This window comes from Molossus molossus, unplaced genomic scaffold, assembly GCF_014108415.1.
Source record: "Molossus molossus isolate mMolMol1 unplaced genomic scaffold, mMolMol1.p scaffold_m16_p_4, whole genome shotgun sequence".
NCBI classification, from domain to species: Eukaryota; Metazoa; Chordata; class Mammalia; order Chiroptera; family Molossidae; genus Molossus; species Molossus molossus.
The window spans coordinates 43,666,818-43,916,969 of record NW_023425377.1 but is presented as its reverse complement, the minus strand read 5'-3'; the positions used below and the strand labels follow the sequence as shown (position 1 = coordinate 43,916,969).

The window sequence follows — 250,152 nt, the reverse complement described above, 5'->3', positions numbered from 1 at the left end:
TAAAGAAATGGTGACCCTTAGTCAAACTATATAATATAGCCTTAGTAGAATTAGCTGTACTTAGACTACAGCTAGATTTTATTGTGAAAATGTAATATATGACTGCATCCTCTTCATTTTAATCAGTAAACTTAAATGGCTTTTCTTCTACATGTCCCATCCCTGAAGAGATTGGTAGTATTACAAAACAGCTTAGCATTCTACCATCTAATGGCAGGAACTATAAAATTGTATTTAATATTACCTGTGTTTCTCTTTTGAGTATTTTTACTGTTCTGTTTTTCTGAATAAACAGTGTGTTTTCTCCTACTCACTGATCAGTTCTCCCATTCAGTGATGACATAGGGTTTTTAATTTTACAGGATTGTCAGTGATTTGTTGACAAAACATATTGGTATATCCATACTGGATATAAAATTTCATACTTAAAAATAACTTTAGGAGATCAAAACATAATCAAAATTATTAGATATACCACGCTTAACATTAAATCAGACTCTCTTTAACGTTTCCTAATCCTTTTGAGCATATCAATTAGTAGTCTGTGAAACATACATGTCAAAAGATTTGGTACATAACTTTTCACCTCCCATGTATATCTTTTATGTTTATGGAAATTATACCTGTATAAAAATTAAATATATATGTACTCTGGACACTAATCCTGTGTTGGTTATCTGTGATGCAAATATCTTCTTCCAATATGTGACTCTTCTTCAACTTTGTTTATGATAAGCCTGTGGTATGGGAGTTTATTTAGTGTGTCCATTTTTTTAAATCTTTAAGAAATTCTTTTCTACTCCAAAGTCATAAAGATGTTCTAATACATTTTCCTCTAAACATTGAAGTGTTGCTTTTTATATTCCAGCCTTTATGCCATCTAGAATTTATTTTTGTTGATGATGTGAGGGAGGAATCTATATCATTTTTTATAGCAAAACAATTGGCCTCGGCATCCCTTATCTAATAGCCCATCCTTTTCCTGATTACACATAAAGCAATTTTGATTGTATTCCAAGTCATTATACAATTGACACTTGAACAGCATGGATTCAAACTGCACAGGTCCACTTATACATGATTCTTTTCAGTAAATACCTGTAGAGGTTTTGATTCATGGTCAGGAATTTGTGGATGTGGAGGGCTGACTGCATTGATCTATGCCGTTTTATATAGGTGACTTAAGCATCCTCAGATTTTTATATCTGAGGAGTTAATAACCTAAATATATAAAGAATTCATGCAACTCAATGGCAAAAAAAAAATCTTTAAAAATGGGCAGAGGATCTGAATAGACATTTTTTCAAAGAAGACATAAATAGCCAACAGACATGCAAAGATGCTCAACATCAGTAATTATCAGGTAAATACAAATCAAAACCACAATTAGATGTCACCTCTCACCTATTAGTATGTATGTTATAAAAAAGATAAAAAAGCCCTGGCCGGGCCCTGGCCGGTTTGGCTCAGCGGTTAGAGTGCCGGCCTGCGGTCCTGAGAGACCCGGGTTCGGTTCCCGCTAAGGGCACGTACCTCGGTTGCAGTTTGTCCCCGGCCCTGGTCGGTTGTGCGGGTGGCAGCCACTCGATGTGTCCCTTCACATCGATGTTTCTCTCTCTCTCTTCCTCTCTCTCTCTCCCACTCTACCTGAACAAAAAATGGAAAAATGTCCTCGGGTGAGGATAAAAAAAAAAAAAAAAAAAGCCCTGGCCGGTTTGGCTCAGCGGTTAGAGCGTCGGCCTGCGGTCCTGAGAGACCCGGGTTCGGTTCCCGCTAGGGGCATGTACCTCGGTTGCAGTTTGTCCCCAGCCCTGGTTGGTTGTGTGGGTGGCAGCCACTCGATGTGTTCCTTTCACATCGATGTTTCTCTCTCTTTGTTCCTCTCTCCCTCCCACTCTACCTGAACAAAAAGTGGAAAAATGTCCTCCGGTGAGGATAAAAAAAAAAAAAGATGACAAGTGTTGGAGAGGATATGGAAAAAAGGGAACCCTTTTGCACGATTGGTGGGAATATGAATTGGTTCAGCCACTGTGGAAAACTGGAGGCTCCTCAAAAAAGGTAAAAATAACTTTCTTATGACCCATTGATTCCACTTCTAGGTATTTATGCGAAGGTAATGAAACACTAATTGCGAAAGATGTATGCCCACCATGTTCACTACAGGATTGTTTACAATAGCCAAGATATGGAAACAACCTAAGCATCCATCCATGGATAAATGGATGAAGAAAATGTGATCTACTGTATACACACACATATACAAAATGGAAAATTATTCAGTCATTTTAAAAAAAGGAAATTTTGTCATTTGTGAGATGGGTGGACCTTGAGGGCATTATGCTAAGTGAAATAAGTAAGACAAACACTGGATGATCTCATATGTGGAATCTAAAAAGAAAAAAAAAAGGAACTCGTAAAAGAACAGATACCAGTTCTACTTCCTATTACACCCAAGTCCAGGGACTCATCACTGTTGATAGGTTAGAGTTCAATTCTAAGTTCCTAGCTATTAGTGGTCTATTTTCAGGTTCCTCGCAGCCTCCAGAACTATTTCAGTGTCAGCCTACGGTTACATTTTGCTTTGGCTTTCAGATCTCTCTTTATTCTGGCATATGGGAATCGGCTTTTTTTTTATCCTCACCCAAGAACACTTTTGCTTTCATCTTCAGATAGAACGAGAGGGCTCAGGGGAGGAAGAGAGAGAAACGTAGATGTGAGAGAAACACATCAACTAACTGACACCCACACAACCCCAACAGGGGCTAGGGACAAACTGCAACCGAGGTACGTGCCCTTAGCGGGAACCAAACCCAGGTCTCTCTGGACAACGGTTGATACTCTATCCACTGAGCAAAACTGGCCAGGGCAAAATCCGCTTTTTTTCTTTTGAGCTCAGCCATGTAGTACAAGCCAGAATGCAAAGAACTGCTGAAAGACAATTGGGGTCACGTTAAAAGGACACAGGAGCCAGCCTGAGGGGATTCTTACTCATCAAATTTGGGACAACATAAACATCAAAAATAACTATAATGGGCTCACACATTAAATAAAAAAATAAAAATAACCTGTGAGTTTATGAAGATACTCAAAGAGAGAAAGGGGAATAATGGGAAACTTGTTGCTTTTTTTTTTTTTTTTTTAACTTTCAACTTTTTCTTACTTTTAAAATGTTTCAGAATAAAAGTTGGAGGATGGAACTGGTGCATCCACTATAGGAAACAGTATGGTTTTTCCTCAAAAAATTAAAAATGGAACTGCCATTTGACCCAGTGATCCCACTACTAGGACTATATCCTAAGAAGCCTGAAACACCAATCAGAAAGAATATATGCACCCCTATGTTCATAGCAGCACTATTTACAATAGCTAAGATCTGGAAACAGCCCAAGTGTCTGTCAGTAGATGAGTGGATAAAAAAGCTGTGGTACATTTACACAATGGAATACAATGCAGCTGTAAGAAAGATCCTCCAACCCTTTGAGACAGCATGGAGGGACCTGGAGAGTATTATGCTAAGCAAAATAAGCCAATCAGAGAAAGACAAGTATCACATGATCTCACTTATTTGTGGAATATAATGAATACAATAAGCTGTCGAAAAAAGTAGATCCAGACACATGGAAGTAGGAAACAGACTGACAAACCTCAGAGGAAAGAGGGACAGTGGTGAGGTTGGGGAGAGAAGAGATAAACCAAAGAATTTATATGCATATATGCACAACCAATGGTCACAGACAACAATGTGGTAAAGGTGGAGGGGGAGAGAGCAGGAAGGAGGGTGTCAATGGGGAAAAAAGGAGGGACATTTGTAATACTTTCAACAATAAAAATTTATTTTTTTAATTCTTACCCAAGGATATTTTTCCACTTATCTTCAGATAGAGTGGGAGGGAGGGAGAGAGAGAGAGAGAAAGAAATATCAACATGAGAGAGACTCATGAACTGGTTGCCTCCCGCCCAACCACAACCAGGGCAGAGGACAAACTTCAACAGAGGTACACGCCCTTGGCCAGAATCAAACCTGTGACTTCTTTATCTGCGGACCAATGTTCTAACCACTGAGCCAAACTAGCCAGGGCTAAAGATATATTTTTAATTTTTTATTTAATTTATTTATTTTTATCCTCACCCGAGGACATTTTTGCATTTATCTTCAGATAGAGCCAGAGGGAGAGAGGGGGTAAGAGAGAGAGAGAGAGAGAAACATCGATGTGAGAGAGACTCAACAACTGGTTGCCACCCACAGGACCCCAACTGGGGCAGGGGACAAACTGCAACTGAGGTATGTGCCCTTAGCGGGAACCAAACCCAGCACTCTCTGGTCCACAGGCCAACGCTCTAACCGCTGAACCAAACTGGCCAGGGCTAAAGATGTATTTTTAAATAAAAACAAAAGTTGGAGGAAATTAAAATGGAATATCATTCAGTATTTTGTTGGGAGAATGGTTCTACGTTCGCTTAATACACATGTTGCCAGACTCAGAATTCCAGAAACTGATTCTTATAGGGAAAAAAGAAAAACAAGATTCTAAAATGTCTTTCTGGCAAATTCATTATTAGTACCTCGAGGCTTCTGAGTATAAGAAATCTTACTCAACAAAATGTGATTCAGGTCTTTGATTTAGGATTTTTTTTCCTGCTTGTCATCCTTTTCCTAATGTCAACCGAATGAAATTTCTCTATTCAACCAGCATTAACTGAATTGCCCAAGGACAATCAATCTCAAAGAGAGGTGCTAAAGATTCAAAGACAAGACAGTCTACCAGGGAAGACATACACAGAAGTTTACATTGCAGTGTAATTAGTGCCTTACAGGGATTAAACAGAGTTTCAAGAATATAAAAATAATCTATTAGAAAGTGGTTTGTAAACTATAATAAATACAAATATGATATGCTTTTATCTCTTAGAGAAGTAAACAGGCATAAAATAACTCACGCCTAACACTATTTTCGAAACAAAAATTGGAAAGAAAAAAAGAGGACTTTGTGAGGCAGAAGAACTGGGGGAATCTTATGTTTTCTGCCACAAAATGTTCTATGCAGCTTTTCTTCCTCCTCTTATCTTTCACTTGGCAACAGTGAAAGAGCTACTATTTAGGTAAGATTTCCAGAAAAACAGTCTTTGAGATAGAGATTTGCATGCAGGAGGTTTAAGTTAGGGAGTGTGCTCCAGAATAAACCCTGTGAGGGAGGGAAGCAAAGGGACTTGTTGAACTTCGATACAGCCTCTCAAGGGAGGCCTGGAGCTGAAATGGCCTTCAGAATTGTGCAGAACTGAGACAAGGGGACCAGGCTTTTGTTCCCTGGCATTAGCAGTCATTGAGGGCAGGCTGAGCCCACAGAAGAGGCAAAATAACCTCAGTGAGGCAATTCCCTTCGGGGGGACAACCTGAAAGAGCAGTCGCTGTGGACCTTCAGCAGCCAGCACTTCCAGGAGCAGGGAAATGAATGAATGCCTCCTTCCAAAGGGGGGACATCTGGGCAACACACAAAATCACTGTATCAAACAAGCTTTTCCGAGTTATTTTAAACTGCTTGAGTACAACTAAAGTTGGGTGTTTCTTTTCTGTACCTCAGGAACAGTTTATTACCTATTCAGACCAAATAAAGAGGGCAAGCCCATTAGAAAAGAGCTAATTATGAGTTGAGATTCAAAGTGAGTTAATGAAGGGGTCATTCATTCATTTACTAAATGTCTATCTAGCATCACCTGGTGAAAAGTTCACCAAAGAGGGAGCAGGAGACTGGATCTTAATCACAGCTCTGTCACTGAAAATGGGGTCTTTGAGCAAAACATTTATCATTCCTGAACTTCTGGTTTTTTTCCTGTATAATGAGAAGTGTGGACTAGATGATGTGTTAGTTAGAAATCCCCCTTAGCTAGCTTGAGAGAAAGGAAATTGGTTTGAACACTAGTTTGTGTGTCACAGACCCAGGCTAGTTGGAGCTGGGCTGAAGGTAGAGGCTAGAGAGCGATCGGCAGTCCAGGGACGCCTCGCCTCACTCTGCACTTGCTTCTTTCGTCACCATTGCTGCAGTCCACTTCAGTCCTCTTCTCCGTTCACGTGAGGAAAATATCTGCAAACAGTAGCTCCTGAGTTTTCATCTTCTCTGTTCAAGAGAACAGCCACTCTCAGGCTAAAATCCCTTGGTCCAAATTCCAAATTGTCTAAGAACAGTTTGTTGGCCTTGTTTGGATGAAGGGAACAACCTCTCACTCAAACAACTGTGTGTAGGTGAGAAACTCAGGATTTGGAGGGGGGATTCCCAGAAAAGATTTAGAAGAATGCTCAGAGGTAGTCAATGTGTCCACTGCTGTTATCTCTAAAATCCTATTTGATTAAGCAACTACCTAAGTAAAATTTAGTGATCCTTAAATGATGCTTTAAACCATCATTTGCAAGTTATGATGGTTAATTAAAATACATAAATTATAAGCAGAAATTTGACAATTACAGGAGGGAGGCTGAAACCTAAAACCCTCAGCAAAATGCATTGACAACTTCACTTTTCTCTTTAGACCCATAACAAACTGGCAGTGTTTGCCTGGTAATAGCATATCAAGGAGTGCACAAAGAATATTTTCAGACGGGGAGAATCTTGACTGTTTAACCAGTTTGACTACAAATGGTTTTTCCTTATTTGTGACTGGTGTATGGTTTAGACCAATTTTTGATGTTCGCTTATAATTAAGATCGTATTCTATAACCAGAAGTGTAACTGTCATAAGGGTTTGTGAAGTGACTGACAGAAGCAGGCCATTGAGAAACGTGAGGATACAGTCTTTTTAATTCAGTTGGAGGACACAGTCCATATGCACTAGGCAGGGGACAGCAATGTTTCCAGTCCAATATGCAAATTTTCCTGATCCTCAGGTAGTCCTCAAGGTGTCAAGCTGCCAATGTAATGACCTGACTGGGGCAATGATCCAATCAGGTCCTCAAGAAGTCTGTTTCTTCTCATCTCAGGTAACTTTATAATTAATCTTTCCAAACTTTTCTGGAGACTCTTACTGCATGACTGATGGGATAATTCACTGGAGCAGCTGATAATGATTCAGTCAGTATTAATGTAGATACCTAGGAAAAGAACTACAGTAGCCTAGCCTGGGTGAATCTATATCAACTGTGAACAAGCCCCAAGCAGGATCAGGTCACCGGTCGGTCTATGGCCTATTGCTATATCAGGCTTTCACCGATGCAAGGAAATAGAGATGTGCATAATTATTTGGTAATTTGGTGACAATGCAGGAGTTAGCAAACTATGGCCATCAGGCCAAATCCAGCCTTCCACTTGTTTTCATAAATAAACTTTGTTGGAATACAAACCATGCCCATTCATTTCAGTGTTGTCTATGGCTACTTTCTTGATACAGCAGCATACTGTAGCAACAGTGAGTAGCTGTGATAGAAACTCTGTGCGCCTAAAATATTTACTGTCTTGTTCTTTACATGAAAAGTTTGCCAGCACCTAGTCTAGAGACAAATTAAGTTTCTTAAACAATCTAGAGCATTCCAAATTTGCCACATAATTATATATAATTCTGCTTTTAAAGACTTATATTTTCTGAAATTGCCTTCTCATATAGGCTTAGCTTTAGAAAAGATGTTCTTTTCAGTAAATAGAATGAGTGAAGAGGATATCAATATGAAAAAAACCTTGGCCCATATCTCACACCATACTAAAAAATTAATTTCAAATGTCATGTAGATCTAAACATAAAAGAGAAAACAACAAAGCTTTTAGAGGAAAACATAAAAGAATATCTTCATGACTTTGGGGTAAGCAATTATTTCCTAACTAGGACCAAAAAAAAGCATTAACCATAAAGGAAAATATGATTAATTGGGCTACATTAAACTTAAGAAGCCCTGGCCAATGTGGCTCAGTTGGTTGGAGAGTCATCCCACATACTGAAAGATTACAGGTTTGATCCTTGGTCAGGTCACATGCGGGAGGGGACCAATCAATGATTCACGCTTGTATCTCTCTCTCTCTCTCTCTCTCTCTCTCTCTCTCTCTCTCTCTCCCTCCCCCCCTTCTTCCTTTCTCTCAAAAATCAATAAAAAGCATGTCCTCAGGTGAGGATGAAAAAACAAAAAAAAACAACCCAGAAACTCAAGAGCACATTGCCAAAGACATTAAGAATTCCTCCAAATCAATACAGAAAGACTTACATTAGAAAAATGGACACCAGACTTCAATAAACATCTCCAAAAGGGGATATCTAATTAGCCAATAAACCTGTGAAAAAGGTGTTCAACTATATTATTCATCATGGAAATGGAAAATAAAAGCACCAGGCAATATGACCACTGCCCACTAAAATGACTAAAATGTAAATGACAAATAATACCAAGAGCTGACAAGGGTGTAGAGCATCAGGAATGCAAATTGGTACAACTTTGGAAACCTGTTTGACAGTATCTACTAAAGCTGGATATATGCACATCCTATGACCCAGCATTTGTACTCTGAAGGTATGGAACTATGTTCACCAAAAAAGATGTACAAAAACAGTGGCAGCATTACTATTTGTATTAGCCTAAACTGGAAACAAGCTATGAGGTATTAGTAATGTTCCATATTTTGATCCAGGTGGGAATTTCTCAGTGTTCACTTTGTGAAAATTTATTGAGCTTACACTCTTGCAATTTGTATGCATTTCTGTATATATGTATGTTGTGCTACAATAAAATTTTTTATTTAAAAAAAAAGTGCAACTTACATTGTTAGCTCCTGTGATCTTGGCATAGTGACTTGAATATAACATTACATCCATAAGTGGTAAGCCCACAATCCTGTTATATATTAAGAGTTAAAAATTACCAATTACCATTTGGTAAGTCTAGTATTTGGAAGCACCTTGATTGCAGCTTATATTTAAACCCACATTTGTTGCTTATCCTCAATGTAGCTCAGTACCCTTTTCAGAATAATAAAAGTCTGATTCTTTACACTAAAAGTAAAGTCTGGCCATTTTTTCCAGGAACTGTAGGGCTTTATTATTTTCCTCCACAATAGTGAACAAACAAGACTGAAAATACAATTCAATGAGATGGGTTATTCACTATTGTACTCAGAACTGGGGCTGCTATAACGTCATTTGCGAAAACATCATTTTGTGGCTTTTATACACACAATGCAGGAAAAGAAAAGTTGTGGGTTGCCACAGCAACTGTAATATAGGTATCTATTGGAATAAGGTTTTGATTATTTCTGCTTATGATCACTGCAATTCCTCTATATTTTATATCAATATGGCTGAGTAATGATTGATACAGGAATTACTTAGAAGTATTGAATTTCTATCAATGTAAGCTGTCAGCACTTTATGCTCTGCTCATGCACTTGCATTCAATTATGTCATTTGTTTCAGGAATAATCCTGTTTTAAAAAATATTTTTACTTTTTTCTCAGAAAATATATTTCCAAGCAAGCAGCACATAACATTTATTTCCATCTGTAACAGCACATTTAGCCAATGTGACTCTATAGCACCTTGATAGAATATCCTATTATAGATGTAGAAAATGAAGTAGAATGACAAAAGATAATAAATTATTTAAGATCACAAAGCAAACCAGGGCAGAACTATTGCTGGAATTTTACTCGTGATGAGTCATTCACGAAGTGGTATCTTCCTTCATGAAACATTTGCAGTGGCCTCATCACTAGAGCACAGTTCATTATCAGTGCTTGTGTATATTTGACTCTAATCTCCCATGTCACACACGCTTGTGTGTCTCCAAGTCCAGAATGTTTTCAGGAGTACCTCACCTGAGAGTAAATGTTCTGCTTGTCCAGTCTGCCACTCAGTGTGTCAGGATTCACCAGAGAAACAGAAGGAATAGATATAAATATTTATATTTATTATAGGAGTTGGCTATGCGGTTTATGGAGGCCAAGAAGTTCCATAGTCTGCCATCTCCAAGCCGGAGAACCAGGAAAGCCGGTGGTGGAATTCTGCCCCAGTCTGAAGGCCTGAGAGCGAGAGGGGGTGGGAGAGCATGATGGTCTGAAAGCCCGAGGACTAAAGGCACGAATGTCTGAGGGCAAAAGATGGATTTCTCAGCTCAAACAGAAAGCAAACTTGCCATCCTTCCACCTTTTTGTTGTATTCAGGCCCTCGCTGATTAGATGATGCCCACTGGTAAGGGAGATGGGTGAACAAAATAGCTCATCTATGGATATACCCATTTAGGGGAAAGTTTTGTTTTATGTAGGAAACCGCACTTTTTATTTGATTTATGATATTGATCATAAGAAAGGGTGTTTGTCAGATCAACGGAAAGTCACCTTTCCAAATTAGCATCTGTGCTCCACCTCCCAGATCTCCTCCCCCAATACTCATCCTTCAGACACATGCCCAATCCCAAGAAGGGAGGTCCCTGCCCCGGTATATTTAGGGAAAGCAAAGAAGGGAGTGATCTTTCTGATGGTCATTGATATTCAACTGAAGATGCTCCAGGTTAGATGGGAATAGAGGAAAGAAAGAATCATGTTTCACAGTCAACTGAGTTCCATTTAGAACAAAAAAGGAAGAAGAAAAAAATAATTTCCTATCTTAAGTAAATGAATAGGGTGTGAGGATGAGTCAATTAAGTTAACTAAGAAACACTGCTAGGAAGGAGAGAAAATAATCTGCTATTTTAAGAAAATGGGTGGGGTGACAATGATTTAATTCCATTAGCTAAGAAACTAGTCAGAGCCCTGGCCGGTTTGGCTCAGCGGTTAGAGTGTCTGCCTGCAGTCCAGAGAGACCTGGGTTCAGTTCCCGCTAAGGGCACATACTCAGTTGCGGTTTGTCCCCGGCCCTGGTTGGGTTGTGCAGGTGGCAACCACTCCATGTGTCCTTTTCGCGTCGATGTTTTTCTCTCTCTTCCTCTCTCTCCCTCTCATTCTATCTGAACAAAAAATGAAAAAATGTCCTTGGGTGAGGATTAAAAAAAAAAAAAATGGAAAAAAAAAGAAACTAGTCAGACCTTATTGTACTTTTTACGGGGAGAGGCCTGAAGACTTGGATCTAGGATAAATCTGGAAGCTTGGCCACAAGCAAAGAAACAAACACTGGCCCTGGCCGTTTTTGCTCCGGGTTCAATTCCCAGTCAGGGGCACACCTGGGTTGCAGGTTCGATCCCCAGCCCCAGTGGGATCATGGGAGAGGCAACCAATCAATGTGTCTCACATCAATATTTCTCTTTCTCGCCCTGGCCTGTTTGGCTCAGTGGTTGGAGCATCGGCCTGAGGACCAGAGAGTCCTGGGTTTGGTTCCCTCTAGGGTTACGTACCAAAATATATATATATATATATATTTCTCTTGCTCTTGCTCTCTCTCTCTCTCTCTCTCTCTCTCCCCTCCCCCACTTCCCTTTGACTCTATCTAAAAATCAATGGGAAAATATCCTTGGGAAAAGATTAACAAACAAACCAACAAACAAAAGAAGACTGGATAAGTGGTAGGACAAAGGTAGAAATGATGTTGTCATCTGCATCTGTCTTTCTGAGGGAACCACTGGAAATGGTATTGAGAAGTTGAGGTTCTGTGTCCTTGCCACTGCATATGTCACTCTGTTAAAGAAGCTGCTGAGACAACACAACTGGACAAGAAGCAGATAGTGTCATCTGAGGCCACAAGAGGATTGCCGGGTCCGCGTCTGCAATAGACACACACCAGAAATGTAAAGGAAAGTGTAGTGATGTGAGTCCTCACCTCCACTTGTTTTGTTTGTTTTAAATTTCATTTATCAATATCTCTAGTTTCTTTGATTCAGTGTCATTATCAAATAATGCAAATAATAACTAACATATTAGAACTTATAATGTGCAGACACTGTAGTTAAGTAGTTAAAATGTCTGTTTCAAGGAGGGACAAGTATTCTTCCTTGACAGATGAGGAACTTGAAGCACAGAGAGGTTAGACTACCTGACCCTGCACACAAAGCTAGCAGGAAAGCAGAGAGACAACCAGGCTGTCTGGAGGCAAAAGCCTGTGTCTCACCTGTTCTGGAATCCTCTATCTTGGGACTCGGGGACTTTTGGGTTTCTTTTTTTTTTTTATTCTCACCCGATGACATTTTTTCATTTTTTGTTCAGATAGAGTGGGAGGGAGAGAGAGAGAAACATCGATGTGAAAGGGACACATCGAGTGGCTGCCACCCGCACAACCAAGCAGGGCCGGGGACAAACTGCCACCGAAGTACGTGCCCTTAGCGGGAACCGAACCCGGGTCTCTCTGGTCCGCGGGCTGAGGCTCTAACCGCTGAGCCAAGCCGGCCAGGGCAACTTTTGGGTTCCAAGAACCTAACTCCTTACTGATTTTATTTGTGTGTTTGTGAAAAGCTCATTTTATTTTTGCAGTATAAGATTCTATACAAATACTAAAATTTGATTAACTAGGAATTTCTTATCTGCACAGAGATATTAAAGGAAAAAAACTTAGCTATTCTTTCTTATGAATTCAGACAATCTCTGGGAGAACTCATGCATGTGAGCATTATGTAATGATGAGTCAGAGCTGTTTGAAAGGTTTGGAGAGTGATATACTACTAATATTGCTAATTGTCTTATCACTAAAGTTATAACTTTACACAATGTTTATTGTAAATCTTCTTCAGGTAGAGTTTAGTTATTTAAATGATTTCTGACTTTATGTATACATTCAAATCAATGGTAACATGCCATGTTCTTTTCAATACTAATATTTAACAATAAAATATTAAGTAGTTTACACAATTCACTTATGTTTCCTTTTTTTTTTTTTTTAATTGATTTCAGGAGGTTGGAGGGAGAGAGAGAGACAGAAACATCACTCTGTTGTTCCACTTATCCATGCATTTGCTGGTTGATTCTTGTACGTGCCCTGACTAGATACTGAACCTGCAACCTGGGCTCCAACCAACTGAGCTACCAGGACAGGGTTTGTTTCCATTTTTTTTTCCCCAACAGATGGGAAGCAGGAAAAAATGAGAGCTGCAAATAGAGGAAATAATGAGAAAGAAGAATTCATTTTTGCAAATAAGTAGAAACATTTTCCTCTCTATTTTAGAAATTGTTTGTGGGTTTTTCCCCCACCGATAGTGTGCTCACATAGAATATTACACTGTGGGCTCCCATTTCTCACTATTGTATTTTGTATATCTAGTGCTGTGCTTTACATAGTGGAGGGTGTAAATGTAATGTGATTTGACTGGGTATGATAGTTAATTTTTATGTGTCAACTTGACTGGACTAGAGGATGCCCAGATAAGTAGTTAAACATTATTTCTGGGTGTGAGGGCATCACCAAAGAGATTAGTGTTTGAATCACTAGACAGTCAAGTTGCTCCGAGTGTTCCTGCTCTCTAGCCTATCAATTTTTCACTCTCCACCAGCCTAGAAGCATGCTATTATTTCTACTGTCTTTATAAAATTAACAAAAAACTCCTTTTGACCTGCTTTCCTCTCCATCTACTGCACAATATCTTTTGTTTATTTATTTATTTACTTATTTATTTGCTTATTTATTTATTTAGAGTGGAAATGATGGAGGGGGAGAGAGAGAGAGAGAGAAAGAGAGAGACATCAATTGGTTGCCTCCCACACGTACCCTGACCAGGGCCAGGAACCAAACCTATAACCCAGGTACATGCCCTTAACTGGGAATCAAACCCACAACCCTTCGGTGTGCAGGCCAACACTCTAACCACTGAGCCACACCAGCCAGGACTACAATTTGTTTAGAGTTAAACTCCTTAATAGTCATTTCTAAATTACGTCTCCAATTTTTTCTTTCCCACTCTCTTCCGAACCTACTCCAATAAGGCTTTTGCCCACACCACTCCACCAAAATTGTGCTTATCAAGGCCACCAAGTGACCTCAAATGAATCATTCCAATGGTCAGTGTTTAGACCTCATCTCTCTTCTCCTTGATGTACTTTCTTTGCTTGGCTGCCAGGATACCACACTTTTGATTTCCCCCTACCTCCCAGACTCAGGCTGACTTGTCTCCTCCCTCCAGCCTCTTTGTGTTGGAGTGGCCTAGGCTCACTCCTGGGCCCTCTCTTCTTTTCTACCCACATTTACTACTTGATGAGCTCATCTGTTCTCTGAGCTACAAATATAACTTCCAATTTGACAACTCCCAAAGGCTTTTCTCCAGCTCAGATCTCCCTTTTAAATTTCTAATACGTATTCAACTGCTTATCAACATCTCCACTTGAATATTTAGTAGGAATCTCAAAATCGAAAGATCTAAACAGAGTTTCAGATCTTACGTTAACCTGCAGCCTTCCCTATCTTGGCATCCTGGAAGTTCATGAAGGTTCTGCTCAGGTCAGACACAGTGCTGAGCTTTAACTCCGCCCTCTCACATCCAGCTTATTGGACAATCTTATTGGGTTCTCTCTTCAAATATTACTAGAATCCAATGACTCACCACCTTCTCAGTTACTACCCTGGTCCGAGCTACAATCCTCTCTCACCTGGACTAACCCAGTAACCTCCTCACTATCTTCCTTCCTCTAAACTAAACCCCACAGTTAGTAGCCAGAGTAAACTTTAAAAATGTAAAGCAGGCCCGGTCGGTGTGGCTCAGTGGTTGAGCATCGACCCATGCACCAAGAGGTCACCAGTTCAATTCCTGGTTAGGACACATGCCCAGGTTGTGGGCTCGATCCCCAGTGGAGGGCATGCAGGAGGCGACCAATCAATGTTCTTTCTCATCGATGTTTCTCCCTCTCATTTCCTCTCTCTCTAAAATCAATCAAGGAAAAAAAAATGTAAGGCAGGCCTGGCTGGTGTGGTTGAGCATCGTCCCATGCATAAGGAGGTCGCTGATTCGATTCCCTGCTCAGGTTGTGCAGCCAATCGGAGTATCTCTCTCATCTATCTTTCTGTCTCTCCCTTAAAGAGAGACAGAAATCAATAAAAATATATATTTTTTTTAAATGTAAGACAGAGCGTGTCATTTGTTCATTCAAAAATCCTCTGGTAAATTCTCATTTTTCTCAGAGTGGAAGCCAAAACTCTTAAAGTAGGCTCAAGGTCCTACTTAACTTGGCAACCCATTATTTCTTTGACCTTAATCTCTACACCCGTCTTCACTCACTGGCCTTCGTGCTCTATTACCCCAGGCACACTCTGGGGAGGGGACTTTGCTCTGGCCCTGATCTCTGCCTGAAATGTTCTTTTCCTTAGCTCACTTCCTCTCTTCCTTCATGTCTTCCCTCAGCAAGGGAACTTCTTCACGGAGACTTGACCCAGCCACTGGTTTACTTCGGCAGCTGTACCCATGCCTGCAGACACTCACACGTGCATACACACACCACTGGCTCTGCTGATTATCCTTACCTTATTCTACGGTTCCCTTTTTTCTGCAGTAATCACCTGCTCATATATATTTTATGTATTTATTATATGTTATTTATTGTCTCTCTCCCACTAAAATGTAAACTCCTAAGGACAAAGATCTTTATTTTGTTCATATATGTGTGTATGCACGTGTGTGTGTGTGATTTCCTTCTGATAAAGCCAGAGGAGAATTTTTAAATCCTGCGGAGGCGTGACTGTCCTCCACATTCTAGTGTGGAATGAGACCCACGCCCACCTCTGCATCTGAATGTAGTCACTGATTGAGCCACAAGTTAACGCATCTTTTAGAACAAGTATTTGAACTATGTTCATGATAAGAATTCAGACTGAGTGGGAAACTGTTTAAAAAAGAAGTGCATTATGCGCCTCCTGGAAGAATTCTGGCATAATCTCAGGAAAAGAAGTCTGACATGATAAACTAAACTCAGTAATAAGACTGGTGATTTCCAGAGGATTTGGGGTACAGTATACAGCCTCTGATGCAACCTCCCCACAAACTCTGTCACCAGCATGAAAGTGTCAGGACAGGAAAGTGTGTGGATAATACTAAAAATCTTCTTAAACTAGGTAACACCTCAGGCCCCAAGCAGCCCCAAAGTGGGATTCTAAAAGGGGACGGAACACAAGGAAGAGGAAATGATTTCTCTTTTAGAAAAGAAAGGTGAGCACTAAGCCTGGAGCAGAGTGATGGTGACAGCGAAGCTTGCTGACTGGCCACAGAGGACAGGGTGACCGCAGCAGGAACAGGAGCCAAAGCAGAGGCCTGGCAATGTGTCGGGGCAAAGCAGCAGGGCACACAGAAGTAGCATCTGGGGCAGCAGCACCAGCAGCCTGAGGGCGAAGGAGGGGTCCCGGGAAGCAGCTGTGACGGGCAGGGAGGGACAGAGTGTGAAGCAGTGGCCCCTGTGTGAACAGCGGCTTGGGAGGAGCCCGGGGCGGCTGTTCAGAGCAGAGCTGTGATGCCAGCTTGAGCAGCAGCCAACTGGGAGTCTAGAGGGTGGGTGGCCCAGAGCCAGACAGCCCAGATCAAAGTGAAAGCAGCCACGCGCAGAAGCCTCTCATGGTTTGTGAGACTACATGACAACCTCCAAAAACCCCAGAGATATGTCTGTAAGAGAGAACCTCAAAAGAGGTCCAAGTTTTTGGTTATGTATATGAGAGCTTTCAAACTAATGGAATTTGGTCTTCAATATTAAGGTGACTTTTTTTTTTTTTTTTGTAACCCACAAGTCAGGGAGTTCCAGGGACATTCAGAATTACTAACATTTTAATGGCCGTCTTAAAAGAAATTCTATCTCATGCAGAAGCAAAGTTTCTTAAACATTTCCGAGAAACAAAGAGCTAATTCTGTAGGTGATTAAATTAAAAGGCAAATTGAATTTACAACTCCACAGGGTCTCTTTTGTTCAAGTTAGGGCACTGATTAGGAAGAAGAGAGACTAAAAATTGGTATGGGGATTCTATGGGAAGATTAGAATGAAGTTTGGTCCTTGACCTTTAAATTCTGCCAATCCTCCTTTGCCACAGAAGCAGCACTTCCCTGTTTAAGAAGGTCAGGTTCCCCTCGCTGAAGAACCTGGAGAGGAGACAGAGCTTCCTCAGGACCTATCGTCACCACCTCTCATTGTTCTTGACCTATTACAAGGCTTAAATCCTGGCAGGCCCCAGGAAGTCAGTTATAAAATGATCTATGAGCCCTGGCCCGGGTCGCTCAGTGATTTGAGTGTCGGCCCCATGCACCAAAGTGTCAAGATTTCAATTCCCGAGTTGCAGGTTTGATACCCGGTTCTGGTCAGGGCACATGTGGGAAGCAACCAATCCATGTGTCTCTCTCACATTTGATGTTTCTCTCTCTCTCTCTCTCTCTCTCTCTCTCTCTCTCTCTCTCTCCCTCCCTCCCTCCCTCCCTCCCTCCCTTCTACTATCTCTAAAAAGTATTGGAAACAATATCCTTGGCTGAGGATTAACAAAACAGTAAAACAAAAATGACCTATGAGAAGGAACCAAACACACGAAAAGAATGACAGGAATCTGCCATTTCAATTGATATGAACATATGTGGGGTGTTTGGGATCCTATGCGTGTTGGAGCAGGGTGGAAATAGTGTAAAGTAGGATCAAACTACATTAATTGATATGGGGGCATGAAGCAGAAATTCTGGATCCCATTCCTTCCTCCCTTCACTCTCTCTAAAAATCAATGAAAAAATATCCTCGATTGAGTATTAACAAAAAAAAGAAAGAAAGAAAGAAACTGAAAATGAAACAGATTGACATATCACAGAGGGGGATAGGGAGGAGACAGGAAGAGATTAACCAATTTATACACATATATGCATAGCCAGTGGGCTCAGACAATAGTGTGGCGGAGGCCTGGCGTGAGCCAGGTCACTGGGGGGAGGAGGGTAAGAGCAGGGGGGTTGGGAGCATCTGTAATACTGTTAACAATAAAATAAAATAAAAAAGAAACCAAGAGTGGCTTTACCAGTTTATTTGGTTGTTCACTGAAACCTGGAACCAAAAGATAAGTTCCTGAGGTGGCCAGGACTGTGGCAACACCTAATTGCCCAAGGCAAGGTGGGTGTGGCTGAAATAATGGACAGCAGAGCCAAAGTAATACTCAGAACAAGTTGATCCATGGAGACCTTTGGTGTGCGGGGTGTCCCCAGGTCTGAGTTAGATAGGCAGTCTACTGAAGTCTTACTTTAGTATAGTAACTTAATGTCATTTGTATTTAGTGTGATCTGAATAAACCTGAAACTCTAGTTCTGATGAGCAGAAGTCTGACTTGAGTCAGACAATAGAGTCTTGACTCCTGGAACAATTCCCAGACTTGAGCCATTTCACAGACCCAGAGCCACTTGAATAAAGGGAGACCAGGTTCCCCAGAGGAACAACCCCGCTACACAGCCAAAAATATATTCAGTAAATCTTCCTCCTAGCAATCCCCAAAGGAACCTGCAGTCATTTACCAGGGTGATGTGCATTGGGGAAGGTGAAATAACCAAACTTTGTGGAGTTTATAGGACACTGGACCTCATTCCTAGAGGACCAAAGCAACATCATAGTGTACCAGTCACTGGAGCTTATGAAGGTCAGGTTCCTAAATTTATACCCTCTGGTTATTTCCCCAGTTCTGGCATGCCAGTTGCAATAGACACATGCAGCAGCTGGCAGTAGCCCTACATTGTTTTCTTGACTCGTGGAATAAAGGTTATTATAGTAATAAAGGCCAAATGGAAGTCACCACAAACTTGCCTCCACTTACCAAATTAACACTGTTACTGGTTTGCTTCTCTGATTAAATAAAGCCTGACTGATACAGTTACTCAGACCATTTTAAAGCTTACCTGGGGGTAATACTATGATTCTGGCTATATATAGTAAGGAAGAAATATGAGGTAAGGAACACTGATGACTTGGTCAGTTCAGCAGCTGACCAACCAAGAGATGGTACCATCACCATCAGTAATATTCATGGTATTTTAATTTTTCCAAAATATATTTTTATTGATTTTTTAGAGAGAGAGAAAGGGAGAGGGAGAGAAAGATTGAAATGTTGATATGAGAGAGAAACGTCGATTGGCTGCCTCCTGCACGCCCCCCACATTCCCTACTGGGGATCAAGCCCAAAACCCGGGCATGTGCCCTGACCAGGAATCATACCAGCGACCTCTTGATCCATGGGATGACGTTCAACCCACTGAGCCACACCGGCCAGGCCATGGTATTTTTAAAGAAGATCCCTTACAGGGGTGGTGAACCTTTTTTCTGCCAAGGGCCATTTGGATATTTATAACATCATTTGAGGGCCTTACAAAATTATCAACTTCAAAATTAGCCTGCTATATTTGGTCAGGCTAATTTGGTGAGACTGTGATGTTAGCTGGTATTGATTTGGAGGGCTTTACATGGCCTAAGGGCCGGACATTTCCCATCCCTGCCAGTGGTTTTATAAAGAAGTAGGACTTTTTAGTTATGAAATCCAACTTCTATCATGACCTAATGTCAGGTAAAACATTTGTTTTCTAAAATTGAACATTGCCCTGGCCAGTTTGGCTCAGCGGTTAGAGCATCGGCCTGCGGTCCGGAGAGACCCGGGTTCGGTTCCCACTAAGGGCATGTACTTCAGTTGCAGTTTGTCCCCGGCCCTGGTTGGTCGTGCGGGTGGCAGCCACTCGATGTGTCCCTTTCACGTCGATGTTTCTCTCTCTCTCTCTCTTCCTCTCTCTCCCTCCCACTCTATCTGTACAAAAAAAATAAATAAATAAATAAATAAAATTGAACATTAATCTATAGAATTTTCTTTTATTTTGGACTTTTATATTTCTGGAATACTTTATATTTCTGATGGTACAAAGAAGTTTGGAAAAGAAAAATTTTGGATTAACAATGGCAGTTCCTATTTTACTGTTATTATAGTAAATGAATGGATGAATGGGATATTTATTAATAATAAATAACAAACATGCCCTGGCCGGTTTGGCTCAGCGGTTAGAGCGTCGACCTGCGGTCCTGAGAGACCCGGGTTCGGTTCCCGCTAAGGGCGCGTACCTCGGTTGCAGTTTGTCCCCGGCCCTGGTCGGTCTTGCGGGTGGCAGCCACTCGATGTGTCTCTTTCACGTCGATGTTTCTCTCTCTCTCTCTCTTTGTTCCTCTCTCTCCCTCCCACTCTACCTGAACAAAAAAAAAAGGGAAAATGTCCTCGGGTGAGGATAAAAAAAATAATAATAATAATAATAAATAACAAACTTCATGGTTAAAAAATGTATTAGTCATGCCTTTTATTATTTGTCCAACCTACAGCACCATATAAAGAATCTGCCCCGTAGACTATGGCTTTCTAGTTTCCATGGAATTTTGGTTTCAGTCTTTGATTTCTGTGAGACTTATGTCCTTTATTTGAGTTCCCTCTCCCCCCTCCCTTCTCTCCACTTCCTCCTTTCCCCTTCTCTTCCCTTCTCCCTGCTTCTCCTTCCTTCTCCCCTCCCCTCCTCTTCTCCTTCCTCTCCCCCTGCGCTGTGTACTAAGGAAACAATTAAATAGTGTTGGGAAGAGAGTGGTACATATACCATCAAATTATGATTAGACTCAAAAATATTTTTCTTTCATTTAATATTTACTAAGCATTAATACCCTATACAATTTCCCCCTGTATTCTATAATTTATTTACTGCATAGTTGGTTTTTAGTAATGTAAGAAAACTTTGAGCTCTGACTGAAAGTAGTTTTCTTTCTTAAAGGAAAGAGAGAAAACTATAACAGGCATCTATATACACAGCATAAAGATTTAACTCATTATCATTTTACCATATTTCCTTTGACTATTCCTTCTCTTCTTTTAAGAAATATAACCTTTCAGATAGCAATTTTAAGCATGCAATCGAAGTGTTGCCAACATCCTATTTGTCCTAATGACAATTCAGTTACCTTCTTTTAATTCCTTAAAATTCATTTCCTTTGATTATTGCCCAGATGAAGGAAAGCAGTCAAGGTAAGCATCTTGTTCTATTCTTGCCTTCACAGGAAAATCTGCTCATGTCTCACCACTAATAATGATGCTTGTTGCAGTCTGGTGGATGCCTATATCAGTTGTTAACCTGTTCAAAAAACAGAAACCACTGTAGGTATGCCAGAGGTAAATTAATACAGAAAACTAATTGCAAAATTGTTGAAAAGACCAAGGAGCAAAACGTCAAAGTAGTTACTCCTGCTCCCATGACTAGGAAATCCTGCACTAAACTATTTCATGTACAAAAAAAAAAAAAAATACTTCTTTTGTGTTAAGTTAATTAAATTGTGGGGTTTAACTGAAGCAGCAACTATCATTTACCTATATCTAATCACCTTCAGGCTTATCAAATGCATTTTAAAAATTCTCAATACCCTTGTTAAGTGTGTTAGAAGCTCTTTTGTTGTTTACAAATCAGATATGTAAGGAATTCATCTTACTGGACTTTTGAGTTGCATTTCTTTCATTATGACTCAAGTCAAAAAATTTTTAATATGTTTTCATATATTAAGAACAACTGGTATTTCCCTCCCACAAACTGTCGATTCACATTCTATGGCTGTTCTTCCATAGAATTGTTGGGGTTTTTTTAACTGTTATTTATTATTACAGGCTTTTTTCCCCCCATATAATCATTTGTCTTTTAATTTTTTAATTTTTTTTTTTTTTTTGGCCTTCAGGAATTTTTGGTTTTATGTGTAATAAGTTTATCAATATTTTATTTTATAGTTTCTGAGTTTTTTTGGTCACAGTTAGAAAAACCTTTATACATTTCACTCTCATCCACTTAGATATTATTTTGGAGTAGGGTTTTAGGTAGGTAGAGATTAAATTTATTCCTCCTTTCCCCCCCTCCATAACTGCCAGTTATTCTAATTGCTGAATCCACAACACTCGTGCTACCTTTGTCCAACATATGTTGCAACAATACCTGCACTTTGCATTCTGTTCCACTGATTTTCTGTGTATTTAGATGCCGATGCCACATTATTCTAATTATTATCTTTATAAAAACAAGTGGCCCATTTGGTTTGAATGACGTCCTGTACACCAAAAGGTTTTAGTTCTACCTAGGTTGTGGATTTGATCCCCCATTGGGGAGCATATGGGAGGCAACCAATCAATATTTCTCACTCTCTCTCCCTTTGTCTCCCTAAAATCAATAAACATATCCTCCAGTGATGATGTTTTAAAAATGTTTGTTCATCTTGTAGAGGAGGGTCACAGTCATTACTTTTCTATTGCATAATTTTCTTAACTATTTTTTTATTATTTTTTAAATTGATTTTTTTGACAGAGAGAGAGATAGAAGCACCAATGTGAGAGAGAAACATCGATCAGCTGCCTCCTGCACGCCCCCATTGGGGATCCAGCCTGAAACCGGAACCTCTCAGTCCATGGGATGACACTCAATCCACTTAGCCACACCAGTCGGGCCTATTTTTATTGCTTATATAACGATTAAAATAGGCTTATCTAGGCCCCTGAAAATAAAACCTGTTTTGGGGTCAATTTTTGGCAGGGAGAGGAATCACTTGATACAAAAAACCAACTAGTCATTATTATTGTTTTATTAGGTCAATATTTTCCGGTGTTTGATCACTATTGCGTTTTTCTTTAATTTAATTAATTTATATTTGTTACAGATGTTTCTCCTTTTTCCCCCACTGATTCCCCCCTCCCCATCCTCTCCCCAGCTTTGTTGTCCATGTCCATTGTTCATGCATACATGCATATAAGTTCTGTGGCTTATCTCTCCGTCACCACCCCCTCTTCTGGGGATTGTCAGTCTGTACCCCACTTCCACGTCTCTGGACTACCCCATTCTTCAGACTGTTATGTTCATTATATTCCACAAATAAGTGAGATCATATGATACTTGTCTTTCTCTGTTTGGCTTGTTTCGCTTAAGATAACACTTTCCAGCCCTGGCCGGTTTGGCTCAGCGGTTAGAGCGTCGGCCTGTGGTCCTGAGAGACCTCGGTTCGGTTCCCGCTAAGGGCATGTACCTCGGTTGCACTTTATCCCCGGCCCTGGTTGGTCGTGCGGGTGGCAGCCACTCGATGTGTCCCTTTCATGTCGATGTTTCTCTCTCTCTCTCTCTCTCCCTCCCACTCTATCTGTGCAAAAAACGGAAAAAAAATGTCCTCGGGTGAGGATTAAAAAAAAAAAAAAAAGATAACACTTTCCAGGTCCCTCCATGTCGTCTCAAACATAAGAGATCTTTCTTTCTTATGGCTGCATAGTACTCCATTGTGTATATGTACCACTGCTTTTTTATACATTCGTCTACTGATGGACATTTGGGCTGTTTCCAGATCTTAGCTATTGTAAATAGTGCTGGTACAAACATGGGGGTACATATATTCTTTCTCATTGGTGTTTCAGGCTTCTTAGGGTATATTCCTAGAAGTGGGATCACTGGGTCAAAGGGCAGTTTAATTTTAATTTTCTGAGGTAACACCAGATTGTTTTCCATAGTGGCTGCACAAATCTGCATTCCCACCAGCAGTGTACTAGAGTCCCCTTTTCTCCACACCCTCGCCAACAGTTGTTTGATGATTTGTTGATGGCAGCCATTCTGACAAGTGTGATGTGATACCTCGTTGTTGTTTTAATTTGCATCTCTCTGATGATTAGTGATGTTGAGCATTTCTTCATATGTCTCTTAGCCATTTGTATGTCCTGTTTGGAGAGGTGTCTATTTAGTTCCTCTGCCCATTTTTTAATTGGGTTCTTTATCTTCCTTTTGTTGAGTTGTATGAGCACTCTCTATATATTGAAAATTAACCCCTTATCTGATATATCATTGGCAATTATGCTCTCCCATACAGAGGGTTGTCTTTACATTTTGATGATTGTATCTTTTGCTGTGCAGAAGCTTTTGAGTTTGATGTAGTCCCATGTGTTCATTTTCTCCTTTGTTTCTGTTGCCTTAGGTGATGTATTAGTAAAAATTCTGCTCCGTATGATGTCTGAAATTTTGTTGCCTACAGGTTCTTATAGGATTTTTATGAATTCATGACTCACATTTAAGTCTTTTATCCATTTTGAGTTTATTCTTGTGTAGGGTGTAAGTTGATGGTCTAGTTTCATTTTTCTGAATGTAGCTGTCTAATTTTCCCAACACCATTTATTAAAGAAGCTGCCTTTACTCTACTGTATGCTCTTGCCACCTTTGTCAAATATTAATTAAGCATATTGCCTTGGGTCCATTTCTGGGTTCTCTGTTCTGTTGCACTGGTCTATATGCCTGTTCCTGTGCCAGTACCAGGCTGTTTTGATTACAGTGGCTTTGTAGTATAACCTGAAATCTGGTATTGTGATCCCTCTAACTTTGTTCTTCCTTTTCAAGATTGCTGTGGCTATTCAAGGCCTTTTTTGGTTCCATATGAACTTTTGAAATATTTGTTCTAGTTCTGTGAAGTATGTCGTTGGTATTTTGATGGGGATTGCATTGAATCTATAGATTGCTTTGGGTAATATGGACATTTTAATGATGTTAATTCTCCCAATCCATGAACAGGGTATATGCTTCCACTTTTTTATATCTTCCTCTATTTCTTTTTTCAATGACCTGTAGTTTTCTGCGAATAGGTCCTTTACTTCTTTGGTTAAGTTTATTCCTAGGTATCTTAATTTTTTTGCCACAATGGTAAATGGGCTTTTTTGCTTAGTTTCTCTTTCTGTGAGTTCATCATTGGTGTATAAGAATGCCATCGATTTCTTGACATTAATTTTGTATCCTGCTACTTTGCCAAATTCATCTATTAAGTCTAGTAAACTTTTGATGGAGTCTTTGGGGTTTTCTATGTATAGTATCATGTCATCTGCAAATAATGACAATTTCACTTCCTCCTTTCCAATTAGGATCCCTTTTATTTTTTCTTCCTGTCTGATTGCTATGGCTAAGACTTTCAGTACTATGTTAAATAGAAGTGGCGAAAGTGGGCATCCTTGCCTGGTTTCTGTTCTTAAGGGAAATGCTTTTAGTTTTTGCCCATTGAGTATAATGTTGGCTGTAGGTCTTTCATATATGGCCTTTATTAAGTCTCGATATGATCCCTCTATTTCCACACTGCTGAGCGTTTTTATCAGAAATGGATGCTGGATTTTGTCGAAGGCTTTTTCAGCAACTATTGATATTATCATGTGGTTTTTATTCTTCATTTTATTTATGTGGTATATCACATTTATGGATTTGCGAATATTTACCAGCCTTGCATCCCTGGGATGAATCCCCTTGGTCATGGTGGATAATTTTTTTGGTGTATTGCTGGATCCGATTTGCTAGTATTTTGTTCAGGATTTTGGCATCTATGTTCATCAGGGATATTGGCCTGTAGTTTTCTTTCTTTGTTGTGTCTTTTTCTGGTTTTGGAATTAGAATTATGCTGGCTTCATAAAACGAGTTTGGAAGTCTTCCTTCTTCTTGAATTTTTTGAAATAGTTTCAGGAGAATGGGTATTAGTTCTTCTTTGAATGTTCGGTAAAACTCCCCCGTGAAGCCATTCGGGCCTGGGCTTTTGTTTGCTGGGAGAGTCTTGATTACATCTTCAATTTCTTCTGTTGTTATTGGTCTGTTCAAGTTTTCTATGTCTTCCTGATCTAGTTTTGGGAGACTATGTGTTTCTAGAAATTTGTCCATTTCCCTTAGATTGTTGAATTTGTTGCCATATAATTGTTCATAGTAGTTGTTAACGATCTTTTGTATTTCTGTGGTGTCAGTTGTTACCTCTCCTCTTTCATTTCTGATTCTGTATATTTGGGTTCTCTCTCTTTGTTTCTTGGTGAGTCTAGCTAAGGGTCCATTAATCTTGTTTATCTTTTCAAAAAACCAGTTCTTTGTTTTATTGATCCTTTGAATTGTTTTTTGGTCTCTATGTCATTTATTTCTGCTCTGATCTTTACTATTTCCTTCCTTCTACTTGCTCTGGGGTTTTCTTTCTGTTTGCTCTCTAGTTCTTTAAGTTGTGAGGTTAGATAGTCTATTAGAGATTTTTCTTCTTTTTTGAGATAAGCCTGTAGTGCTATGAACTTCCCTCTCAGAACTGCTTTCGCTGCATCCCATAGATTTTGTATTGTTGTGTCTTCATTTTCATTGGTTTCCAGGAAGTTTTTGATTTCTTCCTTGATCTCTTCGGTGACCCATTCATTGTTTAATAACATGCTATTTAGCTTCCATGTGTTCAAATGTCTTTGTATGTTCTTCTTGCAATTGATTTCTAGTTTCATACCATTGTGATCTGAGAAGATGCTTGATATAATTTTAATCTTCTTGAACTTGTAGAGACTTAGTTTGTGCCCTAACATGTGCTCTATCTTTGAGAATGTCCCATGTGCACTTGAGAAGAATGTGAATTCTGTAGTTTGGGGGTGTAGTTCTCTGTAGATATCTATTAAATCCAGTTGGTCTAGTGCTTCATTTAGAGTCTTTGTTTCCTCTAGTGCTTCATTTAGAGTCACTTAAAGATCTATCCAGTGATGTCAGCAGGGTTTTAAAGTCCCCTGCTATGATTGTATTGCTGTGGATTTCTCCACTGAAGTCTTCCAGAAAATTTGTAATATATTTTGGTGCTCCTATATTGGTTGTATATATGTTTACCAATGTTATATTTTCCTGTTGGATAGATTTTTTCGATATTATGTAGTGGCCTTCTTTGTCTCTAGTTATGGCCTTCATTTTCAAATCTATTTTATCAGATATGAGTATTGAACCCCAGCTTTTTACTCTTTTTGTTTGCTTGGAAGATTTTTTCCATCCCTTCACTTTCAACCTATGTGAATCTTTTGTTGTGAGGTGGGTCTCTTGTAAACAACATATAGATGAGTCATGCTTTCATATCCAATCAGCTACTCTTTCTTTTTATCGGAGCATTCAATCCATTTACATTTAAGTTGATTATTGATATGTATTTATTTATTGCCATTTTTGTTTAGTGTGGTTATATTTTTCTTCCTATTTCTCCTGCTAATTACAGCCATCCTTTTAACATTTCTTGCAGTGCTGGAGTGGTGCTAATGTATTCCCTTAGCCTTTCTTTTTTTGTCTGGGAAGCTCTTTATTTGACCTTCTATTTTGAATGATAGCCTTGCTGGGTAGAGTAGTCTTGGATTCAGATCCTTGTTATTCATGATCTTGATTACCTCATGCCATTCCCTTCTGGCCTGTAGTGTTTCTTGTGAGAAGTCAGCTGAGAGCCTTATGGGGTTTCCTTTATAGGTAACCTGTTGCTTATGTCTTGCTGCTTTTAGGATTCTCTCTTTGTCTTTAATGTTTGGGACTTTGATTACTATGTGTCTTGGTGTGGGCCTGTTTGGGTTCTTCTTACTTGGGGCTCTCTGTGCTTTTTGAACTTGAATGCCTTCTTCCTTCACCAAATTAGGAAAGTTTTCTGTCACCATTTCTTTGAATAGATTCTCTAACCCTTGCTCACTTTCATCTTCTTCGGGGACTCCTATGATGTGAATATTATTACGTTTCCAGTTGTCCCACAGTTCTCTTAAGCTGTCTTCCTGTTTTTTAGTTGTTTTTTCCTTTTGGTTTTCTGATTGCTTGATTTTTTCTACCCTGTCTTCTAATTCACTGATCCGGTCCTCAGCTTCCTCTACTCTGCTGTTTAGACCTTCCAATGTGTTTTTTATTTCTGATATGTCGTTTTCCATTTCTTTTTGGTGGTTTTTAATTTCCAAATGGTTGATTTTCAACATTTCTATGTCTTCACTCATGGTGCTCATTTCCTTACACATGCTGTTGAGCTTCCTCAAGATCATGGCTGTGAATTCTAGTTCTGTTAACTTGCTTAACTGTACGTCATTTAGTTCATCTTCGGTAGAGGTCTTTTGTTCTTTCATTTGGCTTTTGTTTCTGTGTTTCAACATTTTGGCTATCACAGTGGGCTTTGGAGCCTGCCAAATTTTCCCTGTGGATGTTAGTGTTCTGCTGTTTGTGGCTCCCTCTCCTGGGTTTGGATGAGCGAGGGAGCACACACTTTAAACACCACTGTCAATTCTTACTGTTTCTGGTTAGAGTTGCTAGCCTAGAAATGGTACAGTTATCCTGTGGCTTTTTGCCTGGAGGCTATCAGTAGAGGTTACTTGAAGAGCCTTGGGTTCTCAGTTGAATGAGAAACTCCCTCAGGTACTCAGTGTAAAGGAATTTCCTGAGGGTGGGGCTGATTCTGGTTGTTAATGGGCCTCAATTTGCATTTCAATGACCATCAGTGGGGTTGAATCTCTGAGGGAGGGGCACCGCTTCTCCCCAGAGCCCTGGGAAGGAGTAAAATGACCACTGTCCTTTGTGGTCACAACTCAGCAAAAGCTCTGAGTGCCCTCCAAATCCCGAGTGTCCCCACACAGTTCCAGTCCAGTCTGGCCTCCCTCTGCTGGAGTCCAAGGTAAGTGGCTGTTGCTGTTTTAGCTTCTGTCCTATCTCTGCACTGTGGAGCCGCTTGGGAGTTTAACCCAAGGGCACTGCTCCCAGCTAAGGCCGCTGCTCCCAGCCAAGGCCACTGCAGACCATGGGCTCCCAGCCCCCTCTCGTGCCTCTGCAGTCCTACCAGGTTTGAGTCAGTGTCCCTGGTTATGTGGTCCTCCAAGCTGCTTTTCTGTTGCTTTGTTCTGACTATTTGTCTTTATTTTTGTTGTATTTCCAGTTTGGTCCAGGGAGATGGTCTGTGTAGCTTCCATTCACTCTGCCGCCATTTTGGAATCCGATCACTATTGTTTTTTGCATCTTACTCTTTTAGTTCGATTTCCTTTTCATTCAGAAAGTTCAGTGAAGGTCTGTGAAAGGCAGACCTCCTTAATCCACTTCTCTGAAATATCTTTCTTTCACTTGTGAACAATAGTTTCACTTGTTATAGAATTTTATTCTGAGAGTTTCTTTACTCCAGCACATTTAAAGTATTATTTTTTGCATTCCAATTTCTTTTTTTTTTACTCTTTATTGTTGAAAGTATTGTAGATGTCCTCCTTTTTTTCCTCATTGACAACTCCTCCCTTCACCGCACTGTTGTCTGTCTATTGCTTATGCATATATGAATACAAGTTCTTTGATTTTTCCCTTCCCTACCACCACTACCCCCTTTTCCTCTGAGCTTTGTCAATCTGTTCCCTACTTTCATGTCTCTGGATCTATTTTATTTGTCAGCTTATTTTTTCATTATATTCCAAAATAAGTGAGATCATATGGTATGTGGCTTTCTCTGATTGGCTTATTTCACTTAGCATAATACTCTCCAGGTTTCTCTATGTCATCTCAAAGGGTAAGAGATCTTTCTTTCTTACAGCTGCATAGTTCTCCATTTTGTATATGTACCACAGCTTTTTAATCCTCTAATCTACTGATGGACACTTGTGCAGTTTCCAGATTTTAGCTATATAAATGCACTGCCATGAACATAGGGGTACATATATTCTTTCTGATTGGAGTTTCAAGCTTCTTAGGGTATATTCCTAGAAATGGAATCATTGGGTCAAATGGCAGTTCCATTATTAATTTTATGAGGAAACAACATATTGTTTTCTATAGTGGCTGCACCAGTCTGCATTCCCACCAGCAGTGTACTAGAGTCCCCTTTTCTCCATATCCTTGCCAGCACCTATTGTTGAGGATTTGTTGATGGCGGCTATTCTGACAGGTGTGAGGTGATACCTCATAGTCATTTTAATTTGCATCTCTCTGATGATTAGCGATGCTGAGAATTTTTTCATATGTCTCTTGGCCATTTGTATGTCCTCTTTGGAGAAGTGTCTATTCAGATCTTCTGCCCATTTTTTGTTTTTATGGTTTTTTGTTTTTTGTTTTTTGTTTTTGGTGGTATGTGCCCCTAGCGGGAACCAAACCTGGGACTGTCTGGTCCACAGACCGACGCTCAACCACTGAGCCAAACTGGTCAGGGCTCTTCTGCCCATATTTTAAATTGGATTGTTTGTCTTGTTGAGTTGTATGAGAACTTGATATATTTTGGATATTAACCCCTTATCTGATATATCATTAGTGAATATGTTCTCACATATAGTGGGTTCTCATTTCATTTTGATGCTGATTTCTTTAGCTGTGCAGAAACATTTTTAGTTTGATGTAGTCCCATTTATTAATTTTTTCTTTTGTTTCTCTTGCTCTAGACAATGTGTCAGTGAAAATTTTGCTATCTGTGATGTCTGAGATTTTGCTGCTTCTGGTTTCTTCTAGGATTTTTATGGTTTCACAACTTACATTTAAGTCTTTTATCCATTTTGAGTTTATACTTGTGTATGGTGTAAGTTGGTGGTTTAGTTTCTGGTTTTGTTTTGTTTGTTTGTTTGTTTTTTGCATTTACCTGTTCAAATTTCCCAACACCATTTATTGAAGAGAATGTCTTTACTCCATTTTGTGCTCTTACCTCCTTTGTCAAATATTAATTGAATACAATGTCATGGGTCAATTTCTGGGTTCTCTTTTTGGTTCTATTGATCTATGTGCCTGTTCTTGTGCCAGTGCCAGTACCAGGCTGTTTTGATTACAGTCACTTTGTTGTATAACCTGATATTTGGTATGGTGATCCCTTCAGCTTTGTTCTTCTTTTCAAGATTGTTGTGGCCATGTGAGGTCTTTCTTGATTCCATATAAACTTTTAAAGTATTTGTTCTAGATCTGTGAAATATGCCATTAGCATTTTAATAGGGATAACTTTGAATCTGTAGATACATTTGGGAAGTATGGACATTTTAATGATGTAGATTCTTCCAATCCGTGTACATGATATATGCTTCCACTTTTTTATATCTTCCTCTATTTCTTTTTTTTCAATGTCCTGTAGTTTTCTGAGAACAGATCCTTTACCTCCTTGGTTAAGTTTATTCCTAGGTATCTTATTTTGTTGTTGTTGTTGTTGTTGCAATGGTAAATGAGATTTTGTTCTAGTTTTTCTTTCTGAGTGTTCATTATTCATGTATAAGAATGTTATTGATTTCTGGATATTCATTTTGTATTCTACTACTTTGCCAAATTCATTTATTAAATTTAGTAGATTTTGGTGGAATCTTTAGGGTTTTCTATGTACCATATCATATCATCTGCAAATAATGACAGTTTTACTTCCTCCTTTCCAATTTGGATGGCTTTTATTGTTTCTTCTTGTCTGATCACTGTGGCTATGACTTCCAGTATTATGTTGAATAAGAGTGGTGAAAGCAGGCATCCCTGTCTTATTCCTGTTCTTAATAAAAATGCTTTTAATTTTTGCCCATTGAGTACAATGTTGGCTGTAGATTTGTCATATATGGACTTTTTTATGTTGAGGTATGATCCCTCTATTACCGCTTTGCTGAGAGTTTTTTTTATCAGAAATGGGTATTGGGTTTTGTCAAATGCTTTTTCAGAATTTATTAATATGATCTTATGATTTATCTTTCACTTTGTTTATGTGATATATTACATTTATTAATTTGTGAATATTGTACCAGCCTTGCATCCCTGGGATAAATTCTACTTGGTCACAGTGAATAATTTTTTAATATATTGTTGGATTCAATTTGCTAATATTTTGTTGAGGATTTTGACATCTATGTTCATCAAGGATATTGGCCTGTTATATTCTTTCTTTGTAGTGTCTTTATTTGGTTTTGGAATTAGGATAATGCTGGTGTCATGAAAAAGCTTGGGAGTCTTCCTTTCTCTTGAATTTTTTGGAATAGTTTGAGAATAGGTGTTAGTTCTTCTTTGAATATTTGGTAAAACACCCCCTGTGAAGCCATCTGGATCAAGGCTTTTGTTTGCTGGGAGTTTATTGAGTAGTACTTCAATTTCCTTAGGTGTTATTAGTCTTCAGGTTTTGGCTCTTCCAAGTTGAGACTTGGAAGATTGTATGATTCTAGGAATTTTTGCCCAGGTTGTCCAATTTTTTGGCATATAATTGTTCATAGTATTTTATTACAATCCTTTGTGTTTCTATGGTGTCTGTTGTTATTTCACCTCTTTCTTTTCTGATTTTATTAATTTGGGTGAGACTGGCTAAAGTTTCCGTGATCTTGTTTATCTTTTCAAAGAATCAGCTCTTGGTTTCATTGATCTTTTGTATTTTTTATGTGTGTCTATGTCATTTATTTCTGTCCTCATCTTTATCATTTCCTTACTTCTACTTACTCTGGGTTTTCCTTTTTGCTCTCTTTTTATTCTTTAAGTTGTAGGGTTAGATAGTGTATTGGTAATTTTTTTTGGTTTCTTAAGTTAGGCCTATTATTGCTATGAACTTTCCTCAGGACTGCTTTCACTGTGTGCCATAGATTTTGTCTTGTTGTATGTTCCTTTTCATTAGTTTCCGGAAAGTACTGGATTTCTTTCTTGATCTCATTGGTAACCCATTCATTGTTTAATAAAATGCTATTTAGCCTCCATGTGTTTCAATGTTTCTGAGTGTTTTATGTCATTGATTTCTAGTTTCATGCCATTGTGATCTGAGAAGATACTTGATATGATGTCAATCTTCTTTAAAAAAAAAAAATCTTTATTGTTGGATGTAAAATGTATTACAGATGTTCCACATTTTTACCCCATCGACCCCCTCCTCCCCACTCCCGCCTCCCTCCCACCTTTTCCCACACTATTGTCTGTGTCCATTGGTTATGCATATAAGTTTTTTAGTTTATTTCTTCCCACCCCTCCAACCCCTTTCCCTTTGAGGTTTGTCAGTCTAGCAATGAATTTGTACTTCTTAATCTCTTCACCTTTTTCACCCATTCCCCCAATTCTTCTCCCAACTGGCAACCAACAAAATGTTCTCTGTATCTATGAGAATGTTTCTGTTCTACCTGGTCATTTTGTTTGTAGATTCCATTGTTGATAGATATGTATTCATTGCCATTTTGTTTGTTCATATATTTTATCTTTTTCTTCAAAAAGACCCTTCATCATTTCATATAATAACGGTTGGTGGTGATGAACTCCTTTAACTTTTTCTTATCTGGGAAAGTTTTTATATGGCCATCGATTCTAAATGACAGCTTTGCAGGATAGAGTAATCTTGGTTGTAGGTTCTTGCTTTTCATCACTCTGAATATTTCTTGCCACTCCCTTCTGGCCTGCAAAGTTTCTTTTGAGAAATCAGCTGACAGCCTAATGGGAACTCCCTTGTAGGTAACTAACTGCCTTTCTCTTGCTGCTTTTAAAATTCTCTCTTTGTCTTGAACCTTTTGCATTTTGATGATGATGTGTCTTGATGTGGGCCTCTTGGGGTTCATCTTGTTTGGGACTCTCTGTGCTTCCTGGACTTGTATGTCTGTTTCTTTCACCAAGTTAGGAAAGTTTTCTGCCATTATTGTTTCAAACAGGTTTTCGATTTCTTGTTCTCACTCTTCTCCTTCTGGCACCCCCAAGATGTGAATGTTGGCACGCTTTAAGTTGTCCCAGAGGCTCCTTACACTATCCTCATTTTTTTGGATTCTTTTTTCTTTTTGCTGTTCTGATTGGGCGTTTTTTGCTTCCTTATATTCCAATCGATGGCTTACTCCTTGGATTTACGTACTCTATTATTGAAGCTGTGTAAATTATTCTTTATTTCAGTTAATGCTTCCTTCAATTCTAACTGTGTATCCATGATTTCTGACTGGTCCTTTTTTACGCTCTTGAGACCCTCCCTAAGTTCACTGAGGTTCTCACTAAGTTCATTGAGCATCCTTATAAGCAGTATTTTGAACTTAGTATCTGTTAGGTTGCTTATCTCCATTTCGCTTAGTTCTTTTATTGGGGTTTTGTTCTGTTCTTTCATTTGGGACCTGTTTCTTTGTCTCCTCATTTTGGCTGCCTCCCTGTGTTTGTTTCAGTGTATTACTTAATGACAGGTGTGGGGCTCGCTGAGACCAGATGCTGCTCGTTTGAAAGAATTTAGGAAAAACCTGAAGCAGGATCCAAGACAGGACAATCCTATGGTTAAGCAAGTGGCAACATTTTGGGTGGGCTTGAAAGTTGTGTGGGGCGGGGCGGGGCCTCAGGGAGTCACCAGGGCGGGGCTACCAGTGTGAGCCAGGTTGCTGGAGTCCCAGATATGGCGACTGTCTGCTGCCCCAGGGAAGGGCTCACCAAAGGAACAAAGGCCTCTTACAGCACGTTTGTCCCGGAGAAAGCCCCCTCTCCAGCCCTCGCTCCAGTGCCAAACAGCTCAGTTCTTCCCTGTATGACTCTGGTGCCCCTCGAGCTGCCTCCCCTCCAAGCTTAGAGGGAGAGAGTCCACTAAGTCCGAGCGCGGGCCCTTTAAGGAGCTGCCTGGGGCTCCAGCCGCTTCAGCTTCCCTGAGCCTCAGCTCCCGCTGGCTTTTCCAGCCAGAAGTTATGGGGACTTCTCTTCCTGGCACTGGAACCCTGAGCGGGGCACCTGGTGTGGGACGGGGACCCCTCAGTCCTCAGGAAGGACCTTCCCAGCCGAGGTGTCCTCCTGATTTTTATCCGCCACACTTGGTTGTGGGACCAGCCCGCTGCCTCCACCCCTCCTACCAGTCTGGATGTGGCTGCTGCTTTAATTCCATAGTTGTAGGACTTCCATTCAGCTTGATTTCAGGTGGTTTTGAATGCTGGTTGTTCTGTAGTTTAGTTGTAACTTTGATGTGGTTGTGGGAAGACGTGATACTGCGTTTACCTATGCCGCCATCTTGACCAGAAGTCTGATTTAAATCTTCTTGAACTTATAGAGACTTAGTTTGTGTCCTAACATATGATGTATCTTTGAGAATGTCCCATGTGCACTTGAAAAGAATGTATAGTCTATACTTTTCAGGTGAAATGTTCTATAAATATAAGTTAAATCCAGCTGACCTACTGTGTCATTTAGGGTCTCTTCTTCCTTGTTACTTTTCTGTCTAGAATATCTATCCAGTGATGTCAGTGGGATATTAAATTTCCTACTAAGATGTTATTGCTGTCTATCTCCACCTTAAAGTCCTCCAGAAGTTTATTATTATATTTTGGTGCTCCTATGTTGGGTGCATGTATGTTTACCAGGGTTATATCCTTTTGTTGCATGTATCCCTTTAATATTATGTAATGGCCTTCTTTGTCTCTTGTTATGGCCTTCATTTTAAAGTCTATTTTATCAGATATGAGGATTGCTATACCAGCATTTTTTTTCTGTTTCAACTTGCTTGGAAAATTTTTTTCCATCCCTTCACTTTCATCCTGTCTGAGTCTTTTGTTCTGAGGTGGGTCTCTTGTAGATAGCATATATTTGGGTCATGTTTTCTTATCCATTCAGCTACCCTGTGTCTTTTGATTGGAGCACTTAATCCATTTACATTTAAGGTTATTATTTGATAGGTACTTATTTATTGCCATTTTTATGCCTACATTTTTTTCTATTTCTTATTATGACAGCAGTTCCTTTAACATTTCTTGCAATGTTGGTTTGGTGGTAATACATTTCTTTAGCTTTCTTTTTTGTCTTGGAAGCTCTTTATTTCACTTTCTATTTTAAATGACATCCTTGTTGGATAGAGTAATCTAGGGTTCAGGTCCTTGTTTTTCATTACCTCAAATATTTCATGCCATTTCCTTCTGGCCTGTAGTGTTTCTGTTGTGAAATCAGCTGACTGCCTTATGGGAGCTCCTTTGTAGGTAACCTGTTGCCTTTCTGTTGCTGCCTTTAAGATTCTCTCTTTGTCTTTAATTTTTGGCATTTTAATTATGATGTGTCTTGGCATGAGCCTCTTTGGGTTCTCCTTGCTTTGGACTCTCTGTGCTTACTGAACTTGTATGCCTTTTTCTTCAACAAGTTAGGGAAGTTTTCTCTCCCTATTTCTTCACACAGGTTCTTTAATGCTTGCTCACTTTCTTCTTCTCTGGTACTCCTATGATGCAGATGTTGTTACATTTCATATTTTTCCACAGCTCCCTTAAACTGTCCCTTTGTTTTTTTCTTTTTAGTTCTCTGAGGGATTTTTTTCTACCCTGTCTTCTAATTCACTGATGTTATCCTTGGCTTCCTCTAGTCTACTAGTTAGTCCTTCTAATGTGTTCTTTATTTCTGCTATGTCATTCTTGATTTCTGGTTGGTCATTTTTCATTGTTTCTCATGCTGGTGAGCATCCTTTTAATGATTACTCTGAACTCTATATCTGATAGCTTGCTTATCTCTACTTCATTTAACCCTTTCTGTAAAATTCTCTTGTTTTTTTATTTGGAGCTTATTTATTTGTTTCACCATTTTGGCTACCTGTTTAAGTTGGTTCTATATATTAGGTAGATCTGCTACAACCCAGTCTGGGTAGAGTGTCTTATGTCACAGGCGACCTGTGAAACCCAGTGGTGCAGTCTCCCTGATCACCCAATCTGGATGCTCTAATAATGTCCATTGTGCACTTTGTGTGGGCCTTCCAGTTTGATGGAGTCTTGATTGCTATTGGCCCTTTGTGCATGAGTTCAGTCCTCTGGCTGGCTGACAGTGATGCTTAAATCCAAACACAGTGAGCAGACTCTTGTGCAGTTGATTATCATGTGAAGCATAATTCACCTCATCAAGGTTTGGAGCCTGCCAAAATCTCCCTGTGGATATCAATGATGCACTTTGTGGCTCCCTCTGCTGAGGCTGGATGTGTATGTACCAAACCAAGCTAAATACTAAGGTCTGGTTTTACTCTCCCGGGGCAGAGTCTAGTCTCAGGCCCAGCAAAGATTCAAAGCACCCAGATATCAGTCTCTGCCTGCAGGCTGGTTCTTAATCTCAGTCACTTGATGGGCCTCAGGTTGTTGTCCTCTCCTAGATGTAAACTCCACCCAGCAGATGGGGTGAGAGAAATTCCAACAGGTGGAACAATTGTTTCCTCCACAGGCTAAAGGTGCTTTAATGGGAACACTCTGCCTGGGAACAATGGCTTCTGCAGCTTGAGGGAATGATTTAGCACAGGGCTCCTGGTGTCTGCCTTCCCAGCTTACTCCCAGAACCCTAAATCACAGACTCTCCTCATTCAGTTCTATTCCACTTAGCTCTCCCTCAGCCAGAGCCCAAGGTGGCTACAGACGATTTAGTGTGCTGGCCCTTCAAGAGGGTGTTCATGTTTCCAGCCATCTCTCCCTGCTGGACAGAATCTCTGGTGCTTTTCACAGCCAGGTATTAGGTGGGCACCTTTCCCAGGTCCTCCATTCTGGGTTGAAATGCCCAGCTTGGGGTTTAGACCTCAGACTTCTCAGGGGGAACCCCCTGCAGCTGAGATATCCCTCAGGGACTTCAGTGCTGCCTGTGGGAGCCCAGCCAGCCCTCTTGAGCCTCTGCAATTCCTACCAGAGTCAATGTAGGCTCTTTTTATGTCCTTGTTCTTTCCAGCTGGTCTTTATTTGGTTATTCTGGCTGATTTTTCTATATTTTAGTTGTAAGTCTAGTTTGGTCCTGGGAGAAGGTCAGTGTAGCTTCCATTCAATCCACTGCCATTTTTCTTCAGAGATGCCAAGAACAAGAGATGAAAAAACCAATGAGTGTAGTCTGTGAACACTGCTTTCTGGTTTCTAAAGTTGCTATTGATGTATCTGTTGTCAGTAAAATTGTATTTCCTAGTTGTATTTAAAAGGCCTGAGCCAGCAGGAGATCACATCCACAACGTAAGGCCAGTGTAGAGCAAAATGGCTTTATTGCATACACCTGGGTGCAGGCGGGCTGAGCCAAGACGTGGTCAGCATCGAATTAGGGTTGGGGTGTCGGTTATATACCCTAATTTATTTCATTCATCATTTCTGGAAAATTTTCAGCCATTATGTTTTCATATATAGGCTTTCCTGTATTCTCTCTAAAACTCCTTTAGACTATTTGGTCTTTTCAGTCTATCCTTCATGTCTTTTAACCTCTCAATGTAATTTTTCCATTCCTTTATTACTTCATGATATATTCTGAATAATTTTCTCTGCTTTATTATTCACTTCACTATTTTTTCTTTAGCTGTGTATAATCTGTATTTTAATAACCACAAATTCGCCCTGGCCAGTTTGCTCAGTGGTTAGAGCGTCAGCTTGCGGTCCAGAGAGACCAGAGTTCGGTTCCCACTAAGGGCCTGTACCTCAGTTGCAGTTTGTCCCCGGCCCTGGTTGGGTCGTGCGGGTGGCAGCCATTTGATGTGTACCTTTCACGTCGATGTTTCTCTTTCTCTCTCCCTCTCTCTCCCTCCCTCTCTATCTGAACAAAAAGTGAAAAAATGTCCTCAGGTGAGGATAAAAATTTATTGAATTTTTCAAATAAAATGACTGTTTTCCACTTCTAAAAGTTATGTATTTTTTTAAATTAAAATCGCCTCTTCTCTTTCATATGTATTATTCTAATTTTGGTTCTTGATTTTTCTTTAAAATTTATTTATTAGTATCATTCTTTTAAAGTTAATTTTCTTTAATTTTTTAAATAACTTGAAAGATAATTATTTTTGCAGAAATATATTTTATAACTAAGTTTTTGAGGTTACTTATCCTCTTTGTTAGGTTTTTGTGGACTGTAATCTAATGTCATATGTTTTATCATGTTGATTGTGTATCTTGAGTGAGTTTGTCCATTTTTTTTTTTTTTTTTTTGAGGGGAAAAAAATCTTTATTGATAAATAGGTTACAGTGAAATAAATAGAGTGATGGTTTATAGGGGAATAAAAACACCAACAGAATCTTAGTCTCTTCCCACCTGCCTCTAGCTCTTGGCTTCTGTCTTCTTACTGGTCCCTTTGGAGGACGAAGTCTTGGTGGGCATGCCAGGCCTTCTTGGGTCCTTGGGGACCTCTGTCTTTCTGGCCAGTGGTACTGATACTGTCTTGGATCCACTGTCCTTGGGAGCAGCAGCAGCCTTGGCTTTTGACCCTTCGCTGGCCCCCTGGGCAGGGGCCTCTTTAGGGACCTTGTTTCCAGTCTTCTTTTTGGCTGTGGAAACCACACCATTCTCGCCCTTAGTGACTGTAGATTTTGAACTGAGTGCCAGCTTTGGTTTTCTTGTGGGCCTTAGCATCTCCTGGACTATTCTTTCTGCCTTTAACCTTTGACTTCCCATAGGACCCACTGGCACCAGAAGGGGCCTCTGTGGCCTTGTCTGGCTATCGGGGGGCCTTCCTGGCTTTGCCCACTCTTGTCTCTCCATCCTTGGTCTGGCCACCTTTCTTAGAGGCCTCCTCCTTGGCCTCACTCTGTCTCCGGGAAGCCAACATGGTGGACATCTTCCTGGGCTGGATTTTTGTGTGTGTGTGTGCTTGGGAACTAATTTGAAGCTGCCAGTGGCCCCCTTAGCCTTGGAGTTGATGGGCCTGATGAGGAGGACTCGCTGCATGCCAGTGTCCAGGGCCCGCTTCAGCAGGTACTTGAGCCGGATGGCATCAACCGTAGGGTACTTCCGCAGGATGTAAACCTTCATGGCCATCACCGAGGTGCCCCGGTGCTGCTCTCCTGCCTGCAGCGCCTCCAGCACCATGCGCTGCACTGGTGGGTGGCGGCGCTGCACTTGGACAGCAGTGTGGCTGGGGCCTTCCTTCAGGGCTCACCTCCTCCTGGAAGCCTTCTCTGACCTCCCAGAGTAGGTTAGGTAACTCCTCTGGGCTCCTTTAGCCCTCTGGGTTCCCGCCATTAAAGTGCACGCCACATCATTAGGTGGCATCCATTAATGAGGCAGGCTTGCCCGTCAGACTGGGAGCTCCTGGAGGGAATGAACTAGGTCTGTCTCTGAGGCATTGTTTATTGAAAAGTGGGATGCAGCCCTAAATCCAAAGCCCGAGTTTGTCCTTTTTTATTGTGAACCTTGAGTGTGGAATTTTGTGACCATTGCTGAAGTAGTATCCCTATGGAGCAGAGTTGGGTCGGCTACTAGGTACCCTGGATGTTTTTCTTTGGTATCCAGCACCAATTTTAATATTAATGTCTCAGCTTGGAGTTCCCTCACCATAGGGGTAGAATAAATTCAGATTTCACAACTGAGAGAGGCCTAGCTTTAGGTTTTATTTCCCAGTGGGGGAGTGGGAATCTCTATGCCAGAGTCCTGCTCAGTGCAAACTTCCTTGACTCTTCTGTGATTTGACAGTGTTTTTCTACCCAGAGGAGAAATCCTTTGACTTCCCATCATTGCTTATATGGGAAGTATCAGTTCCATATCGCTGCTTTGAAATATTCAAAGCTGAAGGTTATGTTCTCCTATGATTATTAAGCCCCAGTCTCTGACTATTAGCGTCAACATTTGTATTTAGTAACCTGCTTTTGTACCAGTTGAGATCACAAAACAAAAAACCTATATTCTTGTTCACCATTCCCACTTTACTTATTTATTTATTTATTTATTTATTTATTTATTTATTTTATCCTCACCCAAGGACATTTTTTGATATTTTGTTCAGATAGAGTGGGAGGGAGAGAGAGAGAGAGAGAGAGAGAGAGAGAGAGACATCAATGTGAAAGGGACACATCGAGTGATTGCCACCCACACGACCCAACCAGGGCCGGGGACAGACTGCAACTGAGGTACGTGCCCTTGGCGGGAACCGAACCTGGGTGTCTCCACACCACAGGCCAAAGCTCTAACCGCTGAGCCAAACCGGCTAGGGCACCATTCCCACTTTAGAAAGGACTTACCTTTCATTTCTGGCGTCTGGGGAATTTTTCTCTCTTTCCTATAGGCTTAGTTGCAGATTTTATATATTTCTCTGTTTTGTGCAACATTTTTCTGAATTTCAAAATTCACATTATAAATTTTTATTATGTTCTGTCTTAGCTCAGAATTTACTTTTCCATTCTACTCTTTTATTTAGAAACATAGCAGTATCAGATTTTTCTACTTCTAACATTCCTTTGTATGTTTATTTTTGCCTGGTTACTTCTCAAACTGTACATCTAATTTCTACTGACCAATATTTTAGGACTTTGTAAATGCTATCAGGAAAGTGTATTTGTATACTGAGGGGCAATGAGGCATAACTCTTAACCTTCTGTAGGTAACTCTTAAGTCTAGGCAGATCTTACTCAGAACTTAAGTGAGATTCTTTTAAGTACCACGTGGTAACTGATTGAGCTACTAGAGCAAATAAGATTCTTTAAGACTAAACATCCCTGTATTATGAGATCATACCCTTAGTTACCTGTGGTTTATAAAATTTTGAATAGCAATTCCCTGGTATTAATAAGATCATGGTAAAAATATTATCTATTATGTTGTTTGATTTCCCTTAAACATCAAAGGTTTTACAGTAAATTTGTCCTAAAGTTAGTTCTGGAAAATTAGATGCCCATATCAGTGATTTTTTTTATGCATTCTTATGTCAGAAATGAATGATATATGCCATAATGTAATTTATTTTGCCTTTATTGCCAAAGAACATAAAATGGAAACCAGTGTTCATTGATCAGTAAAAAAAAAAAAATTTCTGGTGCATGCTAAATAATTTCTACCCACCCTGAGTTTCCTTCATTTACTTTGTTTTTCTCAAGATTATAAAATTGTCTAATGTTGTACGATGCTTTATTTATAAGCAGTGATACTAATAACTCATTAACCACTATCTTCTTATATATCATCCTAAATAAGTTTGTGTTTTCTTTCAATTTTTTTTTTCTTTATTGATTTTAGAGTGAGATAGAAACATCAATGAGAGAGAACATCAGTTGGCCACCGCCTGCGTGCCCCTCACTGAGGATTTAGGCCACAACCTGGGCATGTGCCCTGACTGAGAATCGAACCAGCGATCTCTTGGTTCATGGGTTGACACTCAACCACTGAGCCACACCATATGGGTAGTTTTTTTTTATTCTATATTTCAGCTCTCAATTTATATAGTCTTACCTTTCTAGCTTATGCACTTTCTTTTCTCTACTAGTCACAACTATTTCTTTAGATTTTGACAGATGCCACACATGATCTAACATTGCTAATATCACCTTCACTTTGCATAAAAGTCAGGAATTTACAGTGCTCTTTTACTTTGAATTCACTTTTAAATCATTTTCCCTGATTCAGTAAATGAATTGCGTTTTCCCTTTACAGGGTCAGCCCCTTTGCCTATGTCCCTGGATCTACCCCCTTATCACGTCCCAGACCATCTTTCATCATGTATCTTCTCTCCTTTATCTTCAATCTCTGCATATCCACAAATACACTGAAAACTCTCATAATACCTGAATCTTCTTTAAGCATTTCCTCAACTGTCATCTTCTCAGTAAAATCTACCTTGACCACCACCCCTTTAAAATTTTGACCCCTCTTCATTTCCTATTCCTATTACTCACTTTTGTCTCTTTAGCATTAATCTTTGATACATATACATTCATATATACAATCATGTTTCTTTTTGCTATCTCCCTACTTGACATATAGTAGGCACTCAATAAACAATTGTTGAATGAATAAATTATATTGTTGCTTTTCATTTTTCCAATGTAATATAAGCATAATATCTTATTAGATATCAACGTTTAATTTGGCTTGATACCCTTCCATTTATACATCACATAACTATTATTTACTTCCTGGCATGAGTTTATTTCATTTGTTATTTCCACAGTGAAATCTAAAGAATGGATGGTGGCTATGGGAAAATGTTTGGAAAACAGAATTGAATTCTGGACTTTTTTTCTCTCTGCTTCAATATTACCTTTTTTTAAGTGGTAATAGTTGTGGTAAATGAGCACCAATGAGTCTCTTTACACCTCTTCTTGCTTATTATATTTAGGGTAAGTTGTCTTCTGAAATTGATAGTTGAGAATTATAAATACACTGTTTATATATTCTTTCTAGAAAAAGTCTATATATGTTTGCAAGAAGGTTATCAATTTCTTTCTGAAATTTTATGACTCATTTATTGCTATTAGCTTTCTTCTCCTTTCACTGAAGTCCTAGTGAAACAGATGGCTTCATTTGTGCAATAAAATAATAGATCATATCAGCAAGCAGAGTCTATCTCATACAGGGCCATTTTCATGGGTGTGCGACCTCTGCCGTCCTGCGAACTCCAATGCTCAGGAGGACCCTGAACTTGGCTTAATGTTCTGGTATTGTTCTCTTGATATTCTTTTTTTTGTTTGTTTTGTTTTTTTGTTTGTTTGTTTTTGTTTTTGTTTTTTTGCTCACATAATTGTGACATTTTCTTTTTTTTTTTTTTATCCTCACCCGAGGACATTTTTCCATTTTTCACTCAGATAGAGTGGGAAGGAGAGAGAGGAAGAGAGAGAAACATCGATGTGAAAGGGACACATCGAGTGGCTGCCACCCACACGACCCAACCAGGGCCGGGGACAAACTGCAGCCAAGGTACATGCCCTTAGCGGGAACCGAACCCGGGTCTCTGTGGACCACAGGCTGACGCTCTAACCGCTGAGCCAAACCGGCCAGGGCTCTCTTGATATTCTTAACAAGAAGTTCCACATTTGCCATTTGCACAGGGCAGTACAGACTATGTGGCCAATCCTGATCTTATAACTTGGTTATTTCTAAAGCAAAGATTCTTGGTGAAATAAAGAGGTTCTGATGTCAATAAAGAGTTAAAGCTCCTTAGAAATTAAGTTTGTGTTTCGGGTTTAGCCCAGGAGACTCATAATCTCAGTCCATGAGAAAGAATACTTTGATCTAGGAGCAGTTGTTCTGAATTGTCTGAGCTGGAGGTCCTGCTGCCCAGGCTCCTATCTGCAGTGTATACCTCTACCGAGCCGTAGAGCCAGCAACAACACTCGAAGCCAGAAAACAATGGAGTTATTCAATGTGCTGACTGAAATGGCTTTCACATTTGAATTCAATAAACTCCCATTGTTTTGAGTAGAGCTCTTAAAATTGAAAGCAAAAGAATGGAAAAAATTATACCATACAAATACTAATAAAAAGGAAGCTGAGGTAATTTAATACTATCAGGCTCTAATACAACTAGAGATAGAGAAATACTTCATACTGATAAACAGCCCATTCCAATTCACCAGGAAGATATAAAATTTCAAATTTTATATGAATAACATGCCCTCATATTTAAAAGGCAAAAATTCACGTCCCAGCCCGTGTGGCTCAGTCGGTTGGGCATTGTCCCATGCACCGACAGGGCCCCAATTCTATCCCCAGTCAGGGCATCTGCCCAGGTTGTGGGCTCGATCCCAAGGAGGGGGTGTGCAGGAGGCAGCCAATCAATGTTTCTCTCACCCTCGCCCTTTTTTTCTCTCTAAAATCAATAAAAAGCATTTTAAAAATATAAAAATAAAGGCAAAATTTGACATAACTACAAGTAGAATTAGACAAAATCATTATCATAGTGGGTGATATGAAGTCACCTCTTTCAATATTGATATAATAAACAGACTCAAAAAAAAAGGTAATGAACATCTAAACAATGTGATTAGCAAGCTTGACTTCATGGACATGCGTAAAAACCTGTACTCACACCTGCAGAAAACACATTCCTTTCTAGCACACAAAGAACATTTTTAAAAATTGAAGCCCTGGCCGGTTTGGCTCAGCGGTTGGAGCATCAGCCTGTGGACCAGAGAGTCCTGGGTTAGGTTCCTGCTAGGGGCACATACCAAAAAAAAAAAAAATTGAAAAAGGGGTGAGCCAGGTGTCTAAAGCCCCAGAGGGGCAAAGCAAAGGTCTCTGCTAACCTAGAATGAGTGGGGTGGCCACATATTCTCACGATCCCAACAGCAATAGAGGCTGCTGAGTAATCTGCTATCAGACTTGAGAGATTAGGGTCACAGCAGCAAAATCTACTGGTTCTCAAAACTTAAAAATATGAAGATCACTCTGCAGAGCAGTGGATTCACTAGAAAAAAGAAACTCTATGTAGTTTTCCTACTAGAAAAATAATCAAAGCGAATGTGTATTCTTTATGACTGAAGCTAGAGACTCGAATTTAGGAGGAGAGTGGGCAGAGACCATGGTAAGGGACAGTGGGAGCTGTTCCTATAGTATACAAAGAAAATGCAAAAGAAATGCCAAGGTATTGGCTACCAAAGGCTTAGAATTACAGCCAATCTTATAGGCTGATACAAAAGTCTGGAATGTGCCCAGTTGGTGTGGCTCACTCGTTGAGAGTCGACCCATGCACCAAGAGGTTGCTTGTTCAACTCCCAGTCAGGACATATGCCCAGGTTGTGGGCCCAATCCCCAGTGGGGGGCATGCAGGAGGCAGTATGTTCTCTCCCATCAACATTTCTATCTTTCTCTCTCTAAAATCAATAAAGAGAAAAAAAAAAGTCTGGAATGTATTTCGCTGCTTATGTGGAGCAAAAGTACATACAAGAAAATAGGCTGATGGGGAAAACCCAAACTAGAATACAAAAATTATGGGAACAGGAAAGACAAGACAAGGATTAAGTCAGTCCCCAACTTTTCTTCTCCCAAGGAAAAGACCCAAAAAATTCTTGAATTTGCTGGATACCAGAGCTTGCAGTAGTTACTTCTGGGGTTTTTTGTATGTTTGTTTGTTTTCTAATTTATTTATCTCTGATCTGTACTGTGCTTGCTATTTTTTGTCAGTCTCCATGATTGATATGGATGTTCCTGGTTTGGGGCATGCTGATTGTGTTTACTCCTGTATTTCTTGTGGGAGACTTCTATAACAATTAGCCAGATTCATGGTCAAGAACTACCTGTTCTTGCCAAAATTGTACATTAAAACAATGTGTTATACCAAGAAGAAAAAAATACTTGTTTTTCTCACACGAGTTTGATATACAGATTCTTGCACACTGCTGTCTCCTTGCCCAAAGTTCCGAGACTGGTAGAAGTAAACAGTGTTTGGTATACTTACTACGGACAAGTAAGGCTTAAATAGGAGAGCACCTATCATTATTCTCATAGTGCAGTGGTTCCTAAATTTTGCTGCATATTAGAATCACCTGGAGAAATATTTTTAAAATCCAATACAAAATGAATTTGCTTTTTAAAAAATGGGTCGTTATTGTTGAAAGTATTACAGGTGTCCCTCCTTTTTCCACCCATTGACCCCATCCTGCCCTCTCCTGCCCCCTCCCCAATCCCTCCTTTTACTGCAGTATTGTCTGTGTCCTTGGTTATGCATATATGCATATATGTTCTTCGGCTTATCTCTTGGCAACTCCCTCTTCCCTCTGAGGTTCATCAGTCTGTTCCCTACTTCCATATCTCTGGACCTATTTTATTTGTCAGTTTGTTTTGTTAATTAGATACCACATATAAGTGAGATCATGTAATACTATTTTTCTTTTTAAACTTATTTTTATTGTTAAATGCATTACAGATGTCCCTCCTTTACCCCACCTTTGACCCCCTCTTCCCCATTCCCACCCCCCTCCTGCTGTCCTCACACTATTGTCTGTGTCTATTAGTTATGCACATAAGCATATATATTCTTTGGTTTCTTTCTTTCCTCTCCACCTCCCCCTTCCCCCTTGAGGTTTGTCAGTCTAACAACCAATTTATACTTCTTAATCCCTTCATCTTTTTCATCCACCACCCTCAAACCCCCTCCCATCTGGGAACCATCAAAAAGTTTTTCTGTATCTATGAGTCTCTTTCTGTTCTGCTTGTTCATTTTGTTTTTAGACCCAACTGTTAATAGATATGTATTTATTGGCATTTTATTATTCTTATTTTTTTATCTTCTTCTTCAAGAAGACCCATCAACATTTCATATGATACTGGTTTGGTGATGGTGAATTCCTCTAGCTTTTTCTTGTCTGAGAAACTCTTTATATGGCCATCAATTGCAAATGATAGCTTTGCAGGATAGAGTAATCTTGGTTGTAGGTCCTTACTTTTCATCACTTTAAATATTTCTTGCCACTCCCTCCTGGCCTGCAAAGTTTCTTTTGAGAAATCAGCTGACAGTCTTATGGGAGCTCCTTTGTAGAAAACAAACTGCTTTGCTCTTGCTTCTTTTAAGATTCTTTCTTTGCTTTAACCTTTTGCATTTTGATGATGATGTGTCTTGGTGTGGACCTCTTTGGGTTCATCTTGTTTGGGACTGTCTGTACTTCCTGGACCTGTATGTCTGGTTCCTTCACCAAGTTAGGGAAGTTTTGTGTCATTATTTTTTTAAATAGGTTTTCAATTTCTTGCTCTCTCTCTTCTCCTTCTGGCACTCACATGATGCGAATGTTTGTATGCCTGAAGTTGTCCCACAGGCTCCTTATACTATCTTCATTTTTTTTTTGGATTTTTTTTTTCTTTTTGCTGTTCTGATTGGGTGTGTTATGCTTCCTTATATTCCAAATCGATGGTTTGCTTCTTGGCTTCACCTACTCTACTATTGATTCCCTATAAATTATTCTTTACTTCAGTTAGTGCATCCTTCATTTCTGATGGTCGTTTATTATGCTCTTGAGGTCCTCACTAAGTTCCTTGATGTTCTCACAAAGTTCCTTGAAATTTTCATTAAGTTAATTGAGCATCCTTATAAGCAGTGTTTTGAACCCTGCATCTGTTAGCTTGCTTATCTCCATTTCATTTAGTTCTTTTCCTGGAGCTGTGTTCTGTTCTTTCGTTTGGGACATGTTTCTTTGTCTCCTCAGTTTAGCTGCCTCCCTGTGTTGTTTCTATGTATTAGGTAGATTTGCTATGTCTCCTAGGCTTCCTAGGGTGGTCTGTTGTAGTAGGTGTCCTGTAGGGTTCAGTTGCACAGCCTCCCTGGTCACCCAGCTGGGCCCTTGAGGTGTACTCTTTGTGCAGACTGTACACCCTTCTGTTGTACTTGAGTTTTGATTGCTGTTGGCATGTCAGTGGAAGGGATTTACTCAGGTGATCAGCTGCAAAGACTGGCTGTGCCCAGTGACCACTGACTTCTGACTATCTTGGATGATCAGCTATGCAGGGGCTCACCACACAGAGCAAAACTTACCTCAGCAGGGCTCTGGTACCCACTTGAGTGTGTCACTTATGGAGGTGGCTGGGTGGTGGTGCTTCAGCATGGTCTAAAACTGTCCACTGGGTGTGCTGGCTCTGGGGCAAGGTCAGCCACTGCCTATGTTCTACCCAGGGCCACCAGGCATAAGCTACAAAGTGATCTGCCGATGGCTGCTTCTTGTGCTGGGCTTGGAGATGCCCAGGCAGAGCCAAGCTGTGAACCAAGGCTGGCTGCTTTTAGTGACAGGCCTGGGGCAACTTAGTGAGAGCTATTAAGCTCATTGTGGCCAGGTGCTGCTTGTTTGAGAGAACTTAGGAAAATTGAAGCAGGAACCAAGACAGGCCAATCCTATGGTAAAGCCACTGCAAACTGCTTGGGTGGGCCCAAAAGTTGGGTGGGGCAGGGCCTCAAGGAAGGGCCTCAGGGAATTACCAAGGGAGGGAAAATAGTGTGAACCAGATTGCTGGAGTCCCAGATATGGTACCTGTCTGCTGGCCTCGTGGGGAAAGGCCTCACCAAAATGATAATGGCCTCCCCCAGCACATCATTCCAGGAGAAAGCTGCCTCTCCAGCTCTAGCCCCAGTGCCAAAGAACTCAGTTTTTCCCTCTATGTCTCTAGAGCCTTACAAGCTGCCTCCCCTCCATGCTGGAGCTCAGAGGAAGCAAGTCCAAGTAAGTCGAACTGCCTGGGACTCCAGAAGCCTAAGCTTCCCTCAGCCTCAGTTCCTTCTGGGTTTTACAATCAGGAGTTATGGGGGCTTCTCTTCCTGGCACTGGAACCCTGAGCTGGGGGTCCTGGTGTGGGATAAGGACCCTTTACTCTTCATGGGGACCTTCACAGCTGAGGTATCCCTCCTGATTTTTGTCTTCCACATGTGGGTGTGGGACCAGCCTGTCCATGCCTCCCCTCCTACCAGTATTGATGTGGCTGCTGCTTTAATTTCATAGTTGTAGGATTTTCATTCAGCTTAATATCAGGCAGTTCTGAAGGATGTTTGTTCTGTAGTTTAGTTGTAATTTTGATGTGATCATGTGATACTTGTATTTCTCTGACGGGCTTATTTCACTTAGCATAATACTCTCCAGGACCCTCCATGCTGTCTCAAAGTGTAACAGATCCTTCTTTTTTACAGCTACATAGTATTTCATTGTGTAAATGTACCACAGCTTTTTATCCTCGCATCTACTCATGGACACTTGGGCTGTTTTCAGATCTTACTATTGTAGATAGCGCTGCTATGAACATAGGGGACATATATTCTTTCTGATTGATGTTTAAAGATTCTTAGGATATATTCCTAGAAGTGGTATCACTGGGTCCAATGGCAGTTCCTTTTTAAATTTTACGAGGAAACACAATATTATTTTTCATGGTGGCTACACCATCTGCATTCTCACCAGCAGTGTACTAGAGTCCCCTTTTCTCTACATCTTTGCCAGCATTTGTTGTTTGATGATTTGCTGATGGTAGCCATTCTGGCAGGTGTGTGGTGATACCTCATAGTCATTTTAATTTGCGTCTCTCTGATTAGTACTTTGAGCATTATTTCATGTCTCTTGGCCATTCATATGTCCTCTTTGGAAAAGTGACTATTTAGGTCCTCTGCCCATTTTTAAATTTGATTGTCTTCCCTTTGTTGAGTTGGATGAGTAATTTATATATTTTGGAAATTAACCCGTTAACCAATGCATCATTGGCAAATATGTTCTCCCATACTATGGGCCCCTTTTCATTTTTTATTTTTTTATCCTCACCCAAGGACATTTTTCCATATTTTGTTCAGACAGAGTGGGAGGGAGAGAGAGAGAGAGAGAAACATCAATGTGAAAGGGACACATCAAGCGGTTGCCAGCCACACGACCCAACCAGGGCAGGGGACAAACTGCAAATGAGATATGTGCCCTTAGGGGGAACCAAACCCAGGTCTCTCCGGACCACAGGCCGACTCTCTAACCGCTGAGCCAAACCAGCCAGGGCTCCTCTTTTCATTTTGATGCTGGTTTCCTTTACTGCACAAAAGCCTTTTAGTTAGATGTAGTCCCATTTGTTTATTTTATCCTTTGTTTCTCTTGCCCTAAGCAATGTATCAGTGAAAATTCTGCTTTGTGAGATGTCTGAGATTTTGCTGCCTATGGTTTCTTCTAGGATTTTTATGGTTTCACAAGTTACATTTAAGTATTTTGTCCATTTTTAGTTTATTCTTGTGTATGATGTAAGTTGGTGGTCTAGTTTCTTTTTGTGGCATGTACCTGTCAAATTTTTCCAACACCATTTATTGAAGAGACTGTCTTTACTCTATTGTATGCTCTTGCTCCTTTGTCAGATATTAATTGAGCATAATGGTTTGGGTTCTCTGTTCTGTTCCAGTGATCTGCCTGCCTGTTCTTGTGCCAGTACCAGGCTGTTTTGACTACAATGGCTTTGTAGCATAACCTGATGTCCAGTATTATGATTGTTTGACTTTGTTCTTCTTTTACAAGATAGCTGTGGAATTGGGGTCTTTTTGGTTCCATATAAATGTTTGGAGTATTTATTCTAGATCTATGAATTATGTTGTTGGTGTTTTAATAAAGATTGCCTTGAATCTATAGATTGCTTTGAATAGTATGGACATTTGAATGATGTTAATTCTTCCACTCCATGAACATGGCATATTCTTCCACTTATTTATATCGTCCTCTATTTCTTTTTTCAATGTCCTGTTGTCTGAAAACAGGTCTTTTACCTCCTTGGTTAAGTTTATTCCTAGGTATCTTAATTTTTTTTGTTGAAATGGTAAATAGGATGGCTTTTTTTTTTGCCTCACCTGAGGACATTTTTGCATTTATCTTCAGATAGAGTTGGAGAGAGAGAGAAACATCAATATGAGAGAGACATATTGAGTGGCTACCACCCACATGACCCCAACCAGGGCCGTGGACAAACTGCAACCGAGGTACGTGCCCTTAGCGGGAACCGAACCTGGGTCTCTTTGGTCTGTGGGCGGGCGCTATAACCGCCAAGCCAAACCAGCCAGGGTGGGATGGCTTTTTTTTTTTTTTTTTTTTTTTGAAAGAGTGGGAGGGAGAGAGAGAGAGAAACATCGATGTGAAGGGACACATCGAGTGGCTGCCACCCGCACGACCAACCAGGGCCGGGGACAAACTGCAACCGAAGTACGTGCCCTTAGCGGGAACCGAACCCGGGTCTCTCCCGACCGCAGGCCGACGCTCTAACCGCTGAGCCAAACTGGCCAGGGCTTTTTTTTTTTTTTTTTTTTTTTTTTTTTTTTTATCCTCACCCAGGACATTTTTCCATTTTTTGTTCAGGTAGAGTGGGAGGGAGAGAGAGGAACAGAGAGAGAGAGAGAAACATCGACGTGAAAGGGACACATCGAGTGGCTGCCACCCGCACGACCGACCAGGGCCGGGGACAAACTGCAACCAAAGTACGCGCCCTTAGCGGAAACCGAACCCGGGTCTCTCAGGACCGCAAGCCGACGCTAACCGCTGAGCTAAACCGGCCAGGGCTGCTTTTTTTTTTTAGTTTGTCTTTCTGTGTGTTCATTATTGGTGTATAAAAATGTGAATGATTTCTGAATGTTGATTTTGTATTCTGCTACTTTACCAAATTCATTCAGTAGATTTTGGTGGAGTCTTTAAGATTTTCTATGTACAATATCATGTCATTTTCAAATAATGAAAATTTCACTTTCTCCTTTCCAATTTGGATGCTTTTATTTTTTCTTGTTGCCTAGTCGCTGTGACTAAGACTTCCAGTACTATGTTAAATAGTAGTGGTGAAAGCAGGCATCCCTGTCTCTTATTCGTGTTCTTAAGGGACATGGTTTTATGTTTTACCCATTGAGTATGATGTTGGCCTGAGGATTGTCATATATGGCCTTTATTATGTTGAGGTATAATCACTCTATTACCACTTTGCTGAGAGTTTTTATCAAAAATAGGTGTTGGATTTTTTCAAATGCCTTTTTTTGTATCTATTGATATGATCATATGATTTTAATCTCTCATTTTGTTTATGCGGTGTATCACACTTACTTATTTACTAATATGTACCAGCCTTGCATCCCTGGGAACAATTCCTCTTAGTCATGATGAATAATTTTTTGAACATATTGCTGGATCAGATTTGCTAATATCTTGTTGAGGTTTTGAAATCTATGTTTATCAGGAATATTGGCCTGTTATTTTCTTTCTTTGTAGTGTCTTTATCTGGTTTTAAAATTAGGATAATGCTGGCCTCATAGAAAGAACTTGGGAGTATCTCTTTCTCTTGAATTCTTTGGAATAGTTTGAGAATAGGTGTTAGTTGAATGTTTTGTAAAACTTCTCTGTGAAGCTATCCAAACTACAGCTTTTGTTGCCTAGGAGTTTATCAATCAATTAGTGTTTCTATTTCATTAGTTGTTATTGGACTGTTCAGGTTTTCTGAATCTTCCTTATTGAATTTTGGAAGACTGTATGTTTCTGGAAATTTGTCTATTTCACCTTAGTTGTCCGGTGTGATGGCATATTTTCTTAAAATCCTTTGAATTTCTATGGTGTCAGTTGTTACTTCATCTCTTTTGTTTCTGATTTTATTTATTTGGGCCCTCTCTCTTTGTTTCTTGGTGACTCTGGGTAAAGATTGATCAATCTTGTTTATCTTTTCAAAGAATCAGCTCTTGGTTTCATTGAATTTTTGTATTGTGTTTATTTGTTTTGTTTTTGTCTCTATGTCATTTACTTCTGCCCTGTTCTTCATTATTTCCTTCCTTCTACTTGCTTTGGATTTTTCTTTTTGATCTCTTTTTAATTCTTTAAGTTGTAGGGTTAGATAGTGTATTGGAAATTTTTCTTGTTTCTTGAGGTAGACCTGTTATTGCTATGACCTTCCCTCTCAGGACTGCTTTCATTGTGTCCCATAGATTTTGGATGTTGTGTGTTTATTCTCATTTGTTTCCAGGAAGTTTTTATTTTTTTCCTCAATCTCATTGGTTACCCATTCATTATTTAATAACATGCTATTCAGCCTCCGTGTGTTTGAATGCTTTTGAGTGTTTTTGTAGTTGATTTCTAGTTTTATGCCATTGTGATCTGAGAAGATGCTTGATAAGATTTCAATCTTTTTGAACTTGTAGAGACCTAGTTTGTATTATAACATGTGGTCTATCTTTGAGAATGACCCATGTGCACTTGAGAAGAATATATATTCTGTAGTTTTGTAGTGAAATATTCTGTAAATATCAATTGCATCTATCTGCCCTAGTGTGATGTTTAGGGTCTCTGTTTTGTTGATTTAAAAAAAATTCTCACCTGAGTATATTTTTTTCCATTTTATCTTCCAATAGAGTAGGAAGGAGGGAGGGAGAGAGAAAGAGAGAGATAAACATTGACGTGAGAGAAACACATCAATTGGTTGACTCCCACGGGACCCTGACCAGGGCTGGGGACCAAACCACAACCAAGGAACATGCCCTTGACCAGAATCAAACCTGTGACTCTTTGGTCTGTGGGCTGACACTCTACCGCTGAGCCAAACTGACCAGGGCATGTTTTATTGATTTTTTTGTCTAGAAGATTCATCCAGTGGTTTCAGTGGGGTGTTAAATCCCTTTCTATGATGGTATTGCAGTCAATCTCTCCTATAAAGTCCTCCAAAAGTATTTTAATGTACTTTGGTTCTTCTGTATTGGGTGTGTATATATTTACCAGAATTGTATCCTCTTGTTGGATCAATCCTTTTAATATTATGTAGTGACTTTCTTTGTCCCTTAATAGGGCCCTTGTTTTGAAGTCTATCTGTCAGATATGAAGATTGCTACCCCAGCTTTTTTTTCATTTCCATTTACATATTAAAACTTTTTTTGATCCCTTCGCTTTCTTTTTTTTTTTTAATTTTTTTTTCTTTTATTGATTTTACTTTTTCTTTTAATGTGAGAGAGACACAATGAGTGGCTGCCACCCACACGACCCCAACCGGGGCTGAGGACAAACTGCAACTGAGGCACCTGCCCCCAGTGGGAACCGAACCCAGGCCTCTTTGGTCCACAGGCTGATGCTCCCACCGCTGAGCAAAACCGGCCAGGGCTCCTTTATTGATTTGAGAGAGAGAGGAAGTGAGAGGGAGAGAGAACATCGATTGGCCATCTCCTGCATGCCCCCCACTGGGGATTGAGCTCACAACCTGGGCATGTGTCCTGACCAAGAATCGAAGTGGCAACCTCTTGATGCAAACCACTGAGCAACACTGGCTGGACTCAATCCCTTCACTTTCATCCTGTATGAGTCTTTTTTTCCGAGGTGAGTCTCTTGTAGACAGCATATATATGGGTCATGTTTTCTTATCTATTCAGCTACCCTATGTCTTTTGATTGAAGCATTTAATCCATGTATATATATAAAGTTATTTGTGATAGGTACTTATTTATTGTCATTTTTATTCATTATGCTCATGTTTCTCTCTCTATTTCTTATTATTATCACCGCTGCCACATTAACATTTTTTTTGCAATCCTGGTTTGGTGGTAATAAATTCTTTTAACCTTTTTATTTTATTTATTTATTTATTTTTTTGGCCTGGGAAACTCTTTATTTTGCCTCTATTTTGAATGATAGCCTTGCTGGATAATGTAGTCTTGGTTTCAGGTCCTTGCCTTGCATTACCTTGGCTACATCATGTCATTTCCTTCTGGCCTGCAGTGTTTCTGTTGAGAAATCAGTTGACAACCTTATGGGAGCTCTTTTGTAGATAACACATTGATTTTCTCTTACTGCCTTTAGTATTCTCCCTTTGTCTTTAATTTTTGGCATTTTAATTATGATGTGTCTTGGCATCGGCTTCTTTGTGTTCATCTTGATTGGAACTCTTTGTGCTTTCTGAACCTGTGTGACGTTTACCTTCACTAAGTTAGGGAGGTTTTCTGCCATTATTTCTTTAAACAGTTTCTTTATCTCTTGTTCACTTTCTTCCTCTCCTGGTCCTTCTCTGATGCGTATGTTATTTCATTTCATATTGCCCCACAGCTCCCTTAAACTGTCCTCCTGTTTTTTAATTGTTTTTTTCTTTTGGTTTTCTGTTTATGTGATTTTTTTTCTACCTTGTCTTCTATGTTGCTGATCCAATCCTTGACTTCCTCTAATTAGGTGTTTATTCCTTTTCATGTATTCTTTATTTTAGCTATGTTATTCTTCATTTATAACCGGTTCTCTTTTATAGTTTCTATTTTTTTTTTCATGCTGTTAAGCATCCTTCTAATCATTACTCTAAACTCTATATCTGATAAATTGCTTATTCCCATTTCATTTAGCTCTTCTTCTGGAGAATTCTCTTGTTCTTTCATTTGGAACTTGTTTTGCCATTTTGGCTGACTATCTAGCTTTGCTTCTCTGTGTTAGGCAAATTTTCTATCACTCCCAGTCTTGGTATGGTGGCCTTATGTAGTGCATGACTTGTGGGATCCAGTGGCACAGTCTCCCTGATGACTACACTTGAGTGCTTCAATAATGTTGCTTGTATGCATTGTGTGGGCCCTCCTGTTATAATTGAGTCTTGATTTCTATTGGCTCATCCATGTATGGACTTGGCCCTCATGCTGGCTAACAGTGAGGATCAACCCCCAATACAGTGTGCAGGCTGCTGTGCAGGTGCTTATCACATGAAGTATAATTTGCTTCAGTGGGGTTGGAGCCTGCCAAAATCTCCTTGTGGATATTCTGCTTGTGAAGCTTATTGGATCCTACTCTGTTGTTGACTGAAGCTGGCTCCTAAGTTTATTGGTTTGGGGACTTTTTGGGGGGGTCTCTGATACAGGTCTCTGTCAGGCGCTGTTTGTGACTGGCCCTTAGTACCCTTTTTAGAATTATCAGTGATACACAGCTTCTTAGTCCCTCTGCTTGGCCTGGGTGTGTATGTAAAGGACCAAGTTGTACACCAGGGTTTATTTTAACTAACCCCAGTCAGAGGAGCAATTCACACAAAAACTCAAAGCACACAGGGATCTGCCTCTGCCAGCAGGTTGACTGTTGGTCTCATTCACTTAATGAGCCTCAGACTGTAGTCCTCAGCCAGGTGTAAACTCCACAGGGTGGGGCTAGAGAGTTTCCAACACATGGAGTAATTGCTTCCCCCAAGGCTAAAGCTTCATTGATAGAAAACTCTGCGTGGGGAAGATGGCTTCTGCAGCATGAGGGAATGACTCAGCACAGGGATCCTGGCAGCTGCTTTCCCATCTCTCTCCCAGGAGCCAACCTCATGCTCTCCTCATGCAGCTCTGGTGCACTCTGACCTCCCTCTGCCAGAGCCCAAGGTGAGTGGGTTCAAATGAAATTTAGTGCATTGGCCCTTCAAGAGAGTGCCTGTGTGTCTAGCCATTTCTCCCTGCCAGACAGAACCTCTGGTGCTTTTCACAGCTGGTTGTTATGTGGGTACCTTTCCTGGTTTCATTACTCTGGGCTGGAGAGTTCAGCTTGGGGTTTAAACCCTGGACTTCTTTTTTTCCCTTTTATATTAGGATTTTATTTATTTATTTATTGTTACAGATGTTTCTCTTTTTCCCCCGATTGACACTGTCCTCCCAATTCTGCCCACCCCCCAGTATTGTTGTCTATGTCCATTGATTATGCATATATGCATATAAGTTCTTTGGTTTAACTCTTCCCTCCCCCATTACCCTTCCTCTCAGGTTTGTCAGTCTGATCCCGGCTTCCGTGTCCCTGGGTCTATTTTATTCATTAGCTTGTTTTGTTCATTATATTCCACATATAAGTGAAATCACGTGATACTTGTCTTTCTCTGATTGGCTTATTTCACCTACCATAATATTCTCCAGGTCCCTCCATGTCATCTCAAAGGATAAGAGATCTTTCTGTCTTATAGTTGCATAGTATTCATTGTGTATATGTACCACAGCTTTTTTATCCACTCATCTATTGATGGACACTTGGGCTATTTCCAGATCTTAGCAATTGTAAATAGTGCTGTTATAAACATAGGGGTACACATACTCTTTCCATTTGGTATTTCAGGCTTCTTAGGATATATATATCTAGAAGTGGGATCACTGAGTCAAATGGCAGTTCAATTTTTAATTTTTTGAGGAAACACCATATTGTTTTCCATAGTGGCTATACCAGTCTGCCTTCCCACCAGCAGTGTACTAGAGTCCCCTTTTCTCTACACCCTTACCAGCACTTGTCATTTGATGATTTGTTGATGGCGGCCATTCTGACAGGTATGAGGTGATACCTAATAGTTGTTTTAATTTGCATCTCTCTGATGATTAGTGATGTTGACCATTTTTTCGTATGTTTCCTGGCCATTTGTATGTCCTGTTTGGAGAGGTATTTATTTAGGTCCTCTGCCCATTTTTTTTAATCCTCACTGAAGGATATTTTTCTATTTTATCTTCAGATGGAGTGGGAGGGAGGAAGGGAGAAAGAGAGAGAGAGCGAAGGAGAGAGAGAGAGACAGAGAGAAGGAGAGACAGAGAGAAATATCGACATGAGAGGGATACATCGACTGGTTGCCTCTCACACAACCCCAACCAGGGCCGGGGATGAACGACAACCGAGGTATATGCCCCTGACCAGAATCAAATCCATGACTCATTGGTCTGCAGGTTGAAGCTCTAACTGCTGAGCCAAACCTGCCAGGGCATCCTCTGCCCATTATTGGATTATTTGTCTTCCTTTTGTTCAGTTGTATAAGTACTCTATATATTTTGGAAATTAACCCCTTATCTGATGTATGGTTGACAATTATGCTCTCCCATATTGTGGGTTTCCTTTCCATTTTGATGCTTGTTTCTTTTGCTGTGCAGAAGCTTTTTAGTTTGATGTAGTCCCATTTATTCATTTTTTCCTTTGTGTCTCTTGCCTTAGGTATTGTATCAGTGAAAATTTTGCTGCCTGTGATGTCAAATTTCACTGCTTACATTTTCTTCTAGGATTTTTATGGATTCATGAGTCACATTTAAGTCTTTTATCCATTTTGAATTTATTGGTGTGTATGATGTAAGTTGGTGATTCAGTTTCATTTTTTTATGTACCTGTCCAATTTTCCCAGCACTATTTATTAAAGAGAATATTTTTACTTCATTGTATGTTCTTGCCACCTTTGTCAAATATTAATTGAGCATAATGTCTTGGAGGACCCCAGACTTCTTAAGGGGAACTTCCCACAGCTGACATATCCCTATAGGAATTCAGCTGCTGCCTGTGGGAGCCCAGCCAGCCCTCTCCCACCTCTACACTTCCTACCAGTCTTGGTGTGGGCTTCTCTATACATCCTTGGTTATAGGGGTTCTCTCCAGCTAGTCTTCAGTTGATTATTCAGAATCATGTTTCTATATTTTAGTTGTAATACCAGTTTGGTTTTTGGAGAATGTTAGTGCAGCTTCCACTTGGAATCCCCAAATGAATTTTCTTATATGTATCATTTGAGTCTATCTTTTTCTTCCTGTCCAAACTTTTGTTAAAAATAACATTTCTTTAACATTAGAACATATGACACTTACATTTTAACCACAAACCTGACTTTTCTTTTGTTCTAGTTTCCCAGTTAAATGAATTCAATATTTCCTATTGTGTCCTTTTGCCCCCATTTATCTCTCAGTTAACCGAAAGTAAAAAACTCATGGGTATTATATTCCCTGAATTCTTCCATATTCAGAATTGTACTTACATTGCTTTTATATCTGAAAAGAAATTTACTGAGTATAAAATCCTTGAGTCACACATTCTATCCTTGAGGACTTTGAGTTCTCTGAGGACATTAGTCTGACTTCTAATCAGGGCTATGAAGAAATATGAAACACAAAATTTTGCCTGGCAAACCAGTTTATTTTTCCCTTATCTTTGATGCTCAATAAGTTTCTTGCTAGGATGTGTTTCATGTTGGTTAGTTTATAGTAGAGTGAAGTTACCTTTATCTGGAGAAAAGTTGTCTTAATTTATGTCTTTAAATACTTAAGATGATCCTTTCTAGAGAAAGGGTTCATATCTTTAAGGACACTTTTTATATATACGTTGGATCTACTGTCTCATCTTCCTTAATGTAATTAAGAGTTATCTATAGATAATCTAAAACAAACATCATTTAAAAAAATTTGTTGATTTGAGAGAGAGAGGAAGGGAGAGAGAGAGAAAGAGAGAGAGAGAGAGAGAGAGAGAGAGAGAGAGAGACCTATTTGTTGTTCCACTTATTCATGCATTCATTGGTTGATTCTTGGTTGATTCTTGTATGTGCCCTGACAGGGGATTGAACCTGCAACCTTGGCATATTGGGATAATGCTCTAACCAACCCAAGGTACCCAACCAGGGCCAGCAGATATCATTTTAAATGGAAAAATATTAGAAGCATTCCCTTTGAAAACAGGAATGAGACAAAGGTTCCTCTATCATGTTTTCTATTAAATCTAACATTGGAGGTCCTAACCAGTGCATAGGCATAGGTTTGGCAAGAAGGAAATGAAATGATCATTATTTGTAGTAAATAATCTTTACAAAGAAAACCCAAACTAATCTACAAATTTTAAAAAGTGTGAAATAAAAGACAAAAGTCAATTGCATTCCTATATACTAGCACCAAACAGCTGGAAAACATAATTAAACAGAAGAAACTATTTACAGTAACATTAAAGAAAATCAAGCCTCCAGGAATAATTCTAACAGAAAACATTCAAATCTTCTTTAAAAGATGAGGGTTATGTGGTAACTCTCTGTACTTGCCACCCAATATTTTGCAAACCTGAAACTACTAAAAAAAGTACATTAATTTTAAAAATGTAATTTAAAAATGTATATAGATGTAATAAAACTATATAAAACATAAAAACAAAGTAAAGATACAGGGGTGGGTGAAAGTAGTTTTACAGTTGTGAAACACAGAGTTTATTCTTGTATTATTATTTATTAATTGTTGTATTATTTTTCATGCAAACAACTGTAAACCTACTTTTGCCCACCCCTGTATAGGCAGTAACACACTATAGCTATTTATTAGATTTTTTTTTCTTATCCTCACCAAGGACATTTTTCTATTTTTTGTTCAGACAGAGTGGGAGGGAGAGAGAGAAAGAGAGAGAGAGAGAGAGAGAGAGAGAGAAACATCGACATGAAGGGGACACATCGAGTGGCTGCCACCTGCCAACCAACCAGGGCCGGGGACAAACTGCAACCGAGGTATGTGCCCTTTGCGGAACCGAACCCGGGTCTCTTTGACCGCAGGCCCATGCTCTAACCACTGAGCAAAACCGGCCAGGGCTATTTATTAGAATTTTTACAAATTTTTTTTCTTCATTGATTTTTAGAGAGAGAGGAAGGGAGAGAGCGAGAGAGACAGAAACATCGATGAGAGAGAACATTGATCAGCTGCCTCCTGCATACCCCTCACTGGGGATTAGGCTCACATTCTGGGCTTGTGCTCTGACTGGAAATCGAACCAGCAACCTCTTGGTGCATGGGTCAATGTTCAACAACTGAACCATACCAACTGGGCTGTTTGCCAGAATTCTTAACAAATACATGACTTATTGTAATATTTTACATATCTTTCTTATTGATTTACAATTTATCAATTTATGGACTATGAAATTAGAACTGAAATTATTTCTTGGTGAGCAAAATATATTGTGAAGGTCTTGCTACTAGAGTGAGAAACTGTAATAAGCCCCTTTAATCCTTTTCACTTTTTTAAACCAATAAATCGCTATGGAGATCATTCTTTTTATTAAAGGTAATTATCTTGAATAAAAAAAAGAATAATCTTTTCTCCATTTAAGAAAGTCCCATGAGCTTTTCAAATGGTCAAAATGTTAACTTCCCACTCCCCCAAATAAGTTATCTATAGTATTTCTGTTTTAAGACATCAGCCTCTTCTAAGAGTTTCTCATAATTTTTCTCTTTACATTTAATCTAGAGTGGAATATGCAGTTCTATGTGAGAGAACAAGAGAAAAAAACAAACAAAAAATGTCGAGGAAATAATAAATAAACAGCAGAATAAGTCATAGAAGTGACATTGCCATTGCCCATTGAATCGCATGTGTATGTAATTACTGTTCATAAAAAGATAACCTTGGTTAATAAAAAAAAACAAAAACTGTTCAGTTTAATGAAAAATTAACCAGGAAAAACAATCAACCTCTACAATACTGATGATTTATTAAAAGCAAACAGATGAGCATGAAATAATCATGTAGGTACTATAATTCCATTTCAAGTTTTCACATGCTGCCCTTTATAAATGAATGCTACATGGAGCTTCTTAAGGAAGTACTTGAGGCAATAATATTTTGAAGTTCAAAGGTTATGTATGATACATTAATGACATGTCCATATATATAAGCTTTATTCTTAAATCAACATCACTAGTGCATTTTGTCTTTCTACCTACTTATTGCCATCTTCTAAATAAAGCCACACTCTTTTGCATGACCTAATCTCTTTCTGCAGGTCCAGCCTCATTTCTTCTTCATGCCCATGGGTATCCTTCTCTAACCCTGCACTCATTCCGTAGTTCTCTAAGGACATCACACTCTCAGCTATCCCTGATTTCTTACATGTTGTTCTTCAGTGCCAAAACATATCATCCTTCATTTTATTTTTGGAAAATTCCTCTCAAGCACCTGCTCTTTTAGGAATCTTTTCTGGATCCACACAGGCTGAGTTAAATATCCTCCACTAGAACGGTCTCTATGATAATATTTAGCAAACTGTGCCCAGCTTCCTCTTCACACTAGAGTAATGCCGGAAGCTGTGGTGGCAGCTTCTTGATTCATCAGCTTCCTGACCAGTGCCAGAGCTGGAGGCTGGGTAGAGTCTTGTGGCTGCGTGGTAGAGGCCAGAGAATGAAACATTCATTCCAAGGCCAGGGTGGCCTGAGAACAAGGCAAGACCAAGATTTGTATTCAAAATGGGCTCAGAAATGGAGAAGAAACAAAAAGTTGTGGGTACAAGAGGCAGAGCCTAGAAGACTTCAGAGGCAGAGGGATGTCAGAGGTACAAGAGTTGTTGAAATCCAGAACAGTCCTGTATTGCTGGTTTTACTTGTCTTTTATTATTCTCCGTCCCCATCCCAACAGCTTAGTACCTACTTTGTAAATCCCTGCTGTCTACTGTGGGGTCTACTACACAGTAGGTAGGCAACAAATATTTGTTGAATCAAATAAAGCTCTATTAACCATACTTTATATCCATTTTTTAAAACCTCTCACAAAGGACAGTCTTCTAGGAAACATTCCCTCATCCCCACTGAAAAAGATTCTGTTCTTACAGATATTCATTGTATATATTTTTTGGTATCTCTTAATCTCTTTCAATATTCCACCTTGTATTATGCACATCTGGATGTGTCCTAATTTTTCTATCTGAGTGTCTTCACCCTAGGGGAAAGTTCACTGTCTGAGCCATCTTTGACAATCCCAGTAGAAGTATCATAGATTTTGTGAGTCTCTACATGCTGCTGTGCATCGCTCTTATTTCCCACCAGTTCTGGTTTGCTTTAGTCCTTACTCTCACATAATGGAGATAATTGACTTAAATAATTAAGCTTATGTAGAGTCCAAAAAATCTAGTCCAATGTCTTCAAAGGAAAAGCAAAGGAAATAAATATATAATCCTTTACTAGAGTTACTTTAAAAACTAATGTGTATTCTTTTGTGCAAGATAGGTTTTCGTTTTAACCTAGCTATCATGGTTCCTAGTATTACTCTGCTTTGGCTATATAGCTCTGATTTGTGGTATGTTGTGGAATTTGAAATTGGAAACCCATGTACCACGTATACCCTGATCATCTGACTGAAGTGTGACTCCCTGTAACCAGATGATGATAAACAAAACTAAACAAAAGAAAACCATTTGTGTTTGGGATATGCTAGAGAGTGATGTGTGTGAATATGTGTTCTCATATATCTATAACTATCTATTCATCACCTATTTATATTTATTTTATAATTAACAAAGAGTAAAGAAGAATTTATTGAAACACTTATTTAGAGGTCTAGTACTGAGCTGTCCAATACCATAGCCACTAGCTACATGTTGCTATTGAGCTCTTGAAACATAGCTATATTGAATTGAGATGTGCTATAAATATAAAAAATACAAACAATTTTGAAGTCTTAGTTAAAAAATATATTTTGATATTGATTGCATGTTGAAATTACAATATTTTTATATATTGGGTTATGTAAAATATACTTTTAAAATTAGTTTCATGTGTTTATTTTTACCTTTTTTATGTGGCTACTAGAATATTTTAAATTACTTGTGTGGCATGAATTATATTGCTGTAGAATAGCACCAGTCAAGTATATGCTATAATTTAGTTACTTTTGCTTTATTTATTTAAAATATGTTTTTATTGATTTTTTTTAAGACAGAGAGATAGAAACATCAATGTGAGAGAGAAACATTAATCAGCTGCTTCCTGCACACCCCCTACTTGGGATTGAGCCCAAAACCTGGGCATGTGCCTTGACCAGGAATTGAACTAGGACCTCTCAGTCCATGGGATGATGCTCAATCCATTGAGCCACCCCAGCTGGGCTAGTTACTTTTGCTTTAAAAACATTGCAAGGAAGCTATGAAAAAATTCTGCACTAATAACGGAGACAAACTATTGATAGTCTACTGTGCTGCAAGCCCTGAGATTTTACATTCTCCCCAAATCTTATTAGAGAAGTATCATTACTGTCTTAAGATAAATAAACTGGGACTCAAAGGAGGTTAAGAAATGTCCTACAAGCCCATGATCAAACAGCTAGCAATCTGAAAAACATACTCATATCCACCTGACCCTAGAGATCATTCTCTTCTTACTAGAGCACACTGTCTTTCCTTTTCGGAAACTGGCACCATATGCTACCAGAAATTCTACCACCAACATTTGTGAGGTATCACCAGCCTGTTACTTCAAAATAAGGTCATATTTCCAAAAGAAAATATAAGTCCCTCACATATCAGGAATTCCTATCTTTTCTCATGGTTTCCCTCCCCACACAGTCACAAATGACCCAGGCTTGTTTACTGATACTTGAGAATTGATCCATTTGTCTTTATGGACTGACAAGAGGGGAAACACAGATATACTCGGGTCTGGAGAGCCACCTCATAGCCTGTCTGGAGAAGGGTTAATTCAGTGACAGTGGTTGTGTTAGTTTCCTATTACTGTGTAACAAATGACCATTAGTGTCTTAAAATAACACCCATTTATTAGCTTATATTATCTGTAGGTCAGAAGTCAGTATGGTGTTGCTGAATTCAATGTTCACTGTGTCACATGGCTGAAATCTAGGTGCCTGGATGTCTGAGTTTTCATCTGGAGACTGGGAGAAAAATTTGCTTCCAAGTGCATTTGTGTTGTTGGTAGAATTCAGTTCCTTGTGGGTATGGGACTTAGGCCCCTGTTTCCTTATTGGCTGTCAGCCAGGGGCCACTCTCTGCTTTCAAAGGCCAGCTGTGTTCCTTGTCATGTGCCCCATCCCCCATCTTCAAGCCAGCAATGGCACACCAAATCCTTGTCATGATTTGAATTTCTCTGACTTCTCCTGCCAGCAACCAGAGAAAACTCTGCTTTTAAGAGCTCATGTAAGGAGATCAGGCCCACCCAGATAACTTATTGTAAGGTCAACTATGACATATAATGTAACATGACCATGGGGATGATATATCATCCTATTCACAGGTTTCAAGGATTAGGGCATGTACACCACCACAGTGGCAGTGCAGGGAGCAAGGTATCAGAATCCTTCCAGCTACTTAGCTTAGCTAGTCATGGGGACAAAAGCAGGAGCGAAATCACTATCAGCCAGTAACACTAAGTGGGGGAGGAGTGGAGGATGAGATGTGAAGAATCCTGGTTTGCCATTTCCTTCTCTTCCAACTTTCCCTCCAGATTTTACTCATCGTAAGCTTTCATTGTAAAAATAACGTGTAGATCTCTATGCTAGGAGGAAGTGTAACATTTCTGTCCCACCTGTTTAAAGGGCTCAATGTCCAGGCAGTTTGAGGTCCGTTGGAGCCTCTGTATTTTCTCTTGCTGGAGCCCTGTTAGATCGTGGAGATGGAAGTCCCACTGATGCCTGTTAAATGGCTTCTTAACAGGACACTGGGGCCAGTTCTGCTGGTTTCTCTGGGCCAAGGAGCTTCCTCAAGGTGCAGGGAGGAGTACCTTCCACTTGCCCACAGCCCAGTGCAGACTCCACTCTTCGTGGTTATCTGCTTTTTGGACTCTTTCTTTCCCTACTCTATATGCCAGTCTGCCAGTATTCAGCTCAACATCCATTGTGGCTCTTGCTCTCCCTGGGAACTCACCTTTAATGTGCCAGTTACTAAACCTTTGCTCACCAAGCTTTGTGCTCCCTAAGGTGCCACATCTCTTCTCTCTTTATTGCCACTAGTGTTTACTTGAGAGGTTTTTTGTTTTGTTCTTTTAGCTATATTTTTTAACTTTAACAAATGTCTAAAGGTCACTTTCATCACTATCATATGTGGAAAATATGACTTACCTGCTACATATAGGTGTTAATTGTTTAAAAAATGAAATTCTTAGTCACTGGTGGTCTCTAACCTGACATAGCAGAATGCTTCTCCAAAGGCTCCTGGCTGTTTCCAGAAGCATTTTTGTTATAAATTCCAATTCTTTTTCTGCTTTGTTTTGTTGTTTGTTTGTTTGTTTGTTACCTGAGGGCTATAATGCAATTGTACCACAGGCTATGTGTTGAAGCTAAGCAAGCTGCCTGTACCCCATCCTTACCCTCCTCAGCTTCTCTTAAGTGTAGTATGCTATTACCTAAAATCATCTCTCTCACGACCAGGGGCGTGCAATCCAGAGTTTAGAAAACACTGATCTGACTCATTTCTTCCCTGAAACCCACTTCAAATTCCTCCCCAAGAAACTTTTTCTGACCAATACAGTTCCCCTCAACTGCATTCATAAGGCTACTGTGTCTAATTATTCCAATGTTACTGTGTGACATTTCATTAAGGACAAAGATCATGCTTTATATGAAGTTTTCCCGTAGTACTTGGTATACTACCTGGCAAACAGAAGACATTCAATGAATATTTGTGGTTTGATGAGCAGCAAGGGTCAACTCTGGGTAAAAGTTTAAAGCAAAGTTCGACTTAGGTTCCTTCTGCTACCTTTGGCTGTTTCAGTCACAGAAAGGGCCATGAACTATAATTTCCCTCTAAGCTGGTCATTTTCTCCTTTCTCCATAAATTCCACGTGTTTACTGATTTTTCTCAATCTTCCCAAATCACACTTCATGTGCTATGTGTCTCATTATCTTATTGAATATTTAGCTAAGATACTTGGTGTTTGCTACTAGATTTTATGGTGCTTCACTGTGTCCTTGTACTTAAAAAAAATATTTTGTCACACTGAAGACATACCATGTATATATAATAGATGTTCAAAAGATATTTGCTGAAGAAATAAATAAATACATGTTGTATTGTTTGTGTCTTGGAGTATCACTTTTATATCTTCAGGGAAAAAATATGAAATCCCCAAACTATTCATAAAACATTGGTTAAATGGATTTACTAAGTTTGTTAAGTATAGTAAAGCTTTGTTTTTGACTCAGAATAATAAAAATGAAATCTTCTGCCTTTCTTCCTTTTTTTGGTCCACTTGGCCAATTTATTTGTTTATTTATTTAGTTATTTAAATAATTTTTAATTTTTCAATTACAGTTGACATGTGATAGTATATTAGTTTCAGGCGTACAGCATAGTGATTAGGCACTTATATAACTTATGAAGTGATCACCCCAATAAGTCTAGTACCCATCTAACACCATACATAGTTATTTCAATAATATTGACTACATTCCCTATGCTGTACTTTACATCCCTGTGACTGTTGTTGTTTTTTTTTTATCCTCACCCGAGGACATTTTTTCATTTTTTGTTCAGATAGAGCAGGAGGGAGAGAGAAGAAGAAGAGAGAGAAAGAAACATCAACGTGAAAGGTACACATCGAGTGGCTGCCACCCACACGACCCAACCAGTGCCGGGGACAAACTGCAACTAAGGTACATGCCCTTAGTGGGAACTGAACCTGTGTCTCTCTGGACTGCCGGCCGATGCTCTAACTGCTGAGCCAAACTGGTCAGGGCTCTGTGACTGTTTTTAACAAACTTTTTTCTTTATTGATTTTTACAGAGAGAGGAAGTGGGGAGAGAGAAAGAGAGAGAGAGAGAGAGAGAGAGAGAGAGAGAGAGAGAGAGAGAGAGAGAGAGAGAGATGAGAGAGAACATTGATTGGCCGCCTCCTACATGCTCCCCACCTGGGCATGTGCCCTGACTGGGAATCAAACCGGCGACCTCTTGGTGCATGGGCCAATACTCAACCACTGAGCCACACCGAACAGGCCCTGTGACTGTTTTTATAACTGGCAATTTCCCTTTTCACCCATCCCTCAACCTCCTCCCACCCTCCCATCAGTTTGTTCTCTGTATCTATGAGTTTATTTTGTTCATTTATTTTGATTTTTAGATTCTACATATAAGTGAAGTCATATGGTATTTATATTTCTCTTTCTGACTTACTTCACTTAGCATAATAAACTTAGGCTCATAATGTTGTTCAGATGCAAGGTTTCATTCTTTTTACAGCTGAATAATATTCCATTGTACCACACCTTCTTTATCCAATCATCTACTGATGGACACTTAGGTTACTTCCATATCTTGGCTATTATAAATAATGCTGTAATGAACATGGGGTTGCACATGTGTTTTCAAATTAGTGTTTTGGGTTTCTATGGATAAATACCCAGACGTGCAATTACTGGGTCATTTTTTGTCTCTTGGTATAGTCTTTGTTTTAAAGTCTATTTTGTGTGGTATAAGTATTACTACCCCAGCTTTTTTTTTTTTTTTTTTTTCATTTCCATTTGCATAAAATATCTTTTCCCATATTTTACTGTCAGTCTGTATGTGTCTTTTGATCTAAAGTGGGTCTTTTGTAGGCAGCACATATATGGCTCTTGTCTATTCTTATCCACTCAGCCACCCTGTCTTTAGATTAAAGCAATTAATCTGTTTAAATTTAAAGTAATTATTGATAGGTATGTAGTTATTGCCATTTATTATTCATAGTTTTGGTCTCTTCTTCTTCTTGCCCCTTTAATATTTCTGCTAATACTCCTTCAGCTTTTTATTGCCCAGGAAGCTCTTTATCTGTCCTTTGATTCTAAATTATAATCTTGCTGGGTAGAGTAATCTTGGCTGTAGGCCCTTTTTTTGTTTTAAATCCTCACTAGAGGATATTATTTCCACTGATTTTTAGAGTGGAAGGGACAGATGGATGGAGGGGGGAGGGGGGCAAGAGAGAGAGAGAGAGAGAGAGAGAGACCCTTATGTGAAACACATCAGATTGGTTGCCTCCTGCATACTCCCCAACCAGGGCCGGGGATCAAGCCTGCAACCCAGGTACATGCTCTAGACTGGGAAACAAACTTACGACCCTTTGGTCAGCAGACCGAGGCTCTAACCATTTAGCCACACTGGCCAAGACTAGATGTCTTTGTTTTTAGTCACTTTGAATATCTCATGCCAATCCCTTCTGGCCTGCAAAATTTCTCTTGAGAAATCAGTTGACAGTGTTATGAAAATTCCATTGTAGGTAACTAACTGCTTTTCTCGTGCTTCTTTATTTTTTAATATTTACCTAGCTAAACTTTGCCTGAATTTATGAGTATAACACAATAGTAGCTGTTTTATTTTTTATTATTTTTAAAAATGTTTTTTTATTGATTTTAGAGAGAAGGGAAGGGAGAGGAAGAGATAGAAACATTGATGAGAGAGAAATGTCAATCAGCTGCCTCCTGTATGCCCCCTCCTGGGGATCAAGCCCGCATCTCAGGCATGTGCCCTGACTGTGAATTGAACCAGTGACCTCTTGGTGCATGGGATGATGCCCGACCAACTGAGCCACACCAGCCAACACTCTCTTGCTCCTTTGTCTTTAACATTTGAAATTTTACTTATGATGTGTCTTAGTGTGTGACTCTCTGGGTTCATCTTGTTTGGGACTCTCTGCACTTCCTGGACTTGTAGGTCTATTTCCTTCACCAGATTAGAGAATTTTTCCATCATTATTTCTTCAAATAGTTTCTCAATTCCTTGCTCTCTCCTCCTTCTGGTACACCTCTGATGTGAATGTTGGTGCTTTTGATATTGTCCTAGAGGTCCCTTAATCTATCCTTATTTAAAAAAAATTTTTTTTCTTTTTGCTGTCCTGATTGGGTGTTGTCTTCCAAATCATTGATTCTGTCCTCTGCTTCATATAATCCACTGTTTATTCCCTCTAAGGTATACTTTATTTCAGTTATTGTATTTTCATTTTTGACTGGTCCATTTTTATTTTTTCTATCTCCATTTTTATGCTTCCTATCTCTTTATTTAAAGTTTTCTCTAAGTTCATTGAGTATCCTTATAACCAGTGTTTTGAACTTCACATCTGGCAGATTGCTTATCTCCATTTTGTTTACTTCTTTTTCTGGAGTTTTATTCTGTTCTTTCATTTGGAACGTGTTTATCTTTTTTATTTTGGCTGCCTCCCTGTGCTTGTTTCTGTGTATTAGTTAGACTTGCTTTGTCTCCTGGTCTTGGTAGAGTTGACAAATTTAGATGTTCTTTTCAAGGAGCAGTTTAAGTCTCAATAGCATTACACAGAACTGATGGTTTTTTCTCTGTACCCCAAGTAATTTACACATACTTCTAACTAGGGATGATCACAGAATTTGTCATCTAAACCTAGATGTATTGAGAATAAAAGGGGGCACAAATAACCATTAAGCCAGGACAAAAGGTGTCCCTGACAAACCAGGAAATATGATCATACTACTTTGATTTTTTTTTTTAAATTCCTCATCCAAGGATATTTCTCCATTTATCATCAGATAGAGCGGGAGTGAGGGAGAGAGAGACAGAGAGAGAGAGAGAGAGAGAGAGAGAGAGAGAGAAACATCGATGTGATAGAGCCACATCAACAACCAGGGCTGAGGACAAACCACAACCAAAGTACATCCCCTTGACTGGAATTGAACCTGCAACTCATTGGTCTGCAGGCCGACGCTCTAACCGCGAGACAAACCAGCCAGGGCAGTCTCATACTACTTTGAAAATAATTATTTACTAATGTATGTCTCTTGTGATTCAACCACAAAGCTATTCTAGGTCTGGGCCTTATTTCTCATTGCTTCCTTTGCTGCCTAGAATTGCACCTGGCACATAGTGGCCATAGGAGAAATGTTAGTGCCATTTAAAAAATATTCAGTTAGTTGCATATAGTTCTCTCTTGATATAGAACTCAAACCATCCCATCTGTGGCCTATTATGAGCCATTTTCTCAGTATTACAAATATAGGGCAATGGGCTTAAGTATATGCTTGTGTAATGATAATAGCTAGTATTTATCAGCATTTATCATGTGCCAGGCCCTGACTAAGAACTTTGCTTGAGGGTTGTCTCATTGATTTCTCCCAACAATTCTTAGAGGTAAGTACTATTATGGTTTCATTAAATTAGAAGAAAAGACAAGTTTAGAAACAGAAAGAACCTTGTTCAGTGTCACCCAACTAATTATCCAGTAGAGTTTGAATTCCAGACTCGGACTCCATACACCATCTCTCCTGTATGTGAAAAATAGCTGGTATCAAATTTTAGAAAGTAGTTTTAAAAAATATTAATAGCATACCTTTAGGGAAAAAAATCCAATTGTTTTAACATTTTTGAAGAAAAATTTATTTAAGTAAAAGATGGGAAAATCAGGCCAATGCGGCAGCTATATGAGCTCATGAATAGGATAGCAGTTGGTTAGACCAACACATTGTTTGCTGTTGTCCTTGATATTAATGTTTCCATTATTTGTTACAATACAAACATACCATGTTACTTTTGTTGAGATAATCTTCTTGTTTATGAACTAGTAAGTGTAACAGTTTTGTACTATAACAGTTGCCATTTATTTTTAGCAGTATTTTCAATATATATTTTGTGAACAGTGTCTACTTTCTACCCTGTCCTTTTGTAATAAGCTTTTATTTGGTAACAATTTTAAGGATAGTACAGGCACAAAATATTGACTGTGAAAAATTATTTGATATTATTGTGATTTATATTTTGAAATTGATGAAATACATTGTCAATGTTTTTTGTTTTAAAAAAAAAATTTTTTTTAAAATTTTATAAAAAATAATTCTGCCCTAGTCGGTTTGGCTCAGAGGTTGGAGTGTTGGCCCACACCAAAGAGTTTCGGGTTCAATTCCTGGTCAAGGGCACGTACCTCAATTGCAGGTTCAATCCCTGGCCCTAGTTGGCATCCTACAGGAGGCAACCAATTGATGTGTCTCTCTAACATTGATATTTCTCTCCCTCTCTCCCTCCTTCCCACTCTATCTAAAAATTAATGGAAAAATATTCTCAGGTTAGGATTTTTAAAAAAATCCAAATTGTAAGGAATAATCTGTAGCCCTAAATTGTTTTAAATCATAAAGGATAAATTAAGTATGTAAAGAGACTATGCTATAAATATAATACTGAACAAATAATTATACATACGGACTTTTATACAAAAGGTATCCTACCATTAAATACAATTGCCTTCTTAATTTGACTTTTCCCCCCTCTACTGACAGGAGGGGTATATGAATAGCAACTAAAATGAGATATTATCAAGGTATTCAATTATATATGATATAAGCCAAATAGGGAAAATCTAAAAATAAATGTTTACTTAATATTAACCTTTATGAATACATGATAGGAACTTAAGGCATTCACACAGGATGACTGCATTTGTAATTCAAAGGAAGCCATGTTCAGAATTTTCTGTTTTGTTTGTCCTAGGAAATTTTTAGAATTAATATACCTTTGAATTTCACACCAGGTTTCCTCTAGTTTATCACATTACTCCCACTCAGTGAAATAAAATACCAGGATATAATTGGTTAGGAAAATTGCATTAAATGTCAAATTATCACTGTACTTAGGATAACTAGAAAATCAAATGCTTATGTTGTTATGTAGATAAAGCTCTTATGGTAGTAAACCGATAGAAATTGGAACCAAGAGGAAGTTTAAAATAAAAAAATTGGTCATTTTTTTTGTTGCTTTGAATTTTTTATTATTTTGAGGGGCTTAACATTTTTTTCCATTTATTGTAGGCACTTGGGATACATCAGTTGAACAAAACACACAAAAAATCAATCTTCTATTGGAGAAGTCAGACACTAAAAGATAAACATACAAAAATACATAAAGATTGTTGCAAGGTTCAAAGAGTCATGGGAAGAAAAGAAAAAGCAAGGATTGAGAATTGGGATCTGGACGGTTGCAATTTTAGATAGTGTGGTTAGGCTAAGCATCGTTGTTAATGTGAAATATGTGCAAGGAGTTAAAAGAGGTGAAAGTGGAATTGGGGAAGAATGTTGATGGGAACAGCTTTGGCAAAGACCCTAAGTAGTAGTTTGTCTGGAGAATTTCAGCAACAATGAACAGTTGGAGCTGGAGTCAGAGTGGTACAGGAAAAGGCAAATCCAAGGGCGTTGTAGGACAGTGTAAAGACCCTACCTTTAACAAGGAATGAAATAGGGAGCCATTGGAGGTATATGACTAGATGAGACAGGAACTGACTTCTCGTAAGAGGATACTCTCATTGTTGTTTTGACAATAGACTGAGTTAATGGTAGGCTGGGAAATCATTAAGCAGGTGAGTGAAGGCCAGAGAAATGGAAATAGTGCAGGTGAGAAGTGGTCTGATTCTGATTTAATTTGAAGTTGCAACCAACAACAGGTTTGCTTGACAGATTGGAGGAGATGAGAGAATGAGAGGAGCCAGAAATGACTGAAAATTTTTGGCCTGAGTAACTAACTAGAAGGGCTGTGGCATGGATTTGAGTTGCTTTCTGTGCAAGGGGAACTCTAAACTTAGGGGAAAGAAAACCAATATTGTACTAATATAGTCAAGTGAGATGGGGAAGATGTACATGACTATATTCCAAGTATTGTAGGCTTGAAAACTTCTGACATTTTAATAAAGTGCTGGCTGCTAGATAGGGGCACTCGTGTGTTTCTGATTTTGGGAATATGTAAAACGTACAATTAAAGGAGTCTCAGAGATCCAGTAGACAACTAATGTCACACATTTCAAATGCCAGGTGGATGTTGTCGCCCGTAAACCAGTTATTGACGGTTTCAACGGCTCTTATATTTACATTAAACAAAAAAAGCTTCCAAAAAAGCAGTGGTCCGATGATATCTGGGCATCTCTCAACTGCCACCCACTGACAAGACAACTAATCCGGAGGCTCAGTACCAGCCTCGCTCGCCTAGGAGCATCCACCGCCCAACTCGGAGCGCAGGCACCACCTCTCCGCGCGGTTCGGGGAGGCGGGGCGAGCCGCCGCCGACCGCCGAGGGCGGGGCGGGGCTCCCGCGCGTTCCCACCCAGCCTTAGTCGCCATCTTCTGGCTCATCCCTTTCCGAGCATGCTTCAGCCGCGGCCCTCGGTCCTCCGCTCGCCTCGGAGGGGGCTTCTTAGTCCGGGTAGATCGAGGGTGCGGCACGTCGCTCGGGTCCGGGGAAAGTCCAAGCCCCAGGCCGGCAGGGGGCGGGGCCGGCGGACAGGGGGCTCGGCCCGCACGGCGGCAGCTGCGCGGCGGCGCGGCCCTCCCGCCGCCCTGGGAGCGCGCCCCGCCTCTCGCCCCGCCCTTCGCCCTTCCTACGCCGGAGCCTAAGCGGGGAGGGAGGGGCCAGGAAGCGGTGAGTGCGCCGGGGAGCGCAGCTGCGGGCGTGGGGGTGGTAGGAGCCGCGGAGCCGGCGCTGAGAGCGGCTGCGGCCGGAGCGGGCGGCCGAGACAAAGACGACGGTGAGTACAGCGCAGCCCGGTCGCGCACCGGCCTCCCCTCCTCGAGGTCGGGGCCTGTTGGACGGAGGCCCGAAGCCCCGAATGCCTGCCGCCGAGGGCTCCGGGGCGAGCGCGGCCCGGCCCTGCCCGCCGCGCGCTGCGGACCGTGGGCTGAGCCTGCGGCTCCATTTTCAGGTCTGGGTGAGGTCCTCATGTGGACCCTGCCTTTTGGTTTTCTTCCATTTTCTTTGAGAAATGATTATTTGCTCAGTTCAAAATTCACGGGAGGCGGGCGGCTGAGGAAGCCCACCACCAGCCGATGTGAAATGGAAATGAAGAACCCCTCCCCCCCAACTTTGCAGGTCTGGAAGTCGGGAGGGCGGCGCAGGGGAGGGCGGAGAGGGCCGGGTCCACCAGGTGAGGGCTTGGGAAGGGCGGGGACCCCCTGCCCGGGGTCCGGGAGGCTCGCCTGACGCGTCCAGCGTGTCCCGCCCGCGGGTGTCGCCGCGGCTGTTTTTTGGCCCTGGAATGAACGCCCGAACCACCTTCCCGGAGGAGCTCTAGCTACTCTTACAGGTTGTTTTACCCAGCGCTTGTTGCTTTAGTTGTGATTTCAGGTAACGTGTGTGGTAGGTGGCAGCTCGCTGATGCCGCATTAATAGCTGGAAAGGAACCCCAGTGGCCTGACTTCTTGTGTACAAGAAACAACGTTGAGATTCCTCTTTAGCTACTATTATTTTAAATGATAAGCGTTTGTAGGGGAATTTGGTGCTGATGGTCAGTTTACAGAATTTACGTGTTTTGTTAAAGGGCTTGGCATACAGTAGATGCTCAGTAAAATAAGTAAATGAATGAATGAATCTTGAAACATCAGACAAAGCTGGTCTTACATCTGGTAAAATTTAGGCACATACCCTCTTGACTCTAAGGAAAAAAAAAACATTCGCAAACAACCTGTAGTTTATTTATATGCTTGCTTTTTGTTTTTACCCAACATATACGTACTGTTGATGAGTGATCAGTTATTACTACCAATATTACCGACGTAGAAAATGTTTGAAATGTGGAATTTCTCGTCTTGAGGAAAGTTGATAGACATTTTCTGTTTCCTAAAAATAAGCCTTATTTCTAATTTTCTTTAAAAAGAATGGAGACAATCAGAGGTGCTTGGATTGTTTTTTGTTCTTTTGAGATCCAGTTTTCAATTTCATTATGAATAAAGAAGTTAATGTGCTTTTAAGGGGCTGTGGTATGACCTCGAGTTGCTTTTTGAGCAAGGGAGAACTCAAAGGAAAAAAGAAAACTAATGCAACATTGATATGATTAAACGTCTTCATTTACTCAACAGATACTCATTAAGCGCCTTTTATGTATTGACACCTGTATTGGATGCTGAGTTTCTAGGGGCAAACAAAACCTACATTTTTTTTTTTTTTTTAACTTGAGTGTGAAGTTCTTTCTTCATTATCGGTGTTGCACATGGGGACTTTCTTGTATCCCTAGTGCCTACTTAAAGTTGGGAGATCCCTGACCGGTTTGGCTCAGCGGTTAGAGCGCCACCTGCGGTCCCGGGAGACCCGGGTTCGGTTCCCGCTAGGGGCATGTACCTCGGTTGCAGTTTGTCCCCGGCCCTGGTTGGGTCGTGTGGGTGGCAGCCGCTCGATGTGTCCCTTTCACGTCGATGTTTCTCTCTCTCTCTCTCTCTCCCTCCCTCCCTCCGACTCTGAACAAAATATGGAAAAATGTCCTCGGGTGAGGATTAAAAAAAAAAAGTTGGGAGAGATGGCAGGTGAAACTACAGGAAGTGTAGATCCATAGCAGTCTGTTGAAAGATAGGCTTTATAGGGCTAAGATTATTGGATTACATTTTCATATTGTCAGTTATAATAAAATCTTTCTACAATTTAAAATGAAGAGTGGAAGAGTTAACAAACTAGTATTTTTATTCTGTTCCTCTTCCATATTAGATGATTTTGGTTCAGTGTATTTATTGAAAGGGTAATGCACTTCTGGTTCTGTTTTCTGTAAATAATCTTTGCTATGGAACATTTTCTATTTTTAAAACTCTCCAAGGAGAAACAGTGGATTCCTTTTCTATAAGAAATGGTTTTAAATAAAGCACCTTTTCAGAAATTTTATTTTGACTTTTTATTCGTCATGTAAAAATAGTATAGTATTGACTTGATAATGCTGAAAAGGGAAAGACTTAGTAATAATTTGTGATTTCTATATATGGATTATCCCCCCCTAGCATTACAAGTGTGATAAAAAGAGAGAGGATTTGTAGTGTTGTATTTATTTATTTTCCTCACCCAAGGACATTTTTCTATTTTTTGTTCAGGTAGAGTGGGAGGGAGAGAGAGGAACAGAGAGGGAGAGGAACTTCGACGTGAAAGGGACACATTGAGTGGCTGCCACCTGCACAGCCAACCAGGGCTGGGGACAAACCGCAACCGAGGTACACGCCCCTAGTGGGAACCGAACCCGGGTCTCTTGGGACTGCAGGCCAATGCTCTAACCGCTGAGCCAAACAGGCCAGGGCTAGTGTTGTATTTATTAATTCTGAACATATATGATTTAAAAACTACTTATTTTATTTGGCATCTTCAGAAGTCCAAATTAATGTGCTCCAAAGTCAATCTTGATCATGACAAAATAATGCAGATTAATTTTTTTTTAATCCTCACCTGAGGATATTTTTTCATTGATTGTGGAAGGGAAGGGGGAAGAGAGAGAAAAAGAGAAAGTAAGAGAGAAAGAGAAACATCAATGTGAGAGAAAGACATTGATTGGTTGCCTTCCTGCAGGATGCCAACCAGGGCCAGGGATCAACCTGCAACCCAGGTACATGCCCTTGACTGAAATCGAACCTGAGACCCTTTGGTCCTCAGGCTGACACTCTAACTGCTAAGCCAAACTGGCCAGGGCTAAAATAGTAATTTTTTTTTACAGCTTTTGAATTTAGAGTGAACACTTTTGACTTAATGTTTATAAGGAAATGTGTACATTCAAATAGAATTTCAGATTTTTAGACTTACTGGCTGTTAGCTTTCTATGGTTGTTTCTAGGAATAAATAATAAGGGAAGTAATCCTTCAAATTTTAGTGGTAGAGAGTTGTGATAGTTTTTCTTAAAATGTACATTTTTATAGAGTTATTTGACAGTATATTTCCAATAGGCTGGTGTTGATGAGAAATCTAACAGTAAAGGATAATAGTGATGGTGAAGAACAATGGAAGCAAGCTGTGATATGTTGAATAAAAAAATGCTTGGCATGTTTTATTTGGATAAGAACTTCATCAGAGTTCTTGACAATCAACAGCATTGGCACAGGTTAAAACAATTTTTTTCAAGAAATTAGAACCCATGATGACTAATTTTTTGTACCTTAAAAAAATAATAAAAGTGTTTTAAAACTATTCCTACCTTGGAGTAGTTCATAATGTTCTGAGGCTAAATAAATTCCAGGATCCTCCTATTTTATAATTGTTTGAATATCTGAAATGTTGGTTCCTTCTTCATCAGAGTATGTGTGGTATTTGAGAGAGGGGATTTTGTTTTTGTTTTTTTTTTTTTTTTTTTTTTGGTTTTTTTTTATCCTCACCCGAGGCTATTTTTCCATTTTTTGTACAGATAGAGTGGGAGGGAGAGAGAGGAAGGGAGAGAGAGAGAGAAACATCGACGTGAAGGGACACATCGAGTGGCTGCCACCCGCACGACCAACCAGGGCCGGGGACAAACTGCAACCGAGGTACGTGCCCTTAGCGGGAACCGAACCCGGGTCCCTCTGGACCGCAGGCCGACGCTCTAACCGCTGAGCCAAACCGGCCAGGGCTTGTTTTTGTTTTTTTGTAAGACCCTTTAGAATAACTTAGAAAGTGTTTCTTTTATCAATTCTAATTAATAAAGTGATTAAGAATAATTCAGCCCTGGCCGATTTGGCTCAGTGGTTAGAGCATCGGCCTGAGCGTTGTGGGTTCAATTTAGGTCAAGGGCACATACCTTAGTTGTGATTACATTCCTGGCCCTGGTTGGGGTTGTGCAGGAGGCAGCTAGTTGGTGTGTCTCTCTCACATCGATGTTTCTCTCTCTCTCTCTCTCTCTCTCCTCCCTCCCTCCCTCCCTCCCTCCCTCCCACTTTATCTGAAAATCAATGGAAAAGTGTTCTGGGGTGAGGATTTAAAATAAATAAATAAAAAAGAATGATGTTGATATGGCACATTACAGCTGTGTCCATATTTGCCTGAATAGATTATGAGAGAATATCAGTTAGCATTGTTATAACTAATTTCTCACATATATTCTCCAGGATAGGTTGCTATTTTGTGTTTAGGTCCCCCTTGTCTGTTTTATCATAAAAATGTCTAGGTTGCTCAACTGCTTTAGGATGAATCTGAGATACTTTGTTAAGGCTTTATAAGATTTTTCTCACAGTTGCAAATGCATATTGATTTTGATTTGTTACAGTGTTCTAAATCTCAGTTCTCATGAAAGAAATATTTTAACATTTTATTGAATGTTAAATGTCAGCTCTGTCTCAGAGGGGGATGTTATGGGTTCCCTCTGCAGTCTTCAGAGGAATTGAGTGAAACATTCTTATCCTTAATACTTACTAGTGAGGTGAGGGCATTTATTCTGATTTGTTATTTCATACTGCCTGGAAAAACTTGGAATGTAGCTTGTTAATAAATAACTTTATGTATCCTGTTTCCTCAGTTCATAGCTTAAGTATACTTGAACCTTTCTATAATACTAGCAATTAATGAACAGAGCAGGATTTAGCTGAAACTGCACTGGGGCCCCATCCAAAGGGAGTTTCTGAACTGAAAGCCAAAGACTTGGTAATTGTCTTTATCCTGACACTTTAAAATAATTGTAAGTGTATTTTAGTCAAAATGGGTTATAATAAAACAAACTCCCTCTTTTTACTAGAAAGCATTACACAACTCCATTTTAAATTTAGGTGTCTTTGGCCCTGGCTGGTTTGGCTCAGCAGTTAGAGCGTCAGCCCACTGACCAAAGAGTCTCGGGTTTGAATCCGGTCAAGGGCATGCACCTCGGTTGCAGTTCGATACCCGACCCTGGAGGCAACCAATCGATCTGTCTGTCTCCCTCTCTCCCTCACACTCTATATGAAGATAAGTGGGAAAATATCCTCGGGTGAGTATTTAAGAAAAATAATAATAATGTAGGTGTCTTTGAACATGACTAAATGATAAACACCAATACAGTGATACCTCGGTTCTCGAACGCCTCGGATTTCGACCAAATCGGTATTCGACCAGGAGATTCGAGAAACTTTTGTCTTGGAATCCGAACAAATATTTGGAACTTGAACTTCCGAGATGAGCCGAGTTGAGCTGAATGGCGTTCATTCGGCCCAGCGCGCCTTGCTTGCGTCATCAGTGTGAGTGCAGAGAGAGAGTCACGCTTTGTGGAGAGAGTCACGCTTTACACTGAATTTAACCCTTAGACATACTGTACACTTTTATTTCTTGTTGAGACTTATGTTTTTCTACATATTATATACAAATTAGGCCAGTAAATAGGCATTTTCTGGGGCTTGGAACGAATTAATCCAGTTTCCATTATTTCCTATTGGGTTTCATTGCTTCGGTTCTCGAACAATTTGGTTCTCGACCGTCCTCCTGGAACGAATTATGTTCGAGAACCGAGGTATTTCCATTTTGCAGCTTACCTACTTCGAAATTCATGCTAAGGTTTCTTATTAAATCTTTATGATTGAATTTTTATAAGCATCTTCTAAAACAAAATCATTTTGTTTTATTTGACTTAATTTATTTTTACTTTTTGTTTAATAAAGAAAAAATGATTTTTTTGTATATTGAGCATTGTATATATTTTGCATCTGATATGTAATGAGAACTCATGGATGTTTGTGGAATTGGTATGTTTTTTTTTTCTTTCTTTTTTTATAGTCACCCGAGGACATTTTTGCATTTATCCTCAGACAGAACGGGAGGGAGAGAGGGAGGAAGAGAGAGAGAGAAACATCAATGTGAGAGAGACACATCGAGTGGTTGCCACCCACACGATCCCAGCCGGGGCTGGGGACAGACTGCAACCGAGATACATGCCCTTAGCGGGATTCGAACCCGGGACTGTCTGGTCTGCGGGCCAATGCTCTTACCACTGCAGCCAGGGCTGGAACTGGTATGTTTAATGGATGGGACTTGATACAAGTTTAAGCAGAAAATGACTGACTTTCTCTCACTATACCTTGGAACCCTTCCTATAGATTAAGTCTTTCCCTGCCTCTCAAGCTCTTAGGAAGATTAGATAGCTTTTCTAGTTACTTTGGTAATAAAAAGTGTTCTGCTCACTTGTCAGTAATAGTCTTATTTTAGTCATTAGAAGGTACAGTTCAGTATAATAATCAGTGTTCAAACTCTTAACACAATTTAGAACTTTTCTTCCCTGTTTCAGAACTGATTCAGACCAGAAGTCTGCTTTGGAGGAAGAGTCGTAGTAGGTTTCTCTTTTTTACTTTGCCAGCTCCTCTTCAGTATGCCATCCTCACCTGTCCAGGGTCCAGCTCATGGGGAAAGGAGATTTGGGGGAAAGTACGGTTTCAGTGTGGCTCATTTTATCCTGATCTGGCATTGGTCCCTTCAGTTGGTCAGGTTGTTCAAAGCTGACTCTCTCCAGGAGTGCTGGAAATGGTTTTCTTGGGGGCTCTATGTCTGGGAACCTCCAGCTGCGATTATTCCTGTGCTGTCATTCTTCTGCTCCAGTCCCTTAGCCTTCCAGTTTCCCTCCTCTGCAGACTGACTTTGCTTAGGAAGAAGCTTTGCTTTAATCTTGAAGTTTTATAGCATTTTAACCAGATCTACCTGTACTTTTCATATGACACAGTTTCAGGCATTTCACCAGGGCCTCATCATCCAATTTTCCAGCTCAGCTCATTCTGTCGAGCACCCTCACTAAACTACCAGTAAGTGCTTCCATGTCTGGGACCTACATCCATTGCTACTATCATCTTTTTACCGTCCCATGGTCCACTATTATGATTTCTCCTAATTATACACCCTCAGTTCCCTGATAGCACTTCTCCTTTCATTGTACTCATCTGGCAAACTCCAGTTCATCATCTAGTCTGGCCTGTACCTGGCAGTTGACTGTGCTTTGATGAAAACACACTCATGCCGACTGGGTCCTCTTAAATTCACGATACTGACCTTAGGAGGGCCTTTCCTGCTGCCCACAGTCACTCTGCACTGCCCTGAATGACTCCTTTGTACTTCTTTGAGCCGCTAGCACCTCTTTTCTCCTCTTCATTTTCAGCTGATGACCTTGTTTCCTGTGTATTAAAAATAAAAGCAATCAGAAGAAAACCTTTGCATGTCTCCTTGCATCTGCACCCATACTCTCTGCATTTCCTATTGTGCTGTGACCATTGCCTCTGCACTTACCCTTGGTGTTTATTCCCTTTCTCCTGCGAAGGACTTTGAATCACTTCAGTATTCATCCCATTTGCCTGCCTGCCAATACACTGCATCATCAGTGTTCCCATGTCTACTGGATTATTCCTCTCAGCATATAGATATGCTGAAATATTGCCTATCTTAAAAAATAACAACAAAAACTTCCCCGGAACCACATCTTTCTTCAGCTATTGCTCTTCAAAAGAGTTATTTGTGGGGTCACCAGTACTCCCAGTCTCTTTGGGTCCCCTACAATCAGGATTTTTCTTTTCTACTCTACTATAACTGCTCTTGTTGAGATTACTAGTGACCTCCTTATTAATAAATTTCCTAATCAATTCTCACTGGAAGTAGCAACAGCAGCATTTGACGTGGTTGAAAATTTATCATCTTTGAAACCTTTCTTCCCTTTGCTTCTGAGACACTGTTGCTTATTTTCAGTTTCTTTTGGTGGTTCCTTTTTGTTGCCCCAACTTCTAAAACACAATAGCTCCGTGGTTAGACCTCTTCTTTATTTATATATATGTAGTCTTGTTGTGAACTCATCCTGTCTATTCTCTAACTGAAATTATCATATATTTCAAAATAAAAATGTTATTTTTAGTCTGGATCTCTTTCCTACCTCCAGACTTGTATACCCAACTGCCTAATCAACATTTCCAATTAGACATCCCAAATAATCTGTCAAAACTGAACAACCATCCTCCATTCTCTCTCCCTCCCCCATCTCAATGATTGTTCCTTTTCTGGTCTTCCTCATCTTGTTAAATGTCAGCAGCATCTTTCACTTTCTCTGGCTGAAACCTCATAGACATTTTTGACTCCTCTCTTTCTTATACTCCATGTCTAATTCAGAATAAAGTAGCATGAAAGTATATCCTTCATCCACCTTAAGATCTACCTTGAGAATAAATATAACCACAATTTGCTGTCTTCAACTGCTGACAACCTCTCTGAGCAGCCATCCTCTCTTGCCAGTGTTATTTTAGTCTCCTTTCTGGTCTCCCTGCTGCTTTGCTCTTTTCTGTTCTGTGTACAGCAACCAGGACGACCCTTTTGAAACGAAAGCCTGATTGTTTTATTTTTTGTTCAAAACCCTTCAGTGGCTTTCCATATCATTTAGAATAAAGCCAGAATACAACAGTGTGTATGGGCCCACCGTCATCTGTCTTTTCTTGCCTCTCTCACTATGTTTTACAGATTCTCTGTGGCTTATTCCTTGCCAGCCACATGGGTCTCCTTGAAGTTTCTTGAACCTGCCAAACGTAGTCTTGTATTCATGTCCTTAGGGTAAGAACTTTGTTTTATTCACTCCAGAATCCCCAATATTCCTAAGAGTGACTGGCACATGGTGGCCACATCTGCTAAATGAATGACTGCTTATCTTCTTATTCACGTCTTTGGTAATAGCTTATATGTATGTTTCTGTAATTAAAAGTATTTTACCTAAAACCATATAGTCTCATAGAATTAAGTCAAAACAAATTTAGATGCAAGATAAGTTTCAAATCAATTTTTGTGTATGAAAAGTGAAAATACACAGGAAAATGGTAAGGGTCAGAGGAGGTAGGAAAGGAACAAAGAGAGGCAAGTAAGGTAAATGGAATAAAGAAAAAGAAAGCCTGATTTATAAATAGGATGACAACATTAAAAAAATACAAAACTATTTTTGGTTTGTCCCATATTTCTTTTAGACTATGTTTCTTGAATTCTGACTGTTGCTAATTTACATGGACTTACATGCTTCAAGTTGTACTATTTGAATATCTTTCTTTTATCAGGGATATGGGCTCCAGTGAGATTGGGAGCCAAAACTTAGCTGCTTTTCTATTGCTAAACTTTTGTTAAAAAAGCAGTTACTATTACTGAGAAAGTAATCTACCTGACTATATTCTAGCATTTCAGTTCTTGGTTGAAAGCTCAAAGAGAAGTCTCATCATTTTTAAGGAGGAATTTTCAGCGTACAAAAATTTGTTAGTAGGCTCTGTCCTCTCAGTACTGCGCTATTTACTGATCCCTCAAAAAATGGGTGACAGTTATTGTATTTCTGTGGCAAGCTAGCAGCTAGCGACATTAATGTACACAATTCAATGGAGAGTAATACATGCATATAAATATTTGTGCTTTTAGGTGAAAAATACTTGCATATATTTAACTGCTTTTTTAAAACTGCAATTTGATTTTTAGGTGAGAAATGAGAGTGCAAGGGAAATTAATAGTATGTAAACTTTCAGTATTTCATTCTGCTGAGACAAGAGTTTTTAAAACTTTTTCTGAGCTATAGGTCTCATTTCCTGTTGGTTGATTAAACAGTTTTTTTTGTAAATCCTTTAAATAAATTGTTGAAGTAGGTGGCTTAGTAGAAGTTACTGAATGAATAGATACGTGTTTATGTGTAAGCATAAATTATTCTTCATGAACCAGTTTAAACATTTCCCTATTTTTTTGCAATATGCAGTAATTTACATCTTGGTTCATTTGTTTTATGGACTTTCATCTGGCCACAATGAGGAATTAATTGTCATGGCTGTTAGAGGTGTGGACATATGTGTGTTTATATATATCTTCACAGATTTTGGTATGCAAATATAATTTAAAGTTGCATATGCTTGCTATTTTATTTTAACCCCTAAACAATAATATTTATAAATAAGATTTAGTATTATATTTTCTTTCGCATTAAAATATGAAATGAAAATATAAAATTTTCATATTAAAGCAATGGCAATGATAATTTTTAAAATTTTTATTTATATATTATGTGAAGTTATTTTGGATGACACACTACAAGTGTTTGCCTATGATTTTGAATTAATCTATTTTGTGGACGAGGTCATCTTTGTTAGAACTTAACATTGACCTATCTGAATTCATATTAGCATTTCACATTTGAAATCTGCATCTTGAATTAATACGATACTTACTTCTGAGCTGATATACAGTCCTGCCACTAAGTTTATTTCAGCTGTATCCATAGTTTGAGGCCTACCATACTAGACTGCTTAACTTCATAGTATTCTAGGTAGATTGTACTGAGAAAAGTGAATTCAGTTAATAGGCTGTGACCTAAGTTTCATAAGGGATCATTAAAATAATACATTGAAGTATGATTTCAGCCCTGGCCGGGTGGCTCAGTCCATTGGAGCATTATCCTGTACACCAGAAGGTTCAAGTTCCATCCCCATTTGGGACACGTACAGGAGGCAACTGCAACCGTCAATGTTTCTCTCTCACGTTGCTGTTTCTCCCTCTCTCCCACATCCCCCACTTCCTTCCCCTCCCTTAAATCAATAAAAATTTTCTCAGGTGAGGATTAAAAAAAAAAGTATGCAGCCCTGGCCAGTTTGACTCAGCAGTTAGAACATTGGCCCAAGGACTGAAGGGTCATGAGTTCGATTCCTGGTCAAGGGCACCTACCTGGGTTGCAGGTTTGATCCCTGGCCCCGGAGGGGGTTGTGCAGGAGGCAACCAATCGATGTGTCTCTCACATTGATGTTTCCCCTTCTCTTTTTCTCTCTCTCTCCCTTCCTCCCTTCCACTCTTCAAAAGTCAAAGAGAAAATATCCTTGGGTGAGGGTTAACATCAAAAAAAGTGTATGCATTCATTCAACACATTTATCAAACTACTCTTCCCAATCCACTCAGAATAAAATACAAACTATACTCACCCAGAAAATACAAATTCACACTTTGTCTGTATGATGTGGCCCTGACAATCTCTCAATATATCTGACCTTTGCTCACCACTCCTAGCTACATTAGCTGTCCAGCTTCTCAAACATGCCATGCATGTTCTTGCATTAGGGCTTTTACACAAGTAGTTTCTGTTCCCCCAGATATTTGCAAAGTTGGTTCCTTATCTTTAAGATCTCAGCTTAAATGTTACCTCATTTCTTAACCACTCAGTTTAAGATAGCCCTCCATCATCATCATAGCATTCGGTCAGTTCCTGAAATTATGTATTTTAAATTTTTCTATTGTGTCCCAAAATGGATTATAAGCTTTATGAGATCAGGTAGCTCCTTTGTCTTGTTCCTTGCTGTCCACAATACTTGGCACCAAATAGGTGTGAAAAAAATGTTGAATGAATGAAACAAGGTCTCATCTAATTTTTCTTGTGAATGAATTTTAGGGTACTGATATATTAAACTGTCAAAAGTGTATTCTTCTAACCCAGTAAAGTAGAAAACTGGATTATTCAGACAGAAACCTATTTTGGAAAAAGATGAGAAAATTGGGGAACTGTTCTGATCCTTAGATCAAAGTAGTGGGTGGAACAAGTGGTTTTGGAGTTAGTTGGTGGGCTGATTGTGAACATTTCTCCACTTCTGTGTGTTCAGTGACATCATGTTGTCATCTTGAAACTGGCTATGGTGGGGACTAATTTACAACATGGGAATCAGCAAAAGCTACAAATCAGGGCCTTTATTCCAGAGAGGTGGCTGTTAAATATGTCAGCAGATCCCTGGGTGGGACCATATGAAATTATTGTATTTATAGGCAAAAAATGCTTGAATATTGATAGTTTCTTATGGTTTAACCTAGTAGAGTTACTTATTCTGGTTTGATGATCATTTCTTCATGGGAGTCAGTGAAATTGCCTCAGTGCTTTCTTTACCTTGTTTGTTATTCTTTCTAATTAAAAAAATATATATCTTTATTGTTGAAAGTATTAGAGATATTTCCCCTTTTCCTCCCATTGACCCCACTCCTGCCTCCCTCCTGCCTTCCCCACACTATTGTCTGTGTTCATTGGTTATGCATATATGCCTATAAGTTCTTTGGTTTACCCCCCCCACACACACACACACCCCTTTCCCTTTGAGGTTTGTGAGTCTAACAACCAATTTATACTTCTTAATCCCTTCACCTTTTTCACCCATTTCTCCAACCCCCATTTCCATCTGGCAACCAACAAAAAGTTCTCTATCCACGAGTCTGTTTCTGTTCTGCTTATTCATTTTGTTTGTAGACTCAGTTGTTGATAGATACGTATTTGTTGCCATTTTATTTTTCATATTTATTTTCTTCAAGAAGACCCTTCAACATTTCATATAATGCTTATTTGGTGATAATGAACTCCTTTAGCCTTTTCTTGTCTGGGAAACTATATATCCATCGATTCTAAATCATAGCTTTGTAAGATAGAGTAATCTTGGTTGTAGGTACTTGCTTTTCATCACTTTGAATATTTTTTGCCACTCCCTTCTGGCCTGCAAAGTGTCTTTTGAGAAATCAGCTGACAGCCTTATGGGAACTCCCTTGTAGGTAACTGCTTTTCTCTTGCTGCTTTAAGATTTTCTCTTTGTTTTTAACATTGTGCATTTTAATTATGATGTGTCTTGGCATGGGCCTCTTTGGGTTCATCTTGTTTGGGACTCTCTCTGCTTCCTGGACTTGTATGTGTGTTTCCTTTACCAAGTTAGGGACGTTTTCTGTTACAATTTTTTCAAATTTCAATTTCTTTCTCTCTTCTTCTCTGGCACCCCCATGATGCGAATGTTGGTATGCTTGAACTTGTCCCAAAGGCTCCTTACACTATCCTCATTTTCTTTTGCTGTTCTGATTGGATGTTTTTTGCTTTCTTATATTCCAAATCAGTGATTTGCTTCTTGATGTCACCGACTTTACTGTTGATTCCCTGCAAATTATTTCTTATTTCTGTTAGTGCATTCTTCATTTCTGTCAGGCCCTTTTTCAGTGCATTTGCGGTCCTCACTAAGTTCCTTGAGTGTCCTTATAACCAGTTTTTTGAACTCTGCATCTGTTAGATTGCTTATCTCCATTTTGTTTAGCTCTTTTCCTGGAGTTTCGTTCTGTTCTGTCATTTGGGACATATTTCTTTGTCTCTTCGTTTTGGTAGCCTCTCTGTGTTTGTTTCTATGTATTAGATGGAACTGCCACATCTCCTAGGTTTGATAGGGTGGCCTGTTGTAGTAGGTGCCCTACAGGGCCTGTTGGCACAGCCTCCCTGATCAACCCAGCTGGGCACTTGAGGTGCACCCCCCATGTGGCCTGTACACCCTTAAGTTATAATTGAGTCTTGGTTGCTGTTGGCACATCAGTGGGAGGGATTTGCTCAAGCTGATCTGCTGCAAGGACTGGCTCTGCCCACTGACCACCGACCTCTGACCACCTTGGAGGATTAGCTGTGTAGGGGCCCACCACACAGAGCAAGACTTACTTCAGCCGGGCTCTGGTACCCCCTGAATTCATTCATTGAGTGTCTTGCTTGTGGAGGTGGTTGGGTGGTGGTGCTTTGACATGGTCTGAGGCTTTACACCACTGGGTGTGTGGGGTCTATATGGCCTGCCAGGAGGCTCAGGTCATGGTCAGCCACTGCCTGTGTTCTACCTGGGGCCACCAGGCATAAGCAACAAAGCTATTTGCAGATGGCTGCTTGTGCTGAGCTTGAAGGTGCCCAGTCAAGGCCAACCTGTGAACAGAGGCTGGCTGCTTCTAGTGCCAGGACTTGGAGCCACATAGCGAGAGTTATGGGCCTCACTGAGGCTGGGTACTTTTTGTCTGAGAGATTTCAGGAAAACCCGAAGCTTGAGGCCAGACATGCCATTCCTTTGGTAAAACCACTGGAAACAGCTTGGGTGAGTCCCAAAGTTGGGTGGGGCAGTGTCTCCGGGAATCACCAGGATGGGGCAAACAGTGTGAGCCAAGTTGCTGGAGTCCCAGTTATGGCACCCATCTGCCCATCCCATGGGTGAAGGGCTCACCAAAGCAACAAGGGCCTCCACCAGCACATCTCTCTGGGAGAAAGCTCCCTCTCCAGCTCTCACCTTGATGCCAAACAACTCAGTTCTTCCCCGTGAGTCTCTGGTGCCTTTCAAGCTGCTTCTCCCATGCTAGAGTGTACAGGGTGCAGGTCCAAGTAAGTTCGTGAGCGGGCCCTTTGAGAGGAACTGCCTGGGACTCCAGCAGCCCCAGCCTCTCAGCCTCAATTCCTGCTGGTTTTTACAGCCAGAAATTATGGGGACTTCTCTTTCTGGCACTGGGACCCCTCGCTCCTCAGGAAGGGGGGGTCTTCACTGCTGAAGTGTCCCTCCTGATTTTTATCCACCACACGTGGATGTGGGACCAGCCCGTCTATACCTCCACCCCTCCTACCACTGTGAATATGGCCTCTTCTTTAATTTTGTAGTTGTAGGACTTCCATTCAGCTCAATTTCAGGCAGTTCTGAATGATGGTTGTTCTGTAGTTTAGTTGTATTTTGATGCAGTTCTGGAAGGAGGCGAGTACCATGTTTACCTACACTGCCATCTTGACCGGAAGTCCTGCCTTGTTTATTTTTCAAAATAGATTCACTTCACATCTGATGATTACGTCTAGATTCATTTAATGTGTAAACTGTTGGGTATTTATGTGTTTGTATATTAATTGCTTCCATGTGTACCAAATTGTTTAGCTAGTTTATTTGAAAGCAGGCACAGAAGACCTTGACATGCCTCTCAGGGTGTTCTTTCTTTTTTTTTAATTCTTACCTGAGGATATGTTTTTATTGATTTTATAGAGATAGGAAGGGGGAGAGACGAGAGAGAAACATCAATCGGTTGTCTCCCTTATGTGCCCCAAGCGAGGATGGAACCCACAACTTAAGTATGTGCCCTGATCAGGAATTGAACTTGCAACTTTTTTTTGTACCAGATGATGCTCCAACCAACTGAGCCACCTGGCCAGGGTGAGGGTGTTCTTAATTTTGTTATTGATTGTTAAGCCCACTGAAGGGTGTTCCTTTTTTAGTGAAGAAAGCAGAGCTGATTTGATTTGAGTCATATATTATTAGATAACTTTTTTCCTTTTCATTTCAGGATGTTTTATATAAATACATATGAGTTTGTTTTATTTTCCCTTGGCTTTTTTCTTTTCTTCTTTTGCCCATTACTGTCCTCTAAGTCTTTACCTACTCTGTCTGATTATTTATTTTCTGCTACTCTGTTATATCTTCTATTAATCAGTTTCTCTAAGTCAGTGAAATGATTTTGTCTTATTTCTCAACTTTCAGTAGTTTTCTGTATTGTTTGTCCTATCTATGATTGCCTGGACAATACCAAGCCATTTCCCACCTCTGCCTCCCCTGCAGTTCTATAAAGACACATGAAGTTACTTCTTCCTTATAGGTGCCATTTTCCTATCTGAGGAAATCGTTTAAAAATTGAACTTTGTGAAGATGGTGTCGGGCAGGAACAGAGGCCGGTGAGTGTGTGAGAGAGTGAGCGAGTGTGTGAGTGTGCATGGACGTGAAGGTGGACTACCAAGCCCGAGCAGTGCAGAGCCATGGAGCAGAAGGTCCCTGTGCTGTGGACAGGAGCAGCCGGCTACCACAGTAAGCGGCCCTTCAGGGCGCTTCTCCCTGCACTGCGGGGAGGTCCCACCATTTTGGAAGATCCCGGGTCTTATCTGGGAGGAGGCAGTGGGAGCGGCTAGGGCCCAGCAACCTGAGCCCACCAGCACACCTGGCACCATCGGAGCAGTGGACACTGTCAACACAGACCAGTGCACAGTAATGGACCTCCCAAGGTGCTGGTCGGGACAGTCCGGAGCCCAGCACCATCCCCCAGAGTAGCAGCCGGATTAGAGTTGAGATATATACCCCCAGCAACAGAGGCTGGGGAGCAAACATCCATCCCCAGGCAAGAGAAGCACAGAGCAGCAGATGAGACCCATCCCAATCAGATAAGGGGTTAATTTCCAATATATATAGAGTGCTCATACAACTCAACAAAAAGGAGACAAAGAACCCAATTAAAAAATGGGCAGAGGAACTAAATAGACACCTCTCCAAACAGGACATACAAATGGCTGAGAGACATATGAAGAAATGTTCAATATCACTAATCATCAGAGAGATGCAAATTAAGACAACAATGAGGTATCACCTCACACCTGTCAGAATGGCCGCCATCAACAAATCCTCAAACAACAAGTGTTGGTGAGGGCGTGGAGAAAAGGGGACTCTAGTACACTGCTGGTGGGAATGCAGACTGGTGCAGCCACTATGGAAAACAATATGGTGTTACCTCAAAAAATTAAAAATGGAACTGCCATTTGACCCAGTGATCCCACTTCTAGGAATATACCCTAAGAAGCCTGAAACTAATCAGAAAGAATATATGTACCCCCATGTTTGTAGCAGCACTATTTACAATAGCTAAGATCTGGAAACAGCCCAAATGTCCATCAGTCGACAAATGGATAAAAAAGCAGTGGTACATATACACAATGGAGTACTATGTAGCTGTAAGAAAGAAACATCTCTTATCCTTTGAGATGACATGGAGGGACCTGGAGAGTATTATCCTAAGTGAAACAAGCCAAACAGAGAAAGACAAGTATCACATGATCTCACTTATCTGTGGAATATAATGAATATAACAGTCTGAGGAATGGGGTAGTCCAGAGACGTGGAAGTGGGGTACAGACTGACAATCCCCAGGAGAGGGGGTGGTGGGGGAGAGATAAACCACAGAACTTATATGCATGTATGCATGAACAATGGACATGGACAACAAAGCTGGGGACAGGGTGGGGAGGGGGGTAATCATTGGGGGAAAGGGAGAAACATCTGTAACAAAAATAAATTAATTAAAAAAAAATTGAACTTCGTTGGCTCAGGCAACTTTACTAATATTTTTTGAGCAACATTTGCATTTGTTAACTGAGTAATTGGATTTGAATTGATGGTATTGAATTAAAATATAGCACCTAGATTTTTTATCCTTTAACTCAAATTTCTCTGTCTCTTATGCCTAAGCACTACAAAAAAAAGCTTGCATTTAATGCAGAAAATACATGTATGCTAAAGAAAAAAAATCCATAATCCCACCACTCTAAGATAACCACTGTTAATGTTTTGATGACTATACTTCCAGGCAAATAAATGAATAAACGTATTTTTTCACAAAAGTGAGATCTTAGTACACATACTCAGTTTAGCAAATATCGTGATCATAAGAGCATTTTTATTACTTCAGTTTGAAAGGGTCTTATTAGAAAGTGAAAATATTTTTTGACACATGGTAAAGCTGTAAGTAAAGTTGTGATTAAAAACAGTGGTGTTTATGGAGAGTAGAATGGGGTAAGTTACCTCGAGACAAGAATTACTTCAGCAGTAATTTTTTTTAAGTGCCCTCTTACCATTGCACAATAGCCTGATTGTAGTATACCAGCTAAGGAAAACAGTATATGGTTCTATGTACAGTAGAATTATTTTAATAATAGCTCCAGGGTAAAATTTGGGGCTGTAAATAAGTTTGTACTTTTTGGTCTGTCCCAAGTCCTACTGATGCCTTATTTAAAATAATTTTAGAAGAAAAATGTGTTTTGTTGAAGGCCGTTATCTATTCAAATTGGGACACTTTTATTAGGTATTGATTACCCTTTTTATGTGTCAGAATGAGGAGTGGAGTTGTTTTTGGAAAAAGAAAATTTTAGCATAAGAATTCTTATTTTAATGTTTGAGTTGATTTTTGTTTCATGAATGTGAAAATTCTTGTTGAAAGAATCACCATTATATATTGATGTGTTACATCCTTTGGAAAACAATCCTAATCTTGTGAAGTAGTTGTTTGGGTTTTAAAGTAGCAGTTTTTAAAGCTAATCAAGGGCCCTTTAAGGGTTGTATAATTTAAATGACTTTTCTTTTAACCACAATGGTATCCATTACCTAGAGTGAAGTAGAATGATGATTTCTTTCTTTGTTCAGATTGTTGTTTTTTTTTTTTATTAAATATGTTTTTATTGAATTTTTTTTTTTTTTTACCGAGAAGAAGGGAGAGAGGTAGAAACATCGATATGAGAAAGAAATATCGATCGGCTGCCTCCTGCATGCCTGCTCCTGGGAATGGAGCCCGACACCTGGGCATGTGCCCTGTCTGGGAATTGAACCAGGACTTCTCAGTCCATGGGACAGCGCTCAATCCACTGAGCCACACCAGCCAGGCTGTTTCAGTTTTTCTTGACGTTATCTTTTGCTATGTTGTATTACTGCTTGCTCACAAGCTACTGCAGTCTTTGTCTCTTCTTAAGTAGCTAAAATAGTCATTTCTCTTACCTCTCATTGCTGCTTCCCCAATGGTGCATATATTGCTGAACACATTTCTTACGTGGTAAAGAAGAATAAAAAGCAATGTAGTTGATGTGGCCTTTTCTGATGAGAAATTCTGCAGTTTTGTCTAAAATGGAGATTGGCAGTCCTTAAAAAATGTTTCTCACCTAGTAGTTTGTCTCATGTTTGTAAATAAATATGCATGTGCCTCTCCTTGTTGGAAGGTAAAATGAATCTTGATATAAATTCAAGAAAAATATTTAGAATTATTTCTTGTATTTTGCTTTTTAAAAAAATTTGTATTTAAAAAGTTTCATAGTATATTTTTAGTCTCCCATTTTTATATTTATTTTTTTTAATAAGGGCCTTGTTTTTGTAAATGGTACATATACACTAAAGAATCTTAGAAATTAGTTACACAGTAAATGGAAGAACTAATATTCAAAGTATTCTCTGATTTTTTTTTTTTTTTTTTTCTGTTTTTAAGAGTCAGTGGGATTGGGAAGTGGTTGAAAGAATATGGACTTTGGAATCAGGCACACCTCAGTGTGATCCAGAATTTGGCCACATATTTGCTGCATGGCAAGCTCTTTACTCTTGGTGGTTTCTATTTTCTTTTTTCATTAAGTGTGTGTAAAACAGGCTTGTTAGGAATAAAAGAGGTACACATGAAGCACTTGGTTTGTAGAAAGTGTTAATAAATGTTTTATTTCTACTCCATACTTTTTTTTTTCTTTATTGATTTTAGTAAGAGAGGAAGGGAGAGAGAGATAGAAACATTGATGAGAGAGAACATCGACCGGCTGCCTCCTGCATGTCCCCCACAGGGGATTGGGCCCACAACCTGGGCATGTGCCCTGACTGGGAATCGAACTGGCAACCTCTTGGTGCATGGGTTGACTCTCAACCACTGAGCCACACCAGCCAGGCTGTACTCCATATTTTAAAATATCTTAGGACTCACTTGGACATTTCACTTGAAAGTGAATCACAGTCAAGAAACTGGAAAGCCCTGGCAGGTTTGGCTCAGCGGTTAGAGCATCGGCTTGTGGACCAAAAAGACTCGGGTTTGATTCTGGCCAAGGGCACGTACCTCGGTTGCAGTTCATCCCCAGCCCCAGTTGGGGTCCTGCGAGTGGCAACCAATCAGTGTCTCTCTCGCATCGATGTTTCTCACCCTCTTTCTTCCTCCTGCTCTATCTGAAGATAAATGTAAACATACCCTCTAGTGAGGATAAAAAAAAATTAAATAAAAAAGCAAACACCTGGAAATATATGTAACCTAATTGTACTCATATTTGTAGTGTCCTGCTTGTCTGAGAGTGGTTCTTGCAACTATTTAATAAAGTATTTTGACTCCAAGGAAAGTTTTATTATTTATTTATTTATTTTTTTTAATCCTCAAGGATATTTTTTCATTGAATTTTGGACAGAGTGGAAGGGAGGGAGGAAGAGAGAAACATCAATATGAGAGAGAGAGGCAGCGATTGGTTGTCTGCAGGAGGCTGACTGGGGCTGGGGATTGAACCTCAACCCGGGTATATGCCCTTGACCGGGCATCGAACCCTTGACCCTTCAGTCCGTAGGCCAATCAATATTCTAACCACTGGCCAGGGCTCAAGAATTAAATTTTAAATGCGAGGTGGAACTGAGTTAAGATGAGTTAATTGTTGCTAACCAGAGTGATAACGAAGTAACTAATCTGTATTTCCTAAGAAATTGAACACTTGTATATAGTATAACAATTGTATGTATAAAGACGTCTGTTTTAAAGGCTAAGAACTGACCCTTTGCAAAAGAGAAGTAAGACTAAAATGTGAGAAAAAAGTGTTCGACTTAATAATAACAAATTTCTCTTACCAGATTTGAGTTGTTAAATGGTGCTAATTCACCTGAGTACCTTGACACAGGTACCAAATAAATTGCTGGAGGTAGTATAAATCTGTAGAACTCTTTTGAAAAGCATTTTGAAGAGTAATGAGTAGTATTTCTCTGTTGAGTATACTTGTACCCTGAGGAGATAACGAATTTCCTCCACTTCATTTTTTGAGGGAGGAGGGTTTTTTGTTTTTTTTTTTAATGACAGCTTTATTGAGATAATTCATGTGATGTTATGATTTATGATAAGAAATACATATTTGGTCCTCATCCTTGTTGTGGCACAGAGCTCCTTAAAATCATGGGAATTTCCTAAGTGAAGAGAGTAGAAAAAGGGGGTGAGGGGAACAGGTCTTTCGTTATATTAATGAGGCAATTTTTGGACCACATCTGTGGATGCAGGCTGGTTGCCCTGGAAGCAACCTTGTGATTAGAGGATTGGAACTTTGAGTCTCACCCCTCTGACTTCTAGAGAGGATAAGGGCTGGAGGTTGACTTGTCAGTGACCAATGGTTTAATCAATCATGTCTTTGTAGTGAAGCCTCCGTAAAAGCCCAAAAGGATGGGGTTTGTAGAGTTTCAAGGTTGGTGAATTCGTAGAGATGCTGGGAACGTATGGAAGCTCTGTGTTTCTTTTCCCATTTGTTGTCCTATGCATCTCTTCTATCTAGCTGTCCCTGAGTTATATCATTTTATAATAAATCGATAATCTAGTAAATAAAATGTTTCTTTGAGTTTTCTTACCTGCTCTCGCAAATTAATCCAACTTGAGGAGAGGTGCTAATGGGAACTCCAGAAGCACAGGTGACAACCTAGATTTATGATTGACCTCTGAAGGGGAAGTGCGGTAGTCTTATAGGACTGGGCCCTTAACCTGTGGGATCTGATGCTAAGTAGATAGTGTCAGAATTGAAATGAACTGTAGGACATCCAGCTGGTGTCAGAGAATGGCTTAGTGTTGGTGTGTCCCACACATTGGAATTGGTGTCAAAATTATAATTCACATATCATAATTCACCTTTTTAAAATACAGTCAAACCTCAGTTCTTGAACGCTCCCCATCTCGAACAATTCAATTCTCAACCTGACAATCCTTTCATGTTGATATATCAGCAAGACAAAAAGCATCTCTCAGGCCACAAAGAAGAGAATGCAAGTCAGTTTACCACTAAACCTATCCTGTTAACATCTCAGGAAATCGTGAATAATTGTGTGTGTGTGTGGTTTGATTTTTCTTTTGTTGCTGAAATGGACCATTAGCACAATTTTAAAACAAGAAGAGGCCATCAACGGTGCTAATGTTGCTAAGGTGTGTAAGAAACAGTGATCACAGGCAATTGAAGAGGCAGAAAAACTGTTGTTGATTTGGCTAAACAAAGCAGTTAGCCAGTGACAGCATTTCAGAGGCAGTGATATGAGAAAAAGCAAAGATGCTGCTTGCTGACTTCCTGAAAGACAACCCCCGGAAGGAGTGCTAAAAGTGATTGGTTTAAGGCTAGTAGGGGGTGGTTTGATAATTTAAGAAAAGAAGTGTTTGTTTATAGATTAAACAGTACATTACCCATGTACTGTATATAAGAAAGATTAAAATGGAATCATTTGGGGGTCTGGAATGGGTTAATTCAATTTACATTCTTTTTTTTTTTTTTTATCCTCATCTGAATATATTTACCATTTATTTTCAGACTGAGTAAGAGGAAGAGATAGAGAAACATCGATGTGAGAAAGACACATCAATTGGTTGCCTCCTGCAAGGCCCTGACCAGGGCCAGGGCCCGAACTGCAACCGAGGTATGTGCCCTTGACCAGAATTTAACCCGTGTCTCTTTGGTCCATGGGCCGACACTCTAACTGCTGAGCCAAATTGTCCAGGGCCAGTTTACATTATTTCTAATGGGAAAAAAAGATTCGGTTTTTTAACAGATTGCTTCTTGAACAGTCTTCCAGAATGAATTAAGTTCAAGAACCGAGGTTCTGCTGTATATAAGTCAGTTGTGAATCAATCACCATTATCTAATTTTAGATTATTTTCATCACCCTAAAAATAAATTTGCAGTCATTCCACATCCCCACTTCCCCCAGCCCCTGGTAACCACTCAATCTATTTTCTGTATGAGTGTACTTCTTTTGGACATTTTATATAAATGGGGTCATAAAATTTGTGGCCTTTTGTGAGTGGCTTTTTTCACTTAGCAGAATGTTTCAAGGTTCAACTTTGTTGTAGCAAGTATCAACACTTCATTCTCTGTTGTGGCTGAATATTACTCAGTTGTATAAATATACCTCTTATTTACCCATTCATCAGTTAATAGCTATTTGGTTTATTTTCACATTTTGGCTAATAAAAATAGTACTGTTATGAACATTCATGTACAACTTAGTGTGGATGCATTTTTTTTTTTCATTTATCTTGAGATAGAGCAGGAGGGAGGGAGGGAGAGAGAGAGAGAGAGAAACAGCAACATGAGAGAGACACATCAAGTGTCCGCCACCCACATGACCCCAACCGGGGCGGGGGACAAACCGCAACCGAGGCACGTGCCCCCAGCAGAACCGAACCCAGGTCTCTCTGGTCCGCGGGCCAGCGCTCCAACCGCTGAGCCAAACCAGCCAGGGCTGGATGCATGTTTTAATTTATCTTAGGTATATACCTATAAGTAGAACTGCAATACTGTCTTCAAAGTGACTACCATTTTACATTTCTACCAATAGTACAGGAAATATGTGGCCTTTTGTAACTGGCTTTCCTCACTTAGCATGTTTTTCAGGGTTCATCCAAGTTGTAACATGTATTAGTACTCATACCCTTTTTAAAAAATATATTTTTTAAAGAGAGAGATAGAAACTTTGATATGAGGGAGAAACATTGATCAGCGATGGAGCCCACAACCCGGGCATGTGCCCTGACCAGGAATCAAACCAGGACCTCTCAGTCCATGGGGTGATGCTCCATCCCCTGAGCCACACTGGCTGGCCATACCTTTTTTTTTTTTTATCCTCACCTGAGGACGTTTTTGCATTTATCCTCAGATTAAGCGGGAGGGAGAGAGGGAGGAAAAGAGAGAGAGAGAGACACCGATGTGAGAGAGACACATCAACTGGCTGCCACCCACACAACCCCAGCTCGGGCCAGGGACAAACTGCAACAGAGGTATGTGCCCTTAGTGGGAACCAAACCCGGGTCTCTCTGGTCTGCGGGCCAACACTCTAACCACTGAGCCAAACCGGTCAGGGCTGGGCATACCTTTTTATAGCTAAATAATATTTGTTTATGCTTAAAAAAGTTTTCTATCCAAAAGTGTTCAGTGAGGATTATTTGTATTAAAGACCAAGTGAAAATTACTTTCATTTTTAGGAAAGAGGAATGTTTAAATTAGGTGCTTCAGCATATACCACCATTAGTAATTTGTTATGGAATGTTTGCAGGGGAAAGATTGTCAGAGTGCTAAAGTAGGGTGCAAAGTAGTGTGTGTACAAATCATTACTCAGTGTGTGTAGTTATGGGGTATGGTGAGTATCAAATTTTAAAAACATTTTAGTATTTTTCCATACTTTCCACAACAAGCATATATTTTATAATAAGTTAAAAATTTTTTAAATGACCATAGCTGTAGTTTTGTATGCTACTGATGTAAATTTATTAAGCCAAGAAAAGCAAGCTCATTCAGTGTTAGGAATATTAATATTTTATGCTGATCAAATAATTATCATATATTGTAAATAAAATTATTCCAGACTATAGCCAAGAGAACTTTTAATTCTTTATATTGACATCAAATTTTTAAATCATAATTATGGGGTAGAATAACACTAATTCTTAGGTATTTGACTTGTAAAGTGGGGAGGATAGATATAGGTAATGTGTATTTTAAAATGTAACAATACTGTATCTGTCAGTTCATTATAAGAAAAAAAAACTACTTTAGGATTTTCAGGCAGAAAGCTATTTTATACAGGGCCTTTGGCACTTATAAAAATCATTGATGGTCTGAAAGAGCCAGCAGAGGACCATCACTCGACTAATGTATTTAAGAACATTTAAGACCATAGCTGAGAGGGCAGGAAGCTGAAACTGAGAACCAGTCATTGGAATACTGAATCTGGTGCCCTGACTGCTTTTAGGTACCCTTAAATCTGGTGACTGTAGAGTTTGGCTCCTGTAACAGCTTCTAATCATTCATTTCTTTGTGTTACTGATTACCAAAATCGGCAGTAGAAAGAGCTTCCAGCTTGCTTTTGCTTTCCAAATCTCCAAAGAGGTCACCTTACTGGCAGAACCTCCAAATGCTAAAACTATAAGGGTTGGGAAATGTAGGTTTTTTTGTTTTGTTTTAGCCTTCCTGCCCCTGAAGTACAGGAAGGCATGTATAGGGAGTAGTGGGAAAGAATGAATGCCAAGTGCTACTTGACCAATCCAACATCTCTAACATTCAGCAGAAGCCTTCTGTTTATTGAGTGATAAGGCTTCATGTACGGTATATTTTGAAGGTGGTAAGATTAAAAAACCCAAGTTATACTTGATTTTTTCAGAAATTTTTCTTTAATGTGAGCAATTACTGTTGTTATTATCATAAAGCAGAATGTGAATTCTTGTAATTTCTGTTATTTTGCAGTTCTGTTATATTGTATTATTTTTCTGTTATTTTTATGAAGCAGCATGTCAGCTCTAATTTTCAATTGGAAATAAACTCAAACTAATGTTTGTAGAAACTTTTTTTACAGTGTGTTTCTCTCTGGATTGACTAGATGAAATATTGCCAAAGGATGTAACTGTAAAATCTTACTGTTTCCTCTAATTGCAGGGTTTTTATTGAACTGAATTAATATATAATATAAGTGTGTTTTTTAATTCAAATAATGCTACCTCAGTTTGTTATTTTGTCAACATACGAGAAGCTGTGGCAATCTTTTAAAAGGATGTCTGAGCTGGTAATTACAGCTTTCTTCATATAATCTAGAATGAAAAGAGTATGCTTTTTTGATATTAAGCTTTCTAAATTTCTTCTATTTCCTCAAATTTTGAGAGACAATACAAGTTGTTGTGCTTTTCTATCAAAATATTTATACTTCTCATATTTGAGTAATTTTAGTATAGTAAGCATCTTATTTTAAAAAAGCCTAGCCCTGGCTGGTTTGGCTCAGTGGTTGGAGCGTAGGCCTGTGGACCAGAGAGTCCTGAGTTCAGTTCCCGCTAGGGGCATGTACCAAACAAACAAAAAAAGCCTTATGCTGCCCTGGCCTGTTGGGTGGCTCAGTTGGTTGGAGCCTCCTCCCAGACAACAAAGGTTGGGCGTGTATGGGAGGTAACTGATTGATGTTTCTCTCTCCCACCCCTTTTCCTCTTTAAAAATCAATGAAAACATATCCTCAGGTGAGGATTTAAAAAAAAAAAAAAGCCTTATGTTAAATAACTTCCAAATACTGTAATTTAGGTTCTTTGATAGTAAGTATTTGAGAGTTAGTTGGGCATATTAGGTTCAGATGGCAGCTGTTTGCAAGACAAAGTATTAGGTTGACCTGGAAATTTTTTTTTTTTTTTTTTTTTATCCTCATCCGAGGACATTTTTCCATTTTTTGTACAGACAGAGTGGGAGGGAGAGAGAGGAAGAGAGAGAGAGAGAGGGAAACATCGATGTGAAAGGGACACATCGAGTGGCTGCCACCTGCACGACCGACCAGGGCTGGGGACAAACTGCAACCGAGGTACGTGCCCTTAGTGGGAATCGAACCCGGGTCTCTCCGGACCGCAGGTGGACGCTCTAACCGCTGAGCCAAACCAGCCAGGGCTGATCTGGAAATTTAACTCTGCTTTTGAGATGAGACACCTGTTGACTACTTGGAGCAAGGAATTAGGTATTCATACAAGAATTATTTTGCACTGAAATTGAAGGGTTGGTTCCCACTTTTTCAAGAGCTCATGATATTCTGTTGCTATTCTAGTTCTAGAGCACTGCTATTTCGTGTCAGCAAGTTAATGTAATCTTTAAACATTTTTGTGCATGTACTCTCTAAAATATTTTTGAGAAACTTTGTACTTCCTTATATATTTTAGAACTGGCACCTAAAATTTTTCATTTTAGTCTTAAGTTGCATAAGATACAATTTCTGGAGTATTGTATGTTGTGTATGTTTTAGAAGAATTTATTGTCGCCCTGGCCAGTTTGGCTCAGCGGTTAGAGCGTTGGCCTGCGGTCCAGAGAGACCCGGGTTCGGTTCCCGCTAAGGGCATGTACCTCGGTTGCAGTTTGTCCCCGGCCCTGGTTGGTCGTGCGGGTGGCAGCCACTCGATGTGTCCCTTTCACATCGATGTTTCTCTCTCTCTCTCTCTCTCTCTTCCTCTCTCTCCCTCCCACTCTATCTGTACAAAAAAATGGAAAAATGTCCTCAGGTGAGGATAAAAAAAAAAAAAAAAAAGAATTTATTGTCAAAAACCTTGACCCTGTGTGTTCTGCTTATTTACCTTAATGGAAAATACTGCTATGAAACTATTTTGTCACACCAGCCAAATTGGGTATTTTTTTTGTCAGAAATGATCTGACTTTCATTTCTAATAAACATGGCAACACCTGCACTGTACAACCTTTGGACAGTTACTTTCACTTCCATATTCTAAATCTAACATTGATTGATTGATTGATTGATTGATTGATCGATTGACTTATTAGGCAAGGAGCCTTGCCATGAGTTTGTTTAGTATTATTTGCTTTGCTCACATGAGACTCTTCCTCATCTCTCCCAGTTATCCATTTGGTGCCCTGGTGGTTTCTTGAAGCAAAGTACCATACATGTTAAAATTTGAGTTGAGTAAGAACTATGACTTTCTTAACCCAGAAGACCTATTGTGAAAGGGATGGTAGAAAAAGAATGAAGATGCTTGAGCACATCACTTTTAGAAAAGAGTACAAAAGGAACTTGGAGATCTGGAAATTTATTTTGTTAAAACTGTTCAGACCTCTCTACCCTTTGGGAAGTATCAAATCTTGCACTGGGTTGAAGGTTCTTGAGTTTAGGGGAACAGCTTTCTTCTGCTTTAATTGGTATTGTGTACTTACCCTTTCAGGTAAATTATCTTATTTGTGTTTTTATTTTGTCTTGAAAGCTTTGTTTTGACAAACTGTATAACTGACCTTTATGATGAAACCATTTGGTTTTTATAGTACTTTACAAACCAATGAACATAGTAATCAGAACCTCATGGGGCCCTGGCCAGGTAGCTCAGTTGGTTGGAGTGTCATCCCATGCAGCAGGTTTGATTCCCAGGTTACAGGTTCAATACCCTGTTGGGGCACCTGCGAGAGGCAGCTGGTTGATGTTTCTCTCTTTCTTTCTCCCTTCCTGTCTCCAAATAAAATGTCACTAAGACCTCATAGAAGTGATTGCCAAAATACAACAATTAGAAAAAAAGAAAACTGGATGTCTACCTACACTCTGTATCAAGATGAATGCTCAGTTTTCCAGAGTTGAATATAAAAAAGAAAATACTAGAATAGTCCCGGTCAGTTTGACTCAGTGGTAGAGCGTTGGCCCGCGGACCAATGAGTGACAGGTTTGATTCTGGCCAAGGGCCTGTCCCTCGTGGTTCGTCCCCGGCCCTGGTTGGGGTCCTGTGGGAGGCAATCAGTTGATGTGTCCCTCTCACATCGATGTTTCTCTCTCCCTTTCTCTCCTTCTCACTCTGTCTGAAGATAAATAGAAAAATATCCTCATGTGATGATTAAAAAAAAAAAAAAAAAAAACTAGAATAAAAGGTGGATCAGTCCAGCTGGTGTGGCTCAGTGGTTGAGTGTCAACCCATGCACCAAGAGGTCGCCGGTTCAAATACCCATCAGGGCACATACCCAGGTTGTGGGCCCGATCCCCAGTGTGGGGCATGCAGGAGGTAGCCAATCGATGTTCTTTCTCATCGATGTTTCTATCTGTCTCTTCTCCCCTCAACTTTCTCTCTCTCTCTCTAAAATCAATAAAGAAAAAAATAAAATAAAAGGTGGATCAATGTAAAGTCTCTTGGGTGTTGGGAAAGCCTGTACAAGCAGCCTAAGCATACTCCTTTTTCTCATTAATAAAAGTAAACCTCTAGCCCTGGGTGGTTTGGCTCAGCAGTTAGAGTATCAGCTCAAAGACCAAAGAATTGTGGGTTTGATTCCGGTCAAGGTCACATATCTCGGTTGTGGTTTGATCCTTGGCCTTGGTTATGGTCATGTGGGAGGAAACCAGTTGATGTGTCTCTCTCATGTTGATGTTTCTCTCTCTCCCTCCCCCTTTTCTGTGTCTCTCCCCTCTCCCCATCCCTCCCTACCTTCCACTCTGTCAAAAGCTCAATGGAAAAACAGCCCTGGCCGGTTTGGCTCAGCGGGTGGTGTTTTGATCTGCGGACCAGAGAATCCTGGGTTCAGTTTCCACTAGGGGCACGTACCAAAACAAACAAACAAAAAGGTAAACCTCCAGCCCTGGCCAGGTGACTCAGTTGGTTGAAGCATTGTCCCATATACCAAAAGGTTGTGGGTTGATCCCTGTTTGGGGTTTGTACAACTGATTGATGTTTTTCTCTCTCTCTAAAAATTGATACAAACACATCCTTGGATGAGGAGTAAAAAAAGTAAATCTCCAAATTATTGTTTGATGGCCATAACTGTTTTTTTGTTTTTTTTAAATATATAGATTCTTATCTTGTTTAGAAACACAATTTTCAAAATACGTGTCATTTATATCTAAGTTATCTCGCAAATTTCATATTATCTTTTTCCAGCAGTGTCTTAAGCACAAAGAACCCTTCAAAGTGCTGTTTTTGTGACAAACATGACCCAGTCCTTAAGAACCTTCCTAATAATTTCTTTGCTAAGTTTTGGGGTTATTTGGCTCTTGGTAACAGATGAGGTTGTACATATGCAGAAGAAGGTGGATTTAAAAGTTGTTAGGAAACCATTTTGTTGTGTTCTCTTGGAGTAAATCATTGACTACTAAGCTTAAAATGGAGATCTTCATACCGAATTGTGTGTGTGTGTGTGTGTATTTGTTAATTTGAATGATGAACAGTTGAATATAAAGATTTTTTATAGTAGGGTTTGCAGATTTGTCAGATTTTAGTAACCTAAAAATGATTAAGGCCCTGGCTGGTTTGGCTCAGCGGTTAGAGCGTTGGCCTGCAGTACAGAGAGACCCTGGTTCGGTTCCCGCTAAGGGCATGTACCTAGGTTGCAGTTTGTCCCCGGCCCTGGTTGGTCGTGCGGGTGGCAGCCTCTCGATGTGTCCCTTCGCGTCAGTGTTTCTCTCTCTCTCTCTCTTCCTCCCGCTCTATCTGAACAAAAAATGGAAAAATGTCCTCAGGTGAGGATTAAAAAAAAAAAAAATGATTAAGAACTTATTTTTCTAAATACTCATCCCTCCCCTTCCCAATGGACAGTTTTCAGTGACCTCTTCACCTTGAGGCTCTAGTGTGACAGGACCTGACTGAAATGCAGACTGATCCTCTGCAATAGAACGACCCAGCTTAACACATTAACTCCTTATAAAGGCAGTTGGGACAAATCGAACGTGTATTGACTTTCTCAAGATAAGTTGAGATTCAGCACTTTCTGCATTTACCAGAAATAATACCACACTGAGTCACTGTTCTGCTGAATGAAAATGCACAACTGGTAGAAGAAATTGCATGTTAATGATATAGTCAGTTCAGGAGGGCCACTACATACAAGGGTTTAGAAACTAAGTGCCCACTATTTGGGTTAATATTCAGAAGACCAGGAAACATTATCCTTGGTCAAATAGGTTGGATTAAATTAGCCACTATTGGGTTCACAGACTATATCAAATGTGGGTCAAATTAAAATGCAGCAATCTTACCCTAGCCGGTTTGGCTCAGCAGTTGGAGCATCAGCCTGTGGACCAAAGAGTCTCGGGTTCGATTTTGGTCAGGGGCACGTACCTTGCTTGTGGTTCGGTCCCTGGCCCTGGTTGGGGTTGTGTGGGGGAGGCAACCAATTGGGGTATAGCTCTGACATCGATGTTTTTCTCCCTCCCTCCCACTCTATCTGAAGATAGTGGAAAAATATCCTCAGGTGAGGATTTAAAATAAATAAATAAAATAAAATAAAATGCAGTCTATTTGACACAATGTAGAACATTAATACAAGACAAAGAAGACAAATTACTGAGCAGTTTGGGAAGTAATTTATTTTGCCTTGAAAAGAAGATATGTTGTATCTTTAGTTATCACATATGTTTTTGTAGGATCAAATAAAAACATTCACTTATTCAGTAAGTACTGAGCATTAGCTGTGCCAGCCAGGCACTTAGGTACTTAGGAGTTCCGCTGCAAACTAAAGAGACAAAAACTGTGTTTTCGTGGAGCCTACAGTTTAGCTGGTGAAGACAAGCAAATCAATGGGTAAACTATATAGACAGCTAGATAACTCAAAGTGCTATGAGGAAAAATAAAGCAGGCAAGATGAGGACTGCTAGGGTAGGAAATAGGGTAGTGCAGTTACAAATAGGATAACAAGGGGCTCAATGAAAAGATAATAAAAAGATAGCCATTATAATATAATTTGTGACAAATATTGACAGCAACCTGAATATTCATCTATAGGGTATTGGCTAAGTATATTATGATGAACTGATACAGTGGAATACTGTACAACAAGTTCTACATATATAGAATGGTCTCCCAAGATACATGAAGTGATTTATTTTAATAAATGCATAGAATCTCAGTGGAAAAATACATTAAAAAACTGTAGATAATGGTTATCTTTAGAGTGGAAAATAAGGTGATTCGTGGATAGGAGAGTGAAAGTGAAATACTTCATATCCCATTTTACTGTGTATATGTACTACCTAGTCAAAATAAGTAAGATATAAAGTAAGAATATGAAGACTTGGTTACCCAATTAGAAAATGATGGAAAAACATACACATTTTATAAAACCTACTGTCCTAGGTAGTAGTCTAGCCTAGATACTAGTGAATAAATGTGATAGTTACTAGAAACATAAATTCACTTCTGGAGAACTTGTTGATAATGACCATTCCAAAATAAGACCAGCATTCTGTTTTGATTGTGTAATGGATTGTAGTGATCATGATTGTTATATATAGAGTTATGTGACTGTTTTTTACTCTTCTTGTTAAATGGTAGCTGTATTAATTTCCTAGGGCTGTTACAATAAAGTGCCACAAACAGAAATTTGTTGTTTCACAGTTTTGGAGGCTAGGAAGTCCAAAATCAAGGTGTCAGCAGTGCCATGCTCCCCCTGAAACCTGTAGGGGAATTATCCTTTGCCTCATCTAGCTTCTGGTGGTTTGCTGGCAATCTTTGGCATTCCCAGTTGTTCCTTCATTGTCACTTGGAGTTCTTATTTGTCTTTATGTCTTCATGTGATCAGCTCTTTATAAGAACACCTATTATATTTCATTAGAGGCCCATCCTACTCCAGTCCTGTTTCCAAATAAGGTCACATTCTGAGGTACTGGGTGTTGGAACTTCAACTTATCTTTTTAGGGGTTAGGAAGGCAAAGGGGACAGACACAATTCAACCCATAACAGAGGCTTTCTAGCTTAATTAAGTTGCTTCCCTATTGTAGCCTTCCATATATGCAGTAGTATTTTGGAAAGATGAGTAATGTCTTACAAATTTGTTGTTATTTTTTGGTTGGGTACAGTGAACTTTATTGATGGTACATAATAAGGTAGGGCTCTCTAAGCCCCTCCCCTTCTTCAGGGGATCTGGGATGGAAACTGTGGAGGTCAAGAGATCCTCATTGTATTGAGGGATCAGTTGGGGGCAAGGACTTCCCAGCAGTGGAGGGCCTCTCTTCCTCTTGCTGGGGCTGGTGGTCAAGGGGATTCTTACTCCTCGGAGGCCATGTGGACCATAAGGTCCACTACCCTGTTGCTGTAGCCAAATTCATTGTCATACCAGGAAATGAGCTTGACAAAATGATTGAAAGCAGTGCCAGCCCCAATGTTGAAGGTGGAGGAGTGGGCGTCACTGTTAAAGTCGCAGAAGACAACCTGGTCCTCAGTATAGCCCAAGATGCCCTTGAGGGGCTCCTCTGATGCCTGCTTCACTACAAGTTTATTTTTAAAGAATTATTATAAAAGTTTTTCCTTTGGGGTGTAAAGATGATCCCATCTTCCTGAAGAAAATCAAACTTAAGAGGACCACATATTTATTAAAGCTAATGTTTTAATAAGAACATGTTTTTTTCTCTGAGTTTTGTAAAATAAAAGTACAGAGATCGCAAATAGTTGTGAGTAAAAGATGACAGTGACTAACTAATTTAGACATTTTTATGAAGATAGATAACCTACATTCTGTTTTTGCATTTTTGTTCTCATTCATGCACAACGTTTAACCTCAAGATAAAATCAAATATGACAGCAGAGAGACCTAAGTTTTTATTTAGTGCCACTGTTCTCAGTGGTTTTTCTTTTTGTACCCATGGCCATTATAATTTTGTAAAACATTGGGAAATGTTTTAAAATTTGTTCTTGCTGCCCTGGCTGGTTTGGCTCAGCAGTTAGAGCGTTGGCCTGTGGTCCAGAGAGACCCGAGTTTGGTTCCCGCTAAGGGCACAAACCTCGGTTGTGGTTTGTCCCTGGCCCTGGTTGGTCATGTGGGTGACAGCCACTCGATATGTCCCTTTCATGTTGATGTTTCTCTCTCTCTCTCTCTCTCTCTCTCTCTCTCTTCCTCTCTTCCTCTTTCTCCCTCCCACTCTGAACAAAAAATGGAAAAATGTCCTTGGGTGAGGATTTAAAAAAAAAAAATTGTTCTTGCTTTTCCTTTTTCTTCATGTATAAATCAGAAACCAAATATTTGTTAGCATACAAAGTCTTTTTAAAAGTTATTACATCCTCAATAAGCCTTTTTGATATCATTTAACCCCTTGAGAAATCAGCATTCTATCTGAATAAATTGACAAATTGGCATCTAGGTTTCTTTCTGGCTTTTCATACAGGGTCAAATAAATTAGGAGACTCTACTTTTCAATCTTATTGAAAATAATTTTTTTTTATTTAGAAAAGTTCATAAATGTAATGTATTTAGTCATCTTTATGTTGAGGAATTCCTCTAATTTTTTTGTAAAACAGGCAGTTAAATCTCACATCTTATTATTATTTTTTAATCCTTCCCTGAGGATAGTTTTCTATTTATCTTCAGATAGAGTGGGAGGAGGAGAGAGGGAGAGAAAGGGAGAAGAGAGAAACATCAGTGTGAGAGAGACATGGATTAGTGACCTCCTGCACGACCGAGGACGAACAGCAACCGAGGACGAACAGCAACCGACATACGCGTCCTTGACCGGAATTGGACCCGGGACTCATTGGTCCTTGCAGGCCAGTGCTCTAACCTCTGAGCCAAACCTGCTAGGGCTAAAGATTTTTTTTTAGGGTAGGCTAGTGTAATGTGCTTTAACTGAGCTGCTACCTAGTCATGTTTAAAATACTTTATGGCCCTGGCTGGTGTGGCTCAGTTGGTTGAGCATTGTCCCATGCACTGAAAGATTGCCAGTTTGATTCCTGGTTGGGGTGCATGTGGTAGGCAACTGATTGGCTGATTGGTGTTTCTCTCTCCCATTGATCTTTCTTTCCCATTCCCTTTCTCTCTTGTCTTAAAAAAATCAATGAAAACATTTAAAAAAATATTTTATGAATTTAAGTGCTATAGTAGTCCAAAGTCCATGTGCCTGGTACTTCAAAAGACCAAAACTCAAAACATCAGGAAGGGTTAATTGATCAAGAAGGTGCCTACTGAAAAGAATGGGAGACTTAATCTTCAAATTCATCTTAAGAAAGTACAGAGTTCAGGATTCTTTTGATCAGGAAGGGAAAAATGGGAGGAGCTATGTTTGGAAAACTCAAGCCACAAAGAATTCCTCTAAATGATTAGCATGTCTATATGCAAGCAGGAACTGCTAGCCTGAAGACATGGGAACAAGAGGCTTGAACACTATGGAATCAGAGAACCTGAGCATTTCACTCTGTTACATTAGAATCTTAGAATAGATTTGGACTGTAGGTATTGTTTCTTCTGATATTGTCTCAAATGTAGGAATCTTTTTTTTTTTTTTATCCTCACCCGAGGACATTTTTCCATTTTTTGTTGAGATAGAGTGGGAGGGAGAGAGAAGGAGAGAGAAACATCGACGTGAAAGGGACACATCGAATGGCTGCCACCTGCACGACCCAACCAGGGCCGGGGACAAACTGCAACCAAGGTACGTGCCCTTAGCGGGAACCAAACCCAGGTGTCTCTGGACCGCAGGCTGATGCTCTAACCGCTGAGCCAAACCGGCCAGGGCAAATGTAGGAATCTTTTTAGTGTTCGTAGTCTTTAAACCTTCTAGTGACTATGACTTCACTTTTCTAAACAATACAGTATCTTGGGGGGTAGGTGCAAGTAGACTGTTATACTTCTAGTTTTTGTTTTTTTGTTTTTCTTCTTTTAAGCCAAAAATTGCCTTCCTGAAACTTCTACCTAGTGACTTTGGTTTCATTCTTTTTGACAGCCCCCACGTTACGTCTGCTTCCTCTTTCACATTCGTGTATGTTAAGGCCTACACATGTATGAAGTCTGTCATACCTCCCCCCTGTGCTTTTTGATAGGTTACATCTCTAGTCTCCTTAACTCTTGCTTATGTAACATAACTTTCAGACATAAATTTCCTGCTTTCCCTTCTATGGATACATTGTAATCTATTAGTATCTCTTCAGATAGGACACTCAAGATAGAATACCACTTTCCTGAACTTTTGAATCTGAAATTCTGGGCCTAAGGTCTCCCCATGATTTGAAGGTATAGTCAGGATTGATAACCTCAGCAATGTGAGTGCCCTGAAGGGAAGGCACATGATACGTTGGAAGAGCTCCTCACATAGATTTTGGGGGGTTTGGGAAAGACTTTCTGAAGGAAGTGATGGCCATACTAAGTTCTAGAGAATATGCTAGGCAGAGGTGAACAGCAAGTGTGATGTCCTGTAGGAGAGAGAGCTCGCGAGCTCACACACCTGGTGCTTTTGAGGAATAGAAAGAAGTTAAGATGGGTGCTTAACACAATTATTGGATGTTGAGTGGAAGTGGCAGTGAATGAGGTTGAAGAGAAAAGTGAGGACCAAATCAATAAGGGCCCTTAGAAGTTGTGTTAAACAACTGGGCTGTTTCTGAGGATAATAGTCATTAAAGAAGGTTTTAAGTTAGAAAAAGAAAACACGAACACACGTTCATTTTAGAAGGCTCATTTTAGCCCAAATGGGAATGAATGGGAGGTGCTGAGATTGGTGACTTAGATCAATTAGCAGCTATTATAGTACTTTTTAGCTATGATGGTGGTGCCCAGAGCTTGATAAGTGGCTCTAGTATTGGGAAGAAAGAGACAGGCTGGAAAAATAGTTGAGAGAATGTGATTGTTATTTGGCTGTGGGTGAAGATATGGAAAGGTAGGAATCAAGGATAATGTCTTTGTTTTGGTTTGGGGAATTGGATAGATAAGAGAATTTAATGTAAGTAAATTGAATGGGATTAGAGTAAGAGGAGTGGTGGGAAAGAAGTGGCATTCAGTTAAGCTTGAGGCAGAGGCAGGACATTCAGTACATCCAGATGGAGATGTACTATATGCAGTTGGATATGTGAGGTTAAACTGAAAACACCTAGCTGGAGAGTTTGAGCTGGAGATAACAGCTTTAGCTGGAAGTGTAGATTATATAGAGTGATTGAAGTAATTTAGGGGAGGGATTTGTATAGTGAAAGAGGGCAAGGACAGAACCCTTAAAACTGTTGTCTAATATGTGAGCTGAGAGCCTTTGTTTTGACTAAATTATTGGGAACCAGGAAAAAGGAAGTAAGTCAAGGCTGTTCTGATATATTCATTTAGTAGAAACCCACCTAAATTGTTTGATTGGATGAGTGAAAATGGTCCTCTAATCTTTCCTAATCAGCTGTCACACTATCTGACAAACATGTAATTAGAGACTCTCTGTTTTGAGTTAAGGCATTGTCTTTCTAGGAGTTACCTGTTAAAATATAGATGTCCCTAAAGAGAGGTAAAATTTTAATCCATTATTGGTGGTGGTATTTTTAGGTCACTAGATTTTATTCTGGAATTCAGATTAAAGGGACAGATAGGAATTTGAGAAAGACTGGGTTTGGGAAACCTGTCATTGTTGAGGAGTATGGGACCACAGAGGAACCTGAATTTGAAGCATCAAGGTCACCAAGCACCTGGAGATAAGGAGATAAGGAGAGTTGGAGACTATGTGTGTGTATGTGTGTGTTTGGAAAATGGATGGTGAGTTGGAGAGCAAAGGGGTAATGTCACTAGAAAAGGGAGTAAGAGACCATTTAAGGGGATGAAGAACTAACTAAAGGGAAAATATTGAAAATATTTCAGTTATGAATTAGGGTGACCATAAAATTTATCTTCTAAACTGGGACATATTCACAAAGGAAGGGAAATGGCTATAATTAGTAATTACATTGTGAAAACCTGCATAAACTGGGACTATCACAAGAAAATAGGATGAATGGTCACTTTATCATGTATATATTTCACTAATAGTGTAATAAAGTAGTATTACTTTTTAGTTATCATGTGCCAAGCAGTGTATTAAGTAAACACTTTATACATTTATAACAGTATTACAATAATCCTATGAGATAAATAGCATTGTATTCATGTTTTTTTCTCTTACATTTATTTTATTTTATTTTTTATTACAGTTGTTTCTCCTTTTTTACCCCATTGACACCCTCCTCCCCATGCCCCCCACCCCGTCCCTGGCTTTCTTATCCGTGTCCATTGGTTATGTGTACATGCATATAAGTACTGTGGTTTATCTCTTCTCTCCCCCCACCACCCCTTCTTTGGAGGGTTGTCAGTCTGTACCCTACTTCCACGTCTCTGGGTCTACCCTATTCCTCAGACTGTTATGTTCATTATATTCCACAAATAAGTGAGATCATGGGCTATTTGTCTTTTTCTGCTTGGCTTGTTTTGCTTAAGATAATAGCTTCCAGGTCCCTCCATGTCATCTCAAAGGGTAAGAGATCTGTTTTTCGTTTTTCTTTTTTTTTTTTATCCTCACCCGAGGACATTTCTTCCATTTTTTTGTTCAGATAGAGTGGGAGGGAGAGAGAGGAAGAGAGAGAGAGAGAGAAATATCGATGTGAAAGGGACACATCGAGTGGCTGCCACCCGCAAGACCCAACTAGGGCTGGGGACAAACTGCAACCAAGGTACGTGCCCTTAGTGGTAACAGAACCCAGGTCTCTAGACCGCAGGCTGACACTCTAACTGCTAAGTGTAACTAGCCAGGGATCTTTCTTTTTCTTTTTTTTAATCCTCACCCGAGGACATTTTTTTGTTTTTTGTTCAGATCCAGTGGGAGAGAGAGAGAGAGAGAGAGAGAGAAACACTGACGTGAAAGGGACACATCGAGTGGTTGCCACCTGCACGACCCAACCAGGGCCGGGAAAAACTGCAACTGAGGTACATGCCCTTAGCAGGAACTGAACCTGGGTCTGTCTGGACCACAGGCCGATGCTCTAACCACTGAGCAATCTGGCCATGGTAGAGCTTTATTACATCTGCATAGTACTCCATTGTGTATATGTGCCACTGCTTTTTTAACCATTTGTATACTGATGGGCACTTGGGCTGTCTCCAGATCTTAGCTATTGTAAATAGTGCTGGTGTGAACATAGAGGTATATACATTATTTCTGATTGGTGTTTCAGGCTTCTTAGGGTATATTCCTAGAAGTGGGATCAGTGGCTCAAATGGTAATTCAATTTGTAATTTTTTGAGGTAACACCATAGTGTTTTCCATAGTGGCTGGACCAGTCTGCATTCCCACCAGCAGTGTACTAGAGTCCCCTTTTCTCCACACCCTCGCCAACACTTGTTGTTTGATGATTTGTTGATGGCGGCCATTCTGACAGGTGTGAGGTGATACCTCATTGTTGTTTTAATTTGCATCTCTCTGATGATTAGTGATATTGAGCATTTCTTCATATGTCTCTTAGCCATTTGTATGTTCTGTTTGGAGAGGTGTCTATTTAGCTCCTCTGCTCATTTTTTAATTGGATTCTTCGTCTTCCTTTTGTTGAGTTGTATGAGTACTCTATATATTTTGAAAATTAACCCCTTATCTGATGTATCATTGACAACTATACTCTCCCATATAGTGGGTTGCCTTTCCAGTTTGAGGGTTGTTTCTTTTGCTGTGCAGAAGCTTTTGAGTTTGATATAGTCCTATGTGTTCATTTTTTCCTTTGTTTCTGTTGCCTTAGGTGATGTATCAGTGAAAATTCTGCTCCGTTTGATGTCCGAAATTTTGTTGCCTACATTTTCTTCTAGGATTTTTATGGATTCATGGGTCACATTTAAATCTTTTATTCAGATTATTCTTGTATGGTATAAGTTGATGGTCTAGTTTCATTTTTTTGCATGTAGCTGTCCAGTTCTCCCAACACCATTTATTACAGAGGCTGTCTTTACTTCATTGTATGTTCTTGCCTCCTTTGTCATATATTAATTGAGCATAATGTCTTGGGTCCATTTCTGGGTTCTCAGTTCTGTTCCACTGGTCTATAGGCCTGTCCTTTTGCCAGTACCAGGCTGTTTTGACTACAGCAGCTTTGTAGTATAACCTGATATCTGGTATTGTGATACCACCTACTTTGTCCTTCTTTTTCAAGATTACTGTGGCTAAGACTTCCAGTACTATATTCAATAAGAGTGGCAAAAGTAGGCATCCCTGTCTTGTTCCTGATCTTAAGGGAAATGCTTTTAGTTTTTGTCCATCGACTCTGATGTTGGCTGTATGTCTTTCGCATGTGGCCTTTATTATGTCGAAATATGATCCCTCTATTTCCAGATTGCTGAGCGTTTTTATCAGAAATGGATACTGGACGTTGTTGAATGCTTTTTCAACATCTATTGGTATGATCAGGTGGTTTTTATTCTTCATTTTGTTTATGTGGTGTATCACATTTATTGATTTACAAATATTGTACCAGCCCTGCATCCCTGGGATGAATCCCACTTGGTCATGGTGAATAATTTTTTTGATGTATTGCTGGATCCAATTTGCTAGTATTTTGTTCAGGATTTTGGCATCTATGTTCATCAGGGATATTGACCTGTAGTTTTCTTTCTTTGTAATGTCTTTTTCTGGTTTTGGAATTAGAATTATCCTGACCTCATAAAATGAGTTTGGAAGTCTTCCTTCTCGAATTTTTTGAAATAGTTTGAGGAGAATGGGTGTTAGTTCTTTGAATGTTCGGTAAAACTCCCCTGTAATGCCATCTGGACCTGGGCTTTTGTTTGCTGGGAGAGTCTTGATTACCTCTTCAATTTCCTTAGTCGTCATTGGTCTGTTCAGGTTTTCTATCTCTTCCCGGTCCAGTGTTGGGAGACTATGTGTTTTTAGAAATTTGTCCATTTTGCTTAGATTGTCGAATTTGTTGCCATATAATTGTTTATAGTAGTTGTTAAAGAACTTTTGTATTTCTTTGCTGTCAGTTGTTACTTCTCCTCTTTCATTTCTGATTTTGTGTATTTGGGTTCTCTCTCTTCGTTTCTTGGTGAGTCTAGCTAAGGGTCCATCAATCTTGTTTATCTTTTCAAAAAACCAGCTCTTTGTTTCCTTGATCCTTTGAATTGTTTTTTTGGTCTCCATGTCATTTACTTCTGCTCTGAGCTTTACTATTTCCTTCCTTCTACTTGCTCTGGGGTTTTCTTTTTTTTGCTCTCTAGTTCTTTAAGTTGTGAGGTTAGATAGTCTATTAGAAATTTTCTTGTTTCTTGAGGTAGGCCTGTAGTGCTTTGAATCCGTCTCAGAACTGCTCTCGCTGCATCCCATAGATTTTGTGTTGTTGTTTGTTTTGTTCATTTTCATTGTTTTCCAGGAAGTTTTTGATTTCATCCTTGATCTCCATGGTAACCCATTCATTGTTTAATAACATGCTATTTAGCCTCCATGTGTTCCACTGTCTTTGCATATTGTTGCAGTTGATTTCTACTTTCATGCCATTGTGATCTGAGAAGATGCTTGATATGATTTCAATCTTCTTGAACTTGTAGAGACTTCATTTGTATCCTAACATGTGGTCTATCTTTGAGAATGTCTCATGTGCACTTGAGAAGAATGTGAATTCTCTAGTTTTGGGGTGTAATTCTCTGTAGATATCTATTAAATTCATTTGGTCTAGTGCTTTATTTAGAGTCTTCATTTCCTTGCTAAGTTTTTTGTCTAGAGGATCTATCCAGTGATGTCAGCGGGGTTTTGAAGTCCCCTGCTATGATTGTATTGCTGTCGATTTCTCCTTTGATGTCCTCTAGAAGATTTTTAATATATTTTGGTGCTCCCATATTGGGTGCATATATGTTTATCAAGGTTATACCTTCTTGTTGGATAGATCCTTTCAATATTATGTAGTGGCCTTCTTTGTCTCTAGTTATGGCCTTCATTTTGAAATCTAGTTTATCAGATATGAGTATTGCTACCCTAGCTTTTTATTCTTTCCATGTGCTTGGTAAATTTTTTTCCATCCCTTCACTTTCAACCTATATGAGTCTTTTGTTGTGAGGTGGGTCTCTTGTGAGCAACATATATGTGAGTCATGCTTTCTTATCCAATCAGCTGCTCTGTGTCTTTTTATCAGAGCATTTAATCCATTTACATTTGAAGTGATTATTGATATGTACTTATTTATTGCCATTTTTGTTTAATGTGGTTATATTTGTCTTCCTATTTGTTCTATTCATTTCAGCAGTCCTTTTAACATTTCTTGCAGTGCTGGTTTGGTGCTAATGTATTCCCTTAGCCTTTTTTGTCTGGGAAGCCCTTTATTTGACCTTCTATTTTGAATGATAGCCTTGCTGGGTAGAGTAGTCTTGGATTCAGATCCTTGTTTTTTATGACCTTGATTAGTTTGTGCCATTCCCTTCTGGCTTGTAGTGTTTCTTTTGAGAAGTCAGCTGATAGCCTTGTGGGGGTTCCTTTGTAGGTAACCTGTTGCTTACCTCTTGCTGCTTTTAGGATTCTCTCTTTGTCTTTAATTTTTGGCATTTTCATTACTATGTGTCTTGGTGTGGGTCTGTTGGAGCTCCCTGTGCTTCTTGAACTTGAATGCCTTCTTCCTTCACCAAACTAGGGAAGTTTTCTGTCACTATTTCTTTGTATATATTCTCTAACCCTTGCTCATTTTCTTCTTCTTTGGGGACTCCTATGATGCGAATATTGTTACGTTTCCCATTGTCCCACAGTTCTCCTAAGCTGTCTTCCTGTTTTCCAATAGTTTTTCCTTTTGGTTTTTTGATTGGTTGATTTTTTTATACCCTATCTTTTAATTCACTGATCCGGTCCTCAATTTTCTCTACTCTGCTATTTAGATCTTCCAATGTGTTCTTTATTTCTGCTATGTCATTCTTCATTTCTTCTTGGTGATTTTTAATTTCAAATTGGTTCATTTTCAATGTTTCTATGTCTTTACTCATGGTGTTGATGTCCTTACTCATACTGTTGAGCTTCCTCAAGATCATGGCTCTGAATTTTAGGTCTGTTAACTTGCTTTGCTGCACCTCATTTATCTCATCTTCGGTAGCAGTCTCTTGTTCTTTCATTTGGCATTTGCTTCTTTGTTTCACCATTTTGGCTATCGCAGTGGGCTTTGGAGCCTGCCAAATTTTCCCTGTGGATGTTGGTGTTCTGCTGTTTATGGCTCCCTCTACTGGGTTTGGATGAGCGTGGGAGGACCCACGTTAAATACTATGGTCAGGTCTTACTTTCTTGGGTAGAGTTGCAAGCCCAGGAATGGTTCAGTTATTTTCTAGCTTTTTGCCTGGAGGCTATTTGAAGAGCCTTGGGTTCTCAGTTGAATGAAAAACTCCCTCAGGGGTTCAGCATAAGGGGATTTTCCAAGAGTGGGGCAGATGCTAGTTGTTAATGAGCTTCAATTTGCATTTCAAAGGCCCACCAGGTAGGGTTGAATCTCTAAGGGAGGGGCTGCTGCCTCTACCTAGAACCCTGGGAAGGAGTAATGTGGCCACCATCCTGCATGGCCCCAACTCAGCAAACGCTCTGAGCGCCCTCCAAATCTCGAGTGTCCCCACACAGTTCCAGTCCTGTCCGCCGTCCCTCTGCCAGTGGCCAAGGTGAGTGGCTGTGGCTATTTTAGTGCTCTGTCCTAGCTCTCTGTGCTGTGGAGCGGGTTTGTGAGTTTAACCCCGAGGGTGTTGCTCACAGCTAAGACCGCTGCTGTCTGTGGGCTCCCAGACCCACTCTTGAGCCTCCACAATCCTATCAGGATCGATTCTGTGCCCCTGGTTATATGGTCCTTGCCAGCTGCTTTTCATTTGCTTTTTCCCAAAGATTTGTCTTTATTTTATTGGTAATTCCAGTTTGGTTCTGGGAGATGGTCTGTGTAGCTTCCATTCACTCTGCCACCATTTTGGACATTTATCTTTGATGAAAGATTCCAAATCTCAGGAAGGTAAAATGTCTTGCCTGCAATTTTCCATGGCAGTTAGAATCAGAAAGAATGAAATAGCTTAATATTTATCATAAGCAAATTCCAAATAAACTCTTAAACACTGCATTGTACTGCAGTTGCTGTGGATATATGTATTTATAATTTTCTCTGAATATTATTAAGAAAATTACTAACATAATGTTGCATTATATGTTAAACCCAGTTCCTTTCAGATAGCTAAACTTCTGAGGGCTTGTTTTATGCCAGACCATGTTCTAGGCATTTTACATGTGTTAACCTAATTTTTTTTTCTTTATTGATTTTGAGAGAGAGGAAGGGAGCAGGAGAGAGAAATGGAAACATTGATGAGAGACACCAATTGGCCACCTCCTGCATACCCTCCACTGGGTATCAGGCCCCCAACCTGGGCATGTGCGCCGAATGGGAATTGAACCGGTGACCTCTTGGTGCGTGGGTCGATGCTCAATCACTGAGCCACAACTGCCCGGCTTTTTTTTTTTTCTTAAATCCTCATCCAAGGATATTTTTCCATTTATCTTTAGATAGAGTGTGTGTGTGTGGGGGGGGGGGGGGAGAGACATTGAAGTGAGATAGAGACATCAATTGGTTGCCTCCAACATGACCCTGACCAAGGCTGGGGACAGAACCATAACTGAGGTATGTGCCCTCGACTGGAATCAAACCCGAGACTTTTTAGTCCTTGGACGGATGCTCTTACCAGTGAGCATTCGGCCAGGGGTATATTACCTAATTTAAACCTTACAATAAATAGCCTTGTGAATTACTTTCATTTTACAGTTTAGGAAAGTGAGGCATGGTGAGTAACGACTAAAATCAACACATCTAGTAATTGGCAGAAGCAGAATTTGAACTGTGACAGTTTGGTTCCTGAGCCTGTTTTCTTAACTGCTATTCTATACTGCCTCCTCTAACCCATTTTCCTTGTATATGTTTTCATTGCTCTTGGGAGTGGGTTTTTTTGGGTTCCTGTTACCGGTCCAGAGTTTGTGTGCCTGACTTTTGAAAGCCAAAACCCAAAACATCAGAGTTTGGAGTGAGGAATGGTTTATTGTTCAAGAAGTCACCAGCTGAGTAGTTTCTCAAGTCTGTCTTAAGAAAGTACAGTTCAAGCTTCTTTTAGGTCAGTAGAAGGGGAAAAATGGGAGGGGCAATCAGCAGAACTGTTTTCTATCACTAGAAATTGTAGATTTTATATAAATGGATTGTACAGTATATACTTGGTGTAGCTTCTTAGCATAATTATTTTGGAATTCAAGTGTGTTGAGTATGCAATAGTTTTTGTTGTTTTTTTTTTTTTTTTTTTTTAGAAAGAGAGAGGTGCCCTGGCCAGTTTGGCTCAGCAGTTAGAGAGTTCCGGGTTCGTAAGGGCATGTACCTCGGTTGCAGTTTGTCCTCTGCACCAGTTGGGGTTGTGTGGGTGCAACCAGTCGATGTGTCTCTCTCACATTGATGTTTCTCTCTCTTCCTCCTTCTTTCCCTCCAGCTCTATCTGAAGATAGATGCAAAAATGTCCTCAGGTGAGGATAAAATAAATAAATAAAAGTAGAAAGAGGGAGAGAAGGAAACACTGATATGAGAGAGAAACATCGATTGGTGGCCTCTCATACACAACCGGATTGGGGATCAAACCTGCAACCTAGTCAAGTACCCTGACCAGAGATTGAACCCACAGCTCTTTGGTGTACTTTCACCAACTGAGCCATCTGGCCAGGGCAGGTCATTATTTTTTATGACAGGTAGAATACACCGAATGGCTCTAAAGTAATCTCCCTAATTGTGGTTTTTCTTTCCAGGGTTTCAGTTATCTGTGATCAATCTTGGTCCAAAAATATTAAATGGAAAATTCCAGCAATAAACAATACATAAGTTTAAAATTGAGCTCCATTTTGAGTATGATAAAATCTTGTGCTGTTCCACTTCATCCCACTTGAGACATTAATAATCCCTTTGTCTATAAAACCCCCATTTTTAGTCACTTATGCTACCCATTTTTTAGTCACTTAGAAGCTGTCTTGGTTATTAGATTGCCTATTTTAGTATTGCAGTTCTTGTGTTCAAGTAACCCTTATTTTACTGCCACATTTACATAACTTTTATTACAATATATTGTTATAATTGATCTATTTTATTATTGTTCCCTGCAGATAAGAGAAGACTATTGTACCACCTTTTATCAATTTACCTGTTGATGGACAGTTAGGTTGTTTTATTATTTGTTGCTGTTCTAAATTTCTTACTGTGCCTAATTTATAAATTAAACTTTATCATAGGCATGTATGTATAGGAAAAAGCATAGGCTGTATAGGGTTCAGTATTGTCTTGGTTTCTTGCATTCACTGGGGGTCTTGGAAGGTATCTCCCATGAGTAAGAGAATAGTACTGTACCACCCTTTATTGATTCACCTGTTTTTGTTTTTTTTCACCTGTGCACACACATTTTTATTTATTTTAAAATATTTGTTCCTTTTTAAATTTCTTTATTGTTGAATGTATTAGAGACATCCCCCCCATTTTCTCCCTTAACCCCCTCCTCCCCACTCCAGCCCTCCTCCTGCCATCCCTACACTATTGTCTGTGTCCATTGGTTATGCATATTTGCATATAAGTTCTTAGGTTTATCTCTTCCCCCCTGCCCCCCTTCCCTTTGAGGTTTGGCAATCTAACAACCAATTTGTACATCTTTTTTTTTTTTAATCCTCACCCAGGGATATTTTTTTATTTATTTATCTTCAGATAGAGTGGGATAGAGAGAGAAAGAAACATCACAGTGAGAGGGACACATGGACTGCTTGTCTCCCACCTGACCCCAACCATGGCTGGGGATGAACCGCAACTCAGGTATGTGCCCTTGACCGGTATTGAATCTGGAACTCATTGGTCTGCGGGCTGATGCTCTAACCACTCAGCAAACTGTCCAGGGCACCAATTTGTGCTTTTTAACCCCTTCACCCTTTTCAACCACTCTTTCATCTGGCAATGATCAAAATGTTATCTGTATGAGTCTGTTTCTGTACTTCTTGTTCGTTTGTTTGTAGATTCAGTTGTTGATAGATAGTAATTTGTTGCCATTTTATTGTGCATATTCTTGTTGTTCTTCAGGAAGACTCGTCAACATTTCATATAATACTGGTTTGGTGGTGATGAATTCCTTCAGCATTTTCTTGTGTGAGAAACTCTTGATATGGTCAACGATTCTAAATGATAGCTTTGCAGGATAGAGTAATCTTGGTTGTAGGGCCTTGCTTTTCATCACTTTAAATATTTCTTGCCACTCCCTCTGGCCTGCAAAGTTTCTTTTGAGAAATCGGCTGCCAGTCTTATTTGTGCTCCTTTGTAGGTAACTAAGTGCTTTTCTCTCGCTGCTTTTAAGATTCTCTCTTTGTCTTTAACCTTTTGCATTTTGATGATGATGTGTCTTGGTGTGGGCTTCTTTGAGTTCATCTTGTTGGGACTTTCTGTGCTTTCTGGACTTGTATGTCTATTCCCTTTATCAAGTTAGGGATGTTTTTTGTCATTATTTTTTCAAATAGGTTTTCAATTTCTTGCTCTCTTCTTCTGGCACCCCCATGATGTAAACGTTTGTAAGCTTGAAGTTGTCCCAGAGGCTCCTTATACTATCCTCCTTTTTTCAAATTCTTTTTTCCTTTTTCTGTTCTGACTGGGTGTGTTTTGCTTCCTTATATTCCAAATGTGAAGCAGGAGCCAAGATAGGCCGATCTTATGGTAAAACCACTGGAACCAGCTTGGGTGGTCTCAGAAGTTGGGTGGAGCAAGGCCTCAGAAATCACCAGGGCGGAGCAAACAGTGTGAGCCAGGTTGCTGGTATCCCACATATGGCTCCTGTGTGCCCACCAGTGGGGGAAGAGCTCACTGAAGGAATAATGGCATCCACAAGCAGGACTATCTGGGAGAAAACTGACTCTCCAGCTCTCACTCCAATGCCAAACAATTCAATTCTTCCCTGTATGTCTCTGGTGCCTTTCAAGCTGCCTCCCCCACACAAGCCTGGAGGGAGCAAGACCAACTAAGTCATGTGCAGGTCCTTTAAAAAGGAGGAATTTCCTGGGGCTCTAATAGCTTTAGCCTCATCCTACTGGTTTTTACAGCCAGACATTATGGGATTTCTCTTCCTGGCACTGGAACCCTGAACTGAAGGTCCTGGTGTGGGACAGGGACCCCTTGCTCCTCAGGGAGAACCTTCACAGCTGAGGTGTCCCTCCTGATTTTTGTCCGCCAGCTGCTCCGTGCCTCCTCCCCTCTACCCCTTCTGTTAATTTCGATGTGTCTTCTTTAACTTTGTAAGTGTAGGACTTCCATCAGCTCGATTTCAGGTGGTTCTGAATGATGGTTGTTCTATGAAACTTCATAAAGAAAACATAAGGGAAGATTTTTGTGGCCTTGGCTTACACAAAGATTTAAATCTTAGATACAACACAAAAACATAATACATAGAAGACGAAAGTGATAAATAGGACTTCATCAAAATTACTAACATCTACTATTGTTAACAGAATGAAAACCACATTACCTGAAAATGAACTTGTATCCAGAATACACAAAAAACTCTCAAAACTAAATAATAGAAAACCCAATTTAAAACAGGACAAATGATCTTAACACACTCTTCACCAATGATATACAACAGTGCAAATAAGCACATGAAAATATGCCCAGCATCATTTTCATTAGGAAAATGCAAGGGTATGGAGCAATAGGAACTCTCTTTCCTATATTGTTGGTCATAATGTGAAATGGTAAAACCGCTTTTGAATACACTTGGGCAGTTTTTTAAAAAATTAGACACATGCTTACCATACAACCCACACATTCCATTCCTAGGTATTTAAGAGAAATGAAAGTGTATGTCCACAAAGGACTGTTTATAGCAGCTCTATCTGTAATTGCCAAAACTGGATACAACTCAACTGTCTATCAACAGGTGAATCAAGAGACTTCTGGTCAAGATGGTGGCACAGGTAAACGCAGTATTCACCTACTCCCACAACCACATTAAAATTACAACTAGACTACATATTTGTACATTATGACCAACAATATGGGAAAGAGAGTTCCTACTGCTCCATACCCTTGCATTTTCCTAATGAAAGTGATGCTGGGCATATTTTCATGTGCTTATTTGCACTGTTGTATATCACTGGTGAAGAGTGTGTTCAGATCATTTGTCCCTGTTTTAATTTTTTTTTTTTTTTTTTATCCTCACCCGAGGACATTTTTCCATTTTTTGTTCAGGTAGAGTGGGAGGGAGAGAGAGGAACAGATAGAGAGAGAGAAACATCGATGTGAAAGGAACACATCGAGTGGCTGCCACTCGCACAACCGACCAGGGCCGGGGACAAACTGCAACCGAGGTACGCGCCCTTAGTGGGAACCGAACCCGGGTCTCTCAGGACCGCAGGCCGACGCTCTAACCGCTGAACCAAACCGGCCAGGGCCATTTGTCCCTGTTTTAAATTGGGTTTTCTATTATTTAGTTTTGAGAGTTTTTTGTGTATTCTGGATACAAGTTCATTTTCAGGTAATGTGGCTTTCATTCTGTTAACAATAGTAGATGTTAGTAATTTTGATGAAGTCCTATTTATCACTTTCGTCTTCTATGTATTATGTTTTTGTGTTGTATCTAAGATTTAAATCTTTGTGTAAGCCAAGGCCACAAAAATCTTCCCTTATGTTTTCTTTATGAAGTTTCATAGTTTTAGGTTTTACCTTTAGGTCTGTGGTCCATTTTGAGTTCATTGTTGTATATGTTACGAGGTGTGGATCTCCAATTACTCCATCTGCATTTGTTGAAAAAGGCTGTCCTTTCCCCCACTGAATTGTCTTTGCATCTTTGTGGAAAATTGATTGACCAAGTATGTATAGGTAGATTGAGTCTACTGACTTTTGAATATAATGTGTATCTCCATCTGTTTATCTTCTTTGCACATCAATCGATAATTTATTCCTAATTATTTCATATTTTCTGACTAGACTATAAATAACATTATTATTTTAAATTTCAGTTTTGATTGTTCTTGGAACAGTTGTTCTATACAAACAGTTGTTTTTGAGTATTGATCTTGTAAATCCTGTACCCTTCCTAAACTCACTTATTAGTTCTAATTGTTTTTCTGGTTTTTTTTTTCTATCCTCACCTGAGGACATTTTTCCATTTTTTGTTCAGATAGAATGAGAGGGAGAGAGTGGGGTAGGGAGGAAGGAAGGGAGGGAGAGAGAGAGAGACTGAGAGAAAAACATCGACATGAAAGGGACACACTGAGTGGTTGCCTCACACACGACCCAACCAGAGCCGAGGACAAAGTGCAACTGAGGTATGTGCCCTTAGCAGGAACCAAACCCAGGTCTCTCTGGACTGCAGGCCGACGCTCTAACTGCTGAGCCAAACTGGACAGGGCTGTTTTCTTAATTTCATTTTCAGATTAAGCACAGTGCCCTGGTGCATTTTCAGTTTAGATTTGAAGAAATGTATAAGCTTACAAAATGTAGTGCATCAGTACCTTGCCAGGAGTGATGTGTGGCATCCCTACCATTTTGTGTTCATTTTTCTTTTAATGAAATACTAATATTCTTTATAATATGGAACCTTGAAATTTCAAACTACCATTATTTAAATAGTTGAATTTATAGACAGTTTCAGGAAAGTAATTCTGAGAAAATAATTGCTATTTGTGTTTTGTTTTTGTTTTTTATGGAATTCTAAGTATTCGTTCAAATTATATGTTTCAGAGAGAAAAATCAAGTGCATTGGTGATGGTTGTGGGAGGATGAGGGACAGTATTTGATAAGGACTTCGAGATTTGAGGCTTGAGCACTAACCGCATGGATCCCTGCGATTTACTGAGATGAGAAAGTCTTAGAAAGCAGTGGATTTGAGATTATCAGTTCAGCTTAGACATACTAGATTTTCGGCCTGTTTGTTGATTGTGTTAAGTGCTTATATGTTTATTTGGAGGCTTGTAAATGAAGAAATATATTTTAGAGAGGTTAAAAACAGGTTTGAGGTCACACAGCTTAGCTAGTTGTATGTAGAATTAGAGCCCAAACCCAGAGCCCTCTGACTCCAAAGCTACTGTGGTTATCCCTGTACTGTGTTGTATGTATCATGCTTGGCTTTGATAGTAATAAATGTTGCCTGTGAGCTATTATAAATAAATAGCAGTGCTTAGAAACTCAACAGGGTCAGACAGATAACTGAGCTGGGTTATATATAAGAGTAATGGCATCTGTGGAGCTCTGCAAAACCATGTCCTATCTGAAGGATTAGCTGCTAATCAGCTCCAACAGATTGTTACCATGTGTGAATGTGGGCCTAGTATTGTCGGATCTTTTGGTATTTTTCAAGAGACTTCAGAAATCATGATTTTCATGTTGTCTTCTGATGTATAAATGTAGTCAGCTTTCTTTTAACACAAGTTGTATGCCAGCCTTGTGTGGGTTCACTAAACAGATGTCTGTTGGATTCTGCCCAGTAGGGGGACCTTTGATAAGAGCTGTACCTGGTATCTATGGACAGTGATAAATTTATATGATGGGGAAAGGGTGGTAACTGTAATAAGTACATTACAACTTTTGAAATACAGGGTGCTTAATTTGACCATGGTGCTTAGTGAATCTGGCGTTTAAGTTCAATTTTCGTATGAATCAGTTAATTATAGATGGGGGAAGGGAGAATTGCTTTCTGTAACATTTTGCCTCCTAATTGTATGCTTTCATTTATGGATAGGGCCAGTTGTGAGTGTGTGGATTTTTGAGTGAAACCTCAACCCAAGTAAGAAGAAACCTTCAAGGAACAACTACTGACAGTGAGTCTGCAGTCATCTCTATTCTTTCTTTCTTTTTTTTTTTTTTGTATGTGCGCCTGGTAGGAACTGAACCCATGGACTGCGGGCCGATGCTCCAACTGCTGAGCCAAACCGGCCAGGGCTGCAGTTGTCTCTATTCTGTGCATAATATGGAATTTTTTCAACTCAGAGACAGCTGAGTGGGTGACTGTTGACAAGGAGTGGTGAGTCTGAATAACCCCACTGATAACTAAAATACTTTCCTTAAAAAGAGTACTATTTCTCCTACATTCTCAGCATTTACTGACTGTTAAATAGTAAGTTAGCTTTTGTATAAGAATGACAACAGTCCACTTTAAAAGAAATCTTTGCTCTTAACAGTGTGTTTCATGTATGATTACAGTTTTACTTTTTTCTTCAGTTAGGCACATTCCTTCCTTTGTTTTTGTGCTTTTTTATTTCTTCCACCAGTCCAAATCATACCATCCTCCAAGGCCTGACTTCCTTGAAATAATTTAGCCAACACTGTTGGGTGTTGGTCCCATTTTATCCTTCTCTGTTTAGTGAGTTTAGAAGATGAAATAGGTTAAATAGACCAAGCCCCCTGCCATCTTTTTACTGCATGGTTTGCAGATGACTTATAGCACTACATTTTCCCTTTACCTTGCTCGATCAATCTGAGGATTGATGCAAGAATGTTTCTAGCAATCGTTCTTTGCATCCTCTTTAAAAAAAAAAAAAACAAGGTGTCAATCAATCCACCAGCAGTTCTATCTTAGAAATTACTGCTTTATTTATTAGAATTATTTTTAATTCCTCATTTCTCAACTCTCAATTTTCTCAATTCTAAACTCACATGGCATTACACCAGATATAGTAACTACATCATTGAAGGCATGTAAAAGACCACACAGCAGGTTACCAACTTTGCAAACAGAAGGTGACAAAAAAACCCGAATTATCTTTAAAGATGAAGAATGGCCCGCTTGGTGTGAGTCAGTGGTTAAGTGTCGACACATGCTCTAAGAGGTTACTGGTTTGATTCCTGGTCAGGGCACATGCCCAGGTTGTGGTCCAGTGGGGGGCATGCAGGAGGCAGCCAATCAATGTTCTCTCTCATTGATGTTTCTCTCTCTCACTCTCTCTCCGTTCCTCTCTCTAAAATCAATAAATAAAAATAAATTTTTAAAAAAGATGCAGAATGCTGAGCCCACCAAAAAAAAAAAGTCCCACCAAATGGTCCCCGACAACCATTCCCATTGCCCACCATGCACATCTTGGATTGATCATGGAGGAAGAATCCGACCGAGTCTGATGACCAGATTTCGTCCTCACACGTTTCAGGACTGATAGCTGAAAAAGTTATCACAGAAAAAGCGACTCTACGGACTCCACGTGTTGCATGAACAAAGAGGAAAAGAAGTAATGAGCCACTTGACATCCCATCAAGTGATGGGGAAAGTGCCATTCACAACAAATCTGTCTCCATACTAGAGCAGTTGGAGAGGGAGATGAACAATCTACTTGCAAACATGGGCAATCAGTTGAAGCTTTTTAATGCCAAGATGACACTACTGGAGACCAAGGCTGACAAACTCTTGAGAGATTTTTTTTTTATGCATTCACAGTCAGTGCAAGAAACCCCACCAAAGGGTGCCTTCTACCCAAGTGTGGAAACAGATGAAACTAGGCCTTCTCCTGTAGCTGCCTCTGCTACATTACCTCAGAATACAGAGGAAGATTTCTACAAATCTGAAAAAAATGGTTCACATAACACTGAGCCAGCAACTATGTCCTGCAGCAAAATACTCCATGATCAAATTCTTTATGCTTTAGGACTTATCCTTATTATGGCCATTGTGCACTATAGACAACATTAATAACAACAAAACAATGACGTGATGGTCATGATAGTTACCAGTATCCATTCTGATCTTGGTTATGGTAGGTCTCATTTTCTTTGGAAGTGATTGTTTCAGGAATGGGCATAAAACCCAGGTTTGGCCAATGGGAAATAAAAGGGAAGTCTACAAGAGACTTCTGGAAAGGGATTTTTCACTTTTCAAAAAGAAGAGATGGTCCCTCTTCTCCCCAGAGCTTGTTTTATCTGGATGTAACATCTGTATTCATCTTGACTACTATACTGAAAGTGATGTAAAGGGGGGGCAGAGGCAAGACAATTATAGAAACTTGAACTAGAACCCCATTTAATAGAACCTCCTTAATTGTGGGTTTCTTGCTGTGTGAGATAATAAATTTCCTTATTGTTTAAGTAATTTTGCCCTTAGATGTTCTGTTCCTTGCTGTGGAAATTATCCTGATTCATTTTATTTCTCCCCTTTTTGATTACCCACTGCCTTTTCATGCCTGATCCATTTCTACTTGATTATGTTCTGCGCTTTCCGGTAATGTATGTTTGTGTATATTGCCTTTGTAGTACATTACACACTTTATGAAGTCAAGGACTATGTTTACATCCTTACTATGTCTAACACTAGTCCTATCTTCTTAATAAAGCCACCAGTGCATATTTACTGAATTGAATTATTTGAACAGTATTTGAAAAACCAATCTACAGAATTGAGTAATTATAGAGATTTTCTTTTAATTCACATTTTTTTCTTTGACCACACTGCTTTCCTCTAGGAGTATGAATGAAGTTTGACTTTTGATTTAAGATGACTGGTGTGTAACACATTTTCAAGTGGTTAGTTCTCTAAAAATGTTGCTTGGATTTAGCCTTTTTTGTCTGTTCAACTTTACTATAGTGAGTATTGGCGTTCAGTGTAATAAATTTTGCGTTCTTCTCTGTCGTGAAAACAATAGTTTACTTACTTTTTTTTGTTTTTTTATTCTTACCCAAGAGCATTCCTCCGTTTTTGTTCAGATAGAGTGGGAGGGGAAGAGAGGAACAGAGAGAGAGAGAGAGAAACAATGTGAAAGGGACACATAGAGTAGCTGCCTCCTGCACGACCCCAACCAGGGCCAGGGACGAATTGCAACCAAGGTATATGCCTTTTACTGGAATCGAACCCATGACTCATTGGTCTGCTGGCTGATACTGTAACCGCTGAGCCAAACCAGCCAAGACCAGAATAGTTTACTTTATATTTTCTGTGCTAATTATAGGAATAAAGGACATTGGTGGTAGTAGGAATTATGATCAGGATTAATTTGTTTATTTGACTTTGGAGTGTGCATTCTCAAAAAACTCCCTAAAGTGTGCATCTTTGCTCTTTTCTTAGGACCTAGTAGAGAGTGGGAAGGAGTGGGAAAGTTGCGGGCAGGGGAGATTTGGTGATGATCTAGTATGTGGTGAGAAGAGTCTTGAGTTACAGGATGGATTATTTAGTTGCTTGTATTTCAAAGCTCTATGAAACTAGAACCATTTTATTTTTACCTAACTCAAGACATCCATGTATTCTATCCTTTCTTTAAATTCTGCCCGCAACTTTCTTGAAAAATGGGATAAGAGTCTCTTTTTCTTCCTGAAAAATCTGTAGTGTTGCTTTCAGTTCTGTTAAGAATGAGAATTATAAACCTGCCTTGTAATCTGGTAGCACATTCTGAATCCTTCAAAAAGTGATTCACATTCAGAGAAGGACTTATTTTTTTGTCTTGATGAGTTGTGCTTAAAATCTGGGGGAGTAACTTGAAGAAGATGGAAAGTTGTATGATGTGCTTGACACATCAATTTTAATTTGGTAATATGATTATTTAGTAATATAAAAGGGTTAAATCATTAAGATTAGCTTTAATGTGTTTAATATATGTTATGAGGAGATTGTAGGAATGGAACATGTATCTTAACCTAAGGCCATCATGCCAAGCATGTGATCTAAGCCAGATTAATCAGAATGAGATCTAAGGACATTTGCTAGAAATGTTGGGATGAAAGCACTTATTTTCTTCTGCTGATTTTAGCCTGAAAATGTGTAGTCATTAAATTCCTGGCAGCTATCTTCTGACTATACAAGGAAAGTCAGTTGAATAAGAAGCGAGCACAGGAGGAGTAGTGCAGAGGAAGAGCATACCTCTTGTCAGCTCAATTGAGCTGCTGGATCAGGTCTTCCCCCAAGATAGTATGCTTCTAGACTTTTCAGTTACATGAGCCAATAAATGCCTTATTTAATACAACTGGCTTTAGATTTTATCTTACATGTATATGAAAACATCCTAGCAGATGCATCCTTATTACCAACTGTTTAACACTATATAATAACTCAGTGGATTTACTAAAACTTGAATTGTGAATTAAGCAAGTAGGCCTCTGATACAGGTGTGTGAGGTGGCAGATAATACAGTGCAATCATTGATTTATTTAAGCATTCAAGTATAAGTAAAAGAGTTAAGGTGGTAAACAAATGCATAGTCCATGACACTGCTAATGGAACTGATTATTAACTGGAAGAGACTGATGTTATGTGCATAATCCTACTAATGACTTATTAACAGTTCAGGGTTCTAGGAAAAAAAATCTATCATTGATAGTGATTAACTCTTTGGTAGAGACTCCAATTTTGAACCCTTGGCATCTCTAGAACCATGAAACAAATAATTGTAGGGAACCTGGAATCTGGCTGACTTAAAAAAAATAAGGAAAGCTATTATTTAACCTATTTTTCCCCTAACAAGGCATTAGAAATGTACAGGACTGCAAGACTTTATTCAAAATATTGGGGCCAAATATGTGTTGGAATTTCAGGATTCTTTGAATTTTAGAAAGATTAACATAGTACATACTGTGTGTGTGTGTGTGTGTGTGTGTGTGCACGCTTTTATTGATTTTTAGAGAGGGAGAGTGAAACATTGATATGAGAGAGAAACATTGATCATTTGCCTCACGTTCGTACCCCAACTGGGGATTGATCCCACAACCCGGGCATATGCCCTGATGGGGAATCAAACCAGCAATCTTTCAACGTATGGGGTGATGCTCAACCAGCTGGGCCCCACTGGCCAGGGCCATGCACTGTATATTTAATGTAATATCTTTTTACTTAAGGAAGTGACAAGTGACTTTTTATTATTAATAATATAAATAATAATGCCTTAAATTAGTTGAACTACTAAATGCCAGGCTCTATATTTTTCATAACTAATAAATTATATTCATTTTTACACATGAAAAAACTTAGAGACATTAGGTGACTTTATCAAGGTTCACGCAGCTGAGAAATAGTAGAGTTGAGATCCTAACCCATCTATTTGATCGTGTCTATGCCCTTAACCACTGCTGTTCTGCCTCTTCATTGTGCTGTGCTGTACTACTTAAACTCATGTTTATTGTTAACATTAGGAAGATTATTTATCTTGGTTAAGTTTAATCAGCTAACTTAATTAAATTCACTTAGTATTTCTTTTTTTTTTTTTTTTTTATCCTCACCCGAGGACATTTTTCCATTTTTTGTTCAGATAGAGCGGGAGGGAGAGAGAGAGGAAGAGAGAGAGAGAGAAACATCGATGTGAAGGGACACATCGAGTGGCTGCCACCCGCACGACCAACCAGGGCCGGGGACAAACTGCAACCGAAGTACGTGCCCTTAGCGGGAACCGAACCCGGGTCTCTCCGGACCGCAGGCCGATGCTCTAACCGCTGAGCCAAACTGGCCAGGGCCACTTAGTATTTCTAATAGACTTACATTAGATTCATTTAGCTTTTCTAGGAATGCTGTCCTTAGATGTAACTAAACATAATTTTGTTTTATTCTTCTCAGATTTTATATCTTGTGTTGGTTCACTTAACTAATTGTATTGGCTAGAACATTATGATTATAATGAATATCTTGTTTAGTTTATGAATTTAATGCATCTAATATTTAACTAAATACTGACATTAACTGGAATGTTTGTCATGTTTCACCATTGAGTATGAAGCCAGCCTCTTAATATTTTTTATAAATAAAGTATGAAAGAGATTAATTTACTTTTGTTTTATTAAGAGTTTAAAACATTTTTATTTTGACATCTACTTAGGTCAGGTTTTCCAGTGTTGATAATTGCCATGACATAATTGCACTTCAGTTTTAATCTCTGGTAGTCTATAAATTTCTTACCTCTTTGGTGAATTCATTTGCATTTAAAAATACGTTTATTGTACTTTATAACTTGACTTATGTTTATATATATTATTTTAAAATTTGTATTCATGTGGGCCTCACATGTAGAAGAAGTTTAATGAGTATATGTTGAATAAGTTAATTTTTACAATGATTTGATTAGTGAGGCATCTTGGCTAGTGATAGGAAAATGTTTTATCAATTTTAGAGATAGAAAAACCTCAGAAAAAAACAAATTTAGTAATAAAAGTTTTAGTTTCCTTGTTTTGTGGTCATGTAGCTGATTTCTGATCCTACCAATTTTCCATTCTGACTTAATAGCATTTTGCTGTAGGTACCAACCTACTAGAAGCTATCTAGTGGATTTAGATTTGGGTATTTAACACACACACACACACACACACACACACAAGTAATATGTTCACCAGATGTGAGAGAATGAGGAAATGTGCACATTATAGAAAATTAGCATGTGATTCATGCTGCTTATTTTCCTTAAATCTCTCAAACAAGCCTCTGAGTATCCCATACCTCTTGCTAAGTGTCCCCAGGCCCAGTGCTAGCAGCAGCCAGCCTTGGTTTGCAGCTTGGCAATCTCCCAGGCACCTCCAAGCCCAGCACAAGAAGCAGCCATCTGCAAATCGCTTTGTAGCTTATGCTGGGTGGCCCTAGGCAGGTCACAGCAGCAGCTGACTTTAGCCTGCACCTCCTGGGAGGCCCAGAGCCAGAGTACTTGATGGACATCATACCATGCTGAAGCACCACCCAACCATCTCCACAAGGGACACACTCAAAGGGTGGGCTCAGCAGGTACCAGAGCCCTGCTGTAATGAATCCTGTTCTGTGGGATTGGCCCCTGCACAGCAGATCCTCCATGGTTATGGTAGGCTGGTCCTCCCAGTTGATCAGCCTCGGGGGTAAATTCCTCCCATTGAGGTACCAACAACAGTCAAGGTTCAACTATAACAAGAGGGTGCACATAGCCTACATGGAGGGGGAAGTCACCCCTTTTGTAACCAGGGAGCCCATGCCACTGGGCCCTGCAGGACATGTGCTACATAAGGCCACTCTATCAAGACCAGGAGACGTTGCAGCTCTATCTAATAAAGAGAAACAAACACAGGGAGGCTGCCAAAATGAGGAGACAGAAGTGTCCCAAATGAAAGAACAGAATAAAACTTCAGAAGAAGAACTAAACAAAATGGAGATAAGCAATCTACCAGATGAAGAGTTCAAAATGATGGTTGTAGGATGCTTAGTGAACTTTGGGGAAGAGAAGATGAACTTAGTGAAAACTTTAACAGAGATATAGGAAACATAAAATTGGAGATAGAAAACATAAAAAGAATCAGCCAAATGACTACAGCAACTGAAACAAAGAATACATTACAGAGAATCAAAAGTAAAGTAAATGAAACAGGATTGAATCAGCAATTTGGAGGATAAAGAAGTAGTAAACACCCAATTAGACTAGTAAAAAGAATAAAAAACAATGAAGCTAGTCTAAGGAGTTTCTGGGACAACCCCAGGCATACCAACATTAACATCATGGTTGTGCTGGAAGGAGAGGAGAGAGCAAAGAATTGCAAACCTATTTGAAAAAATAATGATAGAAAACTTTTCTATTGGTGAAGGAAATAGACATACAAGAGTCCCAAATAAGATGAACCCAAAGAGGCCCATACCAAGACATAATTAAAGTGCCAAAAGTTAAAGACAAAGAGAGAATCTTAAAAGCAACAAGAGGAAAGCAGTTAGCTACCTACAGTGGAGCTCCCATAAGGCTGATTTCCTAACAGAAACTTTGCAGGCCAGAAGGGATTGGCATGACATAATTCAAAATGATGATAAGGAAGGACCTATAACCAAGATTACTCTACTTAGCAAGGCTATCATTTAGAATCAAAGGACAGATAGCTTTTCAGACAAGAAAAAGCTAAAGGAATTTATCACCACCAAACCAGTATTACAAGAAATGTCAAAGGGTCTCCTTTGAAAAGAGGAGGAAAAATGATAAATATGAATAATAAAATGGCAAGAACTGCTTATCCATCAACAATTACTTTAAATGCAAATGAATTAAATGCTTTATCAAAAGACATATGATACCTGCATGGAATAACAAGACAAGACCCTTACCTATGCTGTCTACAGGAGACTCACTTCAGACCAAAAGACACATACAGACTGAAATTAAAGGGATGGAAAAAGATATTTCATGAAAATAGCAACAAATAATAATAATAAAAAGAAGCAGGGATAGCCATACTTATTCCAGACAGAATAGGCTTTATAACAAGAGAAAAAGAAGGACCCAGCAATTTTACTTTTGGGTATTTATCTGAAGAAACCCAAAACACTACATCGAAAAGACATACATACATCATACATTTATTGCAGCATTTTTTGTAATAGCCAAGATATGGAAATAACCTAAATGTCCACCGATAAATGACTGGATAAAGATGTAGTACTGGACTATTAGTTACAGAGTTGTGAAAAGAGTGAAATCTTGCCGTTTGCAACAAAATGGATGGACCTAAAGTTATTATACTAAGTAAAATAAGTCAGAGGAAGATAAATACTATATGATTTTACTTACATGTGGAATCTAAAAAACAAAATAAACCAACAAAAGAAAGTTATAGATACAGAGAACAAACTGATAGTTGCTAGATGGGAAGGGGGTGTTGTGGGATGGGTGAAAAAGGGGAAGGGATTTATATGTGCAAATTGCCAGTTTAAAAAGTCATGAGGATGTAAAGTACAGCACAGGGAATAGTCAGCATTATTCTAATAACTATGAATGGTATCAGATGGGTACTAGTCTTATGGGGTTATCACTTCGTAAGTTATATTGATGTCTAATTACTATGTTGTACACCTGAAACTAGTATAACATTTTATGTCAACTGTAATTGAAAAATTAAAATATTTAAAGAAATTAAAATGCCGAGACAGAATGGGATATTTATTCAAATATTGCCCCTGAGTGGTTCCGAGTTTCTCCTATCCTAATTTGTAAATATCTATAAAGAAGAAACTTGGATGATTTTCAGGGAGTAGAATAATTGGCATTAGCACTTCAGTTTGGCATTGTGATCTCAAATATCTGTCTTTATCTATAGCTAGAAGTATTTTAAGAGTCTGATAATAGTTTCATAGTGTAAGGGAATGAAAACAAATTTGGTTAATAGTCCAGGTTAGAAGTACAGTTGTCCCTTACCACTTCACGCTTTGACTTTCGTGGCTTCACTCTATCATGGTTTTTTCAAATACTATACTATATACTATCTATACTATATTTGAAAAGTATACTATATTTGAAAAAACCGTGATAGAGTGAAGCCACAAAAATCACAGCGTGAAGAGGCAAGGGACAACTGTGTATAAATAAAGAATACTACTTCGTGGGAAGTTAATTTAGAGTCTGGAACTGATTAACCGTGATAAACGAGGGCCGACTGTATTTGGAAATAAACGCCACAGTGAGGTGCTATGCTATGCTTATGTAAGTAGAATTGGTGGCCTTAATGTTGGCCCCATTCAGCAGCTAATCATAGTATATATAATAATCCTTACCACAGCAGCTGGAATTTATTGTAGCTGTTGCTGTATGTCATCACTGTAAAGGCCGTGATTTCTATGAAGAAATCATAAAATCAGCCCTTCTGTGGTTTTGATTAAGGACTGTTTTTCTGGGCAGCATGAGAAAATGCTCTGCTTTTTGTGTGCTATATGGGCAGATGACATGTTTTTATAAAATACCCTATTTCTTTTTTGGAAAGAAGTCACATTTAAGATACTTATTTTTATTTGTACCATTAAATAATATTTACAATATACAATACAATAATATACAATATACAATACAATAATATACAATAAGTCCTCTCTTAACGTTGTAGATAGGTTCTTGGAAATTATAACTTTTAGTGAAATGACGAACAAAACCAGTTTTACCATAGGCTAATTGACAAAAGCTGTCATATCTGTGATCACAGAAACATCATCAAACTTCTAAATAAATACCCAAAACATGTCAAATAGTAAACATTGAAATATTAGCTATATATACATTTCAGAAAGATTAATGAAAACAAATAAGATTATTTTCCAACTTTCTTCTTCCAGTTCAGGGTCGTGGGTGGCCAGAGCCTCTCCTGGAAGCTCAGGGTACAAGGTGGGAACCCATCCTGGACAAGAGGCCCTTCCATCACAGGGTGCCTCCCTCACTCATTCACTCGCTCAGACTGGGACAATGTTGACATGCTAGTTCACCTCGCATGCACATCTTTTGATGTGAGAGGAATCCGAGAACCTGGAGAAAAGCCATACAGACGTGGAGAGAATATGCCATCTTCACATTGACAGTGGTCTCAGCCAGGAATTGATTTTATTTTATTTTTCATCCATGATAAAACAAAATTATATTGAATGAAATTATGTTATTTGAGGCCCTACTGTATATGTTCACTGAAAAATGCTATAGAGAATGATGTTAAAGTGAAATGTTTTTATTTTAGGGTGTATATAGAAAATTTTCACCCAAGACCACATTTGTATGGTTACCCTTTTTTTTAGGTGTAGTTCTTTTTAAAAACAGTTGACCCATAAAACTCACTAAAAGTTTGATGCTGTCTATATTGTCATTGTGTTTTAACACTACATAAGAAAGAGTAAATATTGTTAAATAGTGACAAATACTTATATGCCTAAGTACTTAAATTTTAGACATTCTAAGTTATATTTCTCTGATTCCTGCAAATGTTTCAAGCAGTTAACAAAGCAGATTCACCAGTAAAGCAAACAAATCTCCCCTAAAACAAGTAATTCTGCCCTGGCCGGTTTGGCTCAGCTGTTAGAGTGTTGATCTGCAGACCAGTGAATTGAGGGTTCAATTCTGGTCAAGGTCACGTACCTCGGTTGCGGTTGGTCCCTGGCCCTGGTTGGGGTCATGTGGGAGGCAGCCACTTGACATGTCTCTTTTACATCAGTGTCGTCCCCCCCCACACACACACACTTTATCTGAACTAAAATGGAAAAGTGTCCTCAGGTGAGGATAAAAAAATAAAAATAAAATAAGTAATTCCTTAAAGCCCAATAAATTAAACTTACAAATGTAGTATATCAAATGTTCTTATCTTTCACATATCTTAAGTAGAGCCTAAAATACCATTATAATAAATTGTTATAAATATATTTAATAGCACGAAAATATTACTGCTGTAGGTTTCACTTCACTTTATGATTTCTATAATGATTACTGTATTTTCTCAGAGTTGGAGATTTATCTACCCAAAAGGAAACAATTACTGTCTTAGGCCAGCTGAGGTAATTTGGTTAAAAATCATTACTGTGAACGCTGGCTGGTGTGCCTCAGTTGGTTAGGCATCATCCTGTGCACTGAAGAATTGTTGGTTCAGTAGGGGTACATGCCTGGGTTGTGGGCTTGATCTCCACTGGTGGGGTCTGTAGGAGACAGCTGATTGATGTTGCGCTCTCACATTGATGTTCCTCTCTCTCTTCTTCTCTTTCTAAAAATCAGTTTTAAAAATTTTTAAAGAAAAAAGTCATGACTGTGATGCTGATATGAGCAAAGCTATTTGACTTAAAAACTATGGAATAAGAATAGATTTCTGGGCAAAGAAATTTGAGACTTAACAGAGGCCTCGGACTAAGATGTGTCTGCTGAGACTGAGCTGGCCATTGTTAGAGTGGGTTCTTTTCTTAGGTTCATGTTTTTGCCTGTCACTTAACAGGACTTTGAACTGTTTTCTTTCAGTTGGTATATTATCTTAGAAGGAGATTTGAAAAATATCTCTCACATTTTAAAATGCCTACCAGATCACTTAAATGTACAAACCCTTTAATCCATCAGTTTCACTTTTGGAAATTTATCCTATAGATAAGTTCTGTAAATTTGCGTTCATTTCTTGATATTCCACTTGTGTGAATATATAAGATTATTCTTTGCAGCATGTTTCTGGTAGTAAAAGATTAGAAACAACTCAACTTCCCGTCTATTCAAAACAAGTTATATCCATGTGATAAAACAGCCGTTAAAAATTGAGGGAGGCAGTTTTTAAAAATTATTGACATTACCTGAGTCCCAAGATAAAGTGTTAAGTGAAAAACGGTGCGAGTGTTGGTGTGGTTTGGGAAGGGTGAGGGTTTAATCCTTACTGTGAGGTTTGAGATAATGAAATCTTTTGTATCCCTTTCCATAGACCTTCATTTCAAAGACTTACATTTTTTTTATTTATTTATTTATTTATTTATTTATTTATTTATTTATTTATTTATTTATTTATTGTTTTTTCTATCCTCACCCGAGGACATTTTTCCTTTTTTTGTTGTTCAGATAAAGTGGGAGGGGGAGGGAGAGAGAGAGGGAGAGAGAAACATCGATGTGAAAGGAACACATCGAGTGGTTGCCACCCGCACAACCCAACCAGGGCCAGGGACAAACTGCAACCGAGGTTTGTGCCCTTAGTGGGAATTGAACCCAGGTCTCTCTGGACCGCAGGCCGCTGCTCTAACCTCCGAACCAAACAGACCAGGGTCAGAGACTTACATTTTAATAAGAATTGATTGTGCAGCTGCAGCCCTAGCAACAAGGCCTGAGAGAAAAGAATTGGGACAATATTCCAGAAATTAAGGCAGGAAATGGTGTCATGTGAGCTGAATTAATGAAACTGATAAAAATATAAAACACTTAGTACAAATAAGACCAGTACTTTCTTTGGCAGAAAGGGTGTTGAAGTTTTCCACACCATTTTTATTTATTTATGACCAAAATGTCATAAGCTGCTGATTCAATAAGAGTAGCTACCTTATATTCTCTTTTAGTGTAAAAATACTGTAAGTACTCTTGGAAGCTACTGTTTCTGTGAATTATATCTAAAATGTAATTGTTGTTGGCCTGTTCTTGGTGAAGTGTAGATGTTTTCAAAACCCAATCTACCCACTTTGTCAGATTTTTTTAAAGTTTTTAATTTTTAATAATTAAAAAAATTAAATGCTGATTGTATTTTTAATGTGAATTTCTCATGGTTATTGGACTCTGTAAATGCCCTCAAGTAATAAAATTTGTTTAATATATTCTCTTTTTTCAACACTATGACAATGGTTATATAATCCATCAAAAACATAATTTTCCTGATTGTCAGATATTTAGGTTGTGTCTGAGGTTTTCCCTCCTATCATAAGTATTGCAATAAAACTTTTTTGTGCATATAGGTATTTTGCTTTCTTCTCAGTTACTCAGGATTACTTCTGGATACTTTTGAATACTTTCTAAAAGCATTATCAATTTATACAGTATTCTTAATTTTTCAAGACTGAGTTTTATTCTTATATCTTATTTGGCTCTTTGAGCCCTTAAATATTTTTTTTTTTTTTTTTTTTTTTTAAGTACAGTTATGACTTTTTTGAGAGGGAGAGGGACAGAAGGAGAAACATCAATGTGAGAGTGCAGCATCGATTGGCTGCCTCCCGCAAGCCCCCTACCAGAGATCAAGCCCGCTACCTGGGCATGTGCCTTGACTGGGAATTGAACCCTCAACCTACTGGTACACATGACATCCAGCCAATTGAGCCACACTGGCCAGGGCTCTGGTGCTCTCTCTTTACTGATGTTCCCTAGCTCCTCTGCTTCTCTTCTCTCTGTCCTTAAAATATTGCTGTGTCCTAAAATTCTAGTGTATTGGTCCTTCACTTCCCTTTCTCTTTTCAATTAATATGTTCTCCCTTAATGATTTTATTACCAACAATGTGTCAGTAACTCCTGTGTTTAGAATTCTAGTCTCAGCCTTTCTCCTGCACTCTATATCACTGTTTTTCATCAATTTATTGGACATCTTTCTACAGTTATGTTAGGCCCCTTGAACTCAGCCTATTAGCATCCTTATCTCAAATGTCCCTCACCTCCTTCATCTTCTGTACCTTGGTTAATGATACATGTTTAAGTCTGAAAACTGAGAGTCATTCATTCTCTTCCCTTATTCCCCATATTCAGTACCACAGGTCCTGTCTCTGTCTCCTAAATAACATCTAGCTCTGTCTTTTCCTTTCTATCTTCATTGCTAATCTTTGGTTGCCTAGTTCTCCTTGTCAGAGTACTAGGACTTGACTGAGTGGAACCCAAAAATGAATTATCTCTTAAATAGACAAATGAAATAGAAGGTGACCCTAGAGAAGGTGCGTACTTATATATTTATATTAACCTAGTTAGTAATAAAATGTTTTTTCTTTAGCTAAGGCAGAAGAGATGATTTATTATACACATGTTACATTCAGCCACAACTGAGAATAGAACCAGTATATAATGTCACAGGTCCAGGGCAAAGGACCAGAAGGGACTGCTTTTGTAAGAGCAGGGCAGTTCTCTCAGAAGGCATTCACGGATGCGTGTGTGTTCTAGATCTATCAAGAGGTTCTAGACAGCAAGCATACAGTTTAACAATTTATACCAGTGTCCCTGGCCCCTGGCTTGCCTTATTTCTGCTCCTGTGGCTTCCACAGGTGCACAGTCTATCCGGTTTACTTGGACTTCTGCCTCATCTTTCTTTTCACTTCAACCTGCGCATTTTTTTCTTCCTCTACTTGTCTCTCATGGCACAGAGGTTTCTAAGAAGATGTTGTTAAGGCCGAGAGTGTGAGTAATACTACATTTTTTAAAGTGTTTGCTTCTATTTAAGTCTCTCTCTGTTGATCATTGTATTCCCAGAGCAAAGTACATAGTAATTGCTCAACAGTATCTCAGATATTTTTACATGTATACACATACATGTATGGTGAAATCTTTCATTTAAAATATATGCTGAAGTTTTTTTTACCCTCACCCAAGGACATTTTTGCATTTATCTTGAGATAGATTGGGAGGGAGAGAGAGAAACATCGACGTGAGAGAGAGACATCGAGTGGCCGCCACTCACACAACCCCAACCGGGGCCAGGGATGAACTGCAACTGAAGTACGAGCCCTTAGCGGGAACCAAACCTGGGCCTCTTTGGTCTGGGGGCCGACACTCCAGCCGCTGAGCCAAACCTGCCAGGGCTGCTGAAGTTTTTTTTGTTTGTTTTTTAATCCTCACCTGAGAACATTTTTCCTTTTTTTTTTTTTTTTTTTTTTGTTCAGATAGAGTGGGAGGGAGAGAGAGGAAGAGAAAGAGAGAGAGAAACATCACGTGAAAGGGACACATCGAGTGGCTGCCTCCTGTGTGACCCAACCAGGGTAGGGGACAAACTGCAACTGAGGTACATGCCCTTAGCGAAAACCGAACCCGGGTCTCTCTGGACCTCAGGCCGATGCTCTAACCACTGAGCAAAACCAGCCAGGGCTGAAGTTTGTTTTTGTTGTCCAGTTAAGTAAGAGGTGGTATCAGAGAGGGTTGTTGCCCTGGCCGGTTTGGCTCAGCGGTTAGAGTGTCGGCCTGCAGACCAGAGAAACCTGGGTTCGGTTTCCGCTAAGGGCACGTACTTTGGTTGTAGTTTGTCCCAGGTCCTTGTTGGGGTCGTGTGGGTGGCGACCAGTTGATATGTCTCTCTCACGTCCTATGTTTCTTTCTCTCTCTTGCCCCGTCTCTCCCTCCTGCTTAATCTGAAGATAAATGCAAAAATGTCCTCCTGTGAGGATTAAAAAAAAAACAAAAAAACATTAAAAGAGAGTGTTGTTGATTACTTGATATAATTTCAAAAAGAAATACAGAAAAGGAAGCCAAATGTGTGTACTTTTAAATTTCCTTACAGATACACTGCATTTAAGTTTAATGCAGTAATGGAAAACTCTTTAGTTGATAATATAACACATCAGGTATTTATATTTTCTGTGTGTTTGTGTGTTCTTTGTGTTGTCCTCTAATTTAGCTTGTTTGACTGTTATCTTTGAGATTATCATACTATAATACAACCATTTTAAAACATCATTTTTACGTTTACATGTAAATAGCAACACTGTTTATAGAAATATAGTAAATTTTATTCTGGGGCTAGAAGATTTAAGGTGATAGTAAAGTATTTTTTCCTGACATTATTTTCTCTAAGTAACCAAAAATGTTAATAGCTTTTAAACACCAATGGAAATTCCACAAAGATACAATTTTACTCTTTTTTTTCCCAACAGTTGTCACAACCCTGTGACAGTTGTCACAGTTATAGTGGTCCACAGTCAAGTCTATTAAATGTTTCAAGGCCTTTTAACTATTTTCCATATTGACTTGATACTCTGTATTGGTCTGTAACATAGAACATAACTTTATCATTTTGTATAAATTCCAAGTTGATTTTTCTAAATTTTAGTAAAACATCTTACCCTTACAAACTTCATATGTGGGTTAAGCAAGGAGAATAGCAGATTTATTCAAATACATTTTTAAATATATATTTTGAAGCTCATTTAAAATATACAAATATCTTTTTTCTTCAGATTTGAAAATGCAAATATTTTTATTTTGGGGAATGTGATTTTTATCTTGTTTTCTAAAAATAATTATAGCTTGATGTAGTCCCCTTTGTTTGTTTATTTTTCCTTTGTTTCTCTTGCCCTAGGATATATACTGGTGAAAATACTACTACGTCAGATGTTTTAGATTTTACTGCCTATGGTTTCTTCTAGTATTTTTATGGTTTTGTGACTTACCTTTTATCCAGTTTGAGTTTATTTTTTAATATATTTTTATTGATTTTTAGAGAGAGGAAAGGAGAGGGACAAAGGGAGGAGGACATATCAGTTGGTTGCTCCCGCACACACAACATACCAGAGATCAAACCCACAACCTGGGCGTGTGCCCTGACCAGGAATCGAACTGGCGACCTTTTGATGCACAGGATGACCAAGCCACACCAGCCATGGCTTGAGTTTATTCTTATGTATGGTGTAAGTTGGTAGTCTAGTTTCCTTTTTTGCATGTACCTGTCCTGTTTTCCCAACTCCGTTTATTGGAGATACTATCTATGTATACTCCATTGTATGTTCTTTGCCTCCTTTGTCAAATATTGATTGACCATATTGGCTTGGGTTGATTTCTGGGGTCTCTGTTCTGTTCTGTTGATCTATATGCCTGTTCTTGTGTCAGTACCAGGCTGTTTTGGTTACAATGGATTGGTAGTTTACTTTGATATATACGGTATTGTGATCCCTCCAACTCTGTTCTTTTTTCTCAAGATTGCTGAGGCTATTCAGAGTCTTTTTTGTTCCATATGAATTTTTGGAGTATTTGTCCTAGATCTGTGAAATATCCTGTTGGTATTTTATTAATTTATTTTTATTACAGATGTTTCTCCTTTTTCCCCCATTGACACCCTCCTGCCAATCCTGCCCCCCCCCCCATTTATTTATTTATTTATTTATTTATTTATTTATTTATTTTTGTTGATCCTCACCCAGGAATATATTTTTTTCCATTATTTTTTAGATAGAGTGGAAGGGAGGGAGGGAGTGGGGAAGAGAGAGAGAGAGACAGACAGACAGACACAGAGAGTGAATAAGAAACATCAATGTGAGAGAGATACATTGATTTGATTGCCTTCCACAAGACCCCAACCAGAGCCGGGGATTGAACATGCAACCATTAAGTGCCCTTGACTGGTAATCAAGCCCGTAACCCTTTGGTGCATGGGCAAATGTTCTAACCACTGAGCAAACCAGCCATGGCGGCTGTTGGTATTTTAATAGGGATTGCATTGAATCTGTGGATTGCTTTGGGTAATACGGACATTTTAATAATGTTAATTCTTCCAATTCATGAACATAGTATATGCTTCCACTTGTTTGTATCTTCCTTTGTTTCTTTTTTCAATGTCCTATAGTTTCCCAAGTATAGGTCTTTTACCTCCTTGGTTAAGTTTATTCCCAAGTATCTTATTATTTTTGTTGTTGTTGCAGTGGTAAATGGGATTTTCTTTTTTTTTCTTTTCTAATTGCTGTTATTGAGATTTCATTATTGATGTATAAAAATGCTGTTGGTTCCTTGATGTTAATTTTATATCTTGTTACTATGCCGAATTCATTTATCAAATCTAGCAGTTTTGATAAAAAAACAAAAACAAAAACAAAACCAAGTGGAGTCTTTAGAGTTTTCTATGTACAATATCATGTCATCTGTGAATAATGACAGTTTTACTTTCTCCTTTCCAGTTTGGATGCCTTTTATTTTTTCTTGTCTGATCTCTGTGGCTAGGACTTTTCAGTACTGTGTTGAATAAGAGTGGTGAAAGCAGGCATCCCTGTCTTGTTCCTGATCTTAAGGGAACTGCTTTTAGTTTTTGCCCCATTAGTATGATGTTGGCTGTATTTGTAATATATGACCTTTATTATGTTGCTGTATTATTATGCTGAGTGAAATAAACCAGTTAAAGACAAATACTACATTATCTCACTTTAATGTGGAATCTAATGAACAAAATAGGTCCAGAGGCATGGGTGCATGAAGCAAAATAACAGATCTCAGAAGGGAGGGGGGAGTGGAGAGGGGACAGGAAGAGATTAACCAAAGAACATTTATGCATATATGCATAACCCATGGACACAGACAATAGTGTGGGGAAGGCCTAGGGTGAGGTGGGAGCTGAGTGGAGGGAGGCAAAGGTAGGGGCAATGGGGGGCATCTGTAATAGTGCCAATAATAAAATAGTAATATATATCTTATTATTTATAAAATATTAAAAATAATGCACTTATGGTATTGATAAACTTTTTTTTAAAGTTAAAGATAATGGTAAGTTTTGTCATTTGACAGCTTGAATTTTTGTATCAATTTAGTATATGGAGACATTGAATTTTAAGAGAGTACATGAGTTTTCAATTTGCCTGTAGTATGCTTTACTAAAGAGTTTAGTGATTCTTCTTTTGGAAAAATACAAATTCATTCTGACTGAAGGCAGCGTATTCTACGTGCTGCTAAGAACACAGGTTGATATAAGATGTCATGTACCTATTAGCAATTGATGGCATTGATTTAATTTTGTTTCTTCTCATTTCCTCTGTAAAAGTCCCACAGGTTTGCTGTATGATATTTTGTAGGATTTTTAAAAGGCCGGAATCAGTTCTGTACTTTGGTAGATTTAAAACAAAAACCTTTTGGGTGAGAAAGATCAGCTTCTCTTTGTCTAAAGCTTTCTATGTAAATTTTATCATCTTAGTATCAGAAGTCCAATTACACATAATTTATTTTATGAGGGCTCTAGTGGTTTTTATTTGTAAAAATCTTTAAAAACTTACCTTTATTGTTGGATGTATTACAGATGGCCCCCTGTTCGTCCCCCAGTGACCCCCCTCCTCCCCAACCCCCCCTCCCTCCTACCTTCCCACACTATTGTTTGTGTCCATTGGTTATGCATATACGCCTAGAAGTTCTTTGTTTTATCTCTTCCAACCCTCCCTTCCCCCTTCCCTTTGAGGTTCATCAGTCTAACAACCAATTTGTACCTCTTAATTCCTTAATCTTTTTTACCCATCCCTCCAGCTCCCTCTCATTTGGCAAGGAACAAAAAGTTCTCTGTATCTGTGAGTATGTTTCCGTTCTGCTTGCTCATTTTGTTTGTAAATTCCATTGTTGATAGATATGTATTTATTGCCATTTTAGTGTTCATATTTTTATTCTTCTCCTTCAAGAAGACGGTTCAACATTTCATGTAGTACCGGTTTGGTGTTGATTAACTCCTTTAGCTTTTTCTTATCTGGGAAACTCTTGATATGTCCATCAATTCTAAAGGATAGCTTTGCAGGATAGAGTAATCTTGGTTGTAGTCGTTTTTCATCACTTTGAATATCTCTTGTCACCTTTCTGGTCTGCAAAGTTTCTTGTGAGAAATCAGCTGACAGTCTTATGGGAGCTCCTTTGTAGGTAATAAACTGCTTTTCTCTTGCTGCTTTTAAGATTCTCTGTCTTGCCCTGGCCTGTTTGGCTCAGCAGTTGGAGTGTTGGCCTGCGGACCAGAGAGTCCCGGGTTCGGTTCCCGCTAGGGGCACGTACCAAAACAAACAAACAAAAAAAACAAAAACAACAACAACAAAAACGATTCTCTCTGTCTTTCTTTAACCTTTGGCATTTTGGTAATGATGTGTCTTGGTGTGGACCTTTTTGGGTTCATCTTGTTTGGGACTTTCTGTGCTTCCTGGACTTGTATGTCTCTTTCCTTCATCATTTAGGGAAGTTTTCTGTCATTATTTTTTCTTTTAATTTTTTTTTTTTAATCCTTACTCGAGGATATTTTTCTATTTATCTTCAGATAGAGTGGGAGGGAGGGAGAGGGAGAGGGAGAGAAACATCGACGTGAGAGGGACACATTGATTGATTGCCTCCCACATGGCCCCGACCAGGGCTGGGGATGAACATAACTGAGGTACGTGCCCTTGGTTGGAATTGAACTCGCAACTCTCTGTTTCTCAGGCTGACACTGTACTGCTGAGCCAAACTGGCTAGGGCTCTGTCATTATTTTTTCAAATAGGTTTTCAATTTTTTGCTCTCTCTCTTCTCCTTCTGGTACCAACCCATGATGCGAATGTTGATACGCTTGAAGTTGTCTCAGAGGCTTCTTATACTGTCCTCATTTTTTTTGGATTCTTTTTTTCGTTCTGATTGGGAGTTTTGCTTCATTGTATTCAAATTTGATGGTTTGCTTCTTGGCTTCACCTACTCTACTATTGATTCCTTGTAAATTATTCTTTATTTCAGTTAGTGCATCCTTCATTTCTGACTAGTCATTTTTCACGTTGTTGCTGTTTCCACTAAGTTTCCTTGGAGTTTTCCTTAAGTTCCTTGAAAGTCTCGCTAAGTTCCTTGAGTATCCTTATAACCAGTGTTTTGAAGTCTGCATGTGACTGATTGCTTATCTTCATTTTGTTTAGTTCTTTTTCTGGAATTTTGGACATGTTCTATCACTTGGGACATGTTTCTTCATCTCATTTTCGCTGCTTTCTTGTGTTTGTTTCTATGTATTAGGTAGAGTTGCTATGTCTCCTAGGCTTTGTAGGGTGGCGTGTTGTTGAAACTATCCTGTAGAGTCCAGTGGCACAGTCTCTCTGTTCACGCCAGCTGGGCCCTCAAGGTACACCCCTAGTGTGGACTGTACACCATTTTGTTGTAATTGAGTCTTTTTATTTATTTATAATTAATTTATTTTTTTTACAGATGTCTCTCCTCTTCCCTGCAGACACCTCCTCCCTGTCTTGTGCCACCCTCCCCAAGCATTGTTGTCTATGTCCATTGGTTACACATATATGCATATAAGTTATTTGGTTTCTCTTATCCCTCCCCCCCAACACCCTCCTCTGAGGTTTGTCTGTCTGAACCATACCACCTTGTATGTTTCTGGGTCTGTTTTGTTTGTCAGCTATTTTTGTTCATTATATTCAACAAATAAGTGAGATCATGTGGTATTTTTTTTTTGTTACAAATGTTTCTTCTTTTCCCCTTCCAGACACCCTCCTCCTCATTCTGTCCCCCTACCACCTCCCCAGCATTGTTATCTGTGTCCATTGGTTATGCTTACATGCATATAAGTTCTTTGGTTCATCTCATCCACACCGCCTGCCCCTCTCCTCTGAGGTTTGTCTGCCTGAACCATATTCCTTTCTATTTCTCTGGGTCTATTTTGTTCATCAGCCCACCTTGTTCATTACATTCCTCAAGTAAGTGATATTATGTGGTACTTGTCTTTCTCTAATTGGGTTATTTCACTTAGGATCTCGAGGTCCATCCATCTCTTATCTCAAAGGATAAGAGATCTTTCTTTATTACAAGTGTATAGTTTTCCATTGTGTATATGTACCACAGCTTTTTCATCCACTCATCTATTAATGGACACTTGGGCTGTTCCAGATCTTAGTGTTCATCTATTAATGGACACTTGGGTTGTTCCAGATCAATTGTAAATAGTGCTGCTATGAACATAGGGGTACATACATTCTTTCTGATTGGTGTGTCAGGCTTCTTAGGACATATTCCTAGAAATGGGGTCACTGGGTCAAATGGCATTTTCATTTTTTAGGAAACATATTTTCCATAGTGGCTGCACCCATCTGCATGCCCACCAGCAGTGTACTAGAGTCCCCTGTTCATACCCTTGCCAGCACTTGTTTGATGATTTGTTGATGGCAGCCGTTCTGGCAGGTGTGAGGTGATACCTCATAGTTGTTTTAATTTGCATCTCTCTGATGATTAGTGACATTGAGCATTTTTTCATACGTCTCTTGGCCATTTGTATATCCTTTTTGGAGAGGTGTCTATTTAGGTCCTCTGCCCATTTTTTAATTGGGTTCTTTGTCTTCCTTTTGTTGAGTTGTATGAGTACTCTGTATATATTGGAAATTAACCCCAAATCTGATGGGTCGTTGGCAGTTATGTTCTCCCATATAGTGGGTTCGCTTTCCATTTTGATGGTGGTTTCTTTTGCTGTGCCAAAGCTTTTTAGTTTGATGTTATCCCATGTGTTCATTTTTTTCTTTGTTTATCTTACCTTAGGTGTATCAGTGAAAATTCTGCGGTGTGTAATGTGTGAAATTTTGTTGCCTACATTTTCTTCTAGGAATTTTATGGATTCACAAGTCATATTTAAGTCTTTTATCCATTTTGAGTTTATTCTTGTGTATGGTGTAATTTGGTGGTGTAGTTTAATTTTTTTTTTTTTTTTGCATGTGGCTGTCCAATTTCTCCAACACCATTTCTTAAAGAGGCTGTCTTTACTCCATTGTAATATCATGTCATCTGCGAATAATGACAGTTTCACTTCCTCCTTTCCACTTTAGATCCCTTTTATTTTTTTTTCATGTCTGATTGCTGTGGCTACGTCTTCCAGTACTATGTTACATATGAGTGGTAAAAGTGGGCATTCCTGTCTTGTTCTTGTTCTTAAGGGAAATGCTTTTTGTTTTTGCCCATTGAGTATGATATTTTTGTAGGTTTTTCATATATGGATTTTATTATGTCGAGATATGATCCCTCTCTTCCCACATTGCTGAGTGTTTTTATCAGAAACGGGTGCTGGATTTTGTCGAATGCTTTTTCAGCATCTATTGATATGATCATATGGTTTTTATCTTTCATTTTGTTTATGTGGTGTATCACATTTAATGATTTGTGAATATTGTACCAGCCTTGTGTTTCTAGGATGAATCCCACTTAGACATGGTGAATAATTTTTTAAATGTATTGCTGGATCTGATTTGCTAATATTTTTTAAGGATTTTGGTATCTATGTTCATCAAGGATATTGGCCTGTAGTTTTCTTTCTTTGTAGTGTCTTTATCTTGTTTTGGAATTAGAATTATGCTGACCTCATAAAACAAGTTTGGACTTCTTGAATTTTTTGGAATAGTTTGAGGAGAATGGGTGTTAGTTCTTATTTTAAAGTTCGGAAAGAGTCCCCTGTGAATTCATACAGACCTGGGTTTTTGTTTGCTGGGAGATTTTTTTTTTATCCTCACCTGAGGACATTTTTTTCATTTTTTGTTCAGATAGAGAGGGAGGGAGAGAAAGGAAGAGAGAGAGAGAGAGAAACATTGATGTGAAAGGGACACATTGAGTGACTGCCACCCACACGACCAACCAGGGCCAGGGACAAACCACACCCGAGGCACTCGCCCTTAGCGGGAACTGAACCCGGGTGTCTTTTGTCTGCAGGCCAACACTCTAACCGCTGAGCCAAACTGGCCAGGGCGGGAGATTCTTGATTACATCTACAATTTTCTTAATTGTAATCGGTCTGTTCAAGTTTTTTATCTCTTCCTGATTGAGTTTTGGGAGACTGTGTTTGTAGGAAGTTTTCCATTTTGCCTAAATTATCCAATTTGTTTGCATATAATTGTTCATAGTATTTGTTAATGATTCTTTGTATTTCTGTGGTGTTAGTTAAGTCTCTTCTTTCTCTTCTGATTTTGTGTATTTGGGTCCTCTTTCTTTGTTTCTTGATGAGTCTAGCTAAGGGTCTATCAGTCTTCTGTATCTTTCCAAAGAACCAGCCCCTTGTTTCATTGATCTTTATAATTGTTGTTTGTTTTTTTTTAATCTCTATATCATTTATTTCTGCCTTGATCTTTACTATTTCTCTCCTTGTACCTGCTCTGGTTTTTTTTGTTTTTTTTGTTTGTTTGTTTGTTTGTTTGCTTTCTAGTTCTTTAAGTTGTGAGATTGGATAGTTAGTTAGAAAAAGTTCTTGTTTTCTGAGGTAAGCCTGTAGTGCTATGAACTTCCCTCTTAGAACTGCTTTTGCTGCGTCCCATAGATTTTGTGTTGTTGTGTGTTCATTTTCATTGTTTTCCAGGAAGTTTTAAATTTTTTCCTTGATCTTCATGGTAACCCACTCATTGTTTAATAACATGCTATTTAGCTTCCATGTGTTTAAGTGATTTTTTGTAACTGATTTCTAGTTTTATGCCATTGTGATCTGAGAAGATGTTTGATATTTCAGTCTTCTTGAATTTGTAGAGACTTAGTTTGTATCCCAACATGTAGTCTATCTTTGAGAATATCCTATGTGCACTTGAGAAGAATGTGAATTCTGCAGTTTTGGGGTATAATTTTCTGTAGATATCTATTAAGTCCATTTGATCTAGTGCATTATTTAGGTTCTCTGTTTCCTTGTTAATTTTTTGTCTAGAGTATCTATCCAGTGATGTCAGTGGGATGTTGAAGTCCCCTGTCATGATTGTGTTGCTGTCGATTTCTCTTTGAAGTCCTCCAGAAGTCTTTAAATACATGTTGGTGCTCCTATGTTGGGTGTATATATGTTTACCAAGGTTATATCTTCCTGTTGGTTAGATCCTTTCAATGTTAAGTAGTGACCTTTTATGTCTCTAGTTATGGCTTTCATTTTGAAGTCTATTTTATTGAATATGAGTATTGCTACCCCAGCTTTTTTTTCTTTCCATTTTCTGGGAAGATTTTTTTTTTTTTGTACCTTCACTTTCAAATTATGTGAGTCTTATGTTGTGAGGTGGGTCTCTCGTAAACATATATATATAAGAGTAATGATTTCTTTTTTTAAAAAATTATTTTATTTATTTTTGTTACCGATGTTTCTCCTTTCCCCCCATTGACACCCTCCTCCCCCTCCCTCCCTGCCCTGTCACCTGCTTTGTTGTCCATGTCCATTGGTTATGCATACATGCATATAAGTTCTATGGTTTATCTCTCCCCCACCCCACCCCCTTTTCTGGGGATTGTGAGTCTGTACCCTACTTCCACATCTCTGGGACTGCCCTGTTCTTCAGTCTGTTAGGTTCATTATATTCCACAAATAAGTGAGATCATATGATATTTATCTTCTTTTTTTTTTTTTGGCTTGTTTCACTTAGGATAATGCTTTCCAGGTCCCTCTGTGTCATCTCAAAGGATAAGAACTCTTTCTTTCTTACAGAAGAGTAATACTAAAGAGTAATGATTTCTTAATCAATCAGCTACTCTGTGTCTTTTGATCGGAGAGTTCAATCCACTTATATTTAAGGTTATTTTTCATATGTACTTATGTATTACTATTTTTGTTTATTGTGGTTATATTTTCCTTCCTGTTTCTTCTTCTAATTACAGCAGTCCTTTTAACATTTCTTGCATTGCTGGTTTGGTGCTAATATATTCCCTTCGCCTTTTCTTTTTTCTTTTTGTCTGGAAAGCTCTATTTCGCCTTCTGTTTGGAATGATAGCCTTGCTAGATAGAGTATAGTCTTGGATTCAGATCCTTGTTTTTCATTACCTTGATTACTTCATGCCATTCCCTTCTGTCCTGTAGTGTTTCTGTTGAGAAGTCAGCTGATAGCCTTATGGGGGTTTCTTTGTAGGTAACCTGTTGCTTATCTTGTGCTGCCATTAAGATTCTCTCTTGCCCTGGCCAGTTTGGCTCAGCAATTAGAGCATCGGCCTGTGGACTAGAGAGTCCCGGGTTTGGTTTCCGCTAAGGGCACGTACCTTGGTTGCAGTTTTTACTGTCCCTGGTTGGGCTTGGGTGGCTAGCAACCACTCCAATGTGTCTGTCTGGCATTGATGTCTCTCTCTCTCTCTCTCTCTCTCTCTCTCTCTCTCTCTCTCTCTCTCCCCCCCCTCCTCTCTCCCTCCTGCTCTATCTGAATATAAAAGCAAAACTGTTCTCGGGTGAGGATGAAAAAAAAGATCCTCCCTTTATATTTACTTTTTGACACTTTATTATGTGTCTTGGTGTGGGCCTGTTTGGGTTGTTCTTACTTGGGGCTCTTTGTGCTTCTTGGACTTGTATGCCTTTTTCCTTCACCAAGTTAGGGAAGTTTTCTGTCACTGTTTCTTGAAATATATTCTGTAACCCTTCTTCATTTTCTTCTTCTTCTGGAACTCCTATGATGTGGATATTGTTATGTTTCATATTGTCCCATAGCCCTCTTAGGCTGTCGTCCTGTTTTTTAACTGTGTGTTTTTTTTTTCTTTTTGGTTGTCTGGGTCATTTTTTTTCTATCCTGTCTTCTAATACACTGATTCGATCCTTGGCCTCCTCTGCTCTGGTAGTTATTCTTTCCAATGTGTTCTTTGTTTCTGCTGTGTCATTCATCTTTTCCAATTGTTTGTTTTTCAATGCTTCTCTATATCTTTACTCATGCTGTTGAGCTTCCTCATGATTATTACTCTGAACTCTCCTTCAGATATCTTGCTCAATTCCCTTTCATTTATATCATCTTCTGTGTTATTATCTTAGTCTTTCATTTTGTATTTGTTTCTTTGTTTCACCATTTTGGCTGTCTCAGTGGGTTTTGGAGCCTGCCCAATTTTTCCTGTGGGTGTTGGTGTTTCACTTGTTGTGGCTTTCTCTACTGGATTTTGGATGAGTGTGGGAGGGACCCATGTTAAACACCACTGTCAGGTCTCACTTTCCTGGTAGATTTGCAAACCCAGGAAAGGTTCAGTTATCCTCTAGCTTTTTGTCTGGAGGCTATTTGTCTCAGTTACTTGATGAGCTTTGGGTTGTATCCCTCACAGGAATGAAAAAATTCCTCAGGTGTTCAGGATAAGAGGATTTCCAGAGGGTGGGGCAGATGCTTGCTGGCTCTTAATGAGTCTCAATTTGCATTTCTCTGGCCTGGCCAGGTGGTATTAAATTCCTGAGGGAGGGGCTGTTGCTTCTCCCCAAGGTTCTGTGAAGGACCTTTTTGAGTAAGATGGCTACTCTCCTGTGAGGGAGTGATTCTGCACAAAACTCTCATTGCTGTCCCAGCTCTTTGAGCTCCTGACTCTGTCTACGCAGTTCCAGTCCAGTCTGCCCTCCCTCTGCTGGAGCCCAAGGTGAATGGCTGTAGCTAATTTAGTGCTTTGTGCTGGCCCTCTGTGCTATGGAGCCAGCTTGGGATTTTAACCCTGAGGGAGCTGCTCACATCTAAAATAGCTGCTGTCTGTGGGCTCCCTGCCAGCTCTTTCGTGCCTCCGCAGTTCCTACGAGGCTCAATTTAGTGTCCTCTTTCTGACCATGGTTATATGGGTCCTCTCCAGCTGCTTTTCTGTTGTTTTTTCCTGATGATTTATTTGTCTTTATTTTAGTTGTAATTCCAGTTTGGTCCTGGGAGACAGCCTTTGTAGCTTCCATTCACTCCGCTGCCATTTTGGAATCCTGTAATTGGATCTTGATTGTTGTTGGCACATCAATGGGAGGGATTTACTAAGGCTGCTCAGCTGCAAGAACTGGCTGTGCCCACTGACCACTGGCTTCTGACTCCCTTGGAACAAGACTTACTTCAGCAGGGCTCTGGTACCCACTAAGTCCACTCATTGAGTGTGTCACTTGTGGAGGTGGTTGGGTGATGGTGCTTTGATGTGGTCTGAAGCTGTCCACTGGGTGTTCTGGCTCTGGGGCAAGGTCAGCCTTTGCCTGTGTTCTTCCTGGGGTCACCAGGCATAAGCTACAGAGTGATCTGCCCATGACTGGTGCTTGTGCTAGGCTTGGAGGTGACCAGGCAGAGCCAAGCTGTGAACCAAGGCTGGCTGCTCCTAGTGCCAGGCCTGGGGCCACTTAAGGAGAGGTATGGTACTTGCTGAGACAGATCCTGCTTGTTTGAGAGATTTTAGGAAACTCTGAGGTAGAATCCAAGGCAGGCTAATCTTATGTTAAAGCCACTGGAAACTGCTTGGGTGGGCCAGAAGGTTGGGTGAGGCAGGGCCTCAGGGAATCACCAGGGTAGGGCAAACAGCGTGGGCCAGATTGCTGGATTCCCAGATATGGCTGCCATCTGCTGCTCCAGGGAAGGGCTCACCAAAGGAACAAGGCCTCCCACAGCAAGTCTGTCCAATTGAAAGCAGCTCCTCCAGTTTTCGCCAAAGCCAAACAATTCAGTTCTTCTCCTGTATGTCTCTGGTGCCTTTCAAGCTGCCGACCCAATTCTGGAGTCTGGAGGGTGCAGGTCCAAGTAAGTCTGTGCGCGGGCCTGAGGAGCTGCCTGGGGCTTCAGCAGCCTCAGCCTCCCTCAGCCTCAGTTCCCGCTGGTTTTTACAGCCAGAGTGATGGGGACTTCTCTTGCTGGCACTAGACCCTGAGCTAGGAGCCTGGTTTGGGATGGAACCCCTCACTCCTCAGTGAGTACCTTCACAGCCAAGGTGTCCCCCCTGATTTTTATCCACCACCCATGGGTGTGGAACCAGCCCGTCTGCACCTCCGTCCTTCCCACCAGTCTCGAAGTGGCTGCTGCTTTGATTTTGTAGTTGTAGGACTTCCATTCATCTCAATGTCAGGCCGTTCTGAATGATTGTTGTGTTGTAGTTTAGTTATAATTTTGATGTGGAAGGAGGTGATACTGGGTTTATCTATGCCGCCATCTTGACTGGAAGTCTTATTTGTAAAAAGTTTGATTTCTTTTTATTGTTCTTATTTGTAATAAAGCTTATAGCACTGTATTTGTTGAAATCTTTAGTATTATTTTCCCTACATCCCATTCTACTTCCATATAACTTTATATTAGGCTTAATTTTGTGTGCATTATTCACTGTATACTTTTAAAATAGGAACACCTATTTAATTTTAGAGTCAGCCATATGAAAACCTAAGCAACTGTTGAAAAAATAATTTGTAAGTTTGAGAGCTCCAAAGCTGTTCATAAGTTGTATAGTCTGGTTAATCTTTAGCAGTGGTCACACATTTTTCACAGGTCATTGTTTACCTTCAACTTACTAGTGATAAATGTATAAATAAAATATAACCTTTTTTTCTGGTGGTCATCACTTCCTTCTGGAACTTAAAAGATATTCTTTACATATGTAATTCTTAGAGCTTAAGTTTTTTGTATAGATATTATTAGTCTCACAAGAAAAATCTTTGAACCATTTTCACATTAGAGGACATTTTATGTGAGGTGCTAGACACTGTCAATATTGTTTGATGTTTGAGTTGAGAAAAAACTTGGTAACCTAATAACATAAGTCTTCTCTTACCTTCTGTCAGGTGTGTTAGGCACTTTGATATACAATTTGATGTTAATTTTTGTGGCAGTGTTGGAGTGGAGGAATTTAAAACAACTAAGATTGTTGTTTTTTAAATCCTCACCTGAAGATATTTTCCCATTTATCTTAAGCTAGAGAGAGAGAGAAACAAACATTTATGTGAGAGAGACACACTGATTGGTTGCCTCCCTCACTACCCCGACCGGGGCTGGGGACTGAACCACAACCAAGGCACGTGCCATTGTCTGGAATCGAACCCACAACTCTGGTCCGTGGGCTGACGCTCTAACCGCTGAGCCAAACCAACCAGGGCTAAAACAACTAAGCTTTTTAAAGAACATTGACATAGTTCTGTTGTCATAGCAAATCAATCTTGTAAAAGTTTCTCCCAGCCAAAAAAAAATCATTGGCAACTGAAAGTACCTCATTAATTTGGGGAAAATATCAAGTTAACAAGATGTCCCAAAAGCAGTTGTCGCAAAGCAGGTAGGAATCAAATGTAAATCACAGTGATCTTTTTCCTCTCTGGGGATGCATCTGAAACACAGTATCAAAGACTGGTATCCACTTTACCTGGTTCCACACCCAGATAAGTGACTCTAGTTTGTGTTCATGTCCCCAAGAGATTGATAGGGAATTCCAATCCTGACCAAGAAGCACAAATAACACATACTTCTCATTCTTTAAGCCTTTTAATGACCTCTCCTCATCCTTTTTTTTTGCAAAACAAACTTGGCAGCCAGTTCAGGCAGTAACTAGGTATTGAGCAAGGCTTCACTTACTTCTAAAAGTTTAATCCTTTGATGTCCAAGGCTTTCTAGATTAAGAAGAGAAAACCTGCCCTGGCCAGTTTGGCTCAGCGGTTAGAGCGTCGGCCTGCGGTCCAGAGAGACCCCGGGTTCGGTTCCCGCTAAGGGCACGTACCTCGGTTGCAGTTTGTCCCCGGCCCTGTTCGGTCGTGCGGGTGGCAGCCACTCGATGTGTTCCTTTCACGTCGATGTTTCTCTCTCTCTGTTCCTCTCTCTCCCTCCCACTCTACCTGAGCAAAAAATGGAAAAATGTCCTCGGGTGAGGATAAAAAAAAAAAAAGAAGAGAAAACCTGACTAAATACAATTTATTATATGGATTTTTTTTACAGTTAATAACCGATAGCCGAACTAAGTTAGAATTACTTGTTCAACTATCCATTGAAAGTAATCTGTATTGTTAATCTTACTGTATGCATAGACATGTAAGTTATATATGTTTAAATTTGCTTTTGAAGAAAATATGTCATTGCTGTCAGAGGGATTAATTTAGTTGGTTTAAGTAAGTTTTGTTTTCTCTTTCTCTCTCTTCTTTTTTTTTGGTACGTGCCCCTAGCGGGAACTGAACCAGGACTCTGTTCCACAGGTCGATGCTCTAACCCCAACCACTGAGCCAAACCAGCCAGGGCAAGTTTTGTTTTCTTTACCATACCTTAATACTTCTCCTATTTCACTTTCCCTTTTAACCTAAATTATAATAAACAGACTTATGTATTTTTGTGTACGTGCTATTCCATTTGAGACAGGGAGACTGACCATAACATTTTTTGTCCATTTGCTCAGGTAAGCATCAAGAAAACTTGTCTCTGCTCGGTTCTTTGGGTGGAGAGCAAAAATATGATATAATGATGATGCTAAAGTATTAACATTTATTTAAACTTGTGTACCAAACACTATTCTAAGCAATTTAAGTTTGATTATTTAATCCTCACATAAACTTTTGAATAGATATAATTATAAACTCCATTTTATAGAACAAAGTGAGACATACAGAGGTTCATTAATTTGCTCAAGATTATATAGCTAGTGTGTGGAGGAAACAAGGGTCCGAACTTCAGCTGACCAGTTCAGTCTGCATTCTAAACCATACTGTCTCTGCAAACTTTCACCTACACACCAGTGTGCAATATAAATGTGTACTAACCATGTAGTATGAGAATCTAAGACAAGGAATTAAATTAAAACTTATTCTTGAATTTGTGAACTTGACCTTGTGGTTATCTGAGCACTAGGAAATACAAACTGCTTTTTGGAGATTCTTCCTCAATCAGGGAGCACTGGTAATAAGATAATTACAAGGAAACAGTTCAACATGAGGGATAGTTAGCAGACAACCTAATAAGACTAAATAGAAAACTAAGAGTTGATTTAGCAGAATAATCAGAAAAGTACTATTAATTATGTCTATTTAAAGTGTATAAATGAAGAACTTAAGACATCAAAGTAAGTGAATTTGTAAAAGAACCAAATAGAATTTATTAAAATCAAAATTGTGATTATTGAAATAAAAGTCAGTAATTGGAGAAAATTATTAATAGAAAAAGTTCAATAGCAGAGTAGAAACAAGGGAAAGAATTTACTTAGGAGTAAATAGAAATGAATCTGAAATTAGAAATTCTGTGAAATTGGAGTCAAATTCAAAGACAATCTTCAAAGCATGGATATACATAAAATAGAACTTTACAAAGAACAAAAATGAGACTGACAGTGACTTCTCAGTAGCAGAAATAGAGGTCAGGCCCTGGCAGATTTGGCTCAGCGGTTAGAGCGTCGGCCCATGGACCAGAGAGGCCTGGGTTTGGTTCCCACTGAGGCTACGTACTTCGGTTGTGGTTTTTCCCCAGCCCTGGTTGGGATCGTGTGGGTGGCAGCCAGTCGATATGTCTCTCTCACATCGATGTTTTTCTCTCTCTCTCTTCCTCCTTCTCTCTTCCTCCTGCTCTGAGGATAAATGCAAAAATGTCCTCGGGTGAGAATAAAAAAAGAAAGAAATATAGAGGTCAGAATAACATCTGCAAAGGACTGTAAGAAAAGCACTGTCAATCAGGAATTCTGTATTTAGTTAAACTGGCATGCAAGAATAAGGGCAGCCCTGGCCTGTTTGGCTCAGTGGTTAGAGCCTCGGCTTGCAGTTCAGAGAGACCCGGGTTCGGTTCCCACTGAGGGCAGGTACCTCGGTTGCAGTTTGTCCCCGGCCCTGGTTGGGTCATGTGGGTGGCAGCCACTCGATGTGTCCCTTTCACGTCAATGTTTCTCTCTCTCCCTCTCACTCTATCTGAACAAAACATGGAAAAATGTCCTCGGGTGAGGATAAAAAAAAAGTTTTTTTTAAAAAAAGGGGGCAAAATGTAGACATCCTGTTAACTAACAGTTGGTGTATCGGAGTGAAGGGTACCTGTGGAAGATTTTTGTTCTATTTTAGCAACTCTTCTATAAGTAAATTATTTCAGCATTAAAATAAAATCCCCACAATTTTAGAGAAAGAAACTGAGAAACTTACTGTTTACAGATGACTATTAAAAAGTGTACTATTGCCCTGGCCGGTTTGGCTCAGCGGTTAGAGCGTCGGCCTGCGGTCCGGAGAGACCCGGGTTCGGTTCCCGCTAAGGGCACGTACGTACTTCGGTTGCAGTTTGTCCCCGGCCCTGGTTGGTCGTGCGGTGGCAGCCACTCGATGTGTCCCTTTCACATTGATATTTCTCTCTATATATCTCTTCCTCTCCCTCCCTCCCACTCTATCTGTACAAAAAAATGGAAAAATGTCCTCGGGTGAGGATTAAAAAAAAAAAAGAAAAAAGAAATGTACTCTTGCCCTGGCCAGTTTTGCTCAGTGATTAGAGCGTGGGCCCGTGGACCAAAGAGTTGTGGGTTTGATTCCGGACAAGGGCACTACTTTGGTTGCAGTTCATCCCCAGTCCTGGTCAGGGTTGTGCAGGAGGCAGTCTATGTGTCTCACTCACATCAACATATCTCTCTCTTTCCCTCTCTCTCTGTCTCTCCCTTTCACTCCCCCTCTATCTGAAGATAAATAGAAAAATATCCTTGGGTGAGAATTTTTTTTTTTAAATGTGCACTATTGACGAAACTCTTAAAGTATATATACTTTATAAATAAGGGACTTGAACTTGGAAGGGAGGATTGAGTGGCAAGAAACAGTGATGAAAGAAATTGGTAAATGTGGATACATATTTATATAATCATCAACATCATTGTGAACTTACATGTACTAAGTATATTTTGTTTAATTCTTGTAACAACACAGTGATATAGTTACTAATAATTTTCTGAACTAAAGGATGTCGTTCTCCAGTTTGAAAGAGCTCATTCAGTCCCCAGCACAATGAATGAAAAAGGCCCAAACCAAATTACATCTCATGAAATTTGACAATTTCAAGAGTAAAGAGAAAATCATTTAACTTTTCAGAGAAGGAAGAAACACATCACCTACAAAGTAGAGAAAATTAGAATGTCACCAGGCTTGTCAATAGCAACTCTGGAAGGTAGTGCACAGTGAAACAATGCCTTTAAAAACTTGAGGAAAAGATCTTTAACTTGGTATTCTGTATTCAACCAAATGATCAATCAGATGGCAAATGTAATTTTCCTTCCAGGTACCCATTCTTAAGAAGCTATTAGAGTTTGTGATTTTATAAAATAAGTTGAGGATGATGAAAAAGGAGGAAAGACATAATTTTCAGAAACAGGGTACCAACCTGGGAAAGGAACTGAGGGAACATGCCTAGGGAGCAGGTGGGGAGGATTGAAGCAAGAGGCGAGGTACTTTTGTGAAGAGACCAAAAAATTTGGAGCAGTACATCTACATATATGTTCAGATATTTGAAAATTACAGGGCTTTTATAGATCTAATATAAGTGTTTTACAGTTTTGATATATGTATATAGGAGAACTAAGCAAATAAAAATCTCATCAGTTATTAACCTCAGGGGAAGAAAGATACTCAAGAAAGGCTAACTGTGTTACTTTTTTCAGTAGTGGCAACTATAAATATTGAATATTGATTCAACCAAAAGTTACAGTTACCTAGCAGTGATGATAATGGATGAGGATAGGAGGTGAAGTCAACATGGAGACAAAGCCTAATCTATTTTAATAAGAAGTCAGTTTAAATTATCTAAAAATTGATAAATAGCAATAATCATTATTTACAGTAGCCAAGATATGGAAACAACGCAACTGTCCTTCAACAGATGATTTGATAAAGAACATGTGGTACATATATACAGTGGAATACTACTCAGCCCTAAAAAGATTGCCCAGCCAGTGTGGCTCAGTGGTTGAGCATTGACCTAGTCGAGAGGTTGCCAGTTTGATTCCTGGTCAGGGCACATGCCTGGCTTGTGGGCCAAATCCGCAGTGGGGGTGTGCAGAAGGCGGCAGATTGATGTTCTCTCTCATCGATGCTATCTCTCTTTCCCTCTCCCTCTCAAAAAAAAAAGTTTTTTTAAGATGAAATACTGCCATTTGTGATAACATGGATGGATCTTGAGAGTATTTTGCTAGGTGAGTATTGTGTCAGGCAGAAAAGGACAAGAACTATATGAGTTCACGCATACTTGGCATATAAAACAAAAGGCAACAAATGAACAAACAAAACAAAAAACCCCAGCTCATTGATACAGACAACAGATTGGTGGTTACCAGAGGGGAAAGGGGGTTCGAGGAGAGGTTGAAGAGGGTATAGGGGGCCAAATACAAGGTGACAGAAAGACTGCACTTCGGGTAGTGATCACGTAATATAAACTGGTAAACCTGAAATTTACATTAATGTTATTAACCAGTGTTATCTTAATACATTTAATTTTAAAAGTCCAAACTGGGTCATAAAAAGAGGAAAAGAAAAGAAATAGCAGCAGGTTCTTACTTATAAATATTAGGGGGAAAAAACACCTTGGTAATTACCACTAACCAATGAAGAGATCTATATGTCAGAGATTTGCAATTTTTAATAGCTTTTTGTTACTCACTGATTTTTTTTTTTTTTTTTTTTGTATCCTCACCTGAGGATATTTTTTCCATTTATTTTTTTAGATAGAGTTGAAGGGAGGGGGGGAGAGAAAGAGAGAAAAACATTGATATGAGAGAGACATATGAGGTAGCCTCCTACACAAGCCCCTGGGGCTGTGGATTGAACCTGAAACCCAGAAAGGTGCTCTTGACTGGGTTTCGGGCCGATGCTTCAGGCACTGAGCCACATTGGCCAGGGCTTACTTGTTGATTTTTTTTTTTTTTTTAAGTCTATGTGTTTGTATACTTTTGAATTACAGTAAGGATTCGTGTAAAACAGTGGTTCTCAACCTTCCTATTGCTGTGACCCTTTAATACAGTTCCTCATGTTGTGGTGACCCCCAACCACAAAATTATTTTCGTTGCTCCTTCATAACTATAATTTTGCTACTGTTATTTCTTATGCGACCCCTGTGAAAGGGTCATTCAACCCCCAAAGGGGTTGCGACCCACAGGTTGAGAACCGCTGGTTTAAAAGGATTTTTAAAAAAGCATTTTACAGGATGGTTTTATTCAGAGAACTGTAGGTAGTAGGATCAAATTTGAATATGTATTTCTTGGTAAATAGTGTATGGGTGCCACCGAACAAGAAAAGTGACATAGAAACACATGGGGAAAAAGACAGTGAATTCAGTTCTACAAATACTGTGTTTAAGGTAACTGGGAGACCACATGAGGTGTTCATTAGCAGGTGGAGGTGAAATGTCTACCTAGACTCAGGAGAAAAGTTTAGAGTGGTAATATAGATTTCAGTGCATCAGCTAATACATTGAGAACCTACTATGTGTCACATAATCATTATTTCTGACTCTGGACAGCTAAAGAAGGGTTTAAGGAGAGAGTATAAAGAGATAGAAAAGGAAGAGAGAAACAGGAAGGAAGGGAGGGAGAGAGGGAGGGAGGAAAGTATTAGGAAAGGAAAAGGAGGAGGATTATTAAAGAAAGGGAAAGATAAATAAACATGGCAGTCATTCTCATACAAGGGGGAGAAGAAATGTGGGTAGTAGAGAATGAGAGTGTAGTTTTCATGTTACTACTTTTCCTCTGTGCTTGTATTGCAAACTCTCTCAGGTTTAAGCAAATAAAATATTCTCTCTAATATCCCCACTATAATTTTATATATATATATATATATATATTTTGTTTTTAAATACTTGGAGTTTTAATAAAAAAGGAAAAGGAAGATGTCAGAAAGAAAAAACCTGAGTAGATTGTGAAAACATTTCCTAACTGCACCTATCAATTATTACTGTTCAAGTCAGTTGATAAAAGTAAACCTAACTGAAATGGTATGGGATGATAAGTTTCTAATCCTGGAATAGGGAAAGCCTTAAGTAAACTAAATCCCTAATCTGTGATGAAAGTTGATATTTGATTACATAAGACTTTAAAGCTTCTATATGAAAGCTTGAACAAAGTTTAAAAAATGTGATGCAACAAAATACATGCGAAACCTGTACACTGATAAAATACTGTAAACTATAAAATACTGGATATGCCATGTTCATGGATTAGAACACTCAATATTGTTAAAGTGTAATTCTCCTCTAAATAATTGTTAGAATAAATGCAATCCCAATCATAATCACAGGACTTTTTTTTCCCCATAGAAAATGGCAGAATGGTTCCAAAATGTATTTGGAAATGCAAAGGACCCAAACAATCCAAAACAATCTTGAGTAATTTGGAAGGCATCACTTCCAGACTTCAAGTCTTAGTATAAAACTACAGCAGTCAAGACAGTGTGGTACCAGCACAGGTATAGGATCAACAAATATCCCAATGTAATATAGCAGCCCAGAAATGGACCCAAACTTGCACAGTCATTTGATTTTTAAGAAAAGTGCCAAATTAATTCAATAGGCAAAGGATATCCTTCAACACAGTAACTGGGATTACTGGATGTTCATGTCAATAAGGTAATCTTTGACCTTCACTTTATATCACCAAAATATTCAAATAATTAAAAGTGAATTATGGGCTCTGTCCGGTTTGGCTCAGCGGTTAGAGCATTGGCCTGCGGTCCAGAGAGACCTGGGTTCAGTTCCTGCTAAGGGCACGTACCTTGGTTGCAGTTTGTTCCTGGCCTTGCATGCAGGTGGCAACCATTCAATGTGTCCCTTTCACATCAATGTTTCTCTCTCTCTCTCTTCCTCCCACTCTATCTGAACAAAAAATGGAAAAATGTCCTCGGGTGAGGATAAAAAAAAATGAATTATGGACCTAAAAGTAAAAACTAAAAATTTTAGAAGAAGAAATAGAAAATTTTTATATTTTGGAGATAGGCAGAATTATCTTAGAATAAAAAAGCACAAACACAAAACCAAAACTCTTTGAAAGACACTGTTAAAAAAAAAAAAAGGAAAGACAAACACCAGGAAAAAGATTACATATATTAGACATGGGGCTAGATCTAGAACATACAAAGAACACAAATGAATAAAATGACTAAATTAAAAAATGGGCAAAAGATGTAAACTTACCTAACCAAAAAAGATCTATGAACGGTCAACAAGCATATGAAACGACTAAATATCATTAGTTATCAGGAAAATTAAAATTAAAACCACAGCAAGATACTACTTCATACCCACTAGAATGACTAAAATTGAAGAGACTGGTGATACAAAGTGTTGGTAGGATGTGGAACAACTGTTGGCACAAAATCAAAATGATACCAACTGATTTGGGAAACTGATGCACAGTTTCTTAAAAAGTTAAAATTATACTTAAAATGTGATCTAGCAGTTCTATTCCTAAATATTTACTCAGGAGAAATGAAAACTTCACACACTTGTGCATACAAGTTCATAGCAGCTTTATTTTTAATAGCCAGAAGCTGGGCAAATAGTAAATACCTATCAACAGATGAGTGGTTAAACAGATTGTACTGTATCTGTATAACAGAAATGTACTGAACAACAGAAGAATTAACTAATACAGGCAACATCAATATATTTCAAAAACATAATGAAAGAAGTCAGATTTTGAAAAAAAACACAACATGATATGTGATCACATTTATATGAAAATATAGGAAAGACTAACCTATTATTAGTCGTTTAAAATAGAATAAAAAAATTACCCCATTTATTTCAATAGTTGCATGTTACCCTTATGTGTGCTTCTTATAAATGAATTCGGAGGAAAATGGTGTGTTTGAACTTTGATTAGCCACAGGAAAGTAGATTTATGGTAAGTAGTTTGAAAGTACTTCTTAAAATGGGTTATTTTTTTTAAAGGATCTTGTGCAAATTAATGTCAGAGAACCATTTTAACTAGATTGGGACAGACTGCTAATTCAGCTATGAATAAGCTTTATTAATAATTCAGACTTACCTGTTGATTACTAATTTTTGCATTTCTGGCAGAAACTTCTTCGGCATCTGATAGAACTTTAGACCTCAGCGTCTTCCCTTACCCCCAACAGCAGTAATTTTACCAAATGTTTCACAGTCTCTAGTAAGGATGTTCATTTTTACTTGGATCTGTGTTTTACAGTTCCAACCCTGATCTTCATTACTCTACTATGATCAACTGGAAATTGTCAGTGTTTGCTTCTTTTACTTGTATTTCATTTAAATTGTTATCTAAAGGAATATAGAAAAATTGCATAGATCATAAATTTATTTAATAAATAATTCCAAAGCAAGTACATATGTAGCTACCACCCAGGTCAAGAAGTAGAATATTTTCACATTCCAGGAGGCCTTATGCATCTCTTCCTATTCTCAATCCCTGCCCCTAGCACCAGAGGTAACCCCCTCTTGACTTTTATTATAATAATTCCCTTGCTTTACTTGTGTGTGCATCTCAAACAAAACTGTTTAGTTTAACTTGTGTTTGAAATTTATGTAAATGAAAACATTCCATGTGTATTATTTTGTGCTTTGCTGCTTTTCCTCAATAACATGTCAGTGAGAATTATCCCAAGTGTTGCATGAAGCTACCATCATTTTCATTCTGTATAGAATTCTTTTGTATGAATATACCACAATTCGTTTTTTCCTAAAAGTTTGCTGCTGTTGCAAAGTATTTGTTCTTGTTACTTCATTCTTCTGCTTGCTATTTAATTTTGATAATAAAAGCATCTTATATCATGCTTATATCACATATTATAGCTCTTTATAATATATACAGTACTTTCATATAGTATATCATCTAAGTTGGTTTTCATTTCAGACTTGTGACATTGGCAGTGTAGCAGTGCATTTTATAATTGGTGATAGAGCTTGTCACTTGCCCAAGCTAAATTTCTAAAAATAAATGAAGTACTAACAACTGCCACAAATACTTTATTACAAAGTATAAACTTTAAACTTTTGATTCTGCTCACACAAATTAAGCATGCTTAATACCTCAACTGAGTTGAAGTATTTCAGATTAACAGTGTATATATTTAGCTAAAGGTATGCCTTATTGTCCTGTTTTTCAAGTCAAGGCTTTATTATTGTTTCTTTGTAAGTTGGCCTAAAAAGCAGTGTCACTAAATTGTGGGAAGGATGTTGGAACATAAATTCTTCAAATTGTCAGCAACACATCTGTTCACACAGGTATAAATACCCGCAGCATTTGCCCTGGCTTTTGGGCATTGTTTGGTATACCCAAAGGTTATTGATTGGATTCCCAGTCAGAGCACATGTCTGGGTTTCACACTTGATCCCTGGTAAGGGGGAATGCAGGAGGCAGCCGACATTGCTCTGACATTGATGTTTCTCTTTCTCTGCCTCCCTCTCCAAAAATAAATAAATAAATATATATTTTATATATCTGCAATATTTGAGTTAGGTGCAGAAAGTGAGGAGGAGAAGAAACTTACGGTGTTGAGTATTTTTGCCATGACATACTACTTTTTTTACTCATGCCAATCTATTTAAAAGTCAAGAGAGTGAAGTTTTAATTCAAGGAAGTTGTGCCAGTCACTAAGTGGTTTGATAACTCACTTCAAGCTTTTCTAAAATCTTATGTCTAAAATCTGAGTTTGTGAATATTCTCTGGTGCAGTAGACCAGTCTGAGCCCTTATTTATGTGCAGAATGTGCTGACCTGTGTTTAAAGCCAAGTTCAGATGTTGATGTTGTTGCAAAGTAACACTCCTTTTGTTATCTTAAGATTTAAAAAAATAAAAAGTTTTCAATATGGATATGTTTTAAGCAACTTTCAGCCAAAAAAGTGAAAATAACTATTACTGTATTAGTGGCAATGTTAAAATTATTCGTGCTGAATTCATTACTTCTCTAAAGGTGTTTATATATAAATGTTTTTAACTATATATACTTTTGAAAAAAATTGTAAAAAGGAAGTTTGTTTAGAAAAGCAAGAAGATGGAAAATTTATTGTTATGACAGTCTAAGGCATGTCCAAAACATTTTAAGATTTATGTATTTACTTAATAAAAACCCATGGAGTTTCCCTGGCCTGTTTGGCTCAGCGGTTAGAGCGTTGGCCTGCAGTCTGGAGAGACCTGGGTTCGGTTCCCGCTAAGGGCACATGCCTCGGTTGCAGTTTGTCCCCGGCCCTGGTTGGTCGTGCGGGTGGCAGCCATTCGATGTGTCCCTTTCACATCGATGTTTCTCTCTCTCTCTCTCTCTCTCTTTTCCTCTGTCTCCCTCCCACTCTATCTGAACAAAAAAATGGAAAAAATATCCTCGGGTGAGGATAAAAAAAACAAAAACAAAAACAAAAAACAAACCCATGGAGTTGCAAACATCCCCTTGGTTTGAATATACATTTCAGCAGATCTGTTTTGTAGGTGGAAATTCTTAACTAAAGCTGTATATTCTTTCTGACTCTTCTATGAAAATAAAAGCAGAAATTGTACTTTAAGCAGTCATTCTTACACTAAACATTTAGAAAGGAAATATTGTGAAAGTCATTTTTATAGTACATGGAGGTAGGGAAATAATATATTTTAAAATTCTCAAAATAAGGAATAGTTAAACTCTAATTGGGAAGGAAATTTGAATTTGGGAAAATTTAGGGTGATAAGTATTATGTATGGATTATAAATTAGGAAACCATTTACTAATTTTAAGTATTAAACAGAAGGAATATATATTTTAAAAAGAAGAAAATATGCCTTCCAATGTAAAATTAATATTTGAAGGTGATTTCTGGCAAAGGTAATTTATAAATAAAAAGGAAATTGCCACCCTGGCCGGTTTGGCTCAGCAGTTAGAGCGTCGACCTGAAGTCCCCAGAGACCCTGGTTCGGTTCCCGCTAAGGGCACGTACCTCAGTTGCAGTTTGTCCCCGGCCCTGGTTGGGTTGTGCGGGTGGCAACTACTCGATGTGTCCCTTTCACGTCGATGTTTCTCTCTCTCTCTCTCTCTCCCTCCCACTCTATCTGAACAAAATATCAAAAAATGTCCTCAGGTGAGGATAAAAAAAAAAAAGGAAATTGCCTAGCTTTACTGTAGATGAGAAAATATGGTGGAATAAATCAAACAGTACATTTTAAGACATCTAATGTCAAATACAGTAGATATGGAAACTTCGGAGTATCTCCATATCTGTCTGTTACAACAATGATGAGTATAAAGAATTTTCAGTGTCAAACAAAAGCATGTATGTTCTCATAGAATTAGTTGAAGGCAATTTTATTTCACAATGAATTCTTAGTGGCCAATGTCTTTGATACAGGGTGGAATTAAACTTGTTAGATAGCAACACTGAAATAACGTTTGTGATATTGTGAATTTGGTCCTTCGCTATTACATTCTTGCTAGGGAGAAAATGCATGAAACATACTATTCTTATAAAGCTTAAAAACTTTTGCAGAATTTACCCAGTTCAGTGGACGAAGCCAATTCCAAGACAGCCACTTCCTTGTTTTGGAGTTTGGGTGAAATGAGGAATGTTCACTCCTGCTTGAAAATAAATATCCCAGGCTCTGAATTTTTACTATGGCAAAAATGTAAATTTTCTTCTTTCTGATTTTCCTCTTTGAATATATGCATAAAAATTAACATGTCATTTTTGTGTAGTTAGAGGACTTATCCTCCAGACTTTGTAGAGTCAGGGTCCTAGATTCATGCTTTATTATTGTGCTTCCTGGACTTGTATGTCTGTTTCCTTCACCAGTTAGGGAAGTTTTCTGTCATTCTTTTTTCTTTTAATTTTTTTTAAAAAATCCTTGCCCTGGCCGGTTTGGCTCAGCGGTTAGAGCGTCGGCCTGCGGTCTGGAGAGACCCGGGTTCGGTTCCCGCTAAGGGCACGTACTTCGGTGGCAGTTTGTCCCCGGCCCTGGTTGGTCGTGCGGGTGGCAGCCACTCGATGTGTCCCTTTCACATCGATGTTTCTCTCTCTCTCTCTCCCTCCCACTCTATCTGTACAAAAAATAATTGGAAAAATGTCCTCGGGTGAGGATAAAAAAAAAAAAAAATCCTTACCCGAGAATATTTTTCTATTTATCTTCAGATAGAGTGAGAGGGGCACATTGATTGGTTGCCTCCCACATGGCCCCCTAGATTTTGGAATTCATTGCTTCAGTTATAATTTGCTGATGATTCCAAGACTTCTTGGCTTCAGAGCTGTATGTCCAGTGGTATACTGGACATCTTGTAAACACACTTCAGTCTTAAAAGGGAAAACTATTGTTTTACAAAACCAAACATCAGGTATACAGGTCACACTGGTCTTAGGGATGACTGGAAATAGACTTGCTCCTCTCGTTGCTGCTTGAAATTTGGAACATGTTTGGCTAAAGTCAACCTTCAACTCTACAGCTTGTCAGTCAAGAAGAAAAGCCCTGGCTACTTTGGCTCAGCAGTTAGAGCGTCAGCCCATGGACTGTAGAGTCTTGGGTTCAATTCCCTGTCAAGGGCATGTGCCTTGGTTGCAGGTTCAATCCCTGGCCCTGGTCAGGGTCATTGGGGGGGTGGGGGACAGCCAATCGATGTGTCTCTCTCACATCGATGTTTCTCTCTCTCTTCCCCCCTCCTCCTTCCCCTCCATCTGACAGTCAGTGGAAAAATATCCTCTGGTGAGGATTAAAAACAGAATTAAAAATAAAAAAGAAGACAAGGTAGGTTCGCTCTGTCCAACTTCAGATAGATTTAAGATTGTCTGGCATGGATTCTGATTGACAAAGCTTGCTTGGCCACCTCAGGATGTAAACTATTTTGACTAACACTCATTCTGGTCATTGTGGGGGGTGCAGGCACCTAATATCCTGATTCAAAATGAAGTATAACCTAACCCTCATTTATCTCTCATGTGCCATTCTAATTTCAGTGGAGAAGGTGATAATTTTGTTTATGGTTATTAATGAGTTATAGCTGTTTGAATATCTAAAAAGAGTTGATTGCTATGCCACTTACTATCTGGGTTGTCTTTGAGAACAAGGGATGCAGTTGAAGAAACCTGTATGAAAATGATTGGCATTGCTTTTTGGAATTAGAGACTATTGTATGGTAATCATGGTGTTTGAATTAGTGATTTTAAAGAGCTTATTAGAATAACTTAAATACTTTTATAGCCATGAAATAGAATGCTCTATGAAAGCAAGGATTTCTGTCTTCTTTCACTGCTATATCCCTAACACCTGATACTCAAAAAAGGCTTGATTTTTTTTTCAGTGTTTAATTTTTGGGGAAATATTTATTCTTAATTTTATCACAGATTTAAGAAGTAAAAGCTTCTAAGGATAAGTAAAGTAACTTGTTTTCTTTTACTTTTTCTTTTTTTTCTAGACTACCTGAGTCAAGACAACATTTATACCCTCCTGGTGGTTAGAAACGAGTCTCTGTAGGACCACAAGCAAAGAAAGGAAACATTCTGTCTTTTTCTTAATTAAATTGACTGTATGAGATATTTGACTTCCAGGATCAAAAACAGAGAAGTAATAAAATTATTATTTTGACATCATTGGACATTCATCATACTGAGGAGCGTGCTTTGTGAACTTCCCGAGTAGAGATTTGGAAACTTCCTTGGTGCTCATTTACACTTTGGCCTATAAGCATGAGTGAATTCTGGTTGTGTTTCAACTGCTGTATTGCAGAACAGCCTCAGCCTGTAAGTATGAAGTAATATACATACTGATTGGGTGGGGTGCTTATGAAACATACCGCTGGTGCTCAAGCTGAGAATCAAGACCCTAGCAGTAATTGCAGGGCAGTTCTAAGGAGTGTCACAGAGAGTAGTTCAGTAGATCTCTGAGCATGTTTGTTGTTTTTTTAAAGAAAGGAAGGAAGAAAAAATAATGTTTCTTGAGTAAAGAACTGTGCTATACCATTGTACCTGACTGAGAAGGTTGTGCTCTTTTACCAAGTAGATAATTTCTGGAGGAAACGTGAGAGAAGGAGGTAAAACAGCTAAGTCAGTCTTGGAAATTAGGGGTGCAAGATGTGATAGCCAGACCAGATTTCACTCACATTCTTTTCATTTTACCATCTCATTTTCCTCACAGCAACCCTCTGAGGAAGATACCATTATCCTTATTTTTCAGTGGAAATAGATTCAGTTTTTTGCCCAAAGTTATATTAAATACAGTAATTGGTCTTGGATGACTTCTTTTATTCCATGCCCCACTTTTTTGTATGTTCTAAGCTATGCACATATTGTTACCTCTGCCAGAATCCTGCCCTCTAACTTCCAATTTTCTGTTTGTCAAGAGTCACCTCTACAAAATCTTCCTCAGCTGTCTCCTGACTTAGCTCTTTAGTTCATTTTTCTATTATGGCATGGAACTTCTTGCACAGTAAATAACTGTTCTTTAGTCTCTCCATTTTTATTTCTGTAGGGGCCTTGACTGTATTTACTTTGTATCTAAAGAATTACATCTAATACCTTGGAGAATCTGTTACATGCTGGCTGGCTGGCTGGCTGGCTGAATAAGTGAGTTTATGGCCCTGGCCAGTTTGGCTCAGCGGTTGGAGCATCGGCCTGCGGTCCGGAGAGACCCGGGTTCGGTTCCCGCTAAGGGCACGTACATCGGTTGCAGTTTGTCCCCGGCCCTGGTTGGTCGTGCGGGTGGCAGCCACTCGATGTGTCCCTTCACGTCGATGTTTCTCTCTCTCCCCCTTCCTCTCTCTCCCTCCCACTCTATCTGTACAAAAAATGGAAAAATATCCTCTGGTGAGGATAAAAAAAAAAAATAAAATAAAATAAAGAACCAAAACTTTAAAAAAAAAAAAAAAATAATAAGTGAGTTTATGGTTTATTGTTTTGTTTTTTGTAAAAACATAAAAGGATGAATGAGATATAATCTTAAGATCTTTTCTAAGCCTTTCCCTAGGCATGCACAGTCACTTTCTAATTTTCCTCATATATGCAGTTATTTTTGGTTTTAATATTTTTCTATATTGATTTTAGAGAGAGAGGAAGGGAGAGGGAGAAAGAGATAGAAACATCGATGAGAGAGAACATTGATTGGCTGCCTCCTGCACGCCCCTCTCTGGGGATTGGGTCCACAACCTGGGCATGTGCCCTGACCTGGAATTGATCTGGCGACCTCTTGGTGCATGGGTCGATGCTCAACCACTGAGCCACACCAGCCAGGCTACAGTTGTTTTGAATGTCCTAGTCTGTTATGTCTCACTCCCAAAAGGATGAAAAATGAAGGATTGGGGGAGAGGTAGAATAGGTGCTGACTTTTTAAATCTCCTGAAGTCACTGCAGCCAGAGGAAGAGCGGCTTGCAACCAGTAGTGCAGCAAGGTGTTCTGACCATGGCTGCCTACCTCTTTCTTCTCTGTGATCAGAAGTAGTGATATTTGGAGGACCATCTCCTTTTTGGTCCACTTTGGCTACCATAGCTGTGTAGGAACACAACAAGGGTTGGCTGATGGTTAATTGCTAAGGGCTGACATTGAAACTAACTGTGGTTTACCTTCCAGGCCTTTCCTTGGAAGTTGTAAGCCTTGAACAGACTCCAAAGTTGTAAAATAGTTACATCAGGCCGACTGCCCCTGTGGTTGTTGGGGTGGCAATGTAGATTCCTGGTGCTACTTGTCCACCATCTTCCTGTTTGCTACTTTTATAATTTTGGTTTTTATATTTAGCGCTTTGATCCATGAAGTATGGAAGATTAGTTGATTTGTGTGGTGTGAGATGGGGGCTTAACTATTCTTTCATGCTAATCAGCTATCTAAAAACAGTTTATAAAATAGTCTTTTTATTAGTGATTTAAAGCGTCATCTTTATTATACACTATGCTTTCATATGGTTAAGAGTCAGTTTCTGAAATATATTTTACTCTTGGTGCACGTGTTTATACCTGTACCAGTACCATACTGTTTTAGTGGCTGCTGTTACTTAATGGTATTTTGCTGTTTCATAGAAAAGATCTCCTTCACAGATCTTCTTTTCCAACTTTATTGGTAATATCTTGTTTTTAAAGCTGGATTGTTATATAAGTCCTTATTATTCTTAATGTTTTTTCTTTGTATGAGATGTTTCACATTGCATATTTTATAGATGTTTACTTTAGGATTGCATTAAATTTAGAGTGTAATTGGATGAGAATTGACATCTTTAAAATTGAGTAATCTCATTGAGAAACATGGCATATGATGTCTTCATGTATATAGACCTTTTCATATTCTTCTAGTAAAGCTTAAAAGTTTCATTATGTAAGTTTTGCACATTTCTTGTTAGGTTTGTTCTAGATATTTTATGGATTCTGTATTCTTGTGCATGAAATTCTGTTTGCTACATTTTCTAATTGGATTTTACTAATGTCTAGGAAACTAATAATTTTATACACTAATTTTTTTAATGTATTTTACTTTATTTTTTAGAGAGAGAGGAAGGGGGGGGGGAGAGAGACAGAAACTTGGATGAGAGAGAACATCGATTGGCCACCTGGGCATGTGCCCTGACTGGGAATCTTGGTGCATGGGTCCATGCTCAACCACTGAGCCACACCAGCTGGGCTATACACTAATTTTTTATGCAGACACCTTACTGAGTCCTGCTGTCATACTGCTTTTAGTATGCCTTGTAATTTTTTTGTTGAAAGTTAGACATGATAATACCAGGTAGAAGGAGCTGAGGTAAGTAGGCCTTTATTATGAGGTTTTATATTTATCTGGTTAGGTGTTAAACCACACTGTTTGCTGTAGCTGTAGATGTCAGAGGATAAAATTTCCTTCAGTGTCCTTGTTTTTGTCTTTGGATTTCTCTAGAGACTTCCTAAATATTTCCCTGTTATATGGAAGTCCTGTTACATAATGATGTGGTGGGAGAGGCGAAGCTTTATATACTGCTGTGGTTAGGTTTCAGTCTTAGTGAGCCTATGCCCCTGGGCTGTGATGAACACAAGTACTTCTCAATTTTGTTTTGTTTTGTTTGCTCCTTTGTTTGTTCAAGCAAAAAGGCTAGAGGTGGCTGGAGTTGGGTATTTCTCTTTCCCTATGTGGAAGGCTAGTGTGGGCTAGAGTTGGATAATTCTCTTCCCCAAAGCTGCTTATTTTCTTGTAAAGTCCTAGTCAATTAGGCTCTGATAAAATAGTTTCTCTTCAGCCCTGGCCGGTTTGGCTCAGCGGTTAGAGCGTTGGCCTGCGGTCCGGAGAGACCCGGGTTCGGTTCCCGCTAAGGGCATGTACCTCAGTTGCAGTTTGTCCCCGGCCCTGGTTGGTTGTGCGGGTGGCAGCCACTCGATGTGTCCCTTTCACGTTGATGTTTCTCTCTCTCTCCCCCTGTCTTTCCCTCCCACTCTATCTGAACAAAAAATGGAAAAATGTCCTCGGGTGAGGATTAAAAAAATAATAATAATAGTTTCTCTTCAGATTAGGCTTATTTAAAAATGGCTGCCATTCCCCACTCTTGACTGAAACACATGAGATTTTTCGCTGATCTGCACTTTGAGAACATGGTAGAGAGTTCCTTGAGGCAAAACTCACAGAAGTGTGGGGTAGCTCCTAGATTGGGCTTCCCTGGAAATTTTAACTCTCAGAGTTGTCTACATTAATCTTCCAGCAATTCATCAATTACAGTTTAGGTTTTCCTAGTCTGGTCCTGGATACCCTGGAGGTTTCTTTTTATGGTTATTTGTGATTTTCTGTATCTGCCTATCTTTCTAATTTTAGGGACAGTTGTTCTCTCTGTGATCTTTGTTCTCCAATGGCCCTAAGAAGAGTTGTTGGTTTTCACTTGTTCAGCTTTTTCTTATGTGGACGGGAGTGACACTTTCTAAGTTCTTACATGCCAGACAGCAAACCAGAAATCATATTTCCATATTTTTTTAAGATTGATTACTTTATTGCTAGTATTCATAATGTATATAACAAAGTGAATGCTGTTCTAGTATGTGATACAAGTATAGTCTTAAGTAGCTAAAACAGCAAGACATAGATTAAAAATTTAAGTATCAGGAGCATACAGCCATGGAATTATAAATGAGACACTGGAAATACTGCTGCACAAAGGATATGCAGTGTGAATTTTTTGCACACATAGAACATGTCTTATTTAATAATACACATTTATGTGAATTCTATAGGCATCTGATGTCTTAGTCTTTCAGACTTGCTGAGAAATATGACACAAAACATAGGGCAGTGTGGTTATTGCAGTGGAAGAATAGCTTGTTGGCACTTAATGTTTTCATTAACAATTATATGTATGTTTACAGTCTACAAAAACATACCCTTGCCATTCCTTTAGGCAGTATCAAGAGTGCCTTATTTGAAAGCTGCTTGGTCATCTGTAAAGTTTTCTAAAATATTTACTGAAATTAAGTGCCACATACCATCTCTCCCACTCGTTCCTTTCCAGCCCCTGCTCTTGCACATTCCATGTGTGAAAAAGGAACAACCCAGTATCGGGAGGAACATAGACTGCATTTTTCTGTGTAGTAGCATAAGAATCATACTTTTTCTTCCTACTTCTTTGTTTTAGGACAGTATAATACAGAGTATATTACAGTCCCAATTTTTTTGAGCCATGGTGTAATCCAAACCTTTTAAATAGATGGTAGTGTAAATGCTGTAGTTGTTGTTGCTGGATATAGCTAACATTGTAAATTTAAAATTGAATGTTCCCTTGCAACTTAATTTTTTAAAATGGAAATATTTGTAAGCTGTTTATAGGACTGTAGTGAATTCTTTACATACATATTGTTGTTCATTGAAGTACTGGTGGGCTTCTTCTCCTCCAGCTTATTAAGGTATAATTAGTATGTAAAAACTGCACATAATTAATGCATACAATCTGGTGAGTATAGGCATATATATGTGTGTGTGTGTGTGTGTGTGTGTGTGTGTGTGTGTGTGTATTCCTGTTACCACCACTGCAATCAAGGTAGTAAACTTCTAAGGTATCCTCAAAAAACAATGAATATTGATTTACAACTTCCCCCCCTTTCTATTCATATTGCATGCTGTCCCCATTTAATGTTTTGCCACTTGGTACTGATAATTTATAATGCTATTTGTGTCTGAAATGTATTATTTTTTTAAATTTAAACTTATCTTTATTATTGAATGTATTAGAGATGTCCCTTCTTTTTCCCCTATTGACCCCTCTTCCCCACTTCTGCCCCCTCCTGCCTTCCCCATACTATTTTCTGTGCCTATTGGTTATACATATATGCATATAAGTTCTTTGGTTTATCCTTTCCCCCTTCCCCTAACCCCTATCCTTTGAGGTTTGTCAGTCTAACAACCAATTTGTACTTCTTAATCCCTTTACCTTTTTTACCCATTCCCCCAAACCCCCTCCCATCTGGCAGACAACAAAAAGGTCTATGTATTTATGTGTCTGTTTCTTTTCTGCTTGTTCATTTTGTTGGTAGATGCAGTTATTGATAGATATGTATTGTCATTTTATTGTTCATATTTTTTATCTTTTTCTTTAAGAAGACCCTTCAACATTCCATATAATACTGGTTTGGCAGTGGTGAACTCCTTTAGCTTTTTTTTATCTGGGAAACTCTTTATATGTCCATCAATTCTAAAGGATAGCTTTGCAGGATAGAGTAATCTTGGTTGTAGGTTCTTGCTTTTCATCACTTTGGATATTTCTTGCCACCCTCTTCTGGCCTGCAAAGTTTCTTTTGAGAAATCAACTGATTGTCTTATGGGAGCTCCCTTTTAAGTAACTAACTGCTTTTCTCTTGCTGCTTTTAAGATTCTCTCTTGTCTTTAATTTCTTGTATTTTGATTATGATGTGTTTTGGCATGGGCTTCTTGAGGTTCATCTTGTTTGGGACTCTCTGTGCTTCCTGGACTTGTATATATGTTTCCTTCTCCAGTTAGGGAAGTTTTCTGTCATTATTTTTTCAAATAAGTTTTCAATTTCTTGCTCTGTCTCTTCCCTTTCTGGCACCCCCATGATGCAAATGTTGGTACGCTTGAAGTTGTCCCAGAGGCTCTTTACACTATCCTCATTTTTTTGGATTTTTTTTTCTTCTTTATGCTATTCTGATCGGATGTTTTTTGCTTCCTTATATTCTAAATTGATGGTTTGCTTCTTGGCTTTGCCTACTGTACTACTCTACTACTGATTCCCAGTAAATTGTTCTTTATTTCAGTTACTTCCTCTTTCATTTTGGATTGTCCACCCTTTATTTCTGACTGGTCCTTTTTTATTTATTTTTTATTTTTTTATCCTCACCCAAGGACATTTTTGCATTTATCTTCAGATAGAGCGGGAGGGAGAGAGAGAGAGAGAGAGGAAGAGAGAGGGAGATACATTGATGTGAGAAAGACACATCGACTGGCTGCCACCTACACAACCCTAACCAGGGGCCAGGGACAAACTACAACTGGCAAACTGCAACATGCCATTAGTGGGAACCGAACCCGGGTCTGTCTGGTCTGTGGGCTGATGCTCTAACCACTGAGCGAAACCAGCCAGGGCCTGACTGGTCCTTTTTATGCTTTTGAGGCCCTCACTAAGTTTGTTGAGCATCCTTATAACCAATGTTTTGAACTCTGCATCTGTTAGATTGCTTATCTCCATTTGTTTAGTTCTTTTCCTGGAGTTTTATTCTATTCTTTCATTTGGGACATGTTTCTTTGTCTCTTCATTTTGGTGGCCTTTCTGTATGTGTTTCTATGTATTAGGTAGAGCTGCTACATCTCCTAGGCTTGGTAGGGTGGCCTGTTGTAGTAGGTGTCCTGCAGGGTCTGGTGGTACAGCCTCCCTGATCACCCCAGCTGGGCACTTGAGGTGCGCCCCCCCCCCCCCCCCCCCCGTGGACTGTACACCCTTCAGTTGTAATTGAGTCTTGGTTTCTGTTGGCACATCAGTGGGAGGGATTTGCTCAAGCTGATCATCTGCAAGGACTGGCTGTGCCCACTGACCACCGACCTCTGACCACCTTAGAGGATCAGCTGTGTAGGGGCCCACCACACAGAGCAAGACTTACTTCAGCATTGCTCTGGAACCCACTGAGCCCACCCCTTGAGTGTGTCCTTTATGGAGATGGTTGGGTGGTGGTGCTTTGACATGGTCTGAGGCTTCCCACTGCGTGTTTGGCTCTGGGGCCTCCGAGGAGGTGTAGGCCACAGCCAACCACCGCCTGTGTTCTACCTGGGGCCACCAGGCATAAGCAACAAAGCTATTTGCAGATGGCTGCTTGTGCTGAGCTTGAAGGTGCCCAGTCAAGACCAACCTGTGAACAGAGGCTGGCTGCTTCTAGTGCCGGGACTTGGGGCCACTTAGCGAGAGTTATGGGCCTCACTGAGGCCAGGTACTTTTTGTTTGAGAGATTTTAGGAAAACCTGAAGCTTGAGACCAGACAGGCATTTCTTTGGTAAAACCACTGGAAACAGCTTGGGTGGGCCTGAAAGTTGGTTGGGCCTGGGCCTCGGAGAATCACCAGGGTGGGGCAAACAGTGTGAGCCAAGTTGCTGGAGTCCCAGTTATGGCACCCATCTGCCCATCCCATGGGTGAAGGGCTCACCAAAGCAACAAGGGCCTCCACCAGCACATCTCTCTGGGAGAAAGCTCTCTCTCCAGCTCTCACCTTGATGCCAAACAACTCAGTTCTTCCCCGTGAGTCTCTGGTGCCTTTCAAGCTGCCTCTCCCATGCTAGAGTGTACAGGGTGCAGGTCCAAGTAAGTTCATGAGCGGGCCCTTTGAGAGGAACTGCCTGGGACTCCAGCAGCCCCAGCCTCTCAGCCTCAATTCCTGCTGGTTTTTACAGCCAGAAATTATGGGGACTTCTCTTTCTGGCACTGGGACCCCTCGCTCCTCGGGGAGGATCTTCACAGCCGAGGTGTCCCTCTTGATTTTTACCCACCACTCGTGGATGTGGGACCAGCCCGTATGTGCCTCCACTCCTCTTACCAGTCTGGATGTGGCCTCTTTAATTTTGTAGTTGTAGGACATCCATTCAGCTCAATTTCAGGCAGTTTTGAATGATGGTTGTTTTGTAGTTTAGTTGTAATTTTGATGTGGTTATGAGGAGGTGAGTACCATTTTTAACTATGCCACCATCTTCACCGGAAGTCAGTAATTTTAATTAGACATATACATACAGTCACCATTATTAGTGCATACAGTAACACTGGTATTTCTACAGCGGGCCAGGTACTGACAAAATAACAGTGAGCAAAATAGACATTGTCTCTGCCGTCGTGGCTTTCAAGTCAGTGGCAGAGATATTTAGTGCAGAAATAAGTGTATACGATGTCAGGTGATGATAACTACCCTGGAAAAATAAAGCAGGAAAAGAAAACAGAGAAGGAGAAATGGTGGTATTAACGGTGTACAGGGGCAGGCCTCTCTGATGAAATATTTATTTATTTATTATTATTATTTTTTAATCCTCACCCGAGGACATTTTTCCATTTTTTGTTCAGATAGAGTGGGAGGGAGAAAGAGAGAGAGAGAGAGAAACAGCGATGTGAAAGGGACACATCGAGTGGCTGCCACCCGCACAACCCAACCATGGCCAGGAACAAACTGCAACCGAGGTACGTGCCCTTAGTGGTAACTGAACCTGGGTCTCTCTGGACCAAAGGTCGACGCTCTAACCACTGAGCAAAACTGGCCAGGGCGCTGATGAAATATTTAAGTAAGGGTTTAAGGAATAAGGTACACAGATACCAAGGGAAAGAGCATTTTAGTCAGAGGGACTAAAGTATGCAAGGGCTGTGGAAGTACAGAGGTTGTGTGTGTGAGAGGAACCTCCAGGCACAGTGGCTGTGAGCCAAGAGGACAATGGCAGGAATGAGTCAGAGAGGTAGCTAAGAGCCAGATTGTGTGTGGCCTTCCAGGCCATAAATACTTTGGGTTTTATTCATTGTGAAATGGGAACTCATTGATTGTTTTTTAGCTGAAACCCAATTGGAAGAGCATATTCTTTTTCCAGTGGTTTGCATGTTACTGAAGCCCAGGCTGAGACTGTGCCCTGACTGACCATACTGTACCCTTTAAACCAGTGAGTTACCTTCTCCCTTCTTGCACAGTCAGCTAGTTCTGATCAGTACACAGTTGGGGATTGCTAGAAGACCTTAGAGATTCTTAAAAGCTTCAAAGTCATTACTGCAGCCTGAGAGGACTACCCAACAATTCTCTGTAAGGTGACTAGAGGAAACTTTAGCTGAGGGCATTCTGTGATTTTTAGGGAGTATATATAAAATTGAAGAGAGCTCACTCAGGTGTGGTACGTCTCCATAAGTACTGTGTTATGATCACCTGAGATGGCAAAGATTTTATTCAGGACTTCTGTGTTCAGGGATCACATTCCATATACCTTAAATAAGGTGAATATAGTAGAAATGTCATCTTTTTTCCTTTTTCTGAAAAGACAAATAGGCATGGCCTGGATTTGTTGAATTTCATACAAAATTAAATTATATAACCACAGTCATCTGAAAACATGTAACAGATGAACTGACTTAATAAAAATAGAAAATTATTCTTACCAGTTGAGAAATGAAAAATACCTCTACTTTTTGGAAAGACATTGTAGAGGACTGTATTGTTTTAACTGTATTGCTAAACCTGGAAATTCCTAAGACTATTTTATTCACTGAAACTACCTGCCCTGCCTCAGGAGTGGCCACCGAGTGTACTCACAGGTAGTCAGCTGCTTTAGGGTGTGGTGCATGGAATTCCCTGCATACTTAATATATTGTGGAGAAAGTTGGAATTTGTCTGTATGTGCTTGAAAAACAAATTAGAAGGGCATAAAGGTGGACTGGAAGGTCTTGGTATTCCTATCTTGTTGTTTTGTGCCTTTAACCAGTCAGTAAGAGTTGGTAAGTTAATGTCCATAGCATTTCAGATGAGTTTAGGTTGAGGAAGAGGGTAAGAAGGAAGCAGAAAGCCATTTCTTTTCAGAAACTAGAATGCTTTTAGAAGTTTATAAATGTCAGACAAGAAATATTTGCTTTATTGCTTTTCTTTTTTTAAAATTATTTTTTGTCCTCACCCAAGGACATTTTTGCATTCATCTTCAGATAGCGCAAGAGGGAGACCGGGAAGAAGAGGGAGAGAAACATCAATGTGAGAGATACATCGACTGGCTGCCACCCACACGACCCCAACCAGGGCTAGGAACAAACTGCAACCGAGGTATGTGCCCTTAGCGAGAACCGAACCTGGGTCTCTCTGGACCGCTGGCCAATGCTATAACCACTGAGCCAAACCAGCCAGGGCATTAATGGTTTTCTTAAATTGTTCTTTATACCATTTGGATTAGTATATTACTGTATACCTTAAGATAGAGCAAGCTGTTTCTTAGTAAGCCAGGTTGTTGCCGTTTTTAGTTACTTAAAATGTGACAGCAAAATTAGTAATGACTCAAAAGTAGATAATATGTTGAATCCCAAGTATGCATCTGTCAGCTTCAACAGTTTCATTTTATCTGTTCTTTTTTTTTATCCTCACCCAAGGACATATTTTTGCATTTATCTTCAGGTAGAGGGGGAGGGAGAGAGAGAGAGAAACATCAAGGTGAGAGAGACAAATTGACTGGTTGCCACCTGCACAACCCCAACCGGGGCCAGGGACAAACTGCGACCGAGGTACGTGCCCTTAGCGGGAACCTGGACCGTGGGCCAACGTTCTAACTGCTGAACCAAACCGGCCAGGGTTCATTTTATCTATTCTTGTTCATCTCATTTCATTTCTTTTTTCCCTTTCCTGTATTAGTTTGAAGACAAATCCAAGCATTCTATCATTGTATCCATAAATGCATATGTCAATATTTATCCCTAAAAGATAATGACTCTTATTTAACATAACCACAATCCCATTATCATACCCAAAATATTAATAATTTATAAGTTTGCCCTGGCCACTGTGACTCAGTTGTTAAGACTGTTGGCTTAGGCACAGAAGGGTCACGGGTTCTATTCCTGGTCAAGGGCATGTACCTGGGTTGCAGGTTCGATCCCCAGCCCTGGTTGGGGAATGTGCGGGAGGCAACTAATCAATGTGTCTCTCTCACACTGATGTTTTTCTTCCTTGCCCTCCCTTCCACTCTAAAAAAAATCAATGGAAGAAATATCCTCGGGTGAGGATTAAAATAATAATAATAAATAATTTATAAGTTTGTTTTACATATAAGGTATAATTAACAATTATAAAGCAGATATTATTCAAATTAAGAAGTAGGGCATTGCCAACACCCCAAAATCCTCCTAGTGTGCTTTCCAATTACACCCCTACTCCAATACCTGGAGGAATGGCTATCCTGGTTCCTATGGTAATCACTTCCTTGTTGTGTTTCATGATTTTATCATCTATATAGTATTTATCCCTAAACTATAGTTTTGTTACCTGTCTTAGTTTAAATGAATGGGTTTCCATTGGATGTCATCTTTTGTGTTTTCTTTTTTAATGCAGTATTAAATTTATAAGGTTGATCCAGGTATCTGAACTTCATTTTCATTTTTCTTGAACATGTTGTTGAATGATATATTTATCCAATATAGTTTTGAAAATATGGGTTATGAAATAAGCTCTTCAGAGAAATTCAAATCCTATATGATCTCACTTATATGTGGAATTTAATGAACAAAATAAACTGACAGACAAAATAGAACCAGAGGTGTGGAAACATGGAACAGACTGACAGCTGTCAGTTGGGAGGGGTGTGTGGGGGTGGGTGGGGGTGGGGGGGCTGGATGAAAGAAGGTGAAGACATTAGCCAAAGAACGTATATGAACGCAGACAACAGTGTGGTTGGTGATGGCCAAAGGGAAGGGGGAGTGGAGAGTAGATGGAGGTGGGAAAAGGAGGGGGAATTGGGGACATCTGTAATAGTGTCAATAAAATTAAGTTAAAAAATAATATGGGTTGTTAACAGTATAGTACTGTTATGAGCAGTGCTCTTTTATGCCTTGTAAAAACATACTTGAGTTTCTCTAGGGTATATGCCTAGGAGTGAAATTACTGGCTTTAAAGTCTTAAGGACACTCACTTTTACCATGTGAGAACACATTGTTTTAAATTTTCTGTTATCGCCCTGGCCGGTTTGGCTCAGCGGTTAGAACATCGGCCCACGGACCAGAGAGACCCGGGTTCGGTTCCCGTTAAAGGCACGTACATCAGTTGCAGTTTGTCCCGGCCCGGTAGGGGTTGTGTGGGTGGCAACCAGTCAGTGTATCTCTCTCACATCAATGTTTCTCTCTTTCTTCTTCCCTCTCTCTCTCCCTCCCGCTGTATCTGAAGATAAATGCAAAAATGTCCTCAGGTGAGAATTAAAAAAAAAAACTTCTGTTACAAATTTACATTCCCACCAACAGTTTGAGTGTTCCAACCATTGTTCCATATCCTCATAGAAACAGATATTTTCAGACTTTTAGATTTTTATTAGCCTGGGAGGAAAGTATAGCATCTCTTTGAGATCTGACCTTGCATTACCTTGCATTTTTTTATGAGAGTGAAAAGTAACCTGACTTCTTGGAGTAGGTTGTGTCAACAAGTTAGAGATTTCTTGAAATAAAATTCCCCAATTCAACTCTGCTATACTTTTGTTCATCAACATTTCCATTTATATACTAGCATGAGATCCTTTCTTTCAGAGTACGGAAAAGGACACATTTAGATCAATTGAAGCATATTAAGTTAGGACATTATACAGTAGCAACTTTCATTTTTGTAGTTAGTTTCAAATTCAGTTAAGCATTTATCTACTATTTACTGTTTCTAGTAAACCTTCGGTAGAAATAAATGCAGTCAGTGGTCACCAGGCATTCATGTCAGCCTATGTACTGAATATAGTAGAACTTAATTGAAAAAAAAGATGAAAAATAAAAACAAGTTCTAGGCCCTGGCCGGTTTGGCTCAGCGGTTAGAGCGTCGGCCTGCGGTACAGAGAGACCCGGGTTTGGTTCCCGCTAAGGGCATGTACCTCGGTTGCAGTTTGTCCCCGGACCTGGTTGGTCGTGCGGGTGGCAGCCACTCGATGTGTCCCTTCACATCGATGTTTCTCTCTCTCTCTCTCTCTTCCTCTCTCTCCCTCCTGCTCTATCTGAACAAAAAATAGAAAAATGTCTTCTGGTGAGGATAAAAAAAACAAAACAAGTTCTAGTATTTTCCTTTCACATTCCAGTATATCATTTTAAGCACCCCTTGGGTGAGCATATCCCACATTACAGACCATTGAATACAGAATAGGTTAGAGCATGGAGCTCTGGAGTTCAAAAACAGTATTATTTTTATCGTGACACAAATAATTGTGATACAACTAAAAGGAAAATAAAACAAACAAGGAGAGTTTTATTTTTTTAATCCTCACTCGAGGATATTTTTCCATTGTTTTGTTTTGTTTGTTTGTTTTTTAAGAGTGTGAGGGAGGGAAGGAAGGAGGGCGGGGAAAAGGAAAGAAAGAGAAACATTGGTTGCCTCCCACATGACCCTGATGGGGCTGGGAATCCAACCAGCAACCGAAGTACATGCCCTTGACCAGGAATCGAACCTGAGACTCTTTGGTGTTTGGGCCGATGTTCTAATCACTGAGCAAATCCAGCTAGGGCGAAATTTTTTTTTTATAAAAACAGGAAGAAAACCCATTGTCGTCAAGTAACAGAAGTCCTAACTAAATATTTTTCTATATGATTACTAAAAAATACTGTCTGTCCTTGTGTTTATAAAGACAATCTTCCTTGTTGGGAGGTCATGTTAAGTAATCAGTGTAAGTTCCTATTAACTGACCGCTTATATGAATACTGAAGCATTTCTTAAAATGTCTATTGTTTGCAAATCATCTTGACCCCATTTGGGAGATTGTTACGTTTATTTAGAAAATAGTCTTCAATAACAAATTCTGTCAACTGTGTAAATGGTTTGAAAGTCTTCATCTTTTAATAAGGTGGTGAATTCTTAAAATGGCTACAACAAAAGTGCTTCTAATACACCAACAGCATTAAGTTTTTTTAAATTTTTATTTTATTTCTTTAGATAGGGCGGGAGGGAAAGAAGGGGGGTGGAGAGAGAGACATCAGTGTGAGAGAGAGACATTTATTGGTTGCCACCCGCACAACCCCAACCGGGACTGGGGACGAACTGCAACCGAGGTATGTGCCTTTGTCTGGAATCGAACCTGGGACTCTCTGGTCCATAGGCTGATGCTCTAAATGCTAAGCCAAATCAGACAGAGCACATTAAGTTTAGTTTTGTTTTGTTTTAATGACTCTTGGGTTTTATAAACTTTCAAACAGCCCTTATTTGTCTTGTTAGTGTTGATTGGGTTCTGATCTCACATGGTGTAGAATATACAAACAGGAAAGACAGTAATACTGTTAAAGAACTCAAACTGGCCCTGGCCGGTTTGGCTCAGCAGTTAGAGCGTCAGCCCGTGGATCAATGAGTTGTGGGTTCAATTCTGGTCAAGGGAACGTGCCTCGGTTTGTGGTTCATCCCCAGCACTGGTTGGGTTGTGCAGTACAGGAGGCAGCCAGTTGATGTGGCTCTGTTACATCGATGTTTCTCTCTGTGTCTCTCTCCCTCCCACTCTCTCTGATGGTAAATAGAGAAGTATCCTCGGGTGAGGAATTAAAAATAAATAAAATGGGTGATAGAAAATTTTCTAAATGCATCCACAACCTAATTGACTGAAGAGGGGATACTGATAAGAAGCAAGCGAGCATTTTTTACCCTTACTCTTAGAATCCCTGCAACAAAGAATCCCTCAGGTTGGCCTTCAGCAGATCCTTCTTTAGAGAATGGACTGATTCTACATAAAAGGCTTGTAATATCTGCAGTTGGGGCTCTCCAAGGAAAAAGTCAGCTTGCGTCCACTTTTCAGTATGCCCAGTGCACACATGTAAGCCTCTTTTGCATAGTCCATGATCACAATGTTAATAGTCCAGAGTCTGTGTTCCCGATGCTTCCTTCAAAGGGCTTAAACTCAAAATGTCAGAGTTTGAAGTAAAGGAAAACTTTATTGACCAAGAGGTGCCCAGGTGAAAAGAGGGTAGCCCTAGTGGTACCTCAAATTCAACAGTACAAGTTCTGGCTTCTTTTATGTCAAGAGAAGGGGAAATTTGAGGGGCTGTTTTTGGAAAGCTCAAGCTGCTAGCAGAATTCCTCTAATGATTAACATGTGTATATACAAGACAAAGCAGGAGCTATTGGCTTGAAGGCCATGGGAACAACTCAGGCTTGAACCAGGTGGAGTCAGAGAACTGAACATTTCACTGTTACAACCAGATACGAAGAAAGCAAAATTAAATGAACTGAATTAAAGAACTTGGAGGAAATACATGATGACAGGGAATAGAAAAGAACTAAAATAAAGCAACATGAATATTCCTCAGATGATTAAGGTATTGGACTTATTAAACAAGAAAAATGCATATAAAGAAAAAAAGAGAAGGAAAGAACAAATTAAGAAGACGGTGTTTAGAAATGATATAATAGCTGAAATAAAGAAGTTCAGTAGAAGGACTAGAAGATAAATCTTCCAGTAAGTAAAACAAAGAAATATAGATATGGAGCCCTGGCTGGTTTGGCTCAGCGGTCAGGTTTGATTCCGGTCAAGGGAATGTACCTCAGTTGCATCTCTGTTGCCGGCCCTGGTTGGGGTCATATAGGAGGCAGTCAATCGATGTGTCTCTCTCACATCAATATTTCTCTCTCTCTCCCACTCTGAAAATAAATGGAAACATTTTTTTTTTTTAAAGAAATATGGATATGGAAAGTACAAGGGAAAAGTTAAGAAAATTAGGTGATCAACCCAAGAGTTCAACATCTGCCTGATCAGAATTCAACAAAGAGAACAGAGACATTGGAGAAGAAAAAAATGTTCCGAATAACAATGCAGGAACATTTTCCTGAACTAAAAACAAAACAAAACACGAGTTTCTTGGTTTACGACCTCTGTCGAATGAAAAAAAAATCCATCCAGCCCTGGCCAGTTTGGCTCAGTGGTTAGAGCGTCGGCCTGCGGTCCGGAGAGACCCGGGTTCGGTTCCCGCTAAGGGCACGTACTTCGGTTGCGGTTTGTCCCCGGCCCTGGTTGGTCGTGCGGGTGGCAGCCACTCGATGTGTCCCTTCACGTCGATGTTTCTCTCTCTCTCTCCCTTCCTCTCTCTCCCTCCCACTCTATCTGTACAAAAAATGGAAAAAAATATCCTCGGGTGAGGATTAAAAAAAAAAATAAAAAAAAAAAAAAAAAAAAATCCATCCATAACAGTGAAAATTCAGACTATATGGAGTAGTCATTCGGCTATTTAACCAGTTACACTGCAAAGTATTTGTGAACAGTGTTGGCACAGTTAATGTTTCATATTAAGTTAAGCAAACAAAAAGCAATTCAACACAATGCAGTACAAGAAAGGAACTTACAAAACACTGCTTGACTCAATTAGAAACAATTTGATTTTTCTTTATTTTACATAGTAAATGGGGGGAATTATATGAGGTTTTTTGATACATGAAGATGTTTATTTTAGAGTATCTCAGTGCAGTGCTGTGAAGGAAAGAACAGTGGACAAGGAAAACTCAGACCTGGTTTAGTCACTGTGGGACCTTTGCAAGTTATGTGATCTTCCTAGGTACATTGGTTTCCTATTACTGCCATAACAGATTATCACAAGTTCAGTTGCTCTAAAACAACACAAATTTATTATCTTACAGTGCTAGAGGTGAGAAGTCCAATATAGGTCTCCCTGTACTAAAATAAATGTAGGCCATTGTGTTACATCAGATTTTCCTAGTGCAATATGTAAGGCATTTCACCGGTCACTAATGTTAGCTATAGCATGCATACCATACCATGCACAGAAACAATCCCAGGTGGACCCGTGGGGGCAGAAAGTTCTCGTGTCATAGAGGCTTTGACACCTAAAACCATTGAAGTCTGTATCATTAGTTCTTAGAAAAGCTGTTTCAGATTCGTTTTTTAAAACTTATTTTGTACTCTAGTTTTCATAACTAACTTTAGGAGAAAAAGAACAACTCTGTTCATTTCAGGTTTCTCACTGAGATAAGAACAGCTAGTTTCTTCAGTTTTGTTTTTAGCAATTTTGCCCTTGAAAAAGTCACTAAATTTGCTTAGCTATTTCTTTTTTAAAAAATGTTGGGCCCTAGCCAGTTTGACTCAGCAGTTAAAACATCGGCCCGTGGACCAATGGGTCTTGGGTTCAATTCCCAGTCAGGGGCATGTACCTGGGTTGCAGGTTTGATCCCCAGCCCCAGTCAGGGCTGTGTAGGAGACAACCAATTGATGTGTCTCACATTGATGTTTCTCTCCCTCCCCCTCTCCCTCTGAAGATAAATGGAAAGATATCCTCAGGTGAGGACTTAAAAAAAAATGTATTACTTGTTGTTGGCCTGGAATACCCTAAGCTATCCTTTATGTGTAAAAACAAAAAACAAAAAGTTAACCCATATCAGCAAAATAAAAACTAAAGGATATATGAATTGCACAAATAGCTCTTATCATTGGGAAATGATGGTTTTGAATGTGAAAAACTTGATTTTCTTTACTAAATGCTGAAATAAACTTTGAGGCTATTTCACACTCTCCATTGATAGAATGACCAAAGTGAAGAAGTAAAAAGGCTAAAGACCTAGGTATAGACCTTCAGGAGAGTTACAGCAAAGCTAGGGTCTGTTAGCCCTTAGCTCCAGTTATTTTTTGACTTGTGCCATATTAAATTTGGTGAAAGATACTGAGCAAAAGGTGGAGGCTTCCTATATATCTTACATAGTTTATTCATATGGGTTTTACCCCCTCCCCGCCAATTATAAGTGTTACACATTTTGGGCACTGTATCAGTACTCACTGACATGTTGATTCTTTAATAGGTAATAAAATCCTCTGATGAATCATTTATTTTTCTATATTTTCAAGTTATTGTAATAATACCTTTTCTCCAGGGTTCTTTTTTTTTTTTTTTTTTTTTTGTCTAATAATTTTTTAAAAATTGTCTTGCTCTATTTAAATATGTTTTGCTTACTATTTGTAGAATATATGATACTGTAATTTATATTATTCTCAAAGTTGGTCTGACTCAGCAGGAAAAGAGTTCATAGAAACAAATGGGAGATAGTGGGCTTATTAGCTCAAATTATGACTGATATCTATAAATAGATAAATGACCTCTGTATAATTATCCTGGTATGCTCAAGATTTATTAAATCATCATTGGAATCAAACCATGACTCAGACTTCAGGTATGTAGTAGAAAACTTGTTTAGGGCCCAGAGGAAAGGGATGAAAATGGTGAGAAGTAGATCATATGAGAGTAGGCCAATGATGGGGCTAAAGTTCACTTCACTATCTCCACTCTGTGAGATAGGAGCAGGCTCTTCTTCCCCCCCCTCCCACCAGTTTTATTGAGATATGATTGACATGTAGCATTGTGTTAGTTTCAGATATACATCATGATGATGGTGATTTGATTTGTATATATTGTGATATGAGTAGCACAGTGAGTTTAGTTAACTACATCACCTCACATAGTTAAATTCTTTTCTTGTGATGAGGACTTTTAAGATTTACTCTCTTAGCAACATTCAAATATACAGTACAATATTGTTAACTACTCATTCATGCTGTGCTTTGCATTCCCAGGACTTAATTATGTTACAACTGGAGGTTCATACCTTTTGACCACCTTCACCCTATTCCCACCCCCACCCCCTTTCCCATCCTCTGATATTACCAATTTGTTCTCTGTTTCTGTGAGTTCAGTTTGTTTAGATTGCACACATAATTTAGATCATACAGTATTTGTCATTTTTTTTTGTCTAACTTTCACTTAGCATTATTTTATCTAGGTTCATCCATGTTGTCGTGAATGGCAGGGTTTTCTTCTTTTGTTGTGGCTAAATAATAATTATATACACACAGCACATTTTTATCTATTCATCCGTCAGTGGACATTTAGGTTGTTTCCATGTGTTGCTTTTGGATATGTGCTGCCATGAACATGAGGTTGCCTTTCTCTTTGAGAGAATGATTTCGTTTCCTTTGGATATGTACCCAGAAGTGGAATTGCTGGATCATATAGTAGTTCTGTTATTTTAATTTTCGAGGAACCTCCTTACTGTTTTCCATAGCAACTTCACCAATTTACATTCCCACCAACAGTGTACAAGGGTTTCCTTTTCTCCACATCCTTGCCAAACATTTGCTACCTCTTATCTTTTTGATGGTTAGCATTCTAACAGGTGTGAGGTAATACCTCATTGTGGTTTTACGCATTTCTCTGATGATTAGTGATGTTGAGCACCTTTTCATGTACTTGGTCGTCCTTATGTCTTTGGAAAGTGTCTGTTCAGTTCCTCTGCACATTGTGTAATTGGGTTGTTTGGTTTTTTGCTACTGAGTTGTATGAGTTTTTTTTATATATTTTGGATATCAATGGCTTACCAGACATGATTTGCAAATATTTTCTCCCATTCCATATAGGTTGTCTTTTCATTTTGTTGATAATTTACTTTGCTGTGCAAAAGTTTTTCAGTTTAATGTAGTCCAACTTGTTTAGTTTTGCTTTTAGTATCAAATGCAAAAAATTACTACCAAGACTGATGTCAAGGAGCTTATCCCCTATTTTCTTCTTAAGTTTTATGGTGTGAGGTCTTACATAATTTTTAAAATCAGTTTTGAGTTTATTTTGGGTATGTTGTAAGACAGGGGTCCAGTTTCATGCTTTAGTATGTGGTTGTATAGTTTCCCCAAAACTGTTTTATTTTTTTCTTTATTGACTTTAGAGAGAGAGGAAGGGACAGAGAGAGAGAGAGAGAGAAACATCAATGAGAGAGAACATCGATTGGCCCTGGCCAGTTTGGCTCAGTGGTCGGTTCCCACCAAGGGCACATAACCTTGCTTGCAGTCTGTCCCCAGCCCCGGTTGGGGTCATGTGGGTGGCAACCACTCGATGTGTCTCTCTCACATCGATGTTTCTCTCTCTCTCTCTCTCTCTCTCTCTCTCTCTCTCCCTCCCGCTCTATCTGAAGATACATCCAAAAAATTTCCTCAGGTGAGGATAAAAAAGAAAAAAGAACATGGATTGGCCACCTCCTGCATGCCCCCCACTGTGCATCGGGCCCACCACCTGGGCATGTGCCCTGGCCAGGAACGGAACTGGCGACCTCCTGGTGCATTGGTCGACGCTCAACCACTGAGCCACACTGGCAGGGCCCCAATCTGTTTATTGAAGACACTCATTTCCTCATTGTATATTCTTGGCTCATTTGTCATAACTTAATCAACAATATATATGTGGGATTATTTCTGGGTACACTATTCCATTGATCTATGTGTCTATTTTTGTGCTACTGCCATACTGTTTTGATTCCTGTAGGTTTGTAATTACAGTAGCTTTGTAATATAGTGTGAAATTAGGAAGTGTGGTGCCAGCTTTGTTGTTCTTTCTCATGATTGCTTTGGCTATTTTGGGTCTTTTGTGGTTGCATAGAAACTTTATGATTGTTTTTTCTATTTCTGAAAAAATATTCACATTTTGGTAAGGATTGCATAGAATCTATAGATTGCTTTGGGTAGTATCTACATTTTAACCATGAACAAGGGATATCTTTCCATTTATGTATGAGTTTCTTCAGTTTCACTTTTTTTTTTCCTTTATTGATTTGAGAGAGAGAGGAAGTGAGAGGGAGAAAGAGATAGAAACATCGATGAGAGAGAACATTGATTGGCTACCTCCTGCATGCCCCCCACTGGGGATTGGGCCCACAACCTGGGCATGTGCCTTAACCAGGAATCAAACTGGCAACCTCTTAGTGCATGGGTCAACGCTCAACCACTGAGCCACACCGGTTGGACAAATCTGATAGTCTTATTTTAAGATTCTTTCTTTTTAAAAAATTTAATTATAAGGTGTTTTAGTGTGGGCCTTTTGTATTCATTTTATTTGGAACTCACTGGGCTTCCTAGATCTGTATGTCTGTTTCTTTCACCAGGGTTGGGGACTTTTCAGCCAGTATTTTTTCCAAATAAGTTTTATGCCTTGGTCTCTGTTTTCTTTTTCTGACACCCCTATAATGTTATATTGGATAGCTTGTCCCACAAGTTCCTTAAACTAACCCTCTCGTTATTCAAGGCTCAGCTGTATTATCATCACTTTTGTTAGTCTTTTTTCTTCCTGTCATGTAAACTGGATGGATAATAGGCTACTGTGAAAGCAGCTTATGCACTTAGAGTCACTGCTAATGGCATCATAGAAAAATTGCTATTTGTTTTAGAAATGTTTAGTACATAGTTGCACTGTCAATATTTTTTTTTAAATAGTTTATTTCAGAGGCTTCTGAACTTTCTGATTTTGGTGTCCTAAACACATTAGTAAATTTTTCATGGCACCCTTAGGCCAAGAGAAATACCCTGATTTATTTAACTAGTTTGGTGCAAGCAACTTTGTCTTAACAGCTTGGTTATTATTTAAAAACTAATACAAATTAATTAAAAGAAAAAATAATTTTTTATTTAATTAATTTATTTTTGTTACAGATGTTTCTCCTCCCCCTGATTCCCTCCCCCCCCCCCCCCCGCCCAAATAAATTTTTATTTTATTCTTTTTTTTTTTATCCTCACCTGAGGACATTTTTCCATGTTTTGTTCAGATAGAGTGGGAGGGAAAGAGAGGAAGAGAGAGAGAGAAACATCGACGTGAAAGGGACACATCGAGTGGCTGCCTCCCGCACAACCCACCAGGCCGAGGACAAACTGCAACCAAGGTACATACCCTTAACGGGAACCGAACCTGGGTCCCTCTAACCGCTGAGCCAAACTGGCCAGGGTTTATTTTATTCTTAAAATAACTGATTACTTATGGTATGTGTGTGTCTGTTAGGCATTGCACACTCTTCACACCATGGAATCAGACGACCACTACTCCCTTTTTCAGTTTCATACTGACTTTTATACAGCTCTTGGGGTGTTTGTTTTTTCACAGCAATCACTGAAAATTCTGCTTCACAAAAGATATTCCATTGAAGAGTGTGTGCTACGATGTTGAAATCTGAAATTATTTCGTTAGTGGTTCACACAGTACCATGTATATGTTGAGTATCATTGTGTTTCCATCGATTTGAAATAACCCAGTGGGGCCCCTGGGTGTTTTCTGGGTGCTGGACACAAACTGGGAATTGTGGGTTTGTGTGATAAAATTCACAGGAGTGAGATTCAGTCTTACAACTGAGTGGACTTTATTCAGGTCACAAAGTTAAGCCATAGCATGTCTTTCTCTTTCAGCGTTTCATTAGCTTAGATCACCTTGGTATAAGGGATTGCTGTCTGAAATCAGCCTGAAAGTACCATCTTTTTGTCCCTCCCCTAGATGGCAGGCACTTCCATTCTTCATTTACTCTCTGACCATTTCTAGCACTACTTCAGGATGTACCATCCTGTTACTCTGTGGGACCTGGCCTTACTTTCCTCCACAGTGGCATGTGTTTGCCTACTAAGCTGACCAGAGAATATTCTTAGAGGAAGTTTTCGCTTTTAAGTGATTAGGCAACCAGTTGTCTTCTAGAAGCTATGCTTGATCATTATTCTAAAAATGTAAGGGAGGTGGTCTATTTATATTGCTACAAAAATGTGTTTGAAATATTAAGCCCTAAAAACTATGTGAATGTAATGTTGTTTACATTCATAAATTGATTCATTCAAAAAACATTTGTTGATGAATTGCTGTGGGCCATGTATGGTGCTGGCCCTGGTGGATTCATATTTTTTATGTCCTCTCTATATGGCAGCATACTTTCCATCCAGGGGACAGTTTAAATTTGGCGAGAGATGTAACTTTTACTTTGGTAGAAGTGATTACAGGTGCTCTGGGAGCATACAGAAGAAAGCACCTAAGCCCAGACTGGAGGATATCGGGGAAGAAGGCCTGAGTCAGATTAAGGAGCAGTAGGAGAGCCTTCCAGGCAAGGGCAGAGGAGTGAGAGCATGTCTAGGGAACTGCAAGTAGCAGATGAGTGCAGGGAAGGAAATAGTAAAAGATGAGGCTGGAGTGATAGAGAGAACTTCATAGGCTGTGGACTTTTGAATTTATCCCCAAAGTTTGGGAAAGCCATTGAAGATTTTTAAATGGGTGACTGACATATGATCACCTTTCTACTTTAGAAAGGTACCTTTAGATAACAGGGTGAAGAATATTGCAAGGACGCCCTGGCCGGTTTGTCTCAGCAGTTAGAGCGTCGGCCTGCGGTCCGGAGAGACCCCGGTTTGGTTCCCGCTAAGGGCATGTATCTCAGTTGCAACTTGTCCCCAGCCATGGTTGGGTTGTGTGGGTGGCAGCCACTTGATGTGTCTCTTTCACATCGATGTTTCTCTCTCCCTCCCCCTGTATCTGAACAAAAAATGGAGAAATGTCCTCGGGTGAGGATAAAAAAAAAAAAAAGAATATTGCAAGGAGGTAGAAAGTTGTAAAAGAGAAGGCAGTTAAGTTAGGGGCTACTGCAGTGTTCTAGGTACAAGGTGGTAGGGACTTGGCAGAAGGCTGTGGCAGTGCTATGGCAGTGGGGAGGGTAAAGGTTAGAATCCACAGGGTGTGATGCTGATTTGATGTGCTGGTCTGAGGGAGGAGGAAGAGGGACAGCCCTCAGATGTGGCTTGAAATCCTGGGAGAAGTGTTTACCAAAATAGGGAATGAAGGGGAAGAAGGGTTACAGAAATAAGATGATAGTTCAGTTTAGGACATAGGAAATTTGACTGTTCTCTCAATAGTCATATGGTGGTATCTGGTAAGCAGTTGAATATATAGTCTAAAGCCCAGAAAAGAGAAAATCAATTTATTAGTCATCAGCATAGAGTTAATAAAAGTGAAGACACAGAAGAGGGAAGAAAAGGGACCTAGGATATGCCGGAGGATACCAGTTTACACAAGATAAACAAAAGCAGCTAAATTAATAAGGAAGGAACTGTTGGGAGAATAACCAGGGAATAATTTTTTTTTCCTGATTTTACATTCCAGATTTTAAAAATATTTGCCTAGTAATTTTTAAATTTCATAATAGTTGTCTTGATGGACATTATTGTATTCACAGCATCCATTCTGCACTACCCCCGCCCCCTTCCTGTTGCATAGGAGCCACAAGGTTTGAGCAGAGGACCCTGGTGCTCATGGTGATCCTGATTAGGTTCTGTGCCAGTTATAGGAGTCTCCTCTCCCTGTGCAGGGCCCGATTCCCACTGGGGGGCGTGCAGTAGGTGCCGATGTTCTCTCTCATTGATGTTTCTAACTCTCTCTCTCCCATCCAAAAGATGCAGCACCTGCTTCAACAGTAATCGATGGGGCCATCTCGTTTCACCTCTACCCCCACCCCCAAATTGCAGAATTTAAAGCACATCCAGACTTCACATTTTATCCAAAATATTTCAGTAGGTATCTCTAAGATTTAAAAAGCTTTAACGAGGCATAGCTGACATATAATAGATGGCACATATTTAAAGTGTACAATTCTATAAATTTGGACATAATTCCATGAAGCCACCACCACAATCGTGATATTGGACATATCCATCTACTCCAAAAGTTTTCAGGTATCTTTGTAATCCCTCTCTTCCTCATCCCTATACACTTCCCCAGGCAAACACTGATGTGCTTTCTGTCACCGTATACTAGTTTGCAGTTTTCTGTAAATGGAATTGATTGTACTATGGGCCTATTTGTGCCATTCTCTCAGCGTAATTATTTTGAGATTTATCCATGTTGTTGTATGCATATATCAGTAGTTTATTTTTATTGCTGAGCAAGAACTTTTTAAAAAGATAAGTGTAGTATTATTATCATACCCCAAAGTGAATTTAAAATAGTTCCTTATTATCATCTAATATCCAGTCAGTTTTTAAATTTCTCTATAGTCCCATAAGAGTGCTTTTATAGTTGGTCTGTTCGAATAAGGACGCAAACATGTTCAGACAGTGGCACTTAACTTTTTAATTCCTCCCTGTGCTGCTTCTACTTTAAGTTATTAGTTCATTATCTTTAATGGTGATTTTACTATGATGGCAAGTAATTATGTAGAAATGTCACAAGAAGAGACATTTTCCTAACCCCCTCCACCCTAACACGCTATTCACATGTGTGTACCTCTAGTTCTTGAGCTTATGCAGAATAAAAGTTAATATTTTAAGGATAGCAAGAATTAGTTAACATTCTTAATAAAGTTCCCTATAAAGAATAAAGTATGTTTCCAGGAAAATTGATGACGCTGCTCCTGAGAACAGTTAGCACAGATCACAGCAGAGCGAGCCACTTCCTGTTTTTCTCTGTGAAGGCCAACTCTGGAATTCCCCTGTTTGCTGGTGATTTAAATCTCATCTCTTTCTTGTCTTCTTAACACAGCACACCAAGAAAGTGTGCCATTCTTTAAATGTCTACGTGTGCCTGGAAAAGAATACATTTTTGTATTTTAAAATATTTACCAATACTTAGCATCTAGGCTTTTGATTCATTAGGAATGTTACAATAGAAGTCAAGGGAACAACTCAGCTCATCTGGATCCTATCCTTTTGACCATCTCTGTCACCTTATAATGCTGATAATCCTTTATGTTTCTTTACCTTCCATCTCATCTCTTTACTGGATCTGTCTCATTAGAAATTAAGCATAATCGAGTCTTTTCTCATCTTCAAGGGAAAATATTCAGTCTGACCTCATTTCCTCTTCTCCCTTCAACACCCACCATCTTTCTTCTCCCCGTCCAGAAGGTCAGACTTTTCTCCAGTGGTCTGTGTTTGATCTTTCCATTTCCCCACGTCCTGGACACCCCTCAGCTCCTCCGCCGTCTCCACTCCTCTTACTGCATCGATGGTGCACTCACTGAGGTGCTCACTTGACGTTGCTGCATCCAGTGAACATGTCTGCCTTTGGCTGCCCTCACCAGCTTTCAGCTGTGTTGCACCTCTCTCTCCACCCTTCAGGAAGACATACCTGATTTTCCTCCTAACTTCAGGATGTTTCTTTTGGCCTTCTTTGATGTTTTATTTTCCTCCATCTAACCTTACATGGGTTCCTCTATGCACTTCCTAGGAAGTCTCATTAACTTGCAGCTTTATTATGCTGGTGACTCTCAATTTCTTATCTTCAGGTTAGCCTCTTTCAGAATTCTATTTCCATGTATCAAACTGGCCCTCTTGATAACTTCTCTTGGATGTCTCACTGATCCCTGAAATCCAGTGTGTCTTAAACTGAGTATTTCATCTTTCTAGAGCATGGTCCTCTTCCAGGATGATCTAACCCGTGAATTGTGCACATGCTTCTCAGATCTGAAATCTGCATCTCCCTTAATTTCTACCTCTCCTTCAATTCCCAAATCCAGCCAACAACCAGATGCTGTTGATTTTATCCACTGAACACCTCTTGAATCTATCCACTTCTTTCCATCTCTGCTGTTAGTTAATCTAATCTCTTTTCACCAACATTATAACTTCTTTTGGCCCTCCAACCTGCTTTCTGCCTGTAGCTGTCATGGAGTAGCCTTTTAAAACCAAGTTGATCATTGCCCTGCTTCATGAGCTGTGATCTTTCTAGCCTCCAGGAAGGGAGGATTGAAAGCTTCCACTTTTATACCTTTAAAGTCAAGGTGAGATTAGAGGACATGAAGAAACCTTCCAATACTAAAGAAAAAGTTTGACTCCCAGCTCAGTAAAGTTTAAAAATACTGTTTTCAGATTTATAAATTAATTACCTAACAATTACAGTGATACCTCGGTTCTCGAACGCCTTGGTATTCGACCAAATCGGTATTCGACCAGGAGATTCGAGAAACTTTTGTCTTGGAATCCGAACAAATATTTGGAACTCGAACTTCCGAGATGAGCCGAGTTGAGCCGAATGGCGTTCATTCGGCCCAGCGCGCCTTGCTTGCGCCATCAGTGTGAGTGCAGAGAGAGAGTCACGCTTTGTGGAGAGAGTCACGCTTTACACTGAATTTAATCCTTAGACATACTGTACACTTTTATTTCTTGTTGAGACTTATGTTTTTCTACATATTATATACAAATCAGGCCAGTAAATAGGCATTTTCTGGGGCTTGGAACGAATTAATCCAGTTTCCATTATTTCCTATTGGGTTTCATTGCTTCGGTTCTCGAACAATTTGGTTCTCGACCGTCCTCCTGGAACGAATTATGTTCGAGAACCGAGGTATCACTGTATTATGGTACAGGTTGAAGTCTTCTGTCCTTTGCTTTTCAGTGTGAGAATAGGCTCTTTTGAATCAGTTTAGTTATCTGCTTTTGAACATCCTCAGTATTGAGAATATTTGTTATATTATTTATGAGTGTATATTAATACCCCTCTTTCACAAGCATATCCATTTATTAATCCCTTCAAGAAACATTTCAGGGTGGGATGGGTGGTGGCCCAAGTGCACCACAGTGACTTCTCTCCCAGCATCTTTCTGCAGTGACTTAACAGTAAGGATAAGTCACTTAAAATGGAGATGTGGGCTAAGTATGGCCTTGTGCTAAGCTTCAGACACACCCTTCCGGAGGAGATGATGATTCTGTGTGTTCATAGAACAAGGGATGATCAGAATCCCAGTGGCCTGGAAGTAGATCTTATTCTTTGAAATATGCTCTCGCTTGAGAAGGGCCTCAGGCTGAGCCACGTGGCCCCTCTGCGCATCAGGAAAGCCTTGGGAAAGTGCAGTAGTCTGGCAGACACCATCTTGGAATTCTGATCTGCAGCAGCAAAAGCTAGAGGACAGTAAACAGTGCATGCTGACGTCTAAAATGAATGCATGAACTTTCTGCTGCTGTGGTTTTGTGGAAAATTGTGTCCTAATCCTGAAACTGTCACCTGGGTCTATCTTGATAAGTTTTTAGGATTTATCAGACCATATCAACATTTCAGGAGATACAGACATAAAATGTTAAGTTCAAAGGCAAACTAATCCAACAAGTTGATGCATAACTTGTCTTAATTTTTTTAAATTAATTTTTTTAAAATACGTTTTTATTGGGTTTGTTTGTTTGTTTGTTTGTTTTAGGAGAGAGAGATAGAAACACAATGCAAGAGAGAAACATCGATCGGCTGCCTCCTGCATGGCCCCTAATGGGCATCGTGCCTGCAACCAGGGTGTGTACCCTGACCGGGAATACAACTGAGACCACTCAGTCCATGGGGCGATGCTTAATGTCAGTGAGCTACACCAGCCAGGCTAATTAATTAATTATTTTTTATCACAGATGTCTTTTCTTATTTCGTCTCCCCACCCTTCCTTTTACCACACTGTTGTCTGTGTCCATTGGTTATGCATATATGTGTAAGTTCTTTGGTTTATCTTTTTCTGACACCTCTCCCCTTCTCTCTGAGGTTTGTCAGTCTATTCCCTATTTCCATGCCTAGGGATCAATTTTGTGTATCAGCTTATTTTGTTCATTATATTCCACAAATAAGTAAGATCATATGATACATGTCTTTCTCTGACTGGCTTATTTCACTTAGCATAATACTCTCTAGGTTTCTCCATGTCGTCTCAAAGTGTAAGAGATCTTTCTTACTGCTACAGAGTATTCCATTGTGTAAGTGTACCACAACTTTTTTTTGAATCCTCACCCAAGGATGTTTTTCCATTTATCTTTGGATAGAGTGGGAAGGAGAGAGGGAGAGAGAAACAAACATTGATGTGAGAGAGACACATTTACTGATTACCTCCCACTTGACCCCAACCAGGGCTGGGGACCGAACTGCAACCAAGTTTTGTGCCCTTGACTGGAATCGAACCTGCAACTCTGGTCCGTGGGCCAATGCTCTAACTGCTGAGCCAAACTGGTCAGGGCTTTTTTTTTTTTTTTTAAATACATATGTTTTTATTGATTTCAGAGAGAGGAAGGGAGGGAGAGATAGAAACATCCATGTGAGAGAGAAACATTGATTGGCTGTCTCCTGCACAGCCCCCACTGGGGATTGAGCCTACAACCCATTGAATCTATGGATTACTTTGGCTAGTATGGACATTTTAATGATTTTGATTCTTCCAATTCATGAACATGGTATATACTTCCACTTTTTCATATCTTCCTTTATTTCTTTTTTCAATGTCCTGTAGTTTCCTGAGAACAAGTCTTTTACCTCTTTGGTTAAATGCCCTGACCAGGAATCAAACCAGTGACCTCTTGGTGCATGGGTCAGTGCTCAACCACTGAGCCACACCAGCCGGGCTATTCCTAGGTATCTTAATTTTTTTTGCTGCAGTGGTAAATGGGATTGTTTTTTCAGTTTTTCTTTCTGAGTGTCCATTTTTGGTGTATAAAAATGCCAACAATTTCTAGATGTTGATTTTGTATCCTGCTACTTTGCTGAATTCACTTATTAAATCTAGTTTTTTGGTGGTCTTTGGGTTATTTTATGTACAATATCATGTCATCTGCAAAAAATGATAGTTTCACTTCCTACTTTCCAATTTGGATGTCTTTTATTTTTCCTCTTGTCTGATTGCTGTGGCTAAGACTTCCAGTACTATGTCGAATAAGAATGGCGAAAGCAGACATCTGTGTCTTGTTCCTGTTTTTAAGGGAAATGTTTTTAGTTTTTACTCATTGAGTATGATTTTTGCTGTAGGTTGGTCATATATGGCCTTTATAATCCCTCTACTCCCACTTTGCTGAGAGTTCTTTTTATGAAAAATGGGTGCTGGATTTTGTTACATGCTTTTTCTGCATCTGTTGATAAGATGATATGATTTTTATCCTTCATGTTTGTGTATGTGGTGTATCACATTTATTGATTTGCGAATATTGTACCAGCCTCGCATCCCTGGGATAAATCCCACACTTGGTTGTGTTGTATAATTTTTAAAATATATTGCTGGATCTGATTTGCTAATATGTTGAGGATTTTGGTGTCTATGTTCATCAGGAATATTGGCTTGTAATTTTTTTTGTAGTGTCTTTGTCTGATTTTGGAATTTGAATTATGCTGACCTGACCTCATAAAAGGAGCTTGAAAGTCTTCCTTCCTCTTGAATTTTTTGGAATAGTTGGGGAGAACAGGTGTTAGTTATTTGAACGTTTGGTAAAATTCCCCTGTGAAGCCGTCCAGACCAGGGCTTTTGTTTGCTGGGAGTTTATTGATTACTGCTTCTATTTCCTTAGCTGTTATTGGTGTATTCAGGTTTTCTGGCTCTTTATTGTTGAGTTTTGGGAGACTGTATGATTCTAAGAATTTGTCCATTTTGCCTAGTTTGTCCAATTTGTTGACATATTATTGTTTATAATTTTGTCTTATAATCCTTTGTAATTCTGTGGTGTTGGTTGTTATTTCACCTTTTTCTTTTCTGATTTTATTAGTTTGGGTCTTCTTTTTGTTTCTTGGTGAGTCTGGCTAAAGGTTTGATGAATCTCGTTTATCTTTTCAAAGAACCAGCTTTTGGTTTCATTGATCTTTTGTATTGTTTTTTTTAAGTCTCTTTGTCATTTATTTCTGCTCTGATCTTTTTTATTTTCTTCCTTCTACCAGCTCTGGGTTCTTTTTGTTCTCTTTCTAGTTCTTTTTTTTTTTTTTATCCTCACCCGAGGATATTTTTCCATTTTTTGCACAGACAGAGTGGGAGGGAGAGAGAGAGAGAGAAACATCGACGCGAAGGGACACACCGAGTGGCCGCCACCCGCACAACCAACCAGGGCCGGGGACAAACTGCAACCGAAGTACGTGCCCTTAGCGGGAACCGAACCCGGGTCTCTCCGGACCGCAGGCCGATGCTCTAACCGCTGAGCCAAACCGGCCAGGGCTCTTTCTAGTTCTTTAAGTTGTATGGTTAGATAGTTTATTAGAAACTTTTCTTGTTTTTTGAAGTAGGTCTATATTGTTCTGAACTTCCCTCTCAGGACTGCTTTCTCTGTGTTTCATAGATTTTGGGTTGTTGTGTGTTCGTTTTCATTAGTTTCCAGGAAGTTTTTTTTAAAATACGTTTTTATTGGTTTTTTTAGAGAGAGAGAGAAGGAGAGAGAGAGAGAATCGATGTGAGAGAGAAACATATATTGGCCACCTCCTGCCCTTCCCCCACTGGGTATTGAGCCCACAACCCGGGCATGTGCCGCTACTGGGAATTGAACTGGACCTCTCAGTCCATGGGACGATGCTCAATCCACTGAGCCACACCAGCTGGGCAGTTTCCAAGAACTTTTTTATTTCTTTCTTGATTTCCTTGGCAACCATTCATTGTTTAATTACATGCTATTCAGCCTCCATGTGTTTCAATGTTTTTGAATGTTTTTATTGCCATTAATTTCTAGTTTCATGCCATTGTAATCCAAGAAGATGCTCGATATGATTTCAGTCTCCTTGATCTAGTAGAGACTTAGTTTGTGTCCTAACATGTGGTCTGTCTTTGATAATGTCCCACATTTTGTTCTCTCCTATTTTTAATTTTTTTCTATTTGCTGCTCTGGTTGGGTGTTTTTTTCTACCTTGTCTTCTAACTTGCTGATTCAGTCTTCAGCTTCTTGTAATCTACTGTTAAATCCTTCCATGGTGTTTTTTATATCAGTTATCTCATCCTTCACTTCCACTTGATCTTTATTCATAGCTTCTACCTCTTTTTTTTATGTTGGTATTATTCTCATTAAGTTGCTTGTAATTCTTACTAAGTTGTTTGAGCACCCTTAAAACCATTGCTTTGAATTCTTTATCTGAGAAACTGTTTGCCTCCATTTCTTATAGTTTCTGTTCTGGAGATTCCTCCTTTTCTTTCATTTGGGGATTGTTTCTTTGTCTCGCCATTTTAGTAGTCTGGTCGTTCAGGGCCAGGTGAGGCATATTGGTACTCATAGGACGGTTAGTGTGTAGCAGATAAGACTGCTATGCCTCTCAGTCTTTGTGTGGTGGTCTTCCTGTGGGACCCAGTACAGTAGTCTTCTTGATCTTCCGAGTTGTAGGAATTACCCTTGTGTGGGTTATGTGTGCTTTCCTTTTGAATCGGAGTCTTGATTGCTATTGTCCAGTTGTGCGTAGGCTTAGCCCTCAGGGTTGTTAATTGTGAGTCTCAGCTCCTACCCTGTTGTGCCAAATGTTATATTGGTGTTGACAGATCAAAACAAAGCAATGCCAGACCAAACCAGAAAGATTCCCACCCTAAGAACATCAGCATCAATAATAGTAAAAGCAACCATCTCAACAAAAAGTGTGCACACACACGAATACTAGGATGTGTGAGAGCAAATGAATTAGAAGAGGGAAAAATGGGAAAAAAAAAAAAAAGGTAAGGAATTCAAGGCAACACCAGACCAAACCAAGAAGAATAGGGGTGGGGGAGTGGGGCATGGATATCAACACACACATGATAAAATCACCAGCCTCAACAAAAAGATTAAAAGACAAACAAACTGAAAACACACATACGCCCCCCTGACACACACACACACACACAATAATACTAGAAGGCGTGAGACCAAAAGAATTAGAAGGGGGAGAAAAAAATATATGTATATGAAAGTAAAAAAGTCAGGGCAAAAACCAGACCAAACTATAAAAAGCACCTGAAAAAATTGTCAGCATCAGCAATGATAAAAACCCAGCCTCAACAAAAAGATGAAAAGACAGACACACACACACAGACCACTAAAAGTAGTGAGATCCAAAGAGTTAGGAGAGTGAGGGGGAAAAAAAAGAGGAAAGCAGAGAAGGCAGATGCCAGAAATAGGGTAAGTATAAAAAACGTAATAATAATAAGAGGTACAAAATAATGACTGGAATAATAATAATAATTTTAGAAAGTAATAATGCTAAATTGAATAAGATAGAATATGAAAGTAAAAAATGGGGCAAGCGGTTAGAGCGTCAGCCCGCGGTCCAGAGAGACCTGAGTTCAGTTTCCGCTAAGGACATGTACCTCTGTTGCAGTTTGCCCCGGCCCTGGTTGGGGTCGTGCGGGAGGTGGCCACTCGATGTGTCCCTTTCATGTTGATGTTTCTCTCTCTCCTTCCTACTCTATCTGAACAAAAAATGGAAAATGTCCACTGATGAGGATTAAAAAAAAAAAATTGAAACTGCAAAGCATACGCCAAAACAAGCACAACAAAAAATGTTGGATCGCTATTTATGGAGCTCACTGGATTTTGCTCTAGTGTTGTTGGATTTGGCCCCTTGGGTAGGGTCCCTATCCTCTTCAGCAGTTCTCTGGTGCTAGCCAATGTGAATTGCTGCCCTGGCCTGGCCCAGCCCTGGGCCTCCTGGCTGAAGCCCTGAGGGTTGGGATCCCAGGTAGTCCAGTGGGCAATGCTTCCCTAGCCCAGAGGCTGGGTCGCCTTCAGGGCTCACCACTTGGCTGTATTCGTTCTGGGCTGCTTTCCCTTCCCCCATGGCGCTGGGCCCTGGGGTATCAGGACCAGTCAGGGTGGTTTAAACAGATTTGTGTTGGGGGTGGTGCCTGTAGCTTCTAGGAGGGGCAGGCAGGCTCTTCCTCTTCTTTCATTGGCTCAGCTCTGCCTGGTTGGCCCCCCAAGCAGGGGAGAATATTTTTTTAAAAAGGGGAAAAAATACAAACAAACAATGCCCTGCTTGGCTCTTTATTCTCTCAGCATGGCTGGCTCTCGCTGGACCAGCCGCTGTTCAGGCTCCCACCCGGCCAGCTGTCTGAATCCCCAGCTCTGCCAGGCCCTGCCAACTGGGGTGCCAATTCCCAGCCCAGCATTGTTTTGTGGGTGGTGAAGGGACGCCTCCTCTTTGCTCAAGGTGGAGAGGAATGTGTCTCTTTCCCCAGGCACTTTGGCCTCCATCAGAGTTCTTTGAACAATTAATTACCTGGCCCCTCAGATTCACTGCTTTCTTTTCATGCAGACCCTTTCTCAGGTGTGCCATTCTGCTTTGTGGGCTTTCTGGCTCCCACAGTCAGGGGAGTTTTCCAGGCTGGTGGTGTAACCACACACTGGCTTTTAGCTTGGGATAGTGCTGAGTCCCCTGGTAGGCCAAATCACCTCTAGTTCCCACTGTCTGATGCGACATGGGCTCCCCGTCTCTCCTCTGTGGCTCTTGTTTGGGGATCTCTGTGTGAGACTGATTCCCCAGTCCCAGCGGCAGGAGCTACACCTCCCCGCCTTCCCAGGCACACTGCAGCTGCACGCGTTCACTCACCCACTTCTCGGCTTCTCCTGTCCCCTCTCCAAACTCCCTGCTTGCAGTATTTCCAGTCAACTACTTTCAGGTGGTTTTTCAAGTTGAATGTTCTGCAGTTTAGCCTAAAGTTCAGTCCTGGGCTTGGAGCAAGCAGACAGAACTCTCTTAGGCTTCAGCCATCTTGTCTCACCTTAGTTTTGAGGCAAACTGTAATTTCAGGAGGATACTGTTGAAAGGGAAGTAAATGGGGATGAGCAAAACTGGGATTGGAGCACTAAGCCAGCAATGCCCATGCCCCGCCCCACCCCGCCCCGCCCCGTTAGATGATGGTATCTACAGAGTCACTGAAAACTTGGGACTGTTTTAACAAAACTGAAAAAGTACTCAGAAAGAATACAATACAAAATATTGTACTCAAGTCACAATGTATTTGCTAACAGTAAGTTACTGATAATTTTACATTTCTCTCATTTAAAAAAAAATTTAAATGGTTATACTACTATGGCAATGGCCAAAGCTGGTCCAAATCACCAAAATTTTAAAAATGTTTAAAAGGTCTTTATTTTTATTTATATTTTAATTAGTTTTTAGAGAGGAAGGGAAAGGGAGAGATAGATAGAAATATCAATGAGAGAGAAACATTGATTTGCTGCCTCCTGCACACCCGCTACTGGGGATTAAGCCTGCAACTCTGGCGTGTGCCCTGACCAGGAATGGAACCAGTGACCTCTTGGTTCACAGGTTGACACTCAACCACTGAGCCATACTGGCTGGGCCCCAGTCATCTATTTTACGTTCTAAATGATAACCTATTATTTTGCTTTACCACTAATATTTTGTGCATATATTCTCTTGGGGATTTTATTAGTAGTAGTTGTGACAGTCCAAGATTTTAAGTATTTTTGTGTCCTGGGCAGTTTTTTTTTTTTTTAATTCTCACCCTAGGGCATTTTCTAAAATTGATTTTAGAGAGAGGAAGGGGCGGGCTGGCAGGCGGGCAGGGGGGTGGGGGTGAGGCATTGATCAGTTGCCTCCCATATGCACCTGGCCAGGATCAAACCTGCAACCTAGGCTCCTAGGCCTGTGCCCTGATGGAGAATTGAACCTGTGACCTTTGGTGAACACAATGACAATCCAACCAACTAAACCACTCTGGCCAGGGCTTCTGGGCAAATTTACTATATTATTAAACAAAGTCATTCATCCATAGTATAAATATCCATCAGAATAAGTTTTTTGTTAACAAGATCATTTTCTCAACACATTATTCTCATATTTTAGAAAAGGCGGCGTCGGATTGACCGAAGTATGATCGGAGAGCCAACAAACTTTGTACACACAGCTCATGTAGGATCAGGAGACCTGTTCAGTGGAATGAATTCAGTAAGTATGTTGGAGGAACATGCTTTGGGGCACAGGTGTATATGTTTTAATGTTACACTATGTTTAGATGCCTTTGTAGACCTTGACTATAAATACATGATATAAGTATAGAAGAGAATAAAGTGACCAATGAAAAATTAACCTCTTATCTAATTTGCCATTTTATGTACTTTTTTCTGTTTCCAGGACTTAACTCTTCATAGCTGCCTTTTTCCTGAATACATACTTTAAACTTTAAAGGATTTGACAGTAAGCTGGGAAGAACCAGAAGTAAAAAAAAGAGATCTATTTGCTGTCTTTTATAAAAATTTAAGTGAATTTCAGAATAGACTTTAGATTTAATCAGCTGAACTTTTATTCTTTAATTTTATCTAGAAGAAAAATAGACTGCAGGATAATAGAAGCACCACCAAATGAGGATTTTTAAATCAGGGCTCTGCCTCACTTTTGCCCTGAAACAAGCCACTGCTGAGAGCCTGTTTTCCCAGTATCTGCAGTAAACAGATGTCTACATGATCCCTGAAGTATTTAGACCTGGAAAGTCAGTAGGCTTTTATAAACACAAAATTATGATTCATTGTATATACTCAATGGACAGTGTTAACAAAAGACTTAACGAGAACAGACTTTTAAAATAGGTAGTTGAGTATCCTAGATACAGCAAACAAGTCTTTCAGTTCAGTTACTAGGTGAGCAAAGGAATGACATTTGTATCTTTTGTGAAAGGAAACAGCTTGTTTGTTTTAAATCAGTAGGAAGAGCACTGTTTCACTCAGCTGCTTTTTGTCAGTGGAAGAAGTATCAGGCTGCTGTCCAAGTGTAGTGCAGGAGCTTGATTCTCGGATCAGTGGTGTGAAAAGACTAAATGGGAACCTCTGCCTTGTTAATATGGTTATTATAATACATAGAAATAGAATGCATGGCCCTGGCCAGTTTGGCTCAGCGGTAGAGTGTCAGCCTGCGGTCCAGTGACCCGGGTTCACTTCTCGCTGAGGGCATGTACCTTGGTTGCAGTTTGTCCCCGGCCCTGGTTGGGGTCTTGTGGGAGGCAGCCACTCGATGTGTACCTTTTACGATGTTTCTCTCTGTCTCTCCCTCCCGCTCTATCTGAACAAAAATTGAAAAATATCTTCGGGTGAGGATAAAAAAAAAAAAATAGAACGCATGGTTTCAAAATTATTATATGGGATGAATTTAATATCTTTCTTAACAGATGTCTTCCCCACTTCAGGTTTTTATAGACTAACTACATAGGACAAATTAAATGTTTTTTTTAATCCTCACCTGAGAATATTTTTCTATTTATCATCAGATAGAGTGGGAGGGAGGGAGGGAGAGAGAAACATTGATGTGAGAGAGACACATAGACTGGTTGCCTCCCTCACAACCCAACCAGGGCCTGGGATACAACTGAGGTACGTGCCCATGTCTGGAATCGAACCCATGACTCATTGGTCTGCGGGCCAGTGCTCTAACCGCTGAGCCAAACTGGCCAGGGCCCAGGGTATTTACTTTTAAAATCTTGTTTATATGCAGTTCAGAATTTCCTTTAAAATTCCCATCTGGCATTTCATCTCCACGAAGAGCCTGTGGTTGTGCACAGCTCTGTTGCTTGCTGTCAGTGCAGGCAGAGCCTTTGCGCCTTCCTCTTCAGCTGCGGCCAAGGGTCAGTGGGCCCTCTGGGAGGTTCCACCCTGAAGTCTCTGGGCAGCCTTTTCTGCTAACTGAAGCGAAATTTTTATTCAGTATTTTAGCTTTTTAGAACTAAATAAGCCTTTCATAGTCATTGCTTATATTAACTTGTTGCCATGTCTAAAGCCATATGCAGCCCCACCAAGTTCTTGCTGTAGGCTGGGTATTGTGAAATGTTTCCTGAACTATTGATAGTTCTAACTTGTAGAAGCCTGATTTCATGAGAAAATTCTGTTCGCCTGTGCAATAATAGTGCAAATAAGACAAAACCACAAATAGACATGTTACTTATCCAAGGAAATATTTTCTCTTAAGTTTGTCCATCTGAAGACCTGAGCAGCTAGAATTAGAACTATGGCCTTGATACTTGTGAAACAGCCACACTGGGTTATTGGATGGTCAAGTGACCCCCCCCCCCCCCAAATACACTGTTCTTCACAAGACTACCTTTCATACTAACTTCTTACCAGAAAAGTTTTCTGTGACCCTTTTTATAATGTAGCCCTGTTGTGTTAAAATACTGTATGTCCTTAGTCATCCTAATATAATCAATCCACAACCTTTAGTTTGAAATTGAAGGTTTCACTTTTGGAGGAAAAAGAATCTACATGTAAAATGTGAAAATATAAAGATTGTTTTGCCCTGGCTTGTTTTGCTCAGTGGTTAGAGCAATGACCTGTGGACTGAGGGTCACAGGTTTGATTCCGATCAAGGGCACCTACCTGGGTTGCACGTTGGATCCCCAGCCCTGGTCGGTGTCGTGTGGGAAGCAACCAACCCATGTCTCTTTCTCACATTGATGTTTTCTCTTTCTCTCTCACTCTCCCTCTTGCACTTGATATCTAAGAAAAATCAGTGGAAGAATATCTGTGGGTGAGGATTAATGGAGGAGATATATATGATTGTTTTAAATAGGTCTAAAATAAGGTAACTTGTAGAAGGTGATGACTCTTCACTATTAGGCCATCACCTCCTTATTGCTTCGTTTTCCCTCAATCTAGCCTGATTCTCTTCTTCTCTGCTTCTAAACTGCCTCTAATTGATGTAAGATTGGAATAATGACACACTAAGAGCACATTGCAATTTGCAAATAACATTGTGCCTTTGTTTCAGCAAAGAAAGAGAATATTCCAGTCTTAATATATCTTACAATCTATCAGAGAATAGCCCAGTATTGTAGTTAGGAGAGATGATCATGTTAAGCATTTTACCAGTACAAGCCTGATATTCAGAGGATAACTAGTTCACTAGAGTTACAATAGGAATAAATAAATCTGGAGTAGAGTCCAAGTCTTTGCATTCTTAGACTCCTTTTAGTTTATCAGACTATATTAAGACTATCAAGTATGTACATTTTATCACATGGACTTTCAAAATGTATCTTTGGTCCAATTTTATTTATACTTATTTTTGTTTCTGATTCTGTTGTAATTAAGATGATCATATATAAAAGATGTATATAAAGTAAGATATTTGAGGTTGAACTGAAAGTTTTTAATTTTTTTTTCCTTTATTGATTTTAGAGAGAAAGGAAGGGAAAGAGGGAGAGAGAGAGAAACATCGATGAGAGAGAACATTGATTGGCCACCTCCTGCATACCCCCCACTGGGGATCAGGCCCACAACCTGAGCATGTGCCCTGGCTGAGAACCAGCGACCTCTTGGTGCTTGGGTCAATGCTCAGCCACTGGGCAAAAGTTTTTAATTTTTATTTTGGAGAGGAAGGGGGGGCGGAGAGAGAAAGAGAAAGAAATACCAATGTGAGAGGGAAACATCGCTTGGTTGGTTCCCATACACACCCCAACTGGGGGTCGAACCCACAACCTGGGGTATGTGCTCAACCAACTGAGGCACACCAGCCAGGGCTGATTTGTATACTTTTGACTTCTTTTGAAATGTTACCAAGTGCTTTGTGAATTATAAAAATGATTTTTTTTGTATTTGGGAAGTGGAGAAGATGGGGGTAGAGGGATTTGTGACAAAAAAAAATATTTTAATTATTAGCCTCACTATCAGAAAAATTTTTAAGTCTTTAAAATTTTTATTTTAGTCTAAAATTTATGTCATTAAAAATCTATTATAGATTTTTTTCTATAAAAAATTACCCTTCTGAAAAATGTAGTCAGAACGTTGAGACTAGAATCACATAGTTGCATTGGCCTTAGCTCCTGACTTCTGTCCTGTTTTTGGCTTGTTTTAGGTTAGCTCCATTCAGAACCAAATGCAGTCCAAGGGCGGCTATGGGGGCGGAATGTCTGCCAGCGTGCAGATGCAGCTCGTGGACACGAAGGCAGGATAGCCCTGTCCCTTCTCCAGTGAGTACCCCAGGCTCAGACATGGCTGAAAATTAGCCGACAACATAGCTTTAATTACGTCTTCGGGTTAAGAGATACACACGGTTGACCCTTGAACAACATGGGTTTGGACTGTGCAGGTCCACTTGTATGTGGATTTTTTTCAGTAAATACTGTAAATGTATTTTCTCTACCTTATGACTTAACATTTTCTTTTCTCTGGCTAACTAAGTTGTAAGAATACAGTATATAATAATACATATACAAAATGTGTGTCAGTCAATTTGTAAGGCTTCTTTCTGGTCAACAGTAGGCTATTAGTATTTAAGTTTTGGTGGAAGTAAAAGCTATACACAGATTTTCAACTGTGCAGGGGCTGCAGGGGGTTGGGAGTCAGTGTCCCAAACCCCATGTTCACGGGTCAACTGTATTTTGTTCTCTCTTTTTTAAAAAACTGAACAAAAGGCAAAAATATTTTACTTGCCTAAATGTTAAGTGATGGTCTTGGGCATTACTGCAATTTGAATATTAGTTTTAGGTTGTTCTTTTCCTTATGAAGAAGTTTAAATGCACTAAGACACCTGGTTGGGGAGGCTCTGCCTGAGATTCTGGTGACAAGATGAAGCGTATGTGTCTTTTAAACAAGAGTGAAATTATTATTTTGAGTATTGATACTACACAGAATCCCATGTGTAGTGAAGTACAGTGATACCTCGGTTCTCGAACGCCTCGGATTTCGACCAAATCAGTATTCGACCAGGAGATTCGAGAAACTTTTGTCTCGGAATCCGAACAAATATTTGGAACTCGAACTTCCGAGATGAGCCGAGTTGAGCCGAATGGCGTTCATTCGGCCCAGCGCGCCTTGCTTGCGCCATCAGTGTGAGTGCAGAGAGAGTCACGCTTTGTGGAGAGAGTCACGCTTTACACTGAATTTAACCCTTAGACATACTGTACACTTTTATTTCTTGTTGAGACTTATGTTTTTCTACATATTATATACAAATTAGGCCAGTAAATAGGCATTTTCTGGGGCTTGGAACGAATTAATCCAGTTTCCATTATTTCCTATTGGTTTCATTGCTTCGGTTCTCGAACAATTTGGTTCTCGACCGTCCTCCTGGAACGAATTATGTTCGAGAACCGAGGTATCACTGTAATTTTATAGTTAACACTGTGGTATTGGTAAATGTTTCATTATCAACTTCTAAAAAGGATGAACCCCTAAAGTGTAAAAATAATTTGGATTTTTCTTTTGGTTTTATAGGTCATTGTGAATTTCTGTTTCTCTTTCTACTGTTCCTTAATTCTTATTTTTTGATTTTCTTTTCAATTACAAAAAGGAGTGTGATGGTGTCTTGTCCATCCTGTTGTGATCCTCCAGTGAGACGTTCCTGTTCCGCGAAGAAGCTGTGGCCAGATGAACCCCGCGTTTCCTCAGCTGGCACGCATGCCTTTGGGCTCCTGGACAGTCTTAGATTGTGGCTTAAACTTTAATTTCTATCAACATGGATCTGACCTTAGCATGATCTTTCTTGTGAATGCTAGCACTATTTTGCATTTTTTTCCATTTTAAACATTTCTTTCCACCTGCCTTATGATTTTATTGATAAGCAAGGACCTGCTATTATTTGTTAATTTGTCACCGTTTATGTATATTTTGGAAGGTATGAATGAGACCCACAAGCACAATGATCGTGTTCATTCATTTGAAACTTCAGCAGAATAGGTATCTGCATGCTCTATGAAGTTGCTGGTGTGGGAGCCCATGGGCTGGTGAGACTGCTGCTATTAGAAAGGGTAGCTGTGGTGCCAAGTCACACCCATGTCACACCGAAAGGTAACTTGTAGCTTATTTAGAAATATGACTTTCTGGTCTCTTTAGTTAGAATTATAGTAAAAGGAAAGTGTGCATCTGTAAGGCCTTCATCCTGTTGTAAATGTTCACCGTATTTATTTTGAGAGTGAGGACCTGTGCGTGTAAGCAGGGCTGCTGTGTCTCTGTTGTGTTGACACCCTCATACCGTCCGATTCTGAGCAGCAGCAGCGTGGGAGCTGTTCATGTCTGTGCACCTGTTCTGTTGTGACTGTTTTGATTTTATGTTTGATGTCATGGTTTCCAGTAGCAGTTTGCTGGACTTCTGACCTGTTCAGCTAACTGCGGACCCCAAGGTCAGGGGCCATACTCTGCATAGTTGGGGCAGCGGAAGCTGCCAAGAGCATCACACTGACCTGGCTGAATTGTTGCCACTGGAAACAGCCTATCTGGTGACTTTATGGAATTGATGAGAAACCTTTGCTTCAGTTCCAGAATATCTTTATTCTTCCACAGACTGTATTTCAAATATATCTGTAAATGTTTCTCCTTCCCCATAAGGGTGTAGCATTCCTCCAGTTAGTAGTTTGCATCTTTAAAATGTAAATCCTGTGTCCAATTCAACTCTTACTACATGTGGTCAGATAAACATTTCATGCAGCAAATTGGGGCTTCACTGGAAACTTGGAGAGCGCTGAGGAGTTAGGTAATTGAAAGTGATCGTTTTTTTTTTTAATCCATTTCCTTCACCTTGGTCCCAAGTCCTTGTGAAAAGGTAACTGAACAAGTACTAGGTCTGTGCAGGCAAACAGGGAAGCATCTCTCCCGAGTTCTTCGGAATTCAGCTCACACAGTGCAGGGGCCAGGTCCCACAGTCCTTGTCTTTCTGCCGTTTTGAGCCTTCATAGGTGTCAGTCTCCAACAGAGAGGAAATCAGCCAAGGAAAAACATTTATGCTTAGTAATAAAAATAGGCATTTTGCAGTTTATTGAATAACTTCTAAACTTTTTCCCGTCTAGTGTCAACTCACTGTGTGGATGTCACATTCTGGAACTGACCAGGGCCTGTGTGTCCTGCCAGGGACCCTGTGCCAGCTCTGTCGGGGGCGGGTCTCCCGGCACTGCCAGCACCAATTAGTACAATTAGCCCTGGCCAGTCTGGCTCAGTGGTTAGTGTTGGCCTGTGGACCAAAGAGTCGCGGGTTCGATTCCAGTCGAGGGCATGTGCCTCAGTTGTGGTCCAATCCCTGGCCCTGGTCGGGGTCGTGCAGGAGGCAACTAGTCGATGTGTGTGTCTCTCTCTTCCTCCCTCCCACTGTATCTGAAAATCAATGGAAAAATATTCTCAGGTGAGGATTAAAAAAAAATTAGTACAAGTTTTATACTTGTCATAAAACTCCTGGAGCAACAGTATAGGGAGCCATGGTCCCTTTCCCCTGACTCATGATTTGATTTTCCAGTTGCTATCTTTTCTGCTTCTCCCAGGACCAAAACTCTGCGCGCCCGGGAGCATGTCTCCACAGCAAGACTTCATAGGCACATTGGCCACACTGTGTACAAGGACAAGCTAAGAAAGGTGCCAATAAAATCAAGAAGAACGTTACCAAAAAGTCTAAGATACGAACCTTGAACACAGATCTTTTAGGAAGGCTGGAAGATGTTTGAGAGTGTGGAGGAGGCAGCTTCCCCCACATTCTTATGTGGGTTGTAAATCTTGGAGGTCCTTTGGTCCCCACAACAATGTATCAAGTTTTAAAATCAAAGCTAATTAAGTAAATAGGATAGAATGTTAAAATACCTGCTAATAACTGTTAAGCAAGGGAAACTGAATGAAGGTTTACGTCTGGACATGGATTGTTATCAAACAGGTGCTTTCCCGTGGTCCAGGCATGAAGCGACGCCAGTGAGCCGGAGTGGGGATGCGGACCCTGGTGCTCGGGCTCAGCATTCCCGGTGCAGCAGTATCAGTGGGCCTTGAAAGATGCTTTGAAGAGTATGTTAGCTTCATTCTGTTATTAAATTATAGCAGTTTCATTATAGAGTGCAAGTTTGCCTTGATTTTGTTTAAAATGACTTAAGCTCAGTACCCAAAAGATAAAATTGACATATTTTTATAATATAAGCATACTTTTTTTTTGTACATTGTGTTCATTCTTGAATGAATTGAGTTCATTGTTGGCTTATAGATATTAAAAAGAAAGTATTGATTCAATAAATGTTTTCTTTCGAACCTGATTTGGTTTTTCCTTTCTTTCACTTCAGTTTTTTTTCTTTCAAGGGATTATTTACCAGAATTTACTTATATTTTCAGTTAAGACTATTGTCATGCAGAAATAATTTATCACTTTCTCTTTAACTTTATAATTTAACAAATGCCTAGTCAAAATGAACCTTAAATGTCTGGAAATAGGACTTGTTATTTAAATAGACCTTTGCTCCAAATTTTCATTGCCTAGCAACATCACAAATGTTTTTTTTTTTTATATAATGGAGTCAGATACCTGATCGGTTTCCTATGCTGAAGCATTTTGTTCTCACAGGATACATAGGATTTAAAAAAGTTAACACATTGTTGACCGCTCACAAGTTAATTCGTGTTTGAACTTGCATTAGCTATTTCAATTTCTGAAACTCAGGGTAATATAGGATTATTGTGTTTGTGACTCTTCGCCCTGAGGGTCAAAGTTTGAAAAACAGCACACTGTTCTACATTCTTGAAGTAGCCGGGGAATGGCCGTCTGCTGGTTCAAATGAGTGCAGCTCAGCCTAGCACTTCTGGTCCTTCTAAAAGAGCTCCTTACATTGATTCACCTTTTAGGCTCTTGGGGCAACTAAAAGACCACGTTTTACAAAAAATAGTCACTGGTATTTAAAAAAAAAATCCAACTACAGTCGGCCCTCGTTTATCGCGGTTAATCAGTTCCAGACTCTTCCACAATACATGAATTTACGTGAAGTAGAATTCTTTATTTATATACGGTCGTCCCTTGCTGCTTCGACGTTCGTGGCTTCACTCTATCACGGGTTTTTCAAATACTAAAAATATGTGTATAAAATATAATATGTAGCAGATATGTACAAAGTTTCATTTAAATTCATTATGTATAAAAAAGTATACTGAAGTTTATTTACATTGTTTCACTTTCACACGCAATTATGAAAAAATAGTTGGTGATGTGAGATAACTTCTGCATAAAATTACTGGTCAACAATGTGTTAAATAAGTTAAGAATTCCATTTCATAGTCATACTGCCACATTTCAAGTGCTCAATAGCTTCATGTAGCTGTCAGCTACCATATTAGACAGTTATGGAACATGTCCATCATCACAGAAAGTTTGGGCAGGTTTGAGTTTGATCTTAAAGTAGTTTAGGGCAGTCCTGGCCGGTTTGGCTCAGCGGTTGGAGCGCCGGCCTGCGGACCAGAGAGTCCCCGCTAGGCCCTAGCAGCTAGGGGCACGTACCAAAAAAAATAAAATAATTTAGGACAGTGGTTCCCCATCGGGGCAGTTTTGTCCCCGGGGAACATGTGGCAGAGCCTGGAGATATTTTTGGTTGTCACAACGTGAGGAAAGGATGCTGACACCTGGTGGAGGTAGAAACCAGGAAGGTTGCTCAGTACCTGTGGTGCACAGGACGACCCCATAGCAAAGGGTTGTCGAGCCCCCAGTGCCCTAGTGGCCGCAGCTGAGAAACCAGGGGTCTGTGGCCTCACTAAATGCATCCTCGTAGACTGGTCACAGAGAGACCAGGTCCAGTAGGTTTGACAGAATTGCCACACAATATTCTAAAATAGAAAAACTGATGAGAAAAAATTCTAGAAAAGAGTATTTCAAGAAGTTTTGATAATTTTTGTCCTTACCTCTTGGCCAAAGACTCAAAGGAAATTGGGTTAAGATGGTGTTCCTTGTGAGACAGAACACTGACCATCCAGGGAGACATCCCAGTTAAGAGGGAAAGAAAGTGCCTGAAGAAACCCAGGTCTGTCTGTCAGGAGCTCTGTCTGGGCACATGTCCATGGACACACACACACAGTGGAAGGAAGCGCTCATCAGAAAGGCACAAACAGGACACCAATCTAGAAAAACAATGTCATCATCTGGAATTGGCTAAAATTTGTAAAAAGGCCCAAACCTATAAAATTGGTATAGACAAGAAGGAAATTAGTATCCCTTGTTAAAATAGGCTTTTGGCAGACTGGAAAGAAAACAATTGAAATTTTACCTTCAATTTATTGTCTCTATCCAGAATGGATGACTCATGTTAATCTGACTTTTTATATGTTGGCACCTCAACTTCTAGTTTTCATGGTGTTTCCGAGACTGCAGTTTTGTTTTCTAAGTTACTTCCTGAATACGAACATCCAAATGTTTGACCTGGCACCTCACAGCCATTGCTGACTGGTGACTCACTGGAGAAAGGGTGATTTCAGTCTCTGGAAGGTAAGGGCAGGGCAGTCAGGGTGACATCTGATTATAACCCCGATCTTCTCGTCACCCCAGGCTGCCGAGTTCCCTGGAGCGTGTACAGCTCATTCAGTCTCTTGTTCAGTGTCCCTCAGACATACAGGTGCGCTGACAGCTGCCCTGGGACCCAGAAAGGATTCCCAGGCACAGGTTTTTATTTTTGTTCCTTGAAAGTGGCAAATGAGATGCTCATTTAAAATCTTCAGAGCTTCACCCTGTTCTTAAGGTCATTGATTTTATCCATCTAAACACACTCAACCTTTGTATGGACGTGGCCTTTTAAGTGTTTGGACTAGATCTTTTGCCTCAGACCTGGTTCCGGGCTGTGAGCTCCCCAAAGGCCTGTCTGCTGACGTGTGTGGAGCACTTCATCTGTTGGGTGCAGCACGCTCAGGCAGTGCTGGGAGAACAATGTAGTTGCTATTTCTGGGTTTCTTTAACAATCAACATTTCAGCCTTGGTCAGCTTGGCTCAGCAGTCAGAGCGTTGGCTGGAGGACCAGAGAGTCGTGGGTTTGATTCTGGTCAAGGGCACGCACCTCGGTTGCAGTTCGGTTCCCGGCCCTGGTCGGGGTTGTGCAGGAGGCAACCAGTGGATGTCTCTCTCACACATCCATGTCTCTCTCTTTCTCCCCCTCCCACTCTGTCTGAAGGTGAATGGAAAAATACCCTTGGGTGAGGATTTAAAAAATTAAATAAAATAAAGATGAGGTAAAAAATCACTGGAGTGCTTTTTGGCACAGCCACCTGGACTCAGAATTCCAAATGGAGTGATTTTTGTGTTGAACTTCTTTCCGGTTTCCTGTAATATCAGTTTTGTCCCATAAAATTTTTGTTAAAAGTGTCTATAGGTTTTTGCTTTAATTTTTGCTGCTTGGAAAGTGTTTTAGTCTATTTGGGCTGTTATAACAAAATACCCCAGACTGGGTAGCTTATAACGGGAAAAATTATTTCTTACGGTTTTGGGAGGCTGAAGATCAAAATCAGGGTGCCAGCATGATCAGGTAAGGACAGTCCTCGAATCTTCTCAATGGTGGGAGGAACTAGGGATGTTTCTGGAGCCTCTTTTTTAAGGCACTAGTCTGGTCAGTTACACCCTCATGACTGAAGTACTTCCTCATACCATTACCTTTGGGAATTAGGATTTCGACATGAGTTCTTGGGGGACAGAAACGTTGAGACCACAGCATAAAGGTGTAGGAAGTGAGAGGGTCGTCGTTTGTAGGTGTGGCCACATCTGGCTTGTGTGCAGTGGAGCCCAGGCCCCAGAGCACCTGGTCCACAGGCCAGGAGCCAGCGTCCCCCCTCAATCCCTCGTCCCCGTCTGACATTCCCGAAGGAAACCGACATGAGTCGTGTGAGGGATGAAAAGGTAAAGGAAGTGGAGGATTCTCGTGGTCCAACCTGTGCTCAATAGGAATTTGCTTAAATGTATGAAATAGTTTCTTTTACAAAAAGAAAGCAAGGAGAATACCCTGAAAAAAAAAATAACACAAGTATGCCCTGGCTGGTTTGGCTTAGCGGTTGGAGTGTCAGCCTGCAGACCAGAGTCCTGGGTTCGGTTGCCGCTAGGGGCACATCCCCAAAATAATAACACAAAGTAATGATCTCTGTTGTGTTCTGAAATTTTAAAAAATTTACATTTATACTTTCACACATTTTACTCAGAAGGCCCTTATATTCAGCTCTGGGAAATGACATTAGTTCTGAGGATTACCTGATTTTTCAGCAGCAGTGAGGTCTAGAATATAATAGAGCACCCCCTCGAACTTCTGAGGGAATGTATTTTGACTTGGTATTCCACCTACAGCCAAATTCAGAGTGAGATGATCAGACTAGCAAGGAATCAGAAACTTCCATACATCTGACTGAAAACACTTCATCATCTTTGTAAGAAAAAGGACACTGGTCATGTAATTAAAAGAAACCTCAGGATTTCTAGGCCTGAAGCAGACCTAGAAAGTAATCTACTCAAATTAGAGCAAATGAAAATTTAAGGAAATTGGTTGCAAGGAACGTAATTAAATGGGTACCATTTAATAGCTGGAAGATTCATGCATCAAAAACATTTGTATTGAGCACTGTGTAGGCACGGGTCATAGCAGTGAGCAGAATTCCTCTGCCCTCGAGCTCACATCCTAGTGATGTGGGCGCCTGGGGACTGGAGGCCAAATGAAACCAAGTGAATTACAGAAAAAACTCAGGAAATTGGTTACGAGAAGCAAGATAACAGACTAGGAAGGTCCAGGCCCTTGTTTCCTCCATAGAAACACCCAGTAAACAAAATGTAGACCAGGACAGCTTTGAGGACTCTAGAAACCGGTTAAGACGCTGCAAGAACTACGTGAATACATGGACAAGAAGCCGCTCTCACAATATTTGGGGGCGCGGTTTGTCCCGCCCGCTCCGAGCAGGGGTGGGGTCCGCATGGTCTGGACGCACAGGCGGTGCAGGAACACTTTCAAGTTGCCGGGGATCTGCAGCCCGTGACATCTGGGCAAGAGACTCCACAGGAAGTCAAGGCTTCTGGGGACAAGCAGGCGTGAAACCCTTCCGTCAAGACATTTGAAAGCAGCTGAATGTATGGGACTGGAGTGAAGGCACCCGTGCACCTCCAGCAAAGGTCTGAGAACCGGGAGCCTTCGCGCCGGGTGAGTGGTGAGGTTTCCCTGCTGCGCGCAGCCACTCGGGACGACTGGGGGAGGGGCTGTTGTTTCAAATACCTGAATCTCAACATCACAAAACATACCAAGAAACCATGGCTTGTTCAAAGGAACAAAATAAATCACCAGAAACTAAAGCTTAACAAAACAGAGACCTCTGACTTGACAGAGAATTTAAAACAATTGTCTTAAATATGCTCCCTCAGCTAAATGAGAAATGGACAGATGACCAAAAATAAAATAAAATAATTATTTTATTTAAATGAAAATATCAACAGGGAAAAAAATAATCAAACAAAATATTGGAGGGCCTAGCCAGAGCAATTTAGTCAAGAAAAATAAATAAAAGGCATCCAAATTGAAAAAGAAGTAAAAATGACTTCTGTTCACAGACAACAGGATCCGTATGTGAAAACCCCAAGGCGACAGGTGCGCCCACACGCACCACCAGCAAATGGATTTAGCAAAGCTGCAAGGTACAGAATCAACACAGATATCAGATGTTTCTATACACTAACAATGAACAATCTGAAAAGGAAATTAAAACAATTCCATTTACAATGCCATCTAAAAGAATATAGCACTTAAGAATAAATTTAAGGAGGCAAAAGACTTGTCCACTGAAAACTATATAATATTAGTGAAGGAAATAAAGAAGACACAAATAAATGGAAAGACATTGTGTGTTCATAAGTTGAAAGACAATATTGTTAAGGTGTCAGTACATCCAAGGTGACCCACAGATTTAATGCAATCTCCATCAAAATTCCAGTGGCATTTTTTTTGGGGGGGGGCGCAGATATAGAACAATATATCCTATCATTCATATGGACTCTCAAGGGACCAGAAGAGCCTAAATAATCTTGAAAAAGAACAAAGTTGGAGGTGCCATACTTAATTTCAAAACTTATAAATCTACAGTAATTGAACCTGTGATGCTGGCATCAAGACAGACAGACCAATGGAATTGAATGGAGAGCCCAGATATAAACTCTGTACAGTGAAATGATTTTAAACAAGGATACCAAGATCACTCAATGGGGTAAGGCCAGTCTTTTCAACAAATGGTGCTGGTAAAATTAAATATCCACATGTAAAAGAAGAAAGATTCATCATGTCTTAGTCTGTTTCGGCTGCTATAATGAAATATCACCAACTGGGTAGCTTATAAATAGCAAACATTTATTTCTCACAGTTCTGGAGGCTGGGAAGTCCAAGATCAAGGTGCTAGCATGGTTACCTTCAGCACGAGCCCTCCTGGTCCACAAGCTGGCGCCTTGCTGTGCCCTCACATGTGGAAGAGGCAAAGGGTCTCTGATGCTTCTTTTATTAGAGCACCCATTCCATTCATGAGGGCTCTGTCCTCGTAACGTACACACTTCCCAAAGGCCCCACCTACTAAAACCATTACACAGGGCTGAATCTGGGGTAGAGGACACAAACATTGAGACCATAGCAGACCTTTGTCTCACAACATACAAAAATTAAAATGAACCAGATGTAAATGTAAAACATAAAAGTATAAAACTCTTAGAAGAAAACTCTGGGGAAAAGCTTTATGCCGATGGATTTGGCAATGATTTTTTTGGACATGTCACTAAAAGCACCTGCAACAAAAGTAAAAATAGATAAACTGGATCACATCAAAATTAAAAAGCTGCATCAAAGAACACAACAGTCTGAAAAGGCATCCTACAAAATCAGAGACTGTATCTGTCATCTGTATCTGATAGGGGGTTATATCCAGTATACATAAAGAATTCTACAACTCAACTTCCGGACAAGATGGCAGCGTAGGTAAATGTGGTATCGCGTCCTTCCACAACCACATCAAAGTTACAACTAAACTACAGAACAACCATCATTCAAACCTGCCTGAAATCAAGCTGAATGGAAGTCCTACAACTACAGAATTAAAGCAGCAGCCACATTGAGACTGGTAGGAGGGGCGGAGGCAGATGGGCTGGTCCCACACCCACGTGTGGCGGATAAAAATCAGGAGGACACCTCAGCTGGGAAGGTCCTCCCTGAGAACTGAGGGGTCCCCGTCCTACACCAGGCGTGCCACTCAGGGTTCCAGTGCCAGGAAGAGAAGTCCCCATAATTTCTTGCTGGAAAAACCAGCGGGAACTGAGGCTCAGGGAGGCTGAGGCGGCTGGAGCCCCAGGCAGCTCCTCTTAAAGGGCCCGCGCACGGACTTATCGGACTCTCTCCCTCTAAACTTGGAGGAGAGGCAGCTCAAGGGGCACCAAAGACATACAGGGAAGAACTAAGCTATTTGGCATTAGAGTGAGGGCTGGAAAGGGGTCTTTCTCTGGGACAAATGTACTGTCAGAAGCCTTTGTTCCTTTGGTGAGCCTTTCCCAGGGCGGCAGACAGAAGCCATATCTGGGACTCCAGCAACCTGGCTCACACTGGTAGCCCCGCCCTGGTGATTCCCTGGGGCCCCGCCCCACCCAACTTTCAGGCCCACCCAAGCTGTTGCCAGTTGCTTAACCATATCATTGGCCTGTCTTGGATCCTGCTTCAGGTTTTCCTAAATTCTTTCAAACAAGCAGCATCTGGTCTCAGATAGCCCCATACCTCTCGTTAAGTAATACACAGAAACAAACACAGGGAGGCAGCCAAAATGAGGAGACAAAGAAACAGGTCCCAAATGAAAGAACAAAACAAAACCCCAGGAAAAGAACTAAGCAAAATGGAGATAAGCAACCTAACAGATGCTGAGTTCAAAATACTGCTTAAAAGGATGCTCAATGAACTTACTGAGAACCTCAAGAGCATAAAGAAGGACCAGTCAGAAATGAAGGAGGCATTAACTAAAATAAAGAATAATTTACAAGATTCAATAGTAAAGTACATAAATCTAAGAAGCAAACCATTGATTTGGAATATAAGGAAGCAAAAAATGCCCAATCAGTAGAGCAAAAAGAAAAAAGAATAAAAAAAAATGAGGATAGTGTAAGGAGCCTCTGGGACAACTTCAAGCGTGCCAACATTTGCCTCTTGGGGGTGCCAGAAGGAGAAGAGAGAGAACAAAAAATTGAAAACCTGTTTGAAACAATAATGGCAGAAAACTTTCCTAACTTGGTGAAGGAAACAGACATACAAGTCCAGGAAGCACAGAGAGTCCCAAACAAGATGAACCCCAAGAGGCCCACACCAAGACACATCGTCATCAAAATGCAAAAGGTTCAAGACAAAGAGAATCTTAAAAGCAGCAAGAGAAAAGCAGTTAGTTACCTACAAGGGAGTTCCCATAAGGCTGTCAGCTGATTTCTCAAAAGAAACTTTGCAGGCCAGAAGGGAGTGGCAAGAAATATTCAGAGTGATGGAAAGCAAGAACCTACAACCCAGATTACTCTATCCTGCAAAGCTGTCATTTAGAATCAATGGCCAAATAAAGAGTTTCCCAGACAAGAAAAAGTTAAAGAAGTTCATCACCACCAAACCGTTATTATATGAAATGTTGAAGGGTCTTTTTGAAGAAAAAGATAAAATATATGAACAAACAAAATGGCAATGAATACATATCTACCGACAATGGAATCTACAAACAAAATGAACAGGCAGAACAGAAACATTCTCATAGATACAGAGAACATTTTGTTGGTTGCCAGATGGGAGGGGGGTTGGGGGAATGGGTGAAAAAGGTGAAGGGATTAAGAAGTACAAATTCATTGCTAGACTGACAAACCTCAAAGAGAAGGGGGTTGGGGGTGGGAAGAAATAAACCAAAGAACTTATATGTGTAACCAATGGACACAGACAACAGTGTAGGAAAAGGTGGGAGGGCGGCGGGGGTGGACAGGAGGGGGTCAATGGGGGGAAAATGAGGAACATCTGTAATACATTCAACAATAAAGATTTTTTTTAAAAAATAAGAAATATTATAGGATCCCACTTATATGATGTATGTAAAGCAGTCAGATTTAGAGAGACAGACAGCCAAAGGACAGGTTAGTGGAACTCATTCAAGGGCACTGGCAGAGTGGAAAAACAGAAAAGGGAAACTGTAAGGAAAGTCTGGCATTCGGTCTAACAAGGGTGCACTGCCTCAGACTGTACTTGGACATGCAGCTGAGAATTGCGAAGCTCTGATCCAGTCACTGACACCATTTCCTCTAGAATCTCTCTCATCTATATGCATATTGGGAGAAACTCTAGTCCAGACCACCTGTACCCATCACTATGCCAGCAGATATGATGCCTTCAGGATTGAGAGCATGTTAAAAAAAATAAAAATAAAGGTACATGGGAACGTGGCTGATATGAGAACCAGAGACCCCACAGGAGGCCAGGTCAGAAGCTCAGATACTCACCTGCCAGCATCTCAGGACTGAGGTGTGTTCCTCTTCAGGCTGCAGTTCTGCACAGGCTATAAAATCCATCACACACCATGTCTTTGCTAGACGGCACTGGTAAGATGATGCCTGATGTTTTATACGAGCATCTTCACTGTGCCTGGCACGTGGCAGGGACTTAAGGGAAAAATGAATGATGAATGGCCGTGTGATGTTTTCAGTGAAGCTTCAGACATCACACACACGGTCAGACACAGGTCTTGACATAGCATTCCACGTGAAAAACACCATGTGCAGCACTGATGTGGACAGGGGGCTTTCTTAGTGTGCCAGCATCAAAGAAGGGGAAAACCCAGTGCAGCCAGCCAGTTGTTCCAGGAAACTAATGCGTAGCAAACGATGTGTTCTAGGACTGAGCACACTTAATGGTCTTGTCGACTGGGACTCCAGAGGCAGGGCAGCTCTTCTCTTCCCTGATGTCGGCGTCCTCCTCTCTCTGCGGGGCAGTTAGCGAGCCAGGGGTTTCTCCTGCCTCTCAGCACCTCTCGCAGCTCTGATGTACCACCAACCAGAGAACAGGCCGAGTTCCAGTCTAGTTCAAGGTTGCTTGTGGACAAGTTCTTCAGACCCTTGGTGTTTTATAAAATAAAGGGTTTGCAAGGACTAGTAAGAGAAAAATCAGCATCACTGGCTTCTGGTGAAATAGGTGGTTAAAAGGCACCATTTTCCCCCCCCAAGTTTAAGAAATAAACACAGAAGGTAGTTTCCAGTATAGGTTCAATTATTGGTTTATTCATTAGACTTTTTAGTTCCACTTTACAGACCTGGCCTGACAGGGAAGGGACAGGAGGGCAGCTCAGTGGCGAGCCAGCTGGGGTCCCCCGGGAGGACGGAGCGCGGGAGCGAGGGGTGAGCACTAGGCCTGGGCCTTGCTCCTCACAACCATACTAGTAGAAGATGACAGAGCAGACCCTTAGGGAGGGCAAGCAACTTGCTCAAGGTCATATAGCTGATGGGTACATTCATCATGAAGTGTAGAAGTGTCCTGGGGTCCTAAGGAACTGACACTGACCTAAATGCTAGGGATTCCAGGGAAGGCCTCACGTGCCCCCCCCCCCTCCCCGCTGTCATGGACACACCTGTGTGTATGTGTGGGACTCACAGTCTCACCAGAACCCAGTGAATTGGGGAAGGAACAGTTGCCTTAAAATGGAGTGGGGAGGGGCTTGTTACAAGATGAGGAAAGGCAGGAGAGCTTGTAGGGCAGAATGCAGATCTGGGATTAAGAACGAGGGGTAGGTCAGCTGCTTGCCAGCACTTATCTCACAGGAGACAAGCTCTGCTGATGAGAAGATGAGGCAGAACAGAGGATTCTACCCACTCCGCTCGACTTGCGGCTCTGCTTCCGTCACCTGGATGGGGCTCTGGAGCCTCAAACCTGCTCACCGGGAGCCCAGACCCAACACTGTTCCAAGCCCCAGAGACCTGGGGGACGCTCAACCAAAAGGCGTAGGCAGGACAGGGTTCAAAATGAGAACCAATGCAAAATATTTTTTAATTAATTGGAAAATAAATATTGAAAAGAAAATAAGCAGTAACCCAGAAAGCCTGGAACAACCTAGGAGCAGTACCTACTCAGGTCCAGGCCACCGTGGCCCGGCTGGCTTTGAGGAGGGCAGAAGCCAGAAAGGAGGGTCCGTGCTCTGCTCCCAGCAGCGCCTGCGACTCAGTGCTGCCCCCTGCATGCACCTTCTGGATTAGAGAGAGCTGTTCGGCCCATCTCATCTCTTACTCTGCCTATTAAAGGAAGCCATTAACTCAAATAGGATTTAAATGTCTAACCTTGGTGATGATAGAAAAATAACTGCTTTGAAAGCTTGTTAGCACCCTAGCATGATGAAGCCCTGGGGTTATAGTGAAATGAAGTGCTTGACAAGCTGGAGTTAAACCCAAACTGAAGTTACCCTGTGAAGTTTCGCCCTTGGTGCAGTCTCAGTGCCGACTAGCAATCTCTCTCTAGTGCCCAGAGGACTCCATGGATGAAAGACAGATCTGGAGTCTGTGTGTGCAACTTCCTAAGTGCGCTTCTGTACCATGAGATGAAACCTCCATCGCTGCCTCTGGGCCTGCCTCACGCCTCCAGTGGCAGCTCACCACAAACACTTCATTTGTTAATCTTTTTGGGAGTGGTTTTTGGCATTAGAAACATTGTGGTAAAATACACAAACATGGCCCTGGCCGGTTTGGCTCAGCAGTTAGAGCGTTGGCCTGCGGTCCAGAGAGACCCGGGTTCGGTTCCCACTAAGGGCACGCACCTCGGTTGCTGTTTGTCCCCGGCCCTGGTTGGATGGCAGCCACTCGATGTGTCCCTCTCACATCAATGTTTCTCTCTCTTTCTCTTCCTCTCTCCCTCTCACTCTATCTAGCAAAAAAAAAAATGGAAAAAATGTCGAGTGAGGGTAAAAACAAAAACACATAGAACTTACCATTTTAACCATTTTTAAGTGTATATCTGTTTCAGCAGTGTTACATACATTTACATGGTTGTGCAATCAATCTCCAGAACCTTTTAATCTTGCAAAGCTGGAACTCTAGTAGTCACTAAACAACCCTCCATGCCCCCCCACCCCTGGCAATTACTACTCTTTTCTTTAAATATGTCGTTGGGACTCTGCTCTCAGCTCTCTTGGGGATAATGCAGCACGACTGCTGGGCCACATGGCAGCATGGATTGTTTTCTGAGGGACCCCGTATCATTTGTTTTCTGAGGGACCCCGTATCATTTGTTTTCTGAGGGACCCCGTATCATTTGTTTTCTGAGGGACCCCGTATCGTTTGTTTTCTGAGGAACCCTGTATCGTTTGTTTTCTGAGAAACCCCATATCGTTTGTTTTCTGAGGAACCCCCATATCATGTGTTTTCTGAGGAACCCCGTATCGTTTGTTTTCTGAGGAACCCCGTATCGTTTGTTTTCTGAGGGACCCTGTATTGTTTGTTTTCTGAGGGACCCTGTATCGTTTGTTTTCTGAGGAACCCCATATTGTTTGTTTCCTGGGGAACCCCATATCATTTTCCATGGCAGTTGTACCACCAAGTGTACAGGACTCAAATTTCTTTACATCTTTGCCAACACTTTTTTAAAAAAAATGCTCACCTGAGGATATTTTTTCCATTGATTTTGCAGAGATTGGAAAGGAGGAAGGGGGAGGGGAGGGGGGGGAGAGAGAGAGAGAGAGCAGACACATCAATCATTATCTCCTGTATGCACCCCGACCCGGACCGGGGATCAAACCTACAACCCAGGTACGTGCCCTTGACCAGGAATTGAATCAGACCCTTCAGTGGTGGAAGGGGCATAGGGGGGTGGTGGGTGGGTGGGTGGGTGGGAGCAATGCTCTAACCACTGAACCACACTAGCCAGGGCAACACATTGTATCTCATTGTAGTTTTGATTTGCATTTCTCTCATGATTAGTGATGTTGAGCATCTTTTCATGTGCTTTTTGGCCATTTGTATGTCTTCTTTGGAGAAATGTTTATTCAAGTTCTTTGGCCATTTTTATTTTTATTTATTTATTTATTTTTAAATCCTTACCTGAGGATATCTTTCCTTTTATCTTCAGACAGAGTGAGAGGGAGGGAAAGAAACATCGATGTGACAGAGAGACATTAATTGGCTGCCTACCACACAACCTTGACCAGGGCTGGGGACTGAACTGCATCCGAGGTACGTGCTCTTGATCAGAATCGAACCCATGACTCGTTGGTCTGTGGGCTGACACTCTTAACAGCTGAGCCAAACTGGCCAGGGCTAAGTTCTTAGGCCATTTTTTAAAAATTTTTTTATTTATTAATTTGTTTTTGTTACAGATGTTTCTCATTTTTCCCCTATTGACACCCTCCCCCCTCCACCCCATCCCCAGCTTTGTTGTCTATGTTCATTGGTCATTCATACATGTATGTAAGTTCTGTGGTTTATCTCTTCCCCCACAAACCCCCCCTCCTCTGAGGCTTGTCAGTCTGTACCCCACCTCTATGTCTCTGGGTTAATTTTGTTCAGCAGTTTGTTTAGTTCATTATATTCCACAAATAAGTGAGATTATGTGAAATTTGTTTTTCTCTGCTTGGCTTGTTTTGCTTAGCATAATACTCTCCAGGTCCCTCCATGTCGTCTCAAAGGATAAGAGATCTTTCTTTCTTACAGCTGCATAGTACTCCATTGTGTACATGTACCACAAGCTTTGGCCATTTTTAAATTGTGGGGTTTTTTTGTTGTTTCTGCTGTTGGACAAGACATCTTTTATTTTATATTTTAAAATAAATATTTTTGAAATATATATTTATAATATTCTATTGTATATTTCAAGTATAAAAATATAAACTGTACACTCTGCTCTCTACAGAGAAGATTGGACTTTGTGGCCCCCTTGATGGCGCTTTTACCATTATCAACAAATTTGGAAATTGAAATTATAGAGGATGTGTCTTGTCCAACAAGTACCAGACTGTCTGCCTCAAACTGCTTTGTGGGTTTTTCTTGTCTTTTATAGTTTTCAGGTTCTTTCCCTCTCAGGTTGTCTTAATTACACTTCTACTGCTATGAATAGGCTTCCCTCTAGTTTTCCACACTCCATTTGACAGTTTGACTTCCATGTGCTTTAACTTAGAAAACAAGAAAGCTCTGAGTCTCACCAAGTCAAGAATATAACTTTAGGGCATTTTCTATTTGGGATCAATTTTAATTTTTGGAGCATCTTGATTATATTTCAAATAGATGAGGTTGTCAGATAAATGACCACTAGATAAAGGAGTTTGGGGCCAGCCCAGACTATGCAGGGCAAAGAAATGAAATTCTAGAGGAGAGCACATGGAAGAATTAAGGTAGAAAACTACAGAGGTGTGAAGAGGAAAAGGGGGAGGGAGAGTGGGAAAGAAGAAACCACCAGCATAGAACCACCAAGGCAATGATATTCAGTTACAGTGACTGAGCACTTTCTAGGTGGCTGAGTATTTGCCCAAGTATTATACATGCATGAATTCACTCCATCCTCGTAGCAACAATAAATAGGTTAGGTTATTGTTGTTAAAGAGAACTAAGGGACTAAGAGAACTATGAGAGAACTAAGGCACAGAATATACACAACTTCTCTCAGGTCATACAGTTAATAAATGGTATTAATTAATCTATTGCTGTAAATTACCACAAACTCAAGCACAACTTCAGAGGGTTAGGAGTCTCGGTCTTACAAGGCTGCAGTCAAGGTGTCAGCTGGGCTACAGTCTTCTCTGGAGGCTTAACTATGGAAGAAGCTCACTCGGGTTGTGAGCAGAACTCATTTCCTTGCAGAGCTGAGAGCTGGGGCTCCAGCTTCTTGCTGACTGTTGTCAGAAGTATCTGCACCTGCACATCCACTGCAGTGTTATTCATGGTCGCCAAGATTGGGCAACAAACTTAGTGTCTGTCAACAGATGAATGGATAAAGAAAATGTGGAACACACACAGGATATGATTCAGCCCTAAAAAAAGAAGGAAATTCTGCCACTTGTGACAACATGGATGAAACTGGAAGGACATAATGCGCAATGAAATAAGCCAGGCATAAAAAGACAAACACTGCATGATGTCACCATATATTAGGTCATGTGGATGGTGCCCTTATGAATGGGATTAGTGCCCTAATAAAAGAGGCCACAGAGAGAAGGCTCTGTCTATGAACAACAAATCAGGTCTTTACCGCATCTTCATCTTGGACTTCCTGGCCTTCACAACTGTGACAAATTTCTGTTATTTAGGAAACACCCAGTCTATGTTATTTGTAAAAGCAGCCCAAATAGACTGAGCTATACACCTTGAAAATATATAATTTTGTCAATAAAGCAGAAAGAAACAAAAGACACCATTAAAAAAAAAAACTTATATGAAAAATATAAAAGCCCTTAAACTACCCCAACCCCCCAAAACAAACAAACAAAAAGTGAGGGCAGGAGAGATTCCAAAATGGCGACGGAGTGAACAGAAGCTACACAGACCGTCTCCCAGGACCAAACTGGAATTACAACTAAAACACAGACAAATCGACGAGAAAAAGCAACAAAAAAGCAGCTTGCGAGGACCATATAACCAGGGACACGAACTCGATCCTGGTAGGATTGCGAAGGCGCGAGACGGGGGCTGGGAGCCCATGGTCGGCAGCTTGGCAGCGGCCTTAGCTGGGAGCGGCGCCCTCGGGTTACACTCCCAGGCGGCTCCACAGCGCAGAGCCGGGACAGAGGCTAAAACAGACACAGCTACTCACCTTGGGATCTGGCATGTGGAGGGCACACTGGACTGGAACTGTGTGGGGACACTCAGGATTTGGAGGGCACTCAGAGCTTTTGCTGAGTTGTGGCCACGCAGGACGGTGACCATATTGCTCCTTCCCAGGGCTCTGAGGAGAGGCAGCAGCACCTCCCTCGGAGATCAAACCCCACCCGGAGGTCCATTGAAATGCCAATTGAGGCTCACTAACAACAAGCATCTGCCCCACCCTTGGGAAATCCCCTTACACTGAGCACCTGAGGGAATTTTTCAATCAACTAACAACCCAAAACTCTTCAAGTAACCTGCACTGCTAGCCTCCAGGCAAAAAGCTAGAAGACAACAGTACCATTCCTGGGCTAGCAACTCTAACCAGGAAAGTAAGACTTGACAGTGATGTTTAACATGGGTCCTCCCTCACTCATCTAAACCCAGGAGAGGGAGCCACAAACAGCAGAACACCAATACCCACAAGGAAAATGTGGCAGGCTCCAAAGCCCACTGTGATAGCCAAAATGGTGAAACACAGAAACAAAAGCCAAGTTAGCCAAGTTAACAGAGCTAGAAGTCAGAGCCATGATCTTGAGGAAGCTCATCAGCATGACTAAGGACATAGAGATGCTGAAAATAAACCGACTGGAAATTAAAAACTACCAAGAAGAGATCAAGAGTGACATATCAGAAATAAAGAACACATTGGAAGGTCTAAAGAGCAGAGGACCAGATCAGTGAATTAGAAGACAGGGTAGAAAAAAAATCAACCAATCAGAAAACCAAAAGGAAAAAAAATGATTAAAAAACAGGAAGACAGCTTAAGAGAACTGTGGGACAACTGGAAACATAATAATATTCGCATCATAGGAGTCCCCGAAGAAGAAGAAAATGAGCAAGGGTTAGAGAATATATTCAAAGAAATAGTGACAGAAAACTTCCCTAGTTTGGTGAAGGAAGAAGGCATTCAAGTTCAAGAAGCACAGAGAGCCCCAAGTAAGAAGGACCCAAACAGGCCCACACCAAGACACATAGTAATTAAAATGTGAAAAATTAAAGGCAAAGAGAGAATCCTAAAAGCAGCAAGAGATAAGCAACAGGTTACCTACAAAGGAAACCCCATAAGGATATCAGCTGACTTCTGACAAGAAACACTACAGGCCAGAAGGGAATAACATGAAGTAATCAAGGTCATGAAAAACAAGAATCTGAATTCAAGATTACTCTACCCAGCAAGGCTGTCATTCAAAACAGAGGTCAAATAAAGAGCTTCCCAGACAAAAACAGGCTAAGGGAATACATTAGCACCAAACCAGCACTATAAGAAATGTTTAAAGGACTGCTGTAATTAGAAGAAATGGGAAGAAAAATATAATCAAACTAAACAAAAATGGCAATAAATAAGCACATATCAATAATCACCTTAAATGTAAATGGCCTAAATGCTCTGATAAAAAGACACAGAGTAGCTGAATGGATAAAACAGCATGACTCATCTACATGTTGTTTACAAGACATCCACCTCACAACAAAAGACTCACGTAGGTTGAAAGTGAAGGGATGGAAAAAAATTTTCCAAGCAAATGGAAAGCAAAAAAAAAAAGCTGGGGTAGCAATACTCATATCTGATAAAATAGATTTCAAAATGAAGACCATAACTAGAGACAAAGAAGGCCACTACATAATATTGAAGGATCTATCCAACAGGAAGATATAACCTTGAATAAACATATATGCACCCAATATAGGAGCACCAGAATATATTAAAAATCTTCTGGAGGACTTCAAAGGAGAAATCGACACCAATACAATCATAGCAGGGGACTTCAATAACCTGTTGACATCACTGGATAGATCCTCTAGACAAAAAAATTAACAAGGAAACAGATACTCTAAATGAAGCACTAGACCAAATGGCTTTAATAGATATCTACAGAGAACTACACCCCAAAGCTACAGAATTTGCTTTCCTCCTAAGTACTCATGGGACATTCTCAAAGACAAACCACATGATAGGACACAAACTAAAACTCTACAAATTCAAGAAGATTGAAATCATATCAAGCATCTTCTCAGATCATAATGGCATGAAACTAGAAATCAACTGCAACAAAAGCATGCAAAGACATTTGAACACATGGAGACTAAATAGCATGTTATTAAACAATGAATGGGTACCGAGGAGATCAAGGAAGAAATTAAAAACTTCCTGGAAACCAATGAAAATGAACACACAACAACACAAAATCTATGGGATGCAGGAAAAGCAGTTCTGAGAGGGAAGTTCATAGCACTATAGGCCTACCTCAAGAAACAAGAAAAATTTCTAATTGACTGTCTAACCTCACAACTTAAAGAATTACAAAGCAAACAAAAAGAAAACCCCAGAGCAAGTAGAAGGAAGGAAATAGTAAAGATCAGGGCAGAAACAAAGGACATAGAGACCGAAAAAACAATTCAAAGGATCAATGAAACAAAGAGCTGGTTTTTCGAAAAGATAAACAAGATTGATGGGCCCTTAGCTAGACTCACCAAGAAACAAAGAGAGAGAACCCAAACGCACAAAATCAGAAATGAAAGAGGACAAGTAACCACTGACACTACAGAAATACAAAGGATCGTTAACAGCTACTATGAACAATTATATGGCAACAGATACGACAATCTAAGCGAAATGGACAAATTTCTAGAAACACACAGTCTCCCAAAACTGGACCAGGAACAGATAGAAAATTTGAACAGACCAATAACAACTAAGGAGATTGAACAGGTAATCAAGACTCTCCCAGCAAACAAATACCCAGGCCCAGATGGCTGCACAGGGGTGTTTTACCAAACATTCAAAGAAGAACTAACACCCATTCTCCTCAAATTATTTCAAAAAATTCAAGAAGAAGGAAGACTTCCAAACTCGTTTTATGAGGCCAGCATAATTCTAATTCCAAAACCAGAAATAGACACTACAAAGAAAGAAAACTACAGGTCAATATCCCCGATGAACATAGATGCCAAAATCCTGAACAAAATACTAGCAAATCGGATCCAGCAATACATCAAAAAAATTATTCACCATGACCAAGTGGGATTCATCCCAGGGATGCAAGGCTGGTACAATATTCGCAAATCAATAAATGTGATACACCACATAAACAAAATGAAGAATAACAACCACATGATCATATCAATAGATGCTGAAAAAGCATTAGACAAAATCCAGCCTCCATTTCTGATTAAAATGCTCAGCAACATGGGAATAGAGGGATTATATCTTGACATAATAAAGGCCATACATGAAAGACCTACAGCCAACATCAAAGTCAATGGACAAAAACTAAAAGCATTTCCCTTAAGAACAGGAACAAGACAGGAATGCCCAATTTCACCACTCTTATTTAACACTGTACTGGAAGTCTTAGCCACAGCAATGAGACATGAAGAAATAATAAAAGGGATCCAAATTGGAAAAGAGGAAGTGAAACTGTCATTATTTGCAGATGACATGATATTATACATAGAAAACCCTAAAGACTCCATCAAAAATCTACTGGACTTAATAAATGAATTTGGCAAAGTAGCAGGATAAAAAATTAATGTCAAGAAATCGACGGCGTTCTTATACACCAACGATGAACTCACAGAAAGAGAAACTGAAAAAACAATCCCATTTACCATCATGGCAAAAAAAATTAAGATACCTAGGAATAAACTTAACCAAAGAAGTAAATAACCTATTGGCAGAAAACTACAGGACATTGAAAAAAGAAATAGAGGAAGATATAAAAAAGTGGAAGCACATACCTTGTTCATGGATTGGAAGAATTAACATTTATTAAAATGTCCATATTACCCAAAGCAATCTATAGAGTCAATGCAATCCCCATCAAAATACCAATAACATATTTCACAGAACTAGAACCAATACTTCAAAAGTTCATATAAAACCAAAAACCCCGAATAGCCACAGAAATTTTGAAAAAGAAGGACCAAGTAGGTGGGATCACAATACCAGATATTAGGTTATACTACAAAGCGACTGTAATCAAAACAGCCTGGTACTGGCACAAGAACAGGCATATAGACCAGTGGAACAGAATAGAGAACCCAGAAATGGACCCCAGGCAATATGCTCAATTAATATTTGACAAAGGTGCAAGAGCATACAGTGGAGTAAAGACAGCCTCTTTAATAAATGGTGTTGGGAAAATTGGACAGCTACATGCAAAAAAATGAAACTAGACCATCAACTTACACCATACACAAAAGTAAACTCAAAATGGATAAAAGACTTAAATGATATCCGTGAATCCATAAAAATTCTAGAAGAAAATGTAGGCAACAAAATTTCGGATATCATACGCAGCAGAATTTTCACTGATACAACACCTAAGGCAACAGAAACAAAGGAGAAAATGAACACATGGGACAACATGAAACTTAAAGGTTCTGCACAGCAAAAGAAACAACCATCAAAATGGAAAGGCAACCAACTGTGTGGGAGAACATCATTGCCAATGATACATCAGATAAGGGGTTAATTTCCAAAATATATGGAGTACTCATACAACTCAACAAAAGGAAGACAAAGAACCCAATTAAAAAATGGGCAGAGGAGCTGAATAGACAGACACCTCTCCAAACAGGACATACAAATGGCCAAGAGACATATGAAGAAATGCTCAACATCACTAATCATCAGAGAGATGCAAATTAAAACAACAATGAGGTATCACCTTACACCTGTCAGAATGGCCGCTATCAATAAATCATCAAACAACAAGTGTTGGCGAGGGTGTGGAGAAAAGGGGACTCTAGTACACTGCTGGTGGGAATGCACACTGATGCAGCCACTATGGAAAACAATATGGTGTTACCTTAAAAAATTAAAAATTGAACTTCCATTTGACCCAGTGATCCCGCTTCTAGGAATATACCCTAAGAAGCCTGAAACACCAATCAGGAAGAATATATGTACCCCCATGTTCATAGCAGCACTATTTACAATAGCTAAGGTCTGGAAACAGCCCAAGTGTTCATCAGTAGAAGAATGGATAAAAAAGCAGTGGTACATATACACAATGGAGTACTATGCAGCTGTAAGAAAGAAAGATCTCTTATCCTTTGAGATGACATGGAGGGTCCTAGAAAGTATTATCTTAAGTGAAAAAAGCCAAGCAGAAAAGGACAAATACCACATGATCTCACTTATATATGGAATATAATGAATATAACAGTCTGAGGAATATGGTAGACCCAGAAACACGGAAGTAGGGTACAAACTGACAACCGTCAGAAGAGGGGTGGTGGAGGAGGGAAGAGATAAACCACAGAACTTATATGCATGTATGCATAACCAATGGACATGGACAACAAAGCCCGGGATGTGGCGGGGGGGATGGGGAGGAGGGTGTCAATGGGGTAAAAAAGGAGAAACTCTGTACCAAAAATAAAAAATAAATAAATAAATAAAGTGAGGGCAGTAGAAAATCTAACTAAATGGAGAAATAACTGGGTTCATGGATTGGAAGACTAAATTTTATGAAAATGTTTATTTCCTTCCACTGTCATACAATTTCAAGAAAATCACATTCAAAATTATAATTGTGTGTATGTGAATTGATAACCTGGTTATAAATTCATTTGGAAATGCAATAATACAAGAATAGTTAACAGCCCTGGCCGGTTTGGCTCAGCAGTTAGTGTGTCAGCCCGTGGACCAGAGAGTCCCGGGTTCAGTTCCCACTAAGGGCATGTACCTCAGCTGCAGTTTGTCCCCGACCTAGGTTGGGATCGTGTGGGTGGTGGTCACTATCTGAAGATAAATGCAAAAAAATAAATTAAAAAAAATGGTATTCTTGAAGATGAACAGGGTCAGAGAACCTTTTCTATCAGATATCAATATGTTATAATACTAGAGTCACAATGACAATGTGGTGTTGGAGGGTGGGAGAAAAAAATAGGCCAATAAAATAACACAGACCTCAGAATAAACTCCAACACGCACGGACAGCTGATGTTCTGGAACAAGGGCTCTAGAGTGCAGTAGAACAAAGGGCTTAGCTTTCCAATAAGTGATCCAGGGACAGTCAGGAGGTGGGAGAATGAAACCTGACCTCTACCTCACACTACACACAAACATCTATGCTAGAGATATTTTAGAGATAAACTTAAAAGGCAAAACAGCAAAGTATTTAAAAGATAACACAAATATATTAATGAACTTGGAGTAGGTAAAGATTTCTTAAAGAGATCACATAAAGCACGAACCATAAAGGAAAAAAATGATACATTTGCCTAGTTTTATTTTTTTTATTTCTCACCCGAGGATACTTTTCTATTTATCATCAGATAGAGTGGGAGAGGGAGAGAGAGTGGGAGAGAGAGAGAGCGAGCAAGACAGAAACATCGATGTGATAAAAGCCACATCAACTGGTTGTCTCCCACACAGCCCTCCAGGGGAGAAACTGCAAGCGAGGTACCTGCCCTCGGAATCGAACCCTTGACTCACTGGTCTGTGGGCTGATGCTCTAACTGATAAGCCAAATTGGCCAGGGCCATTTGCCTAGTTTTAAATTAGGACCTTCTCTTCAGTAAGAGACACCATCAGGAATATGACAAAGCAAGCCATGGAGTGGGAGAAGGCATTTGCCATAGATGTCACTGACTAAGAAGTCATATCCAGAATATACAAACAATATCTACAAGTCAATAAGAAAAAACAACACAGATTTAAAAGACATTTTATAGGTCCTGGTCACATAGCTCAATTGGTTCGAGTGTCATCCTATCTGCCAAGGTTGCGGGTTTGCTCCCTGGTCTGGGCACATACAAGAAGCAACCAAAAAATGCATAAGTGAAACAACAAATCTCTCTCCCGGGGCCCCCTTCCTCTCTCTAAAAAAATCAATTAATAAAAAAAGGCATTTCATAAAAGCAGAAATCAAATGGATTACACAAATATGAGGAGCTCAACTCCACTAATAATCAGGGAATTATAACAAAAACCAAAACAAAAAACCATAGTGTACCTACCAAAATGGCCAAAATTAAAAAGGCCAAAAATAACAGTAGTCAGAACAGATACACAGCTGCCAGGAGTCTTTGATTAGTCCTTATATGTATCACCTGCTTTCCATTGCTGCTCAGAGTTAGGCCATTTGTATTTCCTGAAACATGTCCCTTAATAGCCCTGGAAAAGACCAACACTATCTCAAATCCTATGTCCAAATGTACAAACACTATATTAAGAAACAGCTTCATCCATACTGACCATTCATTAATGTCCAAAGATTATCCAAATAGAATCTGTCTAAAATTCTGTATTTCCTGGTTGGAAATGCTTTGGTTTTGATACCTCTGTGAAGGAGTCTCCTGAAATATTTCAATATGGGCTACAGACTTATCTGGAAAAATGCCTAAGAAATGACTTTGCTCTCACCTTTTTATTTTTTTTTTCATCCTCACCCGAGGACATTTTTCCATTTTTTGTTCAGGTAGAGTGGGGGGGGAGAGAGAGGAACAGAGAGAGAGAAACATCGACGTGAAAGGGACACATCGAGTGGCTGCCACCCGCACAACTGACCAGGGCCGGGGACAAACTGCAACCCAGGCACACGCCCTCAGCGGGAACTGAACCCGGGTCTCTCAGGACCGCAGGCCGACGCTCTAACCGCTGAGCCAAACCGGCCAGGGCTGCTCTCACCTTTTTAAAGATAAAAGACATGTCCGGCCAGCATGGCTCAGTGGTTGAATATTGACCAGTGCACCAAGAGGTCCCTTGTTTGATTCCTGGTCAGGGCACATGCGCAGGTTGTGGGCCAAATCCCCAGTGCGGGGCATGCAGGAGGTGGCCAATCGATGTTCTCTCTCGTTGATGTTTCTATCTCTCTCTCCCTAAAATCAATAAAGGGGGAAAAAAAAAAAAAGACAAAAGACCCCCAGAACAGTTACACTGTAGCATGGTGCCATCTCGTGGTTCCAGTGTAATTTTTGCCACAGCCTCTTTTAGCCCCAGTTCTTTTTTTTTTTTTTTTTTTTTTTTTTGCATTTATCTCCAGACAAAGCGGGAGGGAGAGAGGGAGGAAGAGAGAGAGAGAGAGAGAAACATCAATGTGAGAGAGACACATCGACTGGCTGCCACCCACACAACCCCAACTGGGGCCAGGGACAAACGGCAACCAAGGTACGCGCCCTTAGCGGGAACCGAACCCAGGTCTCTGTGGACCGCAGATCAACGCTCTAACAGCCGAGCCAAACTGGCCAGTTAGCCCCAGTTCTTATTTCTTCCAAAGGAGGATGCATGCTCTACCCATGATCATGTGCCGCCACTCCAAACAGAGGGCAGTACTGTGAACACATCCCCATCATCTATTCCAAACCTAAGTAGTTTTTCATAATGAGATTAAGCACCTTTTCATGTTTACTGGACAATTTCTCCTCTTTCACGAAGTATTTCTTTAGGTCTTGTGCCCATTTTTTCTAATGGGTGCTTTTTATTTTGGCATTAGAAGTACTTTATATATTCTGGCTAAGTCTTTTGAAGGGAATACAAGTTACAATATATTTTTCAATTCTAAGCCCTTTTGTCCTCTTAAATTTTATTTTCTGATAAACATTTAAAAAATGTTTTTATTGATTTGAGAGAGGAAAGGAGAGGGAGAGAGAGAAACATCAATGATAGAAACATCGATCAGCTGCCTCCTGTACCACCCCCACTGGGGACTGAGCCTGAAACCTGGCCATGTGCCCCGACCAGGAATCCAGCCAGCAACCTCTTGGGTTGCATGGGACGATGCTCAACTAACTGAGCCACACCAGCCAATGCTGATGAACATGTTTTTAAGATAGTCAAATATATCAATCATTTCCTTTTATGCTTTCTTTTTTTTTTTTATCCTCACTCGAGGACATTTTTCCATTTTTTTGTTTAGATAGAGTGGGAGGGAGGGAGAGAGAGAAACATCGATGTGAAAGGAACACACCGAGTGGCTGCCAACCAGGGCCGGGGACAAACTGCAACCGAGGTACGCACCCTTAGCGGGAACTGAACCCGGGTCTCTCTGGACCGCAGGCCGACGCTATAACCGCTGAGCCAAACTGGCCAGGGCTCCTTTTATGCTTTCTTAAAACAATCTTGCTTAAGAAACACATACCCTCTCTGCGACTTGCTCATGTAAGATCAGGATCACTGTCCTGGCTGGTGTGGCTCAGTTGGCTGGGCATCGTCCCATACACCAAAAGGTCGCCAGTTCAGTTCCTGGTCAGGGCACATGCCTGGGTTGTGAGCTCGATCCCCAGTAGTGGGTGTGCAAGAGGCAGCCAATCAATGTTTCCCTCTCTCCCTCTCCCTTCTTCTTTGAGATCAATAAAAACAGGGGGGTGGGAGTGGGGGAAGGTGGCAGAGTGAATGGAAGCTACACATACTGTCTCCCAGGACAAAACTGAAATTACAACTAAAATAAAGGCAAGCCGTCTGAAAAAACCAACTGAACAGCAGTTGGAGAGAACCCTTAAAACCAGGGACGTAACAGAGGACCCCAAATTGAGACTGGTAAGAGGTGTAGAGGCGCTAGAGGGCTGCCTGGGTCCCCACAGGCAGCAGCTGAGGGCTGTCTTAGCTGTAAGAAGCTCCCTCTGAGAAGTCAAGTTGTTTAAACTCCAAGCCGTCTCCAGCACAGAGTGACAGAACAGGGAAAGGCACCCACATCACACCTGGCTAAGAAAATCACCAGAGCAGAAGTTCTGTCCAGCAGGAAGAGGGCTGGGAATGCTGGCACTTCCCTGAAGGGCCAGTGCACTAAATTATAGCTATAGCCACTCACCTTGGCTCCGGCAGAGGGAGGGAGGACTGGACTGGAGCTGTGTGAGAGGAGTTGCAGGTTTGTGGTGCTGGGAGAGAGCTGGGAAGGACATCAGGAGCCATGTTTCTTAAGAAGTCCCTACCATCAGAGTGGCTTTAGCCCAGGAGAGAAGCAACTGCCCCTCCCTTGGGAATTAAACCCCATCCCTCCAGGAGAAGTGAAACCTGAGGATCATTAACTGCCAGAGATTATCCACCAACCATTAGGGACAGATGAGTCTCTGAAGGCTTTGAACCTTGGGTCTGGCTCTAGGTAGTTGGGTTTTGTGGCTCTAAGGACCAAGCTGTGAGGGCTGAGGCCTGTGTCCCTGTACTGAGCCAGTAACCCACACTATAGGAACCATTATCCTCAGACAGAATGCTCCCATTAAAACAGCTATAGTCCAGGGGTGGGGGAAGCAACTGTTCCTCCCCTGGGAATTTAAGCCACTGGGCCAAGAGAAACACAACCCGAAGCTCATTAACTGCCAGAGACTACCCAGAGTGCAGGCAAAGACGAGTCTCTGGGTGCACTGACCCTTAGACCTGGCTCGTGGTCATTGGGTTTCAAGGCTCTGGGGTCAGAGCTGAGAAGGTGGGTGCCTGGGTGGGCTCAAGTGCTGAGTCATTAACCCACACTGCAGAAACAATTTTCTTCTTAAAGCAGCTTTAGCCCAGGAAAAAGCAATTGCCCCCTCTGCTGGAAATCCTCTTACACTTTGCACCAGGGGATTTTTCATTCAGCTGAGGGGTACAACCTGAGGCTTATTAACTAACTGAGACTAATAGTCAGCCTGCAGGCAAAGGCTCTGAGATAATTGAATCTTTGCCTGGCCTGTGACTCTACCCAGGAGAAGTAAGACTAGACATTAGTGTTCAGCATGGTCTCTTCCATACTCATCAAAACCCAGCAGAGGGATCTATAATGTGTAGAACATCAATACTCATAGGGAAATTTTGGCAGGTCCCAAACCCGCTGAGACAGCCAAAATGGTCAAAAAAAGAAAAAAAGTCCCTAATGAAAGAATAAGAGAATTCCACAGAAGAAAGGCTAAATGAAACGGAGATAAGAAAGTTATCAGATGTGGAGTTCAGAGTAAGGATTATGAGGAAGCTCAATAATATGAATAAAGATATAGAAACAATAAAAATCAACCAAGTGGAGCCCTGGCCGGTTTGGCTCAGTGGTTAGAGCGTCAGCCTGCGGTCCACAGAGACCTGGGTTCGGTTCCCGCTAAGGGCACGTACCTTGGCTGCAGTTTGTCCCCGGCCCTGGTTGGGTCGTGTGGGTGGCGGCCACTCGATGTGTCCCTTTCACATCGATGTTTCTCGCTCTTCCTCTCTCTCCTTCCCGCTCTATCTGAGTAAAAAATGGAAAAATGTCCTCGGATGAGGATAAAAAAAAAAAAAAAAAAAAAAAAAAATCAAGTGGAAATGAAAAACAACCAAGCAGATATGAAGAATGACATAGCAGAAATAAAGAACACATTGGGCCCGGCCACTGTAGCTCAGTGGTTGAGTATCGACCCATGCACCAAGAGGTCAATGGTTCACTTCCCGGTCAGGGCACATGCCCAGGTTGTGGACCAAATTCCCAGTGGGGGCATGCAGGTGGTGGCTGATCAATGTTCTCTCTCATTGATGTTTCTATCTCTCTCTCCCTCTCTCTAAAATGAAGAAAGAAAGAAAGAAAAAAAAAAAGAACACATTGGAAGAAATAACCAGCAGATTAGAGGAAGCCAAGGATTGTATCAACAAATTACAAGACAGGATAGAAAAAAAAATTACTCAATCAGAGAAACAAAAAGAAAAAACAATTAAAACTGGAGAACATTTTATTTTTTTCTTTATTGATTTGAGAGAGAGAGAAGAAGGAAGAAGGAGAGAGAGATAGAAACATCAATGAGAGAGAACATTGATTGGCTGCCTCCTGTAGGTCCCCCACTGGAAATCAGGCCCACAACCTGGGCATGTGCCCTGACCAGAACTGAACTGGTGTCCTCTTGGTGTATGGGTCAATGCTCCACCACTGAGCTACACCAGCCGTGTTCAGGAAAACATTTTAAAAGAGACGTGGGACAACATGAAACATAACAACATCCACATCATAGGAGTACCAAAAGAAGAAGGAAGTGAGCAAGGGTTAGAGAATCCATTGAAGAAATAGTGGCAGAAACCTTTCCTAATTTGGTGAAGAAAAAAGGCATGTAAGTTTAGGAGGCACAGAGAGCCCCAAGTAAGGAGAATCCAAAGATGCCCTCGCTAAGACACTTATGATTTAAAATGCCAAAAATTAAAGACAAAGAGAGAATCTTAAGGGCATCAAGAGAAAAGCAACAGGTTACCTACAAAGGAGCCCCCATAAGGCTATTGGCTGATTTCTCAACAGAAACACGACAGGCCAGAAGGAAATGGTATGAAGTATTCAAGGTAAAGAAAAACAAGGATAATAATCCAAGACTACTCTATCCAGCAAGGCTGTCATTCAAAATAGAAGGTGAAATAAAGAGCTTCCCAGATGAAAAAAGGCTAATGGAATATATTAACACCAAACCAGCACTGCAAGAAATGTTAAAAGGACTGCTGTAATATGCAGAAGAAATAGGGAGAGAAACATAGCCACAATAAATAAAAAAGGCAATAAATAAGTACATATCGACAATAACCTTAAATGTAAATGGACTAAATGCTCCAATCAAAAGACAGAGTAGCCCGACTGGTGTGGTTCAGTGGTTGAGAATCGACCTATGCACTAAGAGGTCACCAGTTCGATTCCTGGTCAGGGCAACATGCCCAGGCTGTGGACCTGATCCCCAGTGGGGTCAAGCAGGAGGTGGCCAATCACTGTTCTCTCTCATCAATAATTCTCGCTCTAAAATCAATAATAATAATAATAATAAGAAGAAGAAACAGAGTAGCTAAATAGATAATAAAGCATGAATCATATATATGGTGTTTACAAGAGACCCCACCTCACAACAAAAGATTCACACAGGATGAAACTGAAGGAATGGAAAAAAAATTTCCAAGCAAATGGGAATGAAAGAAAGAGCTGGGGTAGCAATATCTGATAAAACAGACTTCAAAATGAAAGCCATAACAAGAGACAAAGAAGGCCACTACATATATTGTAAGGATCTATCCAACAGGAGGATATAACCTTGGTAAACATATGTGCACCCAATAGAGCAGCACCAAAATATATTTAAAAATTTCTGGAAGACTTCGAAGGAGAAATTGACGGCAATACAATCATAGCAGGGGACTTCAACACCCCACTGACATCAGTAGATAGATCCTCTGGACAAAAAATTAGCAAGGAAACAGAGACCCTAAGTGACACACTAGATCAGATGGATATAATAGATATTTACAGAAAGTTACACCCCAAAACTGCAGAATACACATTCCTCTCAACTTCACACGGGACATTCCCAAAAACAGACCACATGTTAGAACACAAACTAAGTTTCTACAAGTTCAAGAAGACTGAAATCCTATCAAGCATCTTTTCAGATCACAGAGGCATGAAACTAGAAATTAATTACAATAAAACACTCAAAAACATTCAAACATATGGAAGCTAGTAGCATGGTATTAAACAATAAATGGGTTACCGAGGAAATCAAAAAAGAAAACAAACACTTCCTGGAGATCAATGAAAATGAACACACAACACAGAATTTATGGGATGTCGCGAAAGCAGTTCCGAGAAAGAAGTTCATAGCATTACAGGCCTACTACAAGAAATGAGAACAATTGCTAATAGACTATCTAAGCCTACAACTTAAAGAATTAGAAAATAAACAAAAAGAAAAACCTGGAGCATGTAGAGGGAAAGAAATAGTAACGGTCAGAGTGGAAATAAATGACATAGACTGAAAAAACAATTCAAAAGATTAAAGAAACAAAGAGCTGGTTCTTTGAAAGGATAAACAAGATTGAGGGACCCTTAGCTAGACTCATCAAGAAACAAAGAGAGAGGACCCAAATAAACAAAATCAGAAATGAAAGAGAAGTAACAACTGACACCACAGAAATACAAAGGATTGTTAGAAAATACTATGAAAAATTATATGCCCCAAAATTGGACAATCTAAGTGAAACTGACAAATTTCTAGAATCACAAAGTCTCTAAAACTGAAATCAGGAAGAGTCAGAAAACTTGAACAGACCAATAACAACTAAGGTAATTGAAGCACTAATCAATAAACTCCCAGCAAACAAAAGCCAAGGTCCAGACGGCTTCATGGGGGGAGTTTTACCAAATATTCAAAGAGCTAACCCCCATTCTTCTCAAGCTATACCAAAAATTAGGAGGAAGACTTCCAAGTTTTTTTTTGTTCTCCTCACCCGAGGACATATTTTTGCATTTTTATCTTCAGATAGAGCGGAAAGGAGGAAGGGAGGAAGAGAGAGAGAGAAACATTGATGCGAGAGTGACACATCTAGTGGCTGCCACCAACACGACCCCAACTGAGGCCAGGGACAAACCACACCGAGGTATGTGCCCTTAGCGGGAACCGAAACTGGGACTCTCAGGTTTGCAGGCTGATGCTCTAACCGCTGAGCAAAACCAGCCAGGACCCAAGCTCTTTTTATGAGGCCAGCATAAGCCTAATCCCAAAACCAAATAAAGACACTACATAGAAAAAAAACTACAGGCCAATATCCCTGATGAACATAGATGCCAAAATCCTCAAGAAAATAAATATAAGCAAATCGGATTTAGCAATATATTAAAAAAAGTATTCATCATTACCAAGTATGACTCATCCCTGGGATACAAGGCTGGTACAATATTCGCACATCAACATCACATAAACAAAATGAAAGATAAAAGTCATATAATCATATCAATAGATGCTAAAAAAGCATGACAATATCCAGCACCCATTTCTGATAAAAATGCTTAGCAAAGTGGGAATAGAGGGATCATAGCTCAACACAATAAAGGCCACATATGAAAAACCTACAGCCAAAAAATAAAAAAAAAAGAAAGACCTACAGCCAACAACATACTCAATGGGCAAAAACTAAAAGCAGTTCCCTTAAGAATAGGAACAAGACAGGGATGTTCCACTTTCGTCACTCTTATCTAACATAGTACTGAAAGTCTTAGCCACAGCAATTACATAAGAAGAAAAAACAAAAGGGATCCAAACTGGAAAGTAAAACTGTCATTATTTGCAGATGACATGATATTGTCAACAGAAAACCCTAAAAACTTCATAAATAAAATCTACTAGATTTGATAAATAAATTTGGCAAAGTAGCAGGATACAAAATTAACATCCAGAAAACGATGGCATTCTTATACATCAATAATGTACACACAGAAAGGGAAACTAAAATAACACTCCCATTTACCACTGCAACAAAAAAATAAGATACTTAGGAATAAACATAACTGAGGAGGTAAAAGACGTGTTCTCAGAAAACTATAGGAAATTGAAAAAAGAAATAGAGGAAGATATAAAAAAAGTGGAAATATATACCATGTTCATGGATTGGAAGAATCAACATCATTAAAATGCCCATACTAGCCAAAGAAATCTATAGATTCAATGCAATCCCTATTAAAGTTCCATCAGTTATATTTCACAGATCTAGAACAAATACTCCAAAAGTTTATATGGAACCAAAAAAGACCTCAAATAGCCACAGCAATCTTGAGAAAGAAGAACAAAGAGGGAGGGATCATAACACCAGATATCAAGTTTTACTACAAAGCCATCGTGATCTACCCGGCCAGTGTGGCTCAGTGGTTGAGCATCGACCCATGCACCAAGAGGTCACTGGTTCGATTCCTGGTCAGGGCACATGCCCAGGTTGTGGGCCCGACCCCCAGTGGGGGCATGCAGGAGGCAGCCAATCAATGTTCTCTTTCATTGATGTTTCCATCCCTCTCTCCCTCTCCCTTTCTTTCTCTCTAAAATCAATCAATAAAATAAAATAAAATAAAATAAAATAAAATAAAATAAAATAAAATAAAATAAAAAACAAACAACAAAGCCACTATGATCCAAACAGTCTGGTACTGGCATAAGAACAGGCATATAGATAAATGGAACAGAACAAAGAACCCAGAAATCAACACAAGAAAATATGCTCAATTAATATTCAACAAAGGAGGCAAGAAAATACAATGGAGAAAAGACAGTATCTTCAATAAATGGTGTTGGGAAAATTGGACAGGTATATGCAACAAAATAAAACTAGATCACCAACTAACACCATACACAAGAATAAACAAAATTGATAAAGAACTTAAATGTAACTCATGAAACCATAAAAATCCTAGAAGAAAATGTAGGCAGAAAAATCTCAGACGTCATTTGTAGCGTAATTTTCACTGATACATTGCCTAGGGCATTAGAAACAAAGGGAAAAATTAAGAAATGGGACTACATCAAACTAAAAAGCTTCTGCATGGCAAAAGAAACAAGCATCAAAATGAAAAGGGAACCCACTCTCTGGGAGAACATATTTGCCAATGATACATCAGAAAAGTGGTTAATATTCCAAAATATATAAAGTATTCATACAATTCAACAAAAGGAAGACAAAATCCAATTAAAAAATGGGCAGAGGACCAAAATAGACACTTCTCCAAACAGAAGTGTATGAAAAAAGCTCAACATCTCTAATCATCAGAGATATGCAAATTAAACAACTATGAGGTACCACCTCACACCTGCCAGAATGGCTGCCATCAACAAATCCTCAAACAACAAGTTTTGGCGAGGATGTGGAGAAAAGGGGACTCTAGTACACTGCTGGTGGGAATGCAGACTTGTGCAGTCACTATGGAGAACAATATGGTGCTTCCTCAAAAAATTAAAAATGGAATTGTCGCCCAGCCGGTGTGGCACAGTAATTGAGTGTGAACCCATGCACCAAGAGGTCGCCGGTTCAATTCCTTGTCAGGGCACATGCCCTGGTTATGGGTAAAACCCCAGTGGAGGGTGTGGAGGAGGCGGCCAATTGATGTTCTCTCTCATTGATGTTTCTATCTCCCTCTCCCTTCCTCTCTGTCTGAAATCAACAAAGGAAAATAAAAAAAAATAAAAAAAATGGAACTGCCATTTGACTCAGTGATTCCACTTCTAGGCATATACCCTAAGAAGCCTGAAACACCAATCAGAAAGAATATATGCACCCCTATGTTCATAGCAGCACTATTTACAAAAGCTAAGATCTGGAAACAACCTAAGTGTCCATCAGTAGATGAGTGGATAAAAAAGTAGTGGTACATATACACTGAAATAGTACACAGCTGTAACAAAGACAGATCTCTTACCCTTGGATATAACATGGAGGGACCTGGAGAGTATTATGCTGAGTGAAATAAGCCAGAGAAAGGCAAATGCCACATGATCTCAGTTATTTATGAAACATCATGAAAAAAATAAGCTGTTGATCAAAATAGATACAGAGTCACAGAAGTAGGGAACAGACTGACAAACCTCAGAGGAATGGGGGGGTGCGAAGGGTGGCAAGGGATAAACCAAAGAACTTATATGCATATATGCACAACCAATGGACAGAGACATTAGGTTGGGAAAAGCAGGAGGGGGTTTGGAGTGGAGAGGAAGTGGTCAGTTGGGGAAAAAAGAGGGACATTTGTAATACTTTTAACAATATACATATTTAAAAAATAAAAATATAAAATAATCATATTAGAAAAAATAATGTTAATTAGCTAATTCATTTTTATACTTCCTACTTTCTAAGATACACATTTAAGGCTATAAATTTCCCTTTAAGTATTGCTTTAAGCACATCCCAATTATTTTGATGTTCATATTTTCACTTTCATTCAGTTCAAAATAATTCCTACTTTTCACTGGGTTTTGGGGATGTACATTTATTAACTTCCAAATTCTGTAACTTTTATTATCAATTTCTAGTTCCATCATGCTGCAGAAAGCCTTCACTATGAGTTCAAATTCTTTACAATATGTTAATTTCTTTATGGCTTCACTTTATACTCAACTTTGATAAATACTAATGTTCACCTAGAAATAATGTATACTTTGCAGTTAAGTGTGTTACTTGTTTTGTTTCAATCTTCTAAATATGTACTGATTATCTGGAGAGGGATGAGTGTCTGCTTCTATTATTTACTGAGAGAGTTGTACTAAAATTTAATATATGGACTTCCCCTTCTGGTCAAGATGGAGCAACTGGCACTTTACCCTCTTGCCTGAAGTAACTAAAACACTTGACAAAATATGTAAAACGATGCCCCCTTCAGACACTGAACATCGGGTGCTGAAGGACAGTAATTCTTGAGAGTATACAAAACAAAAAAGGGAAGTCCTATCACTGCTCCAGCTCTGCCCAGAGGAAACTTCCAGGCCATATGCAAGGGAGGGCAAACCCAGGCAGAGCTCAGCAGTGGTGCAGAGGATGGTGAGACAGAGGTAGGACTACAGAGAGGTGAGAATGGCTAGAGTTCGATCTTTCATAAACTTCAAGGGGACAATTTCCAGCTCTTTCCATGTGTCTTGTTTAACATTAATAACAAAACCTAACAAAGGTATTACAAAAAAGAGAAATGATAGACCATCTCTCTCTTGCACATGGACACAATAATCCTGAACAAAACACTGCAAAAAGAATCTAGAGATATATAAAAACATGTCATGACCAATGGGGTTTATTCTAGCAAAGTGGGAGGTGAAGTGGGGGAGAAGGAGTGGATGGGGAGGGGTTAACACTAGAAAATATATCAATTCATCACATTCAAAGATAAAAAAGAAAAATAGCCCTGGCCGGTTTGGCTCAGTGGTTAGAGCGTCGGCCTGTGGTCCTGAGAGACCCGGGTTCAGTTCCCGCTAGGGGCGCATACCTCGGTTGCAGTTTGTCCCTGGCCCTGGTGGGTTGTGCGGGTGGCAGCCACTCGATGTGTTCCTTTCGCATCGATGTTTCTCTCTCTCTCTGTTCCTCTCTCTCCCTCCCACTCTACCTGAACAAAGAATGGAAAAATGTCCTCGGGTGAGGATAAAAAAAAAAAAAAAAAGAAAAGAAAAGAAAAATAATTCTATCATCTCAATAGATTCAATAAAAGCATTGGACAAAAAAATAAATAAATAACACAAATCTAATTAGCAAACTATTAGTAAGAAGACTACCTACAAAAATCCTATAGCAACCATCATGCTCAATTGTGAAATCTTTCCCCCTGAGATGAGGAACAAAGAAAGTAATTCCATCCTGACCACTCAAGTCAACACTGTACTGGCATTCTGCTCTGTGCAGTAAGGCAGGAAATGAAATACAAAATAACCAGAAATAAATAAAAGTCATTATAAGCAGGTAATATAAACATATAGAAAAATCCAAAAAAGGATCTACATACTTAGAATGAATTGAGCAAGGCTGCTAAATACAGGGTCATTATAAAACAATCGTATTTCAATATTCTAGCAACAAATAAAAAAAGACCTAGAAAGTCACGTAACAAAAAAGAATATCCAAATGGCCAATAAGTATTTGAAAAGATGCTTAGCATTATTAGCCATTATGAAAATTAAAATTAAAATTAAAATTACAGTAGAACACCAGAGTATACTCACCAGAATGTCTGAAATAAGAAGAGTGAAGAGCAAGTTTGGCAAGATCGACAGGAGTGTTCCTTATGGGCACTTTTGAAAGAACAGGCTGGCAGGGCTGCTGTAGAGCAGGCCTCTGGGATGGTCATTCACTCTCTTATCTTTGTTTATTCAAATGCTTCCTGAAGGAAGTCAGAGGGGGGTTCCCAAGGTGTACTTAGGAACCACCACATCCTTTAATCCAGGTTCTGAGCCCTCAAATGTCAAATACAGTAATGTGTATTAGTTTCCTAGGGATGCTGTAACAAATTACCCCAAATTGGGTGGCTTCACAAAACAGGCCAGAAGTCCAAAATCAAGGAGTCAGCAGGGTGGTACTTCTCTCCCAGAAGCTCTAAGGAAGAATCTCGTCTCTTTTAGTTCTTGGTGGCTGTCAGCATCCTTTACTTGGGGCTACATCTGTTGTCTTCACATTATCTTCTTCCTCTATGTCAGTTATTTTCCTGTCTCTTATAAGAACGTGATAGATTTAGGGCCCAACCACATAATTCAAAGGAATCTCCTCACCTACAATGCTTAATAACATCTGTAAAGACCCTTTTCTCAAATAGAGTAACATTTACAAGTTCCAGGGAGTAGAGCTTTGTATGTTCAGGTAGCCATTATGCAACCGATTACACTTGTTTAGTATTTCCTAAGTAAAGGAATGAACTAGTGACACTGTGGAGAGATGGTCAAGGGACGGATGGCCTGGGAAAAGCTGCTGTGTGTTGGGAAGAGGTGAAGTGGGGGGAGACAGAAGCCTTACCTATCATGGGAGTAGTGTTCTCTAGGTACAGAGGGGAGATTGGTAAGATTTTAGAAAGGGACACTGAAGCAGAACTCCCTCCTTCTTTTCTTTGCCATAAAAGAAATTGCTGTGGGAGACACAGCTGGGTGCCCATTCAATATCTATTCTTTCCTGCTTCACTGAAAAGCAACCCACTTTGAGGTCATCAATTGTTCAGCCCCAAAAGTTCATTTTCCAGGTTTCCTTGCGGCTAACAGTCACACTATACAGGTTCTCACTAGTAAGATGTAAGCAGAAACATGCAAGTGGAGCTCCTGGAAAGCCTGTTTTGCTAATAAAGAGAGATTCCTTTGCATATTTCCCCCTCAGCCCCTTCCTTCATGAAACACTGGTGATGCCCAAAGGTCAGATCCCTGAGACACCGTGGAGTCACTGTATCAGTCAGCCTGAAACTTTTCTAAGAGAAAAACAAGCCCAACAGGGTTTAAGCCAGTGTTACTGAGTTTGAAAGGGGCAGGAGTGAATAATGAACTATCATAGTGGGGTTCTAGCCACAGTTATAAGAAATGTTGAACATCCTTGCTGTGTTAATCATGGTTGCTCTGTTCTGATTAAAGAAAGCCCATTCTGACCTGGCTGGGAGTCTAAGAGTATGGCCTAGGAGTCTACCTCTGGAATGCTGCCCATTCTCCTTACCCAAGAGCTGCCCCCTTCTCCCCGCCCCCCCCCCCCCCCCCCCCCAATCATGGAAAGACTAACAACCTTGCAGTCTTGGAGGTGGTGCACTGGAGACAACCCATACTCCTCAGCTCCCATTTCTTCCCCATGCCTGTAATCTGCATCTGTTTTACCCAATGTCGTTCCCTTTGCCTACTTCCTCATGTAATACCCAATATAAGTGGCTGGCTATGGAAGGAGTGCAGAGCAGATTTTTGCAAGATGACCTGGCTGCTCTCCTACACTGCTAGCAATATTAGAATAAATGCACATATATACACAATTCTACCTTGTCTCCTTAATTGGCTCAAGTAGTGACAGGCAGCCTGGACCCATTTGTTGTCCGGTTTCAGGTTTGTAATCAAACACACTTTAAAAAACTAAAGAATATTTCGTGCTTTACAGATACTATAAAGTTAACTATAGCTGGATCGTTCAAATTTCTCTGAAGACAAAAAATAAGGCCTTCACACCAATATAGGTCCTAGACTGGCTCTCTTGAGTGACAGTGTAATTATTTTATCTGCTGCCATAACATGTGCAATAAAGTACAGAGAAGGTTAATGTAGATTCTTTATTGATTTCACCAATGTATTAGTAGATATGATAATAATAAATGGTACTTTTACATTCTCTTAACCAAAAATATAACAAATATTTACACTCAGTAAAAATACAAAAAGCATACAGAGGCACCGTCTTTCTAAAAGACATAAGTTTAAGAGGTATCAAAATAAGAGACACACATTGCTTGTTACAGGATACTTTACAGCCACTGAACTGTGCAGTATAATTGCCATTAGATTATTATGACTGTGCAGTTTTATGTTTGTCTCTTGCTGAAGTTCATGTTTCAGTTTTAAAAGATCAAATACGTATAACTGCAATCTGTGTATCAAAAATAAAAAAGCCTTAAAAAAGCACAACAAAAGCTAAAGATGAACTGGGGTTCAAGTTTAAATTTGAAAATGTCCTGTGACACTTTTCTGAAGATTTATTTCTCCCTTTGTTCTAGCCTTTAAGGTATTCTAAAGGGATACATCTACTTTAGCATCACATTTTAAAAAAAATTTAAAATATATCAGAATAACAATCATTGTTTTAAATATACAAGGAAATTTTCTCCTCTTCTTTTTGTAGGGGGGAAAACACTTTATAAAAATTAGGTTTGTTTTTGGAAACCCCCCATGATCACTGCCATAGTTCCAGCCTGGAGAGATTCTCAAGGAGGTTATGCAGATAATGACAATATGACTTTCACCCTCATGAAAAATCATTTAAGGCCTTTCCTCCCCAAAAATCCTGTTGAAAATAATCATTTGGAGGAAGTAAGAATCTATTAATTACAATAAACTTTTATGGAAGTATGCATTGGATTTACTAATTCTGCAAATTTTTCATCATGAAGAGACTGTGTTGAAACTTATTTGGCAAAAGTTTACAGCATAGATTTACCTGCTTCAATAGTCCTGGCAGAATTGTGGTGGGATGAGGACACTAGTCTCTTTATTAAAGTTATAAATGTA

The 250,152-nt window shown here is 39.8% G+C and overlaps 1 protein-coding gene and 1 pseudogene across 9 annotated transcripts; one reads left to right on the top strand and one right to left on the bottom strand.

Annotated features, from left to right (window-relative positions):
- Window positions 1–38,488: 38,488 nt before the first annotated feature.
- LOC118643751 lies at window positions 38,489–41,974 on the bottom strand (annotated as a pseudogene).
- A 31,495-nt stretch (window positions 41,975–73,469) lies between these two features.
- CDC42SE2 (CDC42 small effector 2) lies at window positions 73,470–211,237 on the top strand. Of its 9 annotated transcripts, XM_036282033.1 has the most exons (7): window positions 102,229–102,280; window positions 124,105–124,183; window positions 138,748–138,880; window positions 168,130–168,454; window positions 204,103–204,204; window positions 208,096–208,210; window positions 209,533–211,237. In XM_036282033.1, exons 4-6 carry the CDS (start codon window positions 168,401–168,403, stop codon window positions 208,192–208,194), a joined length of 255 nt encoding a protein of 84 aa, XP_036137926.1. In that variant the 5' UTR covers window positions 102,229–102,280; window positions 124,105–124,183; window positions 138,748–138,880; window positions 168,130–168,400; the 3' UTR covers window positions 208,195–208,210; window positions 209,533–211,237. The 9 variants fall into 9 exon arrangements, 7 of the variants coding, with proteins under 7 accessions (XP_036137922.1, XP_036137923.1, XP_036137926.1 ...); XM_036282029.1 differs by lacking the exons at window positions 102,229–102,280; window positions 138,748–138,880 and adding an exon at window positions 73,470–73,488; XM_036282030.1 differs by lacking the exons at window positions 102,229–102,280; window positions 138,748–138,880 and adding an exon at window positions 82,184–82,202.
- The last annotated feature ends 38,915 nt before the right edge of the window (window positions 211,238–250,152 follow it).

What these genes read in the sequence shown, in the direction of transcription:
- CDC42SE2 (XM_036282029.1), top strand. Translation starts at nt 168,401, where the DNA reads ATGAGTGAATTCTGGTTGTGTTTCAACTGCTGTATTGCAGAACAGCCT. An exon ending in TTGCAGAACAGCCTCAGCCT is followed by an intron (nt 168,455 to 204,102) that starts GTAAGTATGAAG and finishes CTCATATTTTAG; the next exon opens with AAAAGGCGGCGTCGGATTGA. An exon ending in TGTTCAGTGGAATGAATTCA is followed by an intron (nt 204,205 to 208,095) that starts GTAAGTATGTTG and finishes GGCTTGTTTTAG; the next exon opens with GTTAGCTCCATTCAGAACCA.